The sequence below is a fragment of the Micromys minutus genome (assembly GCF_963924665.1).
Source record: "Micromys minutus genome assembly, chromosome: 17".
In the NCBI taxonomy this organism is placed as follows: domain Eukaryota; kingdom Metazoa; phylum Chordata; class Mammalia; order Rodentia; family Muridae; genus Micromys; species Micromys minutus.
In genome coordinates this window covers 35,352,602-35,600,414 of record NC_137952.1, presented here as the reverse complement: position 1 = coordinate 35,600,414, position 247,813 = coordinate 35,352,602, and the positions used below count along the sequence as shown (strand labels likewise).

Below are 247,813 nucleotides of genomic sequence, written 5' to 3'. Positions count from 1 at the left end.
ACACAGCAAAGAGCCCTCAGCAGGGATATACCCCGGCCCTAGCTCAGTCCCCAGCACTACAGAAAGAGCTAACTGAACAGGGGAAGCCGGTCACATCCTGGGGTGTGGATATAACAGAGTCTGGTGATATAGGTCAGTGGGAAGAGCACTGGCTGCTCTTGCAGAGGACTAGGGTTCCATTCCTAGTACCCACATGGCGGCTCACAACCTTCTTCAGTTCCAGGGCGTCTGTTGCCCTCTCCTGACCTCCCTGGGCACCAGGCACCCGTGTAGTCCACAGACATACATACAGGCCAAATACTACTCATACACAAAAACAAAGTGTATCTAATATGTGTGTGTGTGTGTGTTCTATAACCTTTTTAAAAATCCTTATATTTTAGAGATTTCTTTAATTTAGATGCTTCTAGGAGCTATCTCTGGAGAAAGAACTCCAGTTCATCAGGAAAGGATCATAAAGGGCAATAGGTTAGTGTTCTGGGGCAGATGCTGCGCCCCTGAAATTCATGTGTTATGGGTTCTAATCTCCAGTTCATCAAATGTGAATGGAGAAAGAGATAATTAGAGTGAGACAAGGTCTTCGGGGTGGGCCCTTATCCAGTATGGTAGGTATCCCTGTCCCAGGAGGAGCCTCAGACACATCCATAGCCTGGCGAGGTCATTGTAGACCAGAGGAGCCCCCATAGAGGCAGTCCGAAGAATCTTAACTGTGTCAACAACTTAATCTTGGACTTTCTGACCCCACTGTGAGGAGCTCGTCCGCATTCTGGTGCTTTGTTTTGTCAGTCTTAACAAATCAGTCCAGATAGTGAGTCAATGTGACAGTGAATGGAATGTGGGCAATAAAGACAATGTAATTGTCCAGTCAGCTACCTCCTGTGGCAAATGGCATGTAATCTCGGAGAGACTTTGGGAAAGTCTTTGAGCAGCGTCCTGAAGTCACCTCACCAGGGAGCTGGATTGTAGGTATAGATGGCTTCCAGCTTCCAGCTTACAGTATTTAGACTTACAGTTTTTCAGCTTTGTGGTATTGCAAACGTTAACGCACACACACGAGTACAGACTTTTTCAGTTTGATCTTACCATGGCTGGAGATGCATGGTATGGTGCTTTCTGGTTGTCCTGGGCAGCCTGAAGTCAGCAAGCAAAGTGGAAGTTCTGCTGTGTCCTGTGACACCAAGCTGACAGCCCTGACACCTACATAAACAATAGACTGGACCAAATGTATGAAACCATAGGGCTTAAGATACTGGACTTTGGGTGATAACAGACAGTTTTTCCAAAGAAATAGGAAGTAGTGGGATACACCACGCACACACACATCACATTGCATGTACACCATACACACATACCACACACCCACACACACAATGGAGAGGAGAAAGGGCAAGGGATGGTCTGGGTGGAGATTAAGCCCTATGGTTCCTCCTATGATATTTATTTATTATATATAAGTACACTGTAGCTGTCTTCAGACACACCAGAAGAGGGCATCAAAACAATTTCTATGTTTTGAGTAGAATAGTTTAATCTGTTCACAATTAGGGAACTAGGCCTTATTTGAAAAAAGAAAGGAAGAAAGAAAGAGAAAGAAAGAAGGAAGGAAAGAAAGAAAGAGAAAGAAAGAAAGAAAGAAAGAATGGCAAACACAGAGCTAACTTGAAGATTTTCTGGACTTGGCAAATGCACTCAGCAAGCCACAAACAAATCCATCAGCAAAATGTGGAACTTGCATCCAGTCAAGGATTTAAGTACATCATCTAACCAAGCATCGCCTCAGGGCTGAGCTATGCTGGACCAGTACCAACTTGTGGAATGTCAGGCCTAAAAGTAAAAGCAAATATAATTTTTGATCTAAGATATCAGTCCCATACTACAGGAAAAAATAAACATAAAAACATGATACACAGAATTAATCCACGAAAGTCATAAAACCCATAGCAGTAATTTCCATCTCTGATAGAAGGACATACTGAAATTCAGAATTTCTGAAATAATATGACAAAAAATATTCAGTTAAAATGCAAAACAGAAAAGTAACTTATATTAACCTACAGAGGAAGAAAAGGCAGTCAGAAGAAACTCCCTACAGAGGCCTAACTGGCAATAATTAGGTAAATGGTTTATTATAAGTAAGCATCTATTTGTAAATAATTTCAGAGAAATAAAATGACTTTTAAGTTTAAGTTTATTTGTTCTTTTATTAGTGTTTTGATACAAGATGTTACTAGGTAGCCCTGTCCTGGAATTTTTATGTAGAGTAGGCTGGCTACGAACCTGAAGCAATCTTGTCTCTGCCTTCCCAATGCTGGGGTTATAGGTACGTGTGCTAGAAGTCATTAAAAAAAAAAAAAAAAAAAAAGACAGACTTTAGAAAAGAAGAGAAAGAAGCAAGTCTTTGGGAGTGTGGTATCTATGTCCCCTGTGTCCCTGACCCTGTTTGGAAGACAGGAACAAGTAAAATAGAAGTTTCAGTCAACAGACAAACAAGCATGGATGTTGCAGAGCAGAAGAACACTAACTGGAATGAAAACCCCATCGGAGGATCATGGATACTACATAATTGATAGAGTACTCCCTGTGTGAGCATCAAGACCTCATTTTGGATTTGGATCCCTGGCACCTGTAAAAAAAAAAAAAAAAAGCCAGGCCTGTGGTGTGCCTACAATCCCAGTGCTGGGACAGAAACAGGCAGATTCTTGGGGTTCACTAGCCAGGTAGTCAAGTCAATTGGTGAACCCAAGTCTCAGCAAAAGACGCTGTCTCAAAAACTAAGGTGAAGAGCGATTAAGAAAGACACTCAGTATGGACCTCTGCCATATATACATACATGTGCAGATGGACCTTTATATACATGTACACACACACACACACACACACACACACACACACACACACACACACACAGCCTAACATCAGATAGGAACTGGCAGAAGAGAAAACTAGAACCATCTGAAGTACAGAACGAATGGGAGCTAGAGAGACATTTGAGCCCAGGAAGGAGAAAACTGATCTTAAACAAGCCATCAGCAAATTTAGGGTTGGGCAGCAGCCTGCCTGACTCCGACCTGCTCAGACTGCTGGTAGTGTGAAGCTGTGTGGCTTCCAAGCCTCTGTTAATGATCCTTTCCTTTTAAGGCACAGAGGACAGGTCCTTGGAGCTCGATTTGGAGAAGTTTATCAGTTTCTATTTCAAAGGCTTTATAGTCTTTAAGCAAGATTTACAAGTCAAGCCGACCACTTCGCCATGACCACCTACTACTACAGTAGATACACAAACCAGGCAAAGTAAATCATTCTGAGCGATATTCTATAAGAAATGACCCTAAGAGGTTGCCCATTACCTTCTCTGGCTACTAGACAAAAAGGTCGAGATGGTCATTGTTTGTAAGATCCTGACTTCAGAGCTGAGCCCCTCACTCTGTATCTGTGAATAGATGGGTTTATTGAACACCACTTGTTAATGCTGCCTGAAAACACTTCCTTGGATAGATTTATAATGTGTTCTCTGAACAAAACAACTAAAAAAATCATGTTAAAGGAGTAGAAAGGCTAATTCTTTTTTTAAAAAAATTATTTTATTCTATATTAGTACGCTGTAGCTGTCTTCAGACACACCAGAAGAGGGCACTGGATCCCATTACAGATGGTTGTGAGTCACCATTCGGTTGCTGGGAATTGAACTCAGGACCTCTGGAAGAGCAGTCAGTGCTCTTAATCACTGAGCCATCTCTCTAGCCCAAAAGGCTAATTCTTAAATTTAAGAATAATTCTTAAACTTATTTAAGATAATCCTTAAATTTCTCTTAAATATTTATATGTAGAATCCATACAAACCCTGCATGTTTTTTTTGCATTTTAGACAACAGGATTTTATTGTAATAATATTTACATAATAAATACAATTTTAATCACTAAGTTATTCTTCAACAACAGGGTCTCATGTAACTCAGGCTGGGCTCAAAGTCTATACAGCCAAGGGTGATCTCGAACTCCTGATCCTTCTGCCTCTACTTCCAAGTCTCTGATGGCAGGTGTGTGCCACCTTGCTCATTTTATGCGATGTTGGAGATAGAGGATCCCCTTGTGTGTCCTAGGCAAACACACGACCAACTGAGCTTCACCTTCAGGCCCTCACATCCCAATTTAACAAAACATGTGGTACATTAAAGCATTCTAAACTAGTGGTCTGTGGGTTAAGATTTTTAGAAATGATTGTATTTAAGGAGATGAAAGAAGTAATTGGACAAGCCCTATGTTAAACAGAAGAGTCTTTTGCAGCCCTTTTTATTGAAAAGAGAGAAAATAAAAATGTAATCAGAGGAGCACTGTTCATTAGTGACATGTTCATCAAAGACTTCCTGATTTCCCATTTGTCCTCTAAAGTCAGCAAAGGTCTTTGGAGAAGTGGAAACTGCTGTTGTGCAAGTTTACTGTGGGGCTGGCTGTTTTTCCATGCAGTCAGCAGAAGTCCCAACTTGCTTAAGCCATTGGTGCAGAGATGTTACAGCATCTTGACTTCGTGGACAACCAGAATGGGCTTGGTTTTAAGAACACTGATAGTGCTTTGGCCATTTCCTGTGTCCCACCCCATGTCTCTATATCCTGCAGGTAAAGCTTCCACACATGGGGAAGAAACACCAAGGCTCACATGATAAGTGACTAACCTGGACCAAATTTGTGCAAAGACAGCAACTTGCAGGCTTCAGCCCTGACAGTTTGCTTGAGATGAGGAGTGAGAAATGTCATCTTTCATTCTGCACATCCCCAATAGTGAATCTCTACCTAACTGACTCTCTCTCTCCCCCTCTCTCTCCCCTCCTTTCTCTTGCCTTCTCTCTCAATTTAACATAAGAAGGAAAATATTTATTTTTCATTTACTCTTTAACAACTTCATGTATATATATATATATATATATCATATACATATATATGTAATATATATCTACTATATATTATATCATCCTCATACCCTCCCCCTTTCCTCCCACTCCTCCAGCACATCCTCTTCCACCTTCTTGTCCTCTCCTTTAAAGACAAACAAAAAAAGACACTTTGAGTCCAGTTAGTGCTCTGTGTGTGCATTAGTATGAGGCCATCCATCAGAACGTGAGAAACCTAACAGGTGGCACACCCCTGCTCCTCAGCAAGAGTGGGACATTGTGAGCCCCTCCCCACGTGAGCTGGAATGATGACTGACTTGCTCCTATGCATGGTAACCACCGTACCATTGGGAGTTCCTGAGTGCAGTAGCCACACCCTGTCTAAAAGACAGCATTTCACAACAACCACCCGGCCCCAATCACACAACTCTTGCATTTTTTCCACCCCTTCTTCTGGGATGTTTCCTGAGCCTTGAGGTAGCTGATATCAACGTTCCATATAGGACTGGGCACCCAAGGGTCACTTTCAGCAGTACCAAGCCACTGCGCTGACTGCTGCCCACTGCAAAATGTTCTCTGAGCCAGGTTAAGTGCAGTGCCCAAGTATAGATGTTTAGAAGGCAATTTGACCATATGTCAGGGAAGACATTTCTGATATGACAAATGTTGGTGGTCTCCCACTGTGTAGGGAATGAAACCTCAAATTAGGAAGAACCACAAACAAGATTGCGAAGACAAAGTTCTTTCAAAGACTCTGTCTCATCCCCTCCTGTACTGGCTGGTTTTGTGTCAACTTGACACAGCTGGAGTTATCACAGAGGAAAGAGCCTCAGTTGAGGAAATGCCTCCATGAGATCCAGCTGTAAGGCATTTTCTCAGCTAGTGGTCAGGGGGAAGGGCCCAGCCCATTGTGGGTAGTGCTATCCCTGGGCTGGTAGACTATAAGAAAGCAGGCTGAGCTGAGCAAGCCAGGGGAAGCAAGCCAGTAAGTAACATCCCTCTATGGCCTCTGCATCAGCTCCTGTCTCCTGACCTGCTTGAGTTCCAGTCCTGACTTCCTTTGGTGATGAACAGTGATATGGAAGTGTAAGCTGAATAAACCCTCTTCTCCCCAACTTGTTTCTTGGTCATGATGTTTTGTGCAGGAGTAGAAACCCTGAATATGACACCTTTCTATGCAGGGCAGTGTAACAGAAGATATGGGTGTCTTGCCCAAGAAAACCAGGTATGAATAGCTTCCATCTAACCCTTTCTTCTGGCCACACAGGTCTGCACTTTATTTATTTATTTTTCCCAAAGACTTTACATCTCTCATTAAGAAAGGAAAAAAAGAGCTAGAACAAACAATGAAAAGAAAGAAAGGAAAGAAGAAGGAAGAGGAAGAGGGAGAGGAGAAGGGAGAGGAGGAAGGAGAGGAGGAGTAAGAAGAGGAGGAAGAAGAGAAGGTGGTAGAGGAGGAGATTCCTCCCTCCAGCCAATCTGCCAGGCAAGTCTCACCCTGAAGACCGCTGTGTCTTTGGAGTTTGTTTATTCCCTTCCTCTTGGCGGCCCAGCCCCATTCCAAGCTAGCAGAACACAATGACCTGATAGTTTCTTCTCATTTCCTCTCTGTCTTTTTACTTCGAAAGCACACTTGAGCAGACATGGAGAGAATAGGAAAGGCTCTTTATAGTTAATGTGAAATACAGTGTGGGAGTTGGAAGAGTTAGGGATCTCCACATTTTTAAATGTTCAGGGCTATGGCTGAGAACCCCATAGACCCTAGGTTCTCAGGGAGGAGGCTTAGGTATGCAGAGCCATGGTGATGAAGGGGAAAGAAAGTGTAATAACAAATTTAATGCCGATTAAATGCAAGTTATTAACAAGCTGACTCAGAGAATGACGTTACATAAAATTAAGAACTTTAGCTAAAGGGTCTGCCTTGATCGCTAAATCAGACTATAAGACAGGTGGCTTACTAATGGGCGTGGCTTGCACAATTTAGAAAAATAAAAGAAATAAAGTTGTATTTCAAACTTTATCACAGTTGACGTTTGCTGAAACTCTATCATTTGAAACTCATTAAGGCTCCTTGCTCATTAAACCCCCTTTTCCTTACAAACTCCTTCAAGGAATGACCCTGTTTGCCAGCTGCCCAGAGAGCAAATCCTGCTTGCTTCAAGACAACTAAAGCTATGTCTGTCTAGTTGATCCGAAACATAGCTTTTATTTTTTAAAAGATTTACTTATTTTATGTGTATTAGGGTTTTTGCCTTTAAGTATGTCCATGTGTGTACCTCCTGTGGAGGCCAGAAGAGGGTGTCAGAGCCTCTGGAATTGGAGTTATAGACAGTTGTGGGCTGCCATATCGGTGCTGAGAATCCAACTACAGTCCTCTACAAAGGCAGTCAGTGCTCTTAATGGCAAGCCTTCTTGCCAGCCCCAATAACATAACTGTTGCTGTAACCACCGTTCTTTGATTCTACAAAATTCACTTAATTGCTTGGAAAGTGTAACTCAGGTGTGGGGAGTACCTAAAAGCTACCTGCAGATAAAGATTCTAGCTAAAAACTACATAAACCATGAGAGGTTTTTGATCGGGGCCAAAACCTCCTTGAACAATAGCTAGAGATTAGGGCTGTGTGCTAAAATAGCTTCTCCTTTTCAGTCTTTGTGCACATATTTAAACTGCAGAGAGAGAGAGAGAGAGCTTTGGATCCCTTGGAGCTGTGGTTATGGATGGCTGTGAGCTACTGAATGGATGCTGAGAACTGACCTCAGATCCTGTGTGAGGGCTGCCAGTGTTGTCAATCACAGACTCATTTCTCCAGCCGTTTTCAAATTCTATAGCAATGTTTTTGATTACCGTGTGCATACATGCATGTCTGTGTGTGTGTGTGTGTGTGTGTGTGTGTGTGTGTGTGTTTGCATGCCACTGCCCTTGTGCAGAGGTCAGAGGACAACTCCTAGCACCAGTTCTTCCTTCCTACCATGAGGCTTATGAGGCCTGTGAATTGAACTCAGGTAGGTGGACTTGGCAGCAAGCCTCTTTGCTCACAGAGCCATCTCACTGGCCCAAATTCTCTACATTCTTGGGTTTTTTGTTTATTATCTGGGAGTGGTGATGTGTAGGTTGATGTTAAGGTGATACATGATTAGACAGTGGAGAGTGGGGTGAGGAAAGAGTCTGGAGGAGCAGAAGAGGAGGAGAGAGGCAGAGATTTGAGAGGAGGAAGATGGAAGCAGGCCTGGATGTTTCTCTTGGCGCATCTCTAGATTCATGAGGTTGTTATGATTATTTCTAAGGGTTTCTATGGGTCTACTTATCTCATATAGAAGGGCAATTTATATCTTTGTCCACTGGTTGTAAGCTTATTGTGTAGAAGGTTTGTGGATTGAGAATTTAACATATAAACCTGTTTGATAACTTAATGGTTGTAGAGTCATGTTTATATTGGGTGGTGGAGGAAAGTGAGTGAAAACAACACACAGAGGTGGGTGAAGTGAACCATGCCTGAATTCTTAGAGGTGGCTTGGAGCTGCTAAGTTACAGATACCCCTCAGTGCCATGTGGCCCCATGGGAGCCCGCCTAGTGGGGGATAAAAGGTTACTATTGTTTTATATTTCCTGCAACAGTGATACAAACCTTTAATCCCAGCACGCAGAGGCAGGCAGATATCTGTGAGTTTGAGGCCAGCCTGGTCTATGAAGGGAGTTCTAGGACAGTCAGGGCTTTTACACAAAGAAGCCTGTCTTGAAAAACAAAACAAAGAAGTAAGATTAATTAATTAAATTAATTTTTAAACTAGTTACAAATCTTCAATAGTATATGTTTACAATATTTTAAAAAGCATGACCCTTATTAAAATTTATTTTTATTTGTGTGTGTGTATGTGTATGCGTGCGTGCATAGAGATGCTACAGGAGGCCTGGGAACTAGATCCCCCTAGAGCTGGAGTAACAGGTAGTTGTGAGACGCCTAATATAAGTGCTGAGGATTCATCTCTGTTCTCCTGCAAGAACAGCAAGCTCTCACAACTACTGAGACATCTCTCCAGGCTGTTAATAGTTTAAAAATACTTATGCATTTTTATTTTTATTTTGTGTATGAGTGGTTTTTGTCTGACTACCTGTCCATGTACCATGCATGTTCCTGGTGTCCACTCTCCATTAGAGAATGTCAAATTTATTGGATCTGGAGTTGTCGGCAGTTTTGAGCTTCCATGTGGGTGCTAGGAACCAAACCCAGGTTCTATGCAAGAACAGTCAGTGCACATGACTTCAGAGCCACCTCTCTTGCCCAATAGCACAATGTCTTTATAGGCTATGATTGTCTCTGTCCTTTCACTGATAAAATGTGATGCTGACATTTGATAAGGATACAGATTTATCTAAGCTCCTCAGAACCTTTGCACAATGACGGAGGAGCCACCCTGGGGGTGGGGATCCTGGACTAGAAACTGCAGTCCTGAACCCTGTATACTCTGATTCCTGAAGCCTGCTGGCAGCCTGGGTGAGCCAACTCTCAAGTTTGAAGCAAACAGTACTGATGGTGCCAAGGGCCCTGGATCTGTCCCACAATCCCCTGAGCAGAGTTTCCATGAATAGCATCTGTTTACTGCCTTCAGTTAGCCTCTTACAGCCCCAGTATTCCAATCTGTGGAGCAGGGACAATATTATACTTACCTTGAAACTAAATGAGTACCATGCCTGGCACGCTGTGGATAATATCTGTATACTTATTAAATGTCCAGAAGCTTTGAAATAGAATCCTATTATTTAGATGAGTATCCCCCAGGGGTTCCCAGAGTGAAGCTATTGTGAAGTGACAAAACACAAAGGAGGTGAGATCTATTGGAGGTCCTTCAACCTTTGGAAGAGTACCCCTGAAGGTAATTGTGGTACCCTGTCCTCTCTGCTTCCTAGATGGTGGTGTGCACACTGGCATGTTTCTTTGACCTTTGCCACTTGCTATCTGATCAAAGATGGGACCAAGGGGTTGCCCTATCTAGGATCGTAATCTCCAAACTTTTTTATGTTAAATAAACTTACTTTGTTTCTCTCTTCTCCCTTTCTTTCTTTCTTTCTTTCTTTCTTTCTTTCTTTCTTTCTTTTTTTCTTTTTTTTGTTCTTTGTTAGTTCATTCATTGATTGCTTCTAGAGTTTTGTTGTAATGTGAAACTTACTAGCATAAACTCTAAAACATGTGGTTACTCAAACATTCTAAAGACAAACAGTAAAGGAAGTGAATATATACAGAGCTGGAAACAAGGCAAGCACTCAGAGTGGTGGCAGAGCCAGGAACCTCAATGGCAGAACCCTACAACCTGCCCCGCCCACATCCTGTGAGTGACAGTTCTGCAAACACTCCCACATCTTCTCAGAGCATATATAATCTTGAATCTTTTTTTTTTGTTTTTTTTTTTTTTTTTTTGCTTTTCAGTCATAAACTATTTTTGAATTATTTATGACTAATTTATTGTGCATGTGTGTCCATGTGGGGGTCAGAGGACATCTTAGTTGGTTTCCTCTTTCCACCATGTCAGTCCTGGGGATGAAACTCGGGTCACTGGGCTTGGTTACAAGTACCTTTAGCAGCTGAGCCATCTTGCCAGCCATTCCTCTATGGACTCCTGGGATGGTTTGTCTATGTCCTTCAAAGCAATGGTAAGAATGGGCATAGGCACTATGGCGAGGGACGGTCATTAAGGGAATTCCTTTGCAAAGGAAGGTACCAGGGCTGTTGACAAGAGCTATCTTTCCAAATCTGAAGCATGCTGGACACATCCTCCCTCATTTGCATTTTATTAGGAAGTCATCTCAATCAGTCGTAAAACCCTGAACATTAAATAAATCATCTTTACCACACACACATGACCCATGGGGGCATGCCAGGCTTCTCATGAAGGTAAAAAACGAAGTCATACCTGCCATCTCACTTTACAAACATGTTTACATTTAATACTGTGGAAAAGAAAACAGCTTTAAAAAGCAACATTGATTCTGTACAGATGTTAACACTGAGGGATATGACACATCTTGAGTTCTTCAAGGTCAGTGGAATAAGTCATCTTTTATTAAAATATAATATCCTTGTCTCTTTCTGCCATATACATATATTCTCTCTTTAAATAAATATATTATGTATTTCATTTATATTTCTCTTATGTTTGCATGTTCATGTATGTGCTGGTGTGTGTGTGTGTGTGTGTGTGTGTGTACGTGGAGAACAGCATCAAATATCACTTCTCAGGTGCTGCCATGTGCTACGTCGGATCTGGGGATCAAACTCATGTCCTGGTGCTTACAAGGACCCACTGAGTTATCTCCCCTAGCCCCTGTATTTTTATTCTGTACTGCTTTGAGATCTTGGGATGGAATGCAAGGGCAGTCCACATAGCTGCTGAGCCACACTTCCAGCCTTGCTATATTGGTTTACTTATCTTCAGATTTATTTTTTATTCACGACTTTGTGAGAGTATGCCTCATGTGCACAAGTACCCTCAGAGGCCAAAAGAGAGGATCAGTCCTCTAGAACTGGAGTTACAGGTGGTTGTGAGCCATGATTTAGTTGCTGGTAACTGTATAAAAGAAATCTCTATAAAAAGTCATCTCTCAAGACCTTGGTTATGTATCATTTTGCAAAACTGACTCAATAGCTTTCACCTGGTGCTGTCAGGCCTACACTCTATTTGGTAAGGAAAGCAAGTTCCAAAACATCAGGTATAACCAGTGTGGTGGTTTGAATAAGAATGGCCCCAATAAGCTCATACATTTGAATATTTGGTGTTCAGTTAATGGAATTGTTTGGGAAGGATCAGGAGGTATGGCCTTGTTGAAGGAGTTTTGTCACTGGGAGCAGGCTTTGAGGTTTCAAAAGATTGGTGCCATTTCCCAGAGTGCTCTCTGTCTCCTGCTTGCTATCCAAGATGTGAGCACCCAGCTGTTCCTACCACCATAACTTTCTTCTGCAATCATGGACTCTATCCCTCTGAAACTGTAAACCTAGTTCAGCACTTTCTCTTGAAGATTCCCTTGGCCATGATGTTTCATCACAGCAATAACAAAGTATCTAAGACAATCAGATCCCATGAAGCAGTATTTGCTTGGTTCTGTCATGCCTCCTCTCCACTGGTCTCACACAGGAACTTCAGAGTCTTCTGAGGAGTCATCTGCAAACAAAAGGTCATCTGGTGACGAGCTCCCCAAGGGTAGCGTACTATGGTGAGACCAGGAGATGCCATTTTTGGTGAGTCTGTCCTCCGGTAAGACACTATCTTTTCCAGATGTGTCTGCAGCAAATGGAGTGGAGGCCACATCTTCCCATTCCTCATTGCCCCCATTCAAGATGTATCTTTCCTCATGACGGTTGTTCTCGTGAACTTCTGCTTTGACCACACTGACGGCAGCGCCTGGCGTGCAAGAGGCAATGATGGAGTCAGGATCAATGTTCATGTCTAGCCCTGCAAGTGAGGTCCCATTGGCTAAGCCCTCACAGCTCTCTAGTAACTGGGTATTGATGTAGATGATGGATTCTTTGTCCTGTGCATCAGGCAAACTCTCGGAGAGCTTTTCCAGCTGTAGCCTCAACACTGAGAAGGTGGGTCGGTCCAAGGGATCAGTACTCCAGCAAGAGTACATGATGTCATACCTGATGATAAGAGACAAGTGAGCATTATGGGACACAGACCCAGAGCAAGCAGTACAACCACCCCTTCCATCTCAACTAATGCTTAACTTCATTCCACTTTTATCAGCATTTGCTTCACTTTTTATGGAAACAAATGAGTTTTGGTGGGGGATGGGAACAAATGGTCTAATAGTTATTTAACTTTTAATCTATTTCGTGTGTTTTGTGTGTGTGTGTATGTGTGTGTGTGTGTGTGTGTGATAATATGTACTGTGCATGCATGTATAGAGGCTGGGGGGCGTCTGATATACTGTTCAATTCCTGTCCATTTTATTCCTTCAGACAGAATCTCTGACTGAACCAGGGTCTTGCTGTTTTGTCTAGAATGACTGGCCAGGAAGCCCAGGAGTCCTCAAGTCTCTACCCCTAACAGCACTGGGGCTACAGGTACATCACTGCCATGTCAAGCTTTCCACATGGGTGCTGAGGACTGAATCCAGGTTGTCATACTTGTTCAGCAAGTACTCTTACTTACTAAGCCATCTCTCCATCCCCTTGTCACATTAAAAAAAAAAAATCTGCTGCTAAAAATAGAAGATACATCTGGCAATTATATCTACTTTTTCAAATAAAATGGATTTAACAACCTTTTCTTATACAGGCTTGGCAATGAAACCAATCATCTGCTCATAAATAAAGTTTTATTAGAGCACAGCTATGACTCTTTACTGTCAGTGCTTTTGCTATACTTGTAGTACTGAATGGTTGCTACAAAGGGCCCCCAAAGCCATAGGCTCATCTATGTGAATGCTTAGCCTGCATTTGGTAAAACTGTTTGGGAAGGACTAAGGGGTGTCTTGATAGAAGGGGTTTCAAAACTCACACCCCTTTCAGGCTTTCTCTCTCTGATTTATGCTTGTAAACAGTCATAGACTCATCTCTGAAACTGTAAACAAGCCCCCAATTAAATGCTTTCTTTCATAAGCTGTCTTGGTTATAGTGGCTCTGAACAACAATAAAACTAAGACACTTACCAAACAAGCTTGCTAATCTGTCTACACCATTAAACTGAGTTGTTACCAAGAGCTCTGAGTATTTGAACCAATGGACTAAGCAAGGAGGACACAGAGCTAGAGAGGTACTTAAAGGACTGGTAGGTAGTGTGTACCACTCCATTCCCAGCTTCCCTAAAGTTCTGTGTAGATTATAGTCCATGCCCTGGCCTCATCAGGAGCAGCAGGAAGCAGAGGGATGAGGTTAAGGCTGGAAAGTCCAATACTCAAGTGCTCCTCAAGGCATTTCTGCTGAGTTTTACAGGGCACATGCCTCTCCTCTGGGCAACTTCATCCACATATCTAGTATCATTAAGGATTACAATTGAGGGACATGGGAAGGAAACGACAACAAGAAATTGCTGGGCTGAGAAGGATTCACACCATCATTTCATTTTGAGCCTTCCCTGCTTTGGGAAATTGGTACTAATATCACTGGATAAGAAAACTAAGGTGAGGGCTGGAGAGATGGCTCAGTGGTTAAGAGCACTGGCTGTTCTCCCAGAAGTGCTGAGTTCAACTCCTGGCCCCAACATGGCAGCTCACAAGTATTTCTGTAGTGCCATGGGATCCAATGCCCTTGTTTGGTGTGCAGATGTGCAGACAAAACATGAATACATAAATAAATAAATCTTTAAAAAACACAAAAGCAAGTGGAATCTAAATTATCTGATGCATGCTGATTACTGGCTTTCTTAGGAACAAAGATGTGCAGTTCTCACAATCTATAGATCCTTGGGATAATTGTAGTATTAGTCCTTATACACAGCACACAGATCTCATCTGTGCAGATATTCTCATGGCCTTTCATTGATCTATTTTTGCAACCCTTACCAGGGCTGTTACTTGGTTCTGGAACCTGGAAACTCACACACAAAGGGACGGGACCTCAACACAGGACTCCACTCTGACACTGCCTTGCAGTCCCGAGTTTCATCTTAGCCTCAGGAGCTCCTTTGAGTCTCTCTAACTCACTCTCAGTAGCCAGTTGCTTAGACTGGGCAAACAACGCCTGGTTCTGTTTTGGAGGTTTCCACCATATCAGTCAATCTGCAGGACTCCAACTTTGAACAGAGCCGTGTTTGTTTGCTCACACAGGCTTTGAGGAATTCAGTTCCTAAGGACATAACATATTTTCATTTCTATGTTGAGGTGCAGGGCTCTTTGCTTCTCTTTCACTTACCTCACATCTTAGAAAAAAGTGCTAAGAGACCTTATAAGAGACTTACCTTTATAGAGAATAGTGGCAGTATCATCCTGAATTTTATTTTCCTTTCATGTCTAATACTTTATGAAAATATAACTTTGGGTGAATTGTTTTTAAAGATTTGTTTGTTTGTTTATTTATTCATTCTATATAAATACACTGTAACTATCTTCAGATACCCCAGAAGAAAGCATCAAATCCCATTATAGATGGTTGTGAGCCACCATGTGGTTGCTGGCAATTGAGCTTAGTATCTCTGGAAGAGCAGTGAGTGCTCTTAACCTCTGAGCCATCTCTCCAGCCCACTGTGATGTGTTATATATGTAACTGTATATAATATATAACCTGTGTGTGTGTGTGTGTGTTATAAGGTAGGACTTTGCTATATAGCCTTGGCTAGCCTCAAACTTTTGACCTTCCTGCATAAGCATACCTCAACTATGCCCATCTTAAATATGGCTTTGAAAGATATCATAAGGGGCTGGGAAACCACAGGAAGATGATATCCAGAAGCAATCCATGACCAGTTTATGATGGTAATTATGTGTCTGTGGTACTTAGGATGTTACCAGGGCCTGTGTGCACGGTAGGCAAGTTCTCCACCACTGAGGTACCTTAGCTCTGATTATAATATTTGAGAGACCACTTTGGTTGCTGTCTAAGCAATAAAGGAGGACCCATGGGGAAGGGAGATGAAGGTTCTGCACAGAACATTGTATTTATGCCATGATGTCATCACAATGGGAATACAGTTCTGGATTTCTGTGATCTGTCAGTTATCAGCAATGAGAAATGAAGATGGAGATTCTGGGTTTTTCCTTTTAAAGATTATTTCCTAATAATAATTACAACAATAATATATATGGTATATAGGTGTTTTGCCTGAATACGTCTGTGTGCTGGATGCGGGCATTGCCCATATAAGCCAGAAGAGGGTGTCAGAGCCCTTAAAACTGGAGTTACAGACTGTTGTGAGCTATATGGGTGCTGGGAATTCATCCCAGGTTTCCTGGAAGAGTAGTCAGTGCTCTTAATTGCTGAGACATCTCTCCAGCCCTCTATTGTTTAATCAGACTCTTGGTATATAGTCCTTCCTGCCTTGAAACACACTATATGGACTAGGCTAATCTCATACTCACAGAGATTGGTGTGCCCCTGCTGGGATTAGAATTGTGTGCTACCATACCCAGTGAGAAGAATTCTCAATGCTGAGGAGTACCTGCTGGCCAACAGGACCCTGTCGGGCAATAAAACCGCCATATCAGAGAGTTAAGGATGGCTCTTCATACCATGGAGGGCCACTGCAGACAGCTGGTAGGGAAGGCTCTGAGGGTGCCAGGGAGACCTTAGAGAGCTCAGCTAGGGAGATGTCCTGTAGAAGTTGATTAACATCCCACAGAAAGTGGCATCCTAGGCTGTAGGAAGAAAGACTGACATCTGGTCACTCCATGACAGGACTGAGACTGTGAGGAGAGGCGACTCTGGGGTTTGGAGTAGAGAGCAGGGGCCAAGGGGCTCCATGACTTATATCTGTCCTTTTCTGTTTCTCTGTCCTTCCTTCCATCCTTCCTTCCTTCCTTCCTTCCTTCCTTCCTTCCTTCCTTCCTTCCCTGTATCCTTGTCTCACTCCCTTAGCTCTTTATTTTACAATAGCAGAGACTAAACATGACTCTGTGCAGGCTAGGCAAGCTCTTACCACTGAACTACATTCCCAATTGACATTGTCACATTTCAGACAGTTATCTTAAAATGGCTAAACATGTGAGTTGATGTTAAGGTGATACATGACTGGACAGTGGAGAGGTAGGCAGGGAAAAGGCTAGGAAAATGGAAGAGGAAGAGAGAAAGGGAGATTCTAGGAGAAATCAAGATGGAGTTGGGAAGGAGGATCTAGATCCAGGTGGTCCTAATTGGCGATAGGTAGATATGAATATTTTAAGGGTTTCTATAGGTCATTTTATCTCATATAGAAGGGCAGTTTGTATTTTTGGTCATTGGATATAAGCTTATTGTGTAGCGGGTTTGTGGATTGAGAATTTAACATATAAACCTATTTGATAAGTTGATAGTTGTGAGTCATGTTTGTCCATTGGTGGTGGAGTGAACCTTGCCTGAGTTCTTAGAGGCAGCAAAGAGCTCCAAGATAGAGATCCTCACAGTGTCAGATATTTCAAGCGCAGGAGCCATTACTAGCATGGGATGAAAGGTTAAGCCATCCTTTTAATATTCAGTGTGTGTGTGTGTGTGTGTGTGTGTGTGTGTGTGTGTCTGTGTGTGTCTGTGTGTGTATGTCTGTCTGTCTGTCTGTGTCTGTATGTGTGTGAGAATGTGTGTTTGTGAGTATAAGTATGTGTGTTTTGTGTGTGTGTTTGTGTTTGTATCTGTGTATGTGTCTGTCAGTGTGAATGTGTATTTCTGTGTCTGTACATGTCAGTTGGTGTGTGAGTGTATTGTGTGTGAGAGTATGTGAGTGTGCATGTGTGTGTGTGTGTGTTGTGTACATGGACATGAGTATGCATATGAGTGTGAGTTTGTGTGACAAGCATAGAAGTTTCTTTTGGGGGTGCTGTTGCTTGTTGGCCTCCACATGAGGGAGACTCGGGATTAAAGCCTGCTTTACCAGCCTGACGACCACATCACATCTTTCATCTCAGTGCATGCAGGAATCAGGAACATGGGGATGGCTGCCTGTCTACAACCACTCGGGTCCCCAGCTACAGGGTGGGAGCTGACTCTCCCAGCTAAAAGTGTTCTCAGACAACACCAGCTCAGCAGTCTCTTGTTTTAGTTTGAAGTGAAACATAAAAACCACAGTGTAATACAGCTTGCAACCCGCTCAGGCCCACAGTGACCATAGCAAATGTCAGTCTCGGTTAGTGCAGGGGGAACATCGGAGAAAGAAGCTACCACAAAACTTCCTGGGCAGTGTGTGGCTACACAGCAAGGCTTCCTCATTTCCAGAAGCCAATGTTTCATTAACACAGCCCTTTTCAAAATGACCATGAAACCTTAGAACTAATTTAATCAAAGCCTTAAGACATTTTCAAGAAACTTGCACCCTTTGTTTCTGTTTGGTATCAAGTATCTCTGACCACAAAGCAGTCTGTGGCTGGGAACAAAACAATCTTCCTTGTGTTTGGCTTGGAGCCTAAGTCATAGATGTACCTAGGAGGTTGTGTACAAAGTGACCTGGCCCCGTATGCTGAATGAGGCAACAGAGACAGAGCTTGGGATGGGTCTGAGGGTCTTGCATAGCACCAGCATCCCTAATACTGTTCCATGACAGAGCAAGCTCAGGCCTAGATTTTTATAATATTCTTGTTAAATATGATGAGAATATCACAAGCCTTGGAGGAGACTCACCAAAGACAGTGAGTATAAGTCACCACTAAAGACAGCAATGGACGATATCATCTTGCAAAGCTCAGCAAAGTGCTTGGGGAGACTGAACTAATGGTGAAGCTATGGAAATGCCCCAGTTGGTAAAGTACTTGCCTAGAGGCATAAGGACCAGAATTTGGATCCTCAGCAGACGTCTAGAAGCCAGGCAGTGTCTGGCCTATGTTTCCAGCCATCAGAATGTAAAGATGGGGGATATTCAGGGGCGAGCTAGCTAACCGGACAAGCCAAATCCATGAGGTCCAGCAAGAAACCCTGTCTCAGTAAATGAAAGTGGAGATCTACTGAGGAGGACACTTGAAACCAGTCTCCAGTCTTCAGATAAACAAACACAGATGACACATACCCACACACACATGTACCCCTACACACACATAAATATACTGTCATGGTTACTGTTTTCAACTCAGAATCTATTATCATCAGGGAGATAGGCCTATGAACATGGCTGTGAAAGATTATCTTGATTACCTTAAAGATATGGGATGATGCATCTAAATCGTGGGCGGGGCCATTCCCTAGGCAGGGGATCCTTGGCTGTATGAGAAAGGGGGCAGAGAGGCAGCAAGAATTCCTTACTTCCTGTTCCTTATTGTGGATGTGATGTGACCAGCTGTGTCAAGCTCCTACGGTCTTGACTTCCTTACCAGGATGGAAAGCACCTTGAACTTTGAGCTAAAATAAACCCTCTGCCTCAACAGTTGCTTTTGTCAAGATACCACCGTTCTCTGAAGAACATATACTATGTGGCTCATGACATGAGGTACAGAAACGTCAAGCCAGCTGCCATGGTCACACATGTGAATAATTATTGGACAGGGCCCATGCTGCTCAACCCCAAGTCCTGGGTCTCTTCCTCATGATTCGTGGCACTGAGGCCTGAAAGGGCTGTGTTGGTCGGATATACTTTGTGGTGGGAAGTAGGAGAACTCACAGCTGGCTGAGCAACAGATCTTCCAGGGAACATTTTTAAACATGCAATTTCTAGACCCGCTTTGTATCCACACCACCGCACCCTCTAGACATAGGGATAAGCAACTACATTGGTAGAACACTTCCCAAGCAATCCCCAGAGCCAGTTTGTCCTCAAAGGCACTGGTGCAGATTCCTAAGTTTCCCAGTAAGCACGATCGGCCCTTTTATATAACATTTGAAATGTTATAGAGAAAAAGGATTAAGGATTACTGGGTTCAAGTGTGTAAGGTTGAAGGATCCGGTACCTCATATACTACAAAGTGAACCTATGTACCGTCACCGTCTACTTCCTAGTGATGCTCATGCTCTTGTTTGGAAGCACACTGGTACCTTGCCTTGACTGTGCCCACTGGTGGGGACTGAGACCTTTATAATGAGTTGAGCCACAGGGAGCTTACTGAATGTCTGCTGGCCCGAGGCTTCTGCAAGAGGCACCCTCTGCACAGACTCTCTTGGCTACTGGCAGACCCCACTTGCACCAGCCAGCACTTTGTTCCCCAGGTCACTTCATAGCCAGGTAGTTGCCCCATGCAGGAAGCCCAGCTACACAGGAACGCGCACTTACAGATCATCCAGGCAATCCTCGGGCTGCTTCAGCCTGTGGCCGTGGAGAAGGTAATCGTACATCTCATGGTTCTGGACTCCGGGATAGGGAGTCATTCCCCGTGTTGCTATTTCCCACATGGTCACACCAAAAGCCCACTGAGAACAAAGCCACAAGAAGTTAGGACAAAAGTCTTTCCACAAAGGCTGAATGGACTTTTTCATGGGGAAAGGTCATTTCCTTAAAGCCCTGATGATGAAGCACAAAGCTGGTAATTATGTCTGGGGCCCACTGTTCTCCTGACACAGCATTACATGGGGCCGAAGCCTCATAGTTAGCCGTTCTTACTGAAGCTGTTCTGGGAAGCCTGGCTAAAGGCAGAAGGAGCCTCATCCCATACCAACACTGCTTACTTAGTGCGCTGCTCTGCTCTCACTAGAGAGGATGTTCTCTCCCCAAGCTTGGATCAAAGGTACAATTACATAGCATCTTTTATATAGCACATGGGTTCCAAAAGCTACTCATTCACTTTCACGTGAACACCTTGGTTATGGGAATGAAGTCATTTGTTTGTAGCAAAGACACCTGGGAACCTCTGGCGGTCATATGCAAAGCAAATGTGAGCACTTTACCACAGCATGCTAGTTGCTTGAATTAAAGGTTCTATGTAAGGTGAATAAATAAATAAATTAATTAATTAACGGAAAAAAAATTAAAGCCAGGTATAATGGTATACATTTGTGATCCCTGCTACTGGGGAAGCCAAAACAGGATTGGGAGCTCAAGGGCTTTCTAGGTGGTACAGATAGACCTGGCTTCAAAAATAAAAGGTAGCAAGGACTGGAGAGATGGCTCAGTGGTTAAGACACTGACTGATCTTCTAGAGGACCCAGGTTCAATTCCTAACACTCGCATGTTCATGGTCACTCACAACCATCTCTAATTCCAGTTCCAGGGATCTGACACTCCTCTGGCCTCCACTGGCACCAGGCACATCATGGTGAACAGAAGACATACATGTGGGCCAAACACTCATGTACATAAAAATAAGTTAAAAAGTAAAAGGAGAGATGGATCAGTGCTTAAGAGTACTTTGCTCCTGAAGAAGACCCAAGTTTGGTTTCCAGCATCCATTTTGGCTCACAGTCAATCATCTGTGATTGGCTCAGGCACCAGGAGGTCTGATGCCTCTGACTTCTGAGAGCATCTGCATCTGTGTGTGTGCCTATCCACATACAGATCACATACCTCTACACAGAATTAAAATAAAGTTAAATCTTAAAAGTAAAGAAGAGGTTGTGAAAGTAGCTAGCATTCTCGAAGCATGCATGAGGTTCCAAGGTCAACCCCAGAACCACAAAAAGCAAAGGGAATAATGAATAAATGGGATAAAAGCGCGGTCTGAGCATGCTCCCAACCCTCCGTTTAATCAGAGCATCATTCACCAGGCTTGGTCGTTTCTCTCAGTGTGTCTGTCAGATGAAGGCTGGCCACATACCACATCACTTTTGCTTGTGTAGACTCTGTCTGCCAGGCTCTCTATGGCAATCCACTTCACAGGCATCTTGGCGATGCGGCCTTGGCGGTAATAGTCACCACTGTAAATCTTCTTGGAGAGACCGAAGTCTGCCACGCAAACAGTCATGTCATCCCGCAACCTGTGAAGGGTAAATCCTGGTCCTCAGCAACCTTGGGAGCAGAGCACTTGATCCAAAATGGATGAAATGTGACTAAAGAAGATGTGGGGAGAGGTTGAGGGTGTGACTCCATTGGTAAAATGCTTGGCTGGTATACACAAAGCCCTTGGTTGGATTCCCCGGCATAAATGGGAATAGCAGTGCACAATTCTAACTCCAGGCAGGTAGAGCAGAAGCTCAAGGTCCTCCATCCATAGCTGCTTGTCAAGTTCAAGACCAGCCTGGGATGCATGGCATCTTTATGGGGGTGGGGTGGGGAAGCAAGGAGGAAAAAGGAAGGAAGGGAGGAAAAGGAGGAAGAAGAAAAGGGGAAGAAAGAAAAAAGGAGAAAAAAGAAGATGGGAAGAAGAAGAGAAAGAAGGAGGAGGAGGACAAATGGAACCCATGAGGCATGAGCTTGAAGTAGGAAGCTGCTTTGAGGTCGAAGACACAGCAAATAATAGGAAGAAGATGTAACTCTATTCCCATCACTCTGCCTTGTGTGTGGCTGGTCCTGCAAAGACACCCAGGCACAGTGGCTGGAGGCAAGGGGCTGGGGGGATGAGGGGGGCAGAGACGTGGCAGAGCAGGAGTGGAAGGAACAGCAGCTCCCCTGGTCCTTTCATGAACTGCATCCTGTCATTGTATGCCTGTCTGGAAGGAGCACTGAACCTGTGGCCCAAGCAAGGTGGTGTGGAGGCCTAAGGGGAGGTGAAGTCTGGGAGAAGTGGGGCGCGCTCGTCGAAAGGTGGTGCTCAAGGATGGCTGCCTAATGTGGACAGCTGTCCGAGGAAGGAACCGGAGAAGTCATGGGAAATAAATAGCCCATACCAGCAAAACAGGTCCCAGACAAGAAAGAAAAGGAAGAGAAAGAAGACAGAGAGGAGAGAGGAACGGAGAGGGGAGAAGAGGTGGGTGTCTGATTTTAACTGATTCTTTTTTTTTCTTCTTCTTCTTTTTTTTTTAAAGACAGGGTCTCATGTAGCCCAGGTTGGCCAGGAACTTGCTGTGCAGCTGAGGGAAATTCTGAACTGTGGATCCTTCTGCCTGACTTTTGAGTGTTGGGAATACAGGTATGCACAACCCAAAAGACCCACATTCTTAGTTCAGGACAAACTAGACAGGCAGTCCTCCTGCCTGGTAGAAAAAACATGAAGGAAATGTTAAAAGTAAAATAAAATTTCATGACTCTGTATCCAAAGTTGAAAAACAGTAACAAACCCTCGAATCCCTTGGGGTTTTAAAGACTAAATTAAAGGGGGGGAGGGGCTGTGGTTGAGGAGGGTGAGTAGCCAACTCTACAGTTAAATCTCTGACTAAGACAAACACATACAGGCCACTCCCTCTTCTCGCAACAAACAGGCAAGTTAATCAAGGAACAGCTAAGGCAGATTTACACCAGGTGGTTCAGTCAAAGCAGGTAAAGAAAGAAAACTCAAACTAAAGTTCTCATGTAAATTCTTATTATTCAACGTTGGCTGCTGCAGAAAAGCTTCTAGATATTTAAGGTACCAAACATTATCACAAGGGTTGGGCAGATATGAAAGCAAGTTCCTGGAAAGAAACTACACCTCCCATTGAACCTTCTTGCAGGCTGATTGTCTGGTTAGAAGTTCAAGGGTCGAGGAGGCCCAGACGGAATGCCGCAGGGCAGAGTCTAACTACAATATATCTGGAGTTATCTTTAGCTCACCCAACTGGCAGTCTCTGCCCACCTCTGTGTCAATACAGTGATTATCAGAAGAAACCGCTCCAGATGCTTTATTTTAGTGGACCAACCAAGGCCAAGGATGTCATCATCTGAGACCATTAGCAGAAGTTTCTCTACGTTGCTGTGACCCAGCTACTTGATGTTTCCACCAATATATTTGGAAGTGTGCTGATTTATGATTTTCTTTGTTATGTTAGTATAAAAACCTGAAAACAGTTTCCACTTTGAAATATGACATTTGAGGCCCTTGAATCTGTATCTCAGGCATGGTTGCTCATATTTAACTCTAGAACACACTATTTCTTTTTCTTTTCCATATAATGTACTAATTCTTTTATTAAACACTGAATCATATTTATATAATTACATATTTTCAAAACATAAACGCTATTTAAAATTTACCTAGACTATTTGATTATGGCAGGTTCTTTTCTCTAAAAATTTTCTCTATTTCAGATTTCCTTTCCCATTCTGTGACACCAGGTTTCATTGTACAGTCAAAGCTGACTTGGAATTTACAATCCTCCTGCCTCAGCTTCCAGAGTATCAGGATTAGGACACTGGTACCAACGGCACCTTTTTAATAGGTTGTTGCTCACGTTTCCTATAAGGGACATTTATTCAGAGCATCTTAATGAGATATTTTAAAAAATTCACGGTATCAGAGGACAAGGTACTGAGATCAGTGCAGAGCAGTAGCCCGAGGCAGGAGTAGCTTTGCAGAGCAGTGGCCAGAGGGCAGAGTGGCCTTCTCTTACACCTGCCCTACACTCTCTAGAGATTTCTAGAGGCATGAGAAAGTTTGGAAGGGGGGAAGTGAGTTTATCCAAAGCAGTGACTTAGAGACTAGGGAAGTCCTGTTGTCACGTGGCACAACACAAATTTAGGAACACACTGTTTTCTAACCTCCTTGAGGAGAGAGCTGTGGGAAAGAGTCGTTAGGATTTCCGTTACTGTTGTTCAAGTTATGCTGTGGTTAGCTGACTTCTATATTATTGTGGGTCCAAAGCTAGCTGATGGCAAAAGACTCCAAAGATCATGCCTCGTGCCCCTAGCCTAGTGACAAGGAGAAAACAGACTAATCATAAAAGAGCGCATTAGAGTATTAGCGAGACTCTAGGAGGCGCAGAGACAGAAACCTCCAAGGAAGAATCAGAGCGATAGAAACACCATACAAAGCAAGACATTCTTCCCACCTCCCAAGCCAGATGTCCTCCATAACCTACTATCAGGTCACTTCCCACCCTATGAAGTCTAATGACCCTGCCTCCCCAGGATGGCCCAGGTTCTTACATGCAGTTTCGAGCTGCTAAATCCCTATGAAGAAAATTCCTGTTGCTCAGATACTCCATTCCTTGGGCAATGTCCATCATGAACTTCAGCAGAGTCTGCAGGGGGATGTACTAAGGGGAAAAACAAGAAAAGACATTAATGATTTAGAAGGAAAAGCTGGCAAATTTCTCTCAGCAAGGGAAAACAGTGCTGAATTTATTTTAATTTTATGTATTTTATGTGCAGAAGCATTTTGTCTGCACATATGTGTGTGCACCATGTGTGTGTCTAGCATCAGAGGAGGCCAGAAGAGGGCATGAAAACCCTGGGACTGAGAATTAGAGATGGTTGTGAGCCACCATGTAGGAATCCAACCTGGGTCCTTTCCAAGAGCAGGCAGTGCTCTTAACTGCTGAGCCAACTCTGCAGCCCTGGAAATGGTGTGCACATATTTCTCAGGTTGTAGTGGCAACATACAGAGACAGATCTTTCCTTTCTTTCTTTTTTAAAAAAGATTTATTTAGTTAGTTTATGTATATGGGTACAGTCACTGTCTTCAGAAGCACCAGAAGAGGGCATCAGATCTCATTTCAGATGGTTGTGAGCCACCACGTGATTGCTGGGATTTGAACTGAGGACCTCTTCAAGAACAGTCATTGCTCTTAACCACTGAGCCATCTCTCCGGCCCAGATCATTCCTTTCTATATCATTAGTATATATTTTTTTAAACAGATACTTTGTTTTGAGACGAGGTCTTCTTACACAGCTAAGACTGAATACAACTCAAGATCCTCCTGCCTCATCTTCCCTAGTGCCTGGATGACAGACATGAGCCACCACACCTGGCTCAGAAATAATGCAAAAAGATAAAAAGCCTTCAAAAAAGGAATAAGTAGAAATTCTAAAAACCTCTTGGAAAATACCACATACTCTTTGCCTTTAAAACTATTTCAGGTGAAAAATATTTTGCATCTTTCCATGTTTTATGAGGCCGAGGGTGAGCCTACACATCCCGAGACTCCTGGGCCAGAGGACCAGCTCAAGCAGAGAGTGATAGGAAGGGGTGCCCCATTATTTGTATTAAATTTTCTTTACATCTACCTATTTACATTATATGTGGAAGGTAGGGAGGGGTCACCTGTGCCACCATGCACATTTGGGCATCAGAGGACAACCTGTGACAGCCAGTTCTCTCTATCATGGGGTCCAGGGATTGAACTCTTGTTTTTGATGAGGGAAGAGGAGATATTCTAGGAAAGGGGCAGATGTTGGGAAGAACCAACTTGATAGGAGATCAAGTTTTTAATTCTGTATTCTTGCTATCAGTTTTTATTCTCCCTCCCTCCCTCCTTCTCTCTTTCCCCTTCTCCTCCTCCTTCTCTTTCTCCTCTTTGGTGTGTGTGGCACTAAACAAGGTTGATCCCTGGGCCTTATATATGCTAAGACAGCTCATTTTACTTTGAGCTGTTTTGAAAGATAATTTTCTTCTAGACAGCAACAATTAGGCTAGCCTTCACCCTTATCTTTGAACTAAAATACAAGTATGCACTCTGAAATTCTAACTTGCCCCCCCCCCACCATACTCTGGGGCCTTTCTAGAGTTTCAGCCACTTAATGCTCTCTCTGTGGTGTAAAAATCAGACAAAACATGCTATCAGTGGGCTGGGGGTGCAGCTCAATGGGAGAGGACTCATGTAGCATACACACAACTCTGTAACCCTGGGTTTAATCCCCAGCATCATCAACCCCACCACCCACACAAAGAGACAGACAGACAGACAGACAGAAAAAATAAAGTAAGACTGGTCTTAAAACAAAAACAACCACAAAAATTCTGAAAGAATAAAAGGAAAGAAAGAAGGCAGGGAGGGAAAGACAGAGAGAGAAAGAGAGAGGGCGCCTTCCAGGCATTTAGAATTTAATGCCTTACTTTAATTGTGGCACTGAAGAAAGGCTGACCACAAAGTTCCTGGCAATCATGAATCATGAGTGGTTTGTATCCATGGCACCTACTCCCCCACTACCACCCCTCCACATGACATTGGATTTGTCACAGCTCATTCTCCAAGGACTGTAAGTTTTCCAAAATGGTGTTCACAAGGGTGCTGCATTTGGTTTTGGTTTTTCCCTTTGGTACTGGGGATGAAACTCAGGGCCTTGTGTTAGACAGGCTCTCTACCAGGCAGCTATAAGCTTGAACATTACACTTTTAATGACATATTTCCCAGCTATGAAACATGCCAATTATATATGAAACCATGATGCCATAATTATCCTCACCCTTAGGTGACAGAGTTACCAATCCTACATCTGATAGAGGGCTAGTATCCAATATATACAAAGAACTCAAGAAGTTAGACTATAGAGAATCAAATAATCCTATTTAAAATTGGGGTACAGAGCCAAACAAAGAATTCTCAACTAAAGAATATCAAGGCTGAGAAACACCTAAAGAAATGCTCAACATCCCTAGTCATCAGGGAAATATAAATGAAAACAACCCTGAGATTCCACCTCACACCAGTCAGAATGGCTAAGATCAAAAACTCAGGTGACAGCAGATGCTGGTGAGGATGTGGAGAAAGAGGAACACTCCTCCATTGTTGGTGGGGTTGTAAGCTGGTACAACCACTCTGGAAATCAGTCTGGCGGTTACTCAGAAAATTGGACATAGTACTACCTGAAGACCCAGCTATATTACTCCTGGTCATATACCCAAAAGAAACTCAAACATCTAACAAAGACACATGCTCCATCATGTTCATAGCAGCCTTATTTCTAATAGCCAGAAGCTGGAAAGAACCCAGATGTCCTTCAGCAGAGGAATGGATACAGAAATTGTGGTACATTTACACAATGGAGTGTTATTCAGCTATTAAAAACAAGGACTTCATGAAATTCCTAGGCAAATGGATGGAACTTGAAGCTATCATCCTGAGTGTGCTAACCCGGTCACAAAAGAACACTCACTCACTGATAAGTGGATACTAGCCCAAAAAGCTCAGAATACCCAAGAAACAATTCACAAAACATATAAAGCTCAAAGAGAAGGAAGGCCACAAGGTGGATGCGTAAGTCCTTAGAAGGGAGAACAAAACATTCATGGGAAGAAATAATGGGACAAATGGAGAAGGGATTGGATAAAAGACCATCCAAAGACTGCCTTACCTGGGGATCCATCCCATATGCAGCCACCAAACCCAAGCACTATTGCTGATGCCAAGTAGTGCTTCCTGGCAGGAATCTGATATGGATGCCTCCTCAGAGGCTCTGCCAGAGCCATACTGATTCAGAGGAGGATGCTTGCAGCTAACCATCAGACTGAACATGGGGACCCCAATGAAGGATCTAGAGAAAGAGCTGAAGGAGCTGAAAGGGTCTGCAACCCCATGGGAAGAACAAAATTATCAACTAACCAAACCCACCACAGTTCCCAGGGACAAAAACACCAACCAATGAGTTCCCATGGAGAGACCCATGGCCCCAGGTGCATATGCAGCAGAGGATAGCATTCTCTGGCATCAGTGAGAGGAGAGGACTTTGGTCTAGCGAAGGGTTGTTTTCCCGGTGCAGGGAAATGCTGAGGTAGGGGAGGGAGGTTGGGAAAGGGAGCACCTTCATGTAGGGAATGGAAGGGGGAGGGGATATGGAATTGGTGGAAAGGGGGTAACACCTGAATTGTAAATACAGAGAATATTTAAAAAAAAAAAGTATAGCCCCGTTGGAATAGGTGTCACTGTGGGTGTGGGCTTAAGACCCTCATTCTAGCTGCCTGGAAGACAGTATTCTGCTAGCAGCCTTCAGATGAGGATGTAGAACTCTCAGCTCTCCCTGCACCATGCCTGCCTGGATGCTGCCCTGCTCCCACCTTGATGATGACAAACTGAACCTCTGAACCTGTGAGCCAGCTGCAATTAACTGTTGTTAAGGTAAAACAAACGAGACAGTCAGAGAGGACAGAAAAAAAGTATCCAGGAACGATTTTCACAAGTGTACAACTTATGTTCTGAAAAAAAAAAAAAAAGCAGTGTTGGTGAAAATTTTAAAAATCCAAATATAAGAATTTATCTTCCACATACGGCTGAGAAAACTTGACATTATGATGTCAACACTGCTCAGTTTTTATATCCAATATAAACTCTGTTCCTGTGCCAGCCTGCTTCTCTGTAAAAGGCAACAAGTTAATTCTAAAATCCCACAGGAAATCCAGGGAACTCGGAATAGCCTCAACTTGAAGACGAACACAGCTAAAAGACTCAGACTTACTAAAGGACTCTCTCATTAGGGTGGCACAGTATGAGGGCCGCTGTGGACGAAGTCACTGATGAAACAGAATTGGATGTTGAGCACTGCAGAGGTAGCTCAGTGGGAACCGTGTATGTGGTACGGGGTGAGCATTTGAGTTTGAAGCCCCACATACGGCTGACATGGTAGCAGGAGCTGCAGTCTGGACGCTTGTAAAGTAAGATGTAAGACGGAGACAAGGACTCCATAAGCTCTCAGGACAGCTAGCCTAGCTTTTGGAATGCAACAGAGAACAAGAGACCCTGCCTTAAACCAAGTGAAAGGTTGGGATTGGCACCTGAGGACCTCCTGTGGGGACAGTAGGAATGTGCCACCACATCCAGTGTTTGCAGATTTGAAGGAAGAAGCCAGGGCTCCAAATGGTTCCAGCAAGTGCTCCACCTACTGTGGCTCTAGCCCTCAAAAACAGTATTTAAAACCCTGAGGATCATGGAGGGGAATGCATCAGATGGACCTGTTCTTGACTGAACTTGTAGTGGGCCCTCTTCTTTGGGGCCACAACTGTATTAAAATATTTTGCATTACTTAGATGTCTTAGTCACCATCCTCACAACCAACTCTCACAGTAGCTTTCTTTCTCTTTCCTTCTCTTTGAACACTTTAAACTTCTTTTAAAAATTGCATTTAATTATCTGGGGGCATATTCTTTCATGTGGTCCCTGGGGATCAAACTCAGGTCTTGCTCAATGACAAGCATCTTTGTTTACTGAGCTCTCCCTAGCCCCCTTTCCAACACCTTAGATGGGAGAATTGTGTCGTATCTCAATAAAGCTAGTGCAAAGAACTTGCTGTTCTAAGAAAAGGGGTGGGGAGGGGTGTGGGGACAGATAGACACAAAGGGTGGAGAAAAACAGACCCAGGATAGGTAAAGGACAGGCTTCTCCCCTTTGTCTTGAGGTTAGCATGTGACACTTAAGGTAACCATTTTGTACTAAGTGCAATACCGTGTGCAGTACCACCACAGGTGGAAAGTCCAAGGCTGACATGGCACCATATGCTGAGGCCAGAACACGTCCCTGGTGGAGCACTGTGACCTCTGGCTCTGTACCCTGGCTGCCTTTGTGCTGGTGATCTGCCTGCTTTAGTCTCCTCAGCGCTGGGATCACAGGCCTGGGACACCAGACCCTACTTCCTATCTTCTTTTGAAGGTGATTTTGAGTTGTTTTTGGTATGACATGCTATTAAAAGCCAAGTTTCTCCCTGCAGATTCAAAGGGCAGCTGCAGAGTACCTTAGCACCCCTGTCCATCCTCCCTGCTGTAGCTCCTCCCTGTCCATCCTCCCTGCTGTAGCTCCTCCCTGTCCATCCTCCCTGCTGTAGCTCCTCCCTGTCCATCCTCCCTGATGTAGCTCCTTCCTGTTCATCCTCCCTGCTGTACCTCCTCCCTGTCCATCCTCCCTGCTGTAGCTCCTCCCTGTCCATCCTCCATGTTGTAGTTCCTCCCTGTCCATCCTTCCTGATATACCTCCTCCCTGTCCATCCTCCCTGCTGTAACTCCTCCCTGTCCATCCTCCCTGCTGTAGCTCCTCCCTGTCCATCCTCCCTGCTGTAGCTCCTCCCTGTCCATCCTCCCTGCTGTAGCTCTTCCCAATCCCTCCTCCCCTGCTGTAGCTCCATTTTGTTCATCCTCCCTGTTGTAACTCCTCCCTGTCCATCCTCCCTGCTGTAGCTCCTCCCAGTCCCTCCTCCCCTGCTGTAGCTCCATTCTGTTCATCCTCTCTGGCCTTGGCCCCAGGGTCCCTACAGTTGTCTTTAGAGAAAACCTGAGGTTCCAACAATGTGTGTGCTCTCTGGTCTTTTGCTCTCATCCCAACTGCATGCTTCCTTAACTCTTGTTTTTCTTTTCACCACTGGCACCATGGACTGTTAAAGCTTCTCTGGGCAGAATTCCTTCCTTCCCCAAATGCATATGTCCTCTGTAAGATGCTGAGGTTGGTGCTGAATGTTAGGATTCTTCCAAAGTCCATCCCATAGTTACCTGGCACTATAAAAGGGGCTGCTTACCCCCCCTCACTCTCTTGCTGTCCTCTCTCTCTCTTCTCTTGTTATCTCTTCTCTCCCCATTTCCTCCCCCCTCCACATGCTCATGGCCAGCTTCTACTCTCCTCTTTCCTCTCTCTCCTCTCTCCTCTCTCCTCTCTCTCTCTCTCTCTCTCTCTCTCTCTCTCTCTCTCTCTCTCTATCTCCCTATTCCCTCTTAACTCCCCTCCCCATGGCCTGAATAAATTCTACTCTATACAGTATCATTGTGTGGCTGGTTCCTCAGGGGAAAGAGATGCCCAGAAGCATTTCCTTCCCCCCATACCTCACCACACCTCCACAGAACATTACCCCCCACTCTCTTTATCTTTTTCTTAACATTGGTGCCGAAACCTGAGACATATCTCTTTTTTCTTTCTCTCTTTCTTTCTTTCTCTATCTCTTTCTCTCTCTCTCTCTCTCTTCCCTTTTTTTTTTTTTAATAAACACACCACTATCATCTGCCTATCTGCCCTGCATACCTCCAGGGACACTGTCCATGCTGAGGACAGTGACACTTGTAGCCAGAATCCAGGCTCTATTCAGAAGCTCGTTGACAAGCCCTGAGACTTAATCTTGGGTCAGAACAAAAGGTCTTTATGCCCAGGAAACTGGCTGCGCAGAAGCCGCCTGAATAAAAGCTCCATGTCCCAGCTACTCCATGAACTCTGTGTCTTCCATCTTTATCTCGGGCCGCAGAATATCAAAATGTAAAAATACATTCCTTTGACATCTCTGTAACACTGGGGAGTCATTCTCCACTGCTGGGGACACCCTGATACTTTTGCAAGTGGAAATGATGAGACAAGAAAGTACTGTGTGCTTGCTTGCCTTACTCATTATTTTGTTTAAAAGGACAAAAGATCACAGCAGAACCTTCTGCCAGCTGAAGTAGAACTGTTGAAGCAGAGGTTGGGGTGGGGTGGGGGATGGGATGGGGAAGCAAAGAAGCAGAGGAGGGTGCCTTAAAAAAAAAGTCAAATAAAGCCAGAAGAATGTTCTAAGGTGTTAAAACTTAGAGAAAATCTTCAGTACTCCAGAGGATGCCTGGGGACACAGGAAGAACAGAGAGGGGGCTCAGGAATAGACCCGCAGGGTGCAGCTTGACAAGTTTTTAACAGAGGTGAGAAAGAAATTTAACAGATTAAAGATGGCCATCTCATAAAAGATGACCAATCATATGCAAAACCAACCGATCAAAAGGCCCTCAGGGTCAGGATAGAGCTTAGTTGGTAGACTGTTTATGAAGCATGCAAAGTCCTGGGTTCAATCCCCACCACCACAGGAACAGGGCATAGTGGCACACAAATGTAATCCAGAACCTCGGAGCTAGATTATCAAGAGCTAAAAGGTCAGCCTTAGCTATATAGTGAGTTAAAAGCCAGCCTGGGCTACATGAGATCCTGGCCAAGAAAGAAAAAGAAGAGGAAGAGGAGAAGAAAGGAGGAAGGAGGAAAGAGGAAGAAAGGAAGAAGGAAAGAGGAAGGAAGGAATGAAGGAAGAAAGGAAGGAAAGAAGAAAGGAAGAAAGAAAAGAAGGAAGGAAGGAAGGAAGAGAAGAACTGAAGAAGCCTTAAACTAAATTTAAGTCCTGTAAAAATTGACTCCAAATGGACTGAATACTCAAATGTGTCGTGTAAAACTCCACATGTTTTAGAAAGCAGGAGGAAGAGGGTGATTTAAACAAGGGGTTAGTAATGACCTCTCAAGCATGAAACACAAAAGACTTAAGCCATTTGTCTGTAGTTACATTTCCGAATAGCTGTTGATGGCAGCTAAGGGGACAGAGGCAGCTGTGTGAGAGGATGCTCGGGTGTCGACCAATGGGTACAGCGCCTTCCTACAATCTGCAGTTTTGGGTAGCAATGACTGGGGGACATTCTTGGCCCACAGTAAATTCTGTCCAAATCTCGAGTGATTCCTGATAGCACCAGCCCCATATTTTCCCCTTGTGGGTGCCCACAGCAATGTCTCCAGCATAGGCTCCCCAAATCTACAATATTTGAAGTCCACAGTAAAAACTGACCGTAAAGAGACAAGCCTTTAAATCCACGCTCCCAAATCTCTGGGATGGCCCAGCACTGGCTCTCTGGCTGTGACCTGAATTACCAGGGCTGTATAGTTCTCACGGTGTAAGCCAACTCGGGGAGTAACAGGGTACAAGGATTGCTGGGTCCCCTCACCTTGCCATATCTACCTGCAACCCGTCTCAGTAAGGATCACAGAGGACACATTCACAAATGAATATTTCGCACTTCAAAGGCTCAAACCCCATGACTCCAACATGGGCTCTGAAAGATGCACTCTAGGAGAGCTGGGTAGGACAAACATAAGCTCGTCATTCTTGCATCCAGGAGGCTGGCCTGGGCTAGGAATATAAATCTAACTCAAGGGCTGGAGAGATGGCTCAGTGGTTAAGAGCACTGACTGTTCTTCCAGAGGTCCTGAGTTCAAATCCCACAGGAGACTTTGGTGGGACCAGTTAGCTTCTTCTCACCATGTACAGGGCTAAACACTTACTCGTAGGTCTGATGAAAGGATGGAGACCATAGTTTAACCCCTGAGTGCATAATGAACTCTGAACCAAGGCCAGTGTCCTTCTCTGCTTTTTCAGGGACACTGGGGTTGCCCCAGTTGTCATAAAAGCTTCAGAAATAGTTGAGAGGCAGCGCAAGCAGCCTGTTACCTTTGGTCCTGTTTCTATTCGGGAATATAGCAGGAAGGTGTGGAGGTCTCCGTACTTCATGAAGGGTAAAATCACCATGGGCTTCGGGATGCCTTGAGAGCTCAGTTCTATACACACGCCTGAAATTGAAAACAGGACCAGTAACAAAGAGCCCTTGTTAGGTACGAACACGTACACCCTGGAGGCCCACTAGCCAAATTGAAGCCATGTGCTAACAGGCCAAGAGGTGAAAATCAAAGACTTAGGACTCATCATACAGTGGATTCTAGGATATGCAACATCTGCAAGCTGCATGATCTACCCCCCTCTTTCCCTTTTTCCTTCCTTCCTTTCTCCCTTCCTTCTTTCCTTCCTTCCTTCACTTTCTCCCTCCCTGCCTCCTTCCCTCCCTCCCCATCCCTCTCTTTCAAACTAGTGTTTGTTCTCATAAATCAACCCGTCACAAGAACAGACGAGAAGTCAAGAATTCGGTGGTCTGTTTTTGTTAGATTGAATGACTGAGGGGTGGAGACTAGAGAGAACCTGAGGACAAATTAGCTAACCACGCCTATGAAAAAGTCTACTACAACCAGATGTTTAAAGTTATTAGAGCCTCTTTGAGGGCCTATTGGCAAAACCTCTCTTTCTAAACTTTCGGTGATTGAAGTTGCGATGTGTTATCATGGAATTCTAGAAGGAGCCCGTCACCCGATGCTGGGCTTGCAAAATGTAACGTGTTAAGCAAAGTCCAGTGTCTCTCCCAGTCTATTAAGCCACTAACTGCAAACAATGGCTATTTCTTTGACATGACAATTTACCCAAATCTTAGCTTCCAGACCTCTTTGCAGCGTTAGCCATATAAAACCTTGAACAGTTGCTCAAAAATTTATTATGGTCTAAGGCAAAGAAAAAGGTCACTATTTCCAGATTGTTTATCTCAGAATAGTGTCCCTGACCTATCATGCACTGATATTCATATCTGCAATTTTTTTTAGCAGATATTTATATAAAGCTGAATTACATTCAGTCATGTCTATGAAATAGTCAATGGGCCATGACTCACAAGTAGGTTTGCCCATTATTTCTCAAAGGCTCTTTACAGAGATTCTTTGTTTATAGCTGAACTTCACTGGTTTTCAATTTGCAGAGAACCTCCACTCAACAAAGACTACCACGAGCGGCTCTTGTGCCTTTGGCTTAGCACACTCGTAACTCTAACTACATCAGCACCCAGAAAACACAAACCCATTTCTACGCTCGGCCTCGGAAAACAGGACAAACCCAATGTTGTAAATTTTGGTATAAACCTCTCTACACCGGAACTCTTTCCCTTTTGGCACACAGTGGGTCAGCAAAGCCCCTCCCAGCCTCAGCCTGGTATCTCCCCGAGGTACCTAGAAGCCGGATGACGTTTGGGTGGTTGAAGTCTTTCATGCATGCTGCTTCGCTGAGGAACTCCTCGATCTCCCGCTGAGAAAAGTTGTCCACTAGAGGAGCAGATGAAAATCCAAGGCTTGATCACTGTGCTCCATTAAAGGGAAGGGGCCAGCAACGGCGGTGCAAGGTATGGCCAACATAGTCAGGTCAGGGGTGGGGACCAGGAGTAGCACCTTTGTCTAGTAGAACTAAAAACTACACCCACCAGGCTTCACGGTACTTTCACCATGGGGACGTTGATGTAGGAGAACTCAAGAGGCCAGAGTGGACTATAGAGCAAGACCTAGCTCTAAAAACAAACAAAACAAATCCTCCTTTCAAACAAAAATAGAGACTCCTAAACTATAGAGACAGGAAGGAGCACTTGTCAGAGTGTTTGGGGGTTGGGAGGAGAGAAGCCAGGGGTAAAACCCGAGGGATTTTTTTAGGTCCCTGCAACTGTTCTGCAAGATATCCAACAGGGGACATATCATCTGTGCATTTGTCAAACACCATAGAACTCTACAGGACCAACAGAAGACATGAGTGGGAGCAAAGAACGTCCACTGATGATATATGTGAGTGTGCGCTCACCAACTGTACCATACACAAATCAAAGACAATTGCTTAGAGCACGAAAGAGAAGTTGTGTGAGAGAACACGGAACTTCGGTGACTGGACTTTCTGCTAAGACTACCACCATTGTCAGCCTAAAGCTGGTCTTTAAAGTGCTAATTTGATTTTAACAAGGAAAGAATATTCTCCCCAAATCCCAAGTGATTTCTAACTGGTCTGGCACAATTAATGACCTTTCCCTCTCCCTTGCTACAGATTCCTGCTCAGATGTTCAATCATACCTGTGAGCTAGGTGTGCTCTCACAGCAAAGTTTTGAAATGTAACCAATGTAAGTATTACAGTGTAGTACTGGCCCGTCCAGACGCTCAGTGGATAAAAGCACTCGCCCCAAAAGCTTGATGACCTGAATTTGATCCCTGGGAACCCACAGGGTAAAAGAAGACAAAGAAGACAACAGACTCCCACAAGTTGCTCTCTGATCTCTATACATGTGCTATGGCACACACACACACACACACACACACACACACACACACACACACACACACACAGACGTAAATAAGTAAATGAAAATTTAAATAAAAGTCAATATTGTGCTATCGGAAACAAGCCGGTCCCAAGAGAATAAGCCCTGTTTGAGTGCACTTTTAGGCAGTGCCCGGAGGGACAAAGCTGGACAGAAAATGGGAGGGGTTCTTTCTGGGAGGGGGAGGGAAGTGGGGGGATGGAGAGCTTTGGTTAGAGAGGTGGAAAGTTTAAGACTGGATGGTGAGGACAGGGCTTGACAACATGGAGGTGCTAAATGCCACTGGTTAAAATGCCAATCTCACAGCAATTAAAAACAGACAAAACACAAGGCCAGGCCTGTCTTAAGGAATTTCTTGAACAGGGTGTAGCTAGTGACTAAAAATGACCTTTGAGGGCACCTACCCAGGTCTGTACGATTCTAACGGTTTACTATATATTTATTTCATTCCAGCACAGAAATCGCAGAAAAAGTACTAAAAGCTTTACATTGACAGCACAGCTGTCACCAGCATCCTCTCTGTTGCCCTTAGCTCCGGAACAGCAGGGGACCCAACAGGAGGCAGGGATGGAGGTCTGTCTGTAAACTCCTCCCCAAGGACCAACCGCAGGCCAATGGGCTCTCAGGAGTCTTTCTTTTTCTTAGTACGTTAGAAACATATATTTATTTCAGCACATCACCAATGATGTTGCTCCCTCGGAAAAACAGCACTCTGAGTGACTGTCACCCTGTGGACAACATCAGTCTTTGGTCACGATGTCAAGGGCTCTTGGTTAAGAGTCTAACAAGCTCTTTGAAGTGACCTGGTTTTTATTTTATGTTCCACGGTGCTGGAGATTGAACCCGGGGCCTTGTGCATGCTGGGTAAGTACTCTCTGCTCCTGACCTACAGGGAGGGTCATGTAATTCATCTGGGAGTTAGTCTGAGGAAGTGGCCCCACAGGGGTCAGATACTAACACGAGATCCCTCTGACTTCAGGACTCATGCCTCACTTTGGGATCGTTAGCTGTATTAGGTAATGGAGGGTGAGGGACATAAAGATAGAGTTGGTGGAAGTGACAAATATTATTCTGAGCAGGAAGTATATGCAACGCACGTGTGTACAGAGAGCTCACCCTGTACCTTCTGCTGGTGACCAGGCTCCCACATTGATCACCACACCGACTGACCCATCGGTGACCGAGAGAATAGAGTACGACCATTGTTCTACACGGAGCACCTGACATTGAGGCAACTGTCCACCCCGGAAGCACAGGTCCCATGCCAAGAACTCACACTTCATGGTCTTCACCGCCACTTTCTGAGAAGTCCCGTCTTCCTGCTTCAGATTTCCTTCCATTACAGACCCAAACTCTCCTGCAAAGTGAAGCAGTATCTATGCAATGCCACAGCGCTGCAGATGTGTGTGGTCCTGGAGCAAGTCATCCACAGACATCGGGCAGGGCCTGCTCAGACCCCTTACACCTACATACCAAGTGTGCACACTGGCATTGTGAGTTTGTGTAGTCCAGGCTTTACTTGGCTTGTCACTTCACCAACTATTATAACAGACTCAAGATACTTATAGAAAAACAGGGGAAATAGTACCAAAGATCACAAAGCAATGTTTTTCACCACCCAAGTGCTAAAGATGAATGAAACTCAAGACTTTGTACATGTTTGGGAAACTCTACCACTGAACTACATTCCCAGCCCAAAGCACAAATTCAATAACACTATCATTCATCCTAATAAAATTTAAGTATATACTTTCAGCAACTGAAGTAGATCAATATCTTAGAGTGAATAGAATGCCAATCAATAAATAGATAATAATAATAATAATATATAATGATCAATAAATCACATCATTTGCAATAAAGGAAGGGCATTCATACTTCTGAAGCTTACTCTATTCCAGGAACTGCAGATGCCTCTTGCATATCTCAGATCTGAGTTTCAAAATTCTCCTCTTTTATTCTAAGCTCCAAAGAGGGAGTTATTCGCGTTGGAACTCCAAGTCATAAAATTGATATTTTACTCAACGAATACACATTTTTAAAAAATGTCCTCAACTGCTCTTTGTCTCAAATCTTAAAAGAATTACTTTATAGTAGCTTACCTTCTCCCAGAACTTTCCCAAGAATTAGAAGATTTCTGTCAATCACAACGTCTTCTAGCTTGTTTTGCAACTCTTCGCTCACCCCGAGGCTATGCACTATGAAAGGAGAAACCGTGAGAGTGAGAAGTAGCCCTGGGCCTTCTTCCAGGAAACCTGAGCGGAGTGCGGTTCTGTTACACTCTTGTCCAACTTCACACTGTTTGGGGGAATAAAACTCATCCTTCAAGGTGAGACCATCTACAAACAGTTATAAAAATGAGCCCCACACTTCCCTTTTCAAGATAGCAGCTGTCTACACTGAGATGCCTGCAGAGAAGTCTGCTTTTGACTTTAAGGGGTTAGGGAAACATCAGTGAGGGCATGCTGGTAGATTCTATAGCCCCACTTATGGTATAGAAAAGAGCCATCGGGATAGGTCTCCTACGCGCCCATGCCAGCCAGGGAGGAAAATAAATGGAGCACAGGAATTATCCAGAGAATAAACTGTTCTTGCACATGCGTGGCACCTCATTTTAAGACACCAGGGACTTCAGGGCACTGGAGAATAAGGTTGACTACAGCAAGGATGTGGCAGCAGATGTGCAGCATTAGAGAGACCCACTTAATGACCAGCTGGAAGAAGGTTCACCCTGAGCTACAGCTGGGGCATGAGTAACCTTTGAAAGAGAGAGAAGGGCCTTGGAAGGGAGATGTTCCCCCTCTTTAAAAAAATGACTCAATTTGTTCTCCAATAGAGGGAAAACGGCCTAAATGAATAATTTTTAAATGCAAGAACAGAGGCATCTAAAAGTTAAAAAAAATGTGTGTTAGAAAAGTAGCTAATGCTACTTTTGTCCATCAGATGCATTTCGATTCACAGTAGCCTGGACTCCGTCATGCTGTGTTCTATTTTGTTTGCTTTTGCTAACTAAGCTAGACATCCAAAAGCATGTGCCGACAATGTTTGCATTCTTCCTGTGTTGCTTCTGAAACTGCTTAGGAACTTCTGTTTACGCTCCCCACCAACCAGAACGCCCCCTACAGACCCCACTACCACTCAGCAAAAATCTAAGCCTTCCAGTGTAACTTGGAGTGAGTGGCCAGACTACAGGAAGTGAGGTTGGACAGTAAATTCACTGCTTTGTTGCTTCCTTGAAACCTCTGGCCTCTGCCCCATTTCCCATCAGCCACCAGGTTTTTCTTTCCCTTGGTGTTTCATGAAGCTACGGATCCTCAACTTATTTCTTAACACCTGTGAACTCAGCACTCAGGAGGCTGAGGCAGGGGGATCATGAGTCTGAGGCCAGCTTGGACTACATAGCAAGACTCGGTCTCAAAATATAAAACAAAAGCCTATTCGTGTGTGTATGTGTGTACGTATATGCATATGTGTCTATAGATGTCAGAAAAACATACACATATGTCTTTTTTCCATTCTCACCTCTTAGCGTTCACTAGGGACTTATCTTGGGTCTCCACTATTTTAACTTTTGCCAGAAAGTGAAACAAGGGTCAACTCACAGGTAAGCTCGATGGCTCGTCGACAGAAGGACTTCTTGGCTCTGTAATTTACGACTAATTGGGAATCCTCCTCGGAGAATGCACCCCTGCACCAAAAACAAAGACATCCAACCTTATAAAGACAGGGCATTGGAACTGTGTGACACAGGACCGTAAGTGTCATCACCAAATATAAAGGGCTCTCCTGCAGTCAGAACACTTCCCTGGTTCTGGTGGTGGAACAGTTGGTATAGCAGGTCTGAGGCCCTGGGTTTGACTCCCAGTATCAATGGGGGATGGGGGGGGGGAGGGAAAGTATTATTTTAAAATCCCAATGGGAAAAATCGGTTGCTTTCCTTAAATTTATTTTAGGTCTACCTGGTAATAGTTAGACACTCTGCTCAGGTATCATGAAAGACTGGGTACCGACGGTGAATGCACTTGCCTATTATGACCATGATTCTACACATTTACATCTTAAGAACAAAGAATAGCCGATACTTTTTTAAAGGGGGGTTTGTCTCTTTTCATGTGTAGGAGTGTGTTGCCTGTGTGCGATAGCTATCCTTCCAGACTCACCCAAGCCTTTGCTTAAGGTCTAGTTTTGCATTAAAAAAAAAAAAATTAAGTGTATCTGGGTAGATCTATGTGAGTACCCGAGGAGACCAGAGGAGGGTATAAGACCCTGGAGTGGGAGTTACAGGTGGTTGTGAGCTACTTGAGATGGGTGCTTGGAACCAAGCCCACATGCTTGGCCAGAGTAGCAAATGCTCTTAACTGTAGAGCCACCTCTCTGCCCTGATGAAACATCTTTTAAGTGTAAAAGAATATAAAAGATTTATTTACTTATATGAGTACACTATAGCTGTCTTAGGACACACTAGAAGAGGGCATCAGAGCCCATTACAGATGGCTGTGAGCCACCATGTGGTTGCTGGGAGTTGAGCTCAGGACCTCTGGAAGAGCAGTCAGTGCTCTCAACTTCTGAGCCATTTCACCAGCTGAACATAATCTTCTTGACTCAGGGTCAGAGCAGTTAGAATTGGTGAGGACCTTGGAGACCAAGGAGACAGATAACAGCTAGGAAGCTGGGCTACCTTAAAAGGCTGGCCTAAAGCAACAGGGTTGATGTTGGAAAAGGAGAAGAGGGTTTTAAATTGGAATGTTCAAATGAAAACAAACAAACAAACAAACTGACAATGACAGAAATCTTGGAGTCAAATCTAGACACAAAGTTCATACCAATTTCATACCCACGTCTCACACATCAGGAAGGTATATAACATAATCCTTAGAGTCATTTTGTGCATGAAACCAAATCCCCCAATGTGGCATCATGTTGGCACCCTGTTTCCAGTTTGAACCGTCTGGTAGTTCATACGTTCAGCTTCTGGATGTTTGGGGTGTGCTTTAAGAAATATCCGGGGGCTAGGGAGATGGCTCAGTGGTAAAGTGATCGGTGTGTGGGCATGAGGACATGAGTTCTGACCCCCAGATCTGCAGAAAAGCTGAGTGTGGTGGTGTGTGCTCAGAGCTGCAACTAACTAGTTAGCCAGTCTGAGATGGCTCAGTGGGTGAGGGGCCTTGTTCTCAAACACCAACAACTTGAATTTAATCTCTGGAGCTCTCATGTGGAAGAAGAGAATTAACTAATTTATCATAGCATGGCTATGCATGTGCGTGCACGCACACACACACACACACACACACACACACACACACAGAATATTTATTTATTTGTTTGTTTATTTATTTTTGATTTTAAAACCGTTGTGAGCAACAAAGGAAAACACTTGATGTTGACCTCTGGTCTCCACATCAGTATGCACAGAAAAGTGCAGATAGATGCACATACATGTGTACACATGTGCATATATCACACACACACAATAAATAAACTGATCTCATTTTTAACACTTCTCGGAAAACACTGCCCAGTTTGCACAATGTAGTCTACTGAAGCTCTTCTCTGTAAAGAAGCCCATTATAGGGCTTGCTGTTGTTGACTTGGCAAGAACTGGTCTAAGTAGGGAAGTCACCTGACTCGGGGCTTGCAAAAGATAAGACAGGACAAGGCCAGAAGCCCAACCAGAGAGGCACTACCATCTGTCATAACATCATCATTAATACCATGAGGTTAATTTTTTTTAAGACAGGATTTTCCCCATCCCAGCTCTATGTAGATCAGGTTGGTCTTGAACTCACAAAGGTCTACCTACCTCCCCTACCAGGCCTGTTCGGTTACCTTTTTTTTTTTTTTTTAAAGTGGGAAACTTACCCAAACTTTGTTTCCTGAACTCTCCTTCTGATGGCCAGAGAAATATACAGAATCAATCCGATGAGAACAAATCCACAGAAGCAGCCGAGGATGATTAGCATAGACTCGGTATTGCCGGGGGCTGGGGTTGATGATGGCGCGTAATCGACCCTACCTGGAACAAACCATGCATTGGAAATGACTCCCTGGCATTCAGAATACACAGGACACATCAACTTGCAAATCCTTTACCATGTTGTGAGCAGTGAATGCAACTCATTCTCACTTTGTGCAAGGTGAAGGGATTCGAGGTTTTAACTACCAGTGAAAGCAGGGGCTGGAAAGATGGCTCAGGAGCTCTTGCAGAAGATGGAGATCTGTTTTCCAGTACCTATACTGGGTGACTCAGAACTGCCTGAAACTCCAGCTTGAAGGGTTCTAACACCCTCCGTGACCTCTGTGGGCACTGCTGTCCCGTGCAGAGCAGTGAGAGGTGCTCTCATGGGACACAGACAGGAACACAGTGCACACAAATAAAATAAATAAAACGTATGACAATGAGACTAGTTAGATTGTATCATTCCACAATTAAGTGCCTGCCAAAGTGACACACTGAACTCCACAAATATATATGTAAAACTTGCATTTGCCAATTAAAAAAAATAACCAGATGTTGATATTAGGTGCAGAAGGAAAGAAAAAAAAATTAGTAAAATTAGCATTTGTTTGGTGCAAAGCGTTTTGCGTTTCTTCCCTGCCTCCTTTTCCACCTCCCTTCCTATCTTCCTTTCACAGAGTTTCCCTACACAGCGCAGGCTGGTCTGCTTTTTGACACCATGTCTCTTCTGCCCACCACACCTGCCTAGTGCAAAGTAAGCCAAAAAAAGAAAAAATAAATAAATAAAAGAAAAGAAAATCAAGAGGCATTTAAACAATGTCTGCTAGCCATGCAACTGAGCATATGGAAAAACCTTCTCTGTGCTTCAGGGAGCTGTCATGTTCTTTCCCAAGTTGAACTGTAATTTCAACGGTTTGTCTTCTTGCTCTTGGTGTTGTAAGGTATCTAACTAGGTGAGCTCCTTTACAGGATGGCACCCAGGGCCCCAGGAATTCCAGGCAAATGCTGTAGCCTTAAGCTGTGCTCCCAGCCTCTAATGTAAGGGTTTGTTTGTTTGTTTTTACAGGTGTTCCTTTACCTGGGACATTATCACTGCGTCTGTCACTTGCTGGGCTTATGTAAATACATTCACACTGTGCTCAAGCCAACACATTCATCAGACAACAGTGGGGCCAACCCCACTACCACCACTGTCCCCACCCCTTCCCCCATCTTCCCATGACTTTTTCATATTTTAACTAATAGCGTCTGTCAATTATCCATGTTTGGAAAAGTCATTTGGATTTGGTACTGGGAGGCAAGGAAGTCACATGGGCATGTGCCTTTGCCAAGTGTATGAACTGAATGACAGGTCAGTCACCGACAAGCCTGGAAACGTGACAGGACCTCTCTGGAGACACCGCACATCTGTCACAGTGACCAGTGGCGGTGTTATGTTTGTACCCTTCTCATAGGAGGGTAACTAAAATTGGAAACGTATTGCTGAAAGATTTAGACTGCAGTGCTGTTTTTTTTTTTTTTTTTTTTTTTTTTTTTTTTTTTTTTTTTTTTTTAACACATTGGAGCATTGCAAAAATGATTCTGCCTATGAAGCAAAGCTTCAAGATTGTTTGCAGCTTGTTACACGTGAAAATGGAATTTCTAAGGTCACAAATTCTGATTTCTAAGAAGGATGGGCCATTATTGATATGCGTACATTTGCCAATGTGCGTGATAATGCGTGAGTGACATGCATGTGGATACCCATGGAGACCAGCAAAGGGTATCAGATCCCTGGAGCTAGAGTTTCAGGTGGCTGTAAGCTGCTGGGAGCTAAGCTCTGAATGTGGTCCTCTGTCTTGAACTTTGGTTTGTAAAGCTGAGTCTTTTGAGTCAGAGACTCTGTGTTTGAGTTTCTTCCAGGTAGACACCCTTAGTCTCCCTAGCACCGGTAACTACATTTCCCAGGCACTGAGTCTACTCACTGACGGAAGGTAATCTAGAAGGCAAGCCTGTCTGAGGATCACCAGAAAAGAAACAGACATAAATGAATCACCAGGGATCCAGTCTCATCTGCTTGTGGGTGCAAAGGCCACGTTTGGCAAGAACTCATAAACCAGTAAAGTCATGCTGCCAAGATGGTTGGGCACGAAGCTTACAACACTGGTTTAATTCTGCACAGCCTAGGATGGCTTGGAGTCAGAACAAAGCTGGCTTCCCCCCACAACCCCCCATGTACAGAAGCACAAACAGCATTTCGCCCATGTGAGGCATCATGGTGGCTTCTTGCCAAAGAACATTCCAGCAACAGGCAAGAGGTAATATGCATGGTTGGGCATTTAGCTCAGACAGCCACGGCAGCATGGAGACAGCACCCGAAGGAAACACGTGACGGCCTGTGCAGACCGAGGCACAAAGCACGTTACCCGAGGGTTGAATGGGTAAAAACAAGGCAAGCAGTCGCTTCACACAGAGCAGAAACAGATGTGGCAAACCAACAGTCAGAGAGAGACAGCCACGGACCATCAGCGTTGCCTGTCCACAAAACAGTGTCATGTGCCTTAAATCAAATTCAACAGGTAGAGCCCAGTTCAGTGTTTCGAAAAGACTGATCTTCCTCACAAGTTCTCAGCACTGACGGTAATGGCTGGGGTGAGGGAAATTCTGTGGAGTTATTCTAAAGTTCCGAATCATCACAACAATGCTTTTTGGTCCTTACTCTGCGCTTGTCAATCAGCCACCCTTGGTCCGTCCCACTTAGGCAGTCTGAGCTCACATTCCACAGTCAACAGGCCCCGCCCACTCACTGTGTTCAGGAATGATTATTTTCACCGGCTCACTGAAGGGCCCAATGCCCCCTTTAGTGATGGCCGCGATTCTCACTGTGCAGGTGGCATTGTGGATTTGGACAGGAATCTGAGCCCAGCTGCCATTCTGGCTGACTTCTTCAGAAAGCTCTTTCTGGAAATAGAGAAGATAAAGGGAAATGAAACACTGAGCCATGGTGGGAGGCGGCTCACTAGACAGCTACCCACATTGCCCACAGTTCCTTCTGAGGGAAGCCACCCGTTCTCCAGGCACAGAGGTCAAGTCTCCACGAGGTTCCTTCTTTACAGGGCCATCGCCAGTGACTCTACAGGGTGGGTCACGGGGGTGGGGGCGGGGGTGGATGCATTCTCAAGCCTTGGGAAACTAAGATCCTAAAAGGCACAGCACTTACAGTTCCAGAAACTTCTGGAACAGAGGGAACATGCAGTGGATGCCTCTAGATTAGTGGTTTTCAATCTTCCTAATGCTGCAACTGTTTAATACAACTTCTCATGCTGCGGTGACCCTTAACCATAAAATTATTTCATTGCTCCTTCTTAACTATAACTTGGCTACTGCTGTGAATCACAGTAAAAACATCTGAGATGCGGAATGGCCAATATACAACTTCCCAAAAGGGGCTGTGACCCACGGGTTGAGACCCACTGTTTGTGCACAAGCTTACTCTTGGCACAATGCCACGGACTCACTGTAACCTTGGCTTGATGCCCCTGTCAACCACCCTTGATTTATCCCAGCTTCTCTTCTCTGAAGTCCTGGGGATGCTGACCGAACGCTCTGGGTGGATAGATAGGGAAACTGAGAACATTTCGCTCTGGATAGATGGAACAGACACACAACATTGTCTCTTGACAATGCTTGACAAATGGACAATTTGTGTGATTTAAAAAAAAAAGAACTTTTTTAGATTTGTTAATTAATTTTATGTGCACGAGTGTTTGGTCTGTGTGTGTGTCTATGCCCTACATGCATTCCTGTACTGTTGGATGCCTGGAACGGAAGTTAGACAGTGGTGAGACACCATGTGGTTGCTGGGAATTGAACCTGGGTCCCCTGGAAGAACAGTCAGTGCTCTTAACCGCTGAGCCATCTCTCCAGCCTCAATTTGTGCCATTTTTGGAGGCCTGGGCTTACTTTTACTGCTGGTATCTTAAAGCTGTTGCCCTAACAGTGAGCCACTAAGACCCAGGGAGAGAAGCAACCACAACACCCTCAGGCTTTCTAGATCTGCATGGTCACTGCGGTTTCTCTTGTAGGAAATGTATTTGGGCTGAACTTTTTTTTTTTTTTTTTTTTACTTTTGTTATTTTTTTTTTTTAGATCATAATAAAATTACATCATTTCCATCTTCCCTTTCCTCCCTCTAAGGCCACCCATATACCTCTCCTTGGTTGCCTTCAAATTCATGGCTGCTTTTGTATATGTTTTTACATACATATCCCTAAATATAACCTGTTCAAGCTATAGAATATTACCTGTATGTATGTTTTCAGAGCCAAACAAAGGTGACAGCAATAGACTTGCCAAGGTGAACGGGGAAAGTGAATGCGGCCTCGACCCTACTCAAAGAGCTACAAGCCTAAGGAATGCTGAGAGTGGGAGAAACACCAATTGGTAATCCAATATGGGCCCAGCTTTCTGAATCAACAACTGTAGGACTGTCAGTCTGAAATGAGGCTCTGTAAACCTGCCTTCATCTCTAGAGGGTGGAAGTTTGATTTCAGACAGAAATCCCAGGTCGTGTGGGGCACAGGTACCATGGGCCATCTCTGGACCGAAGGCGTAGTTGGTGGTAATTTTATCTTGGGTTTGCTAGGTCTCAATCCAGTCAATTCTAGAAATGGTGCCGGACAGAGCTGGCTCAGCTTCAAGGCCAGAGCGGGCCAGAGTGAGGTTTAGTTTGGCATTATGTATTGTAATGCAAAATTCTGTACCCAGAAGGGCCAAGTAAGAATGAATTCCAATTCTCACTTTCACCAGGTTTTGTTGTGCAAAACTTGTTCCTTAATCTAAAATTATTGGTTAAGTAAAAATGGCTACAGCCGATTACTGGAGGGATTAGAGGTAGGTGGGTTTTTGAGTTACCTGGTTGAAAGTTGCAGAGAGGGCGAGGAGAAAGGACAGAGAGAGGAGGAAGCCACTATGAGAGGAAATAAACCATGAGCATGTGACCAGGAGAAACAGCAAGTATTTGGGGTACACAGATGGAGAAGTAGCCAGCCAGTGGTTAGAACAGTAGATTAGGGGTTACCCCCCAGTAATTGTCAAGCTAAATGAAATAACCACAGTCGGAGTCTCACTCATCTCTAAGCTAGAGAGAGAGCTGTCAGTACTGGGTTAACTGCAGGCCAGTCATTCATAATCAAGAGGCCTTCCAGTTTGGCCTTCTGGCCTTCCGGAGCTGTTTCCAAATCTAGACTAGAAGTGACCTTTAGTCAAGGGAGGGAAGAGAGACTCTGCCTCCCTCCCTTCTGCCCCAACCCCTGAGCTCAAGATATCTGACAAAGAATTCTGTTGTTAAATAAACAAATGAAAAGTTAGCTACGGTGGGGGTTGCCTATCCTGGGTTGATCCTTTTTTGGAAAGAAAGTATTTTATTTTGATAGTGGCTTGAAATTGTGCATTTAATTTGGGGGTAGACCGGTGCTGAAAATCATCAGGTAGTGTAACTCCACGGTCCACACCCTGAGCAAGCCTCAGAACCCTGGAGTGACTCGGGCTTCTCACTGAGAAAAAGTAAACCGAATAGCTCTCAGCCTGATCACTCTTCAAGGCATGGGGCTTATGCTAAACAGAAAACTGGACCTACTTCTGCTATACACATTTCTTTCCTGAAGGACTTAACGATGATACGTCATTTATGAGAGGTGATCAACTATATGCTAAAAGAAAACACCCAACTAGAAAAAAATGACACGCCTTGACCAATATAAATCTCAACAGAAATTATTGGGGGGGGGTGAGGGTGGAGAATAAATGTAACCGTACATTTGCCCCTTGGGATCTGTACAGGGTTGGTTGCCCATACAAAAATGTCTGGGTGCATGCTCAGTAGTGGGTACACGCTCAACTGAAGGGATGCTGTGGGTGGGTTTTCATCCTCAGTATGCACACAGAGACAGGGCATGTACATCATTTCTCCCACTCCCTCTCAAATACATACACACACACATATAAATACAATCCATTCGTATGTATATTTATTTAAGGCTGACGACCTGGGATTGTATAACCTATCCTGGACCTTCCCTGGAGAAAACTAATTCTTCCCCTCAGCAGCCATTAATTGCTTGTAGCTCTTCAACTAGGTGTGGGGACTTGTGAGATTTCCCCAACTCGTGATGGCATGTGTAAATCCTTTGCTAACTTGTAATAACTGATAAGTGTTAACAGCTGTTATGTTGCTAGTGTTGTTAGATTGCTTAGGGAATAATGACTCAAAACATTTATTATTATTATTATTTTGTCCTATGGATCAAACCCAGGATCTTGTGTATGATGAACATGTTTTCTAGCACCAAATATATTCCTGGCCTCAACAAAACAAAACAAACTCAGGGCTGGGGGTACATATATATAATCTCAGCAAGGGGAAGGCAGAGGCTGGAAGAATGCTAAAATTTCTAGGTCAGCCAGAGCCATCTAGTAAGGTCCTGTCTCAAAGAAATCAAAAAAAAAAAAAAAAAAAACAAATACTTTGAGATAGAGTCTCAATATTTAGACCTGCCTGCCTGGACACTCACTATGTAGACCAGGCTGGTCTTGAACTAATGGCAGTTTTCCCAGTGCTAGCATTACCATACAACCATGCCTGGCTAGAAAAACCAAAATGCTTACTAATAGGCATACTTTATCTTCTGAATAGTGTTATTCTGTAATTAATTGGATCCTCAGACATGCAAATCACAGACATGGACGACCAACTATGGTTATGATGTTTACTCACCTGGGGCCTATAATTTATTACGAAAACCCAGAGAATTTATTTTTCATTTCCACCTTCTATTCCCAAGAGGAGTTAACATAGACAAGGAGCTAACCTGGGTAAAGTGCATGGAACAGGGTCTAGACTGGCCAATATGACAATGTATACAATAGTCATTGCTCGGACTCTCAAAGGATAACAATGTTGCCAGGGCAACTGGCAACAGTTGGGAAACCGGTCATTGATTATTCCATATTAGGGGTGGGAGTATACATCATTAATGCAATGACCAGAAAGCTATCTGGTAGACATTTTAGAGGAGATCTAACAATTTTCTCTATATAGACCCTTATGGTAATATAGCTTAAAAAGCATTCACACCTTAAAAGCTGGGCACCATGGTGGATATCTGTAATGCCAACTACAGAAGACAAAAGTGGAAAGGCTGCCAGTGTAACACCGTGGCAAAGCCTCATCTACTTCAAACAAAAACAACCTCATGTCGGGGCTGGAGAGATGGCTCAGCAGTTAAGAGCATTGGCTGCTCTTCCAGAGGACTGGAGTTTGGTTCCCAGCAACCACTTCATCCTCTTCTGTCTTCCTCAAGCACCCACACATGAGGCACACATGTACACAGACATGCCCTCCCCCTTCTTAAAAAAAATCTCAAAACATAAATATAGCCATGTGGTACTAATTCTACCACCCAGGAAGCAGAAGCAAGAACTCTGTGATTTTGAATCCAGCCTGGTTTACCCAATGAATTCCAGATCAGCCAGGAAAACATAGGGAAACTGTTTCAGCAAAACAGAACTAAGGAAAAAAAGAAAGAAAGAAAGAAACAACAAAAACCAAAGGATGTTATGTAGTCTTGTTGTTTGGATGTGATCATGTCCATAGTCTCAAGTCCTTTTAATTCCAAGCTTGGACACTGTGAAATCGATTTAAGACTGGATCACTCAGGGTGCAGAGCAGAACCATTTCCCAGCATGCAATGGTCCATGCAATGTGTGCCATGGGCCAACTGTTTATTTCCTGTTGAGTGAGCTTTTATTGTTCACCAACATAAGGACTTGAAGATCAACTAACATTTTTATTTTAGGGAATGACATCTATGATATGGTTTTAACTGTAATTTCCCATAATTATTTTAAAAAGTGACATCATAATTGTTTGGGGACAAGAAAGTGACAGTATATCTTTGGAAAGAATTTCCTTTTTCCTTATGGGTGTGACTTGGAGTTAGGGTAACTATAGTATTTTATTTTATTATTATCAAATGACTTTAACATCACCAAATACTGTATAAGAATTACACCCTGAAACCGGTAACTGCATCTACGAACATGGTTTATTTCCAGCCCCAAAGAGCAATAACTTCAATGAGGAAAGAGGCCTAACATAAAGCTGTGTCATGTGAAGTAGCAAAGGTCACTTGTTAAAGGTGCTCAGGTTCACAGGCATCGAGGGCAAACTCATGCCTCCCTCTCATTGCTTCTACTTTGGAGCCGAATGTGAGAGTTCACATTAGGAAGAGAGCAAGGGCTGCTGGGAAGTAGCAGAAGACTCTGAGACGTGCTGGCTTTACAGACAGCTATGCCCTTGTTCTCATCCCCAACCTCCAGGTCCTGGCTTTGTGGCTCTGGGTGAGTCACTCAACACCTCTAAGCTTGTTTTTTTGGGTGAAAACTGAGGTGACTGTCTTTTTCCACAATGTTTATGTAGGAGTTAAACAAGTTCCCTATAAAAACAATGAGCAGTCAATCAATCAATCAATCAACAAATGGTTCTTAGATTGTGTTCATCAAAGTGCCGTGCTTCTGGTCTCTCCTCTCTAGCTGAGGGCCTCCTTCAGCATCGGTTTCATGGCGACACACAAGCCTTAGAGCACTGGAGGAAATTAAACTGTCTTGTTTCCCAAAGCAGTGACCCCCTCCCTCAGAGATTACCTTCACATCGAACTTCTTCTCTAATCAAAGTGAGCCATCTTTGATTGATTCTTGGGTTTCAGATGTGGCTTAGAAGCCTGGCCCATATCATGAGAATCTTGTCTGTTCCTCAGGCCCCAAAATTATACTCACTTAAATTCCCTGCCCTTCTGGCAGAGAGAGAGAGAAGGAAGGTGTACATGCAGGCAGAAAGCTGTATGATGTATAAAGTTAGTTTAGATGGTGTAGCAGGTTCCACATATCGGGTCCAAAGCATGACAGATGCCTCCTTAGACCTCGAGTTCAGACAGTGCACAGATGAACAGGACTCCAGCTTGAACAAGGACATGCTGAGACTCGTGCCTCACCTTTGGACTTTGCGCTCTGATTTGGAAGGTGAGGGACACCAAGAGAAATAAAGCAAAAACGGGTGAAAATCTTCACGGAGGCATAAGAAATATCCAAGCAGCCAAGATGAGAAGTTCTTTGTCTAACTGCCCACACGGATCTCAGTGCACAGGTCACGATTCTGAAGGATGCCGGGAACACAGTGCACAGCTGAGCATTGCTGGCATCCCGTGTAGCAGGCCCTTGGATCCGAGCAGAGTCATTCACAACATTTCTATCACTACTGGCCTTCACGACAGAAGGGCGTCTTTCACCCATGCCAGAAGCAGAAGGGATGGCCAGGCAGATGTCAGCCATTGGCAGTCACTAGTCGCCACCAATAAAGGAACACAAAATTCCTACTTGCTTGACATAGTGATGAAACAGTCACTAAAACTAACCACCCAGAGACCTCTTCCAAGAAAGTTCTGAAATTACACAAATACAAAACCCGTATTTATCACAGCTGTCAGTCAGAAATTCAGAAGTGTCCAATTTCCTGCCTTACATAAGAAGAAGTAGCTAAAAGTGCAAATGAAACTATAGTTGTGCAAAGTAGAAAAGTTCAAAGGAACCTTAACTGTCTCAGCTATGGCCTTATGGGATGACAAGGGTCCTAAAAATGAAGTGATACACGCCCAGCTCACTGCAAACATCATTTTAGCCTGGTGGGAGTGCGGGGTTCCAGGCCTCCTTCAGGACCCCCTCTTTGCCTCTAGGTTCAGATCACGAGACAAAAACCTTAATTGAGACAGGGAAGGTTCTCAAAGTAACGTGACCAACTCCGCCTGTGACTGTCATGAGGCCCAAAGTACAGAGTGGGCGCAATGCAAATGACCTCATGACTGAATGACTTGACCTCCGAGAGGAGGTAAGATACTGGAAGGTCACAGCCTGAACTGTGTCTATATTGTTCTCACTGCCCGGGCAATGAGAATGAAGGGCGAGGCTGGGGGTGAGTGTCATTCACAAAGGCTTCCCCATCGCTCAAGTACCCAGCTCACAAAGTCCCTGTTAGGAAAGAGACTCTCATCCCAACCAGAAGGAGTAGCTCTTTAAACACGCTTGTTTGCTTTAGAGCACATAGGGGTCTGCTAGTATCTTCCGCCAGCAGAGAAAGATGAAATTCCTACTGAACCGAACAATTACCAAACCCCTCTGCTCTACACGAAGCACTCACCATTGTGGAAATGCTACATCACATCATCTGAACCAGCTACTCCCCTAACTCAGCCCAAGGAGAAAGGCACTCGCTTTGAGACAGTGGGACAAATGTCTTGGGACAAGGGAATGAGAGGCTTCCCATGTTAGATTGCTAAAGATACTTGGTTCTCTCTCACATGATGTAGAACAACATGGATTTCTAAACCCACTTTTTTTTTTTCCTATCACATCACCTACTGTTTCCAACAGACTGTTTTCTTAGAGGAAGGAAAATGAAAGAACAAATCCTAATTGTCCTTTTGGAACAAAGCAATTTTTATAAACACGGGGTGGCATGAAGCTGGAAATGACAGCTTGGACCAGGGCTGTGGCTGTTCACTTGCTTATCCTGTCAAAAATTTCTTGATGTCTCAGATACATGTGATAAAGAGGCTAAACTTGGGATTTACCAGCAGGGTTAGATGGAGGAGGACTACAGTAAAAGAAGGTAAGGAAGAGTCAGTTCCTGTTAGTGACACCAGCATATCAACCTTCTCTGGGCTGATTCCTGTTGCCATGAAAAACACTGTGGCCAAAATCAACCTGAGAAGAGGAAAGGGTTTATCTTGGTTTACACTTCCAGGTAATAAGCCATCATTGAGGGAAGTCTGGGAAGGAATTGAAGCAAAAACCATGGAGGATGCTGCTTAGTGATTTGTTCACTGGCTAATGCTCAAGTAGTTTTCTCATACAGCCTAGGGATAGTGCTGCCCACAGTGGGCTGGGCCCTTCCACAAACGGAAGCTTGCTGAATCCTCTTCTCTGGAGGCTGCTTACTCTGCCATTCTCTATAAGGCTAAGACTGTGCCACGACAGACAATCTTCTTCAGGAAAGAATCATTAGAAATTTCCATGAGGCTATAAATTGCCAGGATGCTAAGCTCTATAGCTCCTGACTATAAGCTATGATCACTGGATAGCCCACAGTAAGTATCTTCCTATAACAGCCCAAAGACAAGAGTCACATGATAACACACACTCTTTAAGTATCTATTTGCTGATAAATTAATGAAAGGGTAGATGAGGTACTGAGAGAAGCCCCAGGAAGTTCTAGTGTTTCAGTCATCTCTAATTTTTACTACATTGCTTGTGTGCCATTGAAAGGTGCCTGGCCTTGCTCCATCGTAACAAGCCCCACAACAAGAAAGTTCCTGAAACAGAATGCAATCAATCGGCAAGTCAAAAGGAAACGACTAAGTGTTCTTTCAGGGTGCAGACTTACGGAAGTCCCTGCACTCTCCCACACGTGAGATATCCGGTAGCCCACCAGTTCCCCATCCTGCCGCTTGATTGGAGGCTTCGTCCATCTGATATCCAGGCTATTGTTAGATTCGTTCAGAAACACCGTGATGTTTAAAGGTGCTACGGATGGAGCTTCGAGAGAAAGAGAGAAAGATGAGGTGCCACAAGAAACATAACATGCAGTTTCATTTTCTTCTTGGTTGTCAAGTGTTTGGGTTTTAAATCTTTTCTGAAAGACCCAGACTAGCGGTAAATTCCTACCCCTCTTTGCAGTTAGGGACCATTGAGAGCCGTGGTACAAGCCTTTAATCCAGTAATCCCAGAATCCCTGGGAGACCAGAGCAGGAACATCACAAGCCCTAGGCCAGTGTGGGCAATTTAGTGAAATTCTGTCTCAAAAGAAAAAGTGAGAGAAAAAGGAAGGCCTGGGGATATAGTTTATTGGTAGAGCGCTTTACCTAGCAGGCCCAAACTTTAATCTCCAGTTCAGAGGAGAACAAAACAAATTCCAGGAGAAGAGGGTAGCAGGCAACACAGCTCAGCCTGGAGAGGTAGAGGCCACCATGGTCTACAGAGCAAGTTCCAGGACAGCCAGAACTAGACACAGAAACCCCGTCTTGAAAGCAAAACAGAAAAGTACCATTGGAAAACCCATAGGGTTTTTGTGCGCCCATTGTGTGTGGTGATAGCGATTCAACACCGCTTTATGCATGTTGGCAAACAGTCTACCAAGGAAGCCATATCCCGGCTCTCAGGTCACTTTCTACAAGCAAGGGTTGGGGGAGGCAAAAATCCTCAAGATTCACTTGCTATTTTAATAATGTTATAAATGCCCCGGATGTTTATAGCTCCTGGGAAGGAGAAAGCTGGCGCTCATGGGTTCCTCCAGTAGATACCTAGGGTGTTGGGAGTGAACAAGGCCTGACAGAGATAAAGCTCTGTGGGTCTGGAACAAGCAGGCAGGGAACGCTGACGAGCTCAGAATGAAGCTGCATTACACAGTCCAGAGGCAAGTCACTGCTCTGGACGGTAAGGTTAGTAATGACACTAGTCGGTGAGTCTGAAGTGTTTGTATAGTCATCCCTCAGTATCCTCAGGGATGCTGAGAGGTACCAGCATCCCCAGATGCCCTCCCATGTGCTTTAAGTCATCTTGGATTATTTATAAACAGCACAGTGCAAATGTTATTTTTAAAAAATAGCTGTTATTTGCTGGGTGGCAGTGGTGGTGCATGTCTTTAATCCCAGCACTCGGGAGACAGAGGCTGGTGGATATCTGAGTTCAAAACCAGCCTGATCTACAGATAGTTCCAGGACAGCCAGGACTATGCAGAGAAACACTATCTCAAACAAATAAGTAAGTAAGTAAGTAAGTAAGTAAATAAATAAATAGCTGTTATGCTTCCTTGTTTAAAGAATAGTAACAAGGGGGAGGGGGAAAGAAAGCCTTTCTATTTTCAGTGTGGATGCAACTGATTTTCCAATGTTTTCCATCCTCAGTTACATGAATTATGAGGATGTGGAGCCTGAGGAAAAACTGTGTGTTGTGTGTGCATGTATAAAACAACTTAGAAATGGGACAAAGCACATCTTACAGAGGATCAAAACATTGGAAACGAAGCAAGAGAGGAAACGGTTGGAACACTGTAGTACAGAAGAAGGAAAAGCAAGAACTCCATCCCAACCCTTTACAAAACAACAAAACCCCAACACCGCACAGCTCCTCCTGCCGCTGTGCTAAATACCATACTAGAAGCAACTTGTTGGAGGGAAAGTTTTGCTTTGTCTTACAGTTCCAGTCACCGTCCTATCAAGGGACATAGGGGCAGGAAACATCAGCAGCAACCGTGGGGGAACCACTGCTTGCTGTAGGGATCCCTGGTTAAAGTAGGAGGGGTTCTAAGAGTTCACGGCCAGTATAGCAAGTTCCAAGCCAGTCAAGATTCCGTCGTGAGATCTTGTCTCTATCAACCTAACTAGGACACCCTCCAGACAACTGTCAGGCTAGAATTCTACATAATGAAATAAAAAAAAGGCTTTCCCCTTGAGTTGCTGAATAATAACTTTGTGCATTGTGTGTTAACTGAAAGTAATACTGGCTTTAAAAACGGTGCTGTGTCTTCCCACGTAAAAGAAAACGACACAAGCACATAGTACAGATAAGGTTTTTTTGTTTTGTTTCTGATTTTTTTTTTTTACTCAAGCCTCTTAAAGAACTAAAAAACTATTTTCTTTCCTATTTTATTGGCTGCTCCACTAAAACGCACCAAACAAGCAGAGTGCACAGGAGAGCAGGCTACTAAAGAAAGACTTGTCTGATCACAGGCCGTGGAGGAAACTGGTCATTGTGTGTGGCAGGAATTACCTCCTTCTGTCGTGCTGGCCAGAATCCAAGGGCTTACTGCAGACCAGCCAATCTCGTTCCGACAGGACACAGTGATGCTGTAATTAGCCAGGGCTTGCAGCTGCTGGATTTCATACAGATGTGGCGAAGCAGACGTATTAAAAATCATGACCGAGCCATTACTCAGCTCGTCAGCTTCCTTGACCTGAATGAAGAGTAGATGTGGAACAACATTAGTAAGTGTGTGTGTGTGTGTGTGTGTGTGTGTGTGTGTGTGTGTGTGTGTGTGAGTTTGTGTGTGTGAGTTTGTGTGTGTATGTAAGTTTGTGTGTGAGTTTGTGTGTATGTGAGCTTGTGTGTGTGTTTGCGTGTGTGTGTGTGTGTGTGTGTGTGTGTGTGTGTTTGTGTGAGTTTGTGTGTGTGTGTGAGTTTGTGTGTATGTAAGCTTGTGTGTGTTTGCGTGTGTGTGTGTGTTTGTGTGAGTTTGTGTGTGTGTGTGTGTGTGTGTGTGAGTTTGTGTGTGGGGGGAGGATCAAACTTGGGCACGCAGATGTTGGCTGCACGTAGCCCTTCCTCTGCGCTGGAGGAAGGACCATTCCATTCGGGACACACGCACAACCCCCATCAGCATCACTTGTGTTACTCATGTTGCTCTGGCAACAGCTGATGTCTTCAGGAAAATGTCTGTACTGTGGAGTTTCACTGCAGCAGGCAACTGACAAGCAGTTGCTGTGATGACTATATTATCACTATACTAATAATTATAACTCACACGTACTCAAATAGCAAGTAGCCCCTTCTCCTTGATCCACTTCAGCTCATTTTTAACTTACTATATATAAGGACACTGTAGCTGTCTTCAGACACACCTGAAGAGGACATCAATAGATGACACCATTGTCATGAGCCACCATGTGGTTGCTGGGATTTGAACTCAGGACCTCAGGAAGAGCAGTCAGTGCTCTTAGCCGCTGAGCCATCTCTCCAGCCCCCACTTCAGTTCTTTCGTCCATTATTTCTGTTTCATACATCCGGGCCCTTTAAATAATTCCCAGATCTGTTTTAGAAGGTGGATTTCTTGGCTTTTGTCGGCTTTGGCATCCCTGTTCTATGATGACATGAAAAGCAGGCCCCGAATATCGTGCAAGCGTGTTTTCAGGACTTCACGAGGAGTACTGAGCTTGTGTTTCACCACAGTCTGCCTCACTTCCCATGGGCGGCGCAGTACCAACGGCTTTGCTGAGGCTTTATTATCCCTATGCAGTTCAGCATGAGTTTAAGAGCTCACAACGTGGTTTGGTTAGAAGTATGGCTCGGAGTGAAGAGTACTGGCTGCTCTTTCAGAGGACGGAGGGTGGATTCACAGCATCTACATGCTTGTGAGCTAGCAGACATGGGGACTGGGACACCAGTTTAGGTCCTCTGGAAGAGCAGGAAGCATTCTTAATCACTGAGTAATCTTTGCAGTCCCCTTTTAAAAATTTTATTAGCATGCTAATTATTCATAATAATGGGTATCATTACAACATTTTCATACATGTATATAACTGTGTTGTGATTATATTCAATTCCCATTACATTCTCTTGTTCCCTCCATCCTCTTCCAGGTCTTGGTCTCACTTCTACGGTTCTGTCTTTTTAAAAAATATATATATTATTTATTTTCATTTTATGTGTATAAATGTCTTGCCATGCAAGGATGTGCACCATACACATGCCTGGTGTTGGAAAATATAAGAAAAAAAATATTAAAAAAAAGGCACCAGATCCCCTGGAGCTGGAGGTTCAGGCAGTGTAGTTATGTCAGGATAGGTGTGTGTGCAATTTAGCACAGGACCGTAAATAGTCATTTTGGAACATTTTGGAGTCCCCTGGTAGATGCCACGAGGGTGGAGTGGAGGCTGAATTCCACCTCTGACTCAGACCCTGTGGGTGACAGGAAGGGACCAGCTGGCCGGAGGCTGAGGAGCCACCACTGTTCCAGAAACAGGGGCCATGTGCTTATCTTGGGGTGGCTTTTTGGCAGAAATGACTTTTTGTTCTTTCATATTAAACTATGCGCTAACTTCCTGGTGACCAACCACCAAAACTAAGGTGAAAGAAACCTTTGGCTCTCTGCCCCAATTCCACTTCCGGAACCTTCTGTGAAAATGTACAGGCAGGTTCTTGGGGAAAAAAAATAGGATTTCCAAAATGGCCCTCCTCTGTGGACCCTGGGGGAAAGGGGACGGGGCCTAGAATGGCAAGAAGCACGTGAGGGAGTTAAAAACAGAAACGGAGTACGTGCCCCAAAAATGGGTGAAGAAACTATAGTCAGGATCAAAGGAAATGGAAGGGTGTGTGCAGCCCTGAATCCCATCCAAACCATCCATTTGTTACTGAGTTTAGAATGGTGATGAACTAAAACCCATGCTCAGTCCCTCTAGGAAGGGGACATACCATATACAGCTTCTAGATTCCATGCAGGGCTATTGTAGGGAACAAAGAAATACTCCTATTAAGTGTGAAGTTCAGAAAAACGAAACCCAGTTTTTAATATGTAGATTGCCATTGTCATTTAACTGGCTTTTCTGTGTCATTTGTTCATCTAACAACTCCACCAGGCAGAGGGAGAAAGTGAGGGGAGCTAACAGTAACTTGAGTGCTGAGTACATCTAACACCACATGGTCCAGGGTGGCTGAGGGGCGCCTGTCATTTGTCTGCCCTGGGATGCTTTGCTATGCAAAGCCGCAGGAGGGACTGGGTGAAGCTGGTGTGTGACTCTTCACCTTCCAGAGTGACCCACTACTTCCAGCCCTCAGCTGCCCCGCCCCTCCTCACACCTAGCCGGAGACTCTCTCTCTCTCTCTCAAAGGGGTGGTAGTGGGAGCCATTCTCTCTCAGAGTCTCCCTGAAGTTAGCCACTCTCACCAGAGAGAAGGTCCACCACGCCCCCTCCGGCTCTTCAGTTTAGCTTTTCAGAAGGCTGGCTGTAAGTCCAGCTATGTCCGTAAGAACAAACACCCATTCCCTCACATTACCCAGAAGCACGGAGCTCTGAACTCACACAGAGCAAAACTGGTAGAATTAAAGGGAGAAAAGTATAAAAAATGTAAGAGTTGGGACCTAGACTCCTCCCTCACTCACAGGTACAGACAGAAGTATACTTACAGGACAGAGAAAGACAACAAACCAACTCAGCTAAACTCTTAGGAATAGTACACTTCTCCAACTGGTTTACTCCATCTCTAGTGCTGGGCAGTCTCTAGGTCAGGACATGTGCTGTCATTAAACACGCCTTGCTAAGGGTTAAATGACTAAAGTCATGCTAAGCATTTTCTAATGGAACATTAGAAAAAGAGATTGAGGAGATGGCTCAGTGGGTAAGAACACTGGTTGGACACGCATGGAGACCCACGTGCAAATCAGCAGCGCCCATGTAAAAAGCGAATGTGACTGACTGCACACCCACTCTAGTGCAACCTCCAGTGCAGTGGGGGAGGAGGCAGGAGGCTCTTGGGGGTTTCTGACTACCAGCCTTGCTCCAGGCTTCAGTGACAGACCACCAGACAGCCTCCTTCGCCCTCACACATGCATGTGTACATGTACCTGCACACACATACAGCCCTCATACATGCATGTGTACATGTACCTGCACACACACACAGCCCTCATATATGCATGTGTACATGTACCTGCACACACACATACAGCCCTCACACATGCATGTGTACATGTACCTGCACACACATACAGCCCTCATATATGCATGTGACATGTACCTGCACACACATACAGCCCTCACACATGCATGTGTACATGTACCTGCACACACATACAGCCCTTACACATGCATGTGACATGTACCTGCAAACACACACACAGCCCTCACACATGCATGTGTACATGTACCTGCACACACATACAGCCCTCACACATGCATGTGACATGTACCTGCACACACACATACAGTCCTCACACATGCATATGACATGTACCTGCACTCACACATACAGCCCTCACACATGCATGTGACATGTACCTGCAAACACACACACAGCCCTCACACATGCATGTGACATGTGCCTGCACACATACAGCCCTCACACATGCATATTACATGTACCTGCACACACACACAGCCCTCACACATGCATGTGACATGTACCTGCACACACATACAGCCCTCACACATGCATGTGACATATACCTGCACACACACATACAGCCCTCACACATGCATGTGTACATGTACCTGCACACACATACAGCCCTCACACATGCATGTGTATATGTGCCTGCACACACGAGAATACCTTTTGAAAAAATATTTACAGCATGGAATTTAAACACGTTCCTAAATAATCAAGAAACAAACAAACAAAAAAGGAACAAAACAAAACAAAACCAAGAAAGGAAACCCTTGATGAATGATAATACAGAAAAGCAAAGATGTCCTGGGGCACAGGGAAAGCCATGTTTACAAGGGAATGTTTAGCACAGATGTGCAGCATAAATGCTTATAGTAATTTTTTTTCAGTGAGACATGGTGGCACACACCTATAACTCCCAGCCTTTTGGAGGCAGAAGCAGGAGGAACAGGAATTCATGGTTATTTTGGCAGCAGTGAGAAGAAGGCCACTACAGACTACATGCTGACTCTGTTCTGTCTTTAAAAAAAAATCATCAATCAGTCTGCTGGATTTCCTGGTGAGAACCAGTAGGCACAAGGAGTGCTCTGAGCTTTGCAGATAAAGTCAGGCAGGAGCTAAGCAAGGCTGGGAGCAGTGCGGTGAGGAGACTATTTTAGGGATAATGCTTGCTTTTATTTTTCAGAGAAGGAACAGCTGTCAGATCAGAGTAGGAGGCACCGAGGGCAGAGAACTTAATTCCATTTGGCATGAAAAACATCTGGATCATCAACACAAAACTCTTTGGAAGTCACTTCTCCAAACTAAGTTGGCATGACAAGCATGCTAGGTTAATGTGTTTGTCTTCTTAAAGTCTAATTTCATTTATTTATTTGTATTTATTTATTATTAATTATTGTTATCATGGGGGGGGGACTTGTGTACCATGATACAGGAGTAAAGGTGGAAAGATGATGTTCAGGATTCAGTTCTCTCCTACTGTGGGGTCAAACTCAGGCTGTCAGGCTTGTGTGGCAACTTGCTGACCTGGTTAATGACTTCTGTTTGTGTGGTTATTGTTTGTTTTTTTGAGACAGGGTTTCTGTGTTGCCCTAGCTACCTTGGAACTCACTCTGTAGATCAGACCGGTCTCCAACTCAGAGATCCACCTGCCTCTGCCTCTCCACCCCACCCCAAATGCTGGGATTAAAGGTATGTGCCACCACTGCCTGGCTGGTTAATACATTTTTAATGAGAAAACTAGAGTAATTCTGTCCTTATGCAAGATAGTGGACAAGGCAGAATACATTCATACTGTCAGCAGACAGTCCCTGAGTGCAGAGTTAGGAGCTCTGAGCTCTAATGTTGGTTAGCATCAGATCTTCAGGGGCCTGAACTCTGGTCTTGTCACTCACAGACTAGGTGAGTGTGTTTTAAGAACAGTCTGCAGAATGCCTTGGCTAAGAAACAACGTCACTGACACTGTTTCTGTTTTCATGAAAGGAACACTCAAGAGTACAGCTTATACCACGACAAGGTTTCATTTAAGGTGACCTGCCCATATTTTTCCCCAGCCCTGTTTCATAGTAACTTAGCTAATGTTAAAAGGAGCTGAAGATTGAACAAAGCCAGCAAACCCACTCCCCAACCCCCATGTCCCTAAGAGAGATAAGGGTCTTCATCTATCAGCTTACCTGACCCACCTTGGGCTAGTGCAACATAACACCAGCCCAGGACGAGTCATTCTGGAAGGTGTGTAGCCTCCTGGACCTTTGGTCACAAACCAGTTCTCATTCAGGAATGTGTCTGTGTAATTTATAAAGAATTAACCCTGGCTTCATAGCCTTTGTCCTTGGAAACATGTTTCTCTCCTGTTTAAATCCTGGGCTGTAATGGAAGCACCATAGCCAGAGAATCAAAACAGCCCATGACGGTGGACACTGAGGGGAGGGAAAGAGGTTCTGAACAGAAGCGGAGGTATACCTGCCATGCCTACCCTGGGGAAGAGACAGGAAAGTCAGAGAGGACCACACAACCCCTGGAGATTTACCTGAATGCTGCAGTTCTGAAGTGGGGAGTAGCCATCAAAACCTGGGACCCAGGAGACTAGAATGCTGTGTGCTGTACTGCTGAGGATACGGACTTCAGTGGGCGGGGAGGGGATTACTATGGAAAAACAAGACACACGTACAATCACAGTTAGAAACCACAGGAGGACGCAAGTATCAAAGCAGTCAGTTTCAACCTGGGGGCCATGACCCTTCTGGGGAGTCAAACAACCCTCTCACTGGAGTCCTCTAACACTGGAAAACAGATATTTAATTACCATTCACAACAGTAGCAAAATTATAGTTATGAAATAATGTCATAGTTGGGGGTGACCATAACATGAGGATCGTATGTATGAAACGATCGCAGCGTTAGGCGGTTAAGAGCCATTGGCAACAACCAAGGGGGTCTTGGTTGTTCTGACGTAAGGTTTTAAGGTAAATGAAGGTCAGAAATACAAGTTTGGCCTCAGCGCAGTGGAGACAAAGTAGAAGGACCAGAAGTTCAAGGTCGCCTTGTCCTAAAATAAATGCATAGACATCCCATAAGCTTTGGAAATAGGATGGAGTTTTAAAAGAAAGTTTAGGTGAGATTCCACATGAAGCACACATTTTAACACTTCCTGTTTTATACATGCCTAAACACCGAGAACTTTAAAATGTAAACTTAGTAAATACGCCTTTAAAAGTCTCCACCCACCAGCGGATTTCTGAGATTCCCAACATGCCTTTTGAAACTGTAACAGGGGAATTTGTGGAAAAGGAAGGAAGTTATACACTTCCTCCAGGAGTCACTTTTAGTTTGCCTTTTTTTTTTTTTTTTTTTTTTTTTGTAATGAACCTTTACAAAATGCTGTTTCATATCCTTCATCCAGTCCCTTTACGAAAACTGAAATCAGACTCGTTTAGAACTCCTTCTGAAGTTTTAAATCCCCTTCCCTGCGGATGCCCAACTTTCAACTTAACATTCAGGATATTTGGACATGTCTTTGTATTACTTTGATTTCCCAAGGATAAGAGGAAAGAATCACGAACCCCATATTTACTCTTCACTATCTAAAGATCTATGCGACAGTAAAATATAAAATGTGTTTGAGTTTCCATGAGTAAGAATGAAGACATAAAGATAAAATACGGCAGGGTTTGCTTGTGGGTTTTTCTTTCCTTCCGAGTTTTGGGTGTCGGTACCTGTTATAACAGGAGTAGAAAGAAAGACAGGGTGAAGGACTGTAATGTCTCCACTAACATCTGCTTGGACTCTGTTACTTTCAATCAACTGCCCAGGGAGCTGTGAGGGGGAGGAGACAGACTGGCATTCCAGCTGCTCTCTGCCCCCAGTTGTAAATCTCCCTCTTGTCGGATTTGCCCAGTCTTCACCAACAGTAGCCCTGACTAGCCCACCTCTGGGCTCTTCAACCGTTGATGAGGATAAGTATAAGGCAGAAATAGGAAACTGAAAATGGAGGTAAAGCTTCTAGCTTATTCTTGTGCTAAGCGGAATGATACTAACTAATGCTTATCAACAATGTATATGCCAAGAGCTGCTACAAGTGGATTGCTTATACTAAAATAACCAAGCCTCAAAAATAAGTAGGCTTTATAACTGTCCCCAGGTTTTTGTTTTCCAACACTGACACCAAAGAGGAGAAGAGACTTGCACAGTGTTACAAAGAGAGTCAAGGAGTAAGCCAGACTCAATCCTGTGCCCCTCCCAAGCCCCCAGGACCCGCTAGAGAGCCCTGGCCTTCCTGCTCACCTTTGATGTTGATTTGCACACCCTTGGACACTGTCAGTCCTTTGTCATTGTGGGCCTCACAGCTGAAGACTGCTGTCTCTGTCAGACCTGGGATGGAAGGCCACATGTAAGATTCAACGCAGATAAACAGGTTGTCCTGGGCTAGAGACCTGTGGCTTTGCCTGCTCTTGTTTCTTGGTCCATAGCTTCTAGCCTAAGATGTAAAATTAATCTAAACGGAAAAACATGGTAAGTACAGGAAAATCAGCCCGAGAAGAAACCACAGCTACCCAGAGCCAAACAGCCCTGGCCCCAGAGGCAGCCGCTGTTACCCCTTTTAACCCCTGAATGCCAAGGTACTGTTGCTCAGACTTTTTTAGAGTCGGGTGGGGGAAGAGGTTGAGACACAGTCTATCTACAAAGTTCTGACTGTCCTGGAACTCATTACTCTGTAGACGAGGCTGTCCTTGAACTCACAGAGATCTGCCAGCCTCTGCCTCCTAAGTTCTTCGATTAAAGGGTGTGAGACGCGACACCCAGCCAGAGTTTAGTCACCAACACAACAGTCAACACACAAACACGTGCAGACAATGATGGGTAGCAACAGAAAGACACAGGAACCAAGGAAAAGAGTTCCCGGTGGTGGAACACTGGACGGAAATCCTCCAGTGGATCACTTAATTAATTAATTAATTAATTAATTAATTAATTAATTAATCGAATGACAATTTAAAGCACCGAGAACAGTGGCTTCGGCCAGGAGCCATGTCTTTTCGTAGTAGTCACTTCTGCTGGGGAAAACGCTATCTTGTACGGTGGCTAAAGCAGATAACCAGTTATCTGGAAATGAACGTTTTATCCGTGCCCCTTACTTGCATCTGTAAAGGATGCTTGCGAATGGCTAACCTGCAGGAAGGGGGGGGTCCTTCTATCTTCTGGGTGCTTCCTCCTAACTCTGAAAAGGACGCATAGCCGCTCAGACACGCCGATGTCTACATTCCAACATTTCTCATGATTGAAGCAGCCGAATGAGAAGTAATTGTAGAGACCTACAGAGCTGAGTGAAGTCTAGGAACGTGGGCATACCTAGTCCCCCACTCCACCTGCAACATCTTGACCCAACACCACCCGCTGTCATCACTCCTCCCGGAGAGTCTAAATGTTCCACCATGATTTTCTATTTCAATAGCACTCCTTTGTGAGCTTGAAATTCGTTGAACAGTAACCATACAATTTTCTTCCTTTTGGGTGGATTATGCTTATAGAAATTATCAGGAAACAACAAAATGGTACAAATAATTCCATGTTTTCTTTTGTCAGAGCTGGCAATGAGATCCAAGACTTTATGTATGATAGACAAGCCACACCACACCCCATCCCCCCCCCCCCCCGAAGTGTATCTCCTTGGCCGGATCAAACTGTAATTGTCTGTGCATGCAGTCTGGGAAGTTCTGAACCCCAAGACATGGTGCCATAGCAGCCGCTCTCAGACTTGGGTCCACAGCCTTCAGGAGGTGCCAGGGACACTCGCCCTCAAAAAGTTAGCTTATTGTCATTATAGCAGTTAGTTCCCTTTTCATGATCATTATCTCACGAGTGCAGGAAGGAATTTTCCAGAGGGTGATGTCATATGATGACCCCACACATCTACCAGTCAGTGAAACACGGGCTTGCAGAGCCTTGTTTTTTTTTTAAAGTTTTCCATTTTACTTTCTAATTCCGTAACCTTTCTAATTCTGTAACCAGATAGAGATAATTAGTACAAAATTGTTCTTCAACAGTTTTTAACTCTTAAAGACATCCTGACATCAGTTGAGTTGCTGTCCCGCCGGACTCTGGGGGAGAGGCAGGGGGAGGAGTCTCTTCCTCCTGGAGAAGAAGGAAATGAGAGGCATGTGGCACATACCTACAGCAAACGCACAAACAGAAAGCGCTCGAGAGGCATCGTTTGGTCCGGCTCTGATTGTGCGAAAGAGAATGAACACAGGGAGGACCCAGACAGGACCCACGTGCGTGGGGGGAGGGGGCTCTGCTGCACTCCAGGCTCACTGCAACACCCTCATAACGGATGGGTCCTGGTCTCCCAGGGAGACACCCATCCTACCAGCTGCCAAGAGCTTGCAAGGCTGGGCTCTTAGTTGGGAAAACCACGTTTTGGCTCCATCAGAACACAAGGAAATCTATTAATTATTTATGTATTTATGTTAGGTGTAGATGTCTGCAGGCCAGTACCCATCATTTGATCAAACTTTTAGGAAACATCGTGAGGTACGAACTATAAAAAATCACATTCCACACTGAGTAAGGGAGGAAGACTCGGCCCTACGGCAAACCCGATTTATTTTACTGGAATTCGGTTCTTCACCACAACTCCCCGAAGCAGGGCCATCTGCCAGCGGCACTGTTCCTAGCCTCTGAGGTGGACGGACAGACAAGTGCTTAAAGGGAAGCTGGTTACCGTGGGACTTGGTTTTAGACCAAGCAGGAAGTAATTTTCCTCTTTGTGTGTGTGTGTGTGTGTGTGTGTGTTTCTCTTGCCAAAGTTTACACAAGGTCAGAAAAACTGTTTATAGCAGATGTCTCGGCAGCACAAGGTACTCTCACCAAATTGGAACTCTCAGAGACCAGCTCCAATGCTTCTCCGTGAGGCCAGGGCATTGACCCCCCCCCCCCCCCAGAAGCCAAACAGATGCAAGCAGACAGAAGTGGAAACCCATCTAAATAAACTTTCTCCAAAACTAGAGTGGCACTTACAGCTTCGAGGCACCCCACCCCCCACCCCAGGTTTCCATTCTCTCACATCCCAGAGGTTTCCATTCTCCCACATCCCAGAGACAGAACTAGGACCTCATTCACACCACCACACCCTTGCTCTGCGTAACTTTTGGTTCAGTGGCAGTACGGTACATCCCGAGCACGGTCTCGTTTACGAAGCCGGACTAGCGATAGAGTGCTCAGCAGGAGAAGCCAGCTCCTTCTCCCTGGCTTGGTCCTCTCTATGCAGGGACAAAAACCACCAGGTTGACATAAACCTGAGAGTTTTATAGCCCAAACCCTTGTGGCTTTCCTGGGAGAACAGCATCTGTGAGTCTTTGGTCTCCACCCTTCCTCCTTCAGATCCTGAGTGCTCCCGGTGGAGGATCCACCATGCCTGATACCTCTTCCTTCCTGCTGTCCCCTGGGTTCCAGTGAAAGGCTTTCCTCCCCAAGCCCCAGGCTGATAGTCTATAGCTCTCTTGCTTGCCACAGACACACAGACACACAGACACAGACACACACACACACACACACACACACACACACAGTTTGAGAAATGGCAGCTTGTGACCCAGACCTGAGATATTTTAGGGAACTTTGAGGAACAAGATGTTCCCTTGAGGGAAGGGCAATCACAGTTGCTGAGGAAGCAACTTCCAGGAGCAGTTAGACCAAGTCCCTGAGTTCTGGATTAAGCAACCCTGAAATTTAATGAAATAAACAATCCTGCATGTTCACCCCCTCCCCCCACTCCGTGTCTGTTTCTCTACCCAAGAACGAAACACACAGAACACACTGTATGGGGAAAATGTTTATTACTTGGAACTCGGTCTCATCCACTCAACAAATGCTGAGTACTCACTACATACCAGACCCCCAGGAGCCTGGGATGTCTTTAATTCCTGTCCCTTAGAACTCATATTCCCCCCAGAGCAAAACAAAATGCCACCTGATAGAGAAGCGGAATGCCCTGCTGGAAGGTGGCAGGGAAGATGACAGGTACCTGGAAACCCAGAAGACTGGATAGCCTGAGGTTTCCAATCGAGGGAGAGGTTAAAGGCAGAGTTTTGAGAAATGCCAGGGGGAAATTACCTGGGATTAGGGAATAGCCTGGGGAACCCTAGTTTATAAACAGCCCAGGTATTTTTTTTTTCAGAGTGGAGGATGGGGCAGGGGGAGCCAGGAGCTCTAGAGGAGGACTGGCAGCTTTGGCTTTGTCAGAATTGTTCCAGCTGCCTTCCGAAGAACAGCAAGTTCCCAATTACAAAACAGGCATTAGAAATTCGATGGGGGGCTGGAGAGCTGGCTGAGTGGTTAAGAGCACTGACTGCTCTTCCAGAGGTCCTGAGTTCAATTCCCAGCAACCACATGGTGGCTCACAACCATCCGCAATGGGATCTGATGCCCTCTTCTGGTGTGTCTGAAGACAGCTACAGCGTACTCACATACATAAAATAAATAAATAAATCTTTAAAATAAGGTAATGGGATTCAAAGCAAATCGTTTGGCAAGCACTGTAAGAACGAGGAGCTGCTAATTTGTATAAATCCTCACTGTCGTGGTTATTATGACAAATATTAGTAACTATTTCTAGCTAACAAAAACTAATTGTTAGTTGTCCATTTGAACAGATAATTGTTTTTTTTTTTTTAAGTTTTATTTTTATCTGCATGTACTTGTTGTGTGTGAGTGTACATCTGTGTGTGGGTGCCCATGGAGTCTAGAAGAAGGCATTGACTACCTTGAAGCAGGGAGTTGGAGGTGGTTGTGAGCTGTCTGATACCCATGCTGGGAACAGAACTCCAGTACTCTGCAGGAGCAACTGGTGCTCTTAACTGGCAAGCTGCCTCCTCCTCCATGTACTCATAAATAAAAGTAAAATTAAATTTTAAAAGAAGTTGTGGAAGTTGTCCAGGAACACAAACAACAAGACGACATCAATCTGTATGCTAAAAGAGGTCATACTTAGTCACCTACAGCACATTCCATCATAAACACCAGCAGGAAAGGTCTTTGTGCATGTCGGATTCGGAGTCGCTCAAGACATAAGCCATTTACTTGTTATTTCTGGTGCTAAGGATTTTGTTTTCTGCTTTTGAGACAGGGTCTCAGCAGCCCCAGGATGACCTTATACTCACACACAGGTGAAGAGGACTTTAAATGTCTGATCTTCCTGCCCTACATTCCAAAGGGTAGGATTACATGCATCTGCCACACCTGGTTTATTCCATGTTGGAGATCAACCTGTGGCCTCCTCAGTGACAGACAAGCACTCTGCCTACTGAGCTACACCCTCAGGCCTGCGCTGGGCATTTTGTTTGCTTTACGGTTCGAAAGCAGAAACCAGGCCTTGTGTGTGTGGTAGGCAAACTCTACCACTGAGCCTTACAAAATGCTTCTTTAAAAGGGAAAAAAATTCAGATTGAAGTAATTTTAGATTCACAAAAAAGTTGCAAAAATAGCACCAAGTTCCTGTTCCCTCCCCTCCTCCACTTCTCCATGAAAAAGATTTTAAACAGCCATAATACCAAGACGGAAGCCAGAAAGGTGATTTTGGTACAATGCTAGTCACTAAAATCCAACCTTACTCTGATTTTATCAGGTTTTTTTTTTTTTCCTCCTGGAGGAGAGCACATTTATGTGTGTACAATCCTATGAAATTTTAATCACAGGTACAGATTTGTGCCTACAAAACTGTTCCACTGAAGAAGGACTCCCGCATGGGAACGTCCTAGCCTTAGAGAACCAACGGAAAGAACTGAGCCCTTCTCTACTGTGGTAATTTTGCACTTGGAGACAGTGGTTTCAATGGGATCAGCCCCTGTGAAGCCTTTGAGGCTGGCTTTGTTCACTCAGAATAATGGCCTCCAGACACAGCACCTTTCTTTCCTCCCGTGTCTTCGGGATGGTGTTTACATTAGAGTGAGGTAGAGAGGGACTGTGACAGAGGAGAAAAGTGACAGCAGTGTGGTGACATATTCCTGTAACCCCAGCTCTTCCAGAGATGAGGCCAGCCTGGAGCAAGATCCTATCTGAAGCAAATAGGCTTGCTCAAAGCAGTCCAAACTGCCTGGGCCAGTCAACCACTTCCCTATTTGATACTCTATTGAATTGATAAAAAAAAAAAAAGTTTGTATCCAGGTTTTTTTTTTTTTTTTAAGATGAAATCTCATGTAGTGCAGCTTACCTCCAACTCACTAGAGGGTCAAGAACGACCTTGGATCTGTGATGTTTCTACTTCCCAGTCCCCAAGTGCTGAGATTACAGGTATGCACCACCATGTCCACTTTCCTTGGTGCTAGGGAGCCAATACGGGGCTCTATGCGTGGTGCGCAAGCATTTTACCAACTGAACCGTGCCCCCAGCCCTTAGGTTAACAGCTCATTTGTTCATTCGGCCATTCATTGGAGAGAGAGGGCTACGCTAGTTAATACTTCTCGCACAATCAGTACGTGGAACACCAGGTCCTCTCCTGGGGACCTGGCTGTAGCTGAGTGTGAAGCAGAGGTACTTAAGTCAGAGGGGCTGCGAGTGTACAGATGAGGGCAGAGTGAACAGGCAGGCATTCAGAGATGAGCAGAGAGCAGAAGGTTAAAAGATGGAATAGAGGCTTACCAGAAAGCCACTGAGGAGAAAGCGGCTGGGCTAGAAGGGCCAGCATGGGAAGCCGAGCAGGAGGACACAGTGCCTCCGTGGACCTGCCAGGGGCTCCTGAGACCCTGTGCAAAGGCAGCGCTGCAGCAGGTGTGGTGCAGGGTGATAAAGGTCGAAGGGCTGGGGATGTGGGTCATCAGAGTAAAACGGGAGTCTGACCGGCTTGGGCTGGAAGGTCCTGCCTGCAGTGGGACGCTCTGTGTTTTAGGAGAAGCTGACAAAGCAGAGAATGACTCACTGTGTAGGTGGCTGGGGGACGGGGAGATCTCAGGGGACAGGGGGACAAGGAATGCAGGGCCACAGTTAGGGTGCAGCGGCAACAGTGTTGGCAAGGAAGCAGGAAAATATGAATTAAGGGCATCGGTGTGGAAAAAGCTCAGGGGAAGGGGCTCAGTGACAGTCAAGAACAATTTGGTGCAGAACCCAGTGACTGACCGGTGGACAGGGCAGACAGAGGAATATGGGTTGAGTTTCAGGCTTCCAACTAGAATTCACTATTGGCTCAAGAAGCCTTCACTGTTGGATATCAGCTATGCCACTGCCATCAAACAAAACAAAATATTTGTAGGAGGGGCCAGAGAGACAGCTCAGTGTTTAAGAGATGCTTTTGCAGAGGTTCCAGACTCAGTTCCCAGCAAGTAGTGTGTCCAATTCCAGGTACTCAGATCCTTTCTGAGACCTCCATGGGGACCCGACACACACACACACACACACACACACACACACACACACACACACACACACGGTACACATAAATGTGCAGGCAAAATACTCATGCACATAAAATAAATCAAATGAATTTAAAAGATTCTGACACGGTGAGGTTAGTCTCCTCTGCCTAAGGAAGATCCAGGGTAGCCGGTGGATGCCTGCATCCTGAGGCACTTGCAAGTCGGTTGGCTTGATGTGAATGTAAATCGGACACATCATTTCGATATAACCAACGTGAGTCCTAGAAACCTTTAAAAGCACAGGGCTGGAGTAGAGCTCAGGGATAACGTGTATGGTTATCATGTGCATACAGGGCTAAGGACCCTGCCCCCACACACATGCAAAAAGTTCCCTCACTAGAAAGAAAAGAGAAAGAGAGAAAAGTCAGAAACCCACTCTCCCAACCTTTCACAACCAGGAACAATGCTTGAGCAATGTAGCACACTGTAGTGATTCAGGAACTCCGTAGAAAACGCCAGCTCGGCAGCTTAAACACAGGCTCTTCATTTACAGAGACGTTAGTCTTTGCTGGGAAATCACAGAGAAACTGGTGGAATCCAGGCCAGATGTATAAGGGGTTAGCCATTGTCATAGGCTTTCTAGTGACATGGCATTGGGCCCCCTCCTGTCTGTCACTCCTAGACATTGAAGGTACGACCAAAGGACATGTTAGTTTCTGCTCTCTGAGGCTCTCAAAGAGAGCTAAAGAAGTAAGTCAGATTAAGGACCTTCCCCACGTTAGTTTGTGGGGAATATGTTCCCAGGACTCTTTCAATGTACACTTGAAATCTCAGTTCCAGACTCCAGAAATACATGATTTTCCTGGACACAGATGCCTCTGACAAAGTTTAATTTATAAACTAGGTACACTTAGAAGATTAATAATGAGAGCTACTAATAAAATAGAATAATCCCTAAAATATACCATAATAAAAATTATATGACTATATTCTCTTTCTTATTTCTGGAATTTTCTTTCAAACAGAATTTTTGGACTTGCAGAAAACAAATTCTCAAATTGGGTGGGTGGGTGGGGTTTACTGTATTATAATAGGTGAGAGAATCTTCTAGCAAGATTGGGCAGGAAAAAAAAGAAAGAAGAAAGCCAGAAAAGGTGTAATTTGAACCTCTGTGCAGGCAGAGGAGCCCTGGGCTTGCTGACCAGCCAGCCTAGTGAAATCTGCAGACATCAGGTTTGGTGAGAGAGGATGGCTCAGAAAATAAGATGGAGTACTGTTGAGAAAGGCACCTGATGTCAACCTGCACCCTCTACAAGCATGCTTACATGCATTCAGACACAGACACACACGCACATGCACACATACACACACACACACACACACACACACACACACACACGAGCGTGCACACAAAAACATCCACAAATAGACTCTGGTAAACAAAGGTTGGCAATAAACAAAAATCTGTTAATGTTGAGCGCACATGGTCCAGGATCTGTGCCTCTGTACTTTACCAGAAACTCTAGAAACTGGCAAGGTCTTTTTGAAAAAGAATAGAATTTTCAAACTTCAAAATATGTGCACTTTTTCTTTCAACCCCTCTTTTAGCTATCTAAATACAGATGATTTAAGACACATACACACAAAACTAAACCAAAACAACAAGAAGAAAACCAGTACTGTGGAGGTGGAGAGATGGTGAGGGGATAAAGTTGTCATTTCCAAACCCTGACTAAGACCCCTGGAAGCCATGTAAAGGCGAAGAGAGAACCACCTCTACAAGTTGCCTCTGATCTCCACACATCCCGTGGCTTATGCACATACACGCACAGAGACAATAATAATAAAGATTAAACCAGTATGTTCGAGAGAGCACATAAGTTAGTTACTAAAGCCATTGCACAATACACGTATGCACCTCAAACAGCACGCTCTCCACGATAAATGCATACACTGTTTTTCTCAATTAAACAAACAAAACGTTGAGGCCAGTGAGCTGGCTTGGGAAATCAAGGCAGCTGCTGCTATGCCTCACGTCCTGAGCTCAATCCCTGAAACTCACATGGTGGAAGAAGAAAACAAAGACCTACAAGTTGTCCTCTGACTTCTACCCCCCCCACACACACACATAAACCTCCCACAAATGTAAAAAGAATCTTAAATCAAATATATAATGTCCAGTTTTTCAAACCATTAATCTTAGTATTGCTGGTTTCGATGGCCAGGCTGGTAGCCCCAGCACTTAACTTAGATAAATGCAGATAGATGGTCATGAGTTCAGGGTCAGCCTGTGCTATACAGCAAGTCTGAGGCTAGCCGGGGCTACATAAAACTATACCTCAAAATAATAATAATAATAGGAATATCCTTCTTTCATGGACTTTGGAGCAATTATCTCACAGAGAGAGTATTATCTGAAACTGGGTTAAAACATACAGGTTCTCCAATTATCTATTCCTTGGAAGAACTCAAAGAAAACTTAGATGAAGGTAGAGAGCCCCATGTCCCCTCCCCCACCATCAGGGTCTACAGAGGGGCCTCTGAAGCACCTCCTGTGGCTGGAATTCACTTGCTTCTGCAGCCTCAGCTTAAGCCACCGGTGAGATCCCGCTCAAGGCGGCCAGCAGTGGGGCCCCAAACACAAAGTCCTGGGTCTCGGGGAGCATGCTCAGAAGGGAGACTTTGTTGGTTACATTCTTATACACGATCCAACCGGGAGTCAAAAAAAAAGAGGAAAGTACTCTCCTAAGCGATATATGGATGTGTCAGGACAAAGAGCAGGTGAGAAGACACTGTAAGCAGACAGAAGAGAGGGTGCAAAGTCCTGAGCCGGAAGACCTGATGTGTCCGAAGAAATGGAGGGGACTCTGTATGAATGGTGCTTAGTGAGCACAGGCAGAGAGCTGGAAGGACTGACTGACAAGGACAGGAAGAATTCTGTCTGATATTCTAGATCAATGGGAAGCCACTGATGGGATCTCATAAGATGGGTGATGTGAGGCTGGAGAGATGGCTCAGTGGCTAAGAGCACTGACTGCTCTTCCAAAGGTCCTGAGTTCAAATCCCAGCAACCACATGGTGGTTCACAACCATCTGTAATAGGATCTGATGCCCTCTTCTGGTGTGTCTGAAGACAGCAACAGTGTGTATGTGTATAATATATGTGTGTGTTTAAAAAAATAAAAGATGGGTGATGTGTGCTGCCGCTGAGGAGACTGAAGAGATGCAGGGACAGGACAGGAACAGTGGTTTTGGCAGGAGCTGATGTGAACCACAGAGATGGATTGAGGCAGACCGTGCTGTAGAATAATTCACAAAACTGCTGAGGTTTTCACTGTTAAAAAAAAAAAAAAAAACAAGGAAAGGGAGGAGTGTCTTTTTTGGAATATTATTTAGCAGGAAGTAGGGAATTCTGGGGCAGAAGATTAAGGGGAAGGAAGACTTGCATTTTTAAATGCATACACACTCAACAAGTAGGAAAAACTAAAGAGAAGTGTAGACACAGGACTGAGAGCTCAGGACAAGACATAAAGTTCCAGGCAGCCATCCCACAGATGGCATTGAGGCTGGCCGAGGAACTCAGCCAGGAGGGTGTGACTCGGAGGGAAAGGAGCCGGGGCCAGGAATGAGCTGGGCACCCGATGTTCGGAACTGGCCCGGCAACAAAGAAGATGCAGTGAAGAGGGAAGACAGCCAGGATCATGTGCCTTCAGAAAAGTCTGCCACTGAGATCTCAAGCCTAGATCTGCCTTGGGCACACAGCAGACGCTCCTGAACATTTGCTGAATGCATGAGAAAGAAAGAAGGGACAGAGCATGGCCACATCATCAGGCGGAGCTCAAGACAGGCAACCAGGGGAGCAATAGAGGAGCCCGCTGGCTCGAGCAGTACTGGAAGCTTCTGTGGCAGTGCTGACAGAGGCAGCCCAAGAGCAGGAGCAACGCCAAAGCGTTCTGGTTTGGATGGAGCTCAAGATGACCATGGAATGTCAATTCACCAGCAATCCCACAGTGACTCACAAGCTTCCTGTCACAGTGTTCTGTGACTGATCCACTTTCTTGGCATCCAACCACAATTAGGTCTTTAGCTTAGTGTTTCCATAGGGTAATTCCTGCCAGGTAGGCAAGGCCCCAGTGCCACAGAGATGTGAGCAGGGCTCCGGATGCCTGGGCTGGATTCTGCCAAGGTGGGCAACTGTACATCCCACCTCCCTTCCAATGCACCCATTCCCCTAGTGTTCCCACGCCTGTTTCTGCCCTTCTTGGTTGACCACTGTTGAGGTACAGTAATCCTCACCAAAGTTTTGTCACCTTTACAGTTAGAGGGGAAGAGATGAATGAATGAATGTATGCAGTCATGTATGTAACACACAAGCATCCTGCTCAGACTTACCAGGTACAGTTAGGACAGACGGGGACCTCTCTGGCTTTTCATTAACACGGCTGCTATTTTGAACCCAGAAGATGTTGACGGGCTCAGGCGGGCCCACGGCCTGGCAGGTGAGGTTGAAGGCTGTGTTTCTGGTGACGTTCACACTCTCGGGCTGTTTAATAAAGTAAGGGAGTCCTGCAGAGAGAGTGGAGCAGAGTATGCTTTAACCAGAAGGGATCGGGGATTTCCCCAGGTCTGAAATGGCCAATCGTCACCTCCAAGTAGAGCAATAAAGAGGGCAGAGGTCCCTGACTCCCAGTCTACCCAAGCCAGCTTTCTAGGACACTTTTCTTTTCTAGGCACGGTGAGTGGTGATTCATGTGCTTTGGCCAGAATGGAATCCATACCCGGCTTTTAAATCAGGTGTTTGTTGCTCAAGGGCTTGGCACCGGTTGGCAGGTTGGCAGTGTTTCTCACCAAAACTAGCAGAGTGAGGCGGGAAAGATGACTAGTGTTAAGAGTGATTCGGTGGTTAGAGCACTGCCTGCTCTTCCAGAGGTCCTGAGTTCAATTCCCAGCAACCACAGGGTGGCTCACAACCATCTGTAATGGGATCCCATGACCTCTTCTGGCATACAGGCATAGATTCAGACACAATGGTGTATACATAATAAATACATAAACCTTAAAACAAAACAAAGAGTGCTTAGATCCTCCAGGGGATCCAAGTTCATCCCAGCAGCCACACAAGGCAGCTACTACCTGGGACTCCAGCTCAAAGGAATCCTGTGTCCTCTTCTGGACTCTGAAGTCCACTCCCTACCCCATACACACACACACACACACACACACACACACACACACACACACATGGATTTGTGTAAAATGAAAGAGTTTATAACAAGCACTCACTTGAAGACATAACCAGCAATGTTCTATCGTTATTTATAATCCTAAGATCTACTGAAACTCCAAAATTTGGCCCACATTGAAGCTTGGGAATTTTCAGAGAAAGCCAATGATTACTTGTTTGGACTACATGCCCAAAATTTTACCAGGGCAAGCTGGCTAGCCTCAACACTTAAATCACGGGTTTTATAAACTCGTGTCTCATAAATCTGGTTCCACACAGGATTTTCCCCCCTGTTTCAAAGCTTTCAAGATTCAGACTTCCCCCCAACTTGTGTATTTTCCTAGGATCCTGACAAGTGAATTGTCTACTAAATACTGTATTTTACAAGACTAATTCCAAATGCAGGGATGCCCACCTGTTAATGGATCCCACCACAATCCTGACATTAGCTGTCTAGTCTGGAATGGGTCCAAAGCAAAGGTTCCTATGATATCCATCCGAGGGGCTGTTTTTCTGTCTCTTCCCCTCCACACTTACCCATTGTAAGTATGACTCCCTCCTTTGTTCCTTTCTCCTCCCTCTCTCAAGCCTTCTTGATACTGAGCATCAAGTTCATGTGCACAGGGGAATGGGCACTAGAAAAGCCTTTTGGTGGGAATGGGATGTGGAAGTTGAGGTAATAAGATGGGGATGCTGCCAAGGATACCGTGGAAGGTGGCACCCACAAGTGGGGAACATCACTTAAGCAGTAGAGTCCCCATAGTGAAGCACATGCTTAGCATGCACAATCCCCTGGATGGGTGTGTGAGCATGGGCACACACACACACAAACACACACACACACACACACACACACACACACACACACACACACACACACACACACACACCCCAAGAACTGAATCAATTGTTACATCATCTAAAGTCTAACATTCCAACACTGGTGGATCTATAAGGCTAACAGAGTTATAAACAGCAGACCAAACCCCAAGTGTCACACAGAAGACATGTGATGCAGGTGCTACCCATCTGTCAGGCAACAGGATATGGCTTCGAGCTCACCTTGAACTTCCACATATATGGGATCAGATACAATCTCTTTATCATTCACCTTCATCTTACAGAAATACGACCCATTGTCCGAGCGCTGCACGCTGGTTATGCTTCGAAGAAAACACAAAAGAAATTTGCCATCACTATCTTTTGAGTCCATATTACAGAAACAGAAAATCCTTCAACACGCTTATCATGTGGTTAACTTTATGGCCAGGCTGTGGTGCTTGGTGGTCTACGAGCTGCCTGAAGGATATTTTTCAGATGCACTGAACGTTTAACTTGGCAACCTTTGAGTAAATCAGGTGACCCTTCCCAACATGCACGGATATTTCTAATCAGCTGCAGCCTGATGTCCCCCGAGGAAGGTTAGTGTCAGTCTTCCAGGGTCTCCAACCAACACCGGCTGGTTTCAGATTTCTTAGTACTTATTATAGTGTGAATTCTCTACCACAAAGGCACACAGGTGCACACCCAGACATATACACAGACACCCACACATACACAAACACACTCAGACAGACACACAGACACACACACACACAGAGTCACTCTTGCACTCACATCTCTTGCTTTCATATCTCCTTGAATTCCTAATACACACACTATCAGGTATCTTGCTTTACAGGGTAGCCTCTAAACCAGGGCTTTGGTTCTTTTCCTTCAAACAGTTTTGGAAATCTGAAGAATTTGGGGCAGTCATTCATTATAATTATAGAATTCCATAGATTTCAGGGCCCTGAGCAATTGTTCTTTATCACAAATGACCCTTTAAAACTAGGTCCTGCCTCTACCTTGCATGGCCTCTAAGTATTTTGCAGAGTTTTAATATTCACCTAACCGCCTACAAGGGCAGCTATTGTGAAAATGGAGGGCCAGTATCCTCTTGTCTGGTTTGGAGATTTCTGGTGCCTGAGTCATCTTTTCTTGTTTTAGATTTATTCCTCACTGCCCCCCCCCCGTGTGTGTGTGTGTGTGTGTGTGTGTGTGTGTGTGTGTGTGTGTCTGTGTGTGTGTGTGTGGTGTGAGTATGTTCACATGTATACAGATGCCAAAAGAGGCCATCCAATGCCATAGAGCTGGGGTTACAGGTGGTTGTGAGCTACCTAGCGTAAGAGCTCACTCAGCGCTCTTAACCAGAGCCTCTCCAGCCCCACCGAAATCATCACTCTGACAGGCCACCATGCCTGCATTTACCTCAGGCATCAATTCTGTGCTCAGGTGGTGGTAGTCAGGAAGGGAGGCACAGACAAGGGACATGTGACTGTCTCCTTTTTCCTTTCTCCTGGGATGGTCAGACCAGTGCTAGTACATGGAAATTTGTCTTGGTTTGTTAGTCATCTTATCTTTGCTTAGCTTATGTTCTTGCTAGAACACTTAGAACTATCTGACCCATCTGGCATAGGGCTGTGTGATCACAGCCCTCAGGAGGCTGAGGCAGGAGGACTATGGGTTTGAGGTCAGCATGGGTGACACTTTGAGATCCTGTCACAAAACAAAAAGCAGATTTGGCTACTATTGCAAGGTGTTTACAAACAGCGGGCTATACAACATACATAAAAGCTGCACTGGAGATGGTAAAATGGCTCAGAGGGTAAAGTGATTGTTAATCAAACCTGGGAACCTGAGTTCAATTCCCAGGACTGAGCTGGGACAACAATCAGGGCAGGAACTGTGAAACAAGACACAGTCCTGACAGTCTCATGACCATGAGAGGAAGTAGGAGACATGGCTTCCTTTCAGAGATGGAAACTAAGCAAGCTAGCAAGAAAAAAAGAGTGTGGCTGGAAACAGAAATGTAGAATATAGCCATAGCATAGATATGTAACTTCTACACCCACAAGAAAATATTAACCCTGGGTATTGATTCTTACCACTGCTATGAACAAATACTGCATTAGCACACCGATGTGGACATGGGCACACATGCAAACATGCACAGGATTGACTGCACGTAGGACTAGGGGAAGGGGTGGAGGGGACATGCTTTAAAAAGTAGAAATGCATTGCATGGGTGGGGGGAGGTCTTTCATTTTTATGTATTTATTTTGTGTCCAAGTGTATATGTGGTATGTATGTATGTGTGTTTGTGGGCGTGTATGCATGTGTGTGCAGGCACACTATGGTGCACAAGGGAGAGTCAGAGGACAACTTTGGGGAGTTGGTTTTCTCCTTAAACCCTATGAGTTCCAGGGATCAAACTCAGATCACAGGACTTGGTGGCAAGCACCCTTAGCCCCTACTTTTTTGTTGTTTTTATTATTTTCTGTGGTAAATTTAGTGAACCCATATAAAGCGTCTACATTTAATGTTTTTCTAGACGATCAGCCAATTACAAAATACTTCATACATGCCAATGAATATATATCTATAATATGTGCAATATATTTAATAATTATATATAATTCACTATAGTATATATGTAGCTTTATTAATTATTACTTTCCCCCAGTTATGGCTTAGTGTATTAATTATTTAGGTCTATCTAGCACATATTTTGTTAATTTCACTTCTCAGTGCATTTGTAGGTGTTAATTTACACAATATATTTTAATTCTTAAATTTATAGTTGTCCGTGGTGCTTTAAAAATAGTGTGGGGCTGGTCAGATGCAGTCCTGCTGCAGAGGAGCAAAGCACAGCCCCAGACCCTGGGTTCTGGCTTCAGCATCTCTCCCCACCCAAGGTATGCAAATCCCATCAGCCTTTGAAATACAAATGTCTGGACCAAGAAGGCTGAATGAAGTGATCCAGACTGAGCCGGCAGTGTCTAGACAGGAACCACCTGGCCAGAGCTGCAGGGCTGGCACTGGGAAGTCCATGCTCCAGGGAAGTGGTGGCTGGTCTGGCCCTAGGATAGTCTACTGGTAGCCAGCGCCTCCATCTCTCAGCATGCCAATGCTGGGCTGGCCTACGGGAAATGTCTCCTGGGGAGCAGTTAAACTCTCAAGACTTCTTCAAAGAAATACAAAGAGGCATAGGTACTGTGTGATTCTGCATGAATGAGAAGCTCGGAGCTGTCAAACCCTTGGACAGAGAAGAGAGAGATCATGGTTACTGTGGGGGAGGAACACATTTCAGGGAACAGGAAGGTCACACAGTCAAGGTAAATGTTCTCATTTCCATTGACCTTAACATACACATACACACATACACACACATACATACACATATACACACATATGCACACACACATATACACACTTACACACATACACACACTCACACGCACAGACACACATACACACAAACATACACATACTCACACACATACATACACATACACACTCACACACATACATACACATATGCACACACATATACACACTTACACACATACATACACATACATACACTCACATACATACATACACATATACACACACACATATACACATTCACACACATACATACACATACACACACATGCACACACACATATATACACACTCACACACACACACTCACATGCACAGACACACATACACACATACATACACATAAATACACACACTCACACACATACATACACATACATACATACACATACACACATATGCACACACACATATACACACTCACACACACATACACACTCACACGCACAGACACACATACATACACATACTCACACACATATATGCACACACACACACGTACACCCTCTCACACCCATACACACACTCACTCCTCCTCTTCCTCCTTTCCTGCTCCTCCTCATCATCATGTATTTGGGTGTTTCACCAGCATGTATGCCTGTGAATCCTGTTTATGCCTGGTGTCCCCGGGGACCACAACAGGGACTCAGGTCCCTTGGAACTGCAGTAACAGATGGTTGTGAGGCCACCATGTAGGTGCTAGATTGAACTGGGTCAAGTTAAGAGCCTGTGCTCCTAACTGCTGAGCCATTTCTCCAGTCCCTGGATCCCATTTTAATTGTTACCAAGAGCAGTGAGATAAAGAAATGACCATAGAACCTGGGGTCAGGAAAGGCCAAGTGTAGGAAAGTTTGGCTCACAGGGTCTATGCACCCCCCCCCCCCGCGCGCCTCAAAAACAGCAGGAACCTGCTCAGAGACTGGGTGAGAAAGCCCTAGGACTGGAATTTCAAGTGCATGCCACCATATTCAGCTTTAAAAAAAATTGTGTTATGGGGATCAAACTCAGGTTCTTACAGCAAGTACTTTATCTATTGAGCCATCTCCCAGGCCTAAAGGACCATTTTAAAAATCACATCCTTGGGGCTGGCATCATGTGGTTGGTCCAAGCCCATCCACTATGGAAAGCCAGAGAGCTATGGCAGCTGACCCAGAGTCACACGGATGGTTGTAACAGCAAGGTCGTGCTCTCTTCAAGTGACACCTGACCTGTTTGTTTCTTTAGGTCATTAAGCACCCAACTAGGTGCTTATGGAATGTTTGTTTATGTAAAAACATCTGCTTTCTGAAGGAGATGCAGGAAAAAAAAATATGGTCAGAGCCGCTGTCTGAGAAGGGGGCAGCTCTGTAGACCCTGTCAGAATAAAATGAACCAAAAGAATCACAGACGTTTGTCCTGTGCCCGGAAGCAAAGCACAGCTAGTGGAAACGTTGACTAAATCCCGAGCAGAGTCACCCGGACTGTGGGGACCGTGAGGTGGCTTTCTGGAAAGGAAACAAACATGATTCACCTAAATGCATGACACATATGGAATCGTGCCAAGGGTCAGGTCAGAGAAAGTGAGAAAACATCGCAGATCAAAGAGCGCTCCACAGCGCTCCAGCGCAGGCATCAGAGAAAATGGCCTCGCTTGACTCTGAGTGGGTCTCATCTCATTTTGAGCTTTGGGTAACAACGGGTCAAGTCAGGTCTTCAACTGCACATGCAAAACATAAAGATTAACCGCCCCCCACCGGGCTAAAAGAAGTCAATCTGAAAAGAGAACTCTGATTGTTAGAGGCTAAGAAGTGGGGTGAAGATGGAAAAGAGAGGCTGGATACAGGAGCCAAAGTTCAGAAAAAGGAATATATTTGGGTGCTCCCCAGCTGTTATGTGGAACAATCTGGTATATATTTTATGAAGATCTAGAAGAGATGAGCTCTAAACGATAAGGAAGAGTAAATACGAATTACCCTGGTCCAACCAGTATGCAATGTACATACCACAGGCACCTCATTAATACACTCGAATAAAAATAAAACCAGGAAATAACGGAGGAGGCAGAAGAGAAAATCCCATCCTCTGAAAACGATGGCTCAGCTTTCGGGAGAATAGAATATTCCAGATGCTTGCCTCTAACTCATCAACCTTATCTTTGAAAAATGGAAGGAATACTGAAGCTGTGGCTGACAGCCTGTCCCATTCCCTAGAACGAGCTGCAGCAGGAAGAAAGTTGGAGATGGTGAGAGGGAGAGACAGGTGGCGGAGTGAATCGGACCGGGACAGCTGTACTGTTTTTCAGTTCCCATGACCACTAGAAGAGGTAGCCGCCTGTCTTCAGCCTCCCCAGCACTGGAATACATCATCTCCCACTGAGGATCGAACTCAGGTCCCAGTGCTTGCATGGCATGCAACTGAGCCATCTCTCTAAGAGCAGGTATTTTTTTTCATGGTCCTTTATAAAGCTACTTTCCTGGGCCTGGAGAGATGACTTATCAGTTAAGGGCATATGCTGCTCTCACAGAGATCTGGTGTTCAGCTCCAGGATGCACATGGTGGTTCACAGCTGTCTGTAACTCCAGTTCCAGAGGGCCTAACACCCTTCTTTAGCTGCTTAGAGCACCAGGCACACACATAGTGCATGTCTATACATTCAGGCAAACATACACAATATAAAATAAATTAATAAATACTTTAAAAGCAAAAACTCTAAGCACTTTCTTAATACAGTCTTGTAACCTCAGCATGTAGGTGGATCAGGAATTCAAGACCAGCCTCAGCTATATGGCAAGTTTGGGGCAGCCTGGACTACCTGAGAGCCTGTCTATAGGAAAAAAACATTTTTTCTTTGATTGGGGTAAGGCTCAGAGGTAGAATGTATGCTTAGAATGCTCAAGGCTGTGGGTTCCAATCCCAGAACTGAAAATGAACACACACACACACACACACACACACACACACACACACACACGCACGCACGCACGCACGCACACAGGCACAAACATGAATACACCTCCTTAATATACACTGTTTCACACTCTCTGGTGGCCCTTGGATCTACGGTGTACCTAACACTGACCTTGAATGAGTTTGGAGCAGCCCTCTAAGCCCTGAGTACGTGTTAGCCAGCGGTTACCACGAGGCAAGCCCGTTAAAAAGAAACCAACAAAACAGTCAGGCCAACTATTTATCCACGCTCTAAAGGGACCAGGATTGCTTAACAAACAAACAAGCATACAAAACAAGGAAACAAGGGCGATGTTTACTTAAGGATTCTGCTTTGGAGGTGGCATCAGCATAATGGCATTTAGAAAGAAAGGACACATACCTGAACAATGCGATTATTGATACCCCTTCCTCATCAGGATAAAACTGCGTGATCGAATGATGTGCCCCAAGCAATTCCTTTCCATCTTTCCACCACGAAATGCCAGCTGTTTCTTGGTACGTGTTAGGAATATTGATGGAGCAATTAAACTTGACATTTTTATGTTCTGAAAGTACGATGTGTCCAATTGTGTGATTAAACGCAACAGGAGGTAGGAGCTTTGATGCTGCAGAGGTCACCTGGGGAGCGGCTGTGTGTGCTGGATGTGATCTTCCGATCTGGGATGGTGACAACCTGTCCCCACTGGAGTAAGGAGCAGAGAATGGCCTATGGTCGGCTGGTGGACTCCCAGGGAAAGGCCCTGAAAATAGCTGATCTGGCTTGATTTCTTCCACACTTTCAGCAGTGCCTGCAAAGCAGAATATTAAAGATTTAGCCTTTAAGATGAGGAAGAAAAAAATTCAGATACTTAGGCCATAGTCAGTGAAGCAAAGCATCCTCAGTGGCCTCAGAAAAGATAAACAAGAAGTTGAAATATAAAGGCAGATGCTTGTCATCCAAGCATTTGTGAGGCTGGGGCAGGAAGGTCGAGAGCTCAAGACCAACCTGAGTTACACAGTGAAAGTCTGTCTCAAAAGAATCAAGAGCTGGGGTGTAGCTCAGTGGTAGAACACCTGCCCGGCATGCACAAGTCCCCCAGTTCGGTTCCTAGCACCTTAACAAAAGAAAAGAGACAGGGAGAACTTCCTGATAGATATGTACACCTGACAACCATCCTCATTTACCAATTTGTGTATCTGTGAGCTTGCTGCCTGCTAAAGCCGTGTTTCTCAGCCTGTGGGTCTCCGCCACTTTGGCAACTCTATTTCCAAAACTGTTTTCATTATGATTCATAACAGTGGCAAAATTACTACAGTTATGAAGTAGCAGTGAAAACACTGTATGGTTGGGAGTCATCCTAATACGAGGAACGGTGGAGAACCGCTGCTCTAAAGAGTACTTAAGAAAGTATGGCCTGGTATGGTGGTGCATGCCTTTAAACCCAGCACTCAGGAGGCAGAGGCAGTTGGAGCTCTGTGAGTTTGAGGGCAGCTGGTCTACAAAGCAAGACCAGGATAGCCAGGGCTTTGCTGCAGAGAAACCCAGTCTGGAAAAAAAAAGAAAGAAAAAAGAAAGAAAGAAAGAAGAAAGGAAGGAAGAAGAAAGAAAGAAGAAAGGAAGGAAGAAAAAAGAAAGAAAGAAAGAAGAAAGGAAGGAAGAAGAAAGAAAGAAGAAAGGAAGGAAGAAAAAAGAAAGAAAAAAGAAAGAAAGAAAGAAGAAAGAAAGGAAGGAAGGAAAAGCATACAAAACAAGGAAACAAGGGCAGGAAAGAAAAAAGAAAGAAGAAAGAAAGGAAGGAAGGAAGGAAGGAAGGAAGGAAGAAGAAAAGAAGAAAAAAGTTATTTCCTGAGCTTGTGAGATGGCTCAGTGGGTAAAAAGTGCTTGCTGCCAAGCCTGCATCCCCAGAGCAGGAGAGAACTGACTCCTGCACGTTGTCTTCTGACCTCAACATGTGTACAGCAGGATGTGTAACACACAATACACACACCAAGTACATCAATTTTAAACAATAACGTTTCTTAGTTAAGTTTTGTCAAGTGGTGACTCAGTCCAAGTTCCATAGACGTAACCTAGCAGGAAAGTGACAACCCTATACAAGGGCATAAAGTCACCTTTCCTCCTACCCATCTGCTCAGACAGACAACCAGAATGGTCACTGTGGGTCACAAAGAAACAGGTTTAGAAGTTTTACGTCCAGCAGGAACGTTCTCGTATGTTCCAGATCTGGACCTTCTAGCAAATGCATGCCCACAGGAAATGTTTTTATTTCATCCGGCCCGCAAGTGTTTCTAAAAATAGAGGCTCAAATTCCCTGTACTTGAGCTTCTGTAAATGGCACGTGGGAACACACATTCTCTGCTGGTTGATATTCATTTAAATATGTTGGCAGTGAATGGTTGAGGCAGACACAGACCAGCATTCTATGCCGTGGGTTAGCATCTTCCAATGCCCTGGAGTACCCGACCCTATAGGGGGCTATACCTCCTGCTTTGCTTAGCATCTTCCAATGCCCTGGAGTACCCGACCCTATAGGGGGCTATACCTCCTGCTTTGCTCATAATATCTCACCCGCCATGCACCTGATAGTAGGTGACAGGGAACATTGTGACTTCTGCTTAGGATCAAGCCATACTTAGTGAATAAAAACACAGGGGTTGGCAAGATGGCTCAGTGAGTAAGTCACATGTCGCCAAGCTTGATGACCAATCCTAGTGACATGTGTGCAGTAGGGGAAGAGAACTGGCTTCTTGAAGTTGACCTTTGACCTCCACATACACACACAAAAGAAGTAAATAAGATTTTTTAAAAAATGCTCAAGCCAGACGAGTGGTACACACGTTTAATCCCAGCACCCAGGAAGTAGGTACAGGTAAGATCTATGGGGATTGAGGCTAATCTGATCAATAAAGCAAGTTCCAGGCTACACGGTGAGACTGTCTCCAAAACAAAAGAAAGATGGGGGGCAGAGGTGGAGAGGAGCGGAGATAGAAGGGGAGAGGAGGGGAGGAGAGGAGATGAAGAGAAGATAGGAGAAGGGGAGAAGGAAGAACACAGGATACTGTGGTGGTTTGATGAGATTGACACCTTCCCCCATAGGTTCTGAATATGTGGTCCCCAGTTGTTGGAACAGTTTGGAAAGAATTAGGAGCCTTGTTGGAGGAGGTGTGTCACTGGGAGTGGACTCTACCTTCTGCTTTTGGATCAAGATGTAAGCTCTTAGCTACTGCTCTAGTGCCATGCCTGCCTGCCTGCCGCCATGCTCCTCGCCACGACGGTCGCGGACTCAAGTGTCAAATAAACTTTCTTCTATAAACTGCATCGGCCATGGTGTCTTATATTCGTTGAAAATTAACCAAGATAGATGCCAGTTAAGCTTGAATTTTACAAATAGCATTTCATAGTAAGGGTCCAGCCAAAGACTCAACCGGCTAGTGAAGAAGAGAAGCAAGAAGCCTGAGAGCAGGACAAGAAGGACTGGGGACCTCCCCTATAGCTTCCTGCACGCCTTGTCACTGCAGGCTACACGTCCACTGTTCAACTGTGGCCACCACCGCTGTCCATAAGGAACCTCTCAGGACACCCTTCGCCTCTTTGGCAATCACTCTACCTGGCTCTCTTACCCTGGGGTCCACTCTCAAGATTCCTTCTTTGGAAATGCCTCTTAGAAATTAGGACGGATATCAGATGGTAGGCAAGAGATTCAATGTAAAAGCCCAGAAAGGAAAGTGAGGCAGGAGAATTACGGTAAAGGATGTGGTACCACAGTTTAGTTTACTAGAAACGCCTTTGGCCAAGGGCACCTTCTCTTCCCTAACAGAGCAAACTGGAAGCAGCTACAACAGATTCCACAGGTTCAGGGGCATTTATTTCAGAGTCCCAGAGAGTAACCTATGACTCATGCCATCAACACACACACACACACACACACACACACAAAGACATTTAAGATGCTGATGAGACACGGATATGAAGTTGTATAGAACTGATGTAACAGAAACTTAAAATTACAGAACTGGTATTATATAATGAATTACCTACCAACAGATCTGCTAAGGACTAAGTCCCACAAGTGGAATTTAACCAAAAGATCTCTGCTTCCAAAATACCCAAACATATGTACTATGCTAACCAGGCCTGCTAGAGATAAGTGAAATCTATGATGCTAGGAAGTAAATGTTTATTCACCGAGATTGACCGGCCATTAGGCTCTGCTTCCCAAAACAAAGGAGACAGCAGTGACTTATGACCAGCCATTGGGACCTGGTTCTCATACCAAAGACAAACCTCTGAAGGGCATGGGCAGGATATAGGGTCACAACCATCACTGAGTCCCCTTTGCTATTACCAGAAAAAAATAATAATTCTGCAAAGTGGGCAAAATGACCCTGGGTAACAACTATTTGAAAAACGACCAACACTGGTGTACTTACAAGTCTGGGAATAAGTAATATCTTCACTGTGAATCTCCTATCCACCTAAGCAGCCAGGCTTTCAGACTCCTGCCTCCATCTGAACTGTTTGAAGTGAACCTGAGGCTGGGACCCAAAAGAGATTCAAGGGTAGCAGAGCATGAAAAATGCATGAGTTAAGGTATATATCCTATATAAGCTAATCAAATCTTCTGTTGAGGTTGACCCTTATTTGGGCTTTAGCTCCAGGCAACCAGGTGCTTAAGGAGAGAGCTTTTCCTTAATCTCAAAGTGTGTGGAGTAATTCATCCATGGGTAGGAACATTATTTCTTACTTTTATTTATTTTTAAATTTCTATAAGTGTGGGTGTTTTGCCTGGGTGTATGTCTATGCATGCAGTGTCTCTAGAGGCCAGAAGATGATGTCAGATCCTCTGGGACTGGAGTTGTACACATTTGCTAGCTACCATATGGGTGCTGGGAGTTGAACCCAGGTCCTCTGAAGAGCAGCCAGTGCTCTTACCCTCTAAACCATCTCTCAGCCCCTTATTTCTATAACAGAAATAGATATCACAGTATGGTTGAGAAAGTCCACCCTATGTAAATGAGCCCCAAACGCTCCCATCCTTTTTAGAGTTTCTAAACCTTCTTCTCACCCCAGCATTTCCAGCTCAGTTTCCTTTCTTGGAAATATATCATTTTTCAAAAAAACTGGTTCTGCAACTGTTGGCATCCAGGTGTCTCTGATTCTTTGCTCTGGGATCTAATAACCTGGAAGCACTCAGGAGGTTCCCACTGAACCCTCATATCCACTAATATCAAAAGTCTTGCTATGTTTCCTTCGCTTGAAATCTTCATGGGCATGGAATGACTTGGGGCTTCATGGGTCAGCTGGAGGCTAGCCTTGAGCTCATTCATCTAGACAGATGAGTGTGCCACAACGAGAAGGTTGATTTATTTTAAGGAGTGGTGATCAGTGGAGCCCTAGAGAAGGGGCCCTTCTTTGGTCCTTACATACAGCTATACTAAACCAGTTCATTCACAAGCCAAGCCCGCGCTTTTTCTAGTCTGTGGGTTCCATCCGGTCCTGCTTTGATAGGGCTATTCTCTGTGGTCATGCATTTCTGGGTGTTTAGCTCATGACTACCGACCTCTTCAAGGATGCTATTTATTGCTGCAACTTTTGAGGGGAACAATTATAAACAATGCAAATCTTTTCTATCAAAAGACTAATAGCATTTCCATGTGTTCTTTGTGCAGGATCGGAGGAGGGTCCTTGGGTCCCATATTTTATTTCCAGGAACTTAGGGGCTCATCCAGAATTCTAATTCCATCTGCAAAACATAATGTCCAGAATCATGTCACTAGAGAAATGCGTCTTATGGCCAGCCCAATTGCAGTGGCCCTCTAGCTGGGCATTTGATATTCCCTAGATCAGGAACAACAGAAAAGTCAGCAACACAAAAGCCCATGAACAAAAGCAATTACACAATTCTATGCACAGATCAAAGTAAGCCAAAGTCAAAGTCTTGTCTTAGTGGTTGGGACCTTCTGGATGGTTTGAGTGTGAACAAAATAAACATCTGAGCAAGGTGTGAGCATGGATCCCTCTCCACAGTTCTATAGCTGTTCGGGGGCCTCATAAGGCTTAGTAGCAGGCCAGGCCTCTAGATACAATCATAGGTTTATACCAATCTGCCTAGCACTGAGAGATACCAATTTTAACAGTTTTGCAAGGGAAGCCAATGGAGCTGGAGTACAAAAAAAAAAAAAAAAAAAAAAAAAAAAAAAAAAAAAACCAACAACAACAACAACAAAAAACCTGCCTCTTACAACAGTGAGTAGTGGGTGCTAAGCCTCTCGGGGACTCTTGATTTTGGGATTGGATGAAGGATAATCAGGCCAAAATGGAGCTCCAAGTAAGTAAAGAGATAGGTTCTCCTAGATAGTCTATTGAGACTTAGGCTTAAATAGTAGAATAATTTAAAACAGAAACAACAAGAAAACTGAATGAATATTGTTTTATTTGGACCAAGGAACCTATCCGTATACTTCAAAGTGAGTCTCTCAACTCTTAACTGAATACATTAATTGTAAGCGTTTATCTGATCTCCCAAGAAGAAATTGACTATGCCCTTTACTGGAGGGCGTGGATCTGTGCTCCTTTATCCAATGAGAATCCAGGAACTATGTCAGAGTTCCTGAACAGACTCCTTATCTCTTGCTTCCTACTTATCTCTGACCAGATCCAACTAGATCCAAACAATCAAGCTGACAGGTATAGTGGGTCCTACAAACATTCGTATTTTGATGTTAATTCTGCTTCCCCAAGAAGTGCTGCCTATTCACCATACTCAGGACTTCATCAGAACCTTCCCATTTTAATTAGTAAAATAAAGGCAAGAGCTGGTGACTGGGCAGGGTAAAGGAGGTGGAGAGAGAGGATCAGAGGCAGCTATAAACATTTTAAGGATTTTATAGGTCTTCTATCTCATATAGAAGGGCAGTTTGTATCTCTGTCCATTTGATGTAATCTTATTGTGTAGAGAGTTTGTGGATTGAGAGTTTGATATATAAACCTATATAAAAAGCTATTGGGCTGTACAGTCATGTTTGTGCTGGGCAGGGTGGTAATTTTACCCGTGTTGAAAAGAGTCATGTGGATGGAGTGAGATCTGGGGTGGCTTGAACTGAGCAACATGACCAAACATCAGATTTAATTGGGCTTATGGTTTCAGAGGGTTAGAGTCCATGATGGTGGAATAAAGCAACAGCTGAGAGCTAGTCCACAGCCATTAGGCCCAAAGAATCCATTGGGAATGGCATGAATCTTTTAAAAACTCAAAGTTTATCTCTAGTAACACACCTTTTTCAACAAGGCTACACCTCCTAGTCCTTCCCAAACAGTTCCACTAACTAGAAATCAAGTATTCAAATACATAAGCTTATGGAGGGCCATTCTCATTCAAACCATTACAGATCCTATAGATTGGGCCAAGGGACACAAAACCCAACTATACAGAGTATTCTGTGGTACTCAACCCTTACATTCTCATCAGCAAAATTTTACATGATCATGGCAACAGGATTAGTGTTGTAGACCTACAACATATGTTTGAGGTATTGTCCCCTAGTCAAGAACAGTCAAGACTTCATTCCCTTAGACTCAAAAGATTCTCAGAGAAGTAGAAAAAAAATCAAAAGTGGACAGTTCATCCCCAGGGATTTACCAACTTTCCCAGTCTATTTGGACAAACTTTGAAAGAACCTTTCCAGTTTGGTAAGACTGCTAATCAAAGGAAGTGATATTTCCTTTTGTAGAAGTAAAATCTGTTTTGTGTGTTCTTTGTTCTGTATTGGTGGTGTCCTTGAACACTACATTTTATTTCCAACACTTTGAAGTCTCTGTGTTGGTCATCTTTGCCTGTGGGGTGGTACTAGGGCTCAGAGTATTCCAAAATACATGGCTTTGGTGTGAAACCAAGAGTACTTGAAGAGTACTAACAAGAACATTCTGTTCCTTCTTTCCTGCTTCCTTCCTTCCTTCCTTCCTTCCTTCCTTCCTTCCTTCCTTCCTTCCTTCCTTCTTTTCTTCCTTTCTTTCTTTCCTCAAGACAGGGTTTCTCCACATAACCCTGGCTGTCCTGGAACTCTTATCTATAGACCAGGCTAACCTCAAGCTCAGAGATCCACTTGTCTCTGTCTTCCCAGAGTTGGGATTAAAGGCACGTAACACCACTGCCCAGAGGCTATTCTTTATCTAAGAGTGAAATCATTTCACAGAGAAAGGCAAAGAATCAGACTGCTTATTTACACCCCAGAGGACATTTGCTCTAGGCCATCCATTGTTTGATCTCTTCATTCATTCATTCTCTCCTCAAAAAACCCAAGGACTCTCCTCTCTACAAGAGGATAAGTGCACCTTACTTATATGAATATTCATCAGCCCTGTGTTTATGAATATGGATAAATGTATATATTCTTGAGACAGGGTCTCATCTAGCCCAGGCTAGCCTCAAACTCTAGGCTGACTTTGAACTTCTGATTCTCTTGTCTTTATTTTCTTGAGCGCTAGAAGAATGCCAGGTTTTATGTGTTGGTGCTGGGAATTGATCCTGGGGCCTCATGCATGCCAGACAAGCACTTTACCATCTGAGCCAAGTTCGCAAGCCGCTCATATGCTTTTTCTGTTGCTAATATGCCTGTCTGTGGGCAGTTTGTTTTAGCAGACCCAGCCACCTGACCTTCAGTGGGAAGACTGAACTTCCTCACTGTGGGCAAAAACAACTGCAGTTCTATTTTACAAGTACCATGGGACCAAGGGGGTCAGAGGTTTTGTCTAAGTAATTGTTTTCCTTCAGTGAGATGTATGATGTATGTCTCCTTCTCAGAAGGCAAAACTTAAATGAAGAAGAAATAGGTACTAACTTCCACTACATAATTTATTCCTTCTAATTTAAAGGTGCTACTAGTTGGTTATTAAAATAAAATCACATAAAATGGCAAGTACTTTGCAATCTCAACCCTGCGAGATAACCTTTTATAACCATTTGGGATTGCTTTACACGAGTCAAGTTGTTATAAGCAAACAAGCTGCTAAGTAGGTGGAGGGAAGACTCCCTATCCTTGGGACCACCCCTGAGTCAGGCAATTGTTGCACTCAGCCTGCACTTTCTCCATACTCCAGATGGCTCTGAAGACAACTCATCTCCATGAGTGACTGCCCACAAGTTGCTGGACTACATTGACTTCTGGCACCTACTTAGATAATGTTTTGGCATCAACATTTGCCCCTGTAGTTCAGTCTGAGAAAAGAAGGCATATACGTGTCCAACAGGTAGAAAAGCAGAGGGTCCTAGAGCGTGAGCTAGGCTGCTGTGCACCGCTTCCTCCCATGGAGGATGGGGATGGCAAACCTGGTGCCTCCAGGGCCACTATTAGGAATAAAGGAGTTACAGATTACCATGTGTGGCTCACAGTAACCGGTGAAGGGTAGTTGGCATTTTTATTATTTTCTCCTTCAATGACAAACTATTAAAACCCTGCTGCCTTGTACTGTAAAAGTGCTCACTTCCAAGGTTTGGTGCTGGGGACCAGGTCTCTCTTTGTGGCTGATGAGAGATGTGGACTCTACCACTTTGGGGGTGCAGCTGCAGTGTCGTTCATGGGTATAAATGGTACCCTACAGTTGAGTGATGTGTAATCCTCAGTGTGAAAAGGGGGAGTGGGTGCGCCAAACAGAAACAGTCTGAGATCCTGAACCCAAGGTCAGGATAATAGTACAATGCATTTCTGTTTTCTTCTCGGACAGGGTCTCGGGTAACTCCGGCCGGCCTCAAACTTGACGTGTTGCCGAGGGTGACCCTGAACTTCTGACATTCCTGCTTCTACCTCCCAAGTGCTGGGACTGCAGTCATGGGCCACCAGTTTATGAGGTACTGGAGAATCTTGTACAATAGGCAAACACACTCAGCCAGCTGAGTCCAATTCCCAGCCTTCAAAGTACACTCTAAGCTGCCAGGTTTCCCCTTCTCCAACTATTTTTGGCATTCTATAGAATGCCCCCTTGTTGCCCTCTTTAATTTGTAGAAGTAGAAGTATATTCTGTAATTATACAGAATATAAAAGTACACTGTAGCTGTCTTCAGACACACCAGAAGAGGGCATCAAATCTCATTAGAGATGGTTGTGAGCCACCATGTGGTTGCTGGGATTTGAACTCAGGACCTCTGGAAGAGCAGTCAGTGCTCTTAACCACTGAGCCATCTCTCCAGCCCCTGTAATGGGCCTTTAACATAGTCACTGACACGCTCTCGTTGTCTTCAAGGAAGCCGATGACTCCCGTTTTGGAGATAACCGTTGAATGTTGAGAGCTCTAGTAAAAACCTGTGCCTGCAGCTCCTTGTGGATTTAGTCCTCCACACACAGCATGTGTGGAAAAATGGGCTGCATGTGGCTGTGACTTGGGTGAATGCTGAAGAAATTACTCTTCCCCAACTTCTTCTATTGTGTGGGCCAAAGAGCAGGCTGTGGGAGATGTGACTTTTCATTCATAGTGCATGCTGCTAAGCAAGCACCCTTGGATACGTGGCCACTGGCTAGCTCAGTTCCAAGACGGGCTGCCCAGCTCTCCAGCACCTGCATTAGCTGAACAGCAGCAAGTAGTCCAGCTTTAGAAAGGAGAACCCTGCTGCCCAGTGTCTTTGTGTTTCCAAGCCCCATTTGGCTTCCTACAGTCAGAGACTTTGTCCTCATCACCTTTCCCCAATGCTCAGCCTAGGGACAGACTCGTGGCTTGCAATGAGCAATAAATAGTTAATGGCCCAGTTGCTAAATTGGTTAGGTATGACATCTACTTTCCATGTGGGTTTGCTTTGTTTTTCTGAACATATTTGTCTGTGGCTTTTTTTCAGACGCTCTAGATGGCATCCTCAGAGTCCTGCATGATGTTTGGTCTAGCACTGAAACACTGTGAACATCTATGGAGTATGGCCATGAGATTGTATAGTATTCTAAAGAGAAGACAGGGAAGACAGACAGACCAGGCAGTGATGCTGCCTTAGCTGACAGGATGGATGTCTTAGGGTTTCATTGCTGGAAAGATGCCATGACAGTGGTAACTTTATTTTGAGACAGGGTTTCTCCGTGTAGCCCTGACTGTCCTGGGACTCACTCTGTAGACCAGGCTGACCTCAAATTCATAGAAATCTGCCTGCTTCTGCCTCCCAAGTGCTGGAATTGAAGGTCTGCACCACCACAGCCCGGCTACCACAGACATTCTTAAAGCTACAGTTCAGAGGTTTAGTCCATTATTATCATGGTGAGAAACATGGCGGCATGCAGGTAGACACAGTCGGAGGAGCTGAGAGTTCTACCTATTGATCAGGCAGCAGCAGGAGATGGTCACACTAGGCCTAGTTTGAGCATCTGAGACCTCAAAGCCGGCCCCCACAGTGACACGCTTCTTCCAAAAGGTGACACCTACTCCAGCAAGGCCACACCTTCTAATAGTGCTGCATTATGGGCCAAGCTTTCAAACACTTGAGTCTACGGGAGCCATTCCTATTTAAACTACTACAGAGGACAAAGATAGGGCTGTTGCTGTGTCTCCAGAACAGGATTCTGGCAGCCACACATCTGCAGTGGCTCAGACACTAGGGGACTTTGTGAAGGCTCAGGATTGACCATGAATTTTCATGCCAGCAAACAATCTATATTCCCTATGATGAACTAATGCAACTCTCAATTAAGCCCAAGGATGTTTGGTGAGCAGTGTGTGAGGACAAGTGGGCAGGGATGCTCAGTGGTTAGTCAGCAGTTCTGTACTCAGAGGTGAAGCCTGCCTCCTGTGCTACTGCCTTGACATTCAGGTTGTTTCTGACCTCTCTGAAACCCAGAGGGAAAGAGGGCCATGGAATACACTCTTTGCATCCTGGCTGGGATGGTGCTCATTGGCTTTCCTCTGAACTCTGGCCTGGTGGTCCTTTGAAGCAGCAATTTCCGATGCCTTGGGGAAACAAGCTCTAAGAATAATCAATGGCATCCACTAGGGACAGTGCATAGGGACTGACCATGGTGAAGTACCTGACAGTCATGAATCCCAAGGTTCTTGGGGATCTTCATTTCTCCTGGGTTGGCCTCTCTAAGACTTTTCTAACAGGAACTTCATTTTAATTTTCTTGAAACTCAGTGACCATAGTCCAGGATAGAAAAAGGAAGCTGACACTGAAGGCCCCAGGGCAGAGGGTAGGGGGCATCAAGCAGATGTTTTTGGACTTGAAGTTCCTCCAAATTGTGAGGTGAGCAGGACTGGTTAGTGAGCCTGTCCTTATGCCTTCGCCGTGGGGTGTTATTTATAAACCACGATCCTGATTCACAGAGAATGCTGGGATCTGGGAAGAGTGCTTCCGGGCCAAATAATGGAGTAAGAATGAGCCTGAAATGCCAGGCTGTGAAACCTGGGCCTGCTTTTTCTACTCTTTCTCGGCTGCTTACTCTATAATTCAGTTTCAACTTTAGGAGGCCCAAAGGAGGTTTCAGAGGTGGTGGCTAACCCTCAGTCACTCGGGTGTTCTTGGTTTTCAATCCATAGGTGTGCAGGGTCTTACTACCACGATTGGGTCATAGTATGCTTTACCTCAGAATGCTGTGTTTTCCTTTCAGCCCCGTGGCCTCCCTGCAGTATGATCTGCTGTCCTGACATTCTGTGGGAGGCTTCTTTCTGGCGCACAAAAAGCCTGTACATACAGTAAGTACTCCTGCCTTCCTCAAAAGAAGGAACCAGATCCCCTGTTCTGTGTGCACCCCCAAGTTGTGGAGGTGACCTCCTCCTCCTCCTCCTCTTCCTCTTCTTCTTGGTAAAAACAAGGCAAAGTATTTCCAGTTGGTATAGTCTGACTTTATGCGAATGCAAACAATTCTGAATTAAAAGAGAATAACAATATGGGGCTGGTGATGTAGATTATGTGCTGGAGATGGTGAGTTTGCACCCCAGCATTGCAAACAACCGGTCCTGGTCTCAGCATTCAGGAGAGGAAGATAAGAGGAACAAAAGGTTCAAGGTCACCCTAGGCTAGAAAGAGAGAATCCGAGGCCAGTCTTGAGATACATGAGGCACTGTCTCCAAAAGGGAGTAGGAAAAAGTATAACCTTCAATCAGAGATCACTTGGCCTGACCAGTTCTAAACTGTACATAGTAATCATTAACGTCACCAGAAAGACTACCCTCAGACCACTGGAAAAAGTTAAAAGGCTATTTGAGAGATGAAAGACTCCGGGGCCGTGCTTGTGTATAAGTGTGCAGCCCCAGCCTTTGTCAGTGTTGGGGGATGGGAATGGGGCTTGAAGGCTTGAAAAGAGGGGAGTAAGTGGCCACTGGTCACATGTGCTTGCAAGAGGTCACAGCTGTGGCTCAACAGGAGGCAAAAAGCCCCAAACTCCCCACACAGTGGGAAGAAAGTAAAGTTGCCAGTGAGGCAAGATGTTGGCCAGGCCAGATTTTTCACACGGACCCAGTGGGCATAGAATGGCAGATGAGAAACAGCCACTACATTCACACCTGAACAACAGGAAAACATGATGTATGTATGAGATTACTTGGAGCCAGAGCTCCATGGCACACATTCACAGGGCATCTGGAAGAACAGACAAGGACCCCAGTCTACCAGGCAAACATCTTATCCTCTTAGAGAGGCCCCAAAGATCTGACCAAAATATAAAGAATGTACCACTATAACAACACCACCACCCTTGCCCCACACATTTCTTTCGGCTAAAGAGGAGGGAAAAAAGAGAACTAGGTTCACCCTTTGACTCAAAGGGCTTTAACTGTCACTCCCTTTGATGTCCCTAAAGTGCCTCATGAGTATTTGGCTCCTTCTCAACAGAAATTTTTTGCAATATTAGTTTTCCAAGTAGACCCCAGCCCCCAGGTGCTCTCTGTAGAAGGGTCCCAATTCAACCAGAAAGAACATTCCAGATTCTTACTGCAAACTCTCACCATCCTCTCAACCCCTCTTGCACATTTTTAACCCTGGCAGGACACCAGAGTCTTCCAAGGAAGGGTTTTAAATTTTTCTGCCTGAGGTTCAGTTTGGGCACCAAATTTTTGAAAAATCTCTTCTGGTGATTTTTCCCAATTAAGCTGTCTTGAACTCTTTCTAGGGAATAGATATGGCTAGAAGCTGGAGGTAGACGCTGCAGGATCTGGCATGCACAGACCAGCGGCAGGGACTGTTTCCACAACAGCAACATCTGATCCACCTTGTTTCTGTTGCAACTAGTCAGGCCTAGACTGGAGATGCTAAACATATGGAATCGATTCTGCTGACTTAGACCCTTCAAGTCCTCAAAACGAAATGTGAGAATACACTGTTTATTTAACCAGGGCTTTGCAGGCCTCTCCCCTCTGGCAGTCTGCCAGCTGCCCCAGAAAGACTTTGAAGCAATTCTTTCTGGCCACATGCAGAAAGCACGGTTCTTTTTCACCAGGGGGATTGGGGTGGTCTGGAATTGATTCTCTCAAAGGCCCAGAGGTGGGTTTCCAAAGCCCAGGAGAGACTCTCGGCCCTCAACTTCACTTTCTCTACCAAGCTTTTCCCAAACCTATACTGTACTCCAGACTACAGAAAGCTGAATTCCTCTTATTAAAAAAAAAATTTTTTTTAAAGAAAACAAGTCTTTTCTTACAAAATGTGACAATTTTGGAAGACTAAAAGCTAGCAAGAGTCCTTTCTAAGTGACAGAGAATCATCCACTTCAGAAATGGTAAATGAACTTTTGCCTACTTTCTGTAGTAGGTATAATTAAGAACCCTGGCTATTACATGTAAAACAAACTTTTAAAACAGCAACAAATACTCTGGAAAAAGCTAAAGCAGTCAAAAGGAGCAAAACCGGAAAGTTGTATGGTGGCTGCCAAGGAGGGGGAAGGGGACTTAATGGTGTGTAGTTACAGTTTTCAATGGCTAATCATGGCTGTCAACTTAACTACATCTGGATCAACTAAAACCCAAGTAATGGGGCGTACCTGTGAAGGAGCTTCTTGACCTGCTCAGTTGAGGGGAGCAGACCCTCCCTACATATGGGCCATGCCTTCTAGAGGCAGCCTACAAAAAGGACACAGACGAAAGCTTTTGCCCTTCACCTGCTTGCCCCTCACTACATACATACAGATATGCAGGTAAACATTCCTAATACAGTAAAAGAATCTTAAGCCCAAAATAAAAATGAAGATTTTAAAAATATTGTTCCTTCTGTATGGTGGGTCCTTCACAAGTGGTCCTACATAGCCACGAAGGAGAAATGGGGGGTTGACCAGAAGGAGGGAAGCTATGTGGGACAGCCAAGGGCAAGCAGGAAGGTATGAATGAGGATCCTACCGGGGTCAGAGAGAGGCCTCAGCCACACTGACAAACCAGCTACCGCCTATCCTGAGGAGGGCAGACCTGTCTAGAGCAGCCTTGGGAAGCAATGGCTCTGTCCAGATTTCTGCTACAGCAACCCACTAAGCAGACACACAGAACTAGCATTCAGTGAGGAAAGACTGCTTTTAGCCCACAGCTCGGCACTGCAACTTTTAAATATATGTCTTCGTTCAGGGGGAGACGTACAAAAGCTGGGGGCGATCTTGACTTGTGTGGTGGTTTTGTCATGAATATTTGCCAAAACTCATCAAGCTCCACACTTAAAAATCTGTGTTTTGGGGACAGAAGAGATGGCTCAGTGACTAAGAGGACTTAGCTGTTCTTGCAGGGGATCCAGGTGTGGGTTCCCAACACCTTCATGGCAGCTGACAACTTTCTTTAACTCCAATTTGAGGAGACCCTCTTCAGGCTGCTTAGAACACCAGGCATTCACATGAAGACATACATACAGGCAAAACATCTATATACATCAAAAAGTTTTTAAATTTTAAGGCCCTTCTAACCCAGCAGTTGGAGATTTTCTTTAGGAAATCCTAAATAGCTATTAAGAGATAACTAGACTGGGGCTTGTATTTATTTATTTATTTTTAAGGCTCAGCAGTTAAGAATGTATACTGCTCCCTGCAGAGGACCCATATTTGGTTCCCAGCACCCACATCTGAGCGCTTATTAATCACCTGTAGTCCAGGGAGAACTCATGCCTCTGTTCCTCACAGGCACCTGTACTCACATGCCGCTAACCAATACATAGATACAGATGTGTGACATCATACAGATGTGTGACATCATGAATCGTTAAAAGAAAAATATTATTGTACAACATTAATACATCGGTAAGCATATGCATATTTGCATATGTACCTATAAGGATAGATGAACTATGCTGAGATGTGGCTCAGTTGGGAGAGCGCCTGCCTAGTATGTAGAAGGTCCTGGGTTCTAGTTCCAGCAAGCACTGCATAAACCAGACATAGTAACATACTTCTGTGAACCCAGTACTCCAGAGATAGAGGCAGAGGATCAGAAGTTCAAGGTTATACTCGGCAATATAACAAGTCACAGGCCAACCTGAGCTACATAAGAACTTATCTAAAAGACAAAACAGAAAAGCAGGCCTTTCTGTGTCTATGCCATGAATGAATTTGACATGAAACGAGACTAAGAGGTTTGAAACAAGTGAATAACAGTCTGTATTGCTAACCTTTGACCTCTCACACTAGGTAGTAAGGCCATGGGTAAATAGTACTTCTTACCCCGTACTTAGACAAGTCTTCCATATAAAGACCAAAGAATAGATCAGAAAAGAAAAAAAAAAAAAAAAAAAAAAAAAAAAAACGCAATGACACGAAGAAGTCAAGAATATTTATTCGTTGGCCAGTCTAGTTAGAATCACAGCATGCTTGTGTGGTGTGGTTTAGAGAGAGGAAGCGTTGCCCTGTTATTCTTCCTACAAGTCCTAAAACCATGACAGCAACTGGCTTGAAGATTTAATCTAGAGTTCTCACTCTGGCTTAAGACCTGCCCCTTTCCTTGGATAAGCACAACTACCTTGGTCTTAAATTAACGGCCAAGATCTGATCCACTTCCTCCTGGAAGGCAGGACAAGGCTCCCCAGCCTTCTCCAAGTATTAGACTTTAGACACACTGGCTCTGTGGAGTGTAACTAGAGAGGTGACTTAGAACGGCCAGGTAGGGCAGGTCCACACCCCGCAAAGACTGAGTCCATAGGTCCTGGGCTGCCCTGGGCAGTTGGGCTTTGCAAACATTTTGTAGATGAGCTCACCTTCCTAGCAGGGCGGTTGTGGTGCATGCCTTTAATCCCAGCAATCCAGAAGCAGAGACGGGCAGATCTCTGAGTTTGAGTCCACCCTGCACTATATAGAGCAAGTTCCAGAACAGTCAGGGCTATAAAGAGAAAGCCTGTCTTGAAAATCAAAACAATAATAACAACTAAAATCACTTTCTTTCACCTCCTGTTGACAGCCTCTGCTTCAGTTGTCTTCCTCCTTATCCTTCAGCCAAAATACTTAAATAGCTTGCTTTTAATTGTGTATAGCACATTTGCTTTTTTTTTAAAACCCCAAATATAAAACAACACCCTAACACTAAATGAACAGACGTTTAGAATTGATGTCAGTCTCCCCCCAGACCCTGAGGTTTCTACTGCTTTCTTTAGAAGGTACGCTCCATCCCATCTACACCAGGAAGATTTAGGGTCTTTCCTGCTACTCAGAACCCAAGAGCCCACACTCCCAGCACATCTGATGGGAAGAGATCTCATGGTTTGTTCAGATAAAGTCTACAATCTTTAATAAGACGACTTTGCATTTCGAGACTATTCTCTTTCTCCAGCTAGAGCTGGGGGGGGGGGGCTGTCACTGGGAGTGTGGGGAGCATAGGTAGCACGAACACTACCAATGCTTGAAGAGCCAGCTGAATGGTCCATGTTCTAAATCATACTCTGCCCTCCATTTCTTCATTACATCATGGAGACGGACCGCTGCTCACACCCAGAATCCCAGCCAGGACTCAGAGCTCTGGGCCAGTTTCAAGAAAGTGTTCCATCTCATCTCCTTCCCCTCCAGGTAGAAATGTGTTCGACACAGACTCACGATTATCTGCTCTATCCACTGATAGATGGGCATCACACAGTAACCTAAATGTCCCTGCAAGAACAAATCTAACCCAAGGCAAGAACCAACAGCTTGGCCTCCCATTCCGGATCTTGTTGCTATTGTTTTAACCAGTTCGAAATCCAACGAGCTTCCTTTTAATTTTGCTCTAAAAATGTTAAAGAGCGTTCATTTTATCCACCATTTCCAAACCATGTGGAGAATCATCAAATGCTTTCAGGTTGGTTTCATTTCCTGTGTACCAGAGAGGCTGAGGGTCATTCACAGCAAAATTGGAACACCAGCCACCAGATACAAGCAGCAAAGGGGAATCCATGAATATTTATCACCTCCCAGACTGCTCCTTGGGCAGTGTGAGGACAGAAAGCAACTTCAGCTAGTGTGAGCTCCAGTTCTAACATTCTCCACAAAGACAGCCTGTTCTTGCTTGTGAAACTCCTCATCAAAGCCATAAAGGAGGCCAGCCCGCTGTTAGTAGCTTTAACTAGAAGCCCTGAGGGCTTAAGATAGCAAAGCAACACTTTTCTCCAAAACAAACAAGGCTTTCCTTTGTGTGTCTAATGAGGTGAGAGTGTGGCTAAGACAGATCCTTACCGAGGCTTAGAGTCCCTGGATGCTGAGGTAATTAGAGCTTGCAAGAGCAAGCAGCTCCAGGGTGTCCAACCCATGGCTGGATGTGGCTGAGGATAGCTATGAATACAACCTAATATAAAATTGTAAACTTGCTTCAAACATTGTGTGTGTGTGCATGAGAGGTGGGGGGGGGGAGTATTTATTTGATAACTGAACTGCATGTATTCTGACAGTGAGTGACCCTTACAGGTGTTGTAATGTCAAAAGGGTTGGATGTACCTGCCAGAAAGGGGTTTATATCAGGAAAGGGTTTACCTAATTGCACACATGAGGCCCATGAGTTGTGGACAGTTCCTCCAGAGGGAAACTGAAGAGAACTATCTTTGTAAGGACCACGACATGCTGGGCCAGACAGCATCTCCGAAAAGATCAGCTGAGAAATCTTGGAAGGTACTAAGTACAAAGAGAAACACAGACACATCAAACGAATTACCAGAAAACAAAACAAAACAAAACAAAAAGACATTGTTGAGCTAATGAATTAAAACAAGCTTTCTCTAAAACCAAATCAGAGGAATATCTTAGTTTTGGCTATAAAACTTCTTGTGTGTGACCTTGGCCTACATGTAGTGGTTTGAATATGCTTGACTTAGAAAGTAGCACTATTAGGAGGTGTGGCCTTGTTGAAATAGGTGTGGTCTTGTAGGAAGTGTGTCAGTGTATAGGTGGTCTCTGAGGTCTCCTAATACTTAAGTTCCACCCAGTACAAAAGAGACCCTCCTTCTATCTGCCCATGGGAATCCTGGGTGCCTTTGGATCAAGATGTAGAATTGTTAGCCCCTCCAGCACCAAGTGTACCTGCATGCAGCCATGCTTCCCACCAAGATGATAATGGACTGAACCTCTGAAACTGTAAGCCAGCCCCACTTAAATGTTTGCCTTTAAAGAGTTGCCTTGGTCATGGTGTCTCTTCACAGCAATAAAACCCAAACTAAGACAGAAGTTGGTACCTGGAGTGGTTATATAGAGAGGAATAGAAGTATAAGGATGAATCTTTTAAATATCTGGAATAGCCTTTATAATTTGCTAGAACCTTCAGCTAATGACACCTCTTCAGTCACTCTCTCCTGAGAGCGCAGAGAATATGAAAGGCCCATGGTGAAAACTGTATTTCAAACCTTAAGAGGTAAATACCTTTCTTTATCTTGATCCATCAACTGTGAACGGCAATGAATTAGGGGACCTTGTATATGAAACTTTTTACAGTCTGGAGGGAAGTAAGGAAAATGATTTTGCTGGTTGGTTTTCCTTAGCATTTCTGGATAAATTAATAAATGAAAGTTGAGATCCATGATAAACTTGACCAACTCCAGATTCGAATGAACAATCTAGAGGTTTCTAAGTGTGCCCTTGAAGAGAATCTTCTCCCCAGCAGCAATAGAGCTCAAGTTGCAGAAAATCAAACTAAAGCCCTCAAAATAAGGGTGGCTGAATTACACCAATTGAAGTTTCAGCCTTAGAGGGTGCCAGCAGCTAAAGTAAGGGCATTAGTTGGCAAAGAATGAGATCCTATAGCTTGGTTTGGGGCTGTGTGGGAGGACCCTGCTGAAGCTGAGAACTTTGAACCCCTAGATTCTCAAGGGTTTATCTCACCTAAGGAAGTAGTACCTTCAGCCCCACCCTTGAAATATTACCCTGTTTGCCTGAGAAACGTGAAAACTTCATTATCTGATAAACCAGCAATGGTTTTCTCTGAAGACAAAGCCAGACGAGACAATACCAATGCTTCTCAAGGCCCACCAACAGACCTATAACCAGACTCAAGGCAAAACAGACCCCTAGCAGGGAGGTAGGAAGTGTAGTTCATGAAGAAGTACACTGCACTACTAAGGAGCTTAATGAGTTTGCCAATTCATTCAAGCAGAAGTCTGGGGAATATGTGTGGGAATGGATTTTAAGAGTGTCAGTGGTGGAAGGAACATAGACTAGATCAGGCTGAGTTTATTGATATGATATGAGTTTATTGATATGGGAGCCCGAACAGCTAAAAAAGGAAAGGGGGGGTGTCAGAAGTTTGTTTGAATGGTTGGCTGAAAGGTTTATCAAAAGACAGCCTTCAGAAGAGCTGACGTTGGAGATGCCTGATATCCCTTGGCTTAGTGTCGATGAAGGGATTTTAAGGCTCAGGGAAATTGCAATGCTAAAGTGGGGTACACTGCGTAAAACCTAATCCTCCACAAAGGGAAGGCCCAGGACATATGCCCTTCATGAATTCCATAAGATGCCAAATGGTGAGGAGGGCACCAGCACATTTGAAGAGTTTTGTTCTCGCTCTTTTCCTTGTGCTGGACCTTATACGGGTTGGAGATGCTGCTGCTCAATTAGACAAATTAAATGTAATGGGTTTTAATTGGGCCCTGAGGTAGCAGAGGCCAGGTGGCAGCACTAAGTTGCCAGAGGCAAGGTGATCATAGTTATCATAATGGGCAACACAGACCAAAAACATCATTCATAATGACCTAACCTATGATGAATGGTCAGCACAGGTGAGGTGAGTTTTATAATGGCATAACACTTATGGACCTTTGGTACTGGCTAATTACGCTCGTTTCCGGGCATGAAATAGATAAGAAGCTTACTGAATTTCTGTTTAATCTGTATAAGCAGAAAAAAACAAAAACAAAAACAAAAACCCTCAAACAAGTGAAAAAGGTTACATTGGGTCTTGGCAAAAGGCAATCTCAGCCAGTGAATCAATTTCCAGGGCTTGAGTCAGTTTGTGGGCCCCTTGAATGAAAGGGTGGTCAGTCACCCCTGAGGAAGAACCTTGATAAGACACCTACAAGTTTTGCTGTGAGCCTTTCTTCTGTTCTTCCCCAGAAGGACCTACAACCTCTCACAAGGGAAACTGTAGAATGAGGGAACAGGAACAATCGGACTTCCTGGGGTCTATTGGATACTGATTCTTAACCGATGCTGACTCTGGGAGATCCCAAAAGACACTTCGGCCCACCAGTAGGGGTTTATGGAGGACAGGTGATTAATAGAGTTTTGGCTGATGTCTGATTCACAGTAGGTCCGACAGGTCCCTGAACTCATCCTGTGGTTATTTCCCCAGCTCCGGATGAATATAGATTTATTTAGAAGTTGGCAGAATTCGCACATTGGATCCCCAACCTGCGGAGTAAAGGCTATTTTGGTTAGAAAGGCTAAAGGGAAGCCTTTGGACTTGCCTCTGCCAAAGAAAATAGTGAATCAAAGACAGTAGCGTATTAATGGAAGAACTGCAGAAATTCATGCCACCATCAAGAACTTGAAAGATGCAGGAATGGTGGTTCCCACCACATCTCCCTTTAACTCTCCTCTCTGGCCCATGCAGAAGATAGACGGATCATGGAGAACAACAGTTGACTATCAAAAACCAAATCAGGTAGTAACTCCAATTGCAGCTGCTGTACCAGATGGAGTATATTTACTTGAGCACACAGAGACCTCAAAGTCCACCTACGCAGTGACACACTTCCTCCAAGAAGGATACATATATTTTTTAAAAAGGCCACACCTCCTAACAGTGCCACTTCTCATGGGCCAAGCATATTCAAACCACCACACTACACAAAGCCCACATCTCTATTCTTGGTCTTTTTCTTGCCTCTGCCCCATCTATCTTTCTACTGCCTCAAGACTTGCAGAAAATCCCTTTGATCGTTGAGTCAAATGATGATAAATGGACAGGCAAGAAGGATAATAACATACTTGGAAGTAAACGTAGATTTCTTGATGAGATCATCAAGAAATATTCACCCTACCTTTGTTACTAAGACACAGAAGCCTGAGGAGACGACCCAGAGGAGCTATCTAGGACTTCAAGCACCCACACATCACTGAGACCACCAACTGACAGAGGTCAGGGAAAGAGTAGCAACAGGCTTCCATCTGTTGGAACTGAGTGTGTAAGCTCTCCATAAAACCAGGGCTCTTGCTATATAGTAAAGGACTTCCCACCTAGCACAAGCCAGGGGGTAGACTGAAAAACCAAGCAAACCACAACAAAAATTAGAGCCCGTGATTTAAGAGCAGCCTCGCTTGGTAAGTTTCTCAGTGTTCTTATTCCCTAAATGGAGCCCAAGGATCAGAAAGGATCTACCATGTCCGAATGCATCTTCGGCGCTTCAGCTACAAGCAAAAGAGCATATGCAATGAAGGGGAAACACAGGGTACACAGACTTGCCTAAGGACAGGGGCTGAAGAATATCCAGCTTGAGAGAGGAAAAGCTCGGTCTACCTCCTGGCTTGCAGAGACCCTGACAGCACCATCATCAAACAGGAAGCAAGACGGCACCCAGAACCTACCTTCTTCCCCACTTCCCACAGAACGGTCCAATCTGCACACAGACCCTCGTATCTGCACAGAATTAACAATGCTCATTTTCTTGTGGAGGCTACCAAAGGAAAGGGAAGACCTAGATTCAATCATTTAAAAAGCCGGAACCAAAACAAACAAAACAAAACAAACCCACACCCACTTTGGCGTAGAGCTATGTAGGAAAAGTGGAGCCAGAATTGGACCTCATTTTCATGCCTTCCTGTGAGGCACATGACAGGAAGCTATTCCTCTGGCAAGTCAAGCCTGTACTCCACAAGGAAGGTAGGGGGCAGGGTTGGTTGTGCCAGTCTCTTCTGGGAAAGCCTGCTCCTGGTTGGGTTTTCCTGGCAGAATTAGTAGGAATCCTAATGGGCTGTGGCAAAGGACTTAGGCACCCAGAGCAACCACCCCACAGCCTCTTCACCAAAGCACTGTAGGAAAGGAGGGTGGGAAAACAGGATCAATATAGCCCAGGGTGGCCTCCGACTTGATGTGTAGCCAAGGATGACCTTGAACTTTTGATCTTCCTCCCTACAACTCAGACTGCTGGGATTGTAGGTATCCGTCAGTGTGTGTGTATGTGTGTGATGTTAAGCTTATTATTAGAGAATTTCATACATGTAAAACTATATTTGATGTCTACCACCCAACTCCCCTCTTTAACTCCTCCCGGATTCCCCCTCCCAAGTTCACATCCTCTTTTTATTTATACCTTACAGCTCGCCCTGATTCTAATTAGTGATGCAGGTATCACATGAATGTAGGTCCATCCATTAGAGCATGGGCAGCCAAGAGCCACACTCCTAAAGAAAACTGACTCTCCCCAAGCAGCCATCACCTGCCAATAGCTCTTCAGGTAGAAGTGAGTCCTGGTGAGCCAATCTCTATAACTGACTTAGGCAATGCTGGGAACTGCAACCGGGTCTATTGTGCATGTTAGACATGCACTCTACCCAACTGAGCTACATCTGAACCTTCTACCCTCATAGTTCAAGGTTTTATTTAGGAAGCATTCCAGCAAGAAAAAAAAGAAGGAGGAGGAAGAGGAAAAGGAAAACTTTTACAGAACATCTTTTGTCTAGGAAAAGGAATTACCCACCCCTGAACTGGACGTGTAAATGCAGAGGAGCACCATTGGTAAGCACAGCACCATTTAGGACTTACAATGTGCTATTAGCTCATCTCATCTTCCCAGCACGTCCTAGTTTGCTTTTCCGTGGCTGTAAGATGCTGAGCAACTCTGCCTTGGGAAAGAAAGGGTTTATTTGGCTTATCGGTGTATTGGGCTTGCAGATCATCAGTGGAAGCCAAGACAGAAACCTCATGGCAGCAGCTGCAGTAGAAGCCAGGGAGGGATGCTGTTTCTTGGCCTGTTCCCGCAGCGTGCTCAGCACTTTTCGGATACAGCCCAGGACCACCTAGCCAGTCAAGGTTTCACCCACGGTGGGCTGGGCCCTTCTTCATTGTTGGGAAACCCTGCTATTAAGGTGGTCTACCACGACCGACCGGACAGCTCCCAGAGCTCAGCCCAAAATGGAGGACTTCTTTTCCAGCCAGGCTTTCTCTTCTCCACTTGACCTTATCTGGGGAGCCTTAACCACCCCCCCACTACATTCCCTACCTGAGGAATGTCAGGTAGTCTTTGGTGAAATTACGGGTTTGACTCCCACTCTTTCTTGCCTGGCAAGCACTTGGAATGTCTCTCCATGCAAATGAGGCGTTCCCAGGATCTTAAGCCCCAGCCTATGCAGGCTCACCCTGAAAATCCCTTCCCACTCTCCAAGGTTCACAGAGCCCTTGTTCATCTCAAATAAAGAAGACAGGCTGAATATCTGCCTAAAAGAGAAGCCACCTCCCACCTCCCAGGCAGTCACAGCCAGAATGAGACCCTGCTGTCACACACCCCCAGATATGTTTAGGTTGTGTCAAGTTGACAAAAAAAAACTTACTCTAACACACTAGTTCTATGAAAATGTCCAACTGTACCAAAAATAGTCTCGGGATTCTAAGACATAACCACCTCCCCAAGGCCCATAGAGTTCAGCCCTGAATTTCCGCCATATAGATGAGGTCCAACCCAGAGCCCTATGTTTTGAGTTACAATGAAACTACGGTTCTCATCCAAAGTCAAGGTCCTTGAAGAAATGCACTCCTGGTCAAGGAGCTGTTAAAATTGTGCATTTATTTATTTCTTTTTTTAATCAGCTTCAGGGCCAGGGGAGATGGCTTGGCTAAGGCACTACTCTTGCAGAGGACCAGAGCTCCGTTGACAGCGCTCTCTTTGGTGGTTTCCAACTTCCTTGAAACTCCAATTTCAAAGCCTCAGACACTGTCTTCTGGTTTCCTTTGGGCATGCATGGGTGCATATACAGCTTGCAGACAAAACCATAGGCATGAAATAAAAATCAACAAATACTTTTTAAAAAGCTGTTTAGTGCTGGGGGGGGGGGTGACAAAGAGGTGGCCAGAGCAGCAGCCACTGAGGGAAATGACTAGAAATGAGTCAAACAGGGGGGCAGAGGCCCTGTGAGGCTTTACAGGACCTGGAAATCTGGCAAAAAACAGGAAGCCATTGGAGGATGTTTCAATTGGGGACAACACAATTGGATTTGTTATGAAAGCCCACATTTGGCTGTCGTGGGGGGAGTGGTCGGGGTACAGGAGTGTTCAGTGTCCCAACTCATCTTTCCCATCTGGAAATCTGTTGTGACTCATTAGCTCTCCTTCCAGAACTATCTAGAGACTCTTTCAAAAAGTAAGGCTTAAAAACCTAATTCTGAGCTGGAGATGTCTTGGTGGTTAAGAGAACTGTTTTCCAGAGGACCCATGTTCAATTCCCAGTCTGGCTGGGAACTCCAGAATTTCAGGGACTCAATGCCCTCTAGTGGTCTCGTTGGGAACTACGCATGTAAATGATGCACAGACACACGTACAAGGAAAACACGCTGTGCCAATAAAATGAAAAAATTAAATTAAAGCATAATTTTGTTACTTTCAAAATGATAATATCTTGCTCACTACCTTAAAGAACTTCACAAAAGTCATTCGTTTATTTATTCAAATAAAGCCTGCTTACTTCCAAAAAGCAAGAGGGGTCACTATAAACATGTCTGTAAGCAATGGAACCACTTAAGAGTTCTTGGGAAAATGTTTATAATGAGTTGGAATAGCTGTTTTCAGTGTCAGTTTAAGAAACTGACCATTTTTAAAGCCCGGTTTGCTGTCCAGATTCGCACATCTTAGTCACAGACTAAGTCACCAGACCAACTTCACTTTTATGCACTTCCGAACTTCTCCTTCATCCTCTTTCCCTCCCGGACCCTCCCTAGGGGCCCCTTATGCTGCTGTGCCGCCACCCCTGACCCATCCCCCACCCCGCCCTCCGAATCAGAGACGGAGCAGAGGTCTGAAACATGTTCTCAGCAGCTCCAAATCAGGTAGAAGGAAAATCGAGGACGTTCTTTCTTAGGAAAGAACTTAAGCCTTCGTATGGTTGTCTAAGTCTCTCAGCTACAGAACTTCATCAAACGTCTTCAAAACTTAGAAAATAAAGCACAGATTTTAAATGGCCAAACAAAAGCGTTGATTCCCCTCACTCTTCCCATGGTGACCACAGTCACAGCCTCCAAAATGTATGGCCTGCCAGCCCCGGTGCCAAACGTACACTCGACTTGCAGCGGATTGTTAAGGACAGACCTGGCAGAGGGGCTGAGGAATTTTTGAGGGTTTAGTAATGGAGAACAGTCTCGGTTCTTTGCTCCCTTCTAGCTCCTGATGTTTGTTGCCTACTGTCGTGCTGCCTCAAACTACAAATTGCTTATGTAATTTAATGTGCAAGGAAAGAATTGTTTTTTAAATGTTGATTTGAGCAAATGAACTTTGAGAGGAAACTTTCCTCTCAAAACTTTAGACCATAAACCAAACTTTCCGGGTAGTCGGGTAGTCGTAAAAGACAAACTGCAAGTCAACCAGATTCCAGATCAAAGAGACAAAAACCCGCGTTCCGAATAGAACCAGATCTTTTAGGGCAGAGGCAATGCCTCCAACGTGCTTGCTTTTAGTAGTCCTCCAACCCCTCCCGCTTCTATTTCTTTTTGGAAAAAACCTAGTTGTTTTTCCCCCACCTTCTTCACAAGGTACCTCAGTGTCGGCTGTTGGAGAAACCTGCCATACTTGTTTGCACTAATCAATCCAGCATGTCAAATTGAACCGCTTGTGAGGACACTTAAGAAGGTCCGAGGTGAACGCAGACGCTACCCAAACAAAACAGATTCTGCTCCACAGTGATAATAGTGAAAGGGCCGTATAACACCACCACCACCACCCGCACTTTTTCCAGGCTTTTTACACTCACAGGATGTCCCTGCAAAGGAGGGCCAACAAAATGTTCATCAGAGCCCAGGGGAGAAGCCAAAACCAGTCTTTCCCTGGCACCTAGCCTCCATGCAACTTCACGCGCGATCGGCTACATCCAACTCTTGCAGCCACTTATTGGTTCGTGGTGTGGAACCTTGGAATCCTCGGTCTGTGACTCGCAGAAATCCCGCCAAAGTACAGCCAGGCCAGACAGTGTTGAGGTTAAAGTTCTTGGTGCGTGCCACGCCAGACCTGAGCTGCTTTTCTTACAGGCTCAAACTTGGGCGCTCCCAGAGCGCCTGTGGTAACGGGAAGCTCGGGATACCCAGCGGTTCCACTAAGACGAGCACCCCAGGACCCGGCTAGGGATCCCCCATGACCCTCGACGGCTCGCTGGAACGAGCACCAGCTCCCCCGAGACCCCGCAGCCCGCGCTCACCTCCACTCCAGAGCGCCGGTAGCAGCAGCAGCCCCAGCAGCTGTGGGACTAGCTCCATCGCGGGGCCGCGGATCTGGGAGTTCTCTCCGGACCAATGCACGGACCCACCAAGGTCCCAAACTCGCAGGTTGCGGTCCCAAACTGGCCGGTCACCGAGCGCGCCGGCGTAGCGCCTCAGTCCCGGCCGCCCGGGTAGCAGGCGCGGGAGTGGCAGCGCTGAGTTAGGGATCGCGGGCGCCCTAAGTTAGAAGAGGCGGGGTCAGGGCTCAGGCCCGGGAGGGGCCAGCAGGTTGGAGTGGATAGGGGCGGGAAGGGGGAAGGGCAAACAGCAGAGAAGGAGGGAACTGGAGGAGGGGGCGGGAAGGGGAGGATCCAAGGCCAAGCCCTAGGGAGGGTGGAGGGGCGGGGCAGACGTGAATGGAACTTGGGTCACCTCCAGCACGTTAGCCCCCGGCCTGAGTGTGTGGGAAGGCTGGAAGGGAGGTGCTGGAGGAGAAGGAAAGAGAGATGAACCAGAGCTAGGGAGGGCCACCATCTTGAGCTAAAAGGACCGGGAGAAGGAGAGGAAGGGGAGGGGGCTAAGAAAGATAATGACCAGGAGGAGGGTCTCTGGCTATAGGAGGGCTTAGAGAGGGTAGAGAGAGAATTTAGTGGAGGACGCCGCATGCAGTTCCAAGACCTTTGAGGGTGAGTGTGTCCCGCTGCCTTGGAGGGTTAGCGATGGTGCAGTCCAGGCTCTATTGGTTGGTCTGAGAGGTCCTGGCACTCCAGAGGTTGTGGCCACCGTGGCAGCACACCCTGCGGTGCCAGGTCTTCCTCCGGGCCACTGAATCAGAGTGCAAGAGCGGACCCTGGCGTCAGGATCTTACAGCCTCCACCCGAGAGACTAGTTTCTCGGGAGAACCGAGCTGAGTCCTATAGAGAGGGAGTTCGGAACCGGGGTAGAAGAAACAGTGCTGTAGCAGGAAAGGGTGGAAGGCCCCGTACAGCAGCATCAGATGGTGAATTCTGTTGTGAATCTCAAAGGAACGGAAGTTGCTTTTTCTAGCCCCCTTACATTTCGCATGGGGCTTCCTTAAAGGAAATAGAATGATTTTTTTTTTCCTTTGGAGATAAGATTACATTAGGGGCCTAGAGTAAACCGCCCTGATGAATTTAAAAGTATTTCTTACTGAGACAGAGGACAGACACTGTGACACAATCAGCTCCTTGCATCTCTAGTCCTACAGGAGGACATCAAACCAGAAGGGCCGGGTTAAACAGAACCTTGATTGGTGATTGATGTAAAAATCCTGGGATGAATAAGAAAGCAAACAGAGCAAGCCTGGAGAACAACCCGGTAAGCAGAGTTCCTCTATAGTCCCTGCTTTTCCTGCCTCCAGGTTCCTGCCTTGAATTCCTATTCTGACTTTCCTTCAGAATGCATTACCATGGTAAGCTGAGATAAATTCTTTTCTCCCTAGGTTGCTTTTGGTCAGCACAGTAATAGAAACCTACCTAGGACAGACTGGGTCTTGCTATGTTACCCTGGCTGGACTTGAATTCCTAGCTATGCAAACACTCCAACCTTCTTACTAGCTAGAACTACACGTGTGTGCCGCTATGTCTTGCTTAAATCTCACTTTTTTTCTTTTAAAGGCAAGGTCTAACTATTTAGCCCTAGCTGGCATGGAACTCACTATGTAAACCAGACTGGCCTCAAAGTCACAGAGATCCATCTGCCTCTGCCTTCCAGGTGCTAGATCGAACTAAAGGTGTGTGCCACCGTGTTCAGCACAAATGTGTGACTTTTTTTTCCTTTTGGGTTGATTTCTTTAGTTTTATGTGTATAGCTGTTCTTACTGCATGTATGTGTATGCTGGGTACCCATGGAGGTCTGAAGAGGGTGTTGGATCTCCTGGAATGTAGTTATAGATAGTTGTGAGCCATCTGATGGGTACTGCGAATTAACCACTGCAAGAGCAACAAGTACTCTTAACCACTTAGCCAACTTCCCAGCCTTTGATCAAATCTGTCTTTGTTAATGGGGTCTCCCATGTACTGTTTTATAGGCTACCATAAATACAGTAGGGATGAAGCATTGGTCATTTTATTAGATCCATAGATTTGAACAGAGGAAATGGATTATCTTTTCTCTGTGGCTTCTGTCTGTGACCTTCAAGTGGCTAGCACCTGGAGGGACTCCAGTGGGAAAGGACCGGAGAGTCTGTGGCCTGGCTTTGCACATCAGCATTACTGGAACACAGCCATCATGGGCAATATTATCTCTGTGGTTTTGTGCTGAAGTGGCAGCTCGGAGTAGTAGGAACGGAGATTATACAGTTCACAAAGCCATATAATCCAGCTATTTACATAGTCAGCCAACCCCTGGACTAAAGGTTAGTTCATTTACATAGCCATGATTTGGAGACAAGGGCTTTGGACCGAAGGATCTAGACAAGCTTAGAGGAAGTCTGGCATGGGAGCTCAGAGCTCCAAGAGTGAGCAATCCAGTGAGCAAGGTAGATGCTGCTGCGTGGTGCTGAGTGACCTAGCCAGAAGTCAAGTGGCTCTCAGGGTGAAGGCCATGTCAAGCCACACTGGAAGCCACACACATAAACTCCTCATGAGAGATGTGTCAAGGAGCTTGCAGTTATGTTTGCAAACCTCCACAAACATGCAGAGCTACAATGTAAGCCACATGCCGACCTATAGTGCTACTTACTAAACATGCAGAGCTAAAATGTAAGCCACATGCCGACCTATAGTGCTACTTACTGAACTTGCAATACCAAATGGAATTGTAATTTTATGACTGTATTTCTTGTTGCCAAACTACATGAGGAGAAATGTGAGACACAATAGAATCAGACTCCATTTTTCTATATCTATTTCCATGTTTGTAGAATGCCCGGTGGACAGCATTTATACAATTCCAGAGGACAACAATGACCTGGAACCCATGTCTCAATGACACTGTGTAGCCTAGAGCCTTAGATCTACTGTTTGTTTTTTTGTTTTGTTTTGTTTTTCTTTTTGGCTTTTTTTTTTTTTTTTTTAAGAAAGCATCTCTCTGTGCAGATCTGGCTGTCCTGGAACTGGCTCTGTAGACCAGGCTGGCCCCAAACTCAGAGATTCACTGCCCCTGCCTCCTGAGTGCTGGGATTAAAGGTGTACATTACCACCAAACAGCTAGATCTACAGTTTATTAACTAACCAAAGAAGGAATTATCCAGACCTGTAGCATTGCTCATCCTGGGCCAGAGAGGATAATTTCTACTGATTAAAGTATAGCTGCCTATAACCAACATAAAGTATGAGCATGATCTATGTGTTAAGCATGTTTATTACATCTGTGACATGGCTGAAAACTTTCAGAGGCCCCAATTGTGCCAAACCATTCAGGAAAGGTTAAGACATTCTTCAATGAATGACGCCCCTCCCTTTTTTGAGATAAGCTCTCCTGCATCTTAAATTCCATTCAGACGTGGTGCTTTATAGCTGAGGATGACCTTGAATTTAAGGTCCTTGTGACTCGCTTCTCTAGAGCTAGGGTCACAAATATGTGCCGCTCTGCCTGGCTTTGTGTGGAGCTGAGGATCAAACCCAGAGCTTGCTGTGCTGGTTTGGCAAGTACTCTGAGGTATACCCCCAGCCCCATGACATCATTCTAAAGCCAACTCTTCCTCTGTAGCCTCCTAACCACTGCCTCCTGCTCTTTTCAACATTGTTTTTAGTCGAGACCATAATTTCTTCTGCTTCTGTCCCACCAGCATACCCTAACCCAGTAGTGCACCTTCATCCCCCCCCCCAATCTCTCTCATCCACTGTGGCATAGTTCAGGCTGCATATCCGGCACTGGCTGAGATCTAGACAGCCGACCGATCCCAGAATACTCTACAAATACATGGCCATGTGGCATGAAATGGCCTTACTCTACTTTGAGTGCTAGAAAGCTATAAATGGACCATGACTATTACCTTTAATTTCAGGTATGAATGGATGCCTAGGAGGTGTTGTTGAGCCAATACATGGCTCCTCCAGCAGGGAAGCTTTATCTCCTGGAATCTAGTGCCAGGTCAGGCCTGCACCACGCTGGCTATCACCCATCCAGAACCCACACTACATTCCTTCAGTTAACTGTATCTGAGTGTTTCTTTGGTGAATCACACCACCCACACTCATATTCCTGCTGTCCTCGAGTGGGTGTGGCATTCTCCTTGATACCTTGAGAGCATCTACTGTCCTTCACTAAAGTTTACATTTTGAGTCAGGGGCTTGGAGATTAAAAGCACTGTGTGGTCTTCTAAAGGTCTCCAGTTCAATTTTCAGCAACCACAGGGTGGCTCACAACCATCTGTAATATGACCTGATGCCCTCTTCTGTAGGTGTACATGCAGGTAGAGCACTCAGATAAAATAAATAAAACTTAAAAAAAAATTATTAAAGAAAAAATTGGGGTCAAGGGATGATTCCAAGGGAGACAAAAGAAGGCAACAGAAAGAAAATGTGATAAAAATATATTCCGTATATGCGTAATGTGTTCATTTTTTAAAATTGGATATATTTTATTTACATTTCAGATGTTATCCTCTTTCCCGGTTTCCCCTCCATAACTCCCCTATCCCTTCCTCCTCCCCCTGCTTCTATGAGGGTACCCCCACCCCCTCCCACCTTCCTTCCCTGACATCTCCCTACATTGGGGAATCGAATCTTGGCAGGACCAAGAGCTTCTATTTCCACTGATGCCCAGAAAGGCCATCCTCTGCTACATATGCAGATGGAGCCATGGGTCTGTCCATTTCTACTCTTTGGACAGTGGTTTAGTGCCTGAGAGTTCTGGTTGGTTGGTATTGTTGCTCTTATGGGGTTGCAAATCCCTTCAGCTCCTTTGCTTTCCTCTGTTGGGGATCCTGTTCTCAGTTCAGTGGTTGGCTATGATCATCCGTCTCTGTATTTGTCATGGTCTGGCAGAGCCTCTCAGGAGACAGCGATATCAGGCTCCTGTCAGCATGCACTTCTTGACCTCAGCAATATTGTCTGGGTTTGGTGGCTGTATATAGGCTGGATCACAAGGTGGGGCAGTCTCTGGATGGCCTTTGCTTCAGTCTCTGCTTCAAACTTTGTATATTTCCTCCTGTGAATATTTTTGTTCCCACTTCTAAGAAGGACTGAAGCATCTGCACTTTGGTCTTCCTTCTTCTTGCGCTTCATGTGGTCTGTGAATTTTATCTTGGGTAATTCGAACTTTTGGGCTAATATTCACTTATCAGTGAGTTCATACCGTGTGTGTTTTTTTTTTTTTTTTTTTTTTTTTTTTTTTTGTTTGTTTGGTTTTTTTTTTTTGGTGACTGGGTTACCTCACTCAGGATGATACTTTCTAGTTCTAACCATTTGCCTAAGAATTTGATGAAGTCATTGTTTCTAATAGCTGAGTAGTACTCCATTGTGTAAATGTACCACATTTTCTGAATCAATTTCTCTGTTGAAGCACATCTGGGTTCTTTCCAGCTTCTGGATATTATAAATAAAGCTGCTATGAACATAGTGGAGCATGTGTCTTGTTATATGTTGGAGCATCTTTTGGTTATATGCCCAGGAGTGGTATAGCTGGGTCCTCAGGTGGTACTATGTCCAGTTTTCTGATGAACCTCCAGACTGATTTACAGACTGGTTGTACCAGCTTGCAATCCCACCAACAATAGAGGAGTATTCCTCTTTCTCCACATTCTCGACAGCATCTGCTGTCACCTGAGTTTTTGATCTTAGCCATTCTGACTGGTGTGAGGTGGAATCTCAGGGTTGTTTTGATTTGCATTTCCCTGATGACTAAGGATGTTGAGCATTTCTTTAGGTGCTTCTCAGCCATTTGATATTCCTCAGTTGAGAATTCTTTGTTTAGTTCTCTCCCCCATTTTTAATAGGGTTATTTGTTCTCTAGAGTCTAACTTCTTGAGTTCTTTGTATATATTGGATATTAGCTTTCTATCGGATGTAGGATTGGCAAAGATCTTTTCCCATTCTGTTGGTTGCTGTTTTGTCCTAATGACAGTGTCCTTTGCCTTACAGAAGCTTTGCAATTTCATGAGGTCCCATTTGTCTATTCTTGATCTCAGAGCATAAGTCATTGGTCTTCTGTTCAGGAATTTTCTCTTGTGTCCATGAGTTTGAGGCTCTTCCCCACTTTCTCAGTGTATCTGGTTTTATGAGGAGTTCCTTGATCCACTTGGACTTAGCTTTGTACAGGGCAATAAGAATGGATTGATTTGCATTCTTCTATATGCTGACTGCCAGTTGAACCAGCACCATTTGTTGAAAATGCTGTCTTTTTTTCCACTGGATGGTTTTAGCTCTTTCATCAAAGATCAAGTGTGTGGGTTCATCTCTGAGTCTTCAATTCTATTCCATTGATCTACCTTTCTGTCTCTAACCAATGCCATACAGTTTTATCACTATTGCTTTGTGATATCAGAGATGGTGATTCTTTTATTGTTGAGAATAGTTTTTACTATCCTGGTTTTTTTTTTTTTTTTTTTTTTTTTTTTTTTTTTTTTTTTTTTGTTACTCCAAATGAATTTTCTTTTCTCTTTCTTTCTTTCTTTTCCCCCCAAGAATTATATATTTATGTCATGTATGATTACACTGTAGCAGTTTTCAAACAGACCAGAAGAGGGCACCTAATCTCATTACAGATGGTTGTGAACCACTATATAGTTGCTTGGAATTGAACTCAGGACCTCTAGAAGAGCAAGCAGTCAGTGCTCTAAACCTCTGAGCCATCTCTCCGGCCCCCCAAATGAATTTTCAAATTGCTCTTTCTAACTCTATGAAGAATTGTGTTAGCATTTTGATGGGAATTACATTGAATCGGTAGATTACTTTTCAGAAGATGGCAATTTTTACTACATTAATCCAATTTTCTAGACAGATACCAGGTACCAAAGTTAAATCAGGATCAGATAAACCATCTAAACAGTTTCATAACCCCCAAAGAAATAGAAGCAGTTATCAAGAGTCTCCCAACCAAAAGAAGCCCAGGACCAGATGGGTTTAGTGCAGAATTCTATCAGACCTTCATAGAAGACCTAATACCAATACTTTTCAAACTGTTCCACAAAATAGAAACAGAAGGAACACTACCCAATTCTTTCTATGAAGCCAAAGTTACTGTTATACTTAAACCACACAAAGACCCAACAAAGAAAGAAAACATACCAACTACCCTTATGAATATCAATACAAAAATACTCAATAAAATTCTTGCATACTGAATCCAAGAACACATCAAAACGGTTATCCATCACAATCAAGTAGGCTTCATCCCAGGGATGCAGAGATGGTTCAATATAAGGAAATCCATCAAAGTAATCCACTATATAAACAAACTCAAAGGGAAAAAAAAAAACCCACATGATCATCTCATTAGATGCTGAGAAAGCATTTGACAAAATTCAACACCCCTTCATGTTAAAGGTCTTGGAAAGATCAGGAATTCAAAGCCCATACCTAAACATAATAAAAAGCAATATACAGCAAATCAGTAGCCAACATCAAACTAAATGAAGAGAAACTTGAGGCAATCCCACTAAAATCAGGGACTAGACAAGGCTGCCCACTCTCTCCCTAGCTATTTATATAGTAATTGAAGTCCTAGCCAGAGCAATTAAACAACAAAAGGAGATCAAAGGGATAGAAATTGGAAAGGAAGAAGTAAAAATATCACTATTTGCAGATGATATAATAGTATACTTAAGTGATCCCTAAAATTCCATCCAAGAACTTCTACAGCTGATATACAATTTCAGTAAATTGGCTGGATATAAAAATTAACTCAGACACATCAGTAGCCTTCCTCTACTCAAAGAATAAACAGACTGAGAAAGAAATTAGGGAAATGACCCCCTTCACAATAATCACAAATAATATAAAATGCTTTGGTGTGACTCTAACCAAGCAAGTGAAAGATCTGTATGACAAAAACTTCAAGTCTCTAAAGAAAGAAATTGAAGAAGATCTCAGAAGATGGAAAAATCTCCCATGCGTAATGCGTTCATAATAAACCCATTATTGTATATAATTAATATAGTTAATGATGTACTAGAAAATTAATTAATAAGATTCCATCAGCCCTGATTGCTGAATTTATCTACAGACTTCTAGGTCTCTTTTTTTCCATAGAAAGTTTGATTCCATGCACTATAGCTACTTCTTTCACTTTGCCCATGACATAACTGTTGGTGATTTCAGTACCACATTAGAAATAGAAATGACATATTCTTAAAGTTTGCTGAGTAACTGGGATGATGCAAAAAAGAGAGTCCACTCAGAATGCCAAAAATCATAAAGGGAAGGATAACATCTTGACATTTCATGGAAGGATTAAATAGTGTCTAGGAGAGACCATTCAATGTGTTCCACACCACACTGAGAGCATAGTGCACTCTTGGGGGAATAAGTGTATGCTAATGCAATCCATTTGGAACTGTCTTGTTAGGAGTTACTATTGATGTGATAAGCACCATGACTAAAGCAACTTGGGTAGGGAAGGGTTTATTTGACTTTCCACATCACTGTTTACCATCGAAGGATGTCTGGACAGGAACTCAAACAGAGCAGGGACTTGGAGGCAGGATCTGATACAGATGCAATGGAGGGTACTGCTTATTGGCTTGCTCTCTTGACTTGCTCAACCTGCTTTCTTATAGAAGCAAGGACCACCAGCCCAGGGATAGCATTACCTGGCATGGGATGGGCCTCATCAATTCCTAGTAAAGAAAATGCTCCATGTGCTTGTCTCCAGTCTGACCTTGTGGCAGAACCTTCCCCTAATTTTGCCGGTGGTTCAGAACTAGGATAGGGAAAATTAGTAGTGATGATAATTGCCTGCGATGAACAGGTATTAATTAATAGAAGTCTGTGGCTCCCGGTAGAGAGCATAACAGATAGGTGGTATATTAAAATCTACAGGAAACTCATTCTTTGAATGTGAGCTTTGTGGGAATTTTGGATTTATATCCTGACCAAAAAATTAGAAAGGCCTAAATAGGCTTATACAATATAGGCTTATACAATATTTGTTTAGTTTACTTAATTTGTTTTTAAAATTGTTTTTACTATCAAAATGGATGTGATTTTGAGTATTGAGGTTATTTTATTGTTCCCCTGGGACAGAGGGCAAGCTACAAGTTCTCCTGGTTGCCTGCCGAAGGAAATGCTGATTTAGGAGAAAGGTTTTGTCTTTGTGTTTTTAGAAAAGGTAATTAGGCTCTGGACATCATCCAGAGCTACATGGATCAGAATTGTTAGAGGGAAACCTTTTGAAAAACTAGATTCAAGAGAATAAAACAAAACCAGCAGAATTTCATCCTAACTAGTCTGTCCACCCTACACAGACTAATATACATACAGATATCTTGATGATATTTAAATTTTGTTTTGAGATTTGTATATTGCAGAATGTATAGCTTTGGTAAAATCCATCAGACATGCTGAACTGACCTGCTTGAACTCCTGATCTCTCTCAGGGACTTTCAGCCAGATCTAGTCAGGACAGACATCAGAGACTACAGCAGTTGTTGGTGTGGTCTTCTTAAGGCCAAACAACTCCCCCATTTTCCATCCCCTCCCCACCTCAAAGATATCACAACGCCTATATACAGCTAGAAGTAGTTCTGAGGAGTTGTTACACTGGTTCCCTGGACTTGGGGGTCTGGAGGTGGCTATTCTAAGTTGTCTTTCTGGGGAATTTTGAAATGGTCATGAATGGAACAGGGAGGAAACAGATAGAATTGATTGTGTAGCCTCAGTGTAGCCACAATCTCATTTGGTAAAAATCTTTACAATAGTTAATAAGTTAAAGTCATAATTTCTTACTTTGGTACAGAAATTATTTTGATATAAATTTTAAGGTTTTTGTTGGTATGAATTTCTTATTGATATAAAATTGGGATTAATATTCTTACTCTCACATAGGTATTGTGCCTATACAACACATTTAAGAATATAAGGCTTGGACCCAGTCCTTCTATAAATGCCATTACAAACTGATCTGAGATGTTTAAGCCTTTGAGTTAAGGGTCAGAGAATAAATTCATGGCTCCAAATTTACTGTTAGGGTATTTTTTTTTCTTCTTCTTCTGTTTTAATTTAAAAAATTGTATTTATTTAGAAGCACTCAAAATGTCAACAAAACAGCCACATTTTTTTTTGCAATTGCAGAGTGATATTCAGTTAACACAACAATTATCTTTTATAAGCTGCATCAGAGACAACTGAAGATGAAAAAAACACACAAAATAAAAGCAAAAACAAAAAAACACAAAACAAAGCAAAAAAAAAAAAAAAAAAAAAAAAAAACAACCAAACTCCTGTCCCCATATATAACTAATGTGTGCTGTGCACAAACAAGAACCTGCTTTAAATTTCCACATCAATTTACAACCCCCAGACTGTACCAGGCAAGGTTAGTGGCTATTGAAAATATCACCAGGACAGGGCTAACTAAAGACACATTCAGTAGTGTGTTAACTATACAAAAAAAAAAAAAAAAAAAAAAAAAAGATACTGTACAGTTTAAAAACAAATCTTACACAGCCTTACATTTCAATATTTTTCTTTAAAAGGAGTGAGTTGAATACAGGGGGTTAAATGCTTTATAGACAAGAAAAAAAAAAAAAAACTGTGCCAGAACCAACTTTATCATCATCATCATCATCATCATCTTTTTCATCTTTGTCTTCCTCTTCTTCTTCATCCTCCTCCCCATCTTCCTCTTTCTTCTTTTTCTTGCTCTTTTCAGCCTTGACCACCCCCTTTTTCGCTGCATCAGGTTTTCCTTCAGCTCTGTAGGCAGCAATGTCCTTCTCGTACTTCTCTTCAGCTTGGTGGCCTTCTCATAGGGCTGCTTGGACGGCAGTGTTGGTCCACATCTCTCCTAGTTTCTTTGTGACATCACCAATGGATAAGCTAGTATGCTCGCCTTTGATTTTTGGGTGGTACTCAGAACAGAACAAGAAGAAGGCCGAAGGAGGCCTCTTGGGTGCATTGGGGTCCTTGAACTTCTTTTTGGTCTCCCCTTTGGGGGGAATGTAGGTTTTCATTTCTCTTTCATAATGAGCCTTGTCAGCCTTTGCCCTATCTTCAAATTTCCCCTTCTCTTTAGCAGACATGGTCCTCCACCTCTATGAGCACTTCTTGGAGAACTCAGAGAGGAAGTTGACAGAAGCATCCGGGTACTTCTTCTTGCGCTCCTCCCGGCAGGTTTGCACGAAGAATGCCTATGAGGACATTTTGCCTCTCTTAGGATCTCCTTTGCCCATGTTTAGTTGATTTTCCTCCGTGAGGCAGAGTCGCCCAGTGCCCATCCAGCTCTCGCTTGCCCCGGCGCTGTCTCTGTGGAGCTCAATGTAATGCAACCAGGTATTTTCAAGAAATTTTAATTAAAAACAGCTGAAAGTAGTTAGTGGCCAACAGTCCAGATTACATAGCTTTCAAACATGTCAGAAATCCACAGAATGTGACATTTAATGTTTATTCACTTGTTGAGACATATCTGCTCCCAACAACTCTCCATCTGTGGATTCAAAGAAGTAGCTGAGCACCTCTACCTCCAGGTGAAGTAGGTACATTGTGGCGAGGGGGCCACTGGGCAGAAATTGCCTATTTCTCCTACAGACTTGTACTGTTCTTGAGAGGACATATGTTACAGGTTAGGACAGCTTAGTTCTGCTGAGACAGAATAAGCTAATCCTTAATAATTCCTATTTTCTGGGGGCTGTAGAGATGGATCAGTGGTTAAATCCCAGCAACCACATGGTGGCTCACAACCATCTGTAATGGGATCTGATGCCCCCTTCTGGTGTGTCTGAAGACAGCTACAGTGTACTTATATTCAATCAATCAATCAAAAGATTCTTTAAAAAAAAAAAAGAAATAGCACAAGTAAAAGGCTGTATTCAGAACAGCGAACACAATAGTGGGATAAAGGTATTTTATTCTGTCGAGTATTGATCTTCCCGTTCCTGCCTCTGCAAGATAATACATTGAATAGGCTGAAAAGTTTACTAGTAGTAAACCTCCCTGTTCCATCCAATTAGAAATGATATAGTATCACGAAAAACTGTGCTTTACTGTACTGAACAACAAATGGACGAGAACTGTTCATCTGTACAGTGTTTGGGACTATAATGTTGTAGCTATAAAAAGAATTCTTTTGGTTATTTATTTTAGATTCAATTATTTGTTTTGATTTTTTTTGAGTGTGTCTGTCTGTAAAACAGTGCCTCACATAGCCCAGGCTAGCCTCAAACTCACTAGGCAATGCTGACAAATGCTCACAGGCAATGCTGACCTTACTCATCCTCCTGCTTCCACTCCCTAGAAGCTGAGGTTACATGTGTGCATCACCATTCCCTGTATGAGAGTTCTTGAATCCTAGAAAGAGCATGAGAAATGTAAGTACCTGAGAGCATTACAGTTTGTTCATGCAAAATGAGGTGGGTGTTGTGTGCTTTCATGAAACTGAAACCAAAGTGAAAATTTGTCCAGAAATTTGTGAAAAAGGGTCTAGTGTTTCTAAGTATTCTGTTATACCACTAAATGTGGAAGGGTGGGTCAGTGCAATGGCTCGGCAGTTAAGAGTATATGCTGCTTTTACAAAGGACCTGAGTTTGGTTCCCAGCATCTACTTCACAAGCATCTGTGACTGCCTCTCCAGGACACCACTGATACCCTCATCTGGCCTAAGGCAACTGTTCCGGCTCACACATATCCTGTCCTTGTACACATAATTAACAAACACCTCAAAGAAAGAAAGAAAGAGAAAGGGAAAAGAGAAAGCAAGAGAAAGAGGGATATGTATGATGCAATGTGTTACTCCATTAAACACAGTTGTATGGTAGGAGGCCAAGATTTTGCAACTGTCGGTGTGTGCTGACTAATTATGCATCATACTGCACAGCATGGGCTGAAAACCAGGCTGGAAATATCTCTCTCTCTCTCTCTCTCTCTCTCTCTCTCTCTGTGTGTGTGTGTGTGTGTGTGTGTGTGTTAGTAGGGAGGTGTGTCAGATAGTGTTTTTAAAAGTCTCAGATCAAGGGCTTAGGGGATGGCGCAGTTGGTTAAGTGCTTGTTGTACAAGACCCGGGTTTGAGCCTCAGCACCCACTTAAAAAGTCAGGTGTGGTAGCTCATGTTTGTAATCCCAGCACCAGGAAGACAGAGGCAGGAGGATCCCTAGAGGCTAATGGCCAGCCAGCCTAGAGTAACCAGTTATCCCCAAGTTCTAAAGAGAGCCTGTCTCAAAACACAATGTGAATAGCACATAAGAAATGACATGCAAGCTGACCTCTGGTCACCTATACATCTGAATAGACACAAACATTTTTTCAGATTATCATGGTTAACTGATAAAGCAAATACTAAAGCAGGTTAGAGAGTTAGTTCGTGGGGAGAAGGATCAGCATCCACCATGCTTTGGACACCCGAGATAAGGAGTAATTGAGACACTCTTATGACCATTATAAACAATAAGAGGTGTATCTAGACATCAGGGTTTAGCAGGGCACCAAGATGGTGCTTAGAAGAATCTTAAGTCAGCAGAAAACCGTATGGGAAATACCTGTGTTTGGCAGTGAGGAGTGGAGGAAACTGAGGTGACAGATGTGGGAGATTCCATCCATCACAAGGAAGAATAGCAGAAGCTCCAAAATTGAACTTTTGTAGTTTATCGGGAACTGATCCCTGTAATTCATCACAAAGTTGTACTTGATGAGAGTAGGCAACTCCATTTAGCTTCTTGAACAAAACAATAGTGTGTTTCTTCTGCTTGTAGTTTTAGGAGAAGAGATAATACACACGTCTCTACCACCACCAGCAGCAACACATACACAATCACACACACACACACACACACACACACACACACACACACACATACACAAATTCTATTCTACTAGCCAAAGTCATTTGGGAAACAAAATTTCTTTTTGTTGCAGTTTGTTGGAAGGAATGGAGATGGTGTGGAGATTTCATTTGCTGAATAATACTTTGTAGCTAGAGATATGCCCATAATTGCTCCTTTGATTGGCTGACTAGTTGGTGAGCTGCCAGATGGCAGACAACCAACCTTGACAATTTTTGATAGTCTGTTGTGGGTACTTTTTAGTCTCTTGAACTTCTCTATGATACTTGTGTTGTTTACCTAAAAGCAATAGTTCAACAATGAAAAAGAACGTGTGGGGGGGTGGAGGGAGAGGAAGAGGAAGAGAGAAAATGAGAATTGTAGGCTTAGATTTTTCTCTAAACCTATTTTATTTAGGGTTCTAGAATGTTTCAACTTCCCTTCTGACCAAAGGTAGGGAAAGAAGAAGGTTTATAGGCAAAGGAGGTTGTGGACCTGTTTAGAAGTAGTTCATTGGGATGATTCTACTCTTTGTTGTCAGGATGCCAGCAGTTCAATCTGATAGCAAACACCAAACATGAATCACAGGTTCCAGCAGTGAATCTTTACAAGTCAGCAGAAGTGTCCAGAATCAGCCGGAATACCACAAGAAGTGACACAAGAGGTTCTTGGGCACATTTCTCTCTACGAAATGAAGACCAACATAGACCATATGCCCTTTTAAGCATTGCTGAGGTCCTTGTCCTGAGGCTCTTGCCCTGAGGTCAGGAACCTTTTTAGTGACTCCCTAATTCCTAATTTGGACAGCCAGCTATGTGTTAGGTGTTCCTCAGGGCTACCCAAGGATGAAGAGCACTGGTGTTTAGCCCTGTCTGGAGAGAGGATGAAGGAAAGAGGACAAGGGTTGGTAAAGAAGACATAACAAATAATGCACTGGCTGTCACTTTACATCCAAATGTCACCAACTCTCAGACGGATGGATGTGTCCGCTCAGTCACACAGTCTATTTCATGACAGGTTGTGCAGTCAAAAATTCAATAGAACAGTCCATGGGAAAGTGTCTCCTTCCTGCCTTGCTCCTATTGGCTGTTAGGTCCAAAAGGAATGGAGGGCAATTTGGTTACCTGGGGTGCCTATTAACATATCAAAGCAAACTGGCCACCAGGCTCTCTCAGCATCACTTGGGCCTGTTCCTCTAGGCACTTCTCACCCACAGCACCCCAATCCTAAACTCTCCACAGTTTCACAGTTAGCTTCCCCCTTCCCATCCCCCACCTCCAGTAATACAACCCAGCCATTTTGGCCACAGGTTGTCTTGAATATAGGCTTCTCTCGGTCTTCATTCTCTTGGTCCTCTTGGCTCTGCTCCCGAATCTCTTTCTTTCATGTCCTCCCTTTCCCTAATCCTCTCACTGCCTGATCTGTTCTGCTGCTTGTGTTCAGTATTCAGTCCAGACTCTTCCAGGAACCTCTCTGGCTGTTCTTTCTCCCCTATCTACAATACCCCCCCCCACCCACACAACCATATCTGGGAGTGGTCATGTCCTTGTTTACGTTCATTGACCGGTTTGCTCCCTGCCTGCCGCTATGGGTTTCTAAGTATGGCCTTTTCAGAAGCCAATTCCCATACCCCTCATCCAAGTCTGGCAGTAGCAGAAGAAATGTATGACTTGGTTGCACAGGGCATCGCGGAGAGTCTGGGATCCTTCTACTCCAAGTGACGACTGGTAGGGTTGATGGGGTTGTAGACAGGCTGTGATGGGGCAAGAGGTAGAGGGGATGGGGAATGGAAGCAATGTGACTCTGAGAGGCAACTTGGGTGTGCTCTTGTTGAGTTTCTGTTTTGGTATGTGAAATATGCATGCACCCCAGCTCCTTGTCTCAGGTCAGAAACCCGACACTCCCTCTGTTCCTTCTTCCAGAGAGCCGTGTTGGTGATACAAAGTCCCTCGTAGGATGGTGAGGTTTTGCGGGACAGAACTAAGAGGTCGGAGTGGACTATGAGTGTTAATTTGACTGGTTTTGAATATCAAGGCAAGCGAATTTCAGCTAAACAGGCATGGCACTCAGAGCAATCCTTTCTGTTGGAGTGCAGCTTCAAGCTCTGAATGATGGTATTCTAAGAGAAGGGATGAGAATGAACAAAAATATCAAGCTATGTGTCACAATAGACAATTACAATCAAATTCCAACTAACTGCGTTTCGGGGCAACGAAGTGGACTGAAACTCTATTTTTTAGGGTGTGTGTGTGTGTGTGTGTGTGTGTGTGTGTGTGTGTGTGTGTGTGTGTGATTTCCGGGTGTTTTCCATGCAATCCTGAGAAAATGAGCGGCCTCCCTTTCGCTCCCAGTGGGGCGGCACACATCCTCTTTTGAGATGAGGAGGAAACGCAACCAGCTGGAAAAATTACCTAATTTAACTCAATTGAGAAGGTAGTTCAGGATCTTGGAGATTCGGTTGGGAAAAGAGGTAAGTAACGTTGTTAAGTGACCGACTTCGTCTTAGGCACTCGCACAGACACCTTTTGCCAACTGCGCAGGCGCGCTAGGGCCTCTCTGCTGCCGCGCGTCCCCGCGTTGCTCTGCCTTGGCGCGAGGCAGGTCGGGAGATCCAAGATGGAGTCTTCCATTTGAGTTTCTCGCAAGTCTTCGGTATCCTGCTGCGCCCATTCTTCCTCTGGCATCAGAGAGGGAAAAGGAATGAGAAGCTGTGGCGGCGAGGAGCCATCGTGACCGTCCTGCCGCTGCTCTCGGGCCTTCACGGCCCCTGTGCCTCCGGGGAGCAGCCGGGGCTCGCAAGCGCCTGACGCGTCCCGAGTCACTCAGGTGCGGGCCGGGCCGGGCCGGGTAGCGCATCGCTGCGACTTGGCGTAGAAATGTCACTGCCTCGGGTGACCTAAACGCTTAGCGCCCCGGGGCGAGCCTTGAGAGTGTGCTGGGGTGAGAGGGACCCGAGTCTCGAGTCTCAGATGGGGCTTTGCGGGTTGGCCCGACGCGCCCTAAGCCAGATGCTCGGGCCGCTACGCCGTAGCGCGGTTTACTCAAGTGCACGGAAAGCCTTTTTTTTTTTTTTTTTTTTTTTTAAGAGACCCACTCTGGGTCCCGCTGTTTGAATATGTTCCTAATAGCCAGTAAAAATAGTGTTATTGTCAGCCTCTCAGCTCTGTGCTTTTATGTGGCCTGTGACGAATAACACGTTCAACAACTTTCGGAGAACTGTGAAAGTACTTAGTATGATGCCTTTGGGCTAAAAGACAACGAACTGCGAAAATGATGCTGTAAAAAGTAATCCTGCGGGCTTGTTTTACGCTATAAGGGAATGATATTACATGTTTGCACAGGAAAAGTCGGGTAAAGTTGCAAGTTCTTTAATGTTCGCTGCTTTGTTGAATAGAATCTGGAAAGGCCAGCCACATTTTGGAATTTCCCCCCCCTACTTTTTATAAGGCATATGTGGTTCTGTTTCAAGTGCTGTTCTCAATATTGATTTCATTTGTAGGAGGTGAAAAAGAAACTTGGGCCTGTTTTTGGTTGTAATCATCTCAGGGATGACATTTAAGTCACAGCAAGGAAGACCTTGTAGCTATAGAGGGCTTTGTATAAACTAGAGGCTTGTTTAAAAAAAAAAGTGATACCTAAAAGACTTCAGATGAGAGCTTCAAGTCAAGTTTAGTTAGAAGTTGTTCACCTTAAATTCCCTTCCAAACATTAACAGTTGGTGATAGTGTTGTTATCAAATGCTGTTGTAGAGGTTTTCTCAAAGACAAAATCTGCACACACTCTGCCACGGACTGTTAGAATGTTAGCCATCTTTACGTCCAGTGCGTCAAAATGCCTGTGAGGTGGACCAGCATGTTTCTGACATATTTCCATCCAGGTCTTTGTAGTAGTAAGTTAGTTTTTTGACTAGAAGGCTGACAAGAATGTGTTTGGATTCACACAGAAATAATGTTGATATTTGGAACCCATGTCGAACTTCTCTGAAGAAAGGGCAACGATGATTGCAGCCGGGGATTTGCAGGAATTCGTTCCTTTTGGTCGAGACCACTGCAAGCACCACCCTAATGCTCTGAACCTTCAGCTTCGTCAGCTGCAGCCAGCCTCTGAATTATGGTCTTCTGATGGTGCAGCCGGCTTGGTGGGATCTCTTCAGGAGGTTACAATCCACGAGAAACAGAAGGTTTTTATTAAGATTCTCATCATACTTCTGAAATGTAGAATGAATAGTGTACTAATGTAAAGCTACCTATGTGCGTGTGAGAAATAAGCGTATTATGTTGGCACTTGGTTAAAAGCTAAAGTTTGGTAATTTCAGTCAGTGCTGAAATACGGTGCTGCCCATTAGGCATGCTGGGTAGTTTGTGATGAGAGCTGAGTACTTCAGTCATGGCTCATTTTAAACTTTATCTTCAGTTCATATGAGGATAATCAGGTTTTATACTCTTTGGTGACTAGATGCTAGAGATTAGAAATGGTACCTGCAACATGTTTCTAGAGGAGGGTTAGAGTAATAGACCTTTTTATTTATTTATTTATTTGAGATAAAGCCTCACTGAGTAACCCAGACTGACCCTGGAATTTTGATCCTCTGTCTCAGTCTTCAGAATATTGGATTAGATGTGTGTGCCAAAATTCCTGGCAAAGTAGTCGTTCTTAATTACGGAGATGAGATGCAAAAGCATGTCAGAAAGTGACACCAGAACAAAGTAATTCCTGTGTATTGTCCTTGTATTGTCACCCAGCCCCTTATTTATTTTTTTTTGGGTGGGGGGACTCATGCTAGGACCCAAACCATTGTCATGGTCATGTGGCCTTGAGAGAGAAACACTGCCACTGAGATGTACCTTTCTTCTGCCTTACCCACTCTTCATATGCCTTTGAAATCAAATCTCTTAGAATGTACGTTGTAGGAATCAGAAACTTTCTAGCTCCATTCCTCTTCTGTGTGGGATAAGGGAAAGAAGATGAATGTACTTTTGGCTGTGAAGCAGAGAAGTCTACCCTGCATCGAGTCCCCCATTGAGTCCCAGGGGCACCTCTGTTTTCTGCTCTCTACATACAGTTAATACATGCTTTTAGTTTCCCTTCAAGCATGGATTTTATCTTATGCTCTGTATGTAACATACACTTTTTGTGTGCCTGTGTTATTGGCAGAGCGATACCAGGGACCTAGAAGTATAAAATAAGACACTTACTATAGAGAATTTTTGAGTCAGTTTTTTTAAAAAACCTTGCTTGTATGTCTGTGCACTTTATGTGTGCAGTGCCCATATGGGCCAGAAGGAGGCGTCAGATCTCTTGGAACTGAAGTTACAGACCATTGTGTAGTTACTGAGCATCAAACCCTAGTGGCAGCCAGTGCTCTTAACCACTGAGCTATCTCTCCTGCCTCTCTTAGGTTAGCTCAAGAATCCCCTGATATAATGTACCCACGTTGCTAATTCACCCACTCTTCTTAGCTCTCCTTTTAGGAGTTAGTCTTGGGTTGAGTCTTAATTCACAGGTAGACGTGCTGAGCATGTCCCATGTGTTCATTTTTAAGGAAAGCTGGCAGTTGAGAAAAGGTGTGAGTGAGATTGGAGATGCAGCCGACTACGATGAAGAGCTCTATGTGGCTGGGAACATGGTTATCTGGAGCAAGGGGAGTAAAAGCCAGGCACTGGCAGTGTACAAAGCGTTCACAGTGGACAGCACTGTGCAGCAGGTGAGTTCATTGAGTGTGCACAGGATGAACTGTCAACATAGCAGGGAAAGAAGTTTGTGTTTTAAAATGATAACAAATGACAGCAACAGTGTAACAATTGTAGCAGTTGGCTGTAGGTTATGCCATGTAGTGGAGACTGGCAGGAAAGTAAGATTTTCATTTTCTCTATCATGACAGGGTCTCTGTAGTGAGATCTCCCTGCCCCAGCCTCTGAGTATGACAGGCACCTATCCCCATGCCTGGCCTATCACATTCTTAAATTTTTGGCTATTAGCAAAATACAACATCTGTGCTGTCTTTCTAGCCTGCTTATCATGTTCTTTACATTTTTCTTTGCTAGTGATAACATTTTTTACTTTTTTTTTTTTTTTTTTTTTTTTTGAGGCAGGTCTCTACATAGCCCTGGCTGTCCTGGAACTTTTTCTGTAGTACAAGCTGACCTTGAGTTCAATTTTATTTTTATTGCTCTTATTTTTGTAGTACTGAGTTTAGGCCTTTTATGTGCAAGGCAAGCACTTCACACACACGCACACACACACACAGCACTGCAAATAATATTATTTTAACACATGTGAGACTTACATTTTGTTATGCCTTAAAACACATTAGTATAATTCATTTCAGATATTAAATACATAGATTGGATTCACAGTGAAAGGAAGTTCAGTCTGATTTACTACTATTGTAGAAGCTGTTGGGAATCATTTTCTAAAAATTTATAGAAGAAATTAAGCACTTAACTATTTCAGGAAGATAAGCAATTTATCAGTGTTTGATGAAGGAAATTCTGCACTTATTGAAGAATACCTATAAATGTAAAAGAAATGGTAGAAGCAGCAATCATTTTGTAGCTTCCAGTGTGCATCAGTTCTGGCATGGTTGTAACGGTTATTAACACAGTTACAGGAAAGGAAAACACAGGACAACAAGGCATTACTTGCTAAGTGTAAAGGAGCAAATGAATCTTTCTCAAAATTGTTCTTGGTCTCTAGCTCAACGAAATGATTGGCTTCAGCTTAACTTATATTTTATGTACCTCTAGCTAGTTGTAATACAGGGAAAAAATGTGATGTCTACTATATTTTCTTTTGAGAAATATTTAATGTGAATATTTAGATCTAGCTTTCAGCTTATAGTAAACTAGAGGTGCAAATTCTAAAGTAGCACGAGATTTGAGGGAAGTTACTTAGTGATGGCTGTAGCCAGAAAGATGGCTAGCTGATAAAGCACTTTCTGCTAAGCCTGACAACCTGACTTTAAGCCACAGGACCCATATGCTGGAGAGAGCGAATTGACTCCTGCAGGCTGTCCTCTGACCACCATACGTGTGCTGTGGTACACACAAAATAAAGAATGAATATAATTGTAAAAAACAGAGGCTGGGTGTGGCTGTGTACTCTTTTCAGTCCTAGTGCTTAGGAGGCAGAGCCAGGTAGATCTCTGTGCATTTGAGCCCAGCCTGGGCATAGCTAGTTACAGGACAACATAGGCTCTGTAGAGAGACCATGATTCAAAACAAATAAATAAAGGAATACATTTAAAAAACAAGCTAGCTGGTCAGAGGTGGTGGACGCCTGTACTCCTAGCACTTGGGAGGCAGAGGCAGTTAGATCTCTGAGTTCAAGGTAAGCCTGGTCTACAGAGCAAGTTCCAGAATAGCCAGGGCTCACCAAAAAACCCTGTCTCGGAAAAAAAACAAAGACAAAAAAAAAACCAAAAAAACTCCAAAAGAATGGCTGAAGGCTGATAGTTATGGAAGCTGTGAATGGGCATAAATTGTGTTTCCTTTGTGTGTGTATTTGAAAATTTCTGTGATCAAGAGTTTGAAAGGAAAAAAAAATACCTAAGTGAGCAACTACAGGAATTGGGGATTTGGGAATGTTTACATTGTGGTCTCTTAAAAAGTGACTCAGGGAGGAAGAAAAAGCACACTGTTCTGGATGGCAGACATTAAAATGACATCATCACATTCCTTTATTTCCTGGACAGAGTTGTACTATGTAGAACTCAGGCTGTCCTTAAAGGAGAAATCCCCTGGCCTCAGCCTCTGTAGTGCTGTGATTATTGGCATGTGTTGCAAATGCCAGGCCAAATGCAATATTTTTGAACCTTGTTAAGTGAACTTTGTTTTGAATTCTGGTTCTAAAAAAAATCTAGGTTAAAAAAAAAAAAAGACTTGGAGAAGATGGGTGGGGGAGTGTTGGAAAAATTAAAAGAATGATTCACTGTTAGGTGATATTTTTCTCTGAAGGCTGATAGTTTTATAAGTTCTTAACAAAACATCTTCAGCTGGGCATGGTGGTGGACATCTTTAATCTCAGTGCTTGGGAGGCTGGACACTCTTAGTTTGAGGCAGCCTTGTCTACATATTGAGTTCCAGGCTAGGCAGGGATACATAGTGAGACCCTGTCTCAAAAGCAAACAAAAAGAGAGCATCTTTAGTTTTTAAATTAAAATTATTTAGTAACATTTTACTATTTTTAGGACTGTGACAGAGAATATACACACAACATAAAATCTGTGCTTTATACTTTTATTTTCAAGTGTTTGATTTAGTGGCATTAATAGGGGAAGCTGTCTTCTAAGCATTCATTTAAATGAGAGCATAGTCTGAGATGTGCTGAGTCACTTAAGCTTGTGCACATTCCTTGCTTCTGTAAGATGCAGGGTTTGCACAGCCTGAGCTAATGTTTGAGCTGGAACTGCAAGATTGTATCAACTGAGTCTTGATTATTTTGTTTTCCTTTCTCTTAAGATTTAATTGTAAACCTAAGTCTCTTAGAGTATGTAGCATTAAATGTTCTAATCTTACTTTTTGTTACTCTTGTTTATTTCCATGGTGTGTATGTATGACTGTGTGTGTGTAAAAATACATCTGTATTGAGCTAAGGAAATGAACTATGTAAATACTGTTTCTGATGCCATTAATTGTGGATGATTATTTAGTGTAATTTTCTTAGACAAACATTTTGTTTTGATTTTAGGCATTGTGGTGTGACTTCATTATATCACAGGATAAGTCTGAAAAGATCTATAGTAAGTTTCTTTATGAAATTTTATTTTCCATGATTCCAAGAATTTATTTCACTGTGTGATAGATTTATAAGCAACTCTTAATCACAGTGGTTCAATCTAAATATTTTGCATAATGTATTGATGAACTTTTGCTGTTTGGATTGAACTGTTTAACAAGAAAATAAACGACACATAAATCTTTTTCTCTTTCCTTTCAGAGAGCCATGAACTAGAGAAATGCATATGTATATTACAGAGCTCATGTATGAACATGCACAGCATAGATGGGAAAGATTATATAGCTTCCTTACCATTTCAGGTAAACTAAGTGTTTTATGTTTTTGGTGTGTGTTTTGTGTAACACATAATCATGTGCAATAGATTTTTCATGTAGGTCTCTTACATGTCAAGGGTGTTAGTTTTTACTTCACTAAATTTCAGTAGTTTTAGTTCACCATGTGACTATCCTTTCCACAAAAATAATTTTGTAGTGAAGTAACTTGTGAATTATGAGATGTTTGTCAGTGTAACGGTGTTTACAAAGTCTTGCTGGCTCTGTTATATTAGGCATAGGAATAGTGTTAGCCTTTTTTGTGTCACATCATCTTTTAGTGCTCAGCGCTGTTGCACCCTGTGCTGATGACACCAGCAGTAGTTTCACACTGAGCACGGTCAGTGGGTTTGATTTTTGTCTTAGAGTTGCTTGTTAAAAGTCAGATTTTGAAATACTGTATTTTGTGATTATGTTACTTTGAAAGCCTTCAGTAAATTCAAAGACAATGTTCTGTTATTCTGTTCGAAAGCTTTGCTTAAACTGTAGTTTTCTTCCTTCTGTTCCCCCACCCTCTTCTTGATAGGTGGCAAACGTTTGGGCCACTAAATATGGTTTGCTGTTTGAACGAAGCAGTTCTTCACATGAGGTGCCTCCAAGTTTACCTAGGTATTTGTCTTATTCTGTTCAGAATATTATTTCTTGGGCTTTGATGTTGTTGATTCTGAAGTAAACTGGTTAACCTAAATGTTTGGGCTGGTGAAGATATTCATGGTCACAGCGTAAGTCTTACATACACCGTTTCCGTGCCAGTGTGAGCTCAGCTGTGAGTACTCACTCAGCACTGCCCTGCTCTGTGCTCTCCTGGGTACACTGAGCAGTAGCTGGAGGAGGACAGGACTCAGTCTCGGCTCTGCCATGCCGTCATTGCACTGCTTCCCACAGATCGCTGTCACTCTCGGTTTTCGTTTTCTTACTTGTAGTAAGAAAACTTCTTAGTAAGCTCTCAGGATCTCTGCCCTCTCCCAGGGCCCAGTGTCTATTAAGTGCACAGTCAGTGGTGATGTCTGTTGACAGTGTGCCTGCTGAAAGGAGGAACATGCAGAGAAAACACGGTGCAGCAGCAGACGCGTGCTGTGTGAGAACTGCAGATTTTCATCTCTGTGGATAGGAAAACCAGTCCTTCTCCTCTTTAACTTTCTGAAAATTTCAGACTTAATTACTTGAGGTATTTTTCTCTTCTTTTAAAAACTGTATCCATTTATGAGCAAGTTTCTTGGGTGCTGAGGATACCCAGCAGCTATAGGACAGTTAGGGGAACGGCTTATCTCATACCAGTTGTACTTCTCTGGATTCTGTCATGTGATGGCTGCAGATTTCCCCCAACATAGTCAGCTTCCTTCTGTGTGTGTGCATAGAATTATTACAAGAAGGTAGTTTTAGAACTAAGCAGAGGATGCCTTTACAGACAGTATGTGACGAATTTAGGTTACTTTTTGAGATGGTAGCTGTGACCGAATGCTTGGCAGGGACTGAGGAAGACTCACTTTGCCTCACGGTTTCAGCCCTGTCTGTGTTCAGGGAAGTCGAGGTAGACTTGGTGTTGGGAAGGCTATGTGGCAGAGGCACTAGCATCTTGGCAGACCAGGAAGTGAAATGAGGGATTGGAAACACGGCTGGGCAGTAACCCTAAAGCCCTGTTCTCTCAAAGGCTCCATAGCCTCTTGACACAGAGCTACATTTGGGCACCAAGTGCTCAAACATGAGCCTCTGAGGGCTTTCATGTCCAAGTGGTAACAGTAGATTTGCAGTTGCTTGTTGGCACTGAGGTGCACATGGCTATCTTGTTGGTGATGGATTGTGTATCTGTTTATTGTTAGAGAACCTTTGCCTACTATGTTCAGCATGCTGCACCCACTAGATGAAATAACTCCACTTGTTTGTAAATCCGGAAGTAAGTGCACTTTTATATTCTTTTATGTAAGCTCTGTTTTGATATTGAGGGAATTGACGGAGGGAGGAAGTAAAAATGTATATTTTAAAAATGACTTGTTTTAGTAGAAGATAATTTAGGCATATTATAGAAGGAACATTTATCATGAAAATAACTTATTGAAAGCAAGGACAACAGTTATCTCAGCAAAGCCAAGGTGTATATATCACTGAGGGACATTTGTTAATTTGCTTATAGATCTCTCTCCTTTAAAAATAAGAAAATGGATGATACTTATGGATGAAGTAAAGTTTTCTCTTTTTTAAAAAGACTTATTTATGTGTTTTTATATGTGCATGAGGACTCTATTTTCATTTATGTTTGTGTAACAGAATTGGGCATCAGATCTCATTACAGATGGTTGTGAGCCACCATGTGGTTGCTGGAATTGAACTCTGGACTTTTCTGGAAGAGCAGTCAGGGCTCTTAACCACTGAGCCATCTCTATAGCCCAAAGTTTTCTTTTTTTAAGGGAACATTCATAGATCCTGATTGCTAGGTACATTTTACTATTTCACTGTCTTCGTTGAAGATTCCTGGGGTTTGCACTTTGAGTATTTCTAAAGTATTTCTATACACTTGGCTTTAAACTTAGGCTTTACAGCACATGAATAGGCATCTACAAGTAATAGGCTGAACACTAGAAGGGCATTTAGAGTCTGTGGCTATTTTACTTTTACATCCAAGCACCACTGAGGTGTTACCTTCTGACCATGAGTCCAATAGCTACTGGCTAAACCAAGCCTCTGTCTTGTTCTAGTAAATCATACCAGCTCTCTTAAAAGGTTGTAGCAAAAAAAAAAAAAAAAAAAGAAAGAAAGAAAGAAAGAAAAGATTGTCGACCATGTAGGATGTTATGAGTAATATACAAAACTGTAAGCATAGTATATAAGTACAGTAAAATTCTAATTAGATAAAAATTGGCTGTGGTGATATATACCTATAGTCACAGCTACTACTGAGGCGGAGGCAGGAAGGTTGCTTGAGACTAGCACTTTGTGGGTAGCCTGGGCAACACGGGAAGATTTTGTCTCTTAAAAGATTTTATTATGATTTTTGTGTGTGTATGCATATGAGTTCAGTTGCCTACAAGGCCAGAATATAGAATTGGATCCTTGGAGCTGAAGTTAGATATTTGCAAGCTACTTGCCACAGGTGCTAGAAACTGAACATGGCTCCTCTGCAGGATCACCAATCATTCTTGATGGCCCAGCTGTCTCCAGCCCCATTCTTCCTTCCTAAAAAGAAAAGCCCACTGTGTAGACTTCTTAACTCTATGTAGAGTTCCAGGCTGGTCTCAAATTCACATGAGATCTGCTTGCCACTGCCTCCTGAGTGTTGGGATTAAAAGTGTGTATTACCATGCTTGGCTAGTTTTATTATTTCTTTATAATTTTTTTTCTATTTCTGAACAATAATTGTGTCTTTTTTATTTACCAGTATTTTAACTGAGAATGAAACTGTCAAGGATATGGAGCCTGGTTTGTGATAGTATAGAAAAATAACTGGACTCAGCTGGAAAGACTTCATTTATAATAAGTAAAACATATTGTTCACCTCTTCTGGGTTATTACAGAGGACAGAATAGAACCAGTGAGCAAGTCAGACATTTCCAGCAGACGATTGTACTCTCTAAAGAAGTTAATTGTTGGCTGGATGTTGTGTTGTGTGCCTTTGATCCCAGCACTTGGGAGGCAGAGACAGGTGGATCTCTAAGTTTGAGGCTAGCCTGATGTATATAGTGAGTTCCAGGACAGCCAGAACTACATAGTGAAACCCTTTCTTAAAAACAAAACAGAACACCCTTTGCTTCTGGCTGACGAATTTAATAATGAATCTGGACAAATCTTCACCATTGGAGTTGTATGTGTGTCAGAGTGGAACAGTCGCTATGTTTAATGCATTTTAAGGAAGTTGACAATTTAAAATTTAAAATTTGTTGTCATTTACATAATACTGAATGGGTTTTGTGCTTTAATTGGCTTGGCTCTTTCCTTTTAAGAACAATGAGATATTCTTCTTAAAGGTCTCTTTTAAGAGCATAAAGCCACTATTCTGTCCTTGGTCATTTCCATTTTGATTTCTAGGTCTTTTTGGATCAGCTCGGGTGCAGTATGTTGTAGATCCAGCAGTGAAAATTGTGTTTCTGAACATTGACCCCTCCATTGTAATGACCTATGATGCTGTTCAGAATGTGCATTCTGTGTGGACTCTCCGGAGGGTAAAGCCGGAGGTAAGGCGACTGACCCTGCTTCCTCCCTGACAGACAGTGAGCCCTGAACACTGGCGTGGTTTTGAGATCAGTTGACCCTCTTTGGTAAAGAGCAAGCCTTTTGTTTTTAGTAACTGCCATCTGCATGCATTTTCAAGGTGATTTCCAGGAATTACCTTTGTTCTGATTGTTTTTTTATTTTTCCCATTCAACTTAAGGAAGAAAATGCTGTTTTAAAGTTCCCTGAGCAGGCAGGGACTCTGCAGAATGCAGCTACCAGCAGCTCCCTGACGGCACATCTCAGAAGCCTCTCCAAAGGCGAGTCCCCTGTTGCTTCGCCGTTCCAGAATTACTCTTCCATTCACAGTCAGAGCCGCTCAGCCTCTTCACCCAGCCTACACTCTCGGTCCCCTTCTATCTCCAACATGGCAGCTCTAAGGTGAATGTCTGTCTTTGTTTTAAACAAGAGAACCGAAGCAACAGATGCTGGCTATTTTAGCTCTTATGTTTTGAAAGATTTAAGGTTTCTATTGACAACTCTTAGATAGTTTTTAGGGGGGAATAGGCAGAAACCCAATTATGGATACTTTTAGACTTGTAAATTCATGGTGCCTCAGTTTCCTGTATTACATTTAGAACCTGTTTGTGTTGCTGTCAGGTTAATTTGTTTCTTCCATGAGATATCAGCACTTGGATGAACATTTAATTCTACAAATATTTTGTTAGTTTTTTTAAAAATCTTAATTTACAATTTTTTTTTATTTTTGATAATATTGTGGATTGCTGTCTATATGCAGGTGAGGGCAGGCACAAGATAAAGCTAGAGCCTGTGATTGGGCGGAGAGTTTAGAGATAGGAGAGATAGGGAGACACAGGAAAAGGAAGGAAGGTAGAGGAAGAAAGGGACAAACCAGATCCACATGGCTTTAAATAGCCACAGGTAGTTATGAATATCATATAAGGGATGGATTATTATAGGACATTTTGTCCAATCTAGGTGGGCAGCTTATATCAATATCATTTGGCTCTGAGTTCATTGTGTGGATGTTTTGTGGGGTGAGAATTTACTGATACAGTTCTGACTGATAAATTTCAAGCCTCTAGAGTTTTGATTTTACTAGGTTATGGGGATTTGTGACATCTAACCACAGGGGATGGATGGCTGGGAATTTGAGCAAGTGAACCTCAGGTTGTGTGGTCGCTGATTGGGGACCATAGAAACCTTGGGGGCGGGGAAACAGCTGGTGCTAGCATGGGTGCCTTTTCTTATATTTCAAGCAGCATATACTGCATGTTTTTTTATTGACATAGGTGCACATGGATGATGCTGCTTGCATAGTTTTGCTAGTTTGTGTATGTCTGAAATTACAGCAACATACTTTAGGCGTTTTTGAATAATGAATACTTTTTATTATTTCACAAATACATTTAGAACTGAAAATGAGTGTATTCTCCAAAAAATATGGTTGAAGTATTCAGTGTTTGTGTGTGTATGTGCGTGCGCGCACACATGTGCGTATGTGTATCTCCTCTCTGTGTAGCCTTGGCTGTCCTGGAACTCAGTATGTAGATCAAGCTGGCCTAGAACTCAGAGAGATCTGCCTGTCTCTGCCTCTTAAGTGCTGGGATTAAGGCCTTGCTCCTTTATGCCTGGTGTGACTGCATTTAACACTAAATAAAATTTTAGGCTGTCATAAAATGCATAGGAAAAACTGTTTAAATAGCTGTTTAATTCTGAAAGTGTGTGTGACACTGGGATTGTACCATCAGTGTGTAGGATATACGGTGTGTGTTAGGAACACTGGCTGCTCCCAGTGACGTCCTCTCTGGTTATTTTGCAGCCGTGCTCACTCTCCTGCCTTAGGTGTGCACTCTTTCTCAGGGGTGCAGAGATTCAACCTTTCAAGCCACAATCAGTCACCAAAGAGACACAGTATTTCTCACTCTCCAAGTGGCAGTTTCAGCGACTCATTTTTGGCACCAGAAACAGAGCCAATTGTTCCTGAGCTGTGCATTGACCACTTATGGACTGAGACACTTCCGAATATAAGGTTTGATGGATATAATTTTATGTTTAAAGAAGAATATTACTAGTGTTTTTGGAATATGTTTGGTGTTATGCCTGGTGGTTTAGTTCAGTGGTTGTCAAATATGTGTGAATTTTTTAAAGCATCCTTCAACATCAGATATGGTATTAACACATAAACTATGTAGAGATATGTCTTAATTTTAGAAGAATAAATTATTGACACTAATCAATGTTTTGTCATCAAATTTTTTTTTAAGATAGTAATCTTTGAGGTTTGAAGTGCTTCAAGTTTTGGGGTAAAACATCGAATTCTATAGTGTTATAGTCAGGGTTCTATTGCTGTGAAAATACATCATGATTACAGCAAAACTTATAAAGGAAAGCATTTAATTGGAGTGTGCTTACAGTTTCAGAGGGTCATTCCATTATGTTGGTATGAAGCAGACAGGCTTGGTGCTGAACAGTAGCTGAGAGCTTTGCATCTTGCTACATAGATAGGAGGGGAAAGAGCAAGGTACTGGGCCTGAAGGAGGCTTTTGAAACCTCACAGCCCCATCCCTCGTGACACTTCCTCCAATAAGGCTAAGTACACCTCCCAGTCCTTCCCTCGTGGCTCATCAGCTGGGGACTAAGCATATAAATTTGAGCCTGGGACAGGTTGGATTGGGGTGGGCCAGTCTCATTTAAACCATCACATGTACATTCAGTAATTTGAGATTTTAAAGCAACTTTTAGTAAATTTTATCTTTGTGTTAAATGTCAGCTCTACTTTTTGAGAAATTAATCTTTTTATCATCTCATTGATAATTTGTTATTTCAGCCACATGCCAGTGTGTGTGCTAATTATGAAGGTAGTTTAGTGATTGTCCAACACATAGCTAAAGGTCCTGATGTTGGAGCACTTACTGTTCTGCAGTAGGTTTTGGGAAACATGGGCACAGTGTGTGCTGTGATCCAGAAAGCAGTTCAGAGAAAGAGTGTGGATCAGATACTCCTGTTTTGCTTTGTGATGGGAGAAGACACCCTGATAATGAGGTTTGAGAGAGTGATTGCTTTGTAGGCCTGCTTCCATGTGCATAGAAAACAGAATCAGCAGCACAGTTTGTAGGTGAGATAGTCAAGAGAGGTAAGTTAGGATTTAAAGAGTGTAGTGAGCCCGTGCTACTGAGGTTTCTAGGGGCTGTGTGGAACTGTTAATTGTGACTCTTTAGGTGATGGGGGTCTGTGTAGTCTAAGCTTTTCCTGGGCAGAGTCTTTAAACATTAGCTCACTCTTCATGTTAGTCTTCCTAACAAGCTAAAGCTGGTGGTGGTAAAGGCTAAGCACTCAGGACTTGGCAGGCAGGTGAGGACTGTTACAGAGACAGGAAGTGACATCGAGTGAGAGTAGCAACAGGGACATCCCAACACACAGGCATTTCAAGAAGGAAGTAGTGCTAGTATTTCCCGGTGCTGGTACTGTTTGGCCCTGAATTTTGACCTCAGGGGAAGTGTGTTGACAACAGTCAGCTCACTTACCTTACTTAGAGAAGAGGTAGGGAAGCATAGTACAGCAGGCAAATGGGAGGAGCGGAAGTAAGCACAGACCTAGAGAGCGATTTGAGGTGCTGCCTGAGTGTGTTTTACATTCTCTGAACTGTGTAATGAAAAGTAGTCTGAATTTCACCCAGATTTGTCACTTTATACGTATAAAAGATGAATGGCTTTTTTTTTTTTAACTTAGCTACATAACCCTAATCATCTCTGTGAGTAAAAATGGTTATATGGTTAGATTAAAAAAACAAAACAAAACCAAAAAACTACTCTTAGCCCTTAATTCTTTTTTGGGGTGTGGTGTGTGTGTGTGTGTTTGCTTGCTTGCTTGCATGTATAGTTGTACTGTGTGTACATGTAGAGGGCTGCTGGAGTTGATATCAGGCGCTTTCCTTCATTCTTCTACACTTTATTTATTGAAGCAAAGTCTCTTCATTGAATCCAGAGTTACTGGTCTGGGTAGCCATCCTGCTGCTAGGACCCTTTGTCTCTGCTATCCAAGTACTGTGTTTACACGTGGACTGCATACTTCCCTGATACATAGTTGGGTTCTGGGAATTCAAACTCCAGCCCTCACATTTGCATGGCATCTTCCCAGCCTCCATTTAACCCCTGTATCATCCTTGTTACGCCATAGTCTAGTAGAAGGCCTAACATGAGAGCACTTGAGTAGGCTCTACTCAAGTAGAGAAAGCTTTGTCCATATGGAGAAAGGACATGCTGGATAACAGAGGGGATCTGAAAGTGGAGAGATTAGTTTAAGAAGTGATAGTTTATCACATATACAGAACATGAAGATTTTATAAAGTCTTGGTTATTGGTTGATCCAGGAAGTATTTAGTTTTCTTGTCAAATGTTTTCAAAGATTTTTAGTTATTGAGGTAGATATTTGGATGAATATTGACAGTTTACTAATGTGTCTACTTCAGAGAGAAAAATTCTCAAGCCTCCAAAGTATTTATAACGACTGACCTGTGTGGACAGAAGTTCTTGTGCTTTTTAGTGGAGGCTCAGCTTCAGTTACGGTAAGTGTTTCTACTTTCCGTTCCCTCTGAAGAAATTTAGAGCTGATTCCTTCTCTCCCTTCTATGCCTTATTGAAAAGTGGGTTTATATCATAAGATTAGCTTGTCCTAGCATTAGTTTTAGTAAATTTATAGAGCTGTGTAGCTCCAACCACTACAGTTCAGACTTAAACATTCCTATCACCACGAAGAGTTCCTCTGCCGTTTGCAGATAGCCTTGCCCTGCTTCAGTCTCAGGCAGTCATTCTGGGGGGCTTTCTGCCTTGTTCTCAGGTTTTCTATGGACATTTAATGTAATCTATAATCATATGTTTTCTATTTGTATTTTTTGTTTTTTGTTTTAATTTTGTATCCCTGGCTGGCTTGGAACTTAGAGAGATCTACTTGCCTCTGCCTCCCGAGTGCTGAAATTAAAGGCATTTGCTACCGCCATACTCTTCCCTATACATTAATTATTAATTAATTAATTTTTAAATCAACTTTTTCACTTTTTACAGTGATATTTAGGATCCACCCTGTTGGGACACATCTGAGGACTTCCTTATGTTACTATACTATACTCATTGTATAGATAGGTCATGTTTACCTGCTTACCAATTGATGGATAGTTTGTTTACCTCACTGTGTGGCCCTAGATGTCCTGAAACGCTATGTAGACCAAGCTGGCTTTAAGCACACAGACCCATCTGCCTCTGCCTTCCTCTGGAGTAAAGGCATGTGCCACGATGCCCACTTGTTTTCACTGTTTGACCACTGTGACCTAGGAACCTGTGGGCAAATATCTTTGTACAGTCATTTGTAATGCTGCTTTTTTTGGGTAGACACCTAGCAGTGGATTATTGTATTGGATTGACTGATAAATTTATGTTGAATGTTTCAGGAAATTGTCCAGTTGATTTCCAAATAGGTTATACTGTTTTACATTTTTTCCTCCAGTGTGTGAGGTTCATGTCTCTATCCTAAACAGTGTTAGATGTTGTCAGAATCTTTGTATCCACCCTAATGAAGCATCAAGTGGTTTCTGTTTCTCTGATGTTTTATTAAAAATGAATTATTTTGCATGTATATATGTTTTACCTGCATGTATGTCTATGTACTTTGTATGTGCATGCCTGGCACCTCACAACGGTTCTTGTCAGAAGAACATGTCAGATTCCCTGGAACTGGAGTTGCAAATGGTTGTGAGTTGATATGTGGATATTGAGAACCAAACTTTGTTCCCAAGAACATGGTTGTCTAGAAGTGCAGTCAGTAATTTTAACCTCTGAGCTATCTCTTCAGCCCCTCTCTGATACTTTCAATAATTGGTTATTTTCTCATGTGCCTAATAGCCACACACTTAACCTTTATAGGAATAATGTCTCTTCACATGTTTTATCTGCTCACTTACCTTCCATTTAGGAATTACTATAGCTTATAACAAGTTGCAAAATTATATAGAGAGGCCCTTCTATGCCATGAAGTCTTTTTCAATTTAAACATTTATGTATTTGTATGGTGTGTGTGTGTGTGTGTGTGTGTGTGTGTGTGTCCTATGGCATTCTTGTGGAAGTCTGACGGCAAGTTGGAAGAATCTGTTCTCCTTCACTATACAGTTTTGTGGATTACACCCAGGCTGTCAGGCTTTACCTACTGAGTCTTCTGTCTCCCTGGCCCGGTGCACTTTTTTTCTTCAAGCAGTATAGCATGTTTTTAAAATCAGGAAACTGTATCAATATGACCCACATGTCTTTTGTTTTACATGTATTCATTTGTGTATTTTTTTCGTGGATCCAAGCAGTTTTCTCATATCTGCAGATTTGTATAATAGTCATAACACTGCATACTGTCTGTCTTCTTGCTCCCCAACTGTAGTGAACATATCTCCGACTGTCCTGGAACCTGCTCTGTAGTCTGTGCTGTCCTAGAGCTCACAGAGATCTACCCGCTTCTGCCCCCCAGGAGCTGAGATTAAAGGCATGCACCATGGTGCCCAGCCTGCACGACACTCTTACAACTTGGTTTTTGTTTGTTTGTTTGTTTTGTTTTTATTTCCATATTTAGCTGTGTAAAGTTTCAAGAGAGTAATGACAAGACTCAGCTTATCTTTGGCTCTGTCACCAACATACATGCAAAAGACGCAGCCCCAGTGGAGGTGAGCACACAGTGAAGTTGTTATGCTTTATCAGAGTTATTCTGGAAAATCATGTTTATTTACTCAACACAAGAGATTTTGTTTTGGTTCTTTTTTTTAGAAGATAGACACCATGTTGGTACTAGAAGGCAACGGGAACCTGGTGCTGTACACAGGAGTGGTGCGGGTATGTCAGAAGCAGTGCGTCGTGCTTTTTAGAACTGCCTCCATTATTTATAGTCAGCTCTGCTGCCTCTGCTGTTTGGAAGAACATTCTTGTGGAAATGAAGCTGATTGTGGAGGCCAGTCCTAATTTGGATTAGGGTTCACTGTTAATTGCACCTGTCATCCCCAAATGGGAATCATGTACAGGCAGAGTCTTGAGGGTGGAAGGTGGGCATCCAGGAGGCACCAGCATTGTGACAAGGTTGCATTATCAGCTTCCTTTTGTATCATTTGTCAAGTTTAAAATGTATGTTTAAGCTGGGTATGGAGGCACACATCTGTAATTGCAGCACTCCAGAGGCAGAGGCAGGTGGATCTCTTGTGAGTTCAAGGTTAGCCTAATCCACAGAATGAGTTCCTGACCAGCTAGAGCTACATAGTGAGACATTGTGTCCAGAAATTAAAAATAAGTACATAAGCAAATAAAAATATGTACTTAAAGAACAATGAAGGAAATGTATTATCAGTATCGCTATTTTTTTCTATTAAATTACTATTGTTTGTTTTTAAGTCAGGGTCTCACTAAGTAGCACAGGTCTTAGGACCCTCCTGTCCTGGCTGCCAGTAGTTTCATCATGTTCTCTGACTGCAGCTGTCACCTGCCTCTCCAATACGCTGACCTGACATTTCACACCTGTACATGTCACTAAGATCAGTGTGTTTACTTTTCCTTGTTTGTTTTTGAATTTTTATATAAGAGCATTATATATATATGATTCTTGAGATGTATTTTATTAGATTTTATATTCTATCTTTATATACTGTCTTCAGCTTTTGTGCAAAAAACTTTGCTAAATCAAGCAAAAAAAATTTTATACTGAAGTATTCTCAGTCGGTTAGTAGAATTTGAGGTTTGCTAAATGTGCCTTTTGCTTTTCAATTGTGTTTAGTGAACATAGACTTCAACATACTGTAAAGAACTTTTAGCTTATGTGCCTAAGCATCTAACTTAAAGTGACATAGTCACTGACACCTTCCCCCTCATCTTTTTATTACTCAAAGGTGGGGAAAGTTTTTATTCCTGGACTTCCGGCTCCTTCCCTAACAATGTCCAACATGATGCCTCGGCCCAGTACCCCACTCGATGGTGTTAGTACTCCAAAGCCTCTTAGTAAATTACTTGGACCAATGGATGAGGTAAGAAGTAGATTACGTCTTATCAAATGTTAGTCATGTTTTGAAGAAGTCTAGTCTAGTATTAGCTCTTTCCATGGTTAACTTAATTTTATGTAATATTTACAAATACATGTTTTTGAGCACAGGTGGTAGATACTGCATGCTTACCTCCTTTGTGCTGTGGGAGGTATAAATAATATATTTTTTAAAGTACAGAGATCTCACAATTTCTCAGGATGTAGTAGATATGTGTTCTGCACAAGAAATCATAATTTAGGGTAGCCTGTTAAGAGTTATAAGTGGGACTGGAGAGATGGTTCAGCAGTTAAGAACTGGATACTCTTCAGAGGATCTGGGTTCAGTTCCCACCAACCACGTAGCAGCTTACAACTGTCACAACTCTAGTTCCAGGGGATCTGGCATCCTCACATCAATGCATATAAAATAAAATTAAATTATTTTTAAAAAGTTATAAGTGAGGAACAGAAGCTGTTAATGCTCATCTATTCACTGAGCAGAATCCTGGGCTCAATCCTTTTTTTCCCCATTAATTCATTTATTTATTCACTTTATATCTTGGTCACAGTACTTCCCCCAGCTCTCCCTCCCACAGCTCATTTTTCTACCCTCTTCCTTTTCTTCTGAGAAGTGGGACCCCCTGCCACCAAGGTATCAACCCACCCTGACACATCAAGTCACTCACTGCAGGACTAGGCTCATTCTCTCCCATTGAGGCCAGATATGGTGGCCCAGTTAGGGGAACAGGATCCACAGGCAGGAAACAGAGTCAGGGACAGCCCCTGCTCCAGTTGTCAGGGGACCCGCAAGAAGAGAAAGCTGCACATCTGCTACATATTTGTAGGGAGTTAGGGGCTAGGTCTAGCTCATGCTTTCTCTTTTGTTGATGGTTCAGTCTCTGGGAGCCCCTAAGGGTTCAGGTTGGATGCCTCTGTGGGTCTTCCTGTGGGGTCCCTATATTTTCAGGTCTCTCAATTCTTCCTCTGACTCTAACACAAGACTCCCAAAAGCTCCCTCTAAAGTTTGGCTGTGGATCTTTACATCTGTTTTCATTGGCTGTGGATAGCGCCTTTCAGAAGACAGTTATGCTAGGCTCCTGTCTGCAAGTATAGCAGAGTATCTCATTAACAGTGTCAGGGATGGGTATCAAGTTGGGCCAATCATTGGTTTCCAGCCTGAATCTTGAGGGTAAGAAGGGTAAATGAAAGTCGTTTAGGGCAAGGACATGAACACAGGAGAGTTCAAAAGACTTTTTCTGAGGCTGTTACGTGCTGTCCATGCTATATAAACTTGAATAGCCTTGAGCTCCTGATATCCCTGCTCTCAGTTCATCAGTGTTGGGATTACATGTATCCACTACCATGTCGCTAGAAGATCTTTAATCCGTGTATCTCCATCTCTTAATGTATAGGCTAAAGACTCAACAGATCTGTGGAATGGGTAAATAGTAGGTTGGGTGGGGTAGAAAAGAGAGTGGTAGATAATAATTAATTATAATAGTAACTTAAATTTTTCTACATGCTAGGCACTGCTCTATAACAACTTTACTGATTGGGAAGATACTTAGTCCTCACTTTATAGGTGCATGCAGAGATACATGGAAATCAGTTGTCCAAAAATAGAGAGCTATTAAGTGGTAGAACTGGGATCCACATCCTACTAATGTGTTTTTGAAGAAGGTAGATGAAAAGACATTGTTCTGAGTGCAGTTCCCCTGGCACTGTAGGTTTATGAGAAGTTTTTCATGCCCTTATTTGTTTTAGGGTTCAGCTAGGAAGGTCAAGTGAAGTCTGTATAGAAGAGACATGAAGAGGGTCTGAGCTTGATCTATGTGTAGGAAGGAGACAGGCCTGGGCAAGTGCACATGAGTGTGTTGGCCAGCAGCGTTTATTCTCTTCGGCTGTTGAGTGCTATTGAGGAATGGGGCTGAGTTCTGTGAGCAACTTAGGCTGGTGCCTGTGCTTACCAGGCCAGAAGGTTCAGAGACAAGTGGTCTACATTTAAAGGACGTCATAATGTGGATATGAGTGTATGTTGTCAGTCAGATGCTTTTGGTAATTTTCTGTGAAGAACTTGGCCTGGTGCAGGTTCATCATTATTGGAACAGAATGATCGGAATCATCAAACCATATGCAAAAATACAGTTCTTTGTCTTTAGTTCTCAAAGTCTTTTTATGTGTGTTGTATTGTGGCTTTTTATAGGTGGTTCTATTGTCTCCAGTTCCAGAATTGAGGGATTCTTCAAAACTTAATGATTCTCTCTACAATGAGGATTGCACATTCCAGCAGCTTGGAACTTACATTCATTCTGTGAGAGACCCTGTTCATAACAGAGTCACTCTGGTAAGTCTTCCTCCAGAGGGTGGAGTAGCTGGCTGATCCTCCAGAGGGTGGCTAAGGATTATTTGCCTGATACTTTATATTTGGCAGGATGTAAAATTATGTGTGGAAGTGAAAATGAACATTTCTCATGACTTTAAACATTATTGTTATATGATGTGCATATGTGTGTGGGTATGCATTCTCGTGGTCATGAGAAGAATGACTACAACCTTCATGTGAGCTTAAGAACTGAATGCAGGTTGCCAGGTTTAACTGCTGAGTTACTTTGTCATTAATATATATCATAATTTTTAAACATGCTATCATTTTGTACTTTTACTTTAATTCTGTTTTTATTTTTTGAGATTTCTATTAAACATTTACTGAATCCAACCGCAATGGAGGAGCTGGGGGAGTAGGTGGTTTCTGGGGAGGGAAGGTCAGTTTTCTTTAAAACTGACCACCCATCAGTGGATTGCTCCATCCAGGAGTTTATGAGTAGCACAGATTGGACTTGGTAGGTTGTTAAGAAGGAGAGAGGACAGGAAGTTGAAGGGTTGGGAAATAGGATCTTCGAGGAGTTGGAGGTGAGTGTGATAAAAAGACATTGTATGAAATTTTCAAGCAGTTAAAAGTATTTAACAAGTGGGTTTTCCAGAAGCATGTGTAATCATCAGTTCACATGCATATCGCTGCGCTTGTCTCTTCAGAGAACATCACCTTTTGATGGTGTAGTGTTTGCATAAAACTCTATTAAGAGAACTTTTGAACTTTTTTTTTTTTACAAAAATGCATATTTAGTTAGAAGCATTCATTTCTCATTCAAAAATATAGCAGTTCATTTTGTATTTTGTTCTGACAGAAAGACAGTAGTAAAAATTATCATTTTTAGAAGCTTTACAAAATTTAAAACTTAAACAGTTGTGTTTTTTTTTTTGTTTGTTTTGTTTTGATTTTTTCCATTCTTTTCCCTAGGAACTGAGCAATGGCTCCATGGTTAGGATCACTATCCCTGAAGTGGCCACCTCAGAATTAGGTAAGGTGCATTCTCGGTTTTTTTACCACACTGTAGATGGAGACAGTTTCTGGTTTTTGTTTTTGCTTTTGTCTGTAAGTACACATGAATGCCATGCCCATGGAGGCCAGAAGAGGCTGTCAGGTCTCTGAGACTAGAGGTAAGAACGGCTGTGAGTTGCTATATAGGTGCTAGAAATTGAACCCAGGTTCTCTACAAGAGCAGCCTGTGCTTTTGACTGCCGAACCATCTCTCCAGCCTACAGTTTCTGTTTGTAGGAACATCTGGTTTGTTCTTGTTTTGTTTTCAGCTAAAATATGCCTTTTTGGTTTTCTAAGATTTATCGCCATATGCTTCTAGTCTTTGTTCATACAGCAGATTGATGGGGCCATGCTGCTAAAGATGGAGTTCGTGACAGTGGTGGAGTGCAGGGAATGAGAATGAAACCTTTTACTCTCTGGAGCCATTTTCTCCCAAGTGAATGCATGCTCTTTACAGCGGGCAGTACTTGGCTCTCTGTACATCACTGTCACTGATGTTCACCCAATGACTTGGTACCTAAGAACAGTATATATTAGATGGCGTTTGTCTTAACCTACTTACGGCATGGTGAGGAAAGACATTTTAGAAATTTAAAGTTGCAATTTTAGTTGACAGGAATGTTCACTCATTTAGAACATCTCACAGCATCTCTAAGCATTCCTGTTAGCAGGCACCTGTGTTGCATGTTGGATCTACTGAAGGATTTAATTCATATTTCATATACGTTTATTGGTGTAGATATTTTTTATAAAGTAAACTTGATTGTTCAAACTAGGACAGTATTGAGAGTGAGAAAGGAACAGTTGTTTCCTGGAGCAGTGGTTGTAATCAGTTATTTCTGGTAAACTGGGCTGTAATCCAGAATTAGGGATCTCACAGCTATCCTCACATTTCCTGTGAGCCCCGTTGAATTCATAGCTTAAAGTGGTTGTCAGTGATGAGGTAATGTTTGTGCCCAGTAGACTCTGTAATGACACTTCTCTTTTTAGTGGCTGGCCTTGACATGTAGCAGTTTGAACCTTCCATTTGAAAGGAGGAAGGAAGTACATAGGAAGCATACTAAAATCAGTGTTTGCTTTTAATAGTACAAACGTGTCTGCAAGCGATTAAATTCGTCCTGCCAAAAGAAGTAGCAATTCAGGTGCTCGTCAAGTGGTACAATGTGCACAGTGCTCCAGGAGGACCCAGCTGTCACTCAGAATGGAGTTTATTTGTGATTTGTCTCTTGAACATGATGGGTTATAACACAGACCGCTTAGCATGGACCCGCAGTGTAAGTAATTATAGTTGTTTCCTTCATCCTGTTACAAATGCAGTGTAACTGGTTACATGACATTGAGAGAACCTAACAGACTAAATAACAGGTAAGCCTTAGAATATGTTGGGATAATACTAAGATTTACTGTCCAGTGTCATGACTCAAATACTCAGTAGGTTTTGAGTCTCTATAAAAATGTGTTATAGCACATTTTACCTTTTTTTTTTTCTTTTCTTTTTGACTTTTTAAAGTCAAGGTCTTGCTGTGTGTGTAGCCCAAGCTCGTCTTGAATTTACCACATTCCTGACTTTGCCTTCCAAGTCAGTCGTGGGACTGATGCCTGATTTTGACTGTTTCTCAGTTACCTCCGTAAAATGATGGAAATAGACCTCTTGGTTTTGTTGGAGGGTGAGGCAGAGAGGTCACAGACTGAGCCTTAGGAACAGTTAGTGGTGTAAAGCTGGCTGCTCACTCAGCCTCCCAGTCCTTTTTGCAGGATGTACACAGATGGTTCACAGACTCACCAGTAGAGTGTCTTCAGGTGGGCTGCTTGTTCTTGTGAGGTTGTTGGAGGTCGTTCTCAGTTACTTAAGCTTGGGACTCTCAAGAACTCACTGTAGAATATTCTTTTGTCCCAGACTCAGACCCACTCACCTGTGTGTTTTGGTCTTGTGCTAGTACCTCTAGTCCTCTTTTTTTTTTTTTTTTTTAAATGCTTGTTCTTCTTCATTATGAAAGCTATTTTCTCACTAGGAAGATTTGGAAAATGGAAGAAGCAAGCAATTATCTCCTGTCCTTAGAACAGCTGTTGTAGACACTTTTAATGGTGCCTTTTACATAAAAATGGTACTGATAGGAATTTTGCAAATCCTTAAATTTTTTTTTCACAGGCCCATGTCATTGTATGTAAACAAATAGCTAATACTTGGGTCTCTTTGGAAAGTTGCCTTATTTTGAGTAATTTGCCAGTGTTTTTTACACTGATCTAGATATTTCTCAAGAAATGACTCTTTAAGACATTGGGCCAGATAACATTAGAAGGGGTGTCCATTCATATTCTTGCTAGTATTATTTAGAAATACCCTGTCACCACATTGATTGTTTGTGATGTAGTGACCCTTAGTTATATCAGAGCAATAATACCTTATTTCTGTGCAAGTGGAAATGATTTTCTTTTCTCAGGCTCTCCTTGGTCAGCTAGGAATAAAGTATAACTCTTGAGAAATGACCGTTGCTGTACCTGTGAGCCCAGGCACTGTGCACTGTACTGACTGCCGTACATATTTGATGTGGCTCTGTGAGCACTTAGGAGAGATTTATGTCATACTTCCTGGTGAAAAAAAGAGTGTCAGTGACTTTCTTTAGTTTCTGTAATTAAAACGGAGTCTTGAGTCCTTAAACTGATCTGTTAACAGCAATTAAGTCACTGTTTTGTCTTCTGCTTTGGGATTATGTTTCAGTTCGACTTTGAAGGATCACTTTCCCCAGTCATTGCTCCCAAAAAAGCGAGGCCCTCTGATACGGGATCTGACGATGTAAGCATTGTTTCTTGCTGATGTTATTGGTCAGTGGAGACTTGTTCAGATGTCTATTCTTATCAGTTTGTTAATTTTTCTTTTATATTTTGCTGTATTTATTTTTACTTCTAAGTAGGTTATTTTGAAGGATAGAATCTGTTATGTCTTCTGTTATTTATTGTTGTCTTTAATTATAAAATTACTATAAATGTATATGTTTTGCATGAGTTCAGTGTGGACTTCTGGATATTTTTATTGATAATCGATCAAGTATTTGACAGCATGTACCCTTTTATGCAGCGTTTCTCTGGCATATGCTGAAGTGGTCCAGAGCACAGAACGCTTTGTACCATCTCTGTGTTATTTGTGATCAGTCCTTTCCTCAAGCAAGCCATGACTTGAGTTCTTTGACCACATCTTAGTTGTGCCTGTTGTAGAATTTGTTATAGATGAAATAATACAGTCTGCATTCCAGTATACATGAGGTTCTTCTCATTCAGCATAACATATGGAGAGTCAACCAGTTGTGTGTTCTTTTTTTACAGAGTGGCGAGTCTGTATGTAGTTTGTTTTGCATTCTTTTTGTTGATGGTTATATTAGGGTGTTTCCTGTTTTGTTTTTGTTTTTAAGTGAAGATGCCTATGGGGTCCTGAAATGTTGTAATCCCTGTTGAAATTTCAAGTGGTTGTGAACCACCTGATAATAGGTTTTGGGAACCACACTCAGGTCCTTTGCAGGTGTAGTGTGCACTCTTAGGTGCTGAACCTCTCCAGCCTCCTGATGTTGTCTTTAAATACCCCTTCCAAGAGCACTGTGTAAGTAATTGCTGTCGTTTTTTTTCTTCTTAGGACTGGGAATACTTACTGAATTCAGAGTACCATCACAATGTTGAGTCTCATCTTTTGAACAAATCTCTGTGTTTGAGTGCTTTGGAAGTTTCAAAGGCAAAAGACGAAGATTTCCCACAGAACCTCAGTCTGGATTCTTCTACTCTTCTCTTTGCTCACATTCCTGCAATTTTCTTTGTTCTTCACCTGGTTTATGAAGAGCTTAAGTTGAATACTCTAATGGGAGAAGGAATTTGTTCTCTTATTGACCTCCTTGTTCAGTTGGCAAGGTAAATGTTGTTAGACCACTGCAAGAGGCCCTTAGAAGACTTTCTTTCTGTGATACGCCATAAGAACCTTAGTAGAAAAACTTTCAATCTCCTTTTCTCAGACCACCACAGCATCGTCTGCACACCTTAAAACTATCTGGATATGTGTGTGCCTTTAGCATTCTGGGATTTTTAGTTTTTATCTCAAGATCCAGGGAAAGTCACAAGAAGCAGGGGTGACTGGCGGGGCTTTCTGTTCTGACGAGCTGCTTGGCTGCACTCCTGCCCCTGTATTCTGGAACTGTGCCCACATTACATGTTGCTTTCCTGTGGAAACCGTGATTATGGGTGAAGTGCCAAATGCTTGTCCTACTGTGGCATTGGGGATCCTCAGAGTGAGCTAAACAGTAGCAGAGCAGATGCCAGTGTGTGGCAGGAGTGGCCCCAGGGAGGCAGCTCTCACACTGTGACACCTTGTTTGGGGGAAAGATTCTCACACTATAACACCCTGTTTGACACAGTACTCCTGAAGTCATACTTAGTATTTGGGCTTTTGTGATCCTTGGTGACAACTAAGCTAAAGTTGGCATTTCAACCTCTTAATTAAGATGATAGCGCATTTTCTGACTTCTGTGGTACTACTGAGGATCCTAAAATACTTTTTTTCTGAAACGTGGCATGTTTATTTGATGGTCCATTTTCCTAATGACAGATCATTGTCATCATAAATTCTATTTTATAATTTAATTTTTCTAAACCCTGATTATGGCTTTCTGAAATGCATAGCACCTGTCACTGTGGCTGGCCTCAAATTTTTATTGCTTCTGCCCCAGAATTTTAGGTATTCAGATGTGTGCCATCATGACCCGTATTTCCCACATATATATTATGTATGTACACACCTTGTAGTAGCCAGGAATAGTGGCACATGTCTTATCCTTGTGCTCGGAAAACTGCTGGAAATACTCTGCCTGGAGGAGACCTTTTTATGTGAGGAAAAACAAACAAACAAACAAAACAACACAACAGTCAAGAAGTCTCAGTGAGCTAGGTAGTGTCTCTGTTTTCTGGAAGAAAGTATTGTGGTCTGTGGCAATTACTTGCATAAGATCACACAGCCAGTAGACAACAGGAAGGAACAAGGTAGTGCTCTATCTCTAGTCTGAGCTTCATAAAATTTGTCTAGACAGAGGGCTGGGTGTGTGACATCAGGTACATATGAAGACACCCAAGATTGGAAAAACCTCCTCATAACTATGCTTTTTAAATCAAAGTCAACTGAAGGGGGCTGTTATAACACGTTTGTTTGTGTGTGCTCCTCATGTTCTAGGGACTTAAAACTGGAGCCTTACTTGGACCATTACTACAGAGATTACCCAACTCTTGTCAAAACTACTGGACAAGTGTGTACCATTGACCAAGGTGAGTGTTGACACCACTGCACGTCGTCAGTGGATAGGCATTTTGTTGTGTCTCTCTGGGAAGAGCAGGAGATATACATCTTATGTCTTATTTTTAGCTAAACAGTTTTGAAATGGAAGCATTTGACCTCTGATTTGAATGTAGTCACAATTTCTTTAGATTATGCATTCCAAAGCTTAGGTAGCCTCTAGTGCCACAAATGTAACCCTTCATCTGGTGTCCAGTTAATAGCCAATGCCATATATTTTCTTGGCTTTAGTTAACAGTAAAACTTTATAAGTCCTTATTGCACTAGTCATATTTAAGATAATTAGTAGTCACATAGGGCTAGAGGTTACCATGATGGACAGCACAAGTGTAAACAACTTACATTCTAACCTAGACTTGAACTGAAGGGGCTCAAAGACTCAAAGAGCAGAGCTGAGCTGAATCTTTTGTGTCCCTTTGAGTTTTCATCTTTATAGAGTTAGGTGGGGGGAAAAGTTATGTTCTTTAAAAGCAATTTCAAATTTTTATGTATATTTTGAATGTGTATGGTCTATATGTGTATGCATATGCCCTTACACATGTGTGGAATCAGTTGTCTCCTTCCACCATGTAGACGTAGGATTGAACTCAGGTTGTTAGGCTTGGTGGAAGATGCCTTCAAGCATTCAACCCTTGGCTAGTTCTTCATATGCTTTGTGAATGACATTGCTAAATATCTATTTAGAATGGAATAAAATAAAGTAATTTAAATTTATAAATAATGTAATCAGCTATTTACTGTGACAGGAATATGATTAACTTTGGATAATATTGAGAATGTAATTCTTACATTTTGAAAGGACAATTCTTACAGTTGATTATGACCATCTTTTTTTTTTTTTTTTTTTTTTTTTTTGTCTTAAATGTGTTTGTCTTTATAAACATTTCATGTAATTTTAAAGGTCAAATGGGATTTATGCATCATCCCTCATTTTTTACTTCTGAGCCGCCAAGTATTTATCAGTGGGTGAGTTCGTGCCTGAAGGGTGAAGGAATGCCACCCTATCCTTACCTTCCTGGGATCTGTGAGAGGAGCCGGCTAGTGGTCTTGGTATGTATTTGGAATATCGACTGACTATCTTATTTCTGTACATTTTCATACATACAGCACATACACTATTCACATGTATACACGTACAAATTATAGTAAAAATCACAGTGTTTCTTCCTCCCATACAGTTCTATACATTTCAGCAGATAAATAGTTTTATATAATTGCCCTTTTAGTTACAATATTGAACATTTGTAGTAATGATTTTGGAGAGGAGGAGCATCTCTCTCAAATACCTCTTTAAGTTATTGCATGTGCCACCAGATCCTAGCTTCTGTTGCTCACAGACCACTACATACATGTTGCTCCCCCATAGTTTGCTTATCTGATAGCTGGTTTGTTTCAGTTGTTAGTGGTTTTAAGTACTATACTCTGTAAACAGTCACACACTGACCTTCACGTCAGCGTAAATTTTCATTTCCTTAGGGTGAGGACTGAGGACTGGGACTGATGGATATGCACTAAGTGTGTGCTCAGCTTTATAGAAATTGCCAACCATTCTCCAGTTTCACAGTGCCTCCTGCAATGTTAAGAGATTCTTTCCTTGAATTCTCATCCATTATTGATACTTCAGCGTGACTGATCTATGGCCACACCTCACTGTGCTCTTAAATTGCATTTCCTAGTGACTGTGGTGATGTTTTGAGGTTTCTGCTGAGGAGTTCTGTCAGGATGTGATTTTTCTGCTGCTGTCCTGCTTTGTACTTTGTGCCGTTGTTCTGCCAAGAGAGAATTTCTCTTTCTCCCTTTTTACATAGCATTTTACCAGGTAGACCAGGGTAGGCAGGTGATCTTGCCTCAGCATCCAGACTGATGCGATCCTGGGGAAAAACTACCACCTGACTTGAGTTTTGTTACTCTCTTTGTCACTGTTCCTTTTATATTTGTGCTTTTGTCAGAAGTCTGTTGAGCACTTTTTTTTCCAGTCTGGACTTTGGGGAAACATTTTTCCTGGTTTATTGATGTATCTGTTCTCCACACTGTCTTTATTGCTATAGTTTCATAGTAAGCCTTAAAATTAGTTTGTGGTACTTTTTTCCCATTACTATTTTTAGAAGTTATCTTAACCTTTGCCTATTTTATGATTACTTTATGTATAGTTATTAAAAGTCCTGGGACGTTGTTCCTCTTTAATAGTTAATGCAGTCCTCAGACTATGCAATTCTCAGACTTGGATATAGAACCATGGGGCATTGGTAAAGGTGAGTTCCTCACTACACGTGCTTCTGTTTCTTGCTGTTGGTATGTATATAGGCCTGGTAGGGAGCGTTCCAGAAACGGGGTTTCATCATACAGGGGACTCCTACTACTTTTATCCTCTCGTGAAAGTTAGTAAACTGAGTATTTTTCCCTCTTTCCCATCACTTTTCTATTCTGTTCTGCTTCATGTTGAATAGGGCCTTCTCAGTCCTTCATGGCTCCAGGTAGGGGTACAGAAAGGTAGTTCTGTGTGTTTTTAAATTCACATATGTAATCATCACCACCATCTTTCTCTACAATTTTTTTCATCATCCGAATTAGTTTCAATTCTTGTTTCTATGATAAAACACCCTGAGAAAAGTAGCTTGGGGGAGAAAGGGCTTATTTGGCTCACAATTCCAGGTTATAGTCCATCTCTGGGCAAAAGACAAGGTATCAGGAAACTGAAGCAGCTGGTCGCATCACGTCTACAGTCAAGAGCAGAAACCAATGAATTAACGCGTATGTGCTTACTTTGTGCTCTCATTTTACATGGTGTGGGTTTCTCTGCTTAAGGAATGGTACTGAGAAATGCATCAGTTAAGATAATCGGGATAGTCCTTCAGACATTCTCAGAGACTAACCTTAGTCTAGACAGTTACAAATGTGCCCAAAGGCTTGCATCCTAGGTGTTGAGTTGACTGTATTCTGTAACCCAGGCAGGCTTGGGCCATGCACCAACAGCAGTAATTTCCTGTTCCTCTTTCTTTGATCCCTGATAACCTCTGTTCTGGGTCTGTGAATTTACCTAATTTACATACCTCTTGTTGGAATACTCCTATGGCCCTTTGTGTGTGTGGGTGGGTGCTTAGGTGATTTGTGGAGATACTTATAAGTAAGGATTTTTTTTTTAATATGTCATTTCTATTTCTTTTTTTTAAATTTGTTTATTTATTTTATGTATACGAACACAATGTAGCTGTCTTCAGATAGCATCAGATCCCATTACAGATGGCTGTGAGCCACCATGTGGTTGCTGGGAATTGAACTCAGGACCTCTGGAAGAACAGTCGGTGCTCTTAACCTCTGAGCCATCTCTCCAGCCCCATAAGTAAGGATATTATAGCCTCATAGTTAATATGATTACAGGAAAAGTGGGAGATAGAGATGGGAGGATTCCCCACAAGCTTGCAGGTCCTGGTTTGCACAGCAGTGAGCAAAAGCCCCTGTTGGGTGTTGGGTGGTACCAGAGAGAGATGGCTCAGTGGTTTAGGTCGCTTGGCTTCTCTTCCAAAGGAACTGTCACTAAGAGATCCTGCCACAAGCAAGGTAAAGACAAGAACCACCATCTGAGTTTGTCTTCTGGCTTTCACATATGTGCTCTGTGATATACATGTCCGTAGTCACACATGAACACTCAATGGGAATATGCATGCACATATATCCTACACACTGTACAGGAGTAATTTCCTACTAGGTGATGTTAAGTCATTTGAACTATTTTGCATTTTTCTTGCTATTTTGCATGTATTTGTTTCTAAAGAAATTAAAGACTAAATGAGATCCTTTGAGATAGTACCACTGTTGCATACTATTAGGGTATGACTAGGTACCTGTAAGGATAATTAAACACATGAAAGTATGGAGCACCTGAAACTCTTAATTATGGAAATAGAAGAATACACCAAAATTTTGTAAATTTTAATATGTATTTACCATAAACTGAAGCAAGTTACTCTGATATAAAATACATGGTCATAAGGACCAGAATGTGAAGGCATTAAGCAGTTTTCTTTTAACTGATGGAAACTGGGAACAACCTGTGTGTCAATTTAAGAAAAATTCTGAAACCATTAATTTTATTTTGTGTGGGTCTTTTGCTTGCAGTTATACTATGTACCATGTATATAGTATGTATGCAGTATCCATGGAGGGAAAACATTAGCTTCCCCAGAACTGGAGTTACAGGTGTTTGAGAGGCACCATGTGAGTGCTGGGAATTGAACCTGGGTCCTCTAGAAAAGGAACCACTCCTCTTAATTACTGAGCCATCTCTCCAGCCCATGTTCGCCAACTCTTGAGTAGATGCACTAAGTCGGTACATCTCTGTAATGGATACCCGCTCAGTAAAGAGGGACAAATTACTGACTGTAGCCTAAAGGAGTAAATGTAGAACTGGGAAGACCCCATCCTGTGTAATCCCATCTATATCATGTAGGACAGATGGGCTAGGGGACAGGTAAAGTTATTTTTAACATCTGTGTAGAAGGGTTGTGATAAAACACCGAGGGCGGGGTGGGGTGGGGTGGTGTTTGAGGTATGGTGTATCCTCTTCCGTATTGAGAGTGACAGTAGTCACCTGGTTGAATAAGGTTTGTCCAGACTCAAAGTGTTGTATATCAGAAATGAGTCTTCCCACACTATGCTTTCCTTTCTTCTACTTCAGTGGTTTAATAAGAACAGGTTATCTGGATGTGGGGTGCAGTCCTGTAATCCCAGCATTAGGGAGGGAGTCAGAGGCAGGAGGCTCAGTAGTTCAAGGCCAGCCTCAGTCAGATTCCTGGGGATTTTTAGGTCACTGTGGGCTACATGAGACCCTGTTTCATAAAGAAAAATAACCAAAAACAACTGAAGATTAAAAGATAAAACAAGTAACAAGTTCCTTTTCTCTGCAGAGTATTGCCCTCTACACCCTTGGTGATGAGAATTGTGTTTCTGATGAAACTTCCCAGTATTTATCCAAAGTAACCTTAAGTAAGTTGTTACAATGTTTGACTCCCATAAACAGAATATTAAAATGTTCATTAGTGCTAGCCTTAGAGATAACATCTTACCTCTTTTATTACTATTTAGTCTGTAATCACAACTGAATTTCACATAACAGGTTACTTCAAATCTGACAGACCTGGCTTCTATGGCCAGTGTGGCTGTACAGGGCTGTGTTAGTCTAAAGAAACAGCTGTCCTCTGCAGCTTGCCACAGTACCGCTTGCTTTATCATTTTTAAAAATTTTAGTTAATGAATTTTTACTTCCAAATATCTTCTGCATGTTGCTTTTCTTACCAGAATGTCTATTAAAATATATTTTTCATTTGTTGCCTTTCAGCTCCCCAAAAGCCACAAGCAGAACAAGAAGAAAACAGGTAGTCTGTTTCAGACTGTGCTTTTATATTTAAAGTTGGAAGCAATGTTGAGTGTTTGTGCTTAATGTCCTTTTGTTCTCCATAGGTTTACTTTCCGGCATTCTGCTTCAGTTTCTAGTCTGGCAGAGAGATTAGTTGTCTGGATGGCCAATGTAGGTAAGAGCTGCGCTGTTTCTGAGATCTAGGTCCTGCTTCCAGACCACACTCACTGGAATTGGGAGGCATGCGGAGTCTGTGGTTTTCTGTAAAGGCTGAAGATTGAGATATTGTTCAAGTGGAGCCTTTACAACTTCCTATAGAAGAGTAGCTGGGACACCGGCCTTTTATATCGTAGGGCATTGTAAATCTTTATTTCATTCCCTGTGGATCAGTTGAGGCTGCAGTTCTGTAAATTGGTCTCAGAATGCAAACCTTAGTTATACTAAATGTGAAGCCATTCTGAGACTTCAGCATCAGAAATGGGCACTCTCTCGTCATCTAAGATCAGTTGTGTAAGCACTTGAGAGTGTGCTCTCAAACAGAAAAGGCCGGAGATTTTAGGACTGTGATGAATGAATACTCAGCTAACAAGAAAGGAGGAACATTAATTCTTTATTTCTTGGTCCAAATCCCATCACTCCTAGGTTTAAAAGTGTTTTGTTTGAAAAAATAATAGGGCAAAAACTTTGGTGGTGGTGCATGCAGGATGTAGTAGGCAGAGGCAGGTGGATGTCCCTGAGCTTGGTGCCCAGTCTACATAGCGAGTGCCAGGGCAGCTAGGGCTACATAGTGAGACTGTGCTCTCTGCAGGGAAAACACTGACTGAAGTGAGTTTATGACTAAAAATTGAGACTGTTCTACAAAGTAATAGCTTAAAAAGCAATACTTCAAGGAGGCCACATGCGTTTCTTGATTCTCCCCCGGAATCTGTTCTCAGTAAAGGTCTTTACAGTTCTTTTTTTCTGTGACTTGTACAAAAGAACAATAGCTGTTCTGCAGTGAACATACAGGATACATAAATGAAAAATATTGGATGAATTCTGTCCATTGTACTCACTTAATATTTCCTAAATGTTATTCTTATATGAGGAAATATTTTTACTTCAATAATTGATGAACTTTTATAAATAGTGAAGTTTAGAACTTTTTGCTTGAAAAGAAATTTGAATGGATCTGAGTTTTGCAAGTATTTTAAACATTAAATGTATTTAACATTCAAAAGTGTGCGTGTGAAATGTTTATGTAGAGACTGATACTAAAGTGGGTTTGGCTCTTGGTTTCCCACCGTTGAACTGACAGTGATCAGTGCAGCTAGTGCTCACTGTCTGCTTCACTCACCCACACATGATCTGCCTTTCTCTTGGTGTTTTCAACTATAGAATAGATTTTATTTAGGACATGGGGAGGGGAGTTAAGAGGGTAGTAGGCAGAGAAAAGCAGAGAGAGAGGAAAGAGAGAAGTGGAGGCCAGCCATGAGCAAGTGGAGAGAGAGGGGGGAGGGGACCGGGGGAGAGAGGAGACAAAGGGGAAGAGGGCAAGAGAGTAAGAGCAGGAATATCTGTTTGAGACTGTTACATGTTTACTTACATACAAGTACCACATTCACCTGAGCTGATTCATGTAGCTAAGTCATATGTTGAAGACAGACAATAGGACTTGCCCCCACCCATGCCTTTTATAACCCAAACAATGAGACAAAGTTCCTATTTTTGTTTCTGTATTTTGGTGCACATGTGCACAATGTTTTTCGTGGCTATGATGAACAGAGGAGTGGAGGTGTCTTTTCACACCAACCAGTTCACAGCACTGTTGATTACGGGTGAGATTTACTGCTTCATGTAGTTGGCCAGCTCTTAGTACTGGCAGTGTCAGTTTTTTGACTGACTGGAAGATGATGGAGAAGTGGCGGATCTTTAACTGAAAGGCATCTTTTTTTGTTTCACTTCAAGGATTCACTTTAAGAGATCTGGAGACTCTTCCCTTTGGGATTGCTCTTCCCATCAGAGATGCGATCTACCACTGTCGGGAGCAGCCTGATTCAGATTGGTCAGAAGCTGTCTGCCTCTTGATTGGACGTCAGGACCTTTCCAAGCAGGCTTGTGAAGGAAATTTACCCAGAGGCAAATCTGTGAGTGTCAACCTGGGAAGCTCAGTTTTAGCCCCAGATGAAATCACAGGGGAAGCGGTCTTCATTTTCTTTTGCACCTTTATCTTTTGGTAACTGCATATCAGTTTGCCTTTGATGTTATAAAGCCAGATGGAGTTTATAATTGGACATGGGAGTTGTGGATTTAGTGACTGACCTGTGCGTGTTGCCTGGACACCTTTCTTTGCCCAGAATTGGGATAGGTACAGATTCAGCAAGCCACCTGCTATGCCTGCTCTCCTATTTGTACCTGTAGAGGCAACTGATTACTACATAGGAAAACCCAGAGCCTGTGTACCTTCAGTGTGACTAGCTGTAATACCTGTCTTCTTGTTGAAGGGTTTCATTTCTTGAATTTAGCCTTTTAAATAGGTATATATAAAATTGTTTAATTCCAGAATAGTAAAATTAAAGCCTGAGGAAGAATACTTTGTCTTTTAGGGTTAAATCTATTTCAGATTGAGTTCTTAGAAGCCCAGAAACAAGGATAATTTTTTTAAAATTATGGTTGTTATTATTATTAGTAGTAGCAGTATTCATTTTTTTCTTTTTTGAGACAGGGTCCTTATGTAGACAGTCTGGCTGTTATAGGACTCACAGAGATCTATGGCATCCCTGAGCAAGCAGTAGAAATCAGGCTTGTCTCGTTAGCCTTTGAATCATCACATCATACGTGTAGTATGACCACAGGTGTATAACATAGGTCTCCTAGCTCGACAGTTGCCTGCCATGAACTTGGGCCAGATTCAGCTTCCATGAGAGTCTGTCTCAATTTTGTATCTAAATAGCAACTCTAGTTGACTTGGTATTTGTCCTGTTTTAAATACAAGACAGTCTTATTTTCTTGACCAAGAAAATCTAGATATGGTGGTATGCAACCAGAACTTGGAAGGCTGAGCCAGGAGGATTACCATGAATTCAAGGATAGCCTGAATTACATACTAAGACCCCGTCACCCCGTCATCATCACCACCCACCCACCCACACACACACACACACACACTCTCTCTCTCTCTCTCTCTCTCCTCTCTCTCTCTCTCTCTCTCTCTCTCTCTCTCTCTCTCTCTCTCTCTCTCTCTCTCTCTTTCTCTTGAAAAAATCTTTGGCATTTAGATTTCTTTTGCTCCTGAGACCATTCAGCATATAGACACTAAATATTAATCTATAAATTATTTAAATGTCAGTTTAGGCAAGCTTATTTAGTTTCTTGTATTATTTGTTGCTAAATTTCACATAGTTCTGCTATTTGTGTTTATGTTCTTTAGGTTAGGATATACAGTCATCTATTACCTAACGATGGCATACATTCTGAGAAATGTGTCCTTAGGTAGTTCTGATGTATGAGCATGGTAGTGTTTGTACTGAGACACTCTACATACAGCCTATCTTAGAGAAGCACCATCATGCTGTGGGCTGTTGGTAGAAGTGTGGTGTGGTGCATGTTATAGTTTGTCTTGGATTAGTTATTCCATGGGAACCAAAGTAAGCTTTTATCTGGACATATATACCATTTTTTTTCCAGACTCACATTGTTGCCTCCACACTAAACATTGGATCAGAAAACTAGCATTTTTAGGAACTAGGTACTTACATAGACTTGGGTGATAAGGAGACCAGGAGCCTGTGGCCAGCTCTTCTGTCTCAGTGCAGAAGAGCTCAGCTTGTATGACAGTGTTGAGTGACTTGAGGAAACTTAATGTTATGCTTACCTCTAGTATAAAGTTCTGTTCCATTAGCCTGTTTGCCCTTCTCTTGCTAGGCACATGACTACCTTTTAAGTCACTACACTGACATCTGTTATGTAGGTGCTCTCATCAGAAGTGTCTTCTGGAACTGAGGCCGAGGAGGAAGATGATGGCATGAATGACTTGAACCATGAGGTTATGTCGTTAATATGGAGTGAAGATTTACGGGTGCAGGATGTGCGAAGGCTGCTTCAGAGTGCGCAGCCTGTCCGTGTCAATGTGGTGCAGTACCCAGAACTCAGTGACCATGAGTTCATTGAAGAAAAAGAAAACAGGTAAAATAGTTCATCTTCTGTCCAGTCTGTTACACTTGAGACTAGTTTGTTTTCCTTTCATTTTTTAACTCTTATTTTTTAAACGTGTGTCTGTGTATGTGTGTAGGTCAGAGGACAACTTTTGGGAGTCAATTCTTTCTTTCTACTAGGCCTCAGGATAATCCAGCTCAGACTATTTTTTGACTTTTGAGGATATAATTGTTCCCTCCTCTTGAAATATAACAGTTACTTCAGAAAAGGCAAATAAATCTAAGAGAGTAACAGAATTTGTAGATGAAATATATACTGGACTTACACTTCTGTGTCTTGATCTAGGAATAGACTTTGAGGCACTTGTTTACTCAGTTTTGGTGTGCTTTAAACTCACACCACTTGTATTAGATACCTTTGTTGTTGTGGGGAAAAAAAAACACCTGACACCACTTAGGAACAGAAGTTGACTTTTGAACAGGGTGCTGGGAGTGGCTCCATCTGTAGGGACAGGAGCATGAGGCAACTGGTTCTCCCTCTACTCTGAAACCTCTCATTTATTTCTGCCCTCCCCTAGCTTCAGACATACTAGCCTTGACTTCTCTCTAGCTCAGGCAGGGCTTGCACTGAGCTTCTGATTTGAGTGCCTGGGTTATAGGTATGTGAACCAGCCCAGCTTCTTTTCTTATACTGTTTGAAGAGCATTCGCCACTCATGCTAAGCTGATGTATACTAAAAGTCCTAAATTCTCTCTCACTGTTTCCTCACCACGTGTACTTACATTATCATGTGAAATTGAGGGTAGAGCACATAGTTAGGAAATAGGGGCTTTTGTAGTAAGGCTGTATGTAGTAACTGCTGGATGAACTTGGATACATTGCTTAACATGTTATTTTATGAGTTGCTTCCACTGTAACAGACATGAGTGTGACAGTTATACCTCATCAGTTATTGGTATCAAGTCAGTTCTTTTACAGAACACTTAATGCACTTTGTAGGACATGGTAAACTCACTGAAGTCAGCGATTATCAACAGTGCATTGATTCTTTTTCTTTGTGATCTTTCAGTACAGTGGTTCTCAACCTTCCTAATGCCATAACCTCAATACACTTCCTCATTTTGTGGTGAACCCCAATTATAAAATTATTTTCATTGCTACTTTATAACTGTAATTTTGCTACTGTTATGAATTATAATTTAAATATCTGATATGTAGATGGCCTTAGATGACCCCTGCATAAAGGTCATTTGACACTCTCTCCAAGGGGTCACTACCCACAGGTTGAGAAGCAGTACTTTTTTATATATGAAATAGAATGTATCTTTTGGTTAGTAGATATAAGTCTCATTGGAGGTCTTTTTTCTTGGTACTTAAGGGGATCATGAAGCATCCTATTAGTGACCTTACGCATCCAGAGGCTACAGCATTGATGCTATTGATTTAATTTAATGACTTTTGCACGTGTAATTGGATTATGTGTAAAGCTTTCACCAAAATATTCTATAGGATCCAGCTTCTTGGGTTTAAATTTCACTTATCCCCAGTTATTGTACTGCTGTAGTTCAAGGAACGTTAGAACATTAGAATATTAGAATCCTCTCTAATGAGCTATGTAACTAGGGAAAAATCAGCTTAATGAATATTTTTGTTTGCAGAGTGTTAGCCCTTTGTTAGCCTCTGAAGGTTCTTTCCTTAGTATCAAATAAAACATTTAAAACCATTTCTTAGTTATGAATGGCAACTTCCAAATTTTTTGTTAGTTTTTGTTCCAAGAACCAATTTAGAGTAGATTCAATGCAGGAACAAAAGTGGGGTGTTAAGTTTAGTGTGACCAACAGAAGCCTTTTTAACTTTGAGCATTCTTGGTGTATGGATCTGGTGGCTGTTTACTTCCTTTCTTCGTGTACAAAACAGAGGTAGGTGGCATTTTTGAGGCAGTATTGGTGGAAGGAATGAGGAGAGGATCTCAGCATACTCATGCAGCTCAACTGAGAACTACACCAAGAACAGCCCAAATAATATACTTTCTTTGAACAGGTTAGCATCAGAATAGAATTTGTTTCATTAAAAAAAATATTTATCGATATATTATATATAAGTACACTGTAGACTCTTCAAACACACCAGAAGAGGGCATCAGATCTCATTACAGTGAGCCACCATGTGGTTGCTGGGATTTGAACTCAGGACCTCTGGAAGAGCATTCAGTGCTCTTAACCACTGAGCCATCTCTCCAGCCCAAGCTCCATGTTTTACTATCCCAGGAGAATTGGGTTTCATTCAAAGTAAATAAGGAAAGGGACTCCGTGTGCTTCAGCATCCTGATGGAAGTCGAGTTGTGAGAGGAACGGCTGGGCGTCCCCTCTCTGTGGTAGTTTCCTTCGTGAGGACTTGACTGTTCATCTTAATTCCTCTCAGAATAATTCCCTCCTGTTAGATTCTAGCTATGAACTCTAACAGCTGTGTGTTGGTTTATATTTCATTTTAGGCTGCTCCAGTTGTGTCAGAGAACTATGGCCCTTCCAGTAGGACGAGGAATGTTTACCTTGTTCTCATATCATCCTGTGCCAACAGAGCCGTTACCTATTCCTAAATTAAATCTGACAGGTACGTTACATTCTGGGCTAATTAACAGCGAACTAAGTTCATAGTTAAAACCAAAGAAATGCTTCTCTGCCCTCATTGATTTTTAAGCATTAATAGCTACTGTCGTGGCTATTGAAACTCGAATAGCGAGTTAGTTGTCTTACTTTTCTCTTAGCTGTGACAAAGTATTCCTGTCAAGCAGCTTAGGGGAAAGAAGAGTCTGGCTCCTGGTTTAAGAAGCTACAGTCCATTACTGCAGGAAAGCAGGCAGGTAGGAGGTCTCCTCAGATCTGAGCAGTCACAACACAGACAGGACGCTCAGTGCCTCAGGTCTCCCAAGAGTTCCCAAACTCCAGTCTTCAGAACAGCACTATCATGTGGGAAACAAAGTAGTTAGAATAGAGCCTAGTACTAATTTTGCATTTTAATGTGATTATTTGAAGATATAAAAAGTCAGAAGAGTTATTGTTAAAAAAAGACAAAACTATTTAGGACTGGATGTGGTCGCATACACCTTCCATCCCAGCCCTTGGACAGAGGCAGGTGGCTCTATCTCTAAGGTCCAGACAGCTGGGGCTGCATAGTGAGAGCCCGTTTGTAGTGCTTTTCTAAAAATTGTAAATGATGTTAAAGTCTGATGTGTACAATGTTAGTTCTCTTGAGACACTCGTTCCTCTGTTTATACATCTACAAATAAAACACTGTTCATCTATTCAGAATTTGTTTTTATGACATTTTAGACATCTTTAAAACGATGTTTTCAAAGTTCTAAAGATTTTGGTAGCTTTCTTTGTTCATTAATTTATTTTGAATGTCTATTCCATTGTTATTTTGGCACAGTGGTCATCACAGCAGTCTCATAAATGTCTGTTGATGAGTTGAGCTAACATAAGCCATTTAGAATATAAAGATGATTTGGCCATGTCTGTGTACACAATATGTGTCTAAACTCAAAGGAATTAGAAAAAGAAAAAAACAAACTGAACTTACATCATCACAAACATTCAATTTATATCACTGTGGACCTTCACATTAAAGAATGCTCCTTACTAGTTCCCTGGGCAACTTCTCTGTAAACAGACACTTTCTGTTTTGCAGTGTCCTCTTATCATCAAAATCTTCATCCTCCTGGGAGCCTCTTGAATGCCAGGATTATAGGCATGTGCTACCATATTCAGTTAAATCTGGCATTTTAAGAGAAATTGTTTACTTGTATATGTGTGTGCATATGGAGGTGAGAGAACAGAGCTGCAGTTACAAGTGGTTGTCACCTGATGTGGATGTGTGGGAACCAAGCAGGAAGTGGTCCAAACAGCACAGTCATCCATCTCTCCAGCTACAAGTTTGGCATTTTTAACAACACCATATTTAGATACGTACAGATGTACGTGAAGAGGATAGACTTATGAGTCAGAGAAAGGACAGATTTCTGAAGTTCCCTGCCTCTTAAATTAACATTGCTTTAATATTCAGACAACAACATAGGAGTGAGTGTTTGAAATGAACAGCAGTGTCCTCAGTCACCTGTTGGAATTTGTTACTCGTGTAGTTAAACTGACACTGGCCTTCATTTAGTTTCCTCTATCTCCCTGCATCTGCAAACACTGTAGAGCAGTGAGAATCTTGATCAGACTGTCCAGAACCAAAGCTGTCGGTTATTTTATTGTGTTAGCAAAATGGACTCTGAAATATTTTAAACAGTCTAGTTTGCTTTATTTAATGGTTGTTTTTGGAAACAGAGTCTTAGTATATCACCCTGAACTTTGACTGGCCTGGAACTCTATGTAGACCAGATTGGGCTCCAATTCACAGAGATCTACTAGCTTTTGCCTCTGGGTTTTTGGGATATAGGCTTGGGCTGCCATGGCTAGGCAGAAAGTGTGTGTGTGTGTGTGTGTGTGTGTGTGTGTGAGAGAGAGAGAGAGAGAGAGAGAGAGAGAGAGAGAGAGAGAGAATGTGTTTAAATATTTATTTTATGTGTATATATGTACCTGAGTGTATGCATGTGTACCATGTGTGGGAAGGAATCTAAAGAGGTAAACTTATGAGGCATTGAATTCCCAGGAAATAGAGCTACACAGGCTTGTGAGCTACCATATTGGTGCTGGGAAGTAAATCTCAGTCCTGTGCAAGAGAAGCAATTGCTCTGAACTGTTGATCCATTTCTCTAGCTCTTAATAGAGGTTTTGAATGTAACTTTATTTCCAAGACTTGAATTTAATTATATAAATTCTTTGAATTCCCTTCTCTTTTGTCTGCCTAGGGCGAGCCCCTCCACGAAACACAACTGTAGATCTTAATAGTGGGAACATTGATGTGCCTCCCAATATGGCAAGTTGGGCCAGTTTTCATAATGGTGTGGCTGCTGGCCTGAAGATAGCCCCTGCCTCCCAGATAGACTCAGCTTGGATTGTTTACAACAAGCCAAAGCATGCTGAGTTAGCCAATGAGTACGCTGGCTTTCTCATGGCCCTAGGTCTGAATGGGCACCTTACCAAGCTGGCTACTCTCAATATCCATGACTATTTAACCAAGGTGAGAACATGGCCTCCCATCCTGGTATTATGCCACATATATCTACTGCACTGCCTCCTGACTGTCCTGCTCGCCCTGCTTCATTCCTGCACCTCTTGTTCACCTCATAGCAGGAAACAGAGTCCAAAGTGTCAGGCAGTATCTTTCTCAGAACCGTTTAGTCATCTTCCACTGTCTGTCTGCTTCGGAGCCGGTGTGGTCCTGCTCACTTCCTCAGCCTTTGTATTGTTCCACGGCTCTTTCCTTGAGCGTCCCACTTTCTTCTACTTGACCTGCTCATGTGATTAGGTTCTTTAGAGATTCTAATAATCCTCCAGTCCCTCCTAATAAACAATTATTAGTTTCCTTTAAATAGTCTTCATATTCTCTGTATTCTTTTAAATTAATTGTGGCTTTGTGTGTCTTTAATTTAGCCTGTTTTCCCCATTAGAACACTGGGAGCTGAGAGCACATGTGTTCAGTTTGCTACTGTACTCTCAGTGCCTGTCATGTGCTGTACTATTGAGAGAGGCAGACACTGTTCTTTAACTGTTTGTGGGCCTGGGGACGTAGCTCCCGTAGTAAAGTGCTTGTCGTGCAAACCTGAAGACTTGAGTTAGTTCCCAGCGCTCCCATAAAAATGCCTGCTGAGGTCTAGCACCCTTATAATTCTGGTGCTAGGGAGGTGAAGAAAAGAGCGCCTCAGGCCTGCTGGCAGCCGGCCTACCTGATTGTGAGTTCCAGGTCCCATGCCTCAAAAACTAGGTGGAGAGCTTTCTGTGAACATCATCAAAGGTTACTGTCTGCTTCTGAAAACATGCTTGTGTGTGTTCTAGTATAGTCTGAGTTTTATTTTGTGTGCCTTTGTAGGGCCATGAAATGACAAGCATTGGATTGCTACTTGGTGTTTCTGCTGCAAAACTTGGCACCATGGACATGTCAGTTACCCGCCTTCTTAGCATTCACGTTCCTGCTCTCTTGCCCCCGACATCCACAGAGCTTGACGTGCCTCACAACGTCCAAGTGGCGGCTGTGGTTGGCATTGGCCTTGTTTATCAGGGCACAGCGCACAGACATACTGCAGAGGTCCTGTTGGCTGAAATAGGTATGCAGTTAATAGTGCTTACTTTTTACAGGTGTATATTTTTCACTTAAACATATACCTACAAAAAATTATAAAATTATAAAAATGAAAGAAAACAAAGTAGCTTTTATGAGCATATAATGATCAGCTAGCTAGTTGGAAGAAAAAGAATAATAAAAAATGAAATTTAAATTGTAAAAAGTTTTATTTTTAGTGAAAACAGTAATTGTCTCATTTTTTAAGTGTCGGGGCTGGCTCCAGTGTGGAGATCAGAGGATGGTTTGCTGGGGGGTCTCCCCCACCACCCACATGTTTGTGCTGGGCTGGGGTTGCCCTTTTCCCATGTGTGTGCTAGTATTGCACTTAGGTTGTCAGGCTTAGCAGCACAATTCTTAGCAATTTTTTTGGGGGGTGGGAGCGTAAGATCTAGGTTTTCCCAGTATTTGAAAGTCATTGCTGATAGAAGCTTCAATAGTTAAGTTAAGAGCCTTGTAGGAGTTTTAGACAAACTGGGAACTTAGATACCTTTTGAACAGTGTCTTTGAACAGCTCAAGCAACTGGAAAATGAACTCCTAAAACTTGGACAAGTTGGGGTTTGTAATAGGCTGTTTTGACCTGTGTTTCTCTGTCCTCCACAGGACGGCCCCCTGGTCCAGAAATGGAATATTGCACTGACAGAGAATCCTATTCCTTAGCTGCTGGCCTGGCCCTAGGCATGGTTTGCTTGGGGGTGAGTACTCTGTCTTCTGCTTTTACAACGAACATCTTTGAATTGAAAGGAATAGCCTTGATACTCAGCTCTGAATGCTTATCCTGTGACTTACCCAGTGCCCAACCTTTTCTTCTTTCTGGATTCTTTTTTCATTGTCTCTAGTTTGGAGTGAAGAAAAACTATAGTAAAGTGAGATTTTTAAGATTTATTTTTCCTGACTTAGATTTTAGTGTTTGCAGTTAAACTGTGATATCTATTTTTATTTTATATGTATGAATTTTTGCTTGCATATGTCTGTTCACCAGTGGCTGCAGAGGCCAGAAAATGGCATTGCATCCCCTGGAGTGAGGGTTACAGATAGCTATCACGTGGGTGCTGGGTATTGAAGCCAGGTCCTCTGGAAGAATAGCTTGTGCTCTTTACCTCTGAGCCATCTCTCTAGTCCTGACATTTCTTGAAAAAGTTCAAGACATAAGATTAAGATGAAGAATGATAAAGCACTCTGGAAGAAACCAGAGCTGGGTGGGTAAGAATATCTACTGTGTAAGTGTGAGAACTTGAGTTTGGATTTCAGTACACACTGAGAAAGATAGAGCAGGACTTCCAGCATCCTACTGCACAGACTCCTGTGCACACGTGTACACCACACTCAGGTACACATTTATTCACATACGAATATTGATCACTTTCTTTTCGTTTTCTCTATACATACATGAATAGAAACAGCAAAAATATATATGATTAGACGCCTTAAGAATCTGTAGTAATTGTGGAAATAGCCATCATCATCTTTTGCTATGCTTTTATCACTGCATTCCAGAGTGTTGTCATAGCAGATCTTGCTTTGTGAAAGAGTGCAATGTCTGCTTGACTCATCTTTAACTCCATCCAAGAGACTCTTTGAAACCACCAAAAACATCTCATGTAATTACTATTTTTCACTTGGAATGTGATTTCTTTGAAAAACCACCAAGGCAGTATTCTAGTCAAGCTAAATGATATTCAAAATGTTGTAGTGGAACATGTTGCTTCTTATGTGCGTTCTGAAAATCTGTCATTGTTGGCTATGTGTTTTCTCCTCACATCTGACATACAAGCTAAAGAGGCAGGTGGTACTATGTAAAAATACATCACACTGTGGATTGAGACTGGAATTTTGGTCCCAACTTGTGATGAAGCCAATCATTTAACTACATTAGTGTCTATCTGTTGGCTAAGCAGCCCCATGGCTGTTGAGCAGAGCTGCTGTGTTTGACATACAACTTTGCCATTTAGTAGCGAGGTAACCTTGGGCTGGGTTAAATCCCACCTTCCCTTCCGAGTTATAAATGAGATTCTTACTAGTAGCTACTCAGTAGTATCCTAGTTTTGTTCTGTTGTTGTGGTAAAACACTCTGACCAAAAAACACTTTAGGGAGGACGAGGTTTACTGCTACTGAGCAGGAGCTCAAGTCAGGAACCAGAAGCAGAAACCATGGAGGAGTGAGAGTGCTGCTTGTTGGCTCACTGACTGGCTTGCCCACGGGCTCATTGCCTAGGGATGGTGTCACCCACAGTGTGCTGGAACCCCCTACATCAATTTTATAGTAAAGTAGTCAGTCCCCCAGAGACATGTCCACAGGACACTCTCATCTAAATAATACCTCAGTTGAAGCTTTCCTTTGAGGTCACTTTAGGCTGTATCAAGTTAACAAGTAAAACTAACAAGGACAAATAGGGTTGCTGAATTGAGTGAATTCATTTTAAATACAACAGAATTGAGCATGGTACTGAGTAAGTAAGTATTCAGTAAGTTATTGTGGTTGCTTGAAGAGATCACAGGTACAGTAATGAAAGTACTCGGGTATTCACAGTTCAGGTTTTGAATATATCATTGATCTTTTCTTTCACTCTGAGTGTAATTATGTCTTTTAATTTTTTTATGTTTTTATGAAACAAAAGTATATAGATCTAAAAATACATCATAATTTTATGAGAATTTATAGCATTAATTAATATGTATAATGTTTATTGTAATTGGAAGAAACATCAACATTAAAATGGGCTCTTCTGAAGTTTGTCCCCTTGTTTATCATGTGTGTGCACCTGGTTCACTGCTGTTAAGGACTTTTTTCATCTCAGTTATTTGATCTTTCCAGCATGGCAGCAATCTGATTGGTATGTCTGACCTCAATGTGCCCGAGCAGCTGTATCAGTACATGGTCGGAGGTCATAGGCGTTTCCAAACTGGAATGCACAGGGAGAAACATAAGTCTCCAAGTTATCAGATCAAAGTAAGTCAAGTCAGGGAAAGATCAAAGCCACAGGCTGAGAGGTTAGCTGCCCAGTAGTGGCTTTCCTACTACTGCTATAAACATGTGGAGCTCTTACATGAGTAACTTCTCTCACCAGGAAGGAGATACCATAAACGTGGATGTGACTTGTCCAGGTGCTACTCTGGCTTTGGCTATGATCTACTTAAAAACCAATAACAGGTATTAGCACCCTCACCTGTCCTGCATGATGCATGGCATTCTTTCTGCCCTTAGCAGTTCAGTCTTCTCATATAGAGCAGCCTGGTGTCTGTTCTCTTGGACAATGGAGCTGAGTAGACTTAGGTAGCACTGTTTTCTTTGGTACTGGTGTGTGCTGGGAATCTTGTCTCAGTGTCTTTGGGGTATTGGTCCCAGAACCTGTACAGACACTAGATATTCAAGCCTGTCCCGTAAATGCATGAGATATACATGTAATTTATGTACATTATCTTGCTACTTTAAATCATTTATAGATTACTTATAATATGAAATATACTTGTATTTGCCATATAAATGGTTGTTAATACTGTATTGTGTAGAGAATCATGATTAAAAAAATTAAAAGACTTTCTGCACTTAGTTTAAATGTAAGTTTTTTTCCCTCTGCTATTTCAAGTGGGTATGGAAGAAAAGGTGGTGGAGGGCAAGCCCAAAGAACTGCCTACTTCCTTTAAGTAATTTAGCAGATCCTTGTGAGTACTTTTTAGCCAGAAATACTTATTATTATTTTGTCCTTGGTTACCATTTATAAAAATGGTTTCTGCTTTGTTTAGAAGCTTTCCTAAGGATTTAACCGTCTATATTCCCAATCTGTCCTGAGTTATATGCTTAATCCTTTTAATTTGAAAAATATTCTGGGATTCATAAAACTCTACAATGTTCTCAATTCTTCCAGTTGGGAAAATTCTATGCAGAATTAACAAAGTGATAAAAGACATTATTAATGTATGTCAGCTGATACTGGGTATATTTCAATGGACAAGACAAAACTAAACATACTCTCATGGAACTTGTTTATATAGTAAGACATAAAAACATAAATATTACATCAGCATATGTGAAGCATTATGAAAAAGCCAGACTTTGCTCTTCAGAGGAGAGAGATGATTTGGTATCCTGTTTTCTGAATGCCTGGCCTCTTCCTTGAGCAGTAACCTTCACTGGTGTCCTCTGCCAACAGATCCATTGCCGATTGGCTGCGAGCTCCTGATACCATGTATCTCCTGGACTTTGTGAAACCAGAATTCCTCTTGCTTAGGGTATGGTGCTTTGTCATTTTTGTTTTTCTTGACATGAGGGGGCTACCTAATGTGGTCAAGTTTAGCTGCAAATCTAAATCCTTTCCATGAAAAGGTTTACTTTTAGCCTATCATGGTTTTCTTTTTTTTTTTTTTTAAGTTTCATAATTTTATTACTGGACAAACATCCTAATTTTGAGACGAACAAGTCTTCAGGTTAAAAATGTTAAAATCCATCTGGTAGGACTGACCACAGTTCAGTATAAGCCCCTCAGTCTTGCCCTGTGTGAATCCTCACAGGCCCAGCTTCGTTCTCCTCCAGTGTCTTCTCTTAGAGTTGTACCTGATTTTGTTACCAGTTTTCATCCGAATCCACTGAGGAATAGGATGATTTTGCTTTTGTTTCTTGGCCAGGAATCGCTTGATTCTGAAAGTCTTGTGGGACGACATGGTGAGAAGCCAATCATGGTTTTCTGATTAGCAGTTTTCTTTTGAAGTTTCCCAGAAAGAACTTAAAAGGGCTAGGAAATATGACCACCTTGGTAGGTAATAATTGGAATGCTGTTTTTTAAAAACAGCACTAAAAAACCCACTAAAAAGGCAGCCCGTGGCCAGGATCTGATGTCTTTTGAGCATCCTTGAGGATGCAGTAGCACTGTCATAGTTGTAATGAGAGTACCTGTTTAATACTATAAATTGCTCTCTATCCTTTTCATGGTTGAACTTACCTGACTTTTAAGATCTAAGTCTTTATTTTTATATATTTAGTTGATAGCCTGTGTTTTAAAGAAGTTGTTAGTTGGAAACTAATTCTTAGGGAAATACATGTGCTTTGCCTCATTAATTTTGTCTTTAATTCATTTTTAAGACTCTTGCTCGGTGCCTGATTTTGTGGGATGATATTTTGCCAAATTCCAAGTGGGTTGACAGCAATGTTCCTCAGGTAGGTACAGATAATAAATATTGTAACATTAGTAACATAAATTGTGATTTCTAGAGAGATTTTCCTGAGTGCTGTAGAATATTCTTTTGGAATTGTTTACCTTTAGAGTATTTTCTTTTTCAAGATTTGCTTTTTGATCATTTTAAAGCATGTATGTGTTTAAATGTGGATGTTGGTGCTTAAGGAAGCATCAGATCCCCTAGAATTGGAGTGACATGTGCAGTCTTGAGTTGCCTATAATAGCTGCTGTGAATTCAACTCAAGTCCTGGAAGAGTGACCTCCTTCTAACTGCTGAGCAATCTTCCTACTCGTCCTTAGGGTATCTTTTGAAGACAGAAGAACTTTAATTTTACAATTGTATACTGAAGGCCAACGAGATGACACAGCAGCTAAAGTGCTTGCCTTGGAAGCAAGAAAACCACAGCTAGAATGTCCTGGTCTTCCCCTAGGCTGGCACTGCTTTGTAGGGGTGGTCATGGGCTGTGATGGCCTGGTCCTGCAAGTGCCCATATTCTTCATGTGAACTGTTATATCCCAGACCTATTGGAAGCCCAAGGCTATCTCTGAACCTGTCCTGGCTTTCTGATAGAGGGTGTGGACTGAAATGGAATGGGTCGTGCTAGAATATATTTCACTAAGCTTATGTGTATGCTCTACTTGTGTGGTTTGTGCTTTCTGAAATGCTAGGGTGACTGTGATGTTAAGATCCTCAGGTTCCATATAAATGATGGTGGGAGAAGGTAGAGATGGGATCCCTGCACAAGCTGGCTGACAAGACTAGATATATTGTTTGATTAAGAGATCCTATTTCAATGAATGGGGCAGAAGAAGAACTAAGGGAGATTCCTGACCTCAGTTGCCAGCCTCTGTGCCTGTGGGACTCCAAGTTGGCTCGTGACACCCCAAGACCAAGTTCTTAGGACAAATGAGATTTATTTGTCTCAGAGCAACAGAGGGCAGGGAATAAGAGACAGAGATAGAGGATGAGGAGAAGGGAGAGAGGTGAAGTGTATTGGTCCCAGAGGGACAAAGGACTGTCTCTGGAAAGAAAGGATACAGACAGGAGACAAGCATGGCCTGTAGGCAAATGGCAATTAAAAGGTAAAAGTGAAAACACTGTTAGCATGAGTTGGTTAATTTTGACTGGACAGGTTAGTTAGGGAAGCTACGAGGAAGCTTTTGGTTGCTGGACTTTAATACTTTTAATACCTTGGTGGTCAGCCTCGGGAGGAGGAAGTGGCTAAATAAGGGAATGGACCTTGTTGGCCAGCTTTTAACAGTTTAGCAAGGAAGAGGGAATGGGGGAAGGGCAAGGCCATGTTTGCCATGGCTGCACAGGCTCGCACTCCCTTAGTACTTCTGTACACACACAAGCTCAGGCACCTACATACACACAAGTTTGCACAACTACATGTCACACACCAGATACACGTGCTACATGAAAGACAGTAAAAAAAATGCTTTTCAGCTTTCTTTTGTCCTCACAAGTTTTGAAATTGTACTGTTTAAAATTAGATGTACTGGAATACTCTAAAAAACTATTTTTAATATTATTACTCAACATATGTACTTATCTAAGATTCTGTTTATAAAATTGTCAATTTTACTATATATTCTAAGTAAGCTGAGTATATTAGTTAACAGCAAGCAGTTTTCTCTAAGACTTCAGAATCATTACTGTAACTAGCTGTTGCTAAGAACCAGTGAGAACCCTGCATTGTTTCCCTCCATATTCTGTGTATTTTAAAACTAAAATATGAATAGATGAACGTACCCATGTTACTTATAGATTCTGTAGTTAACATTTTATTGTATAAACTTGTTTAATTATATATCTGTCAACTTACCTATTTCATTATTTTATTCATAATTTTTAAATACATTTTCAAGTTATAAACAGTAATGAACTTCTCCCTAGTATCTCAACATGTATATAATTAACTAGATATCAGTATTTTCTATTAAGATAAAATTTCTATACTATGGAACACGTAATTAAATGTACTATGTATGTTTACTATCACATGACTGATGACACACCTACAGACGCAGACTTGTGTCCCGTCTACCACTTCTCTGAACACTCGCCCTCCCACACTCAGACGTCAGCACACATCTTCCGTGTGAGCCTTCTGCTCAGCATGCTGTGTGACATCACTGAGAGTGTAATCGTCCACCTTTAGGTTTATCCTGTCATGTGAATGTGCCAGTTTCTTTTCTTTTGTCTTTTGTTTGGCACCTGGGCAGCTTCAGCTTCTGCTCGTCCTGGATCAGGTCCCTGTGAAGATTTGCAACAACTCGTCCCTATTTGCTGAAGTTTAGTGCATTCTGCTACATGGGCAAAATCATCCAGATTGGGAGGGTGGGAGCAACCCAGAAGCAGGCTCTTAAGATCTGGCTGGTCTTATTCTCCGAATTCTCCTGTTTCTGCCTCCTGATCAGGGCTCACAAACACATGCCACACTTTTCTTATTTCTTGTACATCTCTAACCTGCTTTAAGTGATTCTGGTTTGATCTCTCCTGTTTTTATTTTTTATAACCGAAGGAGATCATAGGAAAATGACAAAGGACCAGGTTCTAGAGGGCTTTTCTTCCTAGCTATTTACAACTCATATTCTTAGTGAGCTCTTTTTAGTTGGTAATCAGTGTGGTGTTGTGACCATGGCTGATACAGCTGTGTAGGGATAACTGTAGCTAATAAAAAGACTTCTGTTACAGCGTGCCGATGCTAGGAGCTGGTGGGTAACTTCATTATGTTTATTTTTGATGAGTCACAGCTGTCACTGTGTGTACCCTTAAAGTTGGGCTTTGAAGCCAGGCCTTTAAGTTTCAGGGTCTATGTTCTAATTAAGATCCAAAGGAGGCCTAGCAAGATGGCTCAGTGAGTTGGTGGTAAAGGCTCTTGCTGCCAAGCTTGGTGACCTGAGTTCAATCCCAGGGTTGCCTGTATGTTAGAGAGAAATGTAGTTACAAGAAGTTCTCTGAACATACACCCCTCTCCCCACCACCACACACACAACAAACAAATACATTTTAAAAAAAGATCCAATGGAAGTGTCTAATGTCAAAATAGAAATAACCTGTTCCCATATGGTGGTACAGGTAAGTTCTAGTACATATGAATGTTACAGTCAGTTTATCCATATATATATGTATATATATGTACAACATATATATCATTAACCTTGGAGTTAATTTTCTTTAAATAGAGCTGTCACAGCTAGTTCATAACATTTATAACTAGATTAGTGGTGTTCAGACATTGTTGCTTTTCTTCTTGACAGATTATAAGAGAAAATAGTATCTCTCTGAATGAAATTGAATTGCCTTGTTCAGAGGACTTGAATTTGGAAACCTTGTCGTAAGTAATGTAATATATTAGCTATGTTAGCACCTGTCAAATCAGTTTACTTACATAGGAGAACCAGTCCTTAATTTGATTAATTCTGAATCCCTCATGTGAGATACATGAGATCCCATCTGAAAAAAAAATGTGCTTGTACTTCTTTCATTCTTTCCTTGGTGGGGAGCACTTTAAAGGTGTTCTTCCTTGTAGTATAAGAGGCAGGCTACATTAGTGAGGGTTACATGGTCTTATGCAGAAACCCATAGAGATCTGCTGATTGGATAGGGACCTTCTTCACCATTCTCAGAACGCTGTAGAGTAGTTTGTAAAAGATGAATATTTATTGTTTTTATTCTAAGATAACGGATGATAATGGATTTTAAAGGACAATAACAACATTATGTTTCTTGTAATTTGTTTTCAGGCAAGCACACATCTACATCATCGCAGGAGCCTGTTTGTCTCTGGGTTTTCGATTTGCTGGCTCAGAGAACTTATCAGCATTTAATTGTCTGGTGAGAACTGTCTTGGCTCGTGCTGCTGTGCTGGGAGCTGTCCTTCTGTCTTACAGCCCAAGCCTTAAGATGCCACTTCTAACTTTTCAATTGTTCTTCTCCTTTCCAGCATAAATTTGCAAAAGATTTCATGAATTATTTATCTGCACCCAATGCTTCTGTAGTAAGTCTTACTTTTTTTCCTTTCCCCTATTTGGGAATAAAGTAAACAAAGAACATTTATAGGTAAACCAGAAACTTGAGGTTATCAAATACCTTTGCTATTTGAATTTAAAGCAAGGTTTGAAGCACTGCTCTCTCTATGCTTTGGTTTTAAGGTAGTAAATTAGGTTAGAATATGATTAGCCTGGAAGGATGTGTATATTTCTAATACTGTGACAAGAGAATAAATGAGGTATATAATATTTGTGGGTTGTCATACTTCATATTCCGTCATATTACTGAATGCCAAAATGTCCTTTAAAACAAACAAACAAACAAACAAACACCTAGTGAGTATACAATCATTCTTTGGACATAACTTCTCTGACCTGGTTAACAGCATAGACCTATGTAGTAGTTTTTATAATGTGATAAACATCGGAAATATCAGAAATGCCCAAGTATTTAAGTTATAGCATATTCATATGCTCTTAGACATTGGATGTAGCAAGATGATGCTGATAAGGTTTTGTGTATTTGAAAATTGCTTATAGGTTATTAGGATTAGCATGTATAGTAGTGTCTGGTTGTCATCTATGAATATGTAGGTATATACAGGAAGATTTTCTGAGAGTGATGTCTATAGGATTAATGTCAGTTTTCAGTGAGTGAGCTTAGAACCAACCTGGGTCCTTTGGACGAGCAGCTCAAACTCTTAAGCAATGAGCTATCTCTCCAGTCCCATTGTATAGGCTGTGATGTTCTATAGTGTTCTTTTTTTTTTTTTTTTTTTTTTTTTAAGATTTAGTTTTAAAATGCTTCAGAGTATTTGTTTTTTCTTAGATTTAGTTTTAAAATTACAAACATTTATAATCTTCCAATGTCAAGATGTTTTTGGTAATGAAGAAACATAACACTAGGTAATATTTTTGTGTCACCAGACAGGGCCCTACAACCTCGAAACCTGCCTGAGTGTTGTCCTGCTGTCTCTTGCCATGGTGATGGCTGGCTCTGGGAACCTGAAGGTATTGCAGCTCTGTCGCTTTCTGCATATGAAGACGGGCGGAGAGATGAACTATGGCTTCCACTTGGCCCACCACATGGCCCTGGGCCTTCTCTTTTTGGGAGGAGGAAGGTAATGAATATTTTGTTTTGTTTGTTCATTAATAAAAAGGTTCATGAGGGAGATCTGTATAACTGATCTATTTTTTCACTTTTAAAACTACATTTTTCTGTGGGCTTTTTTCATACAGCTGTTGGAATTTTCCATAGTAAATAATTCTATAGAACATGAATTAGAACTGCATGAACCACACAGTGGCAGAAGGTTTGAAGTCCCTTACCATGTTGTCTTCTTCAAACTGTGCCCACACTTACTTATCTAGTGTCTTGTGAGACAGAGATTATGAGCAAGATGTATATATTTTTAATATAGTTTGTGACAGTTGCTTCTTTTTTTATTAATTTAGAATTATGAATGTTTAAAGGCTAGGTCTGTAGCTCAGTCATAAAGCACTTGCCGATCATGGACAGGGCCCAACCTGTAAATTCTTAGCACAGCAATAAAAATTAAAAGACCCAACAAGGATGGGTAAAGGAATGTTAGCTGTAAGAACTTTTAGTATTTTATGATTTTTGAAATTGTTCTCTTTCAAATAAGTACCTCCATTTAATGAACGCTCACAGTCACATCTTTGTCATTCTATATGGTGTGACTCCTTGCTTTTCTTTAGCTGAGCTTCTGCCTTTATTTTTTAAAATATTTTATTTTTAATTATGTTTGTGTATATATATGTGTGTGTGTATATATATATATATATGTATGTATGTATGTACGTATGTACGTGTGTGTGTCTGTCTGTCTTTGTGAGGGTTTGTGCACCTAAGAACTGGCGCCTGTTTAGATCCCCTGGAGCTTGAGTTGCAGCCAATTGTATGCCACCCAAGGAATTAGCTTAGAACCAACCTGGGTCTGTTGGAAGAGCAACTCAAACTCTAAAGCAATGAACTATCTCTCCAGTCCCTGGCACTACATTTTAGTGGTTGTTTTATTTTTAAATTGTCATATGTTTTCAATAATACTGATATTTATAACATCCTGTTGGGTTTAATCCCCAAGTTTCTAATGTTAATATATGAATTTTGATTTATCAAAATGATAAAATACTTCTTTGTCCTCTGGTATTTTAGGTTTATTTTAAGATTTGTAGAACAGCTTCTGGAAGTGATATAAGGACTAACTGTAAAGAGATGTGTTCCCCACCAAGGATGCTCTTTGTTTGTCATGGCATCTTACCCGTGCACCTTGCTGTAGAACCCCACTCTTCTGATCTAAGGGTGCCTTGAAGATATGGGCAGGGAAGCTGATAGTGTCTGTCCCACTGAATTTGCTCTGCAGGTACTCCTTGAGCACATCCAACTCGGCCATCGCTGCCCTTCTTTGTGCCCTTTACCCACATTTTCCAGCCCACAGCACTGACAACCGGTGAGTCTCATGTACTGCTTAGCCTCTTTCCTGCGGTCTGCTTTACTTTCACAGACTATTGCTTTGTTTTTGAACTTAGCTCCCTGACTAAATCTTTTAAATGTCTCTTTCAAAGTATTAGACTAGAAAAATATTCTGGACGTTTGATGCCTGACCATTCTCACATCTGTCAAGCTGTTGTAAATCCTGATGTAAGCCAGATAAAGTTATCTTTAGGTATAAATTAACCATACAAACTTTAGGGAAGCACAAAAAAGATAGCTTTTTTCTGTTACAATTATTTAATTCCAAGAAAAAAAAACTTAATCTGAATTAGTAGCAGTGTGAGTTCTTTCTTTACACAATGCTGAAAAGTTTTGTGTAAAGGACATCAAAGAGGGACAAAAATAGAGACCTATAAAAAGTAAAAGTCAACTTATTAGTGTCCAGAAGCAGTAGTCTGGAGTCATATAGCGTGAGCATTAGAGAGCAGTGTAGAGCACAAAGAATGACAAATGTCTCCTTTTCCAGGGAAGTGTCCAGAATAAGGGGCTTCTTTTGTTATTTGGAAAGGGAAGAAAATAGTTCCTGATAAATGGCATTGTAGGCAGCCAGCTGTACTTAATCTGTTGTCTGTCCGAGAGCCAGCAACATTGTTTGTCTAGTAGTGAAATGTCAGGAGCCTTTAAAGACTCTTGCCATGGCTTTGCTCTCTAGTGTTAAGTATAACCAATGACAGGAAAAGTCTGCTCTGCAAAAGTAGCCTGATCTGAAATCCAAACTCTGTTAACATTGTTAACTTACTTCAACTCTGACATGTGGCCTCCATCTTGTCATTTAGAATGTTTCAGTGGGTTGTTATAGTCTTGCAGGGGAGTTCTGGGTATGTGATTAGCTGAACTTTCCTTCCTTCCTTCCTTCCTTCCTTCCTTCCTTCCTTCCTTCCCTTTCTTCCTGTCTTCTTCCCTCCCTCCCTCCCTCCTTTACAAGGTTTTAATGTGTATTCAAAGTTTGCATGTAACTAGTATGTAACCCAGGCTGCCTTTGAACCTGTGATCTTCTACTTCGACCTCCCAAGTGTTGAGATTATAGGCATGTGTCACTATATGCAATTTGGTGCTAAATACAAAGAATCTTTATGTAGGTCTGAGTATAATATAGTGGCAGGTGCCTGCTTAGCATGTGTAAGGCCCAGTGTGCAGTACCCAAACCTGCTCTTCCCCATTTTTAAATACAACTAATAGCAGCAACCCCCCCTTTCAGTTTTATTTTTAATACACTGACAGTGGTGAATAGATTTGAGTGAGAAGAAGGCTGTATTTTAACACTAGTTTTTTCAAGTGTGTGTGTGTGTGTGTGTGTGTGTGTGTGTGTGTCTCGTATGTGCATGTGGAGGTCAGAGATTGACATTGGGCATTATTTTTGTCATTCTCTTCTGTGCTTTTTGAGATGGATTCCTACTGAATCTAGAGCTTGAATAGCTGGCCACCAAAGCCCCAGAGTCCTGGGATCCACTTGTCTTCACTCTCCTGGCACTGGAGGGGTTACAGGTCTATGGCTCTGCACCAACTTTATATTGGTTCTGGGGAATCCAAACTCAAGTCTTCATACTTAAGGCATGTGCATTTTACCACCACACTGAGACATCTCAACCCTGGGTTTTGTTTGTTTTTTATTGTAATTTTATTTCATTGCTTTTTAATGGGACCTCAAAATTTTTAAAGTTAAAATTTTTAATGTGAAGACTCAAAAGCACACACTTGCACACGCACACACAAGGCACCCCCCCCCCATCGGTGTGGTAGTAGGTAATTCAGTTGTCTGTATGCAGGATGTGCACCTAGAGAGCATTGTTCTCTGAAGAACCGACTGCTGTACTTTCTTCCCTACTAACCCTGAGGAAAAATACAGCAGCTGCAGCACATCCCCAAGAAAGGTGACGAGAGGTGTTTTGTGTGGAGCGCCCAAGAGTGATCGAATGGGACTGTTGTTTTAAATGAGTGTTTAGCCACCATTAGTAAGCACTTTCCTGTTAAGACAATTGTTACTCTCTTAAAAATTTTTACTTGTGAACTCAGATAAAGAATTTTTGGATCAAAGATAAGTAGTTTCTTAGGATTTCTCAGCACCCTTTGAGGTCTGAAAGATGGTTTAGTAGATAAAGGTGCTTGTCTATCAGCCTGGTGGCCTGAGTTTAATCCCCAGTACCCATGTGGGGGAAGGAGAGTGAACTCCTTAAACTTTGTCTATGACCTCTGCATACATGTATCACCTGCATACACACACACTAAACAGTATAATAAAAAATGTAAACTAGAGTTTCTCTGTACTTTCATTGAATTTGTCATCTTTATTTCAGATTTTTCATAGGTAAGTGTTTCCCACCCCAGCTTTGTGTAGCCTGTCAGCAGGGACTATTGCCAGGCTCCTTCGCATCACTGGGCTCTTCACTTCTCTGGTGTTTGTGCACAGGTATCATCTCCAGGCACTTCGGCACCTCTATGTGCTAGCTGCAGAGCCCAGGCTCCTGGTACCTGTGGATGTGGATACAAACACACCCTGCTATGCCCTTATAGAAGTGACTTACAAGGTAACTAACTCCCCCTGTCATCTTTGCAGGTCAGATTATTTTAAAAGCATTTTAGCAAAAGGTGGTGACACTGAGTTGAAGAGTCATGAAACCCGAAGTTTCCTAAGTTGCTACTCATTCCCAGGGTGGCTTGCTCTTACGTTTGTGTAACTTTTGGCATTATCTGCTGTTCCTTTGTCCTTAGAGCCGATCACTGGGAAATGTTCCTGGTAACTTTATGTAGCTAATTATAGTATTCTGCAAAGTGAGTTTGGTTTATAAGGATTCTTAAGGTTTGGTTTCATTGAACATTCAAAATCCCAAAATTTTGTATTTGTGTATCCTAAATTTGTTTATCTTTCATTGGGATTCATACATTCATTACAAGTCATGTAGTCTGTACACTATTAAATACTTCTATTCATCAAATGTGCTGTACTTTGAGATGTGAAAATGTGGTGGTAATGTCATTCTTAAAGGAAGTGAGTGGCTAGCGTGAGGTCAGTGCTAGCAGTGTGAGACTTAGAGGGCCGTGAGACTGCCTTTATCTAACTGAAGAGTTTGGGGAAACTGTCACAGAGCAAACTAGGCTGAAAAATGGGGCTTATGTATAAACCCCTGCTGTAGAAGCAAAGCCCTTCAGCATTGCTGCCCAGTAAAGGGCAAGGAACCAAGGTGGTGAGGGTGATGAATGCTCTGTAATAGAGTGTAGGCTTGAGTATTAGGGGTTTAGCTGCAGCTCAGCTCTAGAATAGTTGCCTAGTGTGTACCAGGCCCTGGACTGATTCTAGCACTGTCAGGCAAAGACTGTTAGTGGAATTATACTGTTTCATAGTTCTGTGCAGACCATGAGCAAGGGGAGACGCAGACTGACCCTTTGGCCATGGTTGCTGTGTTTTACCTTTGTAAAGGGCACTCAGTGGTATGAACAGACCAAAGAAGAACTGATGGCTCCAACCCTTCTTCCAGAACTTCATCTTCTAAAGCAGGTAAGTTGGTGTGACTTATCCAGGGAGCAAATTGTAAGAATTTGGAGGTTTACCCAGAGGGCAAATTGAAACAATTGCATATATCTCTAAAGGTCCTTAAGAAAAAGGAACTGCAGGAAGAATATTCATGAAGGGCAGAGGAAGTCTAACCTTAGAGGTTTTTACTGTGTCTGTGTCCTTGCGGAACATGATTCACATGCCTTTTGGATGGCTCGTCACTATTCGCTCTAAGAAGCATGCTCAGATTGCCAGCTTTCAGTGACTGTTTATATTTCTTCCTGCAGATGAAAGTTAAAGGGCCAAGATACTGGGAACTGCTCATAGATTTAAGCAAGGGAGAACAGCACTTGCGGTAAGTATGCTTAGTTCTCGCTTCAGCTTTCCCAACAGTGCATAGAAGTCTACGGGGAGGTGGATTCTAGAGTAGTGTTTGGGTAGGGCTACTCTTTCGTCTCATGCATGACAGCATATAGGGTATGTTGAACAATGTGGTCTATATATTTGAAGCAGGATTTATTTTAGAATGTAAAAGATTTAATTTGAAAGTCAAATGATAAATGTACACATGTTCATTGAGAAATTAAAACTGACTCAGCATTAGATAGTAATGGGTACAGTAAGATTTAGTATAAAGGGGACTGTTTATAACGTCTGGTGCCTGTCAGACATCTGTTGCTTCTTTGTACTGTTGTCTTGTTACAACTAACATAAGGTTATTGGAGGTTCCTTTCAGGTAGGATAAAGTATATCCAAATAATTACTTAGCATGTTATTAGTTTTAGACATTGGAAAGGATGTAAATTGTTTAAATGCACAGAAAGTTTTGACAAGCATGTAAAAATTTCATAGTCTGGTTCTAGTTATATTTTCTTATTGTCTAGTGGCTAATTTCTATTTGTTCTGTCTTAGATTAATTAGTATTTTCTTTCTATTGCAAAACAGTTACTAGATTGTTAGTACTTTCAGTGTCTCCGGCATATTGATAGGGACAAAGGAATCAGCAGTGTTAGGGAAGTTCAGTCTTGAGCAGGTGAAGTCCCTTCTCACTGAACAAGTTCATGAATCTCAACATCACAGAAAAGTGGGGTGCACCCTACCCTCACTTATGTGCACTCGGTCATTTTGTGCTGAGTTAATCCTGCCAGAGAATTGGGACAACTTCCCTATAAAAGTGGTGCCAGAAAACACCAACTTCAGCAGAGAACTACTAATGATACCTCCCATCAGATCATTTTTTTCTTTTCCTCTTCCAGGTCCATTCTTTCCAAGGATGGAGTTTTATATGTAAAGCTCCGGGCAGGCCAGCTCTCCTACAAAGAAGACCCAATGGGGTGGCAGAGTTTGTTGGCACAGACTGTTGCTAACAGGAACTCAGAAGCCCGGGCTTTCAAGGTAGTGTTGCATTGCACTATCGTCTTCGAGAGAAATAATGTCTAAGTTAGCACTCGTTAGTTAGCCTTTGCTTTTCCTTTCTTTCTTCTCCACCTCCTTTCTTTTGACAGCATTCAGTATGTTGACCAGGTTGGCATCATCTCTTTCAGCTCCCCTTGGCTCGCTGACTCTTTTGCGGTGTGGGAGATTGAACCCAGGACTTTACATGCCAGCATTGAATGTTCTATTATTGGCATCATACTGTGTGGTGTCCTTGCCCCCGTCTCCTGAGTGCTGGGATTATAGGCAAACACCACCATGCTTGGCTGTACGCCACTGGGGGGGAAACCCATTTTTAAACCACATTTGTTTCTTTAATCTTGATGAGAAGGGAACGGTGGCAATGTGAGTCTTGCATTTTAGTTTATTACTTCCTAGTACTTGGCTATGGTAGCACTTAAATGAAAAATAGTTAAAATCAAGTGTGAGTTAAAGCTCATTACTTTGAAAGGTTCCGTGTTCTAGAATTCATTTCTGCCATTAAGAATGTGTTCTGTAACACATCTAGCTTCAAACTTAGGAATTTAATCTCAGTTTTAAGAGTTTCGGGGGCAGACGTTTGCTGAGGAGCCTCTGAGTACCTGAGGCTCCGGTCACACGTAAGTAAAGATGCGTTAGCTCAGCAGCCACATTTTCCCTTTCTTCATTCCTGAGTAAGGAGGTAGCAGTTGATTGTAGTTCAGCTTACATCTCATCTGGATCGGTCAGTTGAGGATGATCCTTTCTCACAGTCATCAGGATGCGAATGTATAAAAGTTCCAGCCTTGATGTCAAGTGTGGAGTGTTGCTAAAATATTTTGAAGATTTTGTTTGTTTGTTTAAGTTAGCACTATTTCTTTTTCTAAAAGTTAGAGCCTATATGAAAAGCTAATCCAATTTATAGGTAAATTTGAGCTTAATTTTGAATATTGAAAATATATAAAAATTAAAGGACAGCTCAATATCTTGCCTTCTGGGAGTTCAGAACTAAAATAGGAAACTAAATTCTCCATTTTCAGTTTCGAATAGTAAGTGCTATACAAGGGTTTTTTCTACTAATTTTTTATTGTAGTAAAATACACAAAAAGAAAATTTAGTACTTTAGCTGTTTTTAAATGTGAAGTGTTTTTAAATGATAATTAAATACAATGTTGCTATAGCCATCACTAGAACAATTACAACTTGTAAACTTAAGCTATTAGCACTAATTCCTCAACTAACCCCAGGCAGCTGCCCCTTTTTAGCTGTGATTTTAGTTCCTCTAAGAACCTCATACTTGACGGATCTTAATTGTCCTGTTTTGGAAGCTCACTTGAGTAAGACTCTTTTTTCCTTACTCTTCTATAGTATTGGGGTTTGTTGTTGTTGTTGTTTTTTGTTTGTTTCCTGAGACTGGGTTTCTCTGTGTATTCCTGGCTCTTCTAGAACTTACTCTGTAGAACAAATTGGCCTCAAACTCAGAGATCCACCTGCCTTTGAGTGCTGGGATTAAAGGCATGCACCACCAGTGCCTGGCTAAGTATTTGTACTTTTAAGCAGTCTTTTTAGTTAGACAGTGAGGGATGGAGGGAGGAAAGCCTTTTGTGGGTAGTTTATAAGAAAGAAGACATGTTTATTATTAACCTTTTGGTACATCAACACTTTATATTACTTTTGCAAAAGTTTGTAACTTCCTAATAGAACAGGATGATGAAGTTCTAGCTTGTTTTGTCTTGTGGGTCCATTGTGTGAAGGGGGGCGGGGGCAGTGTTCTTATAATTACAGCCTTACAGTGTGAGCAGAAAGGGAAGTAATAATTAGTTAACTTATTTAAAGTGGGGTTTGTTTTTCTTTTTAGCCAGAAACAATTTCATCATTCACTTCAGATCCAGCACTTCTGTCATTTGCTGAATATTTCTGCAAGCCCACTGTGAGCATGGGTCAAGTAAGTATTTCATTGTTTGTTGGGCACCAGGATAAGACTTCATGTGCTGGAGAGATGGCTCAGAGGTTAAGAGCACTAACTGCACTTCCAGAGGTCCTGAGTTCAATTCTGAGCAACCACATGATGGCTCACAACCATCTGTAATGGGATCTGGTGCCCTCTTCTGGTGTGTCTGAGGACAGCTACAGTGTACTCGTGTGTGTGTGTGTGTGTGTGTGTGTGTGTGTGTGTGTGTGTGTGTGTGTGTGTGTATGTATGTATATATATATATACATATATATATGTAAATAATAAAATCTTAAAAAAGACTTTGATAGTTCTATCAATAGGCAATCAAAGTCACCTGTAATATTCATGTCTGCCTTTGAGATTGAGATTGCTCATAAAACCTGTGCTTTCTGTTGCCACCACTACATCTTCCTCTCCCCAGCCCCTTGTGGATTTGACTCTGAGAACTATATTTACCTGGGTGTTGTTTTCCCTACATCTCTGTTGGTGCTGTGCTGCTTTCTGGATCCCACTCCCAGCTGACTGAAGGCTCGTCTCTGCTGTTCTCACAGATTTTTTTTTAAACCCTAGATTGATCATTAAAGTACCAGATCACATGCTGCTACTTTACCATTCTTTTTGTGTTTTCATTGATGTTATAATACTGCATGAACTATCACTTTCTAAAGAGAGGAACTCTTGTTTACACTGTTTATCGTAGAGCTTCAGAATGAGCTATTAGTAACGGTTACATGATTGTTTCTTGATTTTTGTGATATGCTTTGATGTGCTACAAAGTACTTGTGCTTTTCCATAGAAACAGGAGATTCTGGACCTCTTTTCTTCGATACTTTATGAATGTGTTGCTCAAGAAACTCCAGAGATGCTGCCTGCCTACATAGCAATGGATCAGGTATGATTCCAAAATTATTTGCATTCTGATGCAGCTGATGGTGTATTTGAAATGACCTACTACACAGTGTGGGAAGTTCCCTATGGATTCAGTTTTCAGTTTCTTGTTTGTTCTTAAACATCTTATCAAGAACCCATTTCCAATTGATAGCTCTCTGCTGATGCCCAGAGCTGGACTTGGTGCTGACAGGGGTGCTCTCTGGAAGGCTGCCTTCCTCCTGGGAGTTCCACATCCCGTTCTATCTTCTTCCCTTGGTTTGGGGAGGGAGAGGTCATTTTCTTTCTTGCTCTAGTCTCCCTGTGTCATCTCTTGCCTCCTTTCTTTATGGGAAGGCCACAAATGAATGGCAGGTGAGCCCTATGTGCCCTTGTGTTTGCCTGGATATGAACTTCCACCTCCTTGGTCAAGTCTGCAGGCAGTTTAGAACCAGGAGCTGGTGATTTAGGGAGATGGTGTTCATTTTGATTCTCTTGATACTTTGTAAGTGCCTAACAGGGACATAATGCCTAAGAACTTTCCTAAAGCACTGACCTTCTCTCATCAAGGTTATTATTAATATAGCTTTCTCACAGTCTCAGTTTTTCAGACCCACATTTGCACTTAATCTTAGCCAGTAGTTTTCTAACCTGGCTAAAATTAATCTGGGCAGTCATAAAATGCAGATCTTCAAATCTTGTTCCATACCTTTTAAGTTGGAGTCTGGTGGGCAAGATCCCAGAATCCATAGTTTTAAAAATTCTGCAGTAAATATGAAGAGTATATAGATTGGCATTTGGAACTCTGTCTCAAGCCAAAGAACTAATCTTTGATGATAAAAATAATCTTGTGGACAGCTGAGTGGGAAAAGCATTTAGGCAAGAAGTAATTCCCCAGGCATGAAAATCGCCGTATGTAAAGTAGTGTTCCACATTCCAGCAGAAGCACAGGGCCAGAATGCTGTTACTGTTGCATCGTCTCTTCTCAGTCGCAGAGTGATCATGGTCCTGTGCTGGTGCTTTACTTGCTGCCTCTCTTGACATAGCAGCTAAGTTAGGCTTATTGGTTTCTGGTTAAATGTTCTCCTTTTTAAAAACTTTGGGTCCCCTCACCCCTCTGCCATTTAGAACAGTCTCCATGGATGAATGTCTCCTCTGGTGGTAGCCATGGTACCTTTATAAGTGATTCTTTACATCAGTGTGATAAGTGATTAGGCCTCTGCCCCACTGCTGGATTCTGTCTGTCCCTGCTATGTCATTGTACCCCAAGTTCTTCCCCAGAGATTTATACCCCAGTGTGTGTGTGGGGGGTGGGGCTTCATTATTCAGGGTTGCTGAGTCAAGAATGAACTTGACCTTTGTTGCTTTTACTTGGAAGTTGTCTTCATGCTGAGGAAAGTGAACCACACCAGGCAGGGCTTCTTAGTGTAATCAACTGCCCTTCAATTCCCCATGAATCTTCATAGCCTCTTGCTGATCTTGTCAGCCATATTGGAACATACCCCGAAGACAACATAATTAGAACATCTTTGCATTTCATTAAACAGACTGACTGTTCTTTCTGTTTCTTCATACAGGCTCTAAGAAGTCTTAAAAAGAGAGATATGCCAAACACATCTGATCTCTGGCAGATAAAGTTGATATTAGAGTTTTTCAGTTCACGAAGCCACCAGGAAAGGCAGCATACCTATCCTAAGCGAGGACTCTTTATGAACTCCGAGTTCCTCCCTGTGGTGAAGTGTACTGTTGATGCCACCCTGGACCAGTGGCTACAAGGTATGGTGGTACTGTGTCCTTGTGCTTGTAGGGCAACTCAGCTAAGGCTTTTCTATCTTAACAGTTTCCATTGGCAAACAAGGTAAACCTGAGCATAATCTATAGCTTGTTTGAGGAGTCAGAGTCTGGTTGTGTACTTCAGTATCTTTAAAAAGAACAAAAACACATTTACCTGTACTAGGGAAGGGCACACTGACTGAGTCAGTGATATCCTTGAGCATCCTGTGGCCCTGGCTCTCTGCCAGGAGAAGTGCTAACTTGAGAAAGAATCAAGTTACTCATGCTGACTCATGTGAGTGGTGCAGTTGTGGGAATGCATTGATATGTCACTGGAACCTGAAGTTGGCTTTCTACAGGTGGTTCCTGGATCTTTATGTTCCTTTCAGTACATACAAACCCTAGTCATGGTTGTAAGAGTTCTTGCTTAGATATTTAAGCTGTCCTGCTGTGACACTGGGAAATACATTTCTGTCAGTCAGACTGTAAAGAGGCTTATGAAGAGCAAATGAAGGGCACAACTATGCCAGCACTGACGTTCACTTTGAAATGTTTTTGACAGGCATTTAAATCCCCTCTTTTGTGAAAATGTTATATAATAAATGTTGGCATTTTCTTTCCATTGGGTTTGGTATTTTAACACCTGTAGAATTCCTTTGCTATTGAGAAGTATGCCATCGTGTCTTGGCAAATTCTCTGATGGCAAACATCTTAGAATGTAAAAGCTATTTGGTAGTGACAGGCAGTCTTAGAATAGTGACCTAGTTGGTTTGTGGTTCTTCAGGACACTTGGTGTGTTCAGTTTTCCAGACATCTTTATCTCTTCTTTGTTCTCTCAGATTTTCTTGTTTGGTTCAGATGTCTTATGTCTGTAACAGAAGACTGAACTGAACTGAAATGTTGAGGCTAGCCGTGGTGAGCTCGGGCTACGGAAGTACATTTAAGACAGGGTTAATTGCTGGACCTTCAACTTTTACCCCTGAAGTTCCATTTGCTGTCTTCCGCTTGGTCACTTTGTCCTCTTGTGGTCCTAAAACAACCAACAATTCCTTTTCTCCACATTTTTATGATGCTCAGAGAAAGGAGATGTTTTTAGGAACCATGGCGTGAAGAGAGGGTCATACCCATCCCAGAGCAAATGTGTTGAGCATCTTGATTGTGACCCAAGCTGCATCTCACCTTATTCCTCAACCCGTCCCTCCAGTCACAGATTATCTTCACTGAGTGTCTTAGGTCACTTGTGTCCTAAGCAAACGACTGTCCACTGTGTCCAAGGATAGGACTGCCTTGGCTGTTCGAGGCTAGTACTCTGAAAGCATGGTTCCTGAGCAGCCGCAGCACTTGCTTTTGCTCTGTTGCATGTGCATTTCCTGCCAGTACTCTAGGCCCACCACACCAGAAACACGAGCTGTGTCAGACTTTCAGAAGCACTCTTCTAGGAATTGCAGTTTGATCATCTCCTGCTAAGAGTAAATAGATTCTAGTCCTGGGTAGAAATCAGTCTCCTTGACTATTACACTGAAGAAAAGATTTGACAGTGGGTGTCTGTTACACTGTGGTCACCTGTTTTGTGTGCTTTCTCACTTCGTCCGCACACAAATCTGGACAGTGTCAAGCTACCCTACCTGTCCTCTCTACCTGTACAGTACTTCCTGGTGTGTGCCAGTATGCACTTGATGAAAAAGTAATCCTTTCCATATCTCTCACCTCTGCTCTTGATCCATTCAACTCCTTTTGTGTCCTCTCACAGCTGGAGGTGATGTGTGTGTGCATGCCTACCTTAGTGGGCAGCCTGTGGAGAAGTCTCAGCTAAGCATGCTGGCCTGCTTCCTTGTCTACCACTCTGTGCCAGCTCCACGACATTTGCCACCTCTGGGACTGGAAGGTAACCCCATCTCAGCCTTTTTTCAGTATTTGTTCCTCACTAGTGTCTAGTTGGGGAGAAACGCCTGTCAGTCACCGTCTCTAATGCACTGCTCACAATTTGTTCATGATTTGTGCTTGTTGAGAATGCTTTCTGAAAGTAGAACCAACCATAGACTTTTACCTCTGATAAAGGTGTTTTTAGAGCAGGAGTATAAATTAAATGTGTATATTGTTCCATATATGAATGACATCTCTATGTATTTAAGTTGTATGGATTGAACTCAAGGTCTTGGGCATGGTAATCAAACATTCTGCCACTGAGCTATATTTATAGAATCTACTTGATTTTTCTTATAACTTTCTAAGATCTCCTAGTTTTAAAAAGGTTTATGTAATCATAGTCTCTTACACTAAAACTTTAAAACTATTGATTGAATGCTATGGCAAGTATGGAATTAGGCATATTATTATAATGTATAATCACTTTTAGCTTAGTGGCATTTTTTGTTGTGTACATTAGTAAATCTCAGAGAGAAACATAGTATAAGCAGACAAGTTATGGCTATGAGGAACGGCTTACATTTTGTGGCCTTTCCTATGGAAACAAATACAAAAGTTAGACAAATGCATAAGATAGCAGTTCAAGGTTTTTGGTGTTCTCTTTTCTGGCTGGATTGTTTGGGGGTTTCTTAGCTATGGTAAGGAAAGGGCACCCATGTACTGCCAGGAAGACTCCCTGAGTTGTGGGAGAGAGGTGAGGGTATAGAGAGACCTAGGGAGCCAGAATTTGCAAGATGTGTATCAGAGAGGAACGGGCTATGCAGAAGGTACCAGGGGATCTTCTGGTTTTAGATATAAAGTAATTCCCTGGAGGGAAGAGCCTGCAAGTGGACTAGATGATAACCTGCCAGCTGCTCACAGTAGAATGGAGGAGGGCATGGCCTCAGTCATAGGACTGAACAGTGTTGGGGTCACATCTTATAAATCTCAAAGGATCAGCATAAGTTGTGATCTATGATCATAACTGCATGTATGTTTTCTAGAAATTTAACTGTACCCAGATCAAAGCCCAATAGCTAAAGAACACCGAAGTACCCAGCAATGAAATAGGTGAAATTCAGTATGTAGCGTACAATAAAAATAGCCTCCCCCTAAGGGCATAGTAGGCCACAGGTATAATTTAAGTTCTTGGAAATCAGAAATTCCCTGAAGAGGAAGGAGTTCAAGGCCATCTTTGGCTATAGAGTGAGGTCGGAGCTGGCCTTGGCCTACACAAGACCCTGCCTGTCTCAGGGAAAACTAACAACAGTAACAGCATCTACTGTTTACAGCCCCACAAGCTACCATGCTAATGCAACCCCAGGCTGGCGCTTACTTAGATTTGTGCTGCCTCAGGTTGCTTCTGCATTCCTCCTTGTTATTCATACTTTGCCACAAGCCAAATAGCTGTCTCTCCCTGGCTAGGCAAGATTCTTCTCTACCTTTTTCCCCTCTGTTTTCTTTCTTTGCTCCCCACCTTGTTCTTATTCAAATAAGAAAGTAAACATTGCATGATGAGAAAACATAACAAACCCAACAGCCAGCATGCAGAGAAACAGGAAGTATACCTGTGCTGCTGGGACCATGGGGTGGAGAGGAAAGGGTGAGGAAGCATAAAAGACTCTTTGGTGATGCCCATGCTTCCCTCAGAGGCTGTGGATCTAAATCTTGGTAGACAAATAATCATTGGTAGCCTCCAAAACCCTGGATGTCCAGGCTTCACTCCCAGTGAGTTATGTGTAATTTGTGAAACCAAGACCAAGAGGCAGTAGATCAACTCTCAGTCTTCAAGTGGAGGTTGTTTGTAAGAGATCAAACTCACAGATCAAAAATCAACTACTAACATCAGTTTTCAAAATTGAGGTTAATTGAATTTAATGTACACAAACTTTCACAGTGGTTAATTTCTAATACAGAATGGATAAGTTTAAATTCTTAAAGTGTTTTAGGAAATTAAAAATTCAGTGATTGCCACTAGGGTGGTTTTGTCTAGAAGTAAGACTTCGTGGTTCAAGCATTGCATGCTGAGTTTGGGAGGGCTGTGTGACTGGGGCTCTGTAGTGATGTAACCTTCTTCGTCTCTGTCTCTTCAGGGAGCACAAGCTTTGCTGAACTCCTCTTCAGGTTCAGACACCTGAAGATGCCAGTCCGTGCTTTGCTGAGACTGGCTCCTGTCCTGCTTGGGAATCCACAGCCGATGGTTATGTGATCACCTCTGGCAGTAAATCCACCCCAAATTCTGCAGCACAGAATCGTGATGGCAGAGTTAAGGCAGCATTTCTGTTTTGTGACCAATGGAACTCAGATGCATATGCCTCGCTGTGTTTAAAACCCGTGTTGAAAACATTACAGATAAAGCTGGTGCTGTCCACGTGTCATATGTATAAAAAGTTAGTAAAACTCGCTTTTGTAAATAAAGATTTTTGGTTTGTTTTCAAAACTATTGATGATTGCTTTGGACTTCAGAGACTAGATCTACAGGCTAAGTTTTGAAGCCTTTGAACTTTAGTGGTTTAGGTTCTGTATGCAGAAGTACAAGGCTTAAGAAGCCGCTCCGTGAGGGTGGACTTTGTGCTGCCGCGGGAGTCTCTGTGTTGTCCGTCACAGGGCAGTTATCTTCTCTACGGTGAGTCTTGCTTCCCGTGGTGGATGATGTCCTCACTGCGAGCCGATCTCTACTTGAATGAAGAATTGTTCAGCATGGAGTACTGGACTGTGCGCAAGCCTTGACCTGGTGTAGTTATGTAGGCTGCAGCTCTCTGGAGGTAACCAAGGCTAAAGGATACTCTAAGGGTAAGTCCCTATTTGGTAGAATCGATGGCCTGTTCGGAAGAGGAAGAGATGTTTCCTCTGAACCATGTGAGAACTTGTAGCACAGCTGCTCACAAGCCAAGAAGATTCCCTTGTGAGGAACCAGTCGGACAGTCTTGGACTACAGCACCTCCTGATGCTTAAGCCATCTGTCTGTGGTACTTGGTTTTGTAGCCTGTGCAGGCTAGTGCATGACACCTGCTCAAAATACCTAAAATGCAAAATAACCCTACAGAGGAGTGTTAAAGTATTTTTCAATACGAAAGTCAGTCTGTCTAAACTAAAGGTCTGGAAACTGCTTTTGTATCCTGAGTTTCAGGACTGCTCATGATGCCCCGTGTGACAGGACGAACACTTCTATTCCATGTGCTCACAGCTTTCTTTCAGACCACTGGGACTAAACAAGTAGGAACTGCAAAATGCCTACTAACTGATTTCCCACTTGTTTCTGAAAAAGTCAGTAGAATTTACTCCACTGGGATTTGGTAATGTCCCTCTGTCTGCCTGCAGCAAGGTAATTTGTGGCTGACTTTGAGGGCAAAGTGTGCTTTCCTTCCCTCTTAGATTAAGGATTGCAATTAAATGGCAAGTGGTGATGAACTTCAATTTGCATCAATATTGAACCCACTGTCCGAGTTATTTTTCTCTCTCAGTTGTTAATGGTTGCCATGGGAAGACTTGAAAGAGAACCGAATACACTGGAAACAGCATTGATGGGCACCAAGAAGAGAGTCTAATGCTCTTGAGTCAGCATGTTAGCATCATCAGATAAGCTATTATATTTACTTGTCTCCAAACCATCCTGTGGGACCCAGTCTTACCATACACAGCAGCCAGCCTCCTGGGAACCACATCAACAGAAGAGCCAGAGAAACACCTGGCAGTGAAGTGTTCTAATATCAAAAGTGGTACTTGTGACTTCAAGGGAAGGCTGATTACCCAGGACATCACTTCACCCCATTGGTGTGGAATGGAGACACGGGCGTAGCTGCTTTAAGTGCAAGTGCTGTCAGCAGACAGACAGTTGATCTGTGTGCCCAAAGGGTACCGATGTCTGTGCTCCCTCAAGATCTGATGTGAGAGCGAAGGCAAACTGAGCTCAGATGCCAGACCAGCTACCCAGCTCCATCATAGTCCTCAACATTCTGGGCTCCACCCTGCTGCTGCCTGCATGGATTCTGAGTCCAAGAGAATCAGAAACAACTCCTCAGTGTGAACTGAGAGGACTTGGCATTGGCAGAGCTTATGAACATGTTGAAAAGCAGGCAAGCGTCTTTACAATCACATGGGCTGTTGTGTGTTTTCTTGATGTTTCTCCCATTGACTTAGTCTATCAGTATTGATCACATTATATACAGCATCTTGTTTAAGCTTTTGTCTTTCAGCTAAAAATACCTCTTTGGTAAACTTTTAATACTGCAATCTTTTTTTAAAAAATACTTTGGAGTGTACTTTTAAGACCCCTTTTCCCCCCTCAAAACATATCAGAATTTTAAAACAGGAACTTCATAATAAATTTAGTAAGATTTATAAGCACCCGCCAGATTTTAATTCCTGTTCTTTTATACTCCAGTGCTTAGCTGAGCTATTAGCTTTTCTCTGTAGCTAATGGATGCCTCAAGTCTCTGCCTTGCGAGGCTGCAGACCATGTGTTTTAAGAACTCAAGACGTGTTGGATAATGATGTCATGGTCACCTCATAGGTAGAGAGATGGGTACCTAAAACAAGGACAAAAACCAGAATCTAGTATTACATGATAATCTCCTTCTGATTGAAACATCCTTCCAGGAAGAAGAAGAAGAAGGAGAGATTTAAGACACTAAACAAATATCACATGTCTTGGAAAGCTGAACCTTAAGAGCCACAGGTGCTTCCCCAAGGTTATAGAAATGGAACTGTATGGGAACAGGACAGAAAGGGACTGGTTGACTGTTACCAGTAGAGCTTTCCAGAGGAGGCCTGGCTGCCTGGGAGAGGAGATTCCCTGACTAGTCAAGCAGCCTGCAAGTTGTGTTGTTATCCATGTTGAGGTAGGCTTTGGTGATACAGCTGCTTTTGAGTTGTTCTTGCTCTTGGAACAGCACAAACCCCTATTCTTATAAGTGACCCCAATAAACTCATTAAATTGCTACGTTGGACTTTCCCAATGTCATTACTTTAGTATGTCATTGATTCGCTGATGTGTGAGCGCATGTGTGTATAGAAAAAACCTGTGTGAGCGCATGTGTGTATAGAAAAAACCTTCTGTGTACTGTATGGATGCAGTACCTGTCAATTAAAGCTGGTTCGTCTGTAGCTGAGGCAGGAAATAGAAAGTGGGACATCTGATAGGCAGTAGGGATCCTAGGCTTGAGGCAGACTGGGGAGGAACTGACCCACAGAGAGAAGATGGTTGCATGCAGATTGTTATTTGGGAGCTTGGGGCCAGGAGGAAAACTTGGCTTTTACAGATGACACTCAACATGTAAGGCATGAAATCCAAACCTTTTAATTTCATATTCAGTTAGTTGGACAGAGTCCTGGATGGAAAGTGGAGAACAAGCAGCGCGGCTGTGCTACAGAGCATTTGACTGAGGCCAGTGAGCATGCAATGTCTCAGAGCAAAAGAGCAAGCCCGCCTGCTGCGGCTGAAAGAGACAAAGGTTGCAACACTTGCACAGGTGTTTCTCTGAGCCAGAAAGACCTCGCCCTCACGGCTGCTGGTGCGGACCTGCTTGGGAAAGAGCTGCAGCAGGCCATAGGGAGAGGGGTCAATCAACAGATCCTGGAACCAGAATTCAGAGGTTCAAAACAGCCCTCAGTGAAACCCTCAGGGCACGAGGCAGGGCTTACCTCACCTTTCCAGAGTGAGGGAAGGGCACAGCAGGTATTTGTGTGAATATACGCTGCTCCCACAAGAGCACAGAACAGTGGGGACCCAAAGACAGATTTTTCTGTGATTCACCCCTTCCACTGCAGTATCCTGAGCTGAACAGCAGAGGGGGACAAAGGAATCTGAGCACAGTCAAAGTTGAGAAAGGTAAAAAAAATGTATTTTAATAATAAAAAGGAACTGGATATTAAAATACACACACACACACATATAAGTAATTAAAATTGATAAATTTAAAGATATAAGGCATATAAAGATGAGAGATACAGTAACAGGGTTTAGAGTTTGTCTAATGCCCTTTAAAATAAATGATTCCAAGATAGAAGAGAGATCATATTACTTATTATGACATCACATTAATAGTTCTCAATTTAACCTTAATAATTGTTTTGGCTTTTCATGTCCTTTCAAAGGATAAAACTTTAGAAAAGAATTACAAAATTTTATAGATCAGACTAACTGATCTGTTTAGAACCTCAGCATTCCTGCTCCATGAACTGGTGACTGACCCCTCCCTGTGGCCTGTTGCTGCTGTTTCCCAGACGGGTCCCCACCAGCAGCTGTGAGGGGGAGGTCTTCTAGAATATCAGAGATGAAACGGAATGAAAGAAATACATTTTGGAAGCAAGCTTTAGAGGAGAATTTACAAAAACGTATTGATCAGACTGAGGAAAATGCTAACATATCAGAGATAAAACAATTTAAAAACAAGCTTTAGAAGAAAAATTAGGTTTATAAAAAAAGATACAAAGATGACTCATAATCTAAGAAAAGGAAAAGAATGAAAAAAGGAGACGAGTCTTAGAGCAAAATTTACAAAAAGTTCTTTTAAAAGCTTGTGTTAGATACTAAGATAGAGACCGAGGAAGGAAGGCCAGAGCATACAACACCACCTTGTAACAAGACTGCAGGGCAGTCTGCATCTGTTAAGAAACCGAAAATTAGTTTTTTGACCTTTATAAAGGGTTAGCAGAGGGAAGAATTCAAGTGGTAATGGCCCTCAACTACAATGGCAAATATGGTAGAAAGATGAGGGAGGCCTCAATCAGGGAGCAACAGAATAGGACTAGAGGCATTGGCATTGTCAAGGATCCGTGAATACATGAAGGGTCTATATTCTGAATTGAGAGTACAGATTACCATTGATTGCTGTTCTAAAGCAGTGCCATACAATAGCCTTAAATGTTTGGGACAAACTTGAACAGGGACGAGCTGAATCATTTATAAAGATAATCCAGGGTTCAAATGAATCTTTCACTGACTTTCCAACAAAAATTAACTACAGTTCTGAGTAGAGTGATACTAGATCCAACTGGTAGAGGACATTTAACTGAATCTCTAGCTTTTGAGAATGCTAATGGTGAATGCAAAAAGGCCATTAGAGCTTTAAGAGCAAGATCTGCACTCTATGAATGGAGTAAAACTACTGCAGACAAAGAAGCAAATGCTCACAATTTGGTTATAGTTAGTCAAACAATTACAGGAGACTTAAAAACACAAAATGCCCATTGTGACTGTGTAAGATCATATCATTCCCTGAAGGACTATGTACAAGCAGTTTTTAAGGAAAAAATTCTTTTATAATAGTAATAATTCAGGGAAAAGATTTCCTGTAAAATGTAGATGATGTGCAAGGAACAGTCATGTGGCTCATGAATATAGGTCATCCAAGAATATCCAAGGTAATTTTTTAATTTTGGAAAACTGACTAAGGGCCTCGACAAAAGACATGAGCCATTTGTTTCCTGTCCACCAAGGAAAGATTATTCTGAAAAAACAATTAGATAATTCAAAGCCTAATAAGACAAACAGCTGCTTAAGACCTAAACCACTCAATGGAGATAGAGCAGCTCCTAGGGAAACGAGGTCCTAAAGATGCCAACAACAAGCAAACCCACACACACATATTTTTGCAATATAAGATAGGAGCCCAAAGTTAAAATTACCGTTAGATGCCATTGAGATTGAAGAATTAGAGGGTACTGAAACAGATGTAACAATTTCCGAAGGTTTCTGGAATTCAGCTTGGCTACTTCAAAAAGTCTCTACACAGCTTCTAGGGTTTGGGACATTGTCTCAGGTAAAACAAAGTCTAAAATGGGTTAAGTTTATAGAACCAGAAGATCAAATAGAAAGGTTAAAGCCATATGCATCAGATATAGCCGTGAAGTTATGGAGAAGAGATTTATTATGGGAAATACAGATTAACTTTGCTCCAACTTTAGATAGGCTGTGAGAGGAGATGTTTCTGATAAAGAGATTAAAAGATGTTATTGAAGATAGTTACTGACTGTCCAAGCTGTCCATAAGCAGGATACAATAGAGGCTGACTCTTCAACTTTGTATAGAGAAGCCACTGTTGATAAAACACCAGCTGTCCTACCACTAACTGGCAAACTAGCAAACTTATTAGGATAGAACAGTGGCCTATATAGAACAGAAGGAAGGTTCCAGGCACTAGAACACCTAGTCCAAGAGCAGCTGGAGGCTCAACATATAGAAGAGTCCACCAGCCCTTGGAATTCTCAGGTATTTGTCATTAAAAGGAAAACTGGCAAATGGAGGATGTTGAGAAATCTGAGAGCAATTAAGAAACTCAGCTGAGGAGTGCAGGCTGCCGCTCTCGCAAGCTTTAAAGGCAGAGCCTTAATGTTCCAGATTAAAGGTCTCGCCCTAGATAGCAGATGAGGACTGGGAGTCACGTAGATGCATGACATGAAGGACCTGGTGACAGTTTCTCCTCTTGTCTGCAGATGAATTGGCCCAGAAAGGTATAAGACTGATTAAATGGACATAAAACTACTTGTTAAGAACAAGTTGGGCTTTGAGAACTGACCTCCATAGCTGAAATATGAAACTATTTGGGAAGTACAAAAAGATGTCTTTGGTCATGGTGCCATTAGGCCCATGATACCCCACTCTGTGAGTGTTAATGAATTGTAAATAATGTCAGATTCTAAAGGGCTTGTGTCTGAAATGTTACCAGCTCAGCAATCTGACTTCTGTTCAAAGTGTTATTTGTGAAGAGTCTGTCTGGAAGTCAGGAAACACCCACAATGACATTTAAGCACAGTCTATATTTTTAGTAAACATTATGATAAAAAAAAAAAAAAAAACTCAGCCAATGGGCTCATTACAGCCTGGAATCTCATTATTTTTCTTGTTACTTAAGGAATGGTCTATTATAGGGATTGGTTTTAAAGACTGCTTTTCCATAATCCCTTTATATGAACAGGGTAGGGAAAGGTTTGCTTTCTCAGTACCTACTTTTAATAGAAGTTGTCAAATAAAGAGGTATCATTGGAAAGTCTTTGGAAAACCACAAGGAATGTTAAATAGCCCTACTTGATGACAATACTTTGTACAGCAGTCATTAGAAATAATTCATAAGCAGTTTTCTCAGTCCACAATATACCATTATATGGACAATATTTTGCTGGCTGATTCAAATAGAGATACCTTAGGGGGGAAAATATTTGATGAAATAAAGAGAATTTTGCCTTGTTGAGGATTACAAGTTGCTCCTGAAAAAATACAAAGAGGAGATTCTACTAATTTTCTAGGACATAGGATAAGTCTACAAAAGATTCAACCACAAAAATTACAAACGAGGAGAGACTAATTAAGAACTCTTCATGGTTTTCAAAAGTTGCTGAGGTATTAACTGGCTATGGTCTACAATTGGAATGACTACTTATGCGCTAATTAGTGTATTTCAAACTTTACAAGGTAATAAAGACTTAAATAGTCAAAGAAAATTGCCAGCTGAGGCTGAAAAGAAATTGGCTCTAGTAGAAAAGAAACTACAGGTTGGACATTTAGATTGTATTGATTCAAAGATGGCTTTTATCTGTTATCTTGCTTCAAGTCATTCTCCCACAGGAATTCTTATGCAAAAGGAAGATTATATCTTAGAATAAATAATTTTAGCACACAGAGTAAAAAAAATATATATGTAAAACAGGTTTCTGAATTGATTCTGAGAGGAAAAATTAGACTTCATCAGTTAGCAGGAATAGACCTAGCATAAATTGTGGTTTCTTTTTACTAATGCTGAGATTGCCTCATTATGGGCAGAAAATGAACATTGGCAAAGAGCTTGCAATAATTTGGGGAGAGGTAATAACAACAAATACTCCAAATAAAGCAATTTTAGTTTATAAAGAAAATTAACCAGATTCTTCCTTGTGTAGTATAAGGGACTCTAATTTCTGGAGCCCCTACATTTTATACTGATGATGTGAACATGTAGACAATAAGCGTCAGAGAAACAACTTGACTCTTGAGTTACATTTAAAATTTTTAACAGTTGTATGTGTGTGAAGGTACATGTGTACCACAGAATTCCCACTTGTTTATGTATTTGAGTGCTTCTTTGAATGTATGTCCATGTACCATATGCTTGCAGTGCCTCCAGAAGCCAGAAGAGGACATCGACATCGGTTCCCCTGGGACTAGATTTACAGATCGCTGTGAGCTTCCATGTAAATGCCAGGGATTAAACTCAGTTCCTCTCCAAGAACAGGCAAATATCATAATGGCTGTCTCTCCAGATCCAAGAGGAAAACTTTTGAGAGTGGGCCTTTACCTTCTTTCTTGGGACATGGTCTCTCTTGTTTCTGTTATGTGACAGACTCTAAGGGTCAAATTCACACCAGGCTTGCAGGTCAAGTACTCTTACCCCCACCCCCACCCCTCACCCTTGCTGGCTCCATTGAATCACTCTTATTGCCCAGCTTCTCTCAGGTTCCCAAGGCCTTAAATGCTCTAACCTGGCTTTCCTTCCTCTCGCCTCCAGATGGCCCTCTCACCTTGGGGTTGCCAACTACTTGTCCTTCCCTACCCCAAACATTGTTTTTAGTATTTTGATATGATCTTTCAAACAGCAAAGAGCTAGATTTTGCTTTGTGAGTCAGAGTCCTTTTTAGTAAAACATATTTATTAATGCAAACAATGTAATCAAACTACCATTAAGTAAAACAACAGAACCAAAACATAACAGAATATATCTCTAATAATATAACCTGTATAAAATAATGCTCACCATCCCATATGGTACATGTGTGGCATTTATGTTCTTGTTTTAAATTTCTATTTGATCCGCTTTCTTTGCTCTTTTGACGCTTATCGGATGCTTTGCACTTAGGATGGCTCACTTCTCCAAGCCTTCTTTCCCATCTCATCTTCCAACTTTTTGTTTTCAATGTTGGTGATGCCCTCACCCTTGCACTCTTTACCTCTTCTCTTCTCTCCTGGGTCCTGATGGTGACTTGTTAAGTCATTAGGGCATATTGTTGGATATTATCATTCCTGTTCCTACTTTGATTTCAGCCTCATATCTCTATACTATTATGTCCAGTACCTCAGGGCTTCATCTCAGATTTCCCCACAAATTACTTCATTGGATAATCTGGCAGACTGTGCAGAAAGGGCTCTGAAGACAGTTTCCCCCAGGAATGTCAGCTCGGAAATCTCCTTCATCCCCATGTAAGTTTCCATGACTCCAGCCTGAGTTGTTCCCTTCCCATCTCAGTTGTCTCTTCCCAGTGCTGCCTCCTTACCATCTCTCTGCCTTCTTCCTTAGTTGTCTAGGACTCTCACGATTTCCCCTATAGCCTTCCTCCAAATTGTTTGTGAGATCATGCCCTGGATACTCAGGGGTCAGGTTCCTTTGTAGGCTGGAACCCATTTGAAGGCAGAGGACAGTGATTGCTTGGCTGAGGGCTACTTGTTCTTTCTGGGCTTTCCATCCTACATCCTGAGGAGGGCTGGAGGTGGGTTGCTGCCATTGTACAGATACTGGATCCCAGAGATAAGACAATGGTTTCTTGGCAGGAAAGGGACTAGCAAGGGCAGGCAAGAACTAGACAAAGGAAATGTGCAAGAAAAAATTTTAAACATCACATACATGCTACATGGAAGAAAAACTGGAGAGACCAGTGGTTACTCACCTGTCTATGAAGGACAAAACCCTAGGAGATCCAAATACTATGCATTTGGAATTTAAGGTTTTCCAATGTGTTTGTTTTTGACACTCCCATAAAATCCCCAGTGGCATTCAACTGACTGTTGAAGATAAGGTTCCTGCTTTCCTCTCATCTTTGTCCAGAATTAAAATAGACTGACACACCCTGCAATGTACAGAATATCTAGTGGGTTGTTTTAGCACAACCACTTACCTAGACAAAGACCCTTGAGGATTCACTAGAGTTCTCTCTCCACTTCAAGTAAATCCAAACAGGAAGGGAAATTTCAGCTAAAGAGGGTGTACCTTGGAGTGTGACAAGATTGTTCCTATGCTACATAGTGGTTGTCTTCCTCACAGAATTTCCTGCCCACTTGCTTCATTTCCTTCCTTGCAATCTCACTGTTTTCAGAGACAAGCAATGTCAGGACTTCATTTTCCCAGGGAAATGTGTGACCCGATTATGTCCTTCACAGGCCCAGCTCTTGAAGCCTTCTTTCATGTCGGAGAAAAACATACCAAACCCAGGAGCAGAGGTTGGAATTTCTCTTCTTTTTTTCAAGAACCACACAATGAAGAGAGTCTCTTCTTTACAGTGGATTTCTGCAGAGTTTTGTTTGTTTGCTTGTTTTTTGTTTGTTTTATTTTTAACCAAGGCATAGTTTTAAATGTCACCTGAGCTCAAGTTGGATTTGTTACCTAGACAACATGTTTATGCAAGTTAAAAAATATATACAACACACACACTCAAAGGACATACAAATTGAAACCTTGTGCCATGGATTACATGGTCCTATGATACAATCCAGTTGGAGAATTGGGGTTTAAACACTGTCTGTACCTCTCATGTGCTCTCATCCAAGAGGAAACTCCAAGATGGCAGATAGCGAAACTCCCTCCCATGTCTACATAGCCTAGAATACTGCTTTAGGGACCCATAAGGCAGAAATAGCCCACACATGTGCAGCTTCCTACTCTATGACTGTGCTAATGGTTTCCAGGCCTGGGAATCTAAGGAGTGCCCTGGAGGGTTCTGGTTCTGGATCTGAGAGGGAAATTTGGTGATTCCAGGAGGGTGAGCCCATCCTTGCTCTTCCCAGAGTAGTTGAGAGAAGTGACAGTGGGGACAGCACAGATCTAAGAGATGAGGTAGAGCAGTATCTTCAGAGTGACCAGAGTCTACAGGGACCCTAAGGCATTCTCAACACTAGGTCCATGTGTCCGAATGGTGCTCAGCCTAGGCAAAGGCAAGTCCTCTTTCACAGTGGTGTCTTCCTTCAGGTAACTCAGTCTACAGAGAGCTACTGGTGATTACTGGTATGTCCATAACCTCAAGTCCTTTCTCCCCTTACCACCTGGGCACTTGGAGATTTCAGCACACAGAATGATCCTGGTAGAGTGTGGAAGCTATATGAGTTAGGGTTTGGACAGATTGGGAGCTGGTCCTTGGGAGATGCTCATGGGACCAGAAAGAAGTAGATCCTGTTGTAGGAATGTCCAGGCAGCAGCCTGAATAGGCCAATGTATTCTACCACATGGACAGCAGGTACTGTGAGCAGACTGCTAATAAGGGTGGAGAATGAACAGTGGACATGAAACAAAATATCTCAATGAACCCTGGGATCTTCCCTAACCCTCTGCCATATCAGCAATTTCACACATAACGAGACTTGCTGAGGGGTCTAGAAGCCTTGTGGCTGTGAGGAAGAAGTTCAGGGACAGTAAAGATGGGCAGTGTACCATCCCAGCAGATGCATTACAGGACATTTTCTTTTCTGCCTGTCTCTAGGAATTACTCCTTAGACCCATCCTCTTCCCTCTCTGGCATTACAGGGGCCTCTCAGTCACCTTGAAGAAAATGTCAGCTGCCAAGATGCTCTGAATGACCACATCCTATGCAAAGGAAGGAGAACAAGGAAGGTTGAAGGCTCGGAGCTTAGTGGTTACATGTGGGCTTTCCTCTCCATGGATTCTTTGGCAGGTAAGAGTGGCAGCTATTTCTTGGGTGAAGCAGCCGCCTCCCCGCAGGAGGCCCTCAGCCCAGTACCACAAGCCTCTCATCGGCACACATGTTGGATGTTAATCCGTTAACTGTCCTTGTAGACCCCTTACTGTGGTAAATGTTGGGGTTCAATGTTTCTCTGTGGTTCTCAATGTTTAGTAAATTTTTCTCAGCTTAAGAAGCTGGCTTTTGTGACCCTATGGTACCACATTCTGTCAGTTTACCACATGACTATGCATGGATCCTCTCTAGGTGCTCTGGCACGGATGGAGCATTCTTGGTCCGCCACTCACAGTACCCTCCCCTCCCTGCTTTCTTGCATCTCCTCACTGCTTGCATTAATGACCGTTTTCCTCTGCACAGAAGCTCCTTGCTTTTGAGTTGTTCTCTGGAGGCACAGACTTTATTCAAAGACCCGAGAAGCAGGGACCTTTAGAGTCTTCACCACTTGCTTTCAATGCGGTGACTGGGGAACAATGGATGGGTCTGCCTGTGGAGAGGTGGCGGGCTGTCATTTGTCAGCCCGTTTTGTTCGGAGAGCTTCCCTGACACTCGAAGGGAGACTCCTTACACCTTGCAGAGCTGGTGATCCTTCAATCTGTGCCACCTGGATTCATTCTGAAGCTTGGAGGAAGGTTCCTTGGTTCTGAGAGCTGGCTCTAGGCATTTCCCCAGCTTGGAAAACACACCCAGAAGGCTGGAGAAGGCTTCTTGATCCTTGGGCAGTAACTGGGATTTATTTTCTTGTTTATCCAGAGTCCCATCCTCCAAAGGATGCTCCACAGTTCACATGCTCCTCTTCTGCCTCCTGAAGAACTTCATCTCTGAAGCAGCTTCAATGATGGCTTCAGAAGCCTGCAGACCACTCTCCTGGAATGCTGCAGAAACAAAACCCTGTAAGTGAACACTTCCTGGCCACTTCTCTGAAACTTAGACACCACCAGGACAAGGTGACCAAAAGAAGTCACTCAGCTATCACTGAGCCTTCAGAGAAAAGGAAGTTCAGGGGTAATAGAGTGTGCATACCTCCCTTGACATCCATCAACTTGCTCTGCCTCTGCCCCCTCTTCCTCTTGGTTCTCTCCTCAGGGACAGCAGAAGCATCACTAGGGCTGGCCTGAGGAGCTGCAGGGAGGGAGAGAAGACACCATGTGACCATGGAAGAGACCCACCCAGGCAAAGGCTCCTACTTTCTAAAACTTGGTGAGGAATTTGCATGTAAATTCTGAGAACATGAAAGGAAGGGTCAGAGTCTCCCCTCACCCCATCCCCCTGACCCCCAAACACACCTGCACTTATCTAAGGAAGAGGCCAGCATTACATTACTCTATACTAGTCTTTGTCAAGTATATGCTGCTCTCTGGCTCTGCCTTCCTGTGGATTATTTTGCCTGCAGGATGCCTCTGTGGGGCTTCTCTCTGTCATAGCTACAAAGATGAGCAAGGGATTGTCCTCCTGGCACATCAGGATGCCCCTTGCAGTGCCCTTTTAGAACTTGACTTTAAGAGTTGAGTTGGTGGCTAAGAGAGCATGGTTTCTACACCTCATTCACCTGGACACCAGTGGTGGAGAAAACTAGAAACATCTTCCATGGGCTTCTTCCAACCCTTCTGTGTTGGTTCTCATGTTTTGGAGCCATCTCTGAGGCAACTGGTGTAGACATAAAAGAATCCTGTCTTCTCTTGGTCATTTCAGAACAACTGAGGGACTCGGCCTGATTTTAACCAGGCTATTTCTTTTTGCTTAATCTGCTTCTTGGAGAAAGAATACAGTTGTAGTAATAGTTATAGTCCTCCTCCTTCCCTCCCTCCCTCCTCCCCTCCCTCCCTTCCTGTTTGAAGTGTTGGGAATCTAATGTAGGGACTCAGAAAGTATTCTACTACTATACACCCCAGCCATTCTTGATCCCTTGTTAAACTTTAGATGTGACTTTGTACAGTAAGAATACCTATTAGACTTTATCATGTCAGGCAAGAACTATAATCCACCTAGTTTACAGATGAGAAAATGAGAATACATTGTATAAAACTTGCCCAGGATATGGATCTTGACTATGCCAGGCCAGAAACCGGATTACTATATACCATTCTTTGCCACACATAAAGCTATCCTCCGGTGTCTTTTTTCTGGATTATTCTGTCAGATTTGAGCTGGAATTCAAGTGTGCCACTGAGTTCTAAATAGGGCCAGACCACCCAACCTCATGTGCTGGTCATCATTTCTGTTTTTATCTCTTTATGAACTGGAAAAAATCCATGTGCAATTTAGTCTCACTCCAAAACAGGATCCTGGTGACACAACCGCCCCCACTCAACTCCCACTCAAGGCTGCCATGATGGACAAGGTTCTTGTAGACCATCCTCTCTGCTTTCTCATTTTCACTCTTTTGATCTTCTGCTCACAGCTTGCTTCCTGTTTCCTCTAACCCCGAACCTGTTTCCATTCCCACTGTACCAACCGGTCGTCTATCCAGAGAACTCCCTGGGATCCCTGACCCACCCCAAGACTCTCTGAAGGAACACAGCTCAGCACCTGACATCCAGCCCAGCACAGTGTGAGTACCTGCTCTGCTCTCTCAAGATATAGGCCCTCCAGGCATATTCAGAGTTTACCCAGAGCTTAGTCTCACTGTGAGGAGGGTGCTGATGGTAGCTAAGTGAGCTCAAACATTCTGAAGGCTCTGGCTCAAAGGGGAGATATTGACCAAGTTCTCAGCACAAAGTTGATATATTTGCCCCAGAGGGACAGAGAAGACAGAGAGTAAGAGACAAGTACAAGAGACAGAGGGTGAAGGAGAAGGGAAAGGGAACAAGTGAGAGAGAGGAGGGGTATTTGTCCCACAGGGACAAAGGATTGTCTCTGGAGAGAGAGGAGACAAATGTGGCCCACAGGAAAATGGAAGTTTATAAAGGCAAAATGGGGAAAGCCCGTGTCAGGATGAGATGCTTAATTTTCATTGTACATGTCAATTAGGTGAACCAAATGTGGCTTTTGGTTGCTGGACTTTAATACTTTGATAGCTGGACCTTGCTAGTCAGCCTCAGGAGGAGGAAGTGGCTAAATAAGGGAATGGACCTTGGGAGCTAGCTTTTGGCATGGAATCTCAACAGTTTTTAGCAAAGAAGAGGGAATCGGGAAGAAGGACCAGGCCTGCCAGGGCCATGCTGCCCACACTTGAGCTGGCCAGAGTTCCTTCACTGATGACACCATATCATTCCACCAGACCTTGCTCTCTGGTCTACTGAAGAAACATACTCCAGAAACAGGCCATGGGCATCATCTCATCTCCTCTGAACCCTCAGGTGATCTTCTCTTATTCCCAAAATATGAAAGTATCTTATATTTTGGTATAGAGATTCACATGCATCGGCAAGAAGTGATTCAGACAGTTTATCAATCCTTCCACTATATTTTCCATTTTGGACGCTCTTATAACTGTTACACACTATCCCTGTAGAAATGAAGATTTCATTTCTGTGTCTGCATTTTCAGAGCGAGGACTAGTGGGATTTTAAGTCCTGGCTCATGCTCAGGTTGGGTTATTTTCTCCTTTTGTTGAATACTTTGTAGATCCTGGTTAATTCTGTTAGATGGACACTGGGCCAAGAGTCTCTCCACCTCTTCAGGTTGTCTCTCCACTTAGCTGCCGCCTTTACTGTGCAGAGCTATGTAGCATCACGAGCCCACATTCGCTGCTGGCCTTCTTTCCTGGGCTACTGGAACCGTTAGGGAACTCCTTACCCGTGCCCTCCCGTGTCCTGAAATGTTTCCCCTGATTTTATCTCTGACAGTTTCACAGTTTTAAGTCTTTGGTTACGGATTTGGAGTTGACTCTGGTGCGCACTGAGAAATAAGGCTCTTGTCTCCTTTTTTGTGTAGGAACTGGTTTCCCAGCTCTATTTGTTCATGTGTCTGTCTTTTCTCCCATGTGTATTTTTGGCGTATCTGTCAAAAACCCAGAGGCTGGAGTTGTGTGGGTCACTTCACCTGGGTCACTGACTTCTTCATCCTGTGTGCTTTGTGCAGGGGACAGGCTGGTTTTTATGGCCATGGGTCTGAAGGAGAAGATGGAAATCCTCTGCTCTTATTTTCAATAAAACTAGTTTTAGATTAATGTATTTGTGTGAACGGGTGTGGTGTAATGCCCAGATACCCTCCTGATGCCCAGGAGCTTAGATGCTAAGAGTCTTCCTCCTGCATGTCTTCCTGGTCTCTGGTGGAGGTCTGAACTTGACTCCTTTCCCTTGCAATCCAGAGGTGCATCCTACTCATCTTAGGGTGATTATCTGCCAGCTTCCCTTTTCTCAAACCTTGGTGTTAGCACTTCAGAAGCACTTTGATTATCTCCCAAACAGTAAAGAGCTGAATTTTGCTTTGCGAACTACTCAGAGTCCTCTTTAGCAATAATTCATTTTTATTGATACAAATAATGTTGTAACACAAATAATATAAGCCAGATGATGTTACAACCAAACATTACAGCCAAAATAATATAACCAAGACAGTATTTGCTAAAATGTTATAATAAAATTTTATGATGAAAATGATATAACTTTAGTATGTAATGCAACTTAATATGAAATATAATAATGTAATTTAAGTATTACCAAAATATTATAATGAAAATAACCTAACAAACATACCACAGCCAAAACATTACAATCAAAATGAATATTAAGCAGTTATAACAAAATAATATAGGCAAAATGGCATATACTAAAGACTGTAATAAAAATAACATAAAATTATAACCCAAATAATATAATGAAAATAACATAACAAATATAATAGATACATTATAAGCAAGTTGGCTTAACCAAAGTAATATTACCAAAACATAAAACACCAAATATAACCCAACTAAGACTTTAGGATGAAACAAATGTAACCAAAATATTATTGTAAAAATAACAAAATTACAACCAAAAGCATAAACAAACGATAAACAATTATAACAAAAATAAGAGTTAACGTGTAACCAAAACAGTATAACGAAGATAATGTGAACGATGTCAGCTGTGTCCCAGGTTTATGGGTCTTTGCTTTTCTGTTTTCAATCCTATGTCCACCTTGCCCTTGTCAAGTCTGTGGCACCTCCGTGACCTGGGGCTGCCCTATTTGTCCTGCGAGTCCATCTTTCTTCTTCGGCTTTCACCATTTTGTTCCCGGTGTTGGGAATCCACCCCTCACCTCTTCCTCACCCACTTTTGCTCTCTCGTTTGCAATCTGGGCTGTTCCCCAGTGGTAGCAGCCTTTCATGCGCTCCCCTTTCTCCTATCCTACTTTGATTATGCCTCAGGCCTCCACATCTTTATGCTCGGTGGGTCAGTACTTCCCATCAGCCCCCTGGGGAGATTTCTCCACCATCCTGTGGGATAAGCCATTACTGGATGACCTGGTGGACTATTTTGGAAACCGACTACAATTTCCAAAGACATTGCTTGCCCAGTGGGCGGGGCCGATTCTCATCTTCCGACTTCAGTCGTTCCTCCTTTCCTGGTCCCCTGCTACACCCCAGAGCTAAGGCACATGCTCTCCTGGATCCTTCATCCTGAAGGTTAAGGAGAGCCAGGGCTGGATGATGGGTTCTTCAGGTACCTGTATCATGGGAATAAACTCTAGCTTCTTGTTGGGGGAAGGAGGGGATGGCAGGGGTGAGCAGGAACTACAAGGAGAGAGAGTGTGTTGTTAGGATAGAAAAGGCAAATTCCTGCACATGAAGCTTATGGTGGAAAATGAGATGGGAGATTAGGGTCACTTCTCACTGTTCCAAGTGGTGAAACCAGAGTAGCCATGACTACTGATGCAGAGTCTTGAGACCCCTTGTGTATGTGTATGTGATTTTACCATTCTAGGAAAGTCCAGGGGATGAGGCAAAACTTCCTTTAAACTGGGTTTCTCTTAAAACTCGGGATTCCTGATTTCACCTTTTCTCTACCCTCTCCACTCCTTGGGACTGATGAGTCTCAGTCACAGCCTGTGGCATGGTAGGATGCCTAGTGGGTTGTTTTAGCACAACCGTATGCCAGGACAAAGAGACCCGTGAGCATCTCACTAGAGTTCTCCCTCTACTTTGAGTAAATCCAAATAGAAAGGGAAAATTCAGCCAAAGAGGGTGGTGTGCCTTGGAGCATGATGCTGACAGGGTTTTTCCTGTGCTATATAGTGGTTGTCTTCCTCACAGAATTCCCTGCTTCTTGCTCCATTTTGTTCCCTGCAGTCTCACTGTTCTCAGAGACAAGCGACGTCAGGACTTCAGTTGACACGTGACCCGACCTTATGATCTGATCACGTTCTCCATGGGCTCAGTTCAGAGAACCTTTCTCTATGTGGGTGTGAAACATACAAAGCCAGAGGTTAGAATTTCTTTTCTCTCCCAAGAGCCACACCATGAAGTCTCTTTACCAGAGTGGATTTCTCCGGTGTATTTTTCATCTAGGTATAGTTTAAAATGTCACCTGAGCTCAAACTGGACTTGTTGCCTAGACAATGAGAGTTTACATTTTTTTCCCCATGAGTTAAAAATAAAACACAACACAACAACAAAGGCATGTGGATTAAAACCCTGTGTCGTGGATTTTGTGGTCCTGTGACACGATGGCTGGAGAACCGAGGTATACTTTCTGTATCTCGGTGGTGCTTATGCGTTTCCTCTCATGTCTACACAGCTCCGAATACTGCTTCAGGGACCCAGAGGACAGAGCTAGCCCATGCATGTGGAGCCCCTGGCTAGGACCTCCACTCACCTGGCTCATGTGCAGCCTCACACTCCACGACCCTGCTGATGGTTCCCAGGCCTGGGAATCTAAGGGGTGCCCTGGCGCACCCGGCTCCAGACCCAGTGGTGTGGGTTCTGGTTCTGGATCTGAGAGGGAGATAAAGTGAGTCCAGGCGGATGAGCCCATCCTTGCTCTTCCCTGGGCAGGACCCTGTCTACCCACTCCCCTAGCTGAACCCTGGCAGACCTCTACACACTGCTCTGGTGTGACCCAGGCTCGGTAATCCATGGCTTGGAAGAAATCCTTCTGCAGCTTCAGGAAATCCTTGTATAAGTCTTGCCAGGTGTCTCTGCCCAGCAAGAATTGGAAGATGCTTCTCTTGGATATGGGGTCATCCTCTTCCATGTCACAGGCGACGTAGCTGCCACGGGGGGAGGGGAGCACATATCCCTAACTGTGACAGTTGGACTCAGGTGGAGCTGGTGGGAGTACATAGTTGAGGGAGGGGGTAGGGAAGTGGTCCACGTAGGTTGACCTCGGTCTAGACCGTTCCCAGAGCATCCTGTACACAGAGCCCGCTTACTTCTCAGCTTAAGAAAAGCAAACTTTGTTTCCCAGGAACTCCCTCCTTCTCAAGTTCTCAACTTTCAGGACCCTCTCCTTCCTCCCCCCGGTCCCTTGAAAATTTCAACTACTCTGGTTTAAGGGTCACCACTCGGTCCTGATGGAGTGATAGAAGCTGTGTGAGTTGGGATTAGGACAGACTGAGAACTTGTCCCCAGGAGATGCTCACAGGGCTAGGAAGAAGTGGATCCTGTTGTAGAGATGTCCAGGAAGCCCAACTCGACCAAAGTACTCCACCACCATAGACAGCAGGTACTGTGTGGTGAGAGAGCTGGTGAGAGGAGGCAGGTGGTAAAACAAGAGGACAAGAAATCACAGTGGAGCCTGGACCTTCTGCAACCGATTGCCATACCCAGTGATGCACGGAATGAGAGTCTGCAAGACACTTGCTTTGTGGGTATGAGCTGACTGGGAAATCATAAAGGAACTGGGGGCGTATAATAGCAGTGGGCAGTAGCAGACTTGGGTTATCCTGGGCTCCCACCTTCTATTGTTGTCTGTCTGTCCTTTAAGGGCTGTGACTGTAGCATGTGTGAGGTTATAGGTACCTTGTCAGTCACCCTGAAGAAAATGTCAGCTGCCAAGAAGCTCTGGACCACAGGATCCTCTGCAAAGGAAGCAATTAGGAGAGGGACTTAGAGCTCCTATCTGGTTGCCCTAGTGTGTGATTGTGGGGTCCCTCTTTCCAGCGGACATTTTAGGAGCAGTCTGTGGCCTCCAGACTTCTACCCCTGAGGTGACTCCTTAGAGGAAGCAGGACCTCTCCTAAGGTTATAACCTTCACATCAAGAACATAGTTTGTTCCTGCCATTGACACACTCACGTTGTTTTTGCATGTTGAATTTTGTTGTTGATTCTTGAGCTTGGTCAGTGATGACATTTGATACTTTTCCTCGCTGAAGGGATTTAACATAGCTCTCGGCGTTAAATTTTACTGCAACAACTCAGGTGCGGCCTTAGATGTCTAGGAATGCACAGTCTGTCCATTTACCATATTGGGACTGTGCCAAGATTGGGACCTGCCTGTATGACGACTGAATCCTTGGGCAGAGGAGAGCTCCTAGCTCCATGCTTACAGTCTCCCTCCACCCCTTCTTCCCTGGATGTTCTTGCTCCCTGAGGTAGTGACCAACTCTGCCTGATGCACGGCAGCTTAGCTCTACTCAGAGCTGCTCCCAGAAGGCACCCTTTTCTGGTGAAAACCTGTGCTTGAAGTGTCCAGTGTGTCCTCTGCAACTTCCCTGACCCTCAGAAGGGGCGCTGTCTTAACGGAGCACTCTTAAGTGGCTAAAACATTCCATCCTTCTGCCATCCAGCATGGCTCCTTAGAGCCACATGCAAGTATTGAACACTGGAATGCAGTGGAGGCTGAGGAGCTGAATGGATCTGGTTTAACTCGTTTAAAAATGTGTAAATAACTGACTATGGCTGGTAGATTCTGTCTGTGCCGGGTAATATACTTAGATGTTGTTCCCAACCTGCCACACTTGATACACACTCGATACCAGATCCATGACCTGATGTCACCTTGGAGAAACTCTCTGCCTTACTGGTTTCATGGAGCTCTCCTGTCATTATCTTTGCCCACATCTAGGTGCCGTGGCCTTCTGAGGCTCTCCCGTGACACTAACAGAGCTGATAGCAACTTTATTTTGTAAATATTTGGGTACTAGAGCATCCCAAAAGCCAGATCAGTATTGCTTTCTGTTGTCTTCTTTCTGTCACAGAAAGAAAACACATCCACATAACCCTAGGGCCTTTCATCCGTGTTACCTGGAGTCCCATGAGCACTCTGGGGAACACTTTGGGGAGCACTCTTGGGAGTATTCTGACTCTGGGGAGCACTCTAGGGAGGTTGGAACCATTGCTCCCCACACTTCTCAATTTTGAGAGTTGGCCCCAAGTATCTAATCCTCAGTAGGAACCCACCCAGAAGTCGGTAGAAGGCTTCGAGGTCCTCAGGGCGGTAGCTGGGTCTTCTCTTCTTGTTTATTATGAGTTTTGTCCCCTCCATACGGTCCACAGTCCATATGCTCTTCTTCTCCCTTCTAGGGAACTTGAGCTCTGAGGCAGTTCCAGGGGCAGCTTCAGAGGTGGCTGTGTTGGAAGCCTGAATGCTGCTCCCCTGGGTAGCTGTGGAAACAAAACTTCTCAGTAACCATGGATGTGAGCATGCTGCAAACACTGGCAACTTCCTGACCATTGTTCAGGAATTTATCACTCCATGAGGGCTAAATGCTGGGTATTTATACAGGGACTAGAACGGACATATACCTGCTTTGGCATCCACAAGTGTCTTTGTTTTGTGGACCCTCTTCCTTTTGGTTCGATGCACAGGGACGTCCCCTGCAGAGGCATCACTGGAGGCAAGAATGATACAGGCTTCTGGATCTGCAAGAAGAAACCTCACATGACCACGAGAGGGACAACCTGGACATGGTTGGGCTCTTCCCTTCTCAGAATTCCATGTGCTAGCTGGCGACATCTGGGAGGAATGGCTTTCACCCATCTACAAAGGAGACTAGACCCTGAGTTACAATGAAATATGGATTATTCTGCCTGCAAGACACTCCCATGAAGACAAAAGATTTGTAGATCTTTCATCTACTATAGCTACAAAAGTGAAGAACAAAATCAATGTCCTAGATCACTGGGACAGCCCTTGCTATGACTCTGTAGAACTTGATTTAGGATAGTTTGGAAAGAGGGAGGGACTAGGCATAGTGGTGTGCTCTTTCAAGCTTCATTTCTACTTGGACAAGAATGTGAAGGGGCAGACACATACCTGTCTTGATATTCTCCAGTTTACTTTTTCTTTGGCCCTTCTTCCTCTTGGTTCTCTGTTCAGGGACATCCCCTGCAGAAGCATCGCTGGAGGCCAGAATACTGCTGACTTGTGCTGCTGCAGGAACAGAAGACCACACGTGACCATGAGAGGAACCTGCATGGCCAATGCTAGGCTCTTCCCTTCTCAAGCATATTGAGGAATTTACATGTAACACCTGAGGACAGCAAGAGGAAAGCTTCCCCCACCCCCACAACCTTATATACTTATCTACAAAGGTGGCTTTGAACTGAATTCCTACCCACCTTTTTTTGCCAGGCAAATACTATCCCCTGGCACATGTTTCATTGAATCATTCTGCTTGCAGGACACCTTTTGGGAGACAGGTGACGTCTCTGATCTTCTGTCTGTTATTGTGACAAACATGAGCAAGAACTGACCACCTGGCTCAGCGGAACACCCCTTGCCGTGGCCCCTGAAGACCGTGACTCAGAATAGGTGGGAAAGGGGGAGGGGCTATGCTGTTCCACTCTGCATTCTTCTGGGGACCAGGGGTGAAAGCACCAAGGGTCACACACACACCTATTGTTGCTCTCACAGACAGTTTTTTCTGTTGACCTTTCGTTGGCCTCTGAAGCCTTGGTGTGGTGTCTGAGGCAACTGGTGTGGCCATAATGGAATCCTGTTGTCTTTGGTTTCCCAACCAAGGAAGCAGCCCCTGTCTGATTCAACCCCAGGCTCTCTCTGTATAACCTTCTTTTTCTAAAACAGAAGAATAATACAAGTAGCAATAGTGGTTAAATAGTTAATGGAGCTGAAGTTTTTTTTTTTTTTTTCTTTTTAGTGATGGGACTTGAGCGTAGAACTTCACACACACCGGGGAAGTGCTTCACCATGGAGTTCTATGTCATCATTCCTGGTTTTTTATTTCAGTTTTTAAAAAATAGTTTTAAAATTTATTTATTTCTTTTATGTATGAGTGTTCTCTCTGCATGTACACCTGTGTGCCAGAAGAGGGCATCAGATCCTATTACAGATGGTTGTGAGTCATCATGTAGTTGCTGGGAATTGAACTCAGGACCTGTGAAAGAACAGCCAAGTGCGCTTAACCAAGGAGTCATCTCTCCAGCCCTCATTTTTGATCTGTTATGAAGCTAGAGTTTAATCTGTACATAAAGAAAGCCTTGTTTAGTCCTTGTAATCTGTGAAGGACTGTAATTCTCCTGCTTTACACATGAGAAGGTGGACTTGCATAGGGTGTGTCCCCTGACTCTAGCTAGGCCCCTGTGGATTTGCCAATGGGAAGAATGCTGTTGTCAGTCATGTTTCCAGTAGGGTCAGTGTAGATTGTCCTGAAGCTCTTTGTATTTTAATGTTAATTCCACTTCCCCAAGAAGGGCTGCCTAGTCAAATACTCTTGAGGTGACTTCAACTGAACCTTCCCATTTTAATTAGTAAAATAAAGGAAAGCCAGTGACTGAGCAGGGCCAGGGAGGTAAAGAGGGCTGAGAGGTCTGAAGAGGTCAGAGGATGGAGGGAGGAGGTCATGGCAAGGTGGAGGTTCTCAAGGACCAGCTAGACCTAGGTGATATTAATTGGCGTTAAATAGCTATGAACATTAAGGATTTTATAGGTCTAGTATCTCACATAGAAGGGAAGTTTGTATCTTTGTTTATTTGATGTAATATTGTTGTGTAGAGGGTTTGTGGATTGAGAGTTGAATATATAAACTTGTATGAAAAGCTATCAGGCTGTAGAGTTGTATTTATGTGGGATTTTGGGGTAGAGAAACACCCTGGGACAGAGGCAGAGAACAAGCGGTAGAAAACCGCCAGGGAAGGGAGTTGAGCAACAAATTAGGCTCAGGTTGGGCTCCAGAGTGCATGGGGCTTTGTATCAGGGTTGGGCCTGAGGAGTGAGACCTCAGGGATGGTAAAGAGATAAAACATTTTTTTATTTTTTAATATTTACTACAACAGATCAGGTTGGATGATTTTACACACCCATTTTCTTTACTATCACCTCTTTGCATATCTCCATGAATTATTATAAATTCACAGGCAATTAAATCTTAAAAATACAACCCGTATGGCCCACACCATCCTCCTTGTGGCTCCTTCTCAAGGGCAGCTATTGGTGAACAAGATTCCTCTCGACTGTCCTCCCTGTTTTCACTCTCTCGTCTTTTGCTCACATTATTTCTTGTTCTGTTACCTTAATCTAAAACCCTTTCTGTTCCCACAGTATCACCAGATGTCCATCCCGAGACTCCCAGGGGATCCCTGATGTACTCCAAGACTCTCTGAAGGAACACAGCTTAGCATCTGACATTCAGTGTAGCACAGTGTTGGGTGACACTCACCCGTGTGAACACCTGCTCTGCTCTCTCAAGATCTAGGCCTTCAAGGCATATTCAGAGCTTACCCAGAGCTCAGTCTTACAACTGTGAGGAGGGCGGTGATGGTAGCTAAGTGAGCGCAAACATTCTATAGGTCCTATTGACATCACACTGTTCCATCAGAACTTGCTTTGTGTTAAAGAAACGCACCAAGAAACAGGCCATGGGCATCCAGGGTAAAAAAGATGGATATCTGTCTCCTCTGGACAATCAAGCGATCGTCTCTTGTCCCAAAGTTCTTTTTAGGCTTCACCTTGTGCCTAAGTAGACTGTTTAAGAATACAAATGAAATGGCTCCTGAAAGAGCAGATTCAGAACACACAATTGAGCCCTGTCCTCTCATCCGTATTACAAAGCTATGCACACAGTTTACTTTGTTGTTTTATTTGGGTTTTTTTTCTATCATGATACAATCAATAATCTTTCGAACCTTATATGTTAATACTAAGATTGGTATACAGCCTCAGAACTTATACGTAGAGATTGATCACACATCACATTCTCCAAATTATCTCCTCAGGAGAGAGGCTTAACCAGTTCAGTACCCAAGGGAAGTGGAGATTGGTGGACGTTACCAACCTTAATTGGGTTTTTCATATTGACAAGCTCATGCTTATGAGTCTGTATTTACTACTGTGCAGCTTGTATGTCTTGTGTGTGCTTTTGTGATCTCTATTACGACGTACACAATTCTGTGACAAGGAGTCATCGTGGTTCTCAAAGGATTCTGTTTCCCTGACGTCCCTGGCAACCTTTAATTTAATCTGTGTACAAAAGTGAGAGCATGACCGCTCCAAGGTATGGTCGAGTGGGATGTTTTCATTGTAGATCTGAGGGAGAATTCCTCCAGAGGCATTTGGAAGAATCCAGGGTTCTTTCTGGTTTTTTTTTCCATTAATCAATTAATTTATTTTATATCCCAATCGAAGTTCCCCCCATTCCAGTCTCTCCCTCATAAGAGTCCCTCCCCCAAGGCCCTCTCCCATTCTCCTCTGAGAGGGTGCCCCCTCCCTCTACCTTGGCACATCAAATCTCAACAAGGTTAGGCGCATCCTCTCCCACTGAGGCAGCCCCATAGGGGATGGATTCCACAGACAGGCAACAGCTTTAGGGACAGCCCATGCTCCAGCTGTTTGAGGACCCACATGGAGACTGAACTGCCTACATATGTTCCCAGGGTGTCTTGGTCCAGCCCATGTATGCACTTTGGTTGGTGGCTCAGGTTAGTTGACTCTGTTGGTCTTCCTATGGAGTTCCTTTTCTCTTCAGGGCCTTCAACTCTTCCTCCACTTCTTCCATAAGAATCCTCAGCCTACATGAGTTGTTTGTCTGTGTGTCTCTAGCATGGGCTAGAGATTGCCTCCACCTCACCCCCACCCCATACCTGCATATTTTCATTTAATCTCATGGCCCTCTCTCCTGTCTCTCCTCATACCTGATCCTGAACCCTGGATTCCTCTCTCCATCCACTCCCCCAGTTTCTTCCATCTCTCTGCTTCCTGTGACTATTTTATTTCCCTTTCTAAGTGAGATTCAAGCAATTCCCAACTTCATATGGAAAACTGAAAAAAATCCATGATTGCTAAAACAATCCTGAATAATAAAAGAACTTCTGGAGGAATCACCATCCCTGATCTCAAGCTGTACTACAGAGCAGTATTGATAAAACAAAACAAAACCGAATGGTATTGGCATAGAAATAGACAGGTTGATAAATGGAATCAAACTGAAGACCCAGAAATAAACCCATATACCTATGTACACTTTACTTTTGACAGAGAAGCCAAAACAATACAATAGAAAAAAAAGAGCATCTTCAACAAATGGTGCTAGTATAACTTGATGTCTACATGTAGAAGAATGAAAATGGATCTAGATTTATCACCCTGTGCAAAACCCAAGTCCAAGTGGATCAAAGACCTCAATATAAAAGCAGATACACTAAATATAATTGAAGAGAAAGTGGGAAATAGCCTTGACTCATTGTTACAGGAGATAGTTTCCTGAACAGAACTCCAATGGCTCAGGCTCTAAGATTAATTACTGATAAATGGAACTTCATGAAACTGAAATGCTTCTGTAAAGCAAAGGATACCATCAATAGGACAAAATGACAGCCTACAGATTGGGAAGATCTTCACCAACCCTACATCTGACAGAGGGATAATATCAAAGAACTCAAGAAGCTAGACTCCAATAACCCATATAACTCAAAATTTTAAAGATGAAGTACAGAGCTAAGCAGAGGATTCTGAACAGAGGAATTTCTAATGGCCAAGAGGCACTTAAGGAAATGTCTAAAGTCCTTAGTTGTCAGAAAAATACAAATCAAAATGACCCCAAGATTCCATCTTACCCAGGTCAGAATGGATAAGATCAAACACTCAGGCAACACAGATGCTGGCAAGGATGCAGAAAAGGGGAACACTCCTCTGTTGCTGGTGGGACTACAAACTTGTACAACTACTCTGGAAATCAATCTGGTAGTTTCTCAGAAAACTGAAAACAATTCTACCAGAAAACCCAGCTATACTACTTCTGACCATATACCGAAAAGATGTCCCAATATGCTCAACTATGTTTATTGCAGCTTTATTTGTAATAGCCAGAAACTGGAAACAACCCAGATGTCCCATAATGAAAGAAAGGATACAGAAAATGTGGTTCATTTACATAACGAAATGGCAGGGTACTATAGGAGTGATAAGCTAGGGGTAGGGAAGCCTAGAAACTGGAGAAGTTTAGGGTAGGAGGTGGGGTGAGAAAAGTCATAGATGCTGGAGGCCAGCGGATGCTTTGGTAATAGGTACCAAAGATGGCCATTCATCCTGAGGGTTTTTGTTTGTTTTGTTTTGTGACCCGACAATTGGCAACTCTATAATTTTGCTTTTATTCCAGCACCAGAATATTACGTAACTAGAAATCAGAAAGTATATAGCCTGGGTTTAGCATTTTCCCTCAGGAACATTCTCTGAGACCTATCTAAATAATCGAAGAATCAGTAGTTAATTCCTCTTTAGCACGCCAAGATCATATTGTCACATAACTGGTACATAAATGGTCATCCTCTGGTAATGAAACCAAACCCTGACAGTGGAGGGCAGGAGGGCAGACTCAGGTGGTGAAGGTGCTTGCTGCCAGCTAGCCTGATGGCATTTCCCTTGTCAAGCAGCTTAACGACCTAAGTCTCTAAAACCCACATGACAGAAGCAGAGATCAACACCTACAAGTTGTTCTGGCCTCCACATTACATTGTGTGACACACATATACACCAAGATACACACAAACACTGACACACACACACACACACACACACACACTAACACAGATATGGGGTGAGAGGGGAGAGAGGGAGAAAAAGAGGCTAGGCATCTGGAGGTGCTCAGTGGTAGAGTGAGTTCTGTGCCTAGCATACAGGGGCCCTTTGTCGAATCTCCTACTCTGCAAAAAAAGAAACATGCAAAGGTTCATTTCATATCAGTCCACGGTTGTTTGGCCATATTGTCAGGCCAAGGCAATCTGTCACTGCAGGGACTGTGAGGCAGACCATGATGCTTCCCTCGTGATGGCTGGGAAGTAAACGGAAAGGAAAAACTCCACAACCCCCTAGAAGGTGCCCAGACTCAGCCTTTTTCAAGGACTCACACCTCCAAGTAAGCCTCACTTTTTAAATGTCCCACTTAGAAAGTTGGAGAACAGGCTTTAACACATGGCCTCCTGGGCTCCTGCAGATCTCAGCCACCCCAAAGCAAATTTATCCTGTAAGCCCTGCCAGGATTTGCTCTAGAATGACCAACCATTTTGCTTTCCCATCAGCAGTGGATGAACAACTTGCTTTACTTTATGGATAGCCTCTCACAATACTAATATTTACCCGTTATATGGATAAGTATATTTTCCATATACTTATCTATGTGTCCTTTTGTAGGAAATGTTTGGCCATGCCTTTTCTAATTTAGTTGTTTCCTTCTTATTATTAAGATTTGTTTGCAAATGTGTGTCTGTGTGTGTGCATGTGTGTATGTGTGTGTGCATGTGTGTATGTGTATGTGTGAAAGTATATATGTTTGTGCATGTGTGTGTGTGTGTGTGTGTGTGTGTGTGTGTGTGTGTGTGTGTATGTAGGCCAGAGGTGGATGTCACCATCTTCCTCAATTGCTTCTTCATTTTATTTTTGGGGGCCAGGACCTCGCAGTGATCTTGGAGCTCTCTGTCTTGAATAGGCCAGACAGGCTAGTGAGCCCCTTGGATCTGCTGTCTCTTTGATACTGGTGTTACAGATGTTGACCACCAAGCCTTGCTTTTTACATGAGTGCCAGAGAACCAAATTCTTGTCTTTGTGTTTCTTTTTTCAGTCTCATCCCCTCAGCCCCCTTTGTACCCTTTCCATAATATCGATACAAATCCTTTGTCAGCTTTGTAATTCGCCAATCTTTCCCCTTGGCCCAGAACGCATCTATGTCTTCCCCATAAAGGTCTCTCACAGAGCCATAGTTGTAAATTGCATGAAATGAAGATTATTTTTATGTTTCGCCTTGTTTCAGTGTGCTAAGAACTCTACCTATTCCTAGCTTCCGAAGATTTTTCCTTTGTGTGTCTGTATTTAGTTCTGTGGAATTATATTTGAAGATCACTGCTAAGTCCACAACCCTGTATGAGTTCACTGTAAGTGGCTTGCATCGATCTGAGAGGCGTGGGTTGATTTAGTTTTTCACTGTGGAATTACTCTTGAGCCAGCGTAGGTTTTGACAAAGCTCTCTTTGCCTTTCCCCTTTGTCACGGTTCTGTTTCTGAGATGGGCTTGGTGGCACATACCTGTAGTCCTACGGGCTGAACAATGGTGTGGCTACCTAGAGACAGGACCTACATGTGGATCTCGGAGCTGCAGCTTGGGCTAGGAGGTGAGGGAGGCTCTGTAAGGGCCAAATGCTAATCTTGTGGCCCCACAACTTCTCTAGAATGCTGCTGTTTGCATCATATGGAAAGGGGGTAAGAAGCTGTGAAGCTGTGACTACAACAGCCTTACACACCCCCATAGCACGTGGCTAGCCTGACAGTGAATCTGATATGCTGCCCTAACACAGAGAACAATCAAGGTGTTCAGCAAGAACATTGACAGAGGCAGTTACCAAGGGCTGTTGTTAGGTAGTAAGCAGTATGAAGTAAATTCAGTGAGGATCTCTAGACTGGACAGAAAAGCTGGCTCCAAGGCTATATGGAAGCTAACTGTGAAGGCATTAGTGAGTTACATGTGAGTGGATGGGGAAGAAAAAGCATAGTGACATCCAGAGTAGTGTGTGTGTGTGTGTGTGTGTGTGTGTGTGTGTGTGTGTGTGCTGGGGGAGTCACACAGAGGCCTGGTTCATTGCACAGAGAGGAGTGATTGTGAACACTCAGGGGGATCATTGACACTTGGAGGATGGACTATTGGCACACAGAGAGGACCATTGGCACATGGAGGAAGGACCATCAGCACAAAGGGGATCACTGATGGAGAGGAGCACTGGCACATGGAAAGAGGAGCACTGGCAGAGAAGAATATTGGCACATGGAGGAAGGACCATTCGCATGAGAGTTGTAGCTTTCTGGGGACCATGTGCCAATTGAGATGTCACTGTAGATTGGCATGGGGAGAGGGAACCCTGGTCAGAGGGAGCCTTTGGTAAATGGAGGCTTCTTCCAACAGGCCTTAAAGACTTTACATTTATTATTATTATTATTATTATTATTATTATTATTATTATTATTATTATTATTATTATTATTATTATTATTATCTTATTAATTTTACATAGATGGCCCTGTCTGTCTGTCTGAATGTCCACCACAGAACATAGCCATGGTGTAAGTAGGCCTCATTTTTTTGCCCATCATTTGTGTAAAAGACCAAAAATTAATTTTTTTTTTCATTTAGGTAGAAGAGATTTTCAGGCTTGAGAATGGGAGGAGAAAGTAGTACTCTATTCGTACTGTTGTCCTGGAATGTAAGCTTAAAAAAAAAGAAAAAAGAAATTCAAGAACCCTCAGTTCCCGCACTAACACAACAAAATCTCTCTCTCTCTCTCTCTTTTTTTTTTAATCCACTGACCCTGGGCTCCATGGCAGGACTGGCTAAAGCATGATTATTTGTTACCTACAAAGGTCTATGAGAACATGTCAAGCCCTGATGGGGTCATGGGACATGTTTAGGGTGGCTTAGAGTGCCCCCTAGTGGGACAGGGTCCAAAATGCAGCATCTCTGCAGCCTAGCTGCAGTGTAGAAATCCAGGACACTGTAGGGCCACCAACAGAGGGCCCTAATGGAGAATGTGATTAGACAGGTAGATTATGATTGTGAAAATGTCACCATCTTACATGTTTAATAGGCAGGAATTTTCTTTATGTCTCCTATAAATGAGCCAGCTGCTTGGTTACTTCACACTTCACAGAGAAGGACAAACCAGCCCCGTTTTGCTTCTCACCTTGAGCAGTGGTCGAGGATCCAAGTCTTACAATCGGAGTTTCCCAAGGACTTTAACCTCTGTGTGAGTCCCTTTGCAAGCTGATATCCACATACACTCCTCTTAAGCATCATCTCCACAGGGATGCTTTCTCAGGCAGACAGCTCTGCCTCTTTCTTCCTTTCTGAAACATTATACTCAGTTCATAGCATGGCTGTATGTTTGTTTTCTACATCCTCCATTTGAGTGTGAGCCAGGTGGGCACAGAGACAAGGCTGACTTAGATATTGTGTTGTTAGTCCACAAGACTGGCCCATAGTAGGCATCCATTAGTGAGTGAATGATTGCTTTCTGTGGGTGAGGCTGAGGTTTCTCATGGGTCTTTAGTGGCTGCTTTTGTCTAAATGTAAGCGCTGGATGTTGTTCCCTCTGTGACACCACTGAATGTTTAAGTCTCCCTTTGCCTCATTTGTTCAACTCCACCCATGGCACCCTCTTTCTGTGCCTCACTACAGATGGTCCTGAAGCTGTCTGTATTTTAATGTTAATTCCCATTTCCCCAAGAAGGGCTGCCTAGTCATATGACTCCAACTGAACCTTCCCATTGTAATTAGTAAAATAAAGGAAAACCACTGACTGGGTGGTATGAAGGATGTGGAGAGAGCTAAGAGGTTTGAGGAGGTCAGAGGATGGAGGGTGGAGGTCGTGGCAACATGGAGTTTCCCAAGACCAGCTAGACCCAGGCGATATTAATTGGCATTAAATAGCTATGAACATTAAGGATTTTATAGGTCTAGTATCTCATATAGAAGGGCAGTTTGTATCTTTGTCTATTTGATGTAATCTTGTTGTGTAGAGGTTTTGTGGATTGAGAGTTGAACCTATAAACCTGTATGAAAAGTTATCGAGCTGTAGAGTTCTATTTATGTGGGATTTGGGGGTAGAGAAACACCCCAGGACAGAGGCAGAGAACAGGCGGTAGGAAGCCGCCAGGGAAGGGGACTTGAGTGGACAACTTGGGCCGTGGAGGCTCAGACTGGGCTCCAGAGGTGGATGGGGCTCCGTATCAGGGTTGGGTCTGAGGAGTGACACCTCAGGGCCGGTAAAGACATAAATAGTTAAAATAATTTAAAATATTTACTGTAACACCTCTCAGTGTTCTGCCTCTGCTGAGAGAGCTGAAAGAGGCACTTCAGGTGTGCGAGTGGAGCCTTGTGTTCTCGCCAGTGCTTGGTCTTTCTCTCAGGGTCGTTCATCACCTGCTCTTTAAAGTTTCCTGGCTTCATTGTTCTCTTCAGCACCTACAGATTGTTGGTTTATTTCCTGTGGTGTCTTGGCTAGATGATGATGATGGTGGTGGTGGTGATGGTTTTGTCAACTTGATACAAGCAAGGGTCATCTGGGACAAGAGAATGGTAACTGATAAGATTCTTCCATTGGCCTGTAAGCAAGTCTATGGAATATTTTCTCAATTAGTGATTGATGTCAGAGGACTCAGTGGTGCCCCATCTGGGCCGCTATTCCTGGGTGGTAGAAGAAAGCAAGCTGAGCAAGCCATGAGAAGAAAGCCAGGGAGCAGTGTCCGTTCATTGTCTCTGCATCCGCACGTCTCCAGGTTTCTGACCTGAGTTCCTGCCCTGGCTTCAGTAGACTGTGACTAGGGATGTGTAAAGCAAAGTAATCCTGTCCCTCCCCAGGTTGCTTTCACCTATGGCCTGTCACAGCATCAGAGCAAACCTGGACAGCTGTCTGGGTTTCAGGAAGAAGCACGGGTCAATGTTTGCAGAAGCATTGGAGCAGCGGCCAAGGAGATAGCATCCTGTCTGATCTTCCTGTGAACTACCTTCATGGTTTCCTGTTGGTCCTGAGTCAGAGGGGAAGGGAGCATGGGGGAGGGGGAGAAGAGGAGAAGGGAGAGAGGGAGGGAAAGGGGCAGAGAGAGCCAAGGCAAGGGTAGAGATTATGTCTAAGAACTTTTATTAGTCCCTCCTTCCAATTTCCTGAGTTCACAGACTGGTACCCATTCCTTTAATGTACCACAGCAAATTCCAGAATGGTGCCTGGAAATAGAATCTCCATCCCATTCCTGCCTTGAACCTTGGCCAGAAACCTTCCCTGTTCTCTCAAGAACGACAGCAGTCTTTAGGACTCAGCTATAGATGTCTAATAAGAAAATGGTCACCAGGAAGAGCAAATTTACATACATTGTTAAATATATTGACATTGACATTATTTTGAAATCTTTGCCACAGGAAATCTGTCCCTTCCCCGCCTCCAACCAGAAACTCTGAGTTCTAGGAGTTTATAAATCAGAAGTGCCATCCCCTGTGAAGACCTGGGTCTCACTCTGCAGGTTGATTGCACCCCTGGTTCTGGGTTTGAGTCAAGTTGATATTGTGAGGAGAAGAGGGGAGGGGAGGAAAGGGGAGAGGAGAAGAGGGGAGGAAAGGAGCCTCTACCTCACACCAGCAGGAGGTTGCCTTGTTTTTAAGTGGAGGTGTACTGCTCATTGTACCAAGGGGAAACTGGGCTCAGACTGCATCTCTTATTCCTTTCCCTTCAATAAAGACAAGTGGGGCTGTTGGTCTTTATCCATGACCCACTAGAAAGAGACAGGAAAGTGAGAGGACAGTGTCTAGAATGTTCTTCCTGAAGGGATGGGCAGTCTTTGGGAAGGTTGCCAGTACATCCGATTCTGTTAAATTTCAACTGTGGGTCTAACACTGATTTTTTTTTTTTTAAATCAGGCCGTATATTTCCATGGGTATAGTCCTGTCTCTCCTGGTCACACTTAGACATTTTACATATTTGCATATATTACACTATTGTTCAAATGTCTGTGAGGGATTCCAAGCATGAATATCCCCAATGGTAGCAAATTTTCATGATGTTAGGTTTTTTGTTTTGTTTTGTTATTTTGGAGAAATAGCTATATGTTTGTTGGTGTGAACAGCAAGGTAGGTAATGAGGGCACAGCTACTTGCTGTGTCCACTGTAGGAGGTCTGGAAAGTGGTGACTTTGTCGTGGTAACCTTGTAGGGGTGACATTGTCATGATGACCTTGTAGGGGTGACCATGTCAGAGTGAACCTGGACAGAAGCGTTAGCTGCTATTTCCTGTAGAACTTTTTTAAAAAACACAATTGTTTATTTTGATTTCATGTGCATTGGTATTTTTGCCTGCCTGCGTGTCTATGTGAGGATGCTAGATTGTCTGGAACCCCAGACAATGGTTGTAAGATTCGTTGTAGATAGTTATAAGCTGCCATGTGGGTGTTGGGAACTGAACCCAGATCCTCTGGAAGAGCAGCCAGTGCTCTTAACTTCTGAGCCACCTCTCTGATTCTTAAGCTGGATCTTCCAGACTCTTCAGAGCATACTGGACATCTTTACAATGGTGTGTTTGCTTTGGAAAAATGGAGGATGGGGGCAGGAGAGAAGGCTCAGCAGTAAGAGCACTGGTTGCTCTGCCTAAGGTCCCAGCACCCACATGGCCACTCACAGCAATCTGTAACTCCAGCTCCAGGGGATCGGTGGTTTCTTTTGGACTCCTTGAACATTGTATGCATGTGATACACAGATAAAAATCCAGCAAAACACATAAAATAAAATTAAAGTGAAAGTGGAGGGACAAGATAGCAATTTCATTGTTGTCCTTTCCTACATATATTTAATGGCGCTTCTGATCCCTTGGCATATCAGAAGGACATTTCTGTTCTCTAGTTTCCCCACCTCTAAAATGAGAATAGTGGAGCTTGCCTTATACACTGTTTCTAAGAGTTGAAGGAGACACTATCTGTCAACTACTCCATGGACAATGATGTAAATGAAAGTTGTCAGCAGTAGTGGGATAGACTCTACTTAACCCAATATGTCTGTTTGCGTGCGTGCGTGCGTGTGTGTGTGTGTGTGTGTGTGTGTGTGTGTGTGTGTATGTGGGTGTGTGTGTGCGCATACCCACATGGTGTGTCCTCCTGTATATTGGCAGGTAGAGGCATTTGCAAGTTATACTATCATTGGCCAGTAGGTGGCAGAAGCTGTCCGTCATGGACCCTAGTTTGGTTCCAGTTTGTCTCAGAAGGGGAAGATCTTTCCCTAATCTAGCCAGGGCTTTATGGCAATGCTTAATCACATGGCAAGGAACATGCAATAACTACTGGTATTTCTGTAAACACACATGCTAAGAAGCAGCTGCTAGCTAGGGAGGAGGGAACATTGAGCCAGAGGTCTCCTGAGGACAATCTATATAAGGAAAGCCCTATGATTTTTTTTTTTTTTTCTTTTAAATCCATCAGCCAGTCAACCTCCCTGACTCATTGAAAGAAATGTTTAGAATCCAGAAGGACAGCGATAATGCATGTCGTGGATTGTCGTGTGGCTGATGGTGGCCTGCCTCCTCCACTCCCTCCCCTTACAGGTCCAACCTGGTGTCACGATCACCTACAGGGTGTGCCTGCCGGATTCGGTGCCTTCTGCACTGCTGCCTATGCGCTTGCTTCCTCTCCTGTCCTGGCAACTTGCCGGAGCTAGCCCTTCCTCCAGAGGAACGTTTATTTCGACTTCATTCTACCATTAATAAAATTGGCACCAGATAGATCTGAAGACACATCTCAGCCAAGCTGAAAGTGGAATCTGCCGAACCATGAACAACAGAGGATTCAGTGCATGCAGGGACTTAGCACAAAGATTGTAATGGTGGTAAAATACAGAATAGTATGAAACTCACCACCTTAGTGTTACTTATTTATAGACAGGACCCTTCAGGGTAGCCCAGGCTGGACTAGAGTTTATAATCTCTAAAACCATGGGATTACAAGCATGTACCACCAGTCCAGCATACAGAACTGTAGCCCTATATCCATTACACTATCTGGTAAACACCAGAGGTTCCTTCAGCCACCGACAGCCACCATCCTGCTCTCTGTCTCTAGGAACATGACCACTCCAAGTGCCCCATATAAATGGAATCATAGAGTACTGGTCATTTTATGATGGGACATTTTATGTATATGTATTATATATTATGTATTGTATATTCCTGTTTTCTCCCAAGGTAAAAACTATTCCATTGTATATAATTGATGTGTCTATGTATGCATATATGCATGTGAATGTGTGTGTGTGTGTGTGTGTGTGTGTGTGTGTGTGTGTGTGTATGCATGCCCATGGAGGTCACAAAAGGTTGTTGGATCCCCTGGAGCTGGAGCCACAAGTGGCTATGGGTCTGTGGAATTAAACTCCTCTGCAAGAAGAGGAACTCTTTCAACTCTGGGCCTCTCTAGCCCCCGAGATGATTGATATTATATGCCACCTTGACTGGGCTAAGGAAGGACCAGCATGCCAATAGTTGGCAAACACTGTATCTGGATGTGGTTGAGGGGGTTTCTGGATGGTTAGCATTTAAGTCTGCAGCTGAGAAAAGAGTATTTACCTTCAATCACATGGATAGGAATCACCCTGTTTGCCCAGAGCCCAAATAAAACAGAGGGAAGAATGGTCCACAGTCTCTTCCTGAACTGAGCTGTATCTTCTCCTGAGTCTGCACTTTAAGGCTACTTATTCTCAGACCTTTAGACTTGGGGTCTCCCCACCCCACACCCACAGGCCTGCACTTCCATGAATTACCACTCATTGGAGCTTCGTGGGTCAGGACCGTGGTGTCCTGCTGGAATCCCAGCACCGAGGAACGGAGACATGAGAATCTTTGGGCTAATCTGGGCTACACACCAAAACCCCAACAGTACCAACACCAACAAACAAGTGCACCGCCCAACAGCATGTGCAACTGTGGGATTCAAGGCAGTCTGAGGAATAGAAACATCTTTCTTCAAAGCTACAGCATTAAGTGTGTGAGGGCTAAATGTAGGCTGGGGCCCTGCCACACACAAGTAGTGCACTTTTCCGTGCTTTATTACCTAATTTAAGTTTTCCCTCACCAACTCTTGTCCTTGTGAGTTCACCAATGGTGGCACATGGAAGGGGCCGGCAACATGGCAAGTGGTGCGGGGGGGGGGGGAGTTGGGGCCAGGCCCTGGACAAGGATCCCTGAGGAACCCAAAGACTGTATATACGTCACCAAGTTTGCCCTTCAGCTGCCCTCCTCTGTTTTCATATAAACTCATCAGTTTGATCGCAAGAGCCGAATGCCTTCTGTGGCTTTTGAAATTGGGCATGTGGGGCAGTGTTTAACAGACACTGAGGATCCTTGGTTGGGTTCCAGGGCAGCTGTTTGGAGACTAGAGGCTGCAACCTTTAATTTGGGGGCCACTGTGGTATTGTTGGTATTATCCAGGGGTTTGGCTTCAAGAGACTCAGAGCTGGTGCCTGTGTTATTTCAGAGAAATTGGTACCAACTGTTGGCATGTTCTGCGGCTGTGTTGGTTCCCCTGTTTGCTAACACCTTTCCAGTGAGCGGGGTGGTGGGAAGAGCCCGTGGTCAGTTTGCTGACTTACACATATCGGCTGTGGCGCCTCTCACCCTTGCTCGAACATTTTCCCAGGCTCCGTGCACGTGTGACATCTGGAAAAATAACAAACCAACCTTCAGTGTTTGTCTAAGTAAGTAGAAGCGTCATGGCTTGTTTTCTCTTTAGGAAGAGAGAAAGAGAGAATCTTGGCATATCTTACAGGAATGCCATGTCTCCACAGCTCAGCATTTACGGTTGTTTTACCTCATCCCTCGGCATCCAGGGGAAAGGAGAGCGGAACCGTGTCTGCATATGGCCTCTGCTTATCTTCCTGGTGACCTTAGCTCACCTCTGAACTTCCAAATATCTATATACAAAAACTACTAGAAGAAAAATGCCATGCGGGTGTTGTCAAGCTGCTAACTGCAGGTTAGTGGCATGTCCTATCACGGCCTTGCTATTTTTTTTTTTTTTTTTATTGATTGTTCTATAATATTTTCTGGTGGGTTGAATCTGAGGATGTAAAGGCTGCAGATATGGAGACGCCCTCCTCCTTTGGAGGGTTCTTTCCTCTGTTGTCTATTATGCCCTAAGGAAGATGCTCACAGCTTGTCAACTCCTCTGCCTTGGGCAGTACATGTACATTGCTGTGGGTTTCCGAGGATCACTGAATAGAGTTCTGGTTATTGTACATGTATATTGTCATGCAGTCACAATGTGACAAGGGAGACACAGAGCACAACACCACACCACTTAAGGTCCCTGACCATTTCTGCAATCCTGCTCTTCTCCCTGGGCCCGACAGTCAGAGACCTGCTCTCCATCATGATGGTTCTGCCTTTTATAGGATTTCATATAAATGACACCACGCAGAATGTCATCTTTTGTGCCTGGCTACTTTTACTCACTGTTCTACCTTTGAGACTTGGTCATGTCCTCATGAGTTAGTAATAGATCCCTGTTGACGGCTGTCTTAGGGTTTCCGTTGCTGTGAGCGGACACCATGACCACAGCAACTCTTTAAAGGACAGCATTTCATCAAGGCTGGCTTACAGGTTCAGAGGTTCTGTCCATTATCATCAAGGTGGGGTCATGGGAGTGTTCAGAAAGACATGGTGCAGGAGGAGCTAAGAGTTCTACATCTTGTTCTGATTGTATCCGGAAGAAGATTGGCTTCCAGGCAACTAGGAGGAGGGTCTCAAAGTCCACCCCCAAAGTGACACACTTTCTCCAACAAAAACAAACCTACTCCCAATAGTGCCCCTCCCTGGGTCAAGCATATTCAAACCACCACAATGGCCACTGCTACAACCTAGCTTTCCCTTCACAAGTTGAATGTTTAACATGTCTCAGCTTGGGACCATTATGAATCAAGCTACTATATGTATTTATCTATGTATTTATGAATATTTATACATGTATGCATATATATTTATGTATGTACACGTGTATTTATGTATATTTATATATGTATGTTTATGTATCTACATATGTATGTATATATTACTAGGCCTTATGTAGATACATGTTTAAATTCTAAGATTTGACTAAGTTTTTCTTTCAAGATAGCTATTCCATTTGTATCAAAATGGATGTTATTAGCCCAGAATGCTGAATCTGCTGTCCTGAAACTTATAGTAATTTACCTGTCTGGTGGTGTTTAGAGACTGGTTTTTTTTTTTTTTTTTTTTTTTTTTTTTTTTTTTTTTTGTGTGTGTGTGTGTGTGTCAACTTGGCCCAAACTAGAGTCATCCGAAAGGCGGGAACTTAACTGAGAAAAGTCTCCGTAAGATCCGTAAGAATTAGTGATTGGTGAAGGAAGGCCCAGTCCATGGTCCTGGATTCTGTAAGAAAGCGGGATGAGCAAGTCATTGGAAGCAAGCCAGTACGCAGCACCCCTCCATGGCCTGTGCACCAGCTTCAGCCTCGAGGTTCCTGCCCTGGTTTAAGTTCCTGTTCTGACTTCCTCCACTGATAAACAGCAATGTGGAAGTGTATGTTGACTAAACCCTTTTCTTCCCCAATTTGCTTTTGGGTTGTGGTGTTTTTGTCGAATCAGTAGTAACCTTAACTAAGACAGAGATGTCTTATAGGATCACACAAGTAACTAAGTTACTTGGCCTTATGGGAAAAGACAATAGCATACCAATGGATGAGATTACCCTTGTTTTGAACTCTAGGCTCTGTAAATGCCTACTGAGAGAGATACACCCATCCTATTATAGTGTGTGAGTGTGCGTGTGTGAGTGTGTGTGTTTGTGTGTGAGTGTGTATGTGTGAGTCATGTCTCTCAAGTGTTCTTTGGGTCCTCAGTTTTATGTCCAGGCCTCTAATGGCAGTTTCGAGTTCCTCCCAGGTTGAGACAATTCCTAACGGCCAGAGGAAAAAATATTTGTGGGAAGTGATTAATGGCAGAGTCGTTTTTAGCATCCCGAACTGCTTAGTTCCTGACTTTATCTCATGTGCTCTATAGAAAGGCTCCGTCAAGTTTCAGGACAAGATGAAAGTTGGGGAGCCAGGGAGGTCCCTGCTGAATACTTGGAATGAGGCTCAATAATGCTGTATCTCACACTTGGTAAAATCTGACACCCAGTGAAAAGAAAAGTACTAGAGGAAAAATAGTTGTTGACATGACCTTGGGTTGGAACTTCTTGCAAGGTTTGTAGACTTCAGACATCCTTTGGGTACACTGGGTTTGGGCAGCCCCTGAATCACTATCGTACCTGTGGAGACAGTGATTCATACGTTTGTGCACTATTTAAAGTACAAAGTAGTTGCTTCTCCTAAAATCCTTTGGTTTCCTCCCCAGGAAATCACTTTAAGCTTGCAAACCTCATGGTAGGAGTAGACTCCTGGCTCCCACCGTAGCCCTGGCTCATGTGATTTGTGGGATCAAAGGATGTGGTTTACTTATCCCTGGGCAGGGTCAAGGGGTCAAGTTCAGGTGAGGTTTATTCTGTCTAAGCCTGGATAAGAAATGTTTTCATGTTTTTCATTGAAAGAAATGACTAGACACAAGAAAGCATCCTATTGTAAGCTTATAGCCTACACCCCATCTTTTAAAAATATCTCAGCATCCTGTCTTAGAGAACACTTTGAGGCTCCCTGATACCCATTCAGTTGGCAACCTACAACCTTCAAACTGCATGTGCTGGGTCTCCCTTGGGGTCAAATGTTTGTGTGTGTGTGTGTGTGTATGTGTATGTGTGGGTATGTGTGTGTATGTGTATGTATATGTGTGTGTTTGTGTATACATGTGTATATGTGTGTATGTTTTTATCTGTTTGTGTGTGTATATGTATGTGTGTGTGTTTGTATATGTATATATATATGTACATGTGTGTGCATGTGTGTGTCAGTGTATATGTGTGTGCATGTGTATATGTGTGTATGTGTGTATATGTACGTGTATGTGCATGTATATGTGTATGTGTGTGTATGTGTGTGTGTTTGTGTATATGTGTGTGTGTGTATGGGTGTGCGCATGCACCCAAGTGCAAGGCCAGATGTCAGGTATTTTTTCCTATCTTTTTATTTTTCTTTTGTTTCTTTTTTCTTTTGTTTTTTTCCCCCCTATCATTCTCTACATTATTTTTTGAGTCAGGGCCTCCCATTGACCCTGGAACATATTGGTTTGGCCAGAGTGGCCAGCCAATTAGCTCTAGAGATCCACCTGACTGCCCACTATTCTTGGTGCTGAGATTGTAGATGTGGCTTCATCTGGCTTTTACATGTATGCAAGGGACACAAACTCAGGTCCCCCATACATGCACCACAGGCATGTTAGCAACTGAGTCATTTCTCCAGCTCCTCCCTTGGGGTCAGCTTCTCTGGTTACCTTCCATTGCTCTTAGCAACCAAACAGGGGACAAGGTCCTGGATAACCTAACAATGAGCATAGCCGCTGTTAAACTTCAGCTTTTGACACATCTTTCAAAGGCAGTGTACAATATGACCTGATTTGTCCCACATCCCACAGTCCCGGAGTAACTTCAGAGCTCAAAGCAGCATGCAGTAAGAACTCAGGTCGCCCAATAAAGGACATGTTGGGAAATATTATCTTTCTGATTTAAAGTAAGTAGGTCTGAAGGGAGCTGAGAAACAGTGGGGTTTAGTTATAAAATGGCTATAATTGTGGGAGAGACTTCTTATTTCAATTTTGTAAAAACAATGAACAGTGTATGCCGCTTTGAAATACTTTAAAGCTAGAGAAGGACTCTTCTGAGGAGCGTTTCTCTGCATGAGTGCCGTGAGACAGGGCCTTGGGTGAGTCTTACCTTCCCTTCAAACGAGTCCTGCCACGTGGAGCAGGAGGTTTTAATGGAAGAGCATAGAGCCAGGTGTTCCTCTTGTGGGAAACAGCAGAAGCGGTTGGATACCCACAGGCCCCCTGATGGCCACCCTGCTGGCAGACTTGCCTGGAGCTTCCTGTAGACATAAGGTTATCTGGGAACCTTGGCCACCCAGGGTACCCAGATGGGTGGCCCTCCTTTCTTCCCAGACAACTCTCTTTATTAGTGTCCACACTGTCAACTTGAGAGCCACTGTGTCCTGGGTAGTGGGCCAAACAGGAGGGAAACTGGGATACAGACGCAGTCTGAAGCCCTGTTACAGGACCCCAGGTAAGAACCTAGGATAAAGCCAGGCCTGACCCAGATGGAGCTAACATGGTGGGTTCTGTGGTTAAACAGGACACATGCTTATGGTGTGGGTGAGGCCTCGCTGGCCTTGAATTGCACAGGAAGCATGAGGCAACAGAATGGAGGAGTAGGACATGTGTCGCGAGGTCTCCTCCTTTCTCAAGCATAGCCATGTGAGGGCTGGGACTGGCATGGTTGGGGCTTTTGTAAAGGCTCCTTCCTCCTCCCCATTTCATTCCCCTCCCCTTTTCTTTCTCCCTCTTCCTTCAAGAGATGGTTTCCCTGTGACCATGCTGGCCTGGCTTTATTTTTCCAGTTCTCTTAAGAGCTGGGGTGATGGGTTTGTACCACCACGGCTACCTTTGGTTCTACAGTCACAGATCACTTTGATCGCCTTTCTCTTTGTTCTTATGTAAGAGCAAAGAGCTTCGTCTTGCTTATTTTTCTGATTATCTGTAGGAGCGACCTTACAGGCTAGTACTTAGAAACCTTTGAGATTCTGTAGAATAAGCTAAGTAAGGCATTGGTGTGGGTCTCTCAAGGCCTGGGTGAGGGAAGACCCCAGCTGCTATTGTGCAGTTTAGCATGACAAGGCAAAGACTGGACTAGAAGGCTGGGGCCTTCAAGACAGAAGAAACGGGGCGGAGGGTGTCTCTGGTTTGGCCTTTCCTGGAGATGGTGGCTTTCTTGGCCATGCTTTGGATGGTGCTGTAAAGGCTGGACTCCACATGCCGGATCCGAGGTAACCACATGCTTTCAGAAGCCTCCTGAGGTCTGGTCTAGCTCACCAAGCCCTTGTTCTAGGTCCCCAGGCTGTCACCTGCTTCTCAACTTGCTCCGTAGCCATGACCCAGGTGGCTAAGCGTGAGGTTCCAGACTAGCTGGCCTTTACAAAGTCAAGCTTTCTCTTTAAGCTGAGTGAGAAGGCCCAGGTGAAACTGGAGACTGTCTGGGAGATGATGAGCCACCAGGCTGTGTCTGGGCGTTGGCTAGATTTTGTTCTCAGTTACTAGATGAATGTTGTTTAATTTAGTAGTCTAATAGTGTGCCTTGTTTCATCGGTTTAAAAGAACTGTCCTGATTTTTAGGAAATAAGAGATAGTTTATTCCGAGCCAAATATGAATGATCAGGAACATGCAATTCAAGTTACTCTGAGTAACATATTGCACATAGCCCCTCCCCGCCATAAGTCGTGAACCAAAGGACTGAACAATTACAATGCTGGGACTATTAGGTGGGTGAGCTACAGCAGGGGGAGGTTGTTGGGGGGTTGAGAATATTTTCTTAAAGTCTCAGACAGTCTGATAGTGTTCTTAGCCTTGGGGCTGGGGAAGGGCAGAGTCCTGCTAAGCTCGGTGACACATTCTGAGAAGTTCACCTGTTAGTCATGAGCGTGTTAGGTCAGATCCAAAGTTAATTAGCCTAAGATACCCCAAGGTAATACCAGCTCACAGCCTACACTTCACTCTCCTCAGTCCTGATCTCATCAGCCAAGGTCAAGCTGTCTGCAGAACATACGTATAGTGATGCTTGAGACGGTGCCAAAGGCACTTTGTCACTAAACTCCGCCCCCAGCCTTAAGGATTTTTGCTCTAGAGGCAGCTTCTCTGGGAGCTGCAGCTCCCTGTTTTTTCTTACATAGCTCATTTTTATAGAGGCTTGGAGCTGAGCTGTCTGCTAATCTGTGCTTTGGTTTCTGGCTTTTTTTTTTTTTGTCATGAAGCTATAACTTGCTAGAAGCTACCCAAATTGTTAGCAAGGAGCCTAGGGCGTGCTCAGAAAGAGGACCTGAGCGGTGGGGATACACAAATGCAGAAAGCTGTTGGAGCTGTGCATTGAGTATTGCCCAGGGGCTACACACGGGACTCTTCAAATCTCCCAGCACACAATCATCCCTTCCTGGGCTCTGTGCTAGTAATTAGGATGCAGATCTGCTTGACGTTAGACACAATTTTCTGACAGATTAGAAAGTACAAAGAAGGGACTACCACTTCACCATTTTTTAATCAGTTAAATTTGTTAAATTTTGACAATTTCTGGCGAGTTTGCAATGCGTACTGACATTCTTGCCAACCCGCCCCTCGATATGCCTGTCTATTGTCCCCAACAGCGAATCTCTTTCCAACATCCTGTGCTTTCCTTTTGTTTTGTGACCCACTCAGTACAGCCAAGGCCGTCTGTGTGACCTTGACTTTGGAGCTGTATTTGAGCAGAGGATATATAACTAAAGACAACGATTCTTTCTCTTCCCAGATCTATCAGTAGCCAGTAGTTCAGAAGTAAAGGGTAGAACCCCGGGAGCCCAATTCTCTGCTTGGTAGGGTCAGGGACATCATTTCCCTTCTGGTTGAAAAAATTGCGCAGCCCTTATGAGCTTACTGTGACGTAGAACATGAACTAGTTTTGTATGCATTGAAGAAAGCTTAACTAGTTCTCCTCCCAGATGAACCCCAAATGCTCCCAGAATCCTCCTGGTGTGTCTCATTTGCTAACTGGGCTTAGTCAGAGAGCCACATCTCTAATGTTTTGAAAACGATGCTTTGACAGAAGAGGTTTAAAAGTCTTCCAGACTTATAGAAGATTGTCAAGTGACATACACCATAGGCCAAAGACACAATACGCACACTTGGATGTTTAAGCTGCATTTCTTATGGAAGATGCTCCAGTGGTGTGCATGGGGCGTGGGTGGTGGTGGTGGTGGTGACAGTCATCAGGTCTGAGCAGCCACTTTTGCCCTGTTCATTCATTCCATGCTCTCTCTTCATAAGTCATTGAGAGACCTATTAAATAGACCCAGGAACAAGTTCTGGCCTGCTTTCTGTCCATGTGTGCTCTGCTGAGCTTTACTCCCCACCTTTGTCTGAGGGGCTCTAAGTCGAGCCCTGGTGCTTGTGAAGGAGCCACTGCACAGGGCAGTCAGCCTTCCAGTCGGCAGAGCTGCTGTGTGGTTCGAGCCGCAGCCTGCTGTCACCTGCTTCTCTGTATTGTTTCTTCTCTGATCGCCCCCCCCCCCCAGCCTGCCCAGTTCTGGCCATCCCAGGCTTCTCGAAGTGACCTGTTCCTGTCACCCCAGGGCAATGTTGATCTGAAAAGGTAGAAGGAAAAAAATTCCAGGTAGGAGCAGTTCGCAAATCTCTGATTATCTTTAAACAGTTAAAATTTTAATTTTTTATTTGTGCGTATATATGTGTTTGCCTGCTTGTCTGTTTGTGTGCAGTGCCAGAAGAGGCCAGAAGGTGGTGCTGAGTCACCTGGAAGTGGAGTTACAGGCAGTTGTTCACCACCATGTGGGTGCTGGGAACCAAACCTGGGTCCTCTATAAGAACAGCCAGTGCTCTTTACCGCTGAGTCATCTCTCCAGCCTACGTTTTAAATAACTTTTAAGGTTGTAATACTGCTAACAGTTTGTGTGTTTATTGTGCCTAATTTAAAATTAAAGTTTCTCAATGGCGTGGGTATTCACATATATTATGTATGCACTCACACACATATATGTACGTATTCACACATATACATATAGAGACATCCTTGTGCTTGTGTGACACACCCACCCACACACATATACACGAATGCACACACATATAAATGCACCTTGTACTTTGAAAGCTTGTGACCCAGCATTCCAGAACTTGCTTTGTCTTTAGTTTCTCAAGTCAAAGATTGAGAAAACTTTCTGTCCTAAGGATCTTTTTTTTTTGAATAATATTTTTAAAATAAAAGATAATTACATCATTTCTTCCTCTTCCCTTCTCTCCCCCAACCTCTCCCATGTTCTTCTCTCTTCTCCCTTTCACGTTCATGGCCTCTTTAGTTATTATTGTCACACGCACACACACTCACACACTTGAATGTATAAACACAAGCTAGTTAGTTTGTTTAGTGGGGCTTGTGTGTCTGCATTTTTAGTGTTGACCACTTGGGATTGGATAGTCAGGTGCTCATATCTGGGTCAGGCTAATTCCCTCTGTCCCCCCCCCAGAAGGCTTTAATTGCTATAGCTATTCATCTAGGAGTGGGGTCCTGTGTGATTTCCCACACTCAAGGGTCTTAAAAAGTGGTTCCTGAGGCCAGGGAGAAGGCTAAGCAGGTAGAGTGCTCACAAAAAAGTGTGAAGCCCGACCTTAGATCCCTACAGCCCACTTAAAGCCAGATGAAGCCATACATCTGTGTGTATTCCTGTGGTGATATGGGAACTGGAGACAGGAATATCCATGGATGGTCCAGTTAGGTTGACATATGAACCAGCACACAAGAGACCCGGCCTCAAACAATGTAGAAGATAAGGACCGATACTCTGACATCCACACATGTACCATGGCACACACCTGTACTCAACAAGAACATACACACACAGACACATAGACACACAGACACACACACACAAGATTTTTTAAAGTGTTTTTTTTTTTTTTTAAAAAAAAAAAACATTAGCCAAATGGTTAAAAAAATTATCTGTAAGGAAAATTGACAAGAGGGAATTTGGGGTTAGAGTCTCTGTTTCTGAGCTTTTATCCTTATGTGTGTTTGGACATGGTCTAAGCTATCTGTGTGGGCTTCAGAGGAGGAAGGAGAGGGAGGACTGTGGAGGAGGAAGGAGAGGGAGGACTGTGGAGGAGGAAGGAGAGGGAGGACTGTGGAGGTGGAAGGAGAAGGAGGACTGTTGAGGAGGAAGAAGAGGGAGAACTGTGGTTTGAGACAGGGTTTCACCGAGTAGCCCTAGTTGGCCTTGAACTCAGAGAGACTCACCTATTTCTCTCTCTCACATACCGGGATTAAAGGTATGCACCATCATGTCTGGCAGGCCCACAGACTGAGTCTAGAGTGGAACTGCCTTGTTCACCATGAAGTCACAGGGATTCGTGTGATGTGCTGTTCAGTGCAGACCTCCCCCAACCCCCATCTCAGTAACTTCCGTTCATTTGCCTCTTGTTTACTGGATGCCTCTACCCTGAGCCACATCTCCATTCTCTGCCCACCATGGTGCTTCTCCTGTGGGCACACTGGTCTGTTCACCTTCACTTCAGCAGGTGACAGGACATTGTCCTGGGAGAATAGAGATGGGGCTGCTGCCCTGACTGGGTTCAAACTCCCTCTGAGGGTAGAGGATTTTGTGCCTTTTATGAGCTACAGGTGGGAATTGATGTTTTGTACATAATGTGACCAACACAGCGAGACTGATTTCTTACCCCTGCTCAACTCCTTCCCGCCACTCCCTCGGCTATTTTTGTAAATATGATTCAATGTTGTAAAGAAGGCCTTTGAGCCTAATCACCCACAGAGACTCTGCTAACGTGAGTTTAATTTTGGCAGTGATTGTCTTGTGGTTACTCTGCCCTGAAGTCAGACCACAGCAAGGGCCTGCCTCCCTCCCCAGCCACCACAGAGTGGGGAGTGGGGCACAGAAACTGGAGAAGACTTTCCTCATCTCCTATAAGAGGAAGACCATAGAGTCCGAGGAAGAGATGGTGACTGGTTTGTGTACCCTGGGGACTGTTATAGCTGCCCCACCCTACTAACTGTCCCACATGGACTGGATGGCCATCTGGATAGTTTCATGTGCTCAACTTTTTGCAAATGGCCATTGCTAAAGGTCACTGTCATCCCATTTTTTTTTCTGCTTTATTTCAGAAATTCTCTCCACTTTTCCCCTGTTTCTGATCTAGCTATACATGAAGTTGAATTTTTGCAGATGACTCCCAAGAGGTCCTACATTGGAAACTGGATTCAGTGAATATCGTAGATCTTTAGGGCTCTTTGGCCAGTTAACCCAGCCTACTTGGTAGCTTCCAGGTTAGTGAAAGAGTCTGTCCCCCCAAAAGAGGTGAACAGAGCCTGAGAAATGGTACCCAAGATTGTCCTGTGGCTTATAGATACATATACATGTGGGCACAGGCATGCTTCCCCCCAGCCCCACAGGCTGAAATGGGCACATAGGGTCTCAGGGAAGATCTAGTTAGAGCCTGGATGTAGAGGAGAATGCAGAAGGAAGCATGAAGCCCTATGCAGCTGACAGGAGCATCATTGGGCTGAAATTGTATGGGAGCCCCATCAACCTCCTTGCTTCTAAGCTGGCTAATAGTCACAGATGCGGCAGGCGCTCCAGGACAGATGTGTACCAGTCAGGTTCTATCCTGTTCTGCCTTTCTTCCCTGGTGGTGTCTGGGCTCTTCCAATTCACCTGCTCAAGAGAAGAGAAGGCAGAACCCACAGCCTGAGTTTCCTTTTGGGCATCAGACATCTATACACCAGACTGGGAGGAGAAAGTGGGGTTTGGGATGGATGTTGTGGTTCCAAGCTCTCCTCTTGGGGTGCCTGGATGCGTGGGAGGAATGGGAGCTCGTGGTCCATATTTCCCCTTGGGGCATCTGCTTGTTAGCCAGGAAGGGGAAAGAGGAGCTCTAAACAAGCACTGTGCTGAGTACGAGGGTCAGGAGAAGAGAAAAGGCATTGGGAGTGAGCTTTAGTGCCATGGCTTATTTAGGTAAAGGCCTTCCCCGTGGTGAGCTCTAGTGAAGCAGCTCACTGAACTTAACATGTTCATATTTCTTTTTGGGGGGTGGATGTGGACACATAACACTTGATTTGGTGTGAACCAGGGATTATATACTTGGGGGAAGGGTGTAAAACTATCTAGGAAGGGATGCTCACTGGCTACCTAGATGCCTCATTAGCATGGAAAAGGATGCCAGATCTTGAGTGTTCATGATCCTCTCAGTTGGTGGGCGTGGTTCCGTGTTCCAGAGTGTGGGGGTGGGGGTGGGGCAGCTCCAATCCTACCATCTCAGGTTTTAGCATGCCCCTTTAATGCCAGTTTTTATACCCATCTGGTAGAGCAGTCCCACATGTCCAGCAGTCAGGGGCAGACACAAGAAGATAAAAGAACTGGGGGGGGGGGGGACGAGGAAGAAAACAAAGCTTTTTATGCAGAGCTTTGAGTTAGGGGTGAATGATTTAGTTTTCAGGGACCAGGACAGCTCATGAATTTATTCATGAATCTTTTACTTCATAGATTTAAAGTTTCATGCATCTCTTAACCAGTATTTTAGGCAAAAAGGTCTTGGGTGGACTTAGGGCAGAGCCTCTCACAGAACTAAGGGCAGAGTGAGATGCCAAGGACTTTGTATTTGAACGGCTCCATTTAGAAACTCCTTCCCTCCAGCCGCAGAACTCAGAGTTGCTCATGTAATATCTCTGTGGGATACATGAGGCTGAGCTTTAACTGCAAGGACAGATAGGGAGGTAGAAGACAGCATCTGCCTTTAACCGTGGCCTGAAGGAAGCCAAGGAGAACATGGCTGGAAAGGACCAGTGCATGATCTAAAGCCTGCCTTCCCTGACCTGGACCATTCTGAAGGAAACTTAGCATTGAGAAGTACCCTGACCTTCAGTCACCTGCAGATCCCAAGGGTCTGGGTGACACAGTGCGGGTGTCTAGCAGTTACAAGTCATCAACATGAATGTGTATGTATGAATGCATTTATCAGATGGTCCTCACGGTAAGATTATGGAATATAAACAGTGGAATGGTGTAAAGGGCAGATTTTATTATAACACACAAAAATATAGGCTTCTAGAAGGCTGGAATGGGTGGGGGTGAGATTAGAGAGATAAACTAATATACAGTCTGTGTTCCCCCGGACATTTATTTCCAGGACTCCTACGATCCTGACAAATAGATAGTTCGTGCATATATACAAACCCTTCTCCCACTCCAAATACTTCTGCTAGTCTGACTCACTCTCCCAATTTCCCCAGTCTCCCTGCTGCCTCCCAACGCTGAGCCAAGCCCGCCCCGCGACTCCTGCCATGGTAATTTGATAGTTTTTTTTTTTTTTTTAAATCATCATGGGTTTGTTGTTACCATTTATTTTATAAATTTTCTATTTGAAATCATAGAAAAACTTACATGTATCAACTGTACATTTTTTAATGGGGCATAAGGTGACAATTCTGTGCACCCAAGCAGGTGTGTGATGTTTAAACTTCATTGGCAACTTGACAGGATTTCTAATCACTTAAGAGACACACCTCCAGGCTCTCTGCTCCTCCCGGTTCCAGGGACAGCTGGATCTTCTCATTCAGTGACAGCCTCATCCCTTAGACACAATGGTGCATGCCAGAATGAGTGGATTTGGCCCTTGGGCGCATGGTACCAGGACTGCCAGCTCATCTGGCAAAGTGGAGATTGTTGCCGTCATCAATGACCCCTTCATTGACCTCAACTACATGGTCTACACGTTCCAGCATGACTCTACCCATGGCATGTTCAATGGCACTGTCCAGGCTGAGAACAAGAAGCTTGTCATCATCTGGTAGCCCATCACCGTCTTCCAGGAGTGAGATTCTGCTAGCATCAAATGGGGTGATGCTGGTACTCAGAATGTCATGGAGACTCCTGCCGTCTTCACCACCATGGAGAAGGCTGGGTGGGGCCAGAACGGTCATCATCTCTGCCCTTTATGCCGATGCCCCCGTGTTTGTGATGGGTGTGAACCACGAGAAGTATGGCAGCTCACTCAAGATTGTCAGCAATGCTTCCCCTACCCTGGTCATCCATGACAACTTTGGCATTGTAGAAGGACTCATGACACAGTCCATGCCATCACTGCCACTCAGAAGACTGTGGTTGTCCCCTCTGGAAAGCTGTGGTATTATGGACATGGGGCTGCCCAGAACACTAGTCCTGCATCCGCTGGTGCTGCCAAAGCTGTGGGCAAGGTTATACCAGAGCTGAATGGGAAACTCACTGGCATGGCTTTCCACGTTTCTATCCCCAGTGCATGTCATGGATCTGACATGCCACCTGGAGAAAGCTGCCAACTATGATAACATCAAGAAGGTGGTGAAGCAGACATCTGAGGGTCCAATAAAGAGCATCCTGGTCTATGCTGAGGACCAGGTTCCCTTCTGTGACTCCCACTCTTCCACTTTTAATGCTGGGGCTGGCATTGCTCACAACGACAACTTTGTAAAGCTCATTTCCTGCTATGACAATGAATACATTGACAAGGTGGTGGACCTCAGGGCCTCCATGGCCTCCAAGGAATAAGAAGCCCTGGACCACTCACCCCAGCAAGGACATGAGAGCAAGGGAGAGGCCCTTAGTTGCTGAGGAGTCCCCGTCCCAATTTAGCACCGGACACTGGGCATGTCCCTCACGGTTTCCATCCCAGACCTCTACAATAGCAAGAGGGGCCTAGGGAACCCTACTCTCATGAATGTCACCAATGAAGCTTGTTGTACCCACACACAAAGAAAGAACTGCACCTCCAGGTATCTGATTTCAGAGAGATTTAACTGAGGAAGGCAGGCACGGCACTGTCCCACGGAATGTTATCCCATGGGTGGCCATTCCAAGCTGAGCGTAAAGAAACAAGTAGCCAGCTAAGCACCAGCATTTCTCTCTCTCTCTCTCTCTCTCTCTCTCTCTCTCTCTCTCTCTCTCTCTCTGGTTTCTGACTGTGGATGTACTGTGGCCAGCTACCTCACGCTCCGGCTGCTATATCTGCTTCTCCAGGACAGACCGTATTCACAAACCAGAAGCCCACACAAGCCCTTCCTTCTTAAGTCTCTTTTACCACGTGTTATACCAGAGCAACGAGGAAAGGTTCTAATGACTACAGCTGTGCACTTGCTGGATCCCGTACCTTAGACCTCTGTTGTTTTATGTTCTGTTTGGGGAGCATTTAAAAGTTCTTTTACATTCTATCATTAATTATTGTCAGCCATAGTCACCATTCAATGAAGCACAAGAAGTTACTTTGCTTTGTTCCACTGCTTTCTACACTGCTAACTATCCTCCCCAGACCGTTCCTCCTAGGCTCCGGGAGCTACCATTTACTATGAAACCATATCATTGTCCACTCCAAACCTGTGTGTGTGTGTGTGTGTGTGTGTGTGTGTGTGTGTGTGTGTGTGTGTATGTATAGTGTGTGTCTGTATGTGTGTGCATCTGTGTTTTGTGTTTGTGTGTGTGTATGTATGTATAGTGTGTGTGTGTCTGTATGTGTGGACATCTGTGTGTGTCTGTATGTGTGTGCATCTGTGTGTGTGTGTGTGTTTATGTATGTGTGTGTATGGTATGTGTGTCTGTATGTATGGGCATCTGTGTGTTTTTTGTGTATGTGTTTTTTTTTTTGTGTGTGTGTCTGTATGTGTGGGCATCTGTGTGTGTGCACATGTGTCATGAGAGATTGACATCCGATGTCTTCCTCAATAACTTTCACTTTTAAACATTGAAGTAAAGTCTCTCCCTGATCCTGGGTTCATTGGCTTAGCTGGCCTACCTGCCCTAGCTGGCCTACCAGCTGCAGGGCTGTCTCCTCCTCCCTGGCACTGGGATTAAGAGTGTATGGTACCGAGTCTGGCTTTTTGTGTGGATGGAGGAAGTGGAGCTGAACTTAGGTCCTCATGCTTGTAGGACAAGCACTTTATCCAGTGAGCGCCTGCCCCCAGCTCTATTGTCCACTCTTAATCAGCCTCACTTGCACAAACCTCACTCACTTTATGTTCTAGAGAAGCAGTTCAGAAGATATTTTCTGTAAAGGAAAGGCGGCCATCTGGAATGAAAGAAACTCAGAAATCCTTAGCGGCATCTTGGGATGCCTTTGATGTTTTTCCTATTTATTTTTGGATGTTTGCTCTTGTGGTGTTTGTGAGTGTGTGTGTTTGTGTGTGTGTGTGTGTGTTTTCAACCATATATTGTCTTTCATGTACTCCAATTTAAAAAAAAAATGAAGTTCTTAGATAGACACTAGACAGTCCTGCATGCAGAGGTCCTCTTGAAGTGCTTTTATTCGTCTTGGATGCTGGCAAATGCCTTATAGGTGAGTTCTGTCAGAGGACTGGCCACTTTAGATGTAGTCGGAATGAAACAAACACTGGACATCAGAATCCGT

The 247,813-nt window shown here is 43.3% G+C and overlaps 4 protein-coding genes across 5 annotated transcripts; 1 reads left to right on the top strand and 3 right to left on the bottom strand.

Annotated features, from left to right (window-relative positions):
* Positions 1–10,882: 10,882 nt before the first annotated feature.
* On the bottom strand, positions 10,883–110,741 carry MERTK (MER proto-oncogene, tyrosine kinase). Its single transcript, XM_080931417.1, has 19 exons — positions 110,646–110,741; positions 83,345–83,753; positions 76,891–76,991; positions 74,997–75,170; positions 63,544–63,630; positions 61,790–61,905; positions 55,651–55,834; positions 53,267–53,418; positions 44,580–44,733; positions 41,697–41,850; positions 39,440–39,525; positions 37,940–38,035; positions 37,114–37,194; positions 34,713–34,805; positions 33,340–33,458; positions 24,351–24,460; positions 21,169–21,328; positions 19,692–19,828; positions 10,883–12,514 (listed from the first exon to the last, which is right to left on the bottom strand). The coding sequence occupies exons 1-19, from the start codon at positions 110,701–110,703 to the stop codon at positions 12,001–12,003; spliced, it is 2,985 nt and encodes a 994-aa protein (XP_080787543.1). The 5' UTR covers positions 110,704–110,741; the 3' UTR covers positions 10,883–12,000.
* Positions 110,742–127,152: 16,411 nt separating this feature from the next.
* Positions 127,153–198,156, top strand: ANAPC1 (anaphase promoting complex subunit 1). 2 transcript variants are annotated; one of them, XM_080931419.1, is made up of 48 exons: positions 127,153–127,349; positions 128,467–128,703; positions 130,066–130,227; positions 133,212–133,263; positions 133,461–133,561; positions 134,100–134,182; positions 135,394–135,467; positions 137,594–137,739; positions 137,937–138,157; positions 139,560–139,769; positions 142,209–142,304; positions 144,347–144,437; positions 144,538–144,603; positions 145,644–145,778; positions 147,978–148,118; positions 149,073–149,133; positions 150,240–150,427; positions 151,873–151,947; positions 152,779–153,047; positions 154,357–154,448; positions 155,378–155,526; positions 159,381–159,459; positions 159,812–159,848; positions 159,934–160,004; positions 161,777–161,955; positions 163,779–163,993; positions 166,454–166,572; positions 168,815–169,086; positions 169,936–170,170; positions 170,789–170,880; positions 173,001–173,135; positions 173,254–173,336; positions 174,337–174,415; positions 175,263–175,337; positions 178,624–178,700; positions 179,110–179,200; positions 179,310–179,363; positions 180,283–180,476; positions 181,740–181,826; positions 184,278–184,395; positions 185,286–185,363; positions 185,648–185,715; positions 186,617–186,755; positions 188,611–188,697; positions 189,503–189,598; positions 191,151–191,349; positions 193,097–193,231; positions 195,345–198,156. In XM_080931419.1, the coding sequence occupies exons 2-48, from the start codon at positions 128,491–128,493 to the stop codon at positions 195,458–195,460; spliced, it is 5,835 nt and encodes a 1,944-aa protein (XP_080787545.1). In that variant the 5' UTR covers positions 127,153–127,349; positions 128,467–128,490; the 3' UTR covers positions 195,461–198,156. The 2 variants fall into 2 exon arrangements, with proteins under 2 accessions (XP_080787545.1, XP_080787546.1); XM_080931420.1 differs by lacking the exons at positions 127,153–127,349; positions 128,467–128,703; positions 130,066–130,227; ... (1 more) ...; positions 133,461–133,561; positions 134,100–134,182 and adding an exon at positions 134,605–134,741.
* On the bottom strand, positions 174,689–174,844 carry LOC308431495 (large ribosomal subunit protein eL39-like; the record flags this gene model as incomplete). Its single annotated transcript, XM_080931001.1, has 1 exon — positions 174,689–174,844. One exon carries the CDS (start codon positions 174,842–174,844, stop codon positions 174,689–174,691), a length of 156 nt encoding a protein of 51 aa, XP_080787127.1.
* A 15,550-nt stretch (positions 198,157–213,706) lies between the features above and the next one.
* LOC308431510 (uncharacterized protein) lies at positions 213,707–217,702 on the bottom strand (the record flags this gene model as incomplete). The annotated part of the gene is made up of 9 exons (XM_080931015.1): positions 213,707–213,766; positions 213,867–214,041; positions 214,414–214,499; positions 214,793–214,851; positions 216,174–216,377; positions 216,519–216,635; positions 217,030–217,146; positions 217,335–217,436; positions 217,606–217,702. The coding sequence occupies 9 exons, from the start codon at positions 217,700–217,702 to the stop codon at positions 213,707–213,709; spliced, it is 1,017 nt and encodes a 338-aa protein (XP_080787141.1).
* Between the last annotated feature and the right edge of the window lie 30,111 nt (positions 217,703–247,813).

Coding starts and splice junctions, on each gene's coding strand:
- ANAPC1 (XM_080931419.1), top strand. CDS start 128,491: ATGTCGAACTTCTCTGAAGAAAGGGCAACGATGATTGCAGCCGGGGAT. Junction 128,704..130,065: donor CAATCCACGAGAAACAGAAG/GTTTTTATTAAG, acceptor TTCATTTTTAAG/GAAAGCTGGCAGTTGAGAAA. Junction 185,364..185,647: donor AACTTCATCTTCTAAAGCAG/GTAAGTTGGTGT, acceptor TTCTTCCTGCAG/ATGAAAGTTAAAGGGCCAAG.
- MERTK (XM_080931417.1), bottom strand. CDS start 110,703: ATGGAGCTAGTCCCACAGCTGCTGGGGCTGCTGCTGCTACCGGCGCTC. Junction 38,036..39,439: donor ACGAGCCATCGAGCTTACCT/GTGAGTTGACCC, acceptor CTCCTTTCATAG/TGCATAGCCTCGGGGTGAGC. Junction 33,459..34,712: donor AAACGTCATCCGGCTTCTAG/GTACCTCGGGGA, acceptor TTTCAATTTCAG/GCGTGTGTATAGAACTGAGC.